Below are 288358 nucleotides of genomic sequence, written 5' to 3' on the forward strand. Positions count from 1 at the left end.
AATTGGTGTCTGGGAGTACTTATATGGGACCAGGGTAACTCACTTGGGGTCAGGGAGTACTACTATGGGACTAGGGTAACTAACTTGCGGTCAGAGAGTACATATAAAGGGGCTAGGATAACTCACTTGGGGTCAGGGAGTACTTATAAAGGGGTTAGGGTAACTCACTTTGCGTCAAGCTGTACTTATATGGGACTAGGGTAATTGACTTGGGTCAGGGAGTACTACTGTGGGACTAGGATAACTAACTTGCGGTCAGAGAGTACATATAAAGGGGCTAGGATAACTCACTTGCGGTCACGGAGTACTTATAAAGGTGATATGGTAACTCACTTGGGGTCAGGGAGTACTTATAAAGGGGCTAGGGTAACTCACTTTGGGTCAAGGAGTACTAATATGGGACTAGGGTAACTCACTTGGTGTCTGTGAGTACTTATATGAGACCAGGGTAACTCACTTGGGGTCAGGGAGTACATATAAAACGGCTAGGATAACTCACTTGCGGTCAGAGAGTACATACAAATGGGCTAGGGTAACTCACTTGGGGTCAGGGAGTACTTATATTGGACTAGGGTAACTCACTTGCGGTCAGAGAGTACATATAAAGGGGCTAGGATAACTCACTTGGGGTCAGGGAGTACTACTATGGGACTACGGTAACTCACTTGCGGTCAGAGAGTACATATAAAGGGGCTAGGATAACTCACTTGGGGTCAGGGAGTACTTATAAAGGTGATATGGTAACTCACTTGGGGTCAGGGTGTACTTATAAAGGGGCTAGAGTAACGCACTTTGTGTCAAGGAGTACTTATATGGGACTAGGGTAACTCACTTGGTGTCTGTGAGTACTTATATGAAACCAGGGTAACTCACTTGGGGTCAGGGAGTACTTATAAAGGGGCTAGGTTAACTCACTTTGGGTCAGGGAGTACTTATAAGGGACTAGGGTAACTCACTGGGGGTCTGGGAGTTCATATAAAGGGGCTAGGATAACTCACTTTTGGTCAGAGAGTACATATAAAGGGGCTAGGATAACTTACTTGGGGTCAGGGAATACTTATAAAGGTGATATGGTAACTCACTTGGGGTCAGGGAGTACTTATAAAGGGGCTAGGGTAACGCACTTTATGTCAAGGAGTACTTATATGGGACTATGGTAACTCACTTGGTGTCTGTGAGTACTTATATAGGACCAGGGTAACTCACTTGGGGTCAGGGAGTACTTCTATGTGACTAGGGTAAATCACTTGCGGTCAGAGAGTACATATAAAGCGGCTAGGATAACTCACTTGGGGTCAGGGAGTATTACTATGGGACTACGGTAACTCACTTGCGGTCAGAGAGTACATATAAAGGGGCTAGGATAACTCACTTGGGGTCAGGGAGTACTTATAAAGGTGATATGGTAACTCACTTGGGGTCAGGGATTACTTATAAGGGACTGGGGTAACTCACTTGGGATCTGGGAGTACATATAAAGGGGATAGGATAACTCACTTGCGATCAGAGAGTACATATAAAGGGGCTAGGATAACTCACTTGGGGTCAGGGAGTACTTATACAGGTGATATGGTAACTCACTTGGGGTCAGGGAGTTCTTATAAAGGGGCTAGAGTAACGCACTTTGGGTCAAGGAGTACTTATATGGGACTGGGGTAACTCACTTGGTGTCTTTGACTACTTATATGGGCCAGGGTATCTCACTTGGGGTCAGGGAGTACTTATAAAGGGGCTATGGTAACTCACTTGGGGTCAGGGAGTACTTATAAAGGGGCTAGGGTAACGGGCTTTGGGTCAAGGAGTACTTATATGGGACTAGGGTAACTCAGTTCGTGTCTTTGAGTACTTATATGGGACCAGGGTAACCCAATTGGGGTCAGGGAGTACTTCTATGGAACAAGGATAACTCACTTGGGGTCAGGAGTACTTCTATGTGACTAGGGTAACACACTTGGGGTCAGGGAGTACTTCTATGGGACTAGGGTAACTCACTTGGGGTCTGGGAGTACTTATATGGGACTAGGGTAAATCACTTGGGGTCTGGGAGTACTTATAAAGGGGCTAGGGTAGCTCACTTTGGGTCAAGGAGTACTTGTATTGGACTAGGCTAACTCAATTGGTGTCTGGGAGTACTTATATGGGACCAGGGTAACTCACTTGGGGCCAGGATGTACTTATAAAGGGGCTAGGGTAACTCACTTGGGATCAGGGAGTAGTTATAAGGGACTAGGTTAACTCACTTGGTGTCTGAGAGTACATATAAAGGGGTTGGATAACTCACTTGCGGTCAGAGAGTACATATAAAGGGGCTAGGATAACTCACTTGGGGTCAGGGAGTACTTATAAAGGTGATATGGTAACTCACTTGGGGTCAGGGATTACTTATAAGGGACTGGGGTAACTCACTTGGGGTCTGGGAGTACATATAAAGGGGATAGGATAACTCACTTGCGGTCAGAGAGTACATATAAAGGGGCTAGGATAACTCACTTGGGGTCAGGGAGTACTTATACAGGTGATATGGTAACTGACTTGAGGTCAGGGAGTACTTATAAAGGGGCTAGGGTAACGCACTTTGGGTCAAGGAGTACTTATATGGTACTAGGGTAACTCACTTGGTGTCTGTGAGTACTTATATGGGACCAGGGTAACTCACTTGGGGTCAGGGAGTACTACTATGGGACTACGGTAACTCACTTGCGGTCAGAGAGTACATATAAAGGGGCTAGGATAACTCACTTGGGGTCAGGGAGTACTTATAAAGGTGATATGGTAACTCACTTGGGGTCAGGGAGTACTTATAAAGGGGCTAAGGTAACGCACTTTGTGTCAAGGAGTACTTATATGGGACTAGGGTAACTCACTTGGTGTCAGTGCGTACTTATATGGGACCAGGGTAACTCACTTGGGGCCAGGGTGTACTTATTAAGGGGCTTGGGTAACTCACTTGGGGTCAGGGAGTACTTATAAGGGACTAGGGTAACTCACTGGGGGTCTGGGAGTACATATAAATGGGCTAGGATAACTCATTTGCGGTCAGAGAGTACATATAAAGGGGCTAGGATAACTCACTTGGGGTCAGGGAGTACTTATAAAGGTGATATGGTAACTCACTTGGGGTCAGGGAGTACTTATAAAGGGGCTAGGGTAACGCACTTTGGGTCAAGGAGTACTTATATGGGACTGGGGTAACTCACTTGGTGTCTTTGAGTACTTATATGGGACCAGGGTATCTCCCTTGGGGCCAGGGTGTACATATTAAGGGGCTACTATAACTCACTTTGGGTCAAGGAGTACTTATATAAGACTAGGGTAACTCACTTGCGGTCAGAGAGTACATATAAAGGGGCTAGGATAACTCACTTGGGGTCAGGGAGTACTTACATGGGACAAGGGTAACTCACTTGGTGTCTGTGAGTACTTATATGGAACCAGGGTAACTCACTTGGGGTCAGGGAGTACTACTATGGGACTACGGTAACTCACTTGCGGTCAGAGAGTACATATAAAGGGGCTAGGATAACTCACTTGGGGTCAGGGAGTACTTATAAAGGTGATATGGTAACTCACTTGGGGTCAGGGAGTACTTATAAAGGGGCTAGGGTAACGCACTTTGGGTCAAGGAGTACTCATATGGGACTGGGGTAACTCACTTGGTGTCTTTGAGTACTTATATGGGACCAGGGTATCTCACTTGGGGCCAGGGAGTACTTCTATGTGACTAGGGTAAATCACTTGCGGTCAGAGAGTACATATAAAGCGGCTAGGATAACTCACTTGGGGTCAGGGAGTATTACTATGGGACTACGGTAACTCACTTGCGGTCAGAGAGTACATATAAAGGGGCTAGGATAACTCACTTGGGGTCAGGGAGTACTTATAAAGGTGATATGGTAACTCACTTGGGGTCAGGGAGTACTTATAAAGGGGCTAGGGTAACGCACTTTGTGTCAAGGAGTACTTATATGGGACTAGGGTAACTCACTTGGTGTCTGTGAGTACTTATATGAAACCAGGGTAACTCACTTGAGGTCAGGGAGTACTTATAAAGGGGCTAGGTTAACTCACTTTGGGTCAGGGAGTACTTATAAGGGACTAGGGTAACTCACTGGGGGTCTGGGAGTACATATAAAGGGGCTAGGATAACTCACTTGCGGTCAGAGAGTACATATAAAGGGGCTAGGATAACTCACTTGGGGTCAGGGAGTAGTTATAAGGGACTAGGGTAACTAACTTTGGGTCAAGCAGTACTTATATGGGACTAGGGTAACTCACTTGGGTCAGGGAGTACTACTATGGGACTAGGGTAACTCACTTGCGGTCAGAGAGTACATATAAAGGGGCTAGGATAACTCACTTGGGGTCAGGGAATACTTATAAAGGTGATATGGTAACTCACTTGGGGTCAGGGAGTACTTATAAAGGGGCTAGGGTAACGCACTTTATGTCAAGGAGTACTTATATGGGACTATGGTAACTCACTTGGTGTCTGTGAGTACTTATATAGGACCAGGGTAACTCACTTGGGGTCAGGGAGTACTTCTATGTGACTAGGGTAAATCACTTGCGGTCAGAGAGTACATATAAAGCGGCTAGGATAACTCACTTGGGGTCAGGGAGTATTACTATGGGACTACGGTAACTCACTTGCGGTCAGAGAGTACATATAAAGGGGCTAGGATAACTCACTTGGGGTCAGGGAGTACTTATAAAGGTGATATGGTAACTCACTTGGGGTCAGGGATTACTTATAAGGGACTGGGGTAACTCACTTGGGATCTGGGAGTACATATAAAGGGGATAGGATAACTCACTTGCGATCAGAGAGTACATATAAAGCGGCTAGGATAACTCACTTGGGGTCAGGGAGTATTACTATGGGACTACGGTAACTCACTTGCGGTCAGAGAGTACATATAAAGGGGCTAGGATAACTCACTTGGGGTCAGGGAGTACTTATAAAGGTGATATGGTAACTCACTTGGGGTCAGGGAGTACTTATAAAGGGGCTAGGGTAACGCACTTTGTGTCAAGGAGTACTTATATGGGACTAGGGTAACTCACTTGGTGTCTGTGAGTACTTATATGAAACCAGGGTAACTCACTTGAGGTCAGGGAGTACTTATAAAGGGGCTAGGTTAACTCACTTTGGGTCAGGGAGTACTTATAAGGGACTAGGGTAACTCACTGGGGGTCTGGGAGTACATATAAAGGGGCTAGGATAACTCACTTGCGGTCAGAGAGTACATATAAAGGGGCTAGGATAACTCACTTGGGGTCAGGGAGTAGTTATAAGGGACTAGGGTAACTAACTTTGGGTCAAGCAGTACTTATATGGGACTAGGGTAACTCACTTGGGTCAGGGAGTACTACTATGGGACTAGGGTAACTCACTTGCGGTCAGAGAGTACATATAAAGGGGCTAGGATAACTCACTTGGGGTCAGGGAGTACTTATAAAGGTGATATGGTAACTCACTTGGGGTCAGGGAGTACTTATAAGGGACTGGGGTAACTCACTTGGGGTCTGGGAGTACATATAAAGGGGCTAGGATAACTCACTTGCGGTCAGAGAGTACATATATAGGGCTAGGATAACTCACTTGGGGTCAAGGAGTACTTCTATGTGACTAAGGTAACTTACTTGGGGTCAGGGAGTACTTCTAGGGGACTAGGGTAACCCACTTGGGGTCAGGGAGTACTTATAAAGGTGATAGGCTAACTCACTTGGGGTCAGGGAGTACTTATAAAGGGGCTAGTGTAACGCACTTTATGTCAAGGAGTACTTATATGGGACTATGGTAACTCACTTGGTGTCTGTGTGTACTTATATAGGACCAGGGAAACTCACTTGGGGTCAGGGAGTACTTCTATGTGACTAGGGTAAATCACTTGCGGTCAGAGAGTACATATAAAGCGGCTAGGATAACTCACTTGGGGTCAGGGAGTACTACTATGGGACTACGGTAACTCACTTGCGGTCAGAGAGTACATATAAAGGGGCTAGGATAACTCACTTGGGGTCAGGGAGTACTTATAATGGTGATATGGTAACTCACTTGGTGTCAGGGAGTGCTTATAAAGGGGCTAGGGTAACGCACTTTGGGCAAGGAGTACATCTATGGGACTAGGGTAACTCACTTGGGGTCTGGGAGTACTTATATGGGACTAGGGTAAATCACTTGGGGTCTGGGAGTACTTATAAAGGGGCTAGGGTAACTCACTTTGGGTCAAGGAGTACTTATATTGGACTAAGCTAACTCAATTGGTGTCTGGGAGTACTTATATGGGACCAGGGTAACTCACTTGGGGCCAGGGTGTACTTATAAAGGGGCTAGGGTAACTCACTTTGGGTCAAGGAGTACTTATATTGGACTAGGCTAACTCAATTGGTGTCTGGGAGTACTTATATGGGACCAGGGTAACTCACTTGGGGTCAGGGAGTACTACTATGGGACTAGGGTAACTAACTTGCGGTCAGAGAGTACATATAAAGGGGCTAGGATAACTCACTTGGGGTCAGGGAGTACTTATAAAGGGGTTAGGGTAACTCACTTTGCGTCAAGCTGTACTTATATGGGACTAGGGTAATTGACTTGGGTCAGGGAGTACTACTGTGGGACTAGGATAACTAACTTGCGGTCAGAGAGTACATATAAAGGGGCTAGGATAACTCACTTGCGGTCACGGAGTACTTATAAAGGTGATATGGTAACTCACTTGGGGTCAGGGAGTACTTATAAAGGGGCTAGGGTAACTCACTTTGGGTCAAGGAGTACTAATATGGGACTAGGGTAACTCACTTGGTGTCTGTGAGTACTTATATGAGACCAGGGTAACTCACTTGGGGTCAGGGAGTACATATAAAACGGCTAGGATAACTCACTTGCGGTCAGAGAGTACATACAAATGGGCTAGGGTAACTCACTTGGGGTCAGGGAGTACTTATATTGGACTAGGGTAACTCACTTGCGGTCAGAGAGTACATATAAAGGGGCTAGGATAACTCACTTGGGGTCAGGGAGTACTACTATGGGACTACGGTAACTCACTTGCGGTCAGAGAGTACATATAAAGGGGCTAGGATAACTCACTTGGGGTCAGGGAGTACTTATAAAGGTGATATGGTAACTCACTTGGGGTCAGGGTGTACTTATAAAGGGGCTAGAGTAACGCACTTTGTGTCAAGGAGTACTTATATGGGACTAGGGTAACTCACTTGGTGTCTGTGAGTACTTATATGAAACCAGGGTAACTCACTTGGGGTCAGGGAGTACTTATAAAGGGGCTAGGTTAACTCACTTTGGGTCAGGGAGTACTTATAAGGGACTAGGGTAACTCACTGGGGGTCTGGGAGTTCATATAAAGGGGCTAGGATAACTCACTTTTGGTCAGAGAGTACATATAAAGGGGCTAGGATAACTTACTTGGGGTCAGGGAATACTTATAAAGGTGATATGGTAACTCACTTGGGGTCAGGGAGTACTTATAAAGGGGCTAGGGTAACGCACTTTATGTCAAGGAGTACTTATATGGGACTATGGTAACTCACTTGGTGTCTGTGAGTACTTATATAGGACCAGGGTAACTCACTTGGGGTCAGGGAGTACTTCTATGTGACTAGGGTAAATCACTTGCGGTCAGAGAGTACATATAAAGCGGCTAGGATAACTCACTTGGGGTCAGGGAGTATTACTATGGGACTACGGTAACTCACTTGCGGTCAGAGAGTACATATAAAGGGGCTAGGATAACTCACTTGGGGTCAGGGAGTACTTATAAAGGTGATATGGTAACTCACTTGGGGTCAGGGATTACTTATAAGGGACTGGGGTAACTCACTTGGGATCTGGGAGTACATATAAAGGGGATAGGATAACTCACTTGCGATCAGAGAGTACATATAAAGGGGCTAGGATAACTCACTTGGGGTCAGGGAGTACTTATACAGGTGATATGGTAACTCACTTGGGGTCAGGGAGTTCTTATAAAGGGGCTAGAGTAACGCACTTTGGGTCAAGGAGTACTTATATGGGACTGGGGTAACTCACTTGGTGTCTTTGACTACTTATATGGGCCAGGGTATCTCACTTGGGGTCAGGGAGTACTTATAAAGGGGCTATGGTAACTCACTTGGGGTCAGGGAGTACTTATAAAGGGGCTAGGGTAACGCGCTTTGGGTCAAGGAGTACTTATATGGGACTAGGGTAACTCAGTTCGTGTCTTTGAGTACTTATATGGGACCAGGGTAACCCAATTGGGGTCAGGGAGTACTTCTATGGAACAAGGATAACTCACTTGGGGTCAGGAGTACTTCTATGTGACTAGGGTAACACACTTGGGGTCAGGGAGTACTTCTATGGGACTAGGGTAACTCACTTGGGGTCTGGGAGTACTTATATGGGACTAGGGTAAATCACTTGGGGTCTGGGAGTACTTATAAAGGGGCTAGGGTAGCTCACTTTGGGTCAAGGAGTACTTGTATTGGACTAGGCTAACTCAATTGGTGTCTGGGAGTACTTATATGGGACCAGGGTAACTCACTTGGGGCCAGGATGTACTTATAAAGGGGCTAGGGTAACTCACTTGGGATCAGGGAGTAGTTATAAGGGACTAGGTTAACTCACTTGGTGTCTGAGAGTACATATAAAGGGGTTGGATAACTCACTTGCGGTCAGAGAGTACATATAAAGGGGCTAGGATAACTCACTTGGGGTCAGGGAGTACTTATAAAGGTGATATGGTAACTCACTTGGGGTCAGGGATTACTTATAAGGGACTGGGGTAACTCACTTGGGGTCTGGGAGTACATATAAAGGGGATAGGATAACTCACTTGCGGTCAGAGAGTACATATAAAGGGGCTAGGATAACTCACTTGGGGTCAGGGAGTACTTATACAGGTGATATGGTAACTGACTTGAGGTCAGGGAGTACTTATAAAGGGGCTAGGGTAACGCACTTTGGGTCAAGGAGTACTTATATGGTACTAGGGTAACTCACTTGGTGTCTGTGAGTACTTATATGGGACCAGGGTAACTCACTTGGGGTCAGGGAGTACTACTATGGGACTACGGTAACTCACTTGCGTTCAGAGAGTACATATAAAGGGGCTAGGATAACTCACTTGGGGTCAGGGAGTACTTATAAAGGTGATATGGTAACTCACTTGGGGTCAGGGAGTACTTATAAAGGGGCTAAGGTAACGCACTTTGTGTCAAGGAGTACTTATATGGGACTAGGGTAACTCACTTGGTGTCAGTGCGTACTTATATGGGACCAGGGTAACTCACTTGGGGCCAGGGTGTACTTATTAAGGGGCTTGGGTAACTCACTTGGGGTCAGGGAGTACTTATAAGGGACTAGGGTAACTCACTGGGGGTCTGGGAGTACATATAAATGGGCTAGGATAACTCATTTGCGGTCAGAGAGTACATATAAAGCGGCTAGGATAACTCACTTGGGATCAGGGAGTACTTATAAAGGTGATATGGTAACTCACTTGGTGTCAGGGAGTGCTTATAAAGGGGCTAGGGTAACGCACTTTGGGTCAAGGAGTACTTATATGGGACTAGGGTAACTCACTTGGTGTCTGTGAGTACTTATTTGGGACCAGGGTAACTCTCTTGGGGTCAGAGAGTACTTCTATGGAACTAGGATAACTCACTTGGGGTCAGGGAGTACTTATAAAGGTGATATGGTAACTCACTTGGGGTCAGGGAGTACTTATAAAGGGGCTAGGGTAACGCACTTTGGGTCAAGGAATACTCATATGGGACTGGGGTAACTCACTTGGTGTCTTTGAGTACTTATATGGGACCAGGGTATCTCACTTGGGGCCAGGGTGTATATATTAAGGGGCTACTATAACTCACTTTGGGTCAAGGAGTACTTATATGGGACTAGGGTAACTCACTTGCGGTCAGAGAGTACATATAAAGGGGCTAGGATAACTCACTTGGGGTCAGGGAGTACTTATACAGGTGATATGGTAACTCACTTGGGGTCAGGGAGTACTTATATGGGACTAGGGTAACTCACTTGGTGTCTGTGAGTACTTATATGGGACCAGGGTAACTCACTTGGAGTCAGGGAGTACTACTATGGGACTACGGTAACTCACTTGCGGTCAGAGAGTACATATAAAGGGGCTAGGATAACTCACTTGGGGTCAGGGAGTACTTATAAAGGTGATATGGTAACTCACTTGGGGTCAGGGAGTACTTATAAAGGGGCTAGGGTAACGCACTTTGTGTCAAGGGGTACTTATATGGGACTAGGGTAACTCACTTGGTGTCTATGAGTACTTATATGGGACCAGGGTAACTCACTTGGGGCCAGGGTGTACTTATTAAGGGGCTTGGGTAACTCACTTGGGGCCATGGTGTACTTATTAAGGGGATAGGGTAACTCACGTGTGGTCAGGTAGTACTTATAAGGGACTAGGGTAACTCACTGGGGGTCTGGGAATACATATAAAGGGGCTAGGATAACTCACTTGCGGTCAGAGAGTACATATAAAGGGGCTAGAATAACTCACTTGGGGTCAGGGAGTACTACTATGGGACTACCGTAACTCACTTGCGGTCAGAGAGTACATATAAAGGGGCTAGGATAACTCACTTGGGGTCAGGGAGTACTTATAAAGGTGATATGGTAACTCACTTGGTGTCAGGGAGTGCTTATAAAGGGGCTAGGGTAACGCACTTTGGGTCAAGGAGTACTTATATGGGACTAGGGTAACTCACTTGGTGTCTGTGAGTACTTATATGAAACCAGGGTAACTCACTTGGGGTCAGGGAGTACTTATAAAGGGGCTAGGTTAACTCACTTTGGGTCAGGGAGTACTTATAAGGGACTAGGGTAACTCACTGGGGGTCTGGGAGTACATATAAAGGGGCTAGGATAACTCACTTGCGGTCAGAGAGTACATATAAAGGGCTAGGATAACTCACTTGGGGTCAGGGAGTACTTATAAAGGTGATATGGTAACTCACTTGGGGTCAGGGAGTACTTATAAATGGGCTAGGGTAACGCACTTTATGTCAAGGAGTACTTATAAGGGACTATGGTAACTCACTTGGTGTCTGTGAGTACTTATATGGGACCAGGGTAACTCACTTGGGGTCAGGGAGTACTTCTATGTGACTAGGGTAACTCACTTGCGGTCAGAGAGTACATATAAAGCGGCTAGGATAACTCACTTGGGGTCAGGGAATACTACTATGGGACTACGGTAACTCACTTGCGGTCAGAGGGTACATATAAAGGGGATAGGGTAACTCACTTGGGGTCAGGGAGTACTTACAAGGGACTAGGGTAACTCACTGGGGGTCTGGGAGTACAAATAAAGGGGCTAGGATAACTCACTTGGGGTCAGGGAGTACTTAAAAAGGGGCTAGAATAACTCACTTGGGGTCAGGGAGTACTTCTATGCGACTAGGGTAACTAACTTGCGGTCAGAGAGTACATATAAAGCGGCTAGGATAACTCACTTGGGGTCAGGGAGTACTACTATGGGACTACGGTAACTCACTTGCGGTCAGAGAGTACATATAAAGGGGCTAGGATAACTCACTTGGGGTCAGGGAGTACTTATAAAGGTGATATGGTAACTCACTTGATGTCAGGGAGTACTTATGAAGGGGCTAGGGTATTGCACTTTATGTCAAGGAGTACTTATATGGAACTAGGGTAACTCACTTGGTGTCTGTGAGTACTTATATGGGACCAGGGTAACGCACTTTGGGTCAAGGAGTACTTATATGGGACTGGGGTAACTCACTTGGTGTCTTTGAGTACTTATATGGGACCAGGGTATCTCACTTGGGGCCAGGGTGTACATATTAAGGGGCTAATATAACTCACTTTGGGTCAAGGAGTACTTATATGGGACTAGGGTAACTCACTTGCGGTCAGAGAGTACATATAAAGGGGCTAGGATAACTCACTTTGGGTCAGGGAGTACTTATACAGGTGATATGGTAACTCACTTGGGGTCAGGGAGTACTTATATGGGACTAGGGTAACTCACTTGGTGTCTGTGAGTACTTATATGGGACCAGGGTAACTCACTTGGGGTCAGGGAGTACTACTATGGGACTACGGTAACTCACTTGCGGTCAGAGAGTACATATAAAGGGGCTAGGATAACTCACTTGGGGTCAGGGAGTACTTATAAAGGTGATATGGTAACTCACTTGGGGTCAGGGAGTACTTATAAAGGGGCTAGGGTAACGCACTTTGTGTCAAGGGGTACTTATATGGGACTAGGGTAACTCACTTGGTGTCTATGAGTACTTATATGGGACCAGGGTAACTCACTTGGGGCCAGGGTGTACTTATTAAGGGGCTTGGGTAACTCACTTGGGGTCAGGGAGTACTTATATGGGACTAGGGTAAATCACTTGGGGTCTGGGAGTACTTATAAAGGGGCTAGGGTAGCTCACTTTGGGTCAAGGAGTACTTGTATTGGACTAGGCTAACTCAATTGGTGTCTGGGAGTACTTATATGGGACCAGGGTAACTCACTTGGGGCCAGGATGTACTTATAAAGGGGCTAGGGTAACTCACTTGGGATCAGGGAGTAGTTATAAGGGACTAGGTTAACTCACTTGGTGTCTGAGAGTACATATAAAGGGGATAGGATAACTCACTTGGTGTCTGTGAGTACTTATTTGGGACCAGGGTAACTCTCTTGGGGTCAGGGAGTACTCCTATGGAACTAGGATAACTCACTTGGGGTCAGGGAGTACTTATATTGGACTAGGGTAACTCACTTGCGGTCAGAGAGTACATATAAAGGGGCTAGGATAACTCACTTGGGGTCAGGGAGTACTACTATGGGACTACCGTAACTCACTTGCGGTCAGAGAGTACATATAAAGGGGCTAGGATAACTCACTTGGGGTCAGGGAGTACTTATAAAGGTGATATGGTAACTCACTTGGGGTCAGGGAGTACTTATAAAGGGGCTAGGGTAACGCACTTTGTGTCAAGGAGTACTTATATGGGACTAGGGTAATTCACTTGGTGTCTGTGAGTACTTATATGAAACCAGGGTAACTCACTTGGGGTCAGGGAGTACTTATAAACGGGCTAGGTTAACTCACTTTGGGTCAGGGAGTACTTATAAGGGACTAGGGTAACTCACTGGGGGTCTGGGAGTACATATAAAGGGGCTAGGATAACTCACTTGGGGTCAGGGAGTACTTATAAAGGTGATATGGTAACTCACTTGGGGTCAGGGAGTACTTATAAATGGGCTAGGGTAACGCACTTTATGTCAAGGAGTACTTATAAGGGACTATGGTAACTCACTTGGTGTCTGTGAGTACTTATATGGGACCAGGGTAACTCACTTGGGTTTAGGGAGTACTTCTATGTGACTAGGGTAACTCACTTGCGGTCAGAGAGTACATATAAAGCGGCTAGGATAACTCACTTGGGGTCAGGGAATACTACTATGGGACTACGGTAACTCACTTGCGGTCAGAGAGTACATATAAAGGGGATAGGGTAACTCACTTGGGGTCAGGGAGTACTTACAAGGGACTAGGGTAACTCACTGGGGGTCTGGGAGTACATATAAAGGGGCTAGGATAACTCACTTGCGGTCAGAGAGTACATATAAAGGGGCTAGAATAACTCACTTGGGGTCAGGGAGTACTTCTATGCGACTAGGGTAACTAACTTGCGGTCAGAGAGTACATATAAAGCGGCTAGGATAACTCACTTGGGGTCAGGGAGTACTACTATGGGACTACGGTAACTCACTTGCGGTCAGAGAGTACATATAAAGGGGCTAGGATAACTCATTTGGGGTCAGGGAGTACTTATAAAGGTGATATGGTAACTCACTTGGTGTCAGGGAGTACTTATAAAGGGGCTAGGGTATTGCACTTTATGTCAAGGAGTACTTATATGGAACTAGGGTAACTCACTTGGTGTCTGTGAGTACTTATATGGGACCAGGGTAACTCACTTGGGGTCAGGGAGTACTTATAAAGGGGCTAGGGTAACGCACTTTGGGTCAAGGAGTACTTATATGGGACTGGGGTAACTCACTTGGTGTCTTTGAGTACTTATATGGGACCAGGGTATCTCACTTGGGGCCAGGGTGTACATATTAAGGGGCTACGTTAACTCACTTTGGGTCAAGGAGTACTTATATGGGACTAGGGTAACTCACTTGGTGTCTTTGAGTACTTATATGGGACCAGGGTAACTCACTTGGGACCAGGGTGTACTTATTAAGGGGATAGGGTAACTCACATGGGGTCAGGGAGTACTTATAAGGGACTAGGTAACTCACTGGGGGTCTGGGAGTACATATAAAGGGGCTAGGATAACTCATGTGCGGTCAGAGAGTACATATAAAGGGGCTAGAATAACTCACTTGGGGTCAGGGAGTACTTCTATGTGACTAGTGTAACTCACTTGCGGTCAGAGAGTACATATAAAGCGGCTAGGATAACTCACTTGGGGTCAGGGAGTACTACTATGGGACTGCGGTAACTCACTTGCGGTCAGAGAGTACATATAAAGGGGCTAGGATAACTCACTTGGGGTCAGGAAGTACTTATAAAGGTGATACGGTAACTCACTTGGTGTCAGGGAGTGCTTATAAAGGGGCTAGGGTAACACACTTTGGGTCAAGGAGAACTTATATGGGACTAGGTTAACTCACTTGGTGTCTGTGAGTACTTATTTGGGACCAGGGTAACTCACTTGTGGTCAGGGAGTACTTCTATGGAACTAGGATAACTCACTTGGGGTCAGGGAGTACTTCTATGTGACTAGGGTAACACACTTGGGGTCAGGGAGTACATCTATGGGACTAGGGTAACTCACTTGGGGTCTGGGAATACAGATATGGGACTAGGGTAAATCACTTGGGGTCAGGGAGTACTTATAAAGGGGCTAGAGTAACTCACTTTGGGTCAAGCAGTACTTATATGGGACTAGGGTAACTCACTTGGGTCAGGGAGTACAACTATGGGACTAGGGTAACTAACTTGCGGTCAGAGAGTACATATAAAGGGGCTAGGATAACACACTTGGGGTCAGGGAGTACTTATAAAGGGGCTATGGTAACTCACTTGGGGTCAGGGAGTACTTATAAAGGGGCTATGGCAACTCACTTGGGGTCAGGGAGTACTTATATTGGACTAGGGTAACTCACTTGCGGTCAGAGAGTACATATAAAGGGGCTAGGATAACTCACTTGGGGTCAGGGAGTACTAATAAAGGTGATATGGTAACTCACTTGGGGTCATGGTGTACTTATAAAGGGGCTAGGGTAACGCACTTTGTGTCAAGGAGTACTTATATGGGACTAGGGTAACTCACTTGGTGTCTGTGAGTACTTATATGAAACCAGGGTAATTCACTTGGGGTCAGGGAGTATTTATAAAGGGGCTAGGTTAACTCACTTTGGGTCAGGGAGTACTTATAAGGGACTAGGGTAACTCACTGGGGGTCTGGGAATACTTATAAGGGACTAGGGTAACTCACTGGGGGTCTGGGAGTACATATAAAGGGGATAGGATAACTCACTTGCGGTCAGAAAGTACATATAGTGGGGCTAGAATAACTCACTTGGGGTCAGGGAGTACTTCTATGTGACTAGTGTAACTCACTTGCGGTCAGAGAGTACATCAATGGGACTAGGGTAACTCACTTGGGGTCTGGGAGTACTTATATGGGACTAGGGTAAATCACTTGGGGTCAGGGAGTACTTATAAAAGGGCTAGAGTAACTCACTTTGGGTCAAGCAGTACTTATATGGGACTAGGGTAACTCACTTGGGTCAGGGAGTACTACTATGGGACTAGGGTAACTAACTTGCGGTCAGAGAGTACATATAAAGGGGCTAGGATAACTCACTTGGGGTCAGGGAGTACTTATAAAAGGGCTATGGTAACTCACTTGGGGTCAGGGAGTACTTATAAAGGGGCTATGGTAACTCACTTGGGGTCAGGGAGTACTTATAAAGGGGCTATGGTAACTCACTTGGGGTCAGGGAGTACTTATATTGGACTAGGGTAACTCACTTGCGGTCAGAGAGTACATATAAAGGGGTTAGGATAACTCACTTGGGGTCAGGGGTACTACTATGGGACTACGGTAACTCACTTGCGGTCAGAGAGTACATATAAAGGGGCTAGGATAACTCACTTGGGGTCAGGGAGTACTTATAAAGGTGATATGGTAACTCACTTGGTGTCAGGGTGTACTTATAAAGGGGCTAGGGTAACGCACTTTGTGTCAAGGAGTACTTATATGGGACTAGGGTAACTCACTTGGTTTCTGTGAGTACATCTATGGGACTAGGGTAACTCACTTGGTTTCTGTGAGTACATCTATGGGACTAGGGTAACTCACTTGGGGTCAGGGAGTACTTATATTGGACTAGGGTAACTCACTTGCGGTCATAGAGTACATATAAAGGGGCTACGATAACTCACTTGGGGTCAGGGGTACTACTATGGGACTACGGTAACTCACTTGCGGTCAGAGAGTACATATAAAGGGGCTAGGATAACTCACTTGGGGTCAGGGAGTACTTATAAAGGTGATATGGTAACTCACTTGGTGTCAGGGTGTACTTATAAAGGGGCTAGGGTAACGCACTTTGTGTCAAGGAGTACTTATATGGGACTAGGGTAACTCACTTGGTTTCTGTGAGTACATCTATGGGACTAGGGTAACTCACTTGGGGTCAGGGAGTACTTATATTGGACTAGGGTAACTCACTTGCGGTCAGAGAGTACATATAAAGGGGCTAGAATAACTCACTTGGGGTCAGGGAGTACTTATAAAGGTGATATGGTAACTCACTTGGGGTCAGGGTGTACTTATAAAGGGGCTAGGGTAACGCACTTTGTGTCAAGGAGTACTTATATGGGACTAGGGTAACTCACTTGGTGTCTGTCAGTACTTATATGAAACCAGGGTAACTCAATTGGGGTCAGGGAGTACTTATAAAGGGGCTAGGTTAACTCACTTTGGGTCAGGGAGTACTTATAAGGGACTAGGGTAACTCACTGGGGGTCTGGGAGTACATATAAAGGGGCTAGGATAACTCACTTGTGGTCAGAGAGTACATATAAAGGGGCTAGGATAACTTACTTGGGGTCAGGGAGTACTTATAAAGGGGCTAGGGTAACGCACTTTGGGTCAAGGAGTACTTATATGGGACTGGGATAACTCACTTGGTGTCTTTGAGTACTTATATGGGACCAGGGTATCTCACTTGGGGCCAGGGTGTACATATTAAGGGGCTACGTTAACTCACTTTGGGTCAAGGAGTACTTATATGGGACTAGGGTAACTCACTTGGTGTCTTTGAGTACTTATATGGGACCAGGGTAACTCACTTGGGACCAGGGTGTACTTATTAAGGGGATAGGGTAACTCACATGGGGTCAGGGAGTGCTTATAAAGGGGCTAGGTTAACGCACTTTGGGTCAAGGAGTACTTATATGGGACTAGGGTAACTCACTTGGGGTCAGGGAGTACTTATAAAGGTGATATGGTAACTCACTTGGTGTCAGGGAGTGCTTATAAATGGGCTAGGGTAACGCACTTTGGGTCAAGGAGTGCTTATAAATGGGCTAGGGTAACGCACTTTGGGTCAAGGAGTACTTATATGGGACTAGGGTAACTCACTTGGTGACTGTGAGTACTTATATGGGACCAGGGTAACTCACTTGGGACCAGGGTGTACTTATTAAGGGGATAGGGTAACTCACTGGGGGTCTGGGAGTACATATAAAGGGGCTAGGATAACTCACTTGCGGTCAGAAAGTACATATAGTGGGGCTAGAATAACTCACTTGGGGTCAGGGAGTACTTCTATGTGACTAGGGTAACTCACTTGCGGTCAGAGAGTACATATAAAGAGGCTAGGATAACTCAATTGGGGTCAGGGAGTACTTCTATGTGACTAGGGTAACTCACTTGGGGTCAGGGAGTACTTATAAAGGTGATATGGTAACTCACTTGGTGTCAGGGAGTGCTTATAAATGGGCTAGGGTAACGCACTTTGGGTCAAGGAGTGCTTATAAATGGGCTAGGGTAACGCACTTTGGGTCAAGGAGTACTTATATGGGACTAGGGTAACTCACTTGGTGTCTGTGAGTACTTATTTGTTACCAGGGTAACTCACTTGGGGTCAGGGAGTACTTCTATGGAACTAGGATAACTCACTTGGGGTCAGGGAGTACTTCTATGTGACTAGGGTAACACACTTGGGGTCAGGGAGTACATCTATGGGACTAGGGTAACTCACTTGGGGTCTGGGAGTACTTATATGGGACTAGGGTAAATCACTTGGGGTCAGGGAGTACTTATATTGGACTAGGGTAACTCACTTGCGGTCAGAGAGTACATATAAAGGGGCTAGGATAACTCACTTGGGGTCAGGGAGTACTTATATGGGGCTAGGATAACTCACTTGGGGTCAGGGAGTACTTATAAAGGGGCTATGGTAACTCACTTGGGGTCAGGGAGTACTTATAAAGGGGCTATGGTAACTCACTTGGGGTCAGGGAGTACTTATATTGGACTAGGGTAACTAACTTGCGGTCAGAGAGTACATATAAAGGGGCTAGGATAACTCACTTGGGGTCAGGGAGTACTTATAAAGGGGTTAGGGTAACTCACTTTGCGTCAAGCTGTACTTATATGGGACTAGGGTAATTGACTTGGGTCAGGGAGTACTACTGTGGGACTAGGATAACTAACTTGCGGTCAGAGAGTACATATAAAGGGGCTAGGATAACTCACTTGCGGTCACGGAGTACTTATAAAGGTGATATGGTAACTCACTTGGGGTCAGGGAGTACTTATAAAGGGGCTAGGGTAACTCACTTTGGGTCAAGGAGTACTAATATGGGACTAGGGTAACTCACTTGGTGTCTGTGAGTACTTATATGAGACCAGGGTAACTCACTTGGGGTCAGGGAGTACATATAAAACGGCTAGGATAACTCACTTGCGGTCAGAGAGTACATACAAATGGGCTAGGGTAACTCACTTGGGGTCAGGGAGTACTTATATTGGACTAGGGTAACTCACTTGCGGTCAGAGAGTACATATAAAGGGGCTAGGATAACTCACTTGGGGTCAGGGAGTACTACTATGGGACTACGGTAACTCACTTGCGGTCAGAGAGTACATATAAAGGGGCTAGGATAACTCACTTGGGGTCAGGGAGTACTTATAAAGGTGATATGGTAACTCACTTGGGGTCAGGGTGTACTTATAAAGGGGCTAGAGTAACGCACTTTGTGTCAAGGAGTACTTATATGGGACTAGGGTAACTCACTTGGTGTCTGTGAGTACTTATATGAAACCAGGGTAACTCACTTGGGGTCAGGGAGTACTTATAAAGGGGCTAGGTTAACTCACTTTGGGTCAGGGAGTACTTATAAGGGACTAGGGTAACTCACTGGGGGTCTGGGAGTTCATATAAAGGGGCTAGGATAACTCACTTTTGGTCAGAGAGTACATATAAAGGGGCTAGGATAACTTACTTGGGGTCAGGGAATACTTATAAAGGTGATATGGTAACTCACTTGGGGTCAGGGAGTACTTATAAAGGGGCTAGGGTAACGCACTTTATGTCAAGGAGTACTTATATGGGACTATGGTAACTCACTTGGTGTCTGTGAGTACTTATATAGGACCAGGGTAACTCACTTGGGGTCAGGGAGTACTTCTATGTGACTAGGGTAAATCACTTGCGGTCAGAGAGTACATATAAAGCGGCTAGGATAACTCACTTGGGGTCAGGGAGTATTACTATGGGACTACGGTAACTCACTTGCGGTCAGAGAGTACATATAAAGGGGCTAGGATAACTCACTTGGGGTCAGGGAGTACTTATAAAGGTGATATGGTAACTCACTTGGGGTCAGGGATTACTTATAAGGGACTGGGGTAACTCACTTGGGATCTGGGAGTACATATAAAGGGGATAGGATAACTCACTTGCGATCAGAGAGTACATATAAAGGGGCTAGGATAACTCACTTGGGGTCAGGGAGTACTTATACAGGTGATATGGTAACTCACTTGGGGTCAGGGAGTTCTTATAAAGGGGCTAGAGTAACGCACTTTGGGTCAAGGAGTACTTATATGGGACTGGGGTAACTCACTTGGTGTCTTTGACTACTTATATGGGCCAGGGTATCTCACTTGGGGTCAGGGAGTACTTATAAAGGGGCTATGGTAACTCACTTGGGGTCAGGGAGTACTTATAAAGGGGCTAGGGTAACGGGCTTTGGGTCAAGGAGTACTTATATGGGACTAGGGTAACTCAGTTCGTGTCTTTGAGTACTTATATGGGACCAGGGTAACCCAATTGGGGTCAGGGAGTACTTCTATGGAACAAGGATAACTCACTTGGGGTCAGGAGTACTTCTATGTGACTAGGGTAACACACTTGGGGTCAGGGAGTACTTCTATGGGACTAGGGTAACTCACTTGGGGTCTGGGAGTACTTATATGGGACTAGGGTAAATCACTTGGGGTCTGGGAGTACTTATAAAGGGGCTAGGGTAGCTCACTTTGGGTCAAGGAGTACTTGTATTGGACTAGGCTAACTCAATTGGTGTCTGGGAGTACTTATATGGGACCAGGGTAACTCACTTGGGGCCAGGATGTACTTATAAAGGGGCTAGGGTAACTCACTTGGGATCAGGGAGTAGTTATAAGGGACTAGGTTAACTCACTTGGTGTCTGAGAGTACATATAAAGGGGTTGGATAACTCACTTGCGGTCAGAGAGTACATATAAAGGGGCTAGGATAACTCACTTGGGGTCAGGGAGTACTTATAAAGGTGATATGGTAACTCACTTGGGGTCAGGGATTACTTATAAGGGACTGGGGTAACTCACTTGGGGTCTGGGAGTACATATAAAGGGGATAGGATAACTCACTTGCGGTCAGAGAGTACATATAAAGGGGCTAGGATAACTCACTTGGGGTCAGGGAGTACTTATACAGGTGATATGGTAACTGACTTGAGGTCAGGGAGTACTTATAAAGGGGCTAGGGTAACGCACTTTGGGTCAAGGAGTACTTATATGGTACTAGGGTAACTCACTTGGTGTCTGTGAGTACTTATATGGGACCAGGGTAACTCACTTGGGGTCAGGGAGTACTACTATGGGACTACGGTAACTCACTTGCGGTCAGAGAGTACATATAAAGGGGCTAGGATAACTCACTTGGGGTCAGGGAGTACTTATAAAGGTGATATGGTAACTCACTTGGGGTCAGGGAGTACTTATAAAGGGGCTAAGGTAACGCACTTTGTGTCAAGGAGTACTTATATGGGACTAGGGTAACTCACTTGGTGTCAGTGCGTACTTATATGGGACCAGGGTAACTCACTTGGGGCCAGGGTGTACTTATTAAGGGGCTTGGGTAACTCACTTGGGGTCAGGGAGTACTTATAAGGGACTAGGGTAACTCACTGGGGGTCTGGGAGTACATATAAATGGGCTAGGATAACTCATTTGCGGTCAGAGAGTACATATAAAGGGGCTAGGATAACTCACTTGGGGTCAGGGAGTACTTATAAAGGTGATATGGTAACTCACTTGGGGTCAGGGAGTACTTATAAAGGGGCTAGGGTAACGCACTTTGGGTCAAGGAGTACTTATATGGGACTGGGGTAACTCACTTGGTGTCTTTGAGTACTTATATGGGACCAGGGTATCTCCCTTGGGGCCAGGGTGTACATATTAAGGGGCTACTATAACTCACTTTGGGTCAAGGAGTACTTATATAAGACTAGGGTAACTCACTTGCGGTCAGAGAGTACATATAAAGGGGCTAGGATAACTCACTTGGGGTCAGGGAGTACTTACATGGGACAAGGGTAACTCACTTGGTGTCTGTGAGTACTTATATGGAACCAGGGTAACTCACTTGGGGTCAGGGAGTACTACTATGGGACTACGGTAACTCACTTGCGGTCAGAGAGTACATATAAAGGGGCTAGGATAACTCACTTGGGGTCAGGGAGTACTTATAAAGGTGATATGGTAACTCACTTGGGGTCAGGGAGTACTTATAAAGGGGCTAGGGTAACGCACTTTGGGTCAAGGAGTACTCATATGGGACTGGGGTAACTCACTTGGTGTCTTTGAGTACTTATATGGGACCAGGGTATCTCACTTGGGGCCAGGGAGTACTTCTATGTGACTAGGGTAAATCACTTGCGGTCAGAGAGTACATATAAAGCGGCTAGGATAACTCACTTGGGGTCAGGGAGTATTACTATGGGACTACGGTAACTCACTTGCGGTCAGAGAGTACATATAAAGGGGCTAGGATAACTCACTTGGGGTCAGGGAGTACTTATAAAGGTGATATGGTAACTCACTTGGGGTCAGGGAGTACTTATAAAGGGGCTAGGGTAACGCACTTTGTGTCAAGGAGTACTTATATGGGACTAGGGTAACTCACTTGGTGTCTGTGAGTACTTATATGAAACCAGGGTAACTCACTTGAGGTCAGGGAGTACTTATAAAGGGGCTAGGTTAACTCACTTTGGGTCAGGGAGTACTTATAAGGGACTAGGGTAACTCACTGGGGGTCTGGGAGTACATATAAAGGGGCTAGGATAACTCACTTGCGGTCAGAGAGTACATATAAAGGGGCTAGGATAACTCACTTGGGGTCAGGGAGTAGTTATAAGGGACTAGGGTAACTAACTTTGGGTCAAGCAGTACTTATATGGGACTAGGGTAACTCACTTGGGTCAGGGAGTACTACTATGGGACTAGGGTAACTCACTTGCGGTCAGAGAGTACATATAAAGGGGCTAGGATAACTCACTTGGGGTCAGGGAATACTTATAAAGGTGATATGGTAACTCACTTGGGGTCAGGGAGTACTTATAAAGGGGCTAGGGTAACGCACTTTATGTCAAGGAGTACTTATATGGGACTATGGTAACTCACTTGGTGTCTGTGAGTACTTATATAGGACCAGGGTAACTCACTTGGGGTCAGGGAGTACTTCTATGTGACTAGGGTAAATCACTTGCGGTCAGAGAGTACATATAAAGCGGCTAGGATAACTCACTTGGGGTCAGGGAGTATTACTATGGGACTACGGTAACTCACTTGCGGTCAGAGAGTACATATAAAGGGGCTAGGATAACTCACTTGGGGTCAGGGAGTACTTATAAAGGTGATATGGTAACTCACTTGGGGTCAGGGATTACTTATAAGGGACTGGGGTAACTCACTTGGGATCTGGGAGTACATATAAAGGGGATAGGATAACTCACTTGCGATCAGAGAGTACATATAAAGCGGCTAGGATAACTCACTTGGGGTCAGGGAGTATTACTATGGGACTACGGTAACTCACTTGCGGTCAGAGAGTACATATAAAGGGGCTAGGATAACTCACTTGGGGTCAGGGAGTACTTATAAAGGTGATATGGTAACTCACTTGGGGTCAGGGAGTACTTATAAAGGGGCTAGGGTAACGCACTTTGTGTCAAGGAGTACTTATATGGGACTAGGGTAACTCACTTGGTGTCTGTGAGTACTTATATGAAACCAGGGTAACTCACTTGAGGTCAGGGAGTACTTATAAAGGGGCTAGGTTAACTCACTTTGGGTCAGGGAGTACTTATAAGGGACTAGGGTAACTCACTGGGGGTCTGGGAGTACATATAAAGGGGCTAGGATAACTCACTTGCGGTCAGAGAGTACATATAAAGGGGCTAGGATAACTCACTTGGGGTCAGGGAGTAGTTATAAGGGACTAGGGTAACTAACTTTGGGTCAAGCAGTACTTATATGGGACTAGGGTAACTCACTTGGGTCAGGGAGTACTACTATGGGACTAGGGTAACTCACTTGCGGTCAGAGAGTACATATAAAGGGGCTAGGATAACTCACTTGGGGTCAGGGAGTACTTATAAAGGTGATATGGTAACTCACTTGGGGTCAGGGAGTACTTATAAGGGACTGGGGTAACTCACTTGGGGTCTGGGAGTACATATAAAGGGGCTAGGATAACTCACTTGCGGTCAGAGAGTACATATATAGGGCTAGGATAACTCACTTGGGGTCAAGGAGTACTTCTATGTGACTAAGGTAACTTACTTGGGGTCAGGGAGTACTTCTAGGGGACTAGGGTAACCCACTTGGGGTCAGGGAGTACTTATAAAGGTGATAGGCTAACTCACTTGGGGTCAGGGAGTACTTATAAAGGGGCTAGTGTAACGCACTTTATGTCAAGGAGTACTTATATGGGACTATGGTAACTCACTTGGTGTCTGTGTGTACTTATATAGGACCAGGGAAACTCACTTGGGGTCAGGGAGTACTTCTATGTGACTAGGGTAAATCACTTGCGGTCAGAGAGTACATATAAAGCGGCTAGGATAACTCACTTGGGGTCAGGGAGTACTACTATGGGACTACGGTAACTCACTTGCGGTCAGAGAGTACATATAAAGGGGCTAGGATAACTCACTTGGGGTCAGGGAGTACTTATAATGGTGATATGGTAACTCACTTGGTGTCAGGGAGTGCTTATAAAGGGGCTAGGGTAACGCACTTTGGGCAAGGAGTACATCTATGGGACTAGGGTAACTCACTTGGGGTCTGGGAGTACTTATATGGGACTAGGGTAAATCACTTGGGGTCTGGGAGTACTTATAAAGGGGCTAGGGTAACTCACTTTGGGTCAAGGAGTACTTATATTGGACTAAGCTAACTCAATTGGTGTCTGGGAGTACTTATATGGGACCAGGGTAACTCACTTGGGGCCAGGGTGTACTTATAAAGGGGCTAGGGTAACTCACTTTGGGTCAAGGAGTACTTATATTGGACTAGGCTAACTCAATTGGTGTCTGGGAGTACTTATATGGGACCAGGGTAACTCACTTGGGGTCAGGGAGTACTACTATGGGACTAGGGTAACTAACTTGCGGTCAGAGAGTACATATAAAGGGGCTAGGATAACTCACTTGGGGTCAGGGAGTACTTATAAAGGGGTTAGGGTAACTCACTTTGCGTCAAGCTGTACTTATATGGGACTAGGGTAATTGACTTGGGTCAGGGAGTACTACTGTGGGACTAGGATAACTAACTTGCGGTCAGAGAGTACATATAAAGGGGCTAGGATAACTCACTTGCGGTCACGGAGTACTTATAAAGGTGATATGGTAACTCACTTGGGGTCAGGGAGTACTTATAAAGGGGCTAGGGTAACTCACTTTGGGTCAAGGAGTACTAATATGGGACTAGGGTAACTCACTTGGTGTCTGTGAGTACTTATATGAGACCAGGGTAACTCACTTGGGGTCAGGGAGTACATATAAAACGGCTAGGATAACTCACTTGCGGTCAGAGAGTACATACAAATGGGCTAGGGTAACTCACTTGGGGTCAGGGAGTACTTATATTGGACTAGGGTAACTCACTTGCGGTCAGAGAGTACATATAAAGGGGCTAGGATAACTCACTTGGGGTCAGGGAGTACTACTATGGGACTACGGTAACTCACTTGCGGTCAGAGAGTACATATAAAGGGGCTAGGATAACTCACTTGGGGTCAGGGAGTACTTATAAAGGTGATATGGTAACTCACTTGGGGTCAGGGTGTACTTATAAAGGGGCTAGAGTAACGCACTTTGTGTCAAGGAGTACTTATATGGGACTAGGGTAACTCACTTGGTGTCTGTGAGTACTTATATGAAACCAGGGTAACTCACTTGGGGTCAGGGAGTACTTATAAAGGGGCTAGGTTAACTCACTTTGGGTCAGGGAGTACTTATAAGGGACTAGGGTAACTCACTGGGGGTCTGGGAGTTCATATAAAGGGGCTAGGATAACTCACTTTTGGTCAGAGAGTACATATAAAGGGGCTAGGATAACTTACTTGGGGTCAGGGAATACTTATAAAGGTGATATGGTAACTCACTTGGGGTCAGGGAGTACTTATAAAGGGGCTAGGGTAACGCACTTTATGTCAAGGAGTACTTATATGGGACTATGGTAACTCACTTGGTGTCTGTGAGTACTTATATAGGACCAGGGTAACTCACTTGGGGTCAGGGAGTACTTCTATGTGACTAGGGTAAATCACTTGCGGTCAGAGAGTACATATAAAGCGGCTAGGATAACTCACTTGGGGTCAGGGAGTATTACTATGGGACTACGGTAACTCACTTGCGGTCAGAGAGTACATATAAAGGGGCTAGGATAACTCACTTGGGGTCAGGGAGTACTTATAAAGGTGATATGGTAACTCACTTGGGGTCAGGGATTACTTATAAGGGACTGGGGTAACTCACTTGGGATCTGGGAGTACATATAAAGGGGATAGGATAACTCACTTGCGATCAGAGAGTACATATAAAGGGGCTAGGATAACTCACTTGGGGTCAGGGAGTACTTATACAGGTGATATGGTAACTCACTTGGGGTCAGGGAGTTCTTATAAAGGGGCTAGAGTAACGCACTTTGGGTCAAGGAGTACTTATATGGGACTGGGGTAACTCACTTGGTGTCTTTGACTACTTATATGGGCCAGGGTATCTCACTTGGGGTCAGGGAGTACTTATAAAGGGGCTATGGTAACTCACTTGGGGTCAGGGAGTACTTATAAAGGGGCTAGGGTAACGCGCTTTGGGTCAAGGAGTACTTATATGGGACTAGGGTAACTCAGTTCGTGTCTTTGAGTACTTATATGGGACCAGGGTAACCCAATTGGGGTCAGGGAGTACTTCTATGGAACAAGGATAACTCACTTGGGGTCAGGAGTACTTCTATGTGACTAGGGTAACACACTTGGGGTCAGGGAGTACTTCTATGGGACTAGGGTAACTCACTTGGGGTCTGGGAGTACTTATATGGGACTAGGGTAAATCACTTGGGGTCTGGGAGTACTTATAAAGGGGCTAGGGTAGCTCACTTTGGGTCAAGGAGTACTTGTATTGGACTAGGCTAACTCAATTGGTGTCTGGGAGTACTTATATGGGACCAGGGTAACTCACTTGGGGCCAGGATGTACTTATAAAGGGGCTAGGGTAACTCACTTGGGATCAGGGAGTAGTTATAAGGGACTAGGTTAACTCACTTGGTGTCTGAGAGTACATATAAAGGGGTTGGATAACTCACTTGCGGTCAGAGAGTACATATAAAGGGGCTAGGATAACTCACTTGGGGTCAGGGAGTACTTATAAAGGTGATATGGTAACTCACTTGGGGTCAGGGATTACTTATAAGGGACTGGGGTAACTCACTTGGGGTCTGGGAGTACATATAAAGGGGATAGGATAACTCACTTGCGGTCAGAGAGTACATATAAAGGGGCTAGGATAACTCACTTGGGGTCAGGGAGTACTTATACAGGTGATATGGTAACTGACTTGAGGTCAGGGAGTACTTATAAAGGGGCTAGGGTAACGCACTTTGGGTCAAGGAGTACTTATATGGTACTAGGGTAACTCACTTGGTGTCTGTGAGTACTTATATGGGACCAGGGTAACTCACTTGGGGTCAGGGAGTACTACTATGGGACTACGGTAACTCACTTGCGTTCAGAGAGTACATATAAAGGGGCTAGGATAACTCACTTGGGGTCAGGGAGTACTTATAAAGGTGATATGGTAACTCACTTGGGGTCAGGGAGTACTTATAAAGGGGCTAAGGTAACGCACTTTGTGTCAAGGAGTACTTATATGGGACTAGGGTAACTCACTTGGTGTCAGTGCGTACTTATATGGGACCAGGGTAACTCACTTGGGGCCAGGGTGTACTTATTAAGGGGCTTGGGTAACTCACTTGGGGTCAGGGAGTACTTATAAGGGACTAGGGTAACTCACTGGGGGTCTGGGAGTACATATAAATGGGCTAGGATAACTCATTTGCGGTCAGAGAGTACATATAAAGCGGCTAGGATAACTCACTTGGGATCAGGGAGTACTTATAAAGGTGATATGGTAACTCACTTGGTGTCAGGGAGTGCTTATAAAGGGGCTAGGGTAACGCACTTTGGGTCAAGGAGTACTTATATGGGACTAGGGTAACTCACTTGGTGTCTGTGAGTACTTATTTGGGACCAGGGTAACTCTCTTGGGGTCAGAGAGTACTTCTATGGAACTAGGATAACTCACTTGGGGTCAGGGAGTACTTATAAAGGTGATATGGTAACTCACTTGGGGTCAGGGAGTACTTATAAAGGGGCTAGGGTAACGCACTTTGGGTCAAGGAATACTCATATGGGACTGGGGTAACTCACTTGGTGTCTTTGAGTACTTATATGGGACCAGGGTATCTCACTTGGGGCCAGGGTGTATATATTAAGGGGCTACTATAACTCACTTTGGGTCAAGGAGTACTTATATGGGACTAGGGTAACTCACTTGCGGTCAGAGAGTACATATAAAGGGGCTAGGATAACTCACTTGGGGTCAGGGAGTACTTATACAGGTGATATGGTAACTCACTTGGGGTCAGGGAGTACTTATATGGGACTAGGGTAACTCACTTGGTGTCTGTGAGTACTTATATGGGACCAGGGTAACTCACTTGGAGTCAGGGAGTACTACTATGGGACTACGGTAACTCACTTGCGGTCAGAGAGTACATATAAAGGGGCTAGGATAACTCACTTGGGGTCAGGGAGTACTTATAAAGGTGATATGGTAACTCACTTGGGGTCAGGGAGTACTTATAAAGGGGCTAGGGTAACGCACTTTGTGTCAAGGGGTACTTATATGGGACTAGGGTAACTCACTTGGTGTCTATGAGTACTTATATGGGACCAGGGTAACTCACTTGGGGCCAGGGTGTACTTATTAAGGGGCTTGGGTAACTCACTTGGGGCCATGGTGTACTTATTAAGGGGATAGGGTAACTCACGTGTGGTCAGGTAGTACTTATAAGGGACTAGGGTAACTCACTGGGGGTCTGGGAATACATATAAAGGGGCTAGGATAACTCACTTGCGGTCAGAGAGTACATATAAAGGGGCTAGAATAACTCACTTGGGGTCAGGGAGTACTACTATGGGACTACCGTAACTCACTTGCGGTCAGAGAGTACATATAAAGGGGCTAGGATAACTCACTTGGGGTCAGGGAGTACTTATAAAGGTGATATGGTAACTCACTTGGTGTCAGGGAGTGCTTATAAAGGGGCTAGGGTAACGCACTTTGGGTCAAGGAGTACTTATATGGGACTAGGGTAACTCACTTGGTGTCTGTGAGTACTTATATGAAACCAGGGTAACTCACTTGGGGTCAGGGAGTACTTATAAAGGGGCTAGGTTAACTCACTTTGGGTCAGGGAGTACTTATAAGGGACTAGGGTAACTCACTGGGGGTCTGGGAGTACATATAAAGGGGCTAGGATAACTCATTTGCGGTCAGAGAGTACATATAAAGGGCTAGGATAACTCACTTGGGGTCAGGGAGTACTTATAAAGGTGATATGGTAACTCACTTGGGGTCAGGGAGTACTTATAAATGGGCTAGGGTAACGCACTTTATGTCAAGGAGTACTTATAAGGGACTATGGTAACTCACTTGGTGTCTGTGAGTACTTATATGGGACCAGGGTAACTCACTTGGGGTCAGGGAGTACTTCTATGTGACTAGGGTAACTCACTTGCGGTCAGAGAGTACATATAAAGCGGCTAGGATAACTCACTTGGGGTCAGGGAATACTACTATGGGACTACGGTAACTCACTTGCGGTCAGAGGGTACATATAAAGGGGATAGGGTAACTCACTTGGGGTCAGGGAGTACTTACAAGGGACTAGGGTAACTCACTGGGGGTCTGGGAGTACAAATAAAGGGGCTAGGATAACTCACTTGGGGTCAGGGAGTACTTAAAAAGGGGCTAGAATAACTCACTTGGGGTCAGGGAGTACTTCTATGCGACTAGGGTAACTAACTTGCGGTCAGAGAGTACATATAAAGCGGCTAGGATAACTCACTTGGGGTCAGGGAGTACTACTATGGGACTACGGTAACTCACTTGCGGTCAGAGAGTACATATAAAGGGGCTAGGATAACTCACTTGGGGTCAGGGAGTACTTATAAAGGTGATATGGTAACTCACTTGATGTCAGGGAGTACTTATGAAGGGGCTAGGGTATTGCACTTTATGTCAAGGAGTACTTATATGGAACTAGGGTAACTCACTTGGTGTCTGTGAGTACTTATATGGGACCAGGGTAACGCACTTTGGGTCAAGGAGTACTTATATGGGACTGGGGTAACTCACTTGGTGTCTTTGAGTACTTATATGGGACCAGGGTATCTCACTTGGGGCCAGGGTGTACATATTAAGGGGCTACTATAACTCACTTTGGGTCAAGGAGTACTTATATGGGACTAGGGTAACTCACTTGCGGTCAGAGAGTACATATAAAGGGGCTAGGATAACTCACTTTGGGTCAGGGAGTACTTATACAGGTGATATGGTAACTCACTTGGGGTCAGGGAGTACTTATATGGGACTAGGGTAACTCACTTGGTGTCTGTGAGTACTTATATGGGACCAGGGTAACTCACTTGGGGTCAGGGAGTACTACTATGGGACTACGGTAACTCACTTGCGGTCAGAGAGTACATATAAAGGGGCTAGGATAACTCACTTGGGGTCAGGGAGTACTTATAAAGGTGATATGGTAACTCACTTGGGGTCAGGGAGTACTTATAAAGGGGCTAGGGTAACGCACTTTGGGTCAAGGAGTACTTATATGGGACTAGGGTAACTCACTTGGTGTCTGTGAGTACTTATTTGGGACCAGGGTAACTCTCTTGGGGTCAGAGAGTACTTCTATGGAACTAGGATAACTCACTTGGGGTCAGGGAGTACTTATATTGGACTAGGGTAACTCACTTGCGGTCAGAGAGTACATATAAAGGGGCTAGGATAACCCACTTGGGGTCAGGGAGTACTACTATGGGACTACCGTAACTCACTTGCGGTCAGAGAGTACATATAAAGGGGCTAGGATAACTCACTTGGGGTCAGGGAGTACTTATAAAGGTGATATGGTAACTCACTTGGGGTCAGGGAGTACTTATAAAGGGGCTAGGGTAACGCACTTTGTGTCAAGGAGTACTTATATGGGACTAGGGTAACTCACTTGGTGTCTGTGAGTACTTATATGAAACCAGGGTAACTCACTTGGGGTCAGGGAGTACTTATAAAGGGGCTAGGTTAACTCACTTTGGGTCAGGGAGTACTTATAAGGGACTAGGGTAACTCACTGGGGGTCTGGGAGTACATATAAAGGGGCTAGGATAACTCACTTGCGGTCAGAGAGTACATATAAAGGGCTAGGATAACTCATTTGGGGTCAGGGAGTACTTATAAAGGTGATATGGTAACTCACTTGGGGTCAGGGAGTACTTATAAATGGGCTAGGGTAACGCACTTTATGTCAAGGAGTACTTATAAGGGACTATGGTAACTCACTTGGTGTCTGTGAGTACTTATATGGGACCAGGGTAACTCACTTGGGGTCAGGGAGTACTTCTATGTGACTAGGGTAACTCACTTGCGGTCAGAGAGTACATATAAAGCGGCTAGGATAACTCACTTGGGGTCAGGGAATACTACTATGGGACTACGGTAACTCACTTGCGGTCAGAGGGTACATATAAAGGGGATAGGGTAACTCACTTGGGGTCAGGGAGTACTTACAAGGGACTAGGGTAACTCACTGGGGGTCTGGGAGTACAAATAAAGGGGCTAGGATAACTCACTTGGGGTCAGGGAGTACTTAAAAAGGGGCTAGAATAACTCACTTGGGGTCAGGGAGTACTTCTATGCGACTAGGGTAACTAACTTGCGGTCAGAGAGTACATATAAAGCGGCTAGGATAACTCACTTGGGGTCAGGGAGTACTACTATGGGACTACGGTAACTCACTTGCGGTCAGAGAGTACATATAAAGGGGCTAGGATAACTCACTTGGGGTCAGGGAGTACTTATAAAGGTGATATGGTAACTCACTTGATGTCAGGGAGTACTTATGAAGGGGCTAGGGTATTGCACTTTATGTCAAGGAGTACTTATATGGAACTAGGGTAACTCACTTGGTGTCTGTGAGTACTTATATGGGACCAGGGTAACGCACTTTGGGTCAAGGAGTACTTATATGGGACTGGGGTAACTCACTTGGTGTCTTTGAGTACTTATATGGGACCAGGGTATCTCACTTGGGGCCAGGGTGTACATATTAAGGGGCTACTATAACTCACTTTGGGTCAAGGAGTACTTATATGGGACTAGGGTAACTCACTTGCGGTCAGAGAGTACATATAAAGGGGCTAGGATAACTCACTTTGGGTCAGGGAGTACTTATACAGGTGATATGGTAACTCACTTGGGGTCAGGGAGTACTTATATGGGACTAGGGTAACTCACTTGGTGTCTGTGAGTACTTATATGGGACCAGGGTAACTCACTTGGGGTCAGGGAGTACTACTATGGGACTACGGTAACTCACTTGCGGTCAGAGAGTACATATAAAGGGGCTAGGATAACTCACTTGGGGTCAGGGAGTACTTATAAAGGTGATATGGTAACTCACTTGGGGTCAGGGAGTACTTATAAAGGGGCTAGGGTAACGCACTTTGTGTCAAGGGGTACTTATATGGGACTAGGGTAACTCACTTGGTGTCTATGAGTACTTATATGGGACCAGGGTAACTCACTTGGGGCCAGGGTGTACTTATTAAGGGGCTTGGGTAACTCACTTGGGGTCAGGGAGTACTTATATGGGACTAGGGTAAATCACTTGGGGTCTGGGAGTACTTATAAAGGGGCTAGGGTAGCTCACTTTGGGTCAAGGAGTACTTGTATTGGACTAGGCTAACTCAATTGGTGTCTGGGAGTACTTATATGGGACCAGGGTAACTCACTTGGGGCCAGGATGTACTTATAAAGGGGCTAGGGTAACTCACTTGGGATCAGGGAGTAGTTATAAGGGACTAGGTTAACTCACTTGGTGTCTGAGAGTACATATAAAGGGGATAGGATAACTCACTTGGTGTCTGTGAGTACTTATTTGGGACCAGGGTAACTCTCTTGGGGTCAGGGAGTACTCCTATGGAACTAGGATAACTCACTTGGGGTCAGGGAGTACTTATATTGGACTAGGGTAACTCACTTGCGGTCAGAGAGTACATATAAAGGGGCTAGGATAACTCACTTGGGGTCAGGGAGTACTACTATGGGACTACCGTAACTCACTTGCGGTCAGAGAGTACATATAAAGGGGCTAGGATAACTCACTTGGGGTCAGGGAGTACTTATAAAGGTGATATGGTAACTCACTTGGGGTCAGGGAGTACTTATAAAGGGGCTAGGGTAACGCACTTTGTGTCAAGGAGTACTTATATGGGACTAGGGTAATTCACTTGGTGTCTGTGAGTACTTATATGAAACCAGGGTAACTCACTTGGGGTCAGGGAGTACTTATAAACGGGCTAGGTTAACTCACTTTGGGTCAGGGAGTACTTATAAGGGACTAGGGTAACTCACTGGGGGTCTGGGAGTACATATAAAGGGGCTAGGATAACTCACTTGGGGTCAGGGAGTACTTATAAAGGTGATATGGTAACTCACTTGGGGTCAGGGAGTACTTATAAATGGGCTAGGGTAACGCACTTTATGTCAAGGAGTACTTATAAGGGACTATGGTAACTCACTTGGTGTCTGTGAGTACTTATATGGGACCAGGGTAACTCACTTGGGTTTAGGGAGTACTTCTATGTGACTAGGGTAACTCACTTGCGGTCAGAGAGTACATATAAAGCGGCTAGGATAACTCACTTGGGGTCAGGGAATACTACTATGGGACTACGGTAACTCACTTGCGGTCAGAGAGTACATATAAAGGGGATAGGGTAACTCACTTGGGGTCAGGGAGTACTTACAAGGGACTAGGGTAACTCACTGGGGGTCTGGGAGTACATATAAAGGGGCTAGGATAACTCACTTGCGGTCAGAGAGTACATATAAAGGGGCTAGAATAACTCACTTGGGGTCAGGGAGTACTTCTATGCGACTAGGGTAACTAACTTGCGGTCAGAGAGTACATATAAAGCGGCTAGGATAACTCACTTGGGGTCAGGGAGTACTACTATGGGACTACGGTAACTCACTTGCGGTCAGAGAGTACATATAAAGGGGCTAGGATAACTCATTTGGGGTCAGGGAGTACTTATAAAGGTGATATGGTAACTCACTTGGTGTCAGGGAGTACTTATAAAGGGGCTAGGGTATTGCACTTTATGTCAAGGAGTACTTATATGGAACTAGGGTAACTCACTTGGTGTCTGTGAGTACTTATATGGGACCAGGGTAACTCACTTGGGGTCAGGGAGTACTTATAAAGGGGCTAGGGTAACGCACTTTGGGTCAAGGAGTACTTATATGGGACTGGGGTAACTCACTTGGTGTCTTTGAGTACTTATATGGGACCAGGGTATCTCACTTGGGGCCAGGGTGTACATATTAAGGGGCTACGTTAACTCACTTTGGGTCAAGGAGTACTTATATGGGACTAGGGTAACTCACTTGGTGTCTTTGAGTACTTATATGGGACCAGGGTAACTCACTTGGGACCAGGGTGTACTTATTAAGGGGATAGGGTAACTCACATGGGGTCAGGGAGTACTTATAAGGGACTAGGTAACTCACTGGGGGTCTGGGAGTACATATAAAGGGGCTAGGATAACTCATGTGCGGTCAGAGAGTACATATAAAGGGGCTAGAATAACTCACTTGGGGTCAGGGAGTACTTCTATGTGACTAGTGTAACTCACTTGCGGTCAGAGAGTACATATAAAGCGGCTAGGATAACTCACTTGGGGTCAGGGAGTACTACTATGGGACTGCGGTAACTCACTTGCGGTCAGAGAGTACATATAAAGGGGCTAGGATAACTCACTTGGGGTCAGGAAGTACTTATAAAGGTGATACGGTAACTCACTTGGTGTCAGGGAGTGCTTATAAAGGGGCTAGGGTAACACACTTTGGGTCAAGGAGAACTTATATGGGACTAGGTTAACTCACTTGGTGTCTGTGAGTACTTATTTGGGACCAGGGTAACTCACTTGTGGTCAGGGAGTACTTCTATGGAACTAGGATAACTCACTTGGGGTCAGGGAGTACTTCTATGTGACTAGGGTAACACACTTGGGGTCAGGGAGTACATCTATGGGACTAGGGTAACTCACTTGGGGTCTGGGAATACAGATATGGGACTAGGGTAAATCACTTGGGGTCAGGGAGTACTTATAAAGGGGCTAGAGTAACTCACTTTGGGTCAAGCAGTACTTATATGGGACTAGGGTAACTCACTTGGGTCAGGGAGTACAACTATGGGACTAGGGTAACTAACTTGCGGTCAGAGAGTACATATAAAGGGGCTAGGATAACACACTTGGGGTCAGGGAGTACTTATAAAGGGGCTATGGTAACTCACTTGGGGTCAGGGAGTACTTATAAAGGGGCTATGGCAACTCACTTGGGGTCAGGGAGTACTTATATTGGACTAGGGTAACTCACTTGCGGTCAGAGAGTACATATAAAGGGGCTAGGATAACTCACTTGGGGTCAGGGAGTACTAATAAAGGTGATATGGTAACTCACTTGGGGTCATGGTGTACTTATAAAGGGGCTAGGGTAACGCACTTTGTGTCAAGGAGTACTTATATGGGACTAGGGTAACTCACTTGGTGTCTGTGAGTACTTATATGAAACCAGGGTAATTCACTTGGGGTCAGGGAGTATTTATAAAGGGGCTAGGTTAACTCACTTTGGGTCAGGGAGTACTTATAAGGGACTAGGGTAACTCACTGGGGGTCTGGGAATACTTATAAGGGACTAGGGTAACTCACTGGGGGTCTGGGAGTACATATAAAGGGGATAGGATAACTCACTTGCGGTCAGAAAGTACATATAGTGGGGCTAGAATAACTCACTTGGGGTCAGGGAGTACTTCTATGTGACTAGTGTAACTCACTTGCGGTCAGAGAGTACATCAATGGGACTAGGGTAACTCACTTGGGGTCTGGGAGTACTTATATGGGACTAGGGTAAATCACTTGGGGTCAGGGAGTACTTATAAAAGGGCTAGAGTAACTCACTTTGGGTCAAGCAGTACTTATATGGGACTAGGGTAACTCACTTGGGTCAGGGAGTACTACTATGGGACTAGGGTAACTAACTTGCGGTCAGAGAGTACATATAAAGGGGCTAGGATAACTCACTTGGGGTCAGGGAGTACTTATAAAAGGGCTATGGTAACTCACTTGGGGTCAGGGAGTACTTATAAAGGGGCTATGGTAACTCACTTGGGGTCAGGGAGTACTTATAAAGGGGCTATGGTAACTCACTTGGGGTCAGGGAGTACTTATATTGGACTAGGGTAACTCACTTGCGGTCAGAGAGTACATATAAAGGGGTTAGGATAACTCACTTGGGGTCAGGGGTACTACTATGGGACTACGGTAACTCACTTGCGGTCAGAGAGTACATATAAAGGGGCTAGGATAACTCACTTGGGGTCAGGGAGTACTTATAAAGGTGATATGGTAACTCACTTGGTGTCAGGGTGTACTTATAAAGGGGCTAGGGTAACGCACTTTGTGTCAAGGAGTACTTATATGGGACTAGGGTAACTCACTTGGTTTCTGTGAGTACATCTATGGGACTAGGGTAACTCACTTGGTTTCTGTGAGTACATCTATGGGACTAGGGTAACTCACTTGGGGTCAGGGAGTACTTATATTGGACTAGGGTAACTCACTTGCGGTCATAGAGTACATATAAAGGGGCTACGATAACTCACTTGGGGTCAGGGGTACTACTATGGGACTACGGTAACTCACTTGCGGTCAGAGAGTACATATAAAGGGGCTAGGATAACTCACTTGGGGTCAGGGAGTACTTATAAAGGTGATATGGTAACTCACTTGGTGTCAGGGTGTACTTATAAAGGGGCTAGGGTAACGCACTTTGTGTCAAGGAGTACTTATATGGGACTAGGGTAACTCACTTGGTTTCTGTGAGTACATCTATGGGACTAGGGTAACTCACTTGGGGTCAGGGAGTACTTATATTGGACTAGGGTAACTCACTTGCGGTCAGAGAGTACATATAAAGGGGCTAGAATAACTCACTTGGGGTCAGGGAGTACTTATAAAGGTGATATGGTAACTCACTTGGGGTCAGGGTGTACTTATAAAGGGGCTAGGGTAACGCACTTTGTGTCAAGGAGTACTTATATGGGACTAGGGTAACTCACTTGGTGTCTGTCAGTACTTATATGAAACCAGGGTAACTCAATTGGGGTCAGGGAGTACTTATAAAGGGGCTAGGTTAACTCACTTTGGGTCAGGGAGTACTTATAAGGGACTAGGGTAACTCACTGGGGGTCTGGGAGTACATATAAAGGGGCTAGGATAACTCACTTGTGGTCAGAGAGTACATATAAAGGGGCTAGGATAACTTACTTGGGGTCAGGGAGTACTTATAAAGGGGCTAGGGTAACGCACTTTGGGTCAAGGAGTACTTATATGGGACTGGGATAACTCACTTGGTGTCTTTGAGTACTTATATGGGACCAGGGTATCTCACTTGGGGCCAGGGTGTACATATTAAGGGGCTACGTTAACTCACTTTGGGTCAAGGAGTACTTATATGGGACTAGGGTAACTCACTTGGTGTCTTTGAGTACTTATATGGGACCAGGGTAACTCACTTGGGACCAGGGTGTACTTATTAAGGGGATAGGGTAACTCACATGGGGTCAGGGAGTGCTTATAAAGGGGCTAGGTTAACGCACTTTGGGTCAAGGAGTACTTATATGGGACTAGGGTAACTCACTTGGGGTCAGGGAGTACTTATAAAGGTGATATGGTAACTCACTTGGTGTCAGGGAGTGCTTATAAATGGGCTAGGGTAACGCACTTTGGGTCAAGGAGTGCTTATAAATGGGCTAGGGTAACGCACTTTGGGTCAAGGAGTACTTATATGGGACTAGGGTAACTCACTTGGTGACTGTGAGTACTTATATGGGACCAGGGTAACTCACTTGGGACCAGGGTGTACTTATTAAGGGGATAGGGTAACTCACTGGGGGTCTGGGAGTACATATAAAGGGGCTAGGATAACTCACTTGCGGTCAGAAAGTACATATAGTGGGGCTAGAATAACTCACTTGGGGTCAGGGAGTACTTCTATGTGACTAGGGTAACTCACTTGCGGTCAGAGAGTACATATAAAGAGGCTAGGATAACTCAATTGGGGTCAGGGAGTACTTCTATGTGACTAGGGTAACTCACTTGGGGTCAGGGAGTACTTATAAAGGTGATATGGTAACTCACTTGGTGTCAGGGAGTGCTTATAAATGGGCTAGGGTAACGCACTTTGGGTCAAGGAGTGCTTATAAATGGGCTAGGGTAACGCACTTTGGGTCAAGGAGTACTTATATGGGACTAGGGTAACTCACTTGGTGTCTGTGAGTACTTATTTGTTACCAGGGTAACTCACTTGGGGTCAGGGAGTACTTCTATGGAACTAGGATAACTCACTTGGGGTCAGGGAGTACTTCTATGTGACTAGGGTAACACACTTGGGGTCAGGGAGTACATCTATGGGACTAGGGTAACTCACTTGGGGTCTGGGAGTACTTATATGGGACTAGGGTAAATCACTTGGGGTCAGGGAGTACTTATATTGGACTAGGGTAACTCACTTGCGGTCAGAGAGTACATATAAAGGGGCTAGGATAACTCACTTGGGGTCAGGGAGTACTTATATGGGGCTAGGATAACTCACTTGGGGTCAGGGAGTACTTATAAAGGGGCTATGGTAACTCACTTGGGGTCAGGGAGTACTTATAAAGGGGCTATGGTAACTCACTTGGGGTCAGGGAGTACTTATATTGGACTAGGGTAACTCACTTGCGGTCAGAGAGTACATATAAAGGGGCTAGGATAACTCACTTGGGGTCAGGGAGTACTTATAAAGGTGATATGGTAACTCACTTGGTGTCAGGGTGTACTTATAAAGGGGCTAGGGTAACGCACTTTGTGTCAAGGAGTACTTATATGGGACTAGGGTAACTCACTTGGTTTCTGTGAGTACATCTATGGGACTAGGGTAACTCACTTGGGGTCTGGGAGTACTTATATGGGACTAGGGTAAATCACTTGGGGTCAGGGAGTACTTATAAAGGGGCTAGAGTAACTCACTTTGGGTCAAGCAGTACTTATATGGGACTAGGGTAACTCACTTGGGTAAGGGAGTACTACTATGGGACTAGGGTAACTAACTTGCGGTCAGAGAGTACATATAAAGGGGCTAGGATAACTCACTTGGGGTCAGGGAGTACTTATAAAGGGGCTATGGTAACTCACTTGGGGTCAGGGAGTACTTATATTGGACTAGGGTAACTTACTTGCGGTCAGAGAGTACATATAAAGGGGCTAGGATAACTCACTTGGGGTCAGGGAGTACTACTATGGGACTACGGTAACTCACTTGCGGTCAGAGAGTACATATAAAGGGGTTAGGATAACTCACTTGGGGTCAGGGAGTACTTATAAAGGTGATATGGTAACTCACTTGGTGTCAGGGTGTACTTATAAAGGGGCTAGGGTAACGCACTTTGTGTCAAGGAGTACTTATATGGGACTAGGGTAACTCACTTGGTTTCTGTGAGTACATCTATGGGACTAGGGTAACTCACTTGGGGTCTGGGAGTACTTATATGGGACTAGGGTAAATCACTTGGGGTCAGGGAGTACTTATAAAGGGGCTAGAGTAACTCACTTTGGGTCAAGCAGTACTTATATGGGACTAGGGTAACTCACTTGGGTAAGGGAGTACTACTATGGGACTAGGGTAACTAACTTGCGGTCAGAGAGTACATATAAAGGGGCTAGGATAACTCACTTGGGGTCAGGGAGTACTTATAAAGGGGCTATGGTAACTCACTTGGGGTCAGGGAGTACTTATAAAGGTGATATGGTAACTGACTTGGGGTCAGGGTGTACTTATAAAGGGGCTAGGGTAACGCACTTTGTGTCAAGGAGTACTTATATGGGACTAGGGTAACTCACTTGGTGTCTGTCAGTACTTATATGAAACCAGGTGTATTTGACTTTGGGCTGGGTTTCACTTAAGAGAATTTTGTGATTCTTCTTGTACTTGCTTTATTCAACTGAACTCGACTAGCGACCTACGACTTACACTCATCAAGCTTTGTATTGATGTGGTGGGGGCATGTGACCCCTTACAAGTTTGCGCAGATTAGTAAACTCAATACAATTCAAAATGATAGTGCTGTGTTCTGGCTATCAACCGTTTGATTATCATGCAACATCCCCCCCCCGCCATGGGGAGAATGCTCACCATGAATATTACATATGATTGTTAACAATAGTATACATATACGATTGGCACCGCAGGACAGTCCCCCACGTAATGACATAAGATAAAGAAAGTAGCATTTACTTTGAGCTACGGTCAACATCGTCCTTGGGTAAAGGACATAATTTGGCTATGGATCTAGTAAGTATTCCAGTAGCAGTCTTGATTGTGGCCACTCGCGTGGTGTCATCGGATCCAGGATGCGTTTGCACTACCCTGCCTAATTTCCATTTTGCGGGTGGCAAGTTGTCCTCCTTTAGCAATACAAGAGACCCAATCTCCAAATTTGGGAATGGCTTCGTCCATTTAGTCCTTATCTGCAGCTCCGAGACATACTCCTTACTCCATCTTTTCCAGTAATGTTGTTGCAATGACTGGATGCGTTGCCAATTTGACAACCGAGAATCTGATAAATGCGCCAATGAAGGATCCGCTACTGTGGTATACGGCCTTCCAATTAAGAAGTGGGCTGGAGTGAGAGGGGTGTAGTCAGTGGGATCGGAAGATAATGGTGACAATGGTCGGGAATTGAGCAAAGCCTCTATCTGGGTCAAAAGAGTGTACAATTCTTCAAAGGTTAGGTGAGCATTTAACACGACTCTTTTTAGGTGATGTTTCACCGATTTTATTCCCGCTTCCCACAAACCACCCATGTGCGGAGAATATGCTGGTATGAATTTCCAATTAATTTCAAGGGAAGATGCAGACTCACCAAGTGACTCACCCTTTTCCCTTAAGAAATGACCTAAATTGACCAATTCGTTGTACGCGCCGACAAATGAAGTACCATTATCGGAGTAAAGATTTGTCGGTTTTCCACGCCGACTAACAAAGCGTCTTAAGGCAGCGATAAACGCATCTTTTGACAAATCTGAGACAAGTTCGATGTGCACCGCCTTTGTAGAAAAGCATATTAAAAGAGCTACATAACATTTCTCCAATTTGCAACCTCTCCCCTTCTTGTTTTTTATTAAAAATGGACCAGCGTAGTCAACCCCAACCGAATCAAAAGGATGGCTCGGTTTTAATCGAGAAGCGGGCAGATTTCCCATTTTAAACTGAGAAGCCTTGGGTTTTACCCGAAAACACCTAGTACACTCGTTAACCACACGACGGGCAAGCCCCCTTCCACCAAGCGGCCAAAATTTCTGTCTAATGTTGGCTAATAACAACTGAGGGCCCGCGTGCAGTAACCTCACATGTTCCTCACGCATTATACGTCTAGTTAATTCATGTTTGCTTGCTAGAAGGTATGGAAATTTTTTAGCATTACAATAATTCGAATTTGCGATCCTACCTCCTACACGTAACATACCCTTGTTGTCAATAAATGGCGACAGCCTTAGCAACCTTCCTTTGTCTAACTGGTTCTCCCTTAAGAGTTTAATTTCAACTCCAAAACATTCATTCTGCACACATTTGACCAAAAACATTAATGACGATTCGAGTTCAGCACTAGAAATGAACCCGGTAACAATGGGTGCTTTGGATTTTTTGGAATTTGCTATAAAGCGATGGACGTACGCGAGTATTCTGCAAATTTTCTTTAAGCTGGAGAAACGATTAATTAAATGGTCCACAATGGGATTTGACACCTTCTCATTCGGAACGCACTTAGTCATGAGGCTAACTTCCTCTGTGACTCCCGGCCCTGTTATATTCTTAGGCCAGTTTGGCTCGGTTTCTCGTAAAAAGGACGGTCCTGTCCACCATATGGACAATTTGAAAATATTTTGCGGGAGAATGCCACGAGATAGCGCATCCGCGGAATTACACTCACTCGGAACATGACGCCAACTTTGCTCATCTGTAAGTTCTTGTATCCGAGCTATTCTGTTTGCCACAAAAACGGGTAATGTATTTGGCTGTAGTTTAATCCATGCTAATACAATCATTGAATCTGACCAGTAAACCAAGTTGTTAATCTCAGTATCTAGTGCGACTTTGACCGTGGCCATCAATTCAGATAACAAAAGCGCAGCACATAACTCAAGACGCGGAATCGATTGTGTTTTTATTGGTGCTACCCTTGATTTGGAACATAATAAGTTAACGCAGACCATGCCTTCTGAATTGATGGAACGAGCGTAAATGCAAGCACCGTATGCATGCTTGGAAGCGTCGGCAAATCCATGCAATTCAAAACGTGTGTGCCCTCTGCAAATCGCGTGGCGTGGTATATCGAGTGAGTTTAAGTATCTTAATTGCTCCTTATAATTAACTCATTCAGTATGTAGATCGCTTGGGAGCGATTCATCCCACGATAATCTTTCTTGCCACAATTTTTGTATGAATATCTTCGCCACTATTGTTACAGGGCCTAAGAGCCCTAACGGGTCAAAAATTTGAGCGGCGTCAGACAGAATATGTCTTTTGGTAATGTTTCTTGAGTTTAGGGAATTTACAGAGAAGCTCAAAGTATCCGATCCGGAGTTCCACTTGAGGCCTAATGTCTTAGTAGAGTTGTCCGCGGATGAGAATTTCGTTTTCTCTATGCCTCGGAGATCATCAGCACATTCAACGATGGACGGCTCATTAGTCATCCATTTTCGCAAGCGAAAGCAGCCCCCAGCCAGAACACGCGATATGTTTGAAGCTATGAAAGTCGCCCTCTCAATCGTGTCAGCTCCCGTTAGGAGGTCGTCCACATAGAAATCGTTGCGAATGATCCTAGAGATAATCGGTAGCTCACTTTCGCAGTCATATCCTAGCTGGAATAATGCTCTTACGGACAGGAAAGAGGCTGAGGCTGTGCCGTAAGTTACAGTATTCAAGCAATATGTTCGGATGGGCTCGTTCAGGTTAGGTCGCCATAGGATACATTGCAGAAGTCGCTGCTCGGGAGTCACTAGTACCTGTCTGTACATTTTTTCTACATCGGCGGAAAGAATGTACGTGTGCCTCCTGAACCTGACGAGAATACCGAAAAGACTATCTTGAATAGTGGGCCCGATCATCTGAATATCATTCAACGAAATGCCGGTTTCGGTGACCGCGGATGCATCAAAAACTACACGAATTTTATTGGACTTAAAGACACAATGATGTGGCATATAGTATTTTGGTTGCTGGCGGGCATCGCTTATCGGTGACATATGCCCAAGCTCTTCGTACTCCTTCAAGAATTTTATGTAAGCTTCCTTTAACCGTGGTTGTCTGTTAAATTTTCTTTCTAGGCTTAGGAGCCGACGTTCTGCTGATTCGCGCGAATCGCCCAATTTGCTGGGGTCAATCTTCAGAGGAATTGTGACTACGAATCTGCCCTCTTCGTTACGAGTAAATGTACTAGCGAATATTCGTTCGCACTCCCTTTCCTCAAAGGAGAGCACTCTTTGAACGGAGGGACTTTCTATGGACCAAAAGGCTTCGAGCTTATCCTCAAGCGAGGTGCTTACCATGTTACAATTTACCGAGCTTGTGGGGGCTATCGAATTTGGGCCACCTACAATCCATCCTAATTTAGTTTTTTGGAGCACAAGACCTTGTTGGTTGAGTGATATTTGCCCGACACAAAGTATTCTCCAGAACCACTCCGCGCCCAACAAGATATCGACTCGCGCAGGGACGCTGAAAGAGGCATCTGCTAATTTCAAATGCGCGGGTATTTTGACGTCATCTAAATTTATGGGATGGTGGGGAACGCGTTCCAATATCTTTGGGCATATCAAGCACGTTAACTCTGTTTTGAACACGCTGTGACGAGCGGACAGCCGAAGGTTACATTTGTTTTTGATAATAAGGTTAGATCCACCGTTCAAAGTCTCAACGGCAATGTTTATAGGAACTCGTTTCAATTCAAGCCTTCTACACAATTGTTCCGAAATAAAATTTGATTGCGAGCACGAATCTAATACCAGCCGAGCAACACTGGTGCGACCGGAAGGCCCCTGTACCGAGACTATCGCAGTAGCGAGAATATTTTGTGTGATCATGTTACTCGAACATAACGCGATTGAGGGTGAATTACTTGAATGATCAAAATGAATTAATGTGTTGTGCTTCTGCCCACATCTTTTGCACATACCTCCCTTGCAATCAGCCATTACGTGGCCCTTTCTTAAGCAATTCAAACAGGCGCTAAGCTCCCTTATTTTCGTCGCGCGCGATTGCGAGTTGAGCTCCAGGAAAGAGGGACAGTTTTGGATAAAATGAGACTGTTTGCAAAGTATGCAAGATTTGGGCCTTTCGGTCGCCAACAGTGCTTTGGTTTTGTGTTGGCGTCTCTCCACGCTGTTTGATGGTTCGATTCGGTTTGAGAATTCTAATGTGCGTAAGAATTCCGCGCGATTTGTTAAAAATTCCGTAAAATTCACGAGTTTGGGACTATCTAAGCGAGACTTTTCTTGTTCCCAACTGCGAGCAGTAGTTGTATCTAATTTGCCGACATAATATAGATTAGAATTGCGTCCCAATGTTCTATTGCTTCCCCTAGTGATTTTAGTGCTTGTAAGTGCTTCATTAATATGTCTAATACGTGTCTTATTTCTTCGGAGGATTCTCTTTTCATGGCCTTGGACGAAAGTATGGCCTTTATGTGGTTGTGTATTAACAAGCCTTTGCAGTTATAACGGCTGCACAAGGTGTTCCAGGCGCAATGGTAATTTAGTTCAGAAAGCTCGAGAGATTTTATTGCTTCACCCGCGTTAGGACCCAAAGATGCCCGTAAATAATGGAATTTTTGGATGTCGCTGATGGACTTATTTTCGTGTATTAGTGACTTATACGTATCTCTAAAACCGAGCCAGTCCGAAAGGTCGCCATTGAATTTCGGCAATTCTATCGTAGGTAACTTAATGCCAGGCGTCCTTGTCAAAGATGTGCCAGAAGCCGCGTCTATATTCATTGTATAGGGAACATTGTTGCTGATATTTGTGTCTTGCCTAGGTGGCAATCCTCTCGCTAGCAATGCCCTTGCTTGGCCCGTTATTTGAAAATAATAACCTTCGAATCCCTCGCGAGACCGTATCGCTATCGCGGGGTCACCGGTGGCCGAGTCTATTTCTTCCTGAAGAAGATCAAATTGGTCTAATGTTTCCTTAGCCCTGGCTAATCTTAATTCTATTTCTTCGCGGATTACCTCACTTAACCTTTGACTGACGTCCTGATGGGCCGCCATTATACCTTCGATGAAATTCTTAAATACTGTTATTTTGGCCTTGAGTGTGCCACGTCTTTTGTTAAATTGCTCCATTTGTAATAAGGAAAGGAGAGGATTATATTAGGATGCCCACTTATCTTGTTTGGGTATTGTTTGCGCTGCTTGGTCTTTTCTCCCAATCCTGTGCTTGCCAGTGGAGCCCCTGGTTATGAAGTAGTTGTTGCAAATCGTGATTTTGAATAACCACACGAAACCCAATCCGGCTCGAAGGACCAATGTATTTGACTTTGGGCTGGGTTTCACTTAAGAGAATTTTGTGATTCTACTTGTACTTGCTTTATTCAACTGAACTCGACTAGCGACCTACGACTTACACTCATCAAGCTTTGTATTGATGTGGTGGGGGCATGTGACCCCTTACAAGTTTGCGCAGATTAGTAAACTCAATACAATTCAAAATGATAGTGCTGTGTTCTGGCTATCAACCGTTTGATTATCATGCAACACCAGGGTAACTCACTTGGGGTCAGGGAGTACTTATAAAGGGGCTAGGTTAACTCACTTTGGGTCAGGGAGTACTTATAAGGGACTAGGGTAACTCACTGGGGGTCTGGGAGTACATATAAAGGGGCTAGGATAACTCACTTGTGGTCAGAGAGTACATATAAAGGGGCTAGGATAACTTACTTGGGGTCAGGGAGTACTTATAAAGGTGATATGGTAACTCACTTGGGGTCAAGGAGTACTTATATGGGACTATGGTAACTCACTTTGTGTCTGTGAGTACTTATATAGGACCAGGGTAACTCACTTGGGGTCAGGGAGTACTTCTATGTGACTAGGGTAACTCACTTGCGGTCAGAGAGTACATATAAAGCGGCTAGGATAACTCACTTGGGGTCAGGGAGTACTACTATGGGACTACGGTAACTCACTTGCGGTCAGAGAGTACATATAAAGGGGCTAGGATAACTCACTTGGGGTCAGGGAGTACTTATAAAGGTGATATGGTAACTCACTTGGTGTCAGGGAGTGCTTATAAAGGGGCTAGGGTAACGCACTTTGGGTCAAGGAGTACATCTATGGGACTAGGGTAACTCACTTGGGGTCTGGGAGTACTTATATGGGACTAGGGTAAATAACTTGGGGTCTGGGAGTACTTATAAAGGGGCTAGGGTAACTCACTTTGGGTCAAGGAGTAATTATATTGACTAGGCTAACTCACTTGGTGTCTGGGAGTACTTATGTGGGACCAGGGTAACTCACTTGGGGCCAGGGTGTACTTATAAAGGGGCTAGGGTAACTCACTTGGGATCAGGGAGTAGTTATATGGGACTAGGGTTACTCACTTGCGGTCAGAGAGTACATATAAAGGGGCTAGGATAACTCACTTGGGGTCAGGGAGTACTTATATAGGGGCTAGGGTAACTCACTTGGGGTCAGGGAGTACTTCTATGGCACTAGGGTAACTCACTAGGGTCAGGGAGAACTACTATGGGACTAGGGTAACTAACTTCCGGTCAGAGAGTACATATAAAGGGGCTAGGATAACTCACTTGGGGTCAGGGAGTACTTATAAAGGGGCTAGGGTAACTTACTTTGGGTCAAGCAGAACTTATATGGGACTAGGGTAACTCACTTGGGTCAGGGAGTACTACTATGGGACTAGGGTAACTAACTTGCGGTCAGAGAGTACATATAAAGGGGCTAGGATAACTCACATGGGGTCAGGGAGTACTTATAAAGGTGATATGGTAACTCACTTGGGGCCAGGGAGTACTTATAAAGGGGCTAGGGTAACGCACTTTGGGTCAAGGAGTACTTATATGGACTAGGGTAACTCACTTGGTGTCTGTGAGTACTTATATGGGACCAGGGTAACTCCCTTGAGGTCAGGGAGTACTTCTATGGGACTAGGGTAACTCACTTGGGGTCAGGGAGTACTTATAAAGGGGCAAGGGTAACTCACTTTGGGTCAAGCAGTACTTATATGGGACTAGGGTAACTCACTTGCGTCAGAGAGTACATATAAAGGGGCTAGGATAACTCACTTGGGGTCAGGGAGTACTTATATTGGACTAGGGTAACTCACTTGCGGTCAGAGAGTACATATAAAGGGGCTAGGATAACTCACATGGGGTCAGGGAGTACTACTATGGGACTACGGTAACTCACTTGCGGTCAGAGAGTACATATAAACGGGCTAGGATAACTCACTTGGGGTCAGGGAATACTTATTAAGGTGATATGGTATCTCACTTGGGGCCAGGGAGTACTTATAAAGGGGCTAGGGTAACGCATTTTGGGTCAAGGAGTACTTATATGGGACTAGGGTAACACCCTTGGGATCAGGGAGTAGTTATATGGGACCAGGGTAACTCACTTGGGGTCAGGGAGTACTTCTATGGGACTAGGGTAACTCACTTGGGGTCAGGGAGTACTTATAAAGGGGCTAGGGTAACTCACTTGGGGCCAGGGTGTACTTATAAAGGGGCTAGGGTAACTCACTTGGGATCAGGGAGTAGTTATATTGGACTAGGGTTACTCACATGCGGTCAGAGAGTACATATAAAGGGGCTAGGATAACTCACTTGGGGTCAGGGTGTACTTATAAAGGGGCTATGGTAACTCACTTGGGGTCAGGGAGTACTTATATGGGACTAGGGTAACTCACTTGGGGTCTGAGAGTACATATAAAGGGGATAGGATAACTCACTTGCAGTCAAAGAGTACATATAAATGGGCTAGGATAACTCACTTGGGGTCAGGGAATACTTATAAAGGGGCTATGGTAACTCACTTGGGGTCAGGGAGTACATATAAAGGGGCTAGGATAACTCACTTGGGGTCAAGGAGTACTTCTATGTGACTAGGGTAACTTACTTGGGGTCAGGGAGTACTTCTAGGGGACTAGGGTAACTCACTTGGGGACAGGGGGTACTTATAAAGGGGCTAGGGTAACTCACTTGGGGCCAGGTTGTACTTATAAAGGGGCTAGGGTAACTCACTTGGGATCAGGGAGTACTTATAAAGGGGCTAGGGTAACTCACTTGGGGCCAGGGTGTACTTATAAAGGGGCTAGGGTAACTCACTTGGGATCAGGGAGTAGTTATATTGGACTAGGGTTACTCACATGCGGTCAGAGAGTACATATAAAGGGGCTAGGATAACTCACTTGGGGTCAGGGAGTACTTATAAAGGGGCTAGGGTAACTCACTTGTGGTCAGAGAGTACATATAAAGGGGCTAGGATAACTTACTTGGGGTCAGGGAGTACTTATAAAGGTGATATGGTAACTCACTTGGGGTCAAGGAGTACTTATATGGGACTATGGTAACTCACTTTGTGTCTGTGAGTACTTACATAGGACCAGGGTAACTCACTTGGGGTCAGGGAGTACTTCTATGTGACTAGGGTAACTCACTTGCGGTCAGAGAGTACATATAAAGCGGCTAGGATAACTCACTTGGGGTCAGGGAGTACTACTATGGGACTACGGTAACTCACTTGCGGTCAGAGAGTACATATAAAGGGGCTAGGATAACTCACTTGGGGTCAGGGAGTACTTATAAAGGTGATATGGTAACTCACTTGGTGTCAGGGAGTGCTTATAAAGGGGCTAGGGTAACGCACTTTGGGTCAAGGAGTACATCTATGGGACTAGGGTAACTCACTTGGGGTCTGGGAGTACTTATATGGGACTAGGGTAAATCACTTGGGGTCTGGGAGTACTTATAAAGGGGCTAGGGTAACTCACTTTGGGTCAAGGAGTAATTATATTGACTAGGCTAACTCACTTGGTGTCTGGGAGTACTTATGTGGGACCAGGGTAACTCACTTGGGGCCAGGGTGTACTTATAAAGGGGCTAGGGTAACTCACTTGGGATCAGGGAGTAGTTATATGGGACTAGGGTTACTCACTTGCGGTCAGAGAGTACATATAAAGGGGCTAGGATAACTCACTTGGGGTCAGGGAGTACTTCTATGGCACTAGGGTAACTCACTAGGGTCAGGGAGAACTACTATGGGACTAGGGTAACTAACTTCCGGTCAGAGAGTACATATAAAGGGGCTAGGATAACTCACTTGGGGTCAGGGAGTACTTATAAAGGGGCTAGGGTAACTTACTTTGGGTCAAGCAGAACTTATATGGGACTAGGGTAACTCACTTGGGTCAGGGAGTACTACTATGGGACTAGGGTAACTAACTTGCGGTCAGAGAGTACATATAAAGGGACTAGGATAACTCACTTGGGGTCAGGGAGCACTTATAAAGGGCCTATGGTAACTCACTTGGGGTCAGGGAGTACTTATATTGGACAAGGGTAACTCACTTGCGGTCAGAGAGTACATATAAAGGGGCTAGGATAACTCACATGGGGTCAGGGAGTACTTATAAAGGTGATATGGTAACGCACTTTGGGTCAAGGAGTACTTATATGGACTAGGGTAACTCACTTGGTGTCTGTGAGTACTTATATGGGACCAGGGTAACTCCCTTGAGGTCAGGGAGTACTTCTATGGGACTAGGGTAACTCACTTGGGGTCAGGGAGTACTTATAAAGGGGCAAGGGTAACTCACTTTGGGTCAAGCAGTACTTATATGGGACTAGGGTAACTCACTTGCGTCAGAGAGTACATATAAAGGGGCTAGGATAACTCACTTGGGGTCAGGGAGTACTTATATTGGACTAGGGTAACTCACTTGCGGTCAGAGAGTACATATAAATGGGCTAGGATAACTCACATGGGGTCAGGGAGTACTACTATGGGACTACGGTAACTCACTTGCGGTCAGAGAGTACATATAAACGGGCTAGGATAACTCACTTGGGGTCAGGGAATACTTATTAAGGTGATATGGTATCTTACTTGGGGCCAGGGAGTACTTATAAAGGGGCTAGGGTAACGCACTTTGGGTCAAGGAGTACTTATATGGGACTAGGGTAACACCCTTGGGATCAGGGAGTAGTTATATGGGACCAGGGTAACTCACTTGGGGTCAGGGAGTACTTCTATGGGACTAGGGTAACTCACTTGGGGTCAGGGAGTACTTATAAAGGGGCTAGGGTAACTCACTTGGGGCCAGGGTGTACTTATAAAGGGGCTAGGGTAACTCACTTGGGATCAGGGAGTACTTATAAAGGGGCTAGGGTAACTCACTTGGGGCCAGGGTGTACTTATAAAGGGGCTAGGGTAACTCACTTGGGATCAGGGAGTAGTTATATTGGACTAGGGTTACTCACATGCGGTCAGAGAGTACATATAAAGGGGCTAGGATAACTCACTTGGGGTCAGGGTGTACTTATAAAGGGGCTATGGTAACTCACTTTGGGTCAGGGAGTACTTATATGGGACTAGGGTAACTCACTTGGGGTCTGAGAGTACATATAAAGGGGATAGGATAACTCACTTGCAGTCAAAGAGTACATATAAAGGGGCTAGGATAACTCACTTGGGGTCAGGGAATACTTATAAAGGGGCTATGGTAACTCACTTGGGGTCAGGGAGTACATATAAAGGGGCTAGGATAACTCACTTGGGGTCAAGGAGTACTTCTATGTGACTAGGGTAACTTACTTGGGGTCAGGGAGTACTTCTAGGGGACTAGGGTAACTCACTTGGGGACAGGGGGTACTTATAAAGGGGCTAGGGTAACTCACTTGGGGCCAGGTTGTACTTATAAAGGGGCTAGGGTAACTCACTTGGGATCAGGGAGTACTTATAAAGGGGCTAGGGTAACTCACTTGGGGCCAGGGTGTACTTATAAAGGGGCTAGGGTAACTCACTTGGGATCAGGGAGTAGTTATATTGGACTAGGGTTACTCACATGCGGTCAGAGAGTACATATAAAGGGGCTAGGATAACTCACTTGGGGTCAGGGAGTACTTATAAAGGGGCTAGGGTAACTCACTTGGGGCCAGGGTGTACTTATAATGGGGCTAGGGTAACTCACTTGGGATCAGGGAGTAGTTATATTGGACTAGGGTTACTCACTTGCGGTCAGAGAGTACATATAAAGGGGCTAGGATAACTCACTTGGGGTCAGGGTGTACATATAAAGGGGCTATGGTAACTCACTCGGGGTCAGGGAGTACTTATAAAGGGGCTATGGTAACTCACTTGGGGTCAGGGAGTACTTATATGGGACTAGGGTAACTCACTTGGGGTCTGAGAGTACATATAAAGGGGATAGGATAACTCACTTGCAGTCAAAGAGTTCATATAAAGGGGCTAGGATAACTCACTTGCAGTCAAAGAGTTCATATAAAGGGGCTAGGATAACTCACTTGGGGTCAGGGAGTACATATAAAGGGGCTAGGATAACTCACTTGGGGTCAAGGAGTACTTCTATGTGACTAGGGTAACTTACTTGGGGTCAGGGAGTACTTCTAGGGGACTAGGGTAACTCACTTGGGGACAGGGAGTACTTATATAGGGGCTAGGGTAACTCACTTGGGGTCAGGGAGTACTTATTAGGACTAGGGTAACTCACTTGCGGTCAGAGAGTTCATATACAGGGGTTAGGACAACACATTTTGGGTCAGGGAGTACTTATATGGGACTAGGGTAACACACTTGGGGTCAGGGAGTACTTCTATGGAACAAGGATAACTCACTTGGGGTCAGGGAGTACTTCTATGTGACTAGGGTAACACACTTGGGGTCAGGGAGTACTTCTATGGGACTAGGATAACTCACTTGCGGTCTGGGAGTACTTATATGGGACTAGGGTAACTCACTTGGGGTCAGGGAGTACTACTATGGGACTAGGGTAACCCATTTGCGGTCAGAGAGTACATATAAAGGGGCTAGGATAACTCACTTGGGGTCAGGGAGTACTTATAAAGGGGCTAGGGTAACTTACTTTGGGTCAAGCAGAACTTATATGGGACTAGGGTAACTCACTTGGGTCAGGGAGTACTACTATGGGACTAGGGTAACTAACTTGCGGTCAGAGAGTACATATAAAGGGACTAGGATAACTCACTTGGGGTCAGGGAGCACTTATAAAGGGCCTATGGTAACTCACTTGGGGTCAGGGAGTACTTATATTGGACTAGGGTAACTCACTTGCGGTCAGAGAGTACATATAAAGGGGCTAGGATAACTCACATGGGGTCAGGGAGTACTTATAAAGGTGATATGGTAACTCACTTGGGGCCAGGGAGTACTTATAAAGGGGCTAGGGTAACGCACTTTGGGTCAAGGAGTACTTATATGGACTAGGGTAACTCACTTGGTGTCTGTGAGTACTTATATGGGACCAGGGTAACTCCCTTGAGGTCAGGGAGTACTTCTATGGGACTAGGGTAACTCACTTGGGGTCAGGGAGTACTTATAAAGGGGCAAGGGTAACTCACTTTGGGTCAAGCAGTACTTATATGGGACTAGGGTAACTCACTTGCGTCAGAGAGTACATATAAAGGGGCTAGGATAACTCACTTGGGGTCAGGGAGTACTTATATTGGACTAGGGTAACTCACTTGCGGTCAGAGAGTACATATAAAGGGGCTAGGATAACTCACATGGGGTCAGGGAGTACTACTATGGGACTACGGTAACTCACTTGCGGTCAGAGAGTACATATAAACGGGCTAGGATAACTCACTTGGGGTCAGGGAATACTTATTAAGGTGATATGGTATCTCACTTGGGGCCAGGGAGTACTTATAAAGGGGCTAGGGTAACGCACTTTGGGTCAAGGAGTACTTATATGGGACTAGGGTAACACCCTTGGGATCAGGGAGTAGTTATATGGGACCAGGGTAACTCACTTGGGGTCAGGGAGTACTTCTATGGGACTAGGGTAACTCACTTGGGGTCAGGGAGTACTTATAAAGGGGCTAGGGTAACTCACTTGGGGCCAGGGTGTACTTATAAAGGGGCTAGGGTAACTCACTTGGGATCAGGAAGTAGTTATATTGGACTAGGGTTACTCTCATGCGGTCAGAGAGTACATATAAAGGGGCTAGGATAACTCACTTGGGGTCAGGGTGTACTTATAAAGGGGCTATGGTAACTCACTTGGGGTCAGGGAGTACTTATATGGGACTAGGGTAACTCACTTGGGGTCTGAGAGTACATATAAAGGGGATAGGATAACTCACTTGCAGTCAAAGAGTACATATAAAGGGGCTAGGATAACTCACTTGGGGTCAGGGAATACTTATAAAGGGGCTATGGTAACTCACTTGGGGTCAGGGAGTACATATAAAGGGGCTAGGATAACTCACTTGGGGTCAAGGAGTACTTCTATGTGACTAGGGTAACTTACTTGGGGTCAGGGAGTACTTCTAGGGGACTAGGGTAACTCACTTGGGGACAGGGGGTACTTATAAAGGGGCTAGGGTAACTCACTTGGGGCCAGGTTGTACTTATAAAGGGGCTAGGGTAACTCACTTGGGATCAGGGAGTACTTATAAAGGGGCTTGGGTAACTCACTTGGGGCCAGGGTGTACTTATAAAGGGGCTAGGGTAACTCACTTGGGATCAGGGAGTACTTATAAAGGGGCTTGGGTAACTCACTTGGGGCCAGGGTGTACTTATAAAGGGGCTAGGGTAACTCACTTGGGATCAGGGAGTAGTTATATTGGACTAGGGTTACTCACATGCGGTCAGAGAGTACATATAAAGGGGCTAGGATAACTCACTTGGGGTCAGGGAGTACTTATAAAGGGGCTAGGGTAACTCACTTGGGGCCAGGGTGTACTTATAATGGGGCTAGGGTAACTCACTTGGGATCAGGGAGTAGTTATATTGGACTAGGGTTACTCACTTGCGGTCAGAGAGTACATATAAAGGGGCTAGGATAACTCACTTGGGGTCAGGGTGTACTTATAAAGGGGCTATGGTAACTCACTCGGGGTCAGGGAGTACTTATAAAGGGGCTATGGTAACTCACTTGGGGTCAGGGAGTACTTATATGGGACTGGGGTAACTCACTTGGGGTCTGAGAGTACATATAAAGGGGATAGGATAACTCACTTGCAGTCAAAGAGTTCATATAAAGGGGCTAGGATAACTCACTTGCAGTCAAAGAGTTCATATAAAGGGGCTAGGATAACTCACTTGGGGTCAGGGAGTACATATAAAGGGGCTAGGATAACTCACTTGGGGTCAAGGAGTACTTCTATGTGACTAGGGTAACTTACTTGGGGTCAGGGAGTACTTCTAGGGGACTAGGGTAACTCACTTGGGGACAGGGAGTACTTATATAGGGGCTAGGGTAACTCACTTGGGGTTAGGGAGTACTTATTAGGACTAGGGTAACTCACTTGCGGTCAGAGAGTTCATATACAGGGGTTAGGACAACACATTTTGGGTCAGGGAGTACTTATATGGGACTAGGGTAACACACTTGGGGTCAGGGAGTACTTCTATGTGACTAGGGTAACACACTTGGGGTCAGGGAGTACTTCTATGGGACTAGGATAACTCACTTGCGGTCTGGGAGTACTTATATGGGACTAGGGTAACTCACTTGGGGTCAGGGAGTACTACTATGGGACTAGGGTAACCCATTTGCGGTCAGAGAGTACATATAAAGGGGCTAGGATAACTCACTTAGGGTCAGGGAGTACTTATAAAGGTGATATGGTAACTCACTTGTGGTCAGGGAGTACTTATAAAGGGGCTAGGGTAACTCACTTTGGGTCAAGGAGTATTTATATGGGACTAGGGTAACTCACTTGGTGTCTGTGAGTACTTATATGAGACCAGGGTAACTCTCTTGGGGCCAGGGTGTACTTATTAAAGGGCTAGGGTAACTCACTTGGGGTCAGGGAGTACTTATAAAGGGGCTACGGTAACTCACTTCGGGTCAGGAAGTACTTCAATGGGACTAGGGTAACTCACTTGGGGTATGGGAGTACTTATAAAGGGGCTATGGTAACTCACTTGGGGTCAGGGAGTACTTATATTTTGACTAGGGTAACTCACTTGCGGTCAGAGAGTACATATAAAGGGGCTAGGATAACTCACTTGGGGTCAAGGAGTACTTATAAAGGTGATATGGTAACTCACTTGGGGTCAGAGAGTAGTGATAAGGGACTGGGGTACTCACTTGGGGAATGGGAGTATATATAAAGGGGCTAGGATATCTCACTTGCGGTCAGAGAGTACATATAAAGGGGCTAGGATAACTCACTTGGGGTCAAGGAGTACTTCTACGTGACTAGGGTTACTTACTTGGGGTCAGGGAGTACTTATTAGGACTAGGGTAACTCACTTGCGATCAGAGAGTTCATATAAAGGGGCTAGGACAACAAATTTTGGGTCAGGGAGTACTTATATGGGACTAGGGTAACACACTTGGGTAACACCAGGCCGATCTTGGAGTCTGATCTCATCACGGAAGCAGAGATTGTCATGGCTGCCGGGAGGTCCCCTGCAAAGGGGGCCCCTGGTGTCGATGGCATTCTCCCGGAAGTGGTTAAGGTTGCAGCAATGAGCTGCCCCGCTGATTTTGCCCGGTTGTTCAACCGCTGCCTGGAACTCGGCGACTTTCCCGCTATCTGGAGGAGGGCGAGGGTTGTCCTAATCCCTAAAGGGATCGGGGGCTTCAGACCCATATCTCTCCTACCGGTGGTGGGGAAGTTGTTCGAGAGGGTAGTTGTCGCTCGTCTTACGGAGGTTTATGAGGGGGTCGCACCTCTCGCGGACGGTCAATACGGGTTCCGTCCTGGTAGAAGTACCATGGATACCGTATCGGCTGTCCAGAATTTTATTCGGATCGCCCTTCGGGGGTCTGTGTACCGGAGCAAACGCGTGGCCGTAATCCTTCTCGACATTAAGAACGCGTTCAATTCTGTGTCGCATGCGGCCATCTTGGAGGCCCTGGCCGCCAATGGCGCGGTCCCGGGGGTGATTGTGGATATAGTCCGCAGTTACCTGGGGGACCGGGTCATTGAGTGCGCTGGACGGCAGTGGCGCGTTGGGGCGGGTGTTCCGCAGGGATCGGTCTTAGGACCTCTCCTGTGGAACATTTGTTTCGACGGTCTGCTGCGGTTGAGTCTCCCGGAGGGCTGCACGTTGACTTGTTACGCGGACGATACGGCATTGTGTGTGTCTGCGGGAAGCGTCGGGTCCTTGCAGTTGAAGGCTAACAGGGCTTTGTCGCGTATCGTTCTGTGGCTTGAGGGTAGGAACCTGGAGGTGAACGTCTCCAAATCGGAGGCAGTTTTCTTCTCTAGGAGGCGGTCTGATCGGGCTCCGCAGTTTTCGGTCGGGGGCGAGACGGTTTCCGTCTCCCCGCGGGCGAAATACCTCGGTGTGTGGTTGGATCGTCGTCTTTCCTTCAAGTTTCACATTGATTGCATGGTGGGAAAAGCCAAAAAGGCTGGGTGGCCGTTGAGTAGCTTATTGCCGAACGTGGGTGGGTCGGGGGTCTCGGGAAGGATGTTGTACACGAATTTAGTGCACAGCATTCTTCTTTACGGGGCGCCTTGCTGGGCTGAAGCTGCCTCTCGCCCAACCATTGCGAGGTCCCTAATCTTCGCGCAGAGGGTCATGGCGCTGAGGGTTTCCCGCGCGTGTCGTACGGCTTCGTCCTGTGCGCTATTAGTAATCTCGGGCATACCACCGGCCCATCTTTTAGCTTTGGAGCGCAGGGAGGTGTACGATGCGTCGCGTGCGGGTGACTCCTCGGCTGGCGTGGCCGAAGCGCGGAGATTGGCGAGGGCTAATTTAGTAGAGAGATGGCAGGCAGCATGGGACTCGGATGGTCGGGGTAGGTGGACCCACCGCCTCATCCCGGACATCCGGTCCTGGCTGGCTGCTAATTGTAGAAGCTTGAACTACCATGTTTCCCAGATGCTCCTGGGGCATGGTAGTTTCATGAGTCATCGCGCGAGGGTGGGCCGCAGGGCGACTCCCGACTGCTGGTGCTCCCCGAATCCGGTCTCGGATACGGCGGAGCACACGCTGTTGTGGTGTCCCCTGTGGGAATGCGAAAGAGCAGAACTCTGTGATGCTTTAGGTGTGCCCTCGATGGAGGTGGAGACCCTTGTGTCCCATGTTACGAGTACGCCGAGAGCTTGGAATGCATTTTCCAGCTTCTCGGTTAGGGTCCTCACCTCCAAGGACAGTAGAGTCCGATCTGAGGAGTCTGCTGCTCTCTCCTCTGGGGTGGGGTAGAGTCTGGGGTTTTTGTTTGTCTGGGGATGACCGCATACGGTCGTAGAGTAGAGCGTATACCCTCCTACCTGATGTTATAAGCTATGCTTGGTACCGGGTAGGGGGGCAGGTAGGGGGTTTTGGTGGGTTAGAATCCCACATAACCTCTGGCCAAAACATCGGCCGCCAGAGGTACTTAACAAGCCGTAAGGCTTTAAGAAGTTTCCCCCTACCTCGCAAAGCGTCGGAAAAAAAAAAAAAAAAAAAAAAAAGGGTAACACACTTGGGGTCAGGGAGTACTTCTATGGAACAAGGATAACTCACTTGGGGTCAGGGAGTACTTCTATGGGACTAGGGTAACTCACTTGGGGTCAGGGAGTACTTATAAAGGGGCTAGGGTAACTCACTTTGGGTCAAGGAGTACTTATATTGGACTAGGGTAACTCACTTGCGGTCAGAGAGTACATATAAAGGGGCTAGGATAACTCACTTGGGGTCAAGGAGTACTTCTATGTGACTAGAGTAACTTACTTGGGGTCAGGGAGTACTTCTAGGAGACTAGGGTAACTCACTTGGGGTCAGGGAGTACTTATATAAGGGCTAGGGTAACTTACTTGGGGTCAGGGAGTACTTATAAAGGGGCTAGGGTAACTCACTTTGGGTCAAGGAGTACTTATATTGGACTAGGGTAACTCACTTGCGGTCAGAGAGTACATATATAAAGGGGCTAGGATAACTCACTTTGGGTCAAGGATTACTTATATGGGACTAGGGTAACTCACTTGGTGTCTTTGAGTACTTATATGGGACCAGGGTAACTCACTTGGGGCCAGGGTGTACTTATTAAGGGGCTAGGGTAACTCACTTGGGGTCAGGAAGTACTTATAAGGGACTAGGGTAACTCACTGGGGGTCTGGGAGTACATATTGTGACGAGACGCTTGCTTTGGCGCTGCCCCATGCACGATACCGCGTGGTGGGGAGAGCAGTGGCGTACGTGCCGATACCGCGGCCTATACTATAGCGTGCGCCAAGTATAGAGTCCTCGTCATGCCCCTCCTTAACTTCCCAAAACGGCCGCTCCGCAGCGCCGATTCCGTTTTCAGCGGCTCAACTTGGTATATAAGACCGAGCTCCGACCCAGTTGAGCATTACGGATCCAGGAGCTCTCCGGATACATCCAACCCGATCCTACGCAGGAGTTCTCCGCGTATACCTATCCTTTGCTCAGGAGTTCTCCGAGCACTTCCTGGCGCAGGAGTTCTCCGCGTCCTCCGCACCGTTCCCTCCGACTATGCCCATGACTAACGGCCGAGTCCAGGAGTTCTCCGGACCAACGGCCTTTTCTTTCAGGCTTTAATAACCTTTTTTTTATTTGCAGCTCCCCCGTTGACCGCCATATTGGCGTCCGCCATATTGGCTTCCGCCGTATTGGCTCCCCGGGCCCTCCCGTAAGGCCACCTACCGCCGCGCCGCCTACCGGTCCGTTCCCGAAAGCCCCGCCGAGTGGCTACCGAGCGAAGCGCCGCCAGCGGGCGATAATTGTACTTGCGACATAGCGACCGACACATATGCGTACACACCTTTTTTTTTTTTTTTTTTTTTTTCCGACGCTTTGCGAGGTAGGGGGAAACTTCTTAAAGCCTTATGGCTTGTTAAGTACCTCTGGCGGCCGATGTTTTGGCCAGAGGTTATGTGGGATTCTAACCCACCAAAACCCCCTACCTGCCCCCCTACCCGGTACCAAGCATAGCTTATAACATCAGGTAGGAGGGTATACGCTCTACTCTACTACAGTATGCGGTCATCTCCAGACAAACAAAAACCTCAGACTCTACCCCACCCCAGAGGAGAGAGCAGCAGACTCCTCAGCTCGGACTCTACTGTCCTTGGAGGTGAGGACCCTAACCGAGAAGCTGGAAAATGCATTCCAAGCTCTCGGCGTACTCGTAACATGGGACACAAGGGTCTCCACCTCCAACGAGGGCACACCTAAAGCATCACAGAGTTCTGCTCTTTCGCATTCCCACAGGGGACACCACAACAGCGTGTGCTCCGCCGTATCCGCGACCGGATTCGGGGAGCACCAGCAGTCGGAAGTCGCCCTGCGGCCCACCCTCGCGCGATGACTCATGAAACTACCATGCCCCAGGAGCATCTGGGAAACATGGTAGTTCAAGCTTCTACAATTAGCAGCCAGCCAGGACCGGATGTATGGGATGAGGCGGTGGGTCCACCTACCCCGACCATCCGAGTCCCATGCTGCCTGCCATCTCTCTACTAAATTAGCCCTCGCCAATCTCCGCGCTTCGGCCACGCCAGCCGAGGAGCCACCCTCACGCGACGCATCGTACACCTCCCTGCTCTCCAAAGCTAAAAGATAGGCCGGTGGTATGCCCGAGATTACTAATAGCGCACAGGACGAAGCGGTACGACACGCGCGGGAAACCCTCAGCGCCATGACCCTCTGCGCGGAGATTAGGGACCTCGAAATGGTTGGGCGAGAGGCAGCCTCAGCCCAGCAAGGCGCCCTGTAAAGAAGAATGCTGTGCACTAAATTCGTGTACAACATCCTTCCCGAGACCCCCGACCCACCCACGTTCGGCAATAAGCTACTCAACGCCCACCCAGCCTTTTTGGCTTTTCCCACCATGCAATCAATGTGAAACTTGAAGGAAAGACGACGATCCAACCACACACCGAGGTATTTCGCCCGCGGGGAGACGGAAACCGTCTCGCCCCCGACCGAAAACCGCGGAGCCCGATCAGACCGCCTCCTAGAGAAGAAAACAGCCTCCGATTTGGAGACGTTCACCTCCAGGTTCCTCCCCTCAAGCCACAGAACGATACGCGACAAAGCCCTGTTAGCCTTCAACTGCAAGGACCCGACGCTTCCCGCAGACACACACAATGCCGTATCGTCCGCGTAACAAGTCAACGTGCAGCCCTCCGGGAGACTCAACCGCAGCAGACCGTCGAAACAAATGCTCCACAGGAGAGGTCCTAAGACCGATCCCTGCGGAACACCCGCCCCAACGCGCCACTGCCGTCCAGCGCACTCAATGACCCGGTCCCCCAGGTAACTGCGGACTATATCCACAATCACCCCCGGGACCGCGCCATTGGCGGCCAGGGCCTCCAAGATGGCCGCATGCGACACAGAATTGAACGCGTTCTTAATGTCGAGAAGGATTACGGCCACGCGTTTGCTCCGGTACACAGACCCCCGAAGGGCGATCCGAATAAAATTCTGGACATTTGATACGGCATCCATGGTACTTCTACCAGGACGGAACCCGTATTGACCGTCCGCGAGAAGTGCGACCCCCTCATAAACCTCCGTAAGACGAGCGACAACTACCCTCTCGAACAACTTCCCCACCACCGGTAGGAGAGATATGGGTCTGAAGCCCCCGATCCCTTTCGGGATTAGGACAACCCTCGCCCTCCTCCAGATAGCGGGAAAGTCGCCGAGTTCCAGGCAGCGGTTGAACAACCGGGCAAAATCAGCGGGGCAGCTCATTGCTGCAACCTTAACCACTTCCGGGAGAATGCCATCGACACCAGGGGCCCCCTTTGCAGGGGACCTACCGGCAGCCATGACAATCTCTGCTTCCGTGATGAGATCAGACTCCAAGATCGGCCTGGTGTTACCGCGAACCACGAATGGAACGCCCCCAGGCCTCACTTGCGACGTCGAGAAAAGACTCTCAATCGCAACCACCGTCTCAGACTCCGTCAGACTAGCAGATGTCTGTCTCTTCAATCTCTTGTAGGCCATCCAGAAGGGGCGACCCCAAGGATCTGCCTCCACTTTATTCACCAGCGCCAACCATGCGGCCCGCTTCCTCTCGCGTATAGCGGAGGAGAAAGCGGTTCTCGCCGTCTTATAGGCTTCGCGCAAGTGAACTTCCGTATTGGCACCCCTCGACCTCGACCACCTCCTGCGGGCAGCATTCGCTGCCTTACGGAGACGGTCGAGGTCCTCACACCACCAATACGCTGCTTTCCAGCGCTTGGCAGTTCCGTGAGCCTTGGGCATAGAAGCGTCGGACGCCCCGACGAGTCTCCGGAGAAAACCCTCCGGCGAGACGCCCGAGCCGTCACCGCCGACGTCCGCCCCGGCCGGACGGAGGGGAAGCCGAGCTGCTCGAGGCTATTCCCCACGCAAATGCCAATTCGCATAAGAGTGGGTCGAACCTCGAGCGAACCCAGCGCACCCCCCGCTCCGGCGAGGCAGGGCCAGGACCCCCATCCGTGAGAATCCACTGGATGAAGCGGTGATCGCTCAGAGTCTCGTCATCGAGCACCTCCCAGGAGACTACTCTCGAGGCGATCGACGACGATACCCAGGTGAGATCTATTATACTACCACGGTCGCCTGAGACGAAGGTCGGAGAACGACCTCGGTTGAGCAATGTCAACCCGAGCTGACCGCCCCATTCCTCAACAAGCTCTCCACGTCGGTTAGTGCAACCGGATCCCCATGATGTCGACCACGAGTTGAAGTCTCCACCAATGAGGACCGGCACCCCATGCTCCCTGACACTCCCCGCCAAGTCCTCCAGGAAAGCCTCGAACTCCCCGGTGGGGGCATTAGGGGTAAAGTAAACACTGTACACCCTAATGTCCCCAACGAGAGACGAACAAAACCCCCGACCGGACGAGACGGATGCCAGTTTGCACGAAGCACCGGGCAGCATAGCCGAATCCCCCCCCCCCCCGACATCCTCCAAGCCGGTGCTTGGGAAATTACTATTCCTATGCTGCTCTGAGACAAGGCAGACCGTGTACTCGCCAGAGTACGTGCAATGGACGGCCAAGTCCTGAGCAGATCGCGAACGATTGACATTGATCTGGAGACCCTTCATGTACGTCTCGATCCTCTCCACACCCCGATCGATCCGCACGCTGAAGAGCCCCCAGCGTGATCATGCGCAAGCCCCGAGTCCCTACAGGCGAGACAACAAGGAGAACCCCTACAACTGGCAGAGGCATGACCCCCCTCCCCGCATCTCCAACACAGCCCCGAACGGTCTGTGCTGAATTTGCAGCTACCCGAGGTGTGACCGAAGTGGTGACACCTCTTGCACCGCACGATACTGGTCGCAGGGCGAACCCTGCAGACCACCCACCCAACGCGAACGCGCCCAAGCCGCAACAACTTGCCAGCCACCTCGGGTGGCATGGAAGCGCCGACGACCCAGGAGCCCCCACCAGTTCTTCGCGGCGCGGAGACTCTAACCCCGGCTGCCTCCTCGCCCAGTGCGGCCAGAAGGGCCGCACGCACATCCTCCCCGGACGAAACCCCATCGAGGTCCCGGATCTCCACCCTCTCCATCGGAGAGAGAGCAGAGACCGGAATCCCGTTACCCAACGCCTCCGCGACCGCCCCCGCGAGCGTGGACGCGGAGCCCCCTCCCTTATTCAGCTCAATCAGGAGGTCTCCCCTGCGAGTCCTCCTGATCGACCTGACCTCAACCCCGACCTTACCGGGGTCCACCCTTTCCTTCAGCAACCTCATCGCCCCCCCATACCCTTCCGACCCGCACGCTACGAGCACGGCCTGGGCACGAGGGCGACGAGGAGGTCCCCCAACCCTATCCGAATGAGGAGGTCGGGATATCGGGGCCGGCCCCAAATCCCTCCTCCCCTTTCCCTTCCGCCCAGCCACGACCGACCATTGCACCCCCTCCTCCCGCGGAGGAGATGCCGTAGCCACTGGTGTCGGGCCAGCTGCCCCAGAGGCCCCCTCCTTCGGCGGAGAAGGCGTCCCCAGGGCAGCTCCCCTTTTCGCGCCCCTTTCCCTATTGCCGCTTCCACCCGACTTAATCGAAACCCCCCTCCCCCCTTTAGAAGTCGGTGGAAGCGGAAGCGACGTCTGCGTACCCTTATTCTTCAGCGCTGGCCGTTGCACCTCTTCTCGCGCTTCGTCCCGCTCCCTCGTCTCAAGAAGCACAGGGAGAAGTGACCCACAATCCTGGGTCGCAGCTCCCTGCACCTCCTGCACAGCGGAGACGACGAGATACCGCAGGTCCCTCACTTTTCCCTGGATGCTCCTCTTGACGCCCTTTCTCCCGTCCGTGAGTCCAAGAAGCTCCGTCATTGCTACTGACATACGCTGTATAAGCGTATGCAGTTCCTGCGCACTTCTGTCACGGGCCTACAGGCGCAGCCGCACCTCCTCCAAGTCCATGGCTCTGGAGCCCGATCCTGCGCTAACGCCGTTACCTGTAGGGGAAGAATAAGAAGAAGTTTGGTTTTCCATAAATTAATAAATAATCACCAGCATGCGGAGCGTCTCCGAACGCGCCGCCTCAGGAAGTGGAGGGGTGATCACCATGTTGCCTACCTCCATCAGACACCATGGCTTGGGGCTCAAGCCCGGGGACAAACATCCAGGCCGCCTTACACCTTCTTCCATCACTGGCATTCCGCATACCTCCGTGGGAGGACGGTGCGTAGACACCGGGATCCGACACGAGCACGACCTTACTGGAATCATCCACACATCACTTTCGGGCAGTGTCAACACAGAGGCCGTACCCGTGTCCCCTGAAATGGGTGAAATGAGAAAAGTGATGTTATGGGGCCCTCGTCCGGAATCCGTACGACGACAGATGACACATGAGAATGAAATGAGGCGAGGGTAAGAATACCATTTTGGTTCGCGACTGCTTATTCGTCCGTATGAAACGGCTTATTTCGCAGCTAACCGGCATATCTGCCGGCCGTCCCCCTATCCACCACCCGGGGACGCGCCTGGTAGCGTGGTAAACCGCCCCAGGATATGCGTACACACCTGCAGCGGCAATACACGAACAACACAAACATAAATAGGTTAAGGTTATTATGTACAAAAACATTGTAAATACTCTTGTTTCTTTTATTTATCCTTAATAAACAGTTTTTGTTATCTACATTAAACTCGTCCATATTTATTTTCCTGCTTCTCGGTCAAGCGAACCGAACGGTTTTGCGACGACTAAACTCGTCAACAAAACACGTTACAATATAAAGGGGCTAGGATAACTCACTTGCGGTCAGAGAGTACATATAAAGGGGCTAGAATAACTCACTTGGGGTCAGGGAGTACTTCTATGGGACTAGGGTAACTCACTTGGGGTCAAGGAGTACTTATATTGGACTAGGCTAACTCACTTGGTTTCTGGGAGTACTTATGTGGGACCAGGGTAACTCACTTGGGGTCAGGGAGTACTTATAAAGGGGCTAGGGTAACTCACTTTGGGTCAAGGAGTACTTATATTGGACTAGGCTAACTCACTTGGTGTCTGGGAGTACTTATATGGGACCTGGGTAACACACTTGGGGCCAGGGTGTACTTATAAAGGGGCTAGGTTAACTCACTTGGAGTCAGGGAGTACATATAAAGGGGATAGGATAACTCACTTGCAGTCAAAGAGTACATATAAAGGGGCTAGGATAACTCACTTGGGGTCAGGGAGTACTTATAAAGGTGATATGGTAACTCACTTGTGGTCAGGGAGTAGTTATAAGGGACTGGGGTAACTCACTTGGGGTATGGGAGTATATATAAAGGGGCTAGGATAACTCCCTTGCGGTCAGAGAGTACATATAAAGGGGCTAGGATAACTCACTTGGGGTCAGGGTGTACTTATATGGGACTAGGGTTACTCACTTGCGGTCAGAGAGTACATATATAGGGCTAGGGTAACTCACTTTGGGTCAAGCAGTACTTATATGGGACTAGGGTAACTCACTTGGGTCAGGGAGTGCTACTATAGGACTAGGGTAACTAAATTGCTGTCAGAGAGTACATATAAAGGGGCTAGGATAACTCACTTGGGCTCAGGGAGTACTTATAAAGGGGCTATGGTAACTCACTTGCGGGCAGAGAGTACATATAAAGGGGCTAGGATAACTCACTTGGGGTCAGGGAGTACTACTATTGGACTACGGTAACTCACTTGCGGTCAGAGAGTACATATAAAGGGGCTAGGATAACTCACTTGGGGTCAGGGAATACTTATAAAGGTGATATGGTATCTCACTTGGGGTCAGGGAGTAGTTATAAGGGACTGGGGTAACTCACTTGGGGTATGGGAGTATATATAAAGGGGCTAGGATAACTCACTTGCGGTCAGAGAGTACATATAAAGGGGCTAGAATAACTCACTTGGGGTCAGGGAGTACTTCTATGGGACTAGGGTAACTCACTTGGGGTCAAGGAGTACTTATATTGGACTAGGCTAACTCACTTGGTTTCTGGGAGTACTTATGTGGGACCAGGGTAACTCACTTGGGGTCAGGGAGTACTTATAAAGGGGCTAGGGTAACTCACTTTGGGTCAAGGAGTACTTATATTGGACTAGGCTAACTCACTTGGTGTCTGGGAGTACTTATATGGGACCTGGGTAACACACTTGGGGCCAGGGTGTACTTATAAAGGGGCTAGGTTAACTCACTTGGAGTCAGGGAGTACATATAAAGGGGATAGGATAACTCACTTGCAGTCAAAGAGTACATATAAAGGGGCTAGGATAACTCACTTGGGGTCAGGGAGTACTTATAAAGGTGATATGGTAACTCACTTGTGGTCAGGGAGTAGTTATAAGGGACTGGGGTAACTCACTTGGGGTATGGGAGTATATATAAAGGGGCTAGGATAACTCCCTTGCGGTCAGAGAGTACATATAAAGGGGCTAGGATAACTCACTTGGGGTCAGGGTGTACTTATATGGGACTAGGGTTACTCACTTGCGGTCAGAGAGTACATATATAGGGCTAGGGTAACTCACTTTGGGTCAAGCAGTACTTATATGGGACTAGGGTAACTCACTTGGGTCAGGGAGTGCTACTATAGGACTAGGGTAACTAAATTGCTGTCAGAGAGTACATATAAAGGGGCTAGGATAACTCACTTGGGCTCAGGGAGTACTTATAAAGGGGCTATGGTAACTCACTTGCGGGCAGAGAGTACATATAAAGGGGCTAGGATAACTCACTTGGGGTCAGGGAGTACTACTATTGGACTACGGTAACTCACTTGCGGTCAGAGAGTACATATAAAGGGGCTAGGATAACTCACTTGGGGTCAGGGAATACTTATAAAGGTGATATGGTATCTCACTTGGGGTCAGGGAGTAGTTATAAGGGACTGGGGTAACTCACTTGGGGTATGGGAGTATATATAAAGGGGCTAGGATAACTCACTTGCGGTCAGAGAGTACATATAAAGGGGTTAGAATAACTCACTTGGGGTCAGGGAGTACTTATATGGGACTAGGTTAACTCACTTGCGGTCAGAGAGTTCATATAAAGGGGCTAGGACAACACAATTTGGGTCAGGGAGTACTTATATGGGACAAGGGTAACACACTTGGGGTCAGGGAGTACTTCTATGGAACAAGGATAACTCACTTGGGGTCAGGGAGTACTTCTATGTGACTAGGGTAACACACTTTGGGTCAGGGAGTACTTCTATGAGACTAGGGTAACTCACTTGGGCTCAGGGAGTACTTATAAGGGGCTAGGGTAACTCACTTGGTGTCTGAGAGTGCATATAAAGGGGCTAGGATAACTCACTTGGGGTCAAAGAGTACTTCTATGTGACTAGGGTAACTTACTTGTGGTCAGGGAGTACTTATATGGGACTAGGGTAACACACTTGGGGTCAGGGAGTACTTCTTTGGAACAAGGATAACTCACTTGGGGTCAGGGAGTACTTCTATGTGACTAGGGTAACACACTTGGGGTCAGGGAGTACTTCTATGGGACTAGGGTAACTCATTTGGGTTCTGGGAGTACTTATATGGGACTAGGGTAACTCACTTGGGGTCAGGGAGTACATATAAAGGGGCTAGGGTAACTCACTTTGGGTCAAGGAGTACTTATATTGGACTAGGCTAACTCACTTGGTGTGTGGGAGTACTTATATGGGACCAGGGTAACTCGCTTGGGGCCAGGGTGTACTTATTAAGGGGCTAGGGTAACTCACTTGGGGTTAGGGAGTACGTATAAGGGAATAGGGTAACACACTTGGGGTATGGGAGTATATATAAAGGGGCTAGGATAACTCACTTGCGGTCAGAGAGTACATATAAAGGGGCTAGGATAACTCACTTGGGGTCAGGGTGCACTTATAAAGGGGCTATGGTAACTCACTTGGGGTCAGGGAGCACTTATATTGGACTAGGGTAACTCACTTGCGGTCAGAGAGTACATATAAAGGGGCTAGGATAACTCACATGGGGTCAGGAAGTACTTATAAAGGTGATATGGTATCTCACTTGGGGCCAGGGAGTACTTATAAAGGGGCTAGGGTAACTTACTTTGGGTCAAGCAGAACTTATATGGGACTAGGGTAACTCACTTGGTGTCTGGGAGTACTTATATGGGACTAGGGTAACTCGCTTGGGGCCAGGGTGTACTTATTAAGGGGCTAGGGTAACTCACTTGGGGTCAGGGAGTACATATAAGGGACTAGGGTAACTCACTTGGGGTCTTGGAGTACATATAAAGGGGCTAGGATAACTCACTTGCGGTCAGAGAGTACATATATAAGGGCTAGGATAACTCACTTGGGGTCAGAGAGTACATATAAAGAGGCTAGGATAACTCACTTGGGGTCAGGGAGTACTTATAAAGGGGCTATGGTAACTCACTTGGGGTCAGGGAGTACTTATATGGGACTAGGGTTACTAACTTGGTGTCTGGGAGTACTTATATGGTACCTGGGTAACACACTTGGGGCCAGGGTGTACTTATAAAGGGGCTAGGTTAACTCACTTGGGGTCAGGGAGTACTTCTATGTGACTAGGGTAACACACTTGGGGTCAGGGAGTACTTCTATGGGACTAGGGTAACTCACTTGGGGTCTGGGAGTTCTTATATGGGACTAGGGTAACTCACTTGGGGTCAGGGAGTACTTATAAAGGGGCTAGGGTAACTCACTTTGGGTCAGGGAGTACTTATATTGGACTAGGCTAACTCACTTGGTGTCTGGGAGTACTTATATGGGACCTGGGTAACACACTTGGGGCCAGGGTGTACTTATAAAGGGGCTAGGTTAACTCACTTGGGGTCAGGGAGTACATATAAAGGGGCTAGGATAACTCACTTGGGGTCAAAGAGTACTTCTATGTGACTAGGGTAACTTACTTGTGGTCAGGGAGTACTTATATGGGACTAGGGTAACACTCTTGGGGTCAGGGAGTACTTCTTTGGAACAAGGATAACTCACTTGGGGTCAGGGAGTACTTCTATGTGACTAGGGTAACACACTTGGGGTCAGGGAGTACTTCTATGGGACTAGGGTAACTCATTTGGGGTCTGGGAGTACTTATATGGGACTAGGGTAACTCACTTGGGGTCAGGGAGTACTTATAAAGGGGCTAGGGTAACTCACTTTGGGTCAAGGAGTACTTATATTGGACTAGGCTAACTCACTTGGTGTGTGGGAGTACTTATATGGGACCAGGGTAACTCGCTTGGGGCCAGGGTGTACTTATTAAAGGGCTAGGGTAACTCACTTGGGGTCAGGGAGTACGTATAAGGGAATAGGGTAACTCACTTGGGGTATGGGAGTATATATAAAGGGGCTAGGATAACTCACTTGCGGTCAGAGAGTACATATAAAGGGGCTAGGATAACTCACTTGGGGTCAAGGAGTACTTCTATGTGACTAGGGTAACTTACTTGTGGTCAGGGAGTACTTATATGGGACTAGGGTAACACACTTGGGGTCAGGGAGTACTTCTTTGGAACAAGGATAACTCACTTGGGGTCAGGGAGTACTTCTATGTGACTAGGGTAACACACTTGGGGTCAGGGAGTACTTCTATGGGACTAGGGTAACTCATTTGGGGTCTGGAAGTACTTATACGGGATTAGGGTAACTCACTTGGGGTCAGGGAGTACTTATAAAGGGGCTATGGTAACTCACTTTGCGTCAAGGAGTACTTATATTGGACTAGGCTAACTCACTTGGTGTGTGGGAGTACTTATATGGGACCAGGGTAACTCGCTTGGGGACAGGGTGTACTTATTAAGGGGCTAGAGTAACTCACTTGGGGTCAGGGAGTACGTATAAGGGAATAGGGTAACTCACTTGGGGTATGGGAGTATATATAAAGGGGCTAGGATAACTCACTTGCGGTCAGAGTGTACATATAAAGGGGCTAGGATAACTCACTTGGGGTCAAGGAGTACTTCTATGTGACTAGGGTAACTTACTTGTGGTCAGGGAGTACTTATAGGGGACTAGGGTAACACACTTGGGGTCAGGGAGTACTTCTTTGGAACAAGGATAACTCACTTGGGGTCAGGGAGTACTACTATGGGACTAGGGTAACTCACTTGGGGTCAGGGAGTACTTATAAAGGCGATATGGTAACTCACTTGGTGTCAGGGAGTACTTATAAGGGACTGGGGTAACTCACTTGGGGTCAGGGAGTACTTATTAGGACTAAGGTAACTCACTTGCGGTCAGAGAGTTCATATAAAGGGGCTAGGACAACACATTTTGGGTCAGGGAGTACTTATATGGTACTAGGGTAACTCACTTGCGGTCAGGGAGTTCGTATAAAGGGGCTAGGACAACACATTTTGGGTCAGGGAGTACTTATATGGGACTAGGGTAACACACTTGGGGTCAGAGAGTACTTCTATGGAACAAGGATGACTCACTTGGGGTCAGGGAGTAGTTGTTATGGACTAGGGTAACTTACTTGGGGTCTGAGAGTACATATAAAGGGGCTAGGAAAACTCACTTGCGGTCAGAGAGTACATATAAAGGGGCTAGGATAACTCACTTGGGGTCAGGGAGTACTTATAAAGGGGCTATGGTAACTCACTTGGGGTCAGGGAGTACTTATATGGGACTAGGGTTACTCACTTAGGGTCAGGGTGTATTTATATGGGACTAGGGTAACTCACTTGGGGTCTGAGAGTACATATAAAGGGGAAAGGATAACTCACTTGCAGTCAAAGAGTACATATAAAGGGGCTAGGATAACTCACTTGGGGTCAGGGAGTACTTATAAAGGGGCTATGGTAACTCACTTGGGGTCAGGGAGTACTACTATGGGCTTAGGGTAACTCACTTGCGGTCAGAGAGTACATATAAAGGGGCTAGGATAACTCACTTGGGGTCAGGGAGTACTTATAAAGTTGATATGGTAACCCACTTGGAGTCACGGAGTACTTATAAAGGGGTTAGAATAACTCACTTGCGGATAGAGAGTATATATAACGGGGCTAGGATAACTCACTTGGGGTCAGGGAGTACTTATAAGGGGCTAGGGTAACTCACTTGGGGTCTGAGAGTACATATAAAGGGGCTATGATAACTCACTTGCGGTCAGAGAGTACATATAAAGGGGCTAGGATAACTCACTTGGGGTCAGGGAGTACTTATATGGGACTAGGTTAACTCACTTGCGGTCAGAGAGTTCATATAAAGGGGCTAGGACAACACATTTTGGGTCAGGGAGTACTTATATGGGACTAGGGTAACACACTTGGGGACAGGGAGTACTTCTATGGGACTAGGGTAACTCACATGGGGTCTGGGAGTACTAATATGGGACTAGGGTAACTCACTTGGGGTCAGGGAGTACTTATAAAGGGGCTAGGGTAACTCACTTGGTGTCTGGGAGTACTTGTACGGGACCAGGGTAACTCACTTTGGGTCAAGGAGTACTTATATGGGACTAGGGTAACTCACTTGGTGTCTGTGAGTACTTATATGAGACCAGAGTAACTCACTTGGGGCCAGGGTGTACTTATTAAAGGGCTAGGGAAACTCACTTGGGGTCAGGAAGTACTTATAAAGGGGTTTGAATAACTCACTTGCGGTCAGAGAGTGCATATAAAGGGGCTACGATAACTCACTTGGGGTCAGGGAGTACTTATAAAGGGGCTATGGTAACTCGCTTGGGGTCAGGGAGTACTTATATGGGACTAGGGTTACTCACTTAGGGTCAGGGTGTATTTATAAGAGACTAGGGTAACTCACTTGGGGTCTGAGAGTACATATAAAGAGGATAGGATAACTCACTTGCAGTCAAAGAGTACATATAAAGGGGCTAGGATAACTCACTTGGGATCAGGGAGTACTTATAAAGTTGCTATGGTAACTCACTTGGGGTCAGGGAGTACTACTATGGGACAAGGGTAACTCACTTGCTGTCAGAGAGTACCTATGAAGGGGCTAGGATAACTCACTTGGGTTCAGGGAGTACTTATAAAGGGGCTACGGTAACTCACTTGGGGTCTGGGAGTACATATATGGGACTAGGGTAACTCACTTGGGGTCAGGGAGTACTTATATGGGACTAGGTTAACTCACTTGCGGTCAGAGAGTTCATATAAAGGGGCTAGGACAACACATTTTGGGTCAGGGAGTACTTATATGGGACTAGGGTAACACACTTGGGGACAGGGAGTACTTCTATGGGACTAGGGTAACTCACATGGTGTCTGGGAGTACTAATATGGGACTAGGGTAACTCACTTGGGGTCAGGGAGTACTTATATAGGGGCTAGGGTAACTCACTTGGTGTCTGGGAGTACTTGTACGGGAACAGGGTAACTCACTTTGGGTCAAGGAGTACTTATATGGGACTAGGGTAACTCACTTGGTGTCTGTGAGTACTTATATGAGACCAGGGTAACTCACTTGGGGCCAGGGTGTACTTATTAAAGGGCTAGGGAAACTCACTTGGGGTCAGGAAGTACTTATAAAGGGGTTTGAATAACTCACTTGCGGTCAGAGAGTGCATATAAAGGGGCTACGATAACTCACTTGGGGTCAGGGAGTACTTATAAAGGGGCTATGGTAACTCACTTGGGGTCAGGGAGTACTTATATGGGACTAGGGTTACTCACTTAGGGTCAGGGTGTATTTATAAGAGACTAGGGTAACTCACTTGGGGTCTGAGAGTACATATAAAGAGGATAGGATAACTCACTTGCAGTCAAAGAGTACATATAAAGGGGCTAGGATAACTCACTTGGGATCAGGGAGTACTTATAAAATTGCTATGGTAACTCACTTGGGGTCAGGGAGTACTACTATGGGACAAGGGTAACTCACTTGCGGTCAGAGAGTACCTATGAAGGGGCTAGGATAACTCACTTGGGTTCAGGGAGTACTTATAAAGGGGCTACGGTAACTCACTTGGGGTCTGGGAGTACATATATGGGACTAGGGTAACTCACTTGGGGTCAGGGAGTACTTATAAGGGGCTAGGGTAACTCACTTGGGGTCTGAGGGTACATATAAAGGGGCTAGGATAACTCACTTGCGGTCAGAGAGTACATATAAAGGGGCCTGGATAACTCACTTGGGGTCAGGGAGTACTTATATGGGACTAGGTTAACTCACTTGCGGTCAGAGAGTTCATATAAAGGGGCTAGGACATCACATTTTGGGTCATGGAGTACTTATATGGGACTAGGGTAACACACTTGGGGTCAGGGAGTAGTTCTATGTGACTAGGGTAACACACTTGGGGTCAGGGAGTACTTCTATGGGACTAGGGTAACTCACTTGGGGTCAGGGAGTACTTATAAAGGGGCTAGGGTAACTCACTTTGTGTCTGGGAGTACTTATATGGGACCAGGGTAACTCACTTGGGTCCAGGGTGTACTTATAAAGGGGCTAGGGTAACTCACTTGGGGTCAGGGAGTAATTCTATGGGACTAGTGTAACTCACTTGGGGTCTGGGGGTACTTATAAAGGGGCTAGGATAACTCACTTGGGGTCTGAGAGTACATATAAAGGGGATGGGATAACTCCCTTGCAGTCAAAGGGTACGTATAAAGTGGCTAGGATAACTCACTTGGGGCAGGGAGTACTTATAAAGGGGCTATGGTAACTCACTTGGGGTCAGGGAGTACTACTATGGGACTAGGGTAACTCACTTGCGGTCAGAGAGTACATATAAAGGGGCTAGGATAACTCACTTGGGGTCAGGGAGTACTTATAAAGTTGATATGGTAACTCACTTGGGGTCAGGGTGTACTTATTAAAGGGCTAGGGTAACTCACTTGGGGCCAGGGATTACATATGAAACGGCTAGGATAATTCACTTGCGGTCATAGAGTACATAAAAAGGGGCTAGGGTAACTCACTTGCTGTCAGAGAGTACATATAAAGGGGCTAGGATAACTCACATGGTCTCAGGGAGTACTTATAAAGGGGCTATGGTAACTCACTTGGGGTCAGGGAGTACTTATATGAGACTAAGGTAACACACTTGGGGTCAGGGAGTACTTATAAAGGGGTTAGAATAACTTACTTGCGGTCAGAGAGTATATATAACGGGACTAGGGTAACTCACTTGGGGTCAGGGAGTACTTATAAAGGGGCTATGGTAACTCACTTTGGGTCAAGTAGTACTTATATTGGACTAGGCTAACTCACTTGGTGTGTGGGAGTACTTATATGGGACCAGGGTAAATCGCTTGGGGCCAGGGTGTACTTATTAAGGGGCTAGGGTAACTCACTTGGGGTCAGGGAGTACGTATAAGGGAATAGGGTAACTCACTTGGGGTATGGGAGTATATATAAAGGGGCTAGGATAACTCACTTGCGGTCAGAGAGTACATATAAAGGGGCTAGGATAACTCACTTGGGGTCAAGTAGTACTTCTATGTGACTAGGGTAACTTACTTGTGGTCAGGGAGTACTTATTTGGGACTAGGGTAACACACTTGGGGTGAGGGAGTACTTCTTTGGAACAAGGATAACTCACTTGGGGTCAGGGAGTACTTCTATGTGACTAGGGTAACACACTTGGGGTCAGGGAGTACTTCTATGGGACTAGGGTAACTCATTTGGGGTCTGGGAGTACTCATATGGGACTAGGATAACTCACTTGCGGTCAGAGAGTACATATAAAGGGGCAAGGATAACTCACTTGGGGTCAGGGAGTACTTATAAAGGTGATATGGTAACTTACTTGGGGTCAGGGAGTAGTTATAAGGGACTGGGGTAACTCACTTGGGGTATGGGAGTATATATAAAGGGGCTAGGATAACTCACTTGCGGTCAGAGATTACATATAAAGGGGCTAGGATAACTCACTTGGGGTCAAGGAGTACTTATATGAGACTAGGGTAACACACTTGGGGTCAGGGAATACTTATAAAGGGGTTTGAATAACTCACTTGCGGTCAGAGAGTGCATATAAAGGGGCTAGGATAACTCACTTGGGGTCAGGGAGTACTTATAAAGGGGCTATTGTAACTCACTTGGGCACAGGGAGTACTTATATTGGACTAGGGTAACTCACTTGCGGTCAGAGAGTACATATCAAGGGGCTATGATAACTCACTTGGGGTCAGGGAGTACTTCTATGTGACTAGGGTAACTCACTTGGGGTCAGGGAGTATTTCTATGGGACTAGGGTTACTCACTTGGGGTGAGGGAGTACATATATAGGGGCTAGGGTAACTTACTTGGGGTCAGGGAGTACTTCTAGGAGACTAGGGTAACTCACTTGGGGTCAGGGAGTACTTATATAGGGGCTAGGGTAACTCACTTGGGGTCAGGGAGTACTTATTAGGACTAGGGTAACTCACTTGCGGTCAGAGACTTCATATAGTGGGCTATGACAACACATTTTGGATCAGGGAGTACTTATATGGGACCAGGGTAACTCACTTGCGGTCAGAGAGTTCTTATAAAGGGGCTAGGACAACACATTTTGGGTCAGGGAGTACTTTTATGTGACTAGGGTAACACACTTGGGGTCAGGGAGTACTTCTATGGGACTAGGGTAACTCATTTGGGGTCAGGGAGTACTTCTATGTGACTAGGGTAACACACTTGGGGTCAGGGAGTACTTCTATGGGACTAGGGTAACTCATTTGGGGTCTGGGAGTACTCATATGGGACTAGGATAACTCACTTGCGGTCAGAGAGTACATATAAAGGGGCAAGGATAACTCACTTGGGGTCAGGGAGTACTTATAAAGGTGATATGGTAACTTACTTGGGGTCAGGGAGTAGTTATAAGGGACTGGGGTAACTCACTTGGGGTATGGGAGTATATATAAAGGGGCTAGGATAACTCACTTGCGGTCAGAGATTACATATAAAGGGGCTAGGATAACTCACTTGGGGTCAAGGAGTACTTATATGAGACTAGGGTAACACACTTGGGGTCAGGGAATACTTATAAAGGGGTTTGAATAACTCACTTGCGGTCAGAGAGTGCATATAAAGGGGCTAGGATAACTCACTTGGGGTCAGGGAGTATTTATAAAGGGGCTATTGTAACTCACTTGGGGTCAGGGAGTACTTATAAAGGGGCTATGGTAACTCACTTGGGCACAGGGAGTACTTATATTGGACTAGGGTAACTCACTTGCGGTCAGAGAGTACATATCAAGGGGCTATGATAACTCACTTGGGGTCAGGGAGTACTTCTATGTGACTAGGGTAACTCACTTGGGGTCAGGGAGTATTTCTATGGGACTAGGGTTACTCACTTAGGGTCAGGGTGTATTTATATGGGACTAGGGTAACTCACTTGGGGTCAGGGAGTACTTATTAGGACTAGGGTAACTCACTTGCGGTCAGAGACTTCATATAGTGGGCTATGACAACACATTTTGGATCAGGGAGTACTTATATGGGACTAGGGTAACTCACTTGCGGTCAGAGAGTTCTTATAAAGGGGCTAGGACAACACATTTTGGGTCAGGGAGTACTTTTATGTGACTAGGGTAACACACTTGGGGTCAGGGAGTACTTCTATGGGACTAGGGTAACTCATTTGGGGTCTGGGAGTACTTATATGGGACTAGGGTAACTCACTTGGGGTCAGGGAGTACTTATATAGGGGCTAGGGTAACTCACTTGGGGTCAGGGAGTACTTATTAAGACTAGGGTAACTCACTTGCGGTCAGAGACTTCATATAGTGGGCTAGGACAACACATTTTGGATCAGGGAGTACTTATATGGGACTAGGGTAACTCACTTGCGGTCAGAGAGTTCTTATAAAGGGGCTAGGACAACACATTTTGGGTCAGGGAGTACTTATATGGTACTAGGTTAACTCACTTGCGGTCAGAGAGTTCGTATAAAGGGGCTAGGACAACACATTTAGGGTCAGGGAGTACTTATATGGGACTAGGGTAACACACTTGGGGTCAGAGAGTACTTCTATGGAACAAGGATGACTCACTTAGGGTCAGGGAGTACTTCTATGTGACTAGGGTAACACACTTGGGGTCAGGGAGTACTTCTATGGGACTAGGCTAACTCACTTGGTGTCTGGGAGTACTTATATGGGACCTGGGTAACTCACTTGGGGCCAGGGTGTACTTATAAAGGGGCTAGGGTAACTCACTTGGGGTCAGGGAGTAGTTGTTATGGACTAGGGTAACTTACTTGGGGTCTGAGAGTACATATAAAGGGGCTAGGAAAACTCACTTGCGGTCAGAGAGTACATATAAAGGGGCTAGGATAACTCACTTGAGGTCAGGGAGTACTTATAAAGGGGCTATGGTAACTCACTTGGGGTCAGGGAGTACTTATATGGGACTAGGGTTACTCACTTAGGGTCAGGGTGTATTTATATGGGACTAGGGTAACTCACTTGGGGTCTGAGAGTACATATAAAGGGGAAAGGATAACTCACTTGCAGTCAAAGAGTACATATAAAGGGGCTAGGATAACTCACTTGGGGTCAGGGAGTACTTATAAAGGGGCTATGGTAACTCACTTGGGGTCAGGGAGTACTACTATGGGCTTAGGGTAACTCACTTGCGGTCAGAGAGTACATATAAAGGGGATAGGATAACTCACTTGGGGTCAGGGAGTACTTATAAAGTTGATATGGTAACCCACTTGGAGTCACGGAGTACTTATAAAGGGGTTAGAATAACTCACTTGCGGATAGAGAGTATATATAACGGGGCTAGGATAACTCACTTGGGGTCAGGGAGTACTTATAAGGGGCTAGGGTAACTCACTTGGGGTCTGAGAGTACATATAAAGGGGCTAGGATAACTCACTTGCGGTCAGAGAGTACATATAAAGGGGCTAGGATAACTCACTTGGGGTCAGGGAGTACTTATATGGGACTAGGTTAACTCACTTGCGGTCAGAGAGTTCATATAAAGGGGCTAGGACAACACATTTTGGGTCAGGGAGTACTTATATGGGACTAGGGTAACACACTTGGTGTCTGGGAGTACTTGTACGGGACCAGGGTAACTCACTTTGGGTCAAGGAGTACTTATATGGGACTAGGGTAACTCACTTGGCGTCAGGAAGTACTTATAAAGGGGTTTGAATAACTCACTTGCGGTCAGAGAGTGCATATAAAGGGGCTAGGATAACTCACTTGGGGTCAGGGAGTACTTATAAAGGGGCTATGGTAACTCACTTGGGGTCAGGGAGTACTTATATGGGACTAGGGTTACTCACTTAGGGTCAGGGTGTATTTATAAGAGACTAGGGTAACTCACTTGGGGTCTGAGAGTACATATAAAGAGGATTTGATAACTCACTTGCAGTCAAAGAGTACATATAAAGGGGCTAGGATAACTCACTTGGGGTCAGGGAGTACTTATAAAGGTGCTATGGTAACTCACTTGGGGTCAGGGAGTACTACTATGGGACTAGGGTAACTCACTTGGGGTCTGGGAGTACTAATATGAGACTAGGGTAACTCACTTGGGGTCAGGGAGTACTTATAAAGGGGCTAGGGTAACTCACTTGGTGTCTGGGAGTACTTATACGGGACCAGGGTAACTCACTTGGGGCCAGGGTGTACTTATAAAGGGGCTAGGGTAACTCACTTGGGGTCAGGGAGTAATTCTATGGGACTAGGGTAACTCACTTGGGGTCTGGGAGTACTTATAAAGGGGCTAGGATAACTCACTAGGGGTTTGAGAGTACATATAAAGGGGATAGGATAACTTACTTGCAGTCAAAGATACATATAACGGGGCTAGGATAACTCACTTGGGGTCAGGGAGTACTTATAAAGGGGCTACGGTAACTCACTTGGGGTCAGGGAGTAATTCTATGGGACTAGGGTAACACACTTGGGGTCAGGGAGTATTACTATGGGACTAGGGTAACTCACTTGGGGTCTGGGAGTACTAATATGGGACTAGGGTAACTCACTTGGGGTCAGGGAGTACTAATATGGGACTAGGGTAACTCACTTGGGGTCAGGGAGTACTTATAAAGGGGCTAGGGTAACTCACTTTGTGTCTGGGAGTACTTATATGGGACCAGGGTAACTCACTTAGGTCCAGGGTGTACTTATAAAGGGGCTAGGGTAACTCACTTGGGGTCAGGGAGTAATTCTATGGGACTAGTGTAACTAACTTGGGGTCTGGGGGTACTTATAAAGGTGCTAGGATAACTCACTTGGGGTCTGAGGGTACATATAAAGGGGATGGGATAACTCCCTTGCAGTCAAAGGGTACGTATAAAGTGGCTAGGATAACTCACTTGGGGCAGGGAGTACTTATAAAGGGGCTATGGTAACTCACTTGGGGTCAGGGAGTACTACTATGGGACTAGGGTAACTCACTTGCGGTCAGAGAGTACATATAAAGGGGCTAGGATAACTCACTTGGGGTCAGGGAGTACTTATAAAGTTGATATGGTAACTCACTTGGGGTCAGGGTGTACTTATTAAAGGGCTAGGGTAACTCACTTGGGGCCAGGGATTACATATGAAACGGCTAGGATAATTCACTTGCGGTCATAGAGTACATAAAAAGGGGCTAGGGTAACTCACTTGCTGTCAGAGAGTACATATAAAGGGGCTAGGATAACTCACATGGTCTCAGGGAGTACTTATAAAGGGGCTATGGTAACTCACTTGGGGTCAGGGAGTACTTATATGAGACTAAGGTAACACACTTGGGGTCAGGGAGTACTTATAAACGGGTTAGAATAACTTACTTGCGATCAGAGAGTATATATAACGGGGCTAGGATAACTCACTTGGGGTCAGGGAATACTTTTAAAGGGGCTACGGTAACTCACTTGGGGTCGGGGAGTAATTCTATGGGACTAGGGTAACTCACTTGGGGTCTGGGAGTACTTATATGGGACTAGGGTAACTCACTTGGGTTCAGGGAGTACTTGTAAGGGGCTAGGGTAACTCACTAGGGGTCTGAGAGTACATATAAAGGGGCTAGGATAACTCACTTGCGGTCAGAGAGTACATATAAAGGGGCTAGGATAACTCACTTGGGGTCAGGGAGTACTTATAAAGGTGATATGGTAACTCACTTGGGGTAACGGAGTACTTATAAGGGGCTAGGATAACTCACTTGCGGTCAGAGAGGATATATAAAGGGGCTAGGATAACTCACTTGGTGTCAAGGAGTACTTCTATGTGACTAGGGTAACTCACTTGGGGTCAGGGAGTACTTATATAGGGGCTAGGGTAACTCACTTGGGGTCAGGGAGTACTTATTAGGACTAGGATAACTCACTTGAGGTCAGAGAGTTCATATAAATGGGCTAGAACAACACATTATGGGTCAGGGAGTACTTATATGGAACTAGGGTAACTCACTTGGGGTCTGGGAGTACTAATATGGGACTAGGGTAACTCACTTGGGGTCAGGGAGTACTTATAAAGGGGCTAGGGTAACTCACTTGGTGTCTGGGAGTACTTATACGGGACCAGGGTAACTCACTTGGGGCCAGGGTGTACTTATAAAGGGGCTAGGGTAACTCACTTGGGGTCAGGGAGTAATTCTATGGGACTAGGGTAACTCACTTGGGGTCTGGGAGTACTTATAAAGGGGCTAGGATAACTCACTAGGGGTTTGAGAGTACATATAAAGGGGATAGGATAACTTACTTGCAGTCAAAGATACATATAAAGGGGCTAGGATAACTCACTTGGGGTCAGGGAGTACTTATAAAGGGGCTACGGTAACTCACTTGGGGTCAGGGAGTAATTCTATGGGACTAGGGTAACACACTTGGGGTCAGAGAGTATTTCTATGGGACTAGGGTAACTCACTTGGGGTCTGGGAGTACTAATATGGGACTAGGGTAACTCACTTGGGGTCAGGGAGTACTAATATGGGACCAGGGTAACTCACTTGGGGTCAGGGAGTACTTATAAAGGGGCTAGGGTAACTCACTTTGTGTCTGGGAGTACTTATATGGGACCAGGGTAACTCACTTGGGTCCAGGGTGTACTTATAAAGGGGCTAGGGTAACTCACTTGGGGTCTGGGAGTACATATAAAGGGGCTAGGATAACTCACTTGCGGACAGAGAGTACATATATAAGGGCTAGGGTAACTCACTTGGGGTCAGGGAGTAAATATAAGGGACTAGGGTAACTCACATGCGGTCAGAGTGTACATATAAAGGGGCTAGGATAACTAACTTGGGGTCAGGGAGTACATTTATGGGACTAAGGTAACACATTTGGGGGTCAGGGAGTACTTATAAAGGGGCTAGGGTAACACACTTGGGTTCAGGGAGTACTTATAAAGGGGTTTGAAAAACTCACTTGCGGTCAGAGAGTGCATATAAAGGGGCTAGGATAACTTACTTGGGGTCAGGGAGTACTTATAAAGGGGCTATGGTAATTCACTTGGGGTCAGGCAGTACTTATATTGGACTAGGGTAACTCACTTGCGGTCAGAGAGTACATATAAAGGGGCTAGGATAATTCACTTGCGGTCAGAGAGTACATATGAAGGGGCTAGGATAACTCACTTGGGTTCAGGGAGTACTAATATGAGACTAGGGTAACTCACTTGGGGTCAGGGAGTACTTATAAAGGGGCTAGGGTAACTCACTTGGTGTCTGGGAGTACTTATACGGGACCAGGGTAACTCACTTGGGGCCAGGGTGTACTTATAAAGGGGCTAGGGTAACTCACTTGGGGTCAGGGAGTAATTCTATGGGACTAGGGTAACTCACTTGGGGTCTGGGAGTACTTATAAAGGGGCTAGGATAACTCACTAGGGGTTTGAGAGTACATATAAAGGGGATAGGATAACTTACTTGCAGTCAAAGATACATATAACGGGGCTAGGATAACTCACTTGGGGTCAGGGAGTACTTATAAAGGGGCTACGGTAACTCACTTGGGGTCAGGGAGTAATTCTATGGGACTAGGGTAACACACTTGGGGTCAGGGAGTATTACTATGGGACTAGGGTAACTCACTTGGGGTCTGGGAGTACTAATATGGGACTAGGGTAACTCACTTGGGGTCAGGGAGTACTAATATGGGACTAGGGTAACTCACTTGGGGTCAGGGAGTACTTATAAAGGGGCTAGGGTAACTCACTTTGTGTCTGGGAGTACTTATATGGGACCAGGGTAACTCACTTAGGTCCAGGGTGTACTTATAAAGGGGCTAGGGTAACTCACTTGGGGTCAGGGAGTAATTCTATGGGACTAGTGTAACTAACTTGGGGTCTGGGGGTACTTATAAAGGTGCTAGGATAACTCACTTGGGGTCTGAGGGTACATATAAAGGGGATGGGATAACTCCCTTGCAGTCAAAGGGTACGTATAAAGTGGCTAGGATAACTCACTTGGGGCAGGGAGTACTTATAAAGGGGCTATGGTAACTCACTTGGGGTCAGGGAGTACTACTATGGGACTAGGGTAACTCACTTGCGGTCAGAGAGTACATATAAAGGGGCTAGGATAACTCACTTGGGGTCAGGGAGTACTTATAAAGTTGATATGGTAACTCACTTGGGGTCAGGGTGTACTTATTAAAGGGCTAGGGTAACTCACTTGGGGCCAGGGATTACATATGAAACGGCTAGGATAATTCACTTGCGGTCATAGAGTACATAAAAAGGGGCTAGGGTAACTCACTTGCTGTCAGAGAGTACATATAAAGGGGCTAGGATAACTCACATGGTCTCAGGGAGTACTTATAAAGGGGCTATGGTAACTCACTTGGGGTCAGGGAGTACTTATATGAGACTAAGGTAACACACTTGGGGTCAGGGAGTACTTATAAACGGGTTAGAATAACTTACTTGCGATCAGAGAGTATATATAACGGGGCTAGGATAACTCACTTGGGGTCAGGGAATACTTTTAAAGGGGCTACGGTAACTCACTTGGGGTCGGGGAGTAATTCTATGGGACTAGGGTAACTCACTTGGGGTCTGGGAGTACTTATATGGGACTAGGGTAACTCACTTGGGTTCAGGGAGTACTTGTAAGGGGCTAGGGTAACTCACTAGGGGTCTGAGAGTACATATAAAGGGGCTAGGATAACTCACTTGCGGTCAGAGAGTACATATAAAGGGGCTAGGATAACTCACTTGGGGTCAGGGAGTACTTATAAAGGTGATATGGTAACTCACTTGGGGTAACGGAGTACTTATAAGGGGCTAGGATAACTCACTTGCGGTCAGAGAGGATATATAAAGGGGCTAGGATAACTCACTTGGTGTCAAGGAGTACTTCTATGTGACTAGGGTAACTCACTTGGGGTCAGGGAGTACTTATATAGGGGCTAGGGTAACTCACTTGGCGTCAGGGAGTACTTATTAGGACTAGGATAACTCACTTGAGGTCAGAGAGTTCATATAAATGGGCTAGAACAACACATTATGGGTCAGGGAGTACTTATATGGAACTAGGGTAACTCACTTGGGGTCTGGGAGTACTAATATGGGACTAGGGTAACTCACTTGGGGTCAGGGAGTACTTATAAAGGGGCTAGGGTAACTCACTTGGTGTCTGGGAGTACTTATACGGGACCAGGGTAACTCACTTGGGGCCAGGGTGTACTTATAAAGGGGCTAGGGTAACTCACTTGGGGTCAGGGAGTAATTCTATGGGACTAGGGTAACTCACTTGGGGTCTGGGAGTACTTATAAAGGGGCTAGGATAACTCACTAGGGGTTTGAGAGTACATATAAAGGGGATAGGATAACTTACTTGCAGTCAAAGATACATATAAAGGGGCTAGGATAACTCACTTGGGGTCAGGGAGTACTTATAAAGGGGCTACGGTAACTCACTTGGGGTCAGGGAGTAATTCTATGGGACTAGGGTAACACACTTGGGGTCAGAGAGTATTTCTATGGGACTAGGGTAACTCACTTGGGGTCTGGGAGTACTAATATGGGACTAGGGTAACTCACTTGGGGTCAGGGAGTACTAATATGGGACCAGGGTAACTCACTTGGGGTCAGGGAGTACTTATAAAGGGGCTAGGGTAACTCACTTTGTGTCTGGGAGTACTTATATGGGACCAGGGTAACTCACTTGGGTCCAGGGTGTACTTATAAAGGGGCTAGGGTAACTCACTTGGGGTCTGGGAGTACATATAAAGGGGCTAGGATAACTCACTTGCGGACAGAGAGTACATATATAAGGGCTAGGGTAACTCACTTGGGGTCAGGGAGTAAATATAAGGGACTAGGGTAACTCACATGCGGTCAGAGTGTACATATAAAGGGGCTAGGATAACTAACTTGGGGTCAGGGAGTACATTTATGGGACTAAGGTAACACATTTGGGGGTCAGGGAGTACTTATAAAGGGGCTAGGGTAACACACTTGGGTTCAGGGAGTACTTATAAAGGGGTTTGAAAAACTCACTTGCGGTCAGAGAGTGCATATAAAGGGGCTAGGATAACTTACTTGGGGTCAGGGAGTACTTATAAAGGGGCTATGGTAATTCACTTGGGGTCAGGCAGTACTTATATTGGACTAGGGTAACTCACTTGCGGTCAGAGAGTACATATAAAGGGGCTAGGATAATTCACTTGCGGTCAGAGAGTACATATGAAGGGGCTAGGATAACTCACTTGGGTTCAGGGAGTACTTATAAAGGGGCTACGGTAACTCACTTGGGGTCTGGGAGTACATATATGGGACTAGGGTAACTCACTTGGGGTCAGGGAGTACTTATAAGGGGCTAGGGTAACTCACTTGGGGTCTGAGGGTACATATAAAGGGGCTAGGATAACTCACTTGCGGTCAGAGAGTACATATAAAGGGGCCTGGATAACACACTTGGGGTCAGGGAGTACTTATATGGGACTAGGTTAACTCACTTGCGGTCAGAGAGTTCATATAAAGGGGCTAGGACAACACATTTTGGGTCAGGGAGTACTTATATGGGACTAGGGTAACACACTTGGGGTCAGGGAGTACTAATATGGGACTAGGGTAACTCACTTGGGGTCAGGGAGTACTTATAAAGGGGCTAGGGTAACTCACTTGGTGTCTGGGAGTACTTATACGGGACCAGGGTAAATCACTTGGGGCCAGGGTGTACTTATAAAGGGGCTAGGGTAACTCACTTGGGGTCAGGGAGTAATTCTATGGGACTAGGGTAACTCACTTGTGGTCTGGGAGTACTTATAAAGGGGCTAGGATAACTCACTAGGGGTTTGAGAGTACATATAAAGGGGATAGGATAACTTACTTGCAGCCAAAGATACATATAAAGGAGCTAGGATAACTCACTTGGGGTCAGGGAGTACTTATAAAGGGGCTACGGTAACTCACTTGGGGTCAGGGAGTAATTCTATGGGATTAGGGTAACACACTTGGGGTCAGGGAGTATTTCTATGGGACTAGGGTACCTCACTTGGGGTCTGGGAGTACTAATATGGGACTAGGGTAACTCACTTGGGGTCAGGGAGTACTAATATGGGACTAGGGTAACTCACTTGGGTCCAGGGTGTACTTATAAAGGGGCTAGGGTAATTCACTTGGGGTCAGGGAGTAATTCTATGGGACTAGTGTAACTCACTTGGGGTCTGGGGGTACTTATAAAGGGGCTAGGATAACTCACTTGGGGTCTGAGAGTACATATAAAGGGGATGGGATAACTCCCTTGCAGTCAAAGGGTACGTATAAAGTGGCTAGGATAACTCACTTGGGGTCTGGGAGTACTTATATGGGACTAGGGTAACTCACTTGGGTTCAGGGAGTACTACTATGGGACTAGGGTAACTCACTTGCGGTCAGAGAATACATATAAAGGGGCTAGGATACCTCACTTGGGGTCAGGGAGTACTTATAAAGTTGATATGGTAACTCACTTGGGGTCAGGGTGTACTTATTAAAGGGCTTGGGTAACTCACTTGGGGCCAGGGATTACATATGAAACGGCTAGGATAATTCACTTGCGGTCATAGAGTACATAAAAAGGGGCTAGGGTAACTCACTTGCTGTCAGAGAGTACATATAAAGGGGCTAGGATAACTCACATGGTCTCAGGGAGTACTTATAAAGGGGCTATGGTAACTCACTTGGGGTCAGGTAATACTTTTAAAGGGGCTACGGTAACTCACTTGGGGTCAGGGAGTACTTATAAAGGTGATATGGTAACTCACTTGGGGTAACGGAGTACTTATAAGGGGCTAGGATAACTCACTTGCGGTCAGAGAGGATATATAAAGGGGCTAGGATAACTCACTTGGGGTCAAGGAGTACTTCTATGTGACTAGGGTAACTCACTTGGGGTCAGGGAGTACCTATTAGGACTAGGATAACTCACTTGCGGTCAGAGAGTTCATATAAATGGGCTAGAACAACACATTTTGGGTCAGGGAGTACTTATATGGAACTAGGGTAACTCACTTGCGGTCAGAGAGTTCATATAAAGGGGCTAGGACAACACATTTTGGGTCAGGGAGTACTTATATTGGACTAGGGTAACACACTTGGGGTCAGGGAGTACTTCTATGGAACAAGGATAATTCACTTGGGGTCAGGGAGTACTTCTATGTGACTAGGGTAACACACTTGCGGTCAGGGAGTACTTCTATGGGACTAGGGTAACTCACTTGGGGTCAGGGAGTACTTATATGAGACCAGGGTAACTCACTTGGGGCCAGGGTGTACTTATTAAAGAGCTAGGGTAACTCACTTGGGGTCAGGGAGTACATATAAAGGGCTAGGATAACTCACTTGGGGTCAAGGAGTACTTCTATGTGACTAGGGTTACTTACTTGGGGTCAGGGAGTACTTCTAGGGGACTAGGGTAACTCACTTGGGGTCGGGGAGTATTTATATAGGGGCTAGGGTAACTCACTTGGGGTCAGGGAGTACTACTATGGGATTACGGTAACACACTTGGGGTCAGGGAGTACTTCTATGGGACTAGGGTAACTCACTTGGGGTCAGGGAGTACTTATATGAGACCAGGGTAACTCACTTGGGGCCAGGGTGTACTTATTAAAGAGCTAGGGTAACTCACTTGGGGTCAGGGAGTACATATAAAGGTGATATGGTAACTCACTTGTGTTCAGGGAGTACTTATAAAGGGGCTAGGGTAACTCACATTGGGTCAAGGAGTACTTATATGGGACTAGGGTAACTCACTTGGTGTCTGTGAGTACTTATATGAGACCAGGGTAACTCACTTGGGGCCAGGGTGTACTTATTAAAGGGCTAGGGAAACTCACTTGGGGTAAGGGAGTACTCATAAAGGGGTTTGAAAAACTCACTTGCGGTCAGAGAGTGCATATAAATGGGCTAGGATAACTCACTTGGGGTCAGGGAGTACTTATAAAGGGGCTATGGTAATTCACTTGGGGTCAGGCAGCACTTATATTGGACTAGGGTAACTCACTTGCGGTCAGAGAGTTCATATAAATGGGCTAGAACAACACATTTTGGGTCAGGGAGTACTTATATGGAACTAGGGTAACTCACTTGCGGCCAGAGAGTTCATATAAAGGGGCTAGGACAACACATTTTGGGTCAGGGAGTACTTATATTGGACTAGGGTAACACACTTTGGGTCAGGGAGTACTTCTATGGAACAAGGATAATTCACTTGGGGTCAGGGAGTACTTCTATGTGACTAGGGTAACACACTTGGGGTCAGGGAGTACTTCTATGGGACTAGGGTAACTCACTTGGGGTCAGGGAGTACTTATATGAGACCAGGGTAACTCACTTGGGGCCAGGGTGTACTTATTAAAGAGCTAGGGTAACTCACTTGGGGTCAGGGTGTACATATAAAGGGCTAGGATAACTCACTTGGGGTCAAGGAGTACTTCTATGTGACTAGGGTTACTTACTTGGGGTCAGGGAGTACTTCTAGGGGACTAGGGTAACTCACTTGGGGTCTGGGAGTACATATAAAGGGGCTAGGATAACTCACTTGCGGACAGAGAGTGCATATAAAGGGGCTAGGGTAACTCACTTGGGGTCAGGGAGTACTTATAAAGGGGCTAGGGTAACTCACTTTGGGTCAAGGAGTACTTATATTGGACTAGGCTAACTCACTTGGTGTCTGGGAGTACTTATATGGGACCAGGGTAACTCGCTTGGGGCCAGGGTGTACTTATTAAGGGGCTAGGGTAACTCACTTGGGGTCAGGGAGTACATATAAGGGACTAGGGTAACTCACTTGGGGTCTGGGAGTACATATAAAGGGGCTAGGATAACTCACTTGGGGTCAGGGAGTACTTATAAAGGTGATATGGTAACTCACTTGTGGTCAGGGAGTACTTATAAAGGGGCTAGGGTAACTCACTTTGGGTCAAGGAGTACTTATATGGGACTAGGGTAACTCACTTGGTGTCTGTGAGTACTTATATGAGACCAGGGTAACTCACTTGGGGCCAGGGTGTACTTATTAAAGGGCTAGGGAAACTCACTTGGGGTCAGGAAGTACTTATAAAGGGGTTTGAATAACTCACTTGCGGTCAGAGAGTGCATATAAAGGGGCTAGGATAACTCATTTGGGGTCAGGGAGTACTTATAAAGGGGCTATGGTAACTCACTTGGGGTCAGGGAGTACTTATAAAGGGGCTATGGTAATTCACTTGGGGTCAGGGAGTACTTATAAAGGGGCTAGGGTAACTCACTTTGGGTCAAGGAGTACTTATATTGGACTAGGCTAACTCACTTGGTGTCTGGGAGTACTTATATGGGACCAGGGTAACTCGCTTGGGGCCAGGGTGTACTTATTAAGGGGCTAGGGTAACTCACTTGGGGTCAGGGAGTACATATAAGGGACTAGGGTAACTCACTTGGGGTCTGGGAGTACATATAAAGGGGCTATGATAACTCACTTGCGGACCGAGAGTACATATATAAGTGCTAGGGTAACTCACTTGGGGTCAGGGAGTACATATAAGGGACTAGGGTAACTCACATGCGGTAAGAGTGTACATATAAAGGGGCTAGGATAACTAACTTGGGGTCAGGGAGTACATTTATGGGACTAAGGTAACACATTTGGGGGTCAGGGAGTACTTATAAAGGGGCTAGGGTAACACACTTGGGTTCAGGGAGTACTTATAAACGGGTTTGAAAAACTCACTTGCGGTCAGAGAGTGCATATAAAGGGGCTAGGATAACTCACTTGGGGTCAGGGAGTACTTATAAAGGGGCTATGGTAATTCACTTGGGGTCAGGCAGTACTTATATTGGACTAGGGTAACTCACTTGCGGTCAGAGAGTACATATAAAGGGGCTAGGATAATTCACTTGGGGTCAGGGAGTACTACTATGGGACTACGGTAACTCACTTGCGGTCAGGGAGTACTTATAAACGGGCTATGGTAACTCACTTGCGGTCAGAGAGTACATATAAAGGGGCTAGGATAACTCACTTGGGGTCAGGGAGTACTACTATGGGATTACGGTAACACACTTGGGGTCAGGGAGTACTTCTATGGGACTAGGGTAACTCACTTGGGGTCAGGGAGTACTTATATGAGACCAGGGTAACTCACTTGGGGCCAGGGTGTACTTATTAAAGAGCTAGGGTAACTCACTTGGGGTCAGGGAGTACATATAAAGGTGATATGGTAACTCACTTGTGTTCAGGGAGTTCTTATAAAGGGGCTAGGGTAACTCACATTGGGTCAAGGAGTACTTATATGGGACTAGGGTAACTCACTTGGTGTCTGTGAGTACTTATATGAGACCAGGGTAACTCACTTGGGGCCAGGGTGTACTTATTAAAGGGCTAGGGAAACTCACTTGGGGTCAGGAAGTACTTATAAAGGGGTTTGAATAACTCACTTGCGGTCAGAGAGTGCATATAAAGGGGCTAGTATAACTCACTTGGGGTCAGGGAGTACTTATAAAGGGGCTATGGTAACTCACTTGGGGTCAGGGAGTACTTATAAAGGGGCTATGGTAACTCACTTGGGGTCAGGGAGTACTTCTATGGAACAAGGATAACTCACTTGGGGTCAGGGAGTTCTTCTATGTGACTGAGGTAACACACTTGGGGTCAGGGAGTACTTCTATGGGACTAGGGTAACTCACTTGGGGTCTGGGAGTACTTATATGGGACTAGGGTAACTCACTTGGGGTCAGGGAGTACTTATAAAGGGGCTAGGGTAACACACTTGGGTTCAGGGAGTACTCATAAAGGGGTTTGAAAAACTCACTTGCGGTCAGAGAGTGCATATAAATGGGCTAGGATAACTCACTTGGGGTCAGGGAGTACTTATAAAGGGGCTAGGGTAACTCACTTTGGGTCAAGGAGTACTTATATTGGACTAGGCTAACTCACTTGGTGTCTGGGAGTACTTATATGGGACCAGGGTAACTCGCTTGGGGCCAGGGTGTACTTATTAAGGGGCTAGGGTAACTCACTTGGGGTCAGGGAGTACATATAAGGGACTAGGGTAACTCACTTGGGGTCTGGGAGTACATATAAAGGGGCTAGGATAACTCACTTGCGGACAGAGAGTACATATATAAGGGCTAGGGTAACTCACTTGGGGTCAGGGAGTACATATAAGGGACTAGGGTAACTCACATGCGGTCAGAGTGTACATATAAAGGGGCTAGGATAACTAACTTGGGGTCAGGGAGTACATTTATGGGACTAAGGTAACACATTTGGGGGTCAGGGACTACTTATAAAGGGGCTAAGGTAACACACTTGGGTTCAGGGAGTACTTATAAAGGGGTTTGAAAAACTCACTTGCGGTCAGAGAGTGCATATAAAGGGACTAGGATAACTCACTTGGGGTCAGGGAGTACTTATAAAGGGGCTATGGTAATTCACTTGGGGTCAGGCAGTACTTATATTGGACTAGGGTAACTCACTTGCGGTCAGAGAGTACATATAAAGGGGCTAGGATAATTCACTTGGGGTCAGGGAGTACTACTATGGGACTACGGTAACTCACTTGCGGTCAGTGAGTACTTATAAACGGGCTATGGTAACTCACTTGCGGTCAGAGAGTACATATAAAGGGGCTAGGATAACTCACTTGGGGTCAGGGAGTACTACTATGGGACTACGGTAACACACTTGGGGTCAGGGAGTACTTCTATGGGACTAGGGTAACTCACTTGGAGTCAGGGAGTACTTATATGAGACCAGGGTAACTCACTTGGGGCCAGGGTGTACTTATTAAAGAGCTAGGGTAACTCACTTGGGGTCAGGGAGTACATATAAAGGGCTAGGATAACTCACTTGGGGTCAAGGAGTACTTCTATGTGACTAGGGTTACTTACTTGGGGTCAGGGAGTACTTCTAGGGGACTAGGGTAACTCACTTGGGGTCTGAGAGTACATATAAAGGGGATAGGATAACTCACTTGCAGTCAAAGAGTACATATAAAGGGGCTAGGATAACTCACTTGGGGTCAGGGAGTACTTATAAAGGGGCTACGGTAACTCACTTGGGGTCAGGGAGTAATTCTATGGGACTAGGGTAACTCACTTGGGGTCAGGGAGTACTTATAAAGGGGCTAGGGTAACTCACTTTGGGTCAAGGAGTACTTATATGGGACTAGGGTAACTCACTTGGTGTCTGTGAGTACTTATATGAGACCAGGGTAACTCACTTGGGGCCAGGGTGTACTTATTAAAGGGCTAGGGAAACTCACTTGGGGTCAGGAAGTACTTATAAAGGGGTTTGAATAACTCACTTGCGGTCAGAGATTGCATATAAAGGGGCTAGGATAACTCACTTGGGGTCAGGCAGTACTTATAAAGGGGCTATGGTAACTCACTTGGGGTCAGGGAGTACTTATAAAGGGGCTATGGTAACTCACTTGGGGTCAGGGAGTACTTCTATGGAACAAGGATAACTCACTTGGGGTCAGGGAGTACTTATAAAGGGGCTAGGGTAACACACTTGGGTTCAGGGAGTACTCATAAAGGGGTTTGAAAAACTCACTTGCGGTCAGAGAGTGCATATAAAGGGGCTAGGATAACTCACTTGGGGTCAGGGAGTACTTATAAAGGGGCTATGGTAATTCACTTGGGGTCAGGCAGCACTTATATTGGACTAGGGTAACTCACTTGCGGTCAGAGAGTACATATAAAGGGGCTAGGATAACTCACTTGGGGTCAGGGAGTACTTATAAAGGTGATATGGTAACTCACTTGTGGTCAGGGAGTACTTATAAAGGGGCTAGGGTAACTCACTTTGGGTCAAGGAGTACTTATATGGGACTAGGGTAACTCACTTGGTGTCTGTGAGTACTTATATGAGACCAGGGTAACTCACTTGGGGCCAGGGTGTACTTATTAAAGGGCTAGGGAAATTCACTTGGGGTCAGGAAGTACTTATAAAGGGGTTTGAATAACTCACTTGCGGTCAGAGAGTGCATATAAAGGGGCTAGGATAACTCACTTGGGGTCAGGGAGTACTTATAAAGGGGCTATGGTAATTCACTTGGGGTCAGGCAGCACTTATATTGGACTAGGGTAACTCACTTGCGGTCAGAGAGTACATATAAAAGGGCTTGGATAACTCACTTGGGGTCAGGGAGTACTACTATGGGACTACGGTAACTCAATTGCGGTCAGGGAGTACTTATAAAGGGGCTATGGTAACTCACTTGGGGTCAGGGAGTACTTCTATGGAACAAGGATAACTCACTTGGGGTCAGGGAGTACTTCTATGTGACTAGGGTAACACACTTGGGGTCAGGGAGTACTTCTATGGGACTAGGATAACTCACTTGGGGTCTGGGAGTACTTATATGGGACTAGGGTAACTCACTTGGGTTCAGGGAGTACTTGTAAGGGGCTAGGGTAACTCACTAGGGGTCAGGGAGTAATTTAATGGGATTAGGGTAACTCACTTGTGGTCTGGGAGTACTTATATGGGACTAGGGTAACTCACTTGCGGTCAGAGAGTACATATAAAGGGGCTAGGATAACTCACTTGGGGACAAGGAGTACTTCTATGTGACTAGGGTAACTTACTTGGGGTCAGGGAGTACTTCTAGGAGACTAGGGTAACTCACTTGGTGTGTGGGAGTACTTATATGGGACCAGGGTAACTCGCTTGGGGCCAGGGTGTACTTATTAAGGGGCTAGGGTAACTTACTTGGGGTCAGGGAGTACGTATAAGGGACTAGGGTAACTCACTTGGGGTCTGGGAGTACATATAAAGGGGCTAGGATAACTCACTTGCGGTCAGAGAGTGCATATAAAGGGGCTAGGATAACTCACTTGGGGTCAGTGAGTACTTATAAAGGGGCTATGGTAACTCACTTGGGGTCAGGGAGTACTTATAAAGGGGCTATGGTAACTCACTTGGGGTCAGGGAGTACTTATATTGGACTAGGGTAACACACTTGCGGTCAGAGAGTACATATAAAGAGGCTAGGATAACTCAATTGGGGTCAGGGAGTACTTATATGGGACTAGGGTTACTCACTTAGGGTCAGGGTGTATTTATAAGGGACTAGGGTAACTCACTTGGGGTCTGAGAGTACATATAAAGGGGATAGGATAACTCACTTGCAGTCAAAGAGTACATATAAAGGGGCTAGGATAACTCACTTGCGGTCAGAGAATACATATAAAGGGGCTAGAATAACTCACTTGGGGTCAGGGAGTACTTATATGGGACTAGGGTAACTCACTTGCGGTCAGAGAGTTCATATAAAGGGGCTAGGACAACACATTTTGGGTCAGGGAGTACTTATATTGGACTAGGGTAACACACTTGGGGTCAGGGAGTACTTCTATGGAACAAGGATAATTCACTTGGGGTCAGGGAGTACTTCTATGTGACTAGGGTAACACACTTGGGGTCAGGGAGTACTTCTATGGGACTAGGGTAACTCACTTGGGGTCAGGGAGTACTTATATGAGACCAGGGTAACTCACTTGGGGCCAGGGTGTACTTATTAAAGAGCTAGGGTAACTCACTTGGGGTCAGGGAGTACATATAAAGGGCTAGGATAACTCACTTGGGGTCAAGGAGTACTTCTATGTGACTAGGGTTACTTACTTGGGGTCAGGGAGTACTTCAAGGGGACTAGGGTAACTCACTTGGGGTTGGGGAGTATTTATATAGGGGCTAGGGTAACTCACTTGGGGTCAGGGAGTACTACTATGGGACTAGGGTAACCCACTTGCGGTCAGAGAGTACATATAAAGGGGCTAGGATAACTCACTTGGGGTCAGGGAGTACTTATAAAGGTGATATGGTAACTCACTTGTGGTCAGGGAGTACTTATAAAGGGGCTAGGGTAACTCACTTTGGGTCAAGGAGTACTTATATGGGACTAGGGTAACTCACTTGGTGTCTGTGAGTACTTATATGAGACCAGGGTAACTCACTTGGGGCCAGGGTGTACTTATTAAAGGGCTAGGGAAACTCACTTGGGGTCAGGAAGTACTTATAAAGGGGTTTGAATAACCCACTTGCGGTCAGAGAGTGCATATAAAGGGACTAGGGTAACTCACTTGGGGTCTGGGAGTACTTATATGGGACTAGGGTAACTTACTTGGGGTCAGGGAGTACTTATAAAGGGGCTAGGGTAACACACTTGGGTTCAGGGAGTACTTATAAAGGGGTTTGTAAAACTCAATTGCGGTCAGAGAGTGCATATAAAGGGGCTAGGATAACTCACTTGGGGTCAGGGAGTACTTATAAAGGGGCTATGGTAATTCACTTGGGGTCAGGCAGTACTTATATTGGACTAGGGTAACTCACTTGCGGTCAGAGAGTACATATAAAGGGGCTAGGATAATTCACTTGGGGTCAGGGAGTACTACTATGGGACTACGGTAACTCACTTGCGGTCAGTGAGTACTTATAAACGGGCTATGGTAACTCACTTGCGGTCAGAGAGTACATATAAAGGGGCTAGGATAACTCACTTGGGGTCAGGGAGTACTACTATGGGACTACGGTAACACACTTGGGGTCAGGGAGTACTTCTATGGGACTAGGGTAACTCACTTGGAGTCAGGGAGTACTTATATGAGACCAGGGTAACTCACTTGGGGCCAGGGTGTACTTATTAAAGAGCTAGGGAAACTCACTTGGGGTCAGGGAGTACATATAAAGGGCTAGGATAACTCACTTGGGGTCAAGGAGTACTTCTATGTGACTAGGGTTACTTACTTGGGGTCAGGGAGTACTTCTAGGGGACTAGGGTAACTCACTTGGGGTCGGGGAGTATTTATATAGGGGCTAGGGTAACTCACTTGGGGTCAGGGAGTACTACTATGGGACTAGGGTAACCCACTTGCGGTCAGAGAGTACATATAAAGGGGCTAGGATAACTCACTTGGGGTCAGGGAGTACTTATAAAGGTGATATGGTAACTCACTTGTGGTCAGGGAGTACTTATAAAGGGGCTAGGGTAACTCACATTGGGTCAAGGAGTACTTATATGGGACTAGGGTAACTCACTTGGTGTCTGTGAGTACTTATATGAGACCAGGGTAACTCACTTGGGGCCAGTGTGTACTTATTAAAGGGCTAGGGAAACTCACTTGGGGTCAGGAAGTACTTATAAAGGGGTTTGAATAACTCACTTGCGGTCAGAGATTGCATATAAAGGGGCTAGGATAACTCACTTGGGGTCAGGCAGTACTTATAAAGGGGCTATGGTAACTCACTTGGGGTCAGGGAGTACTTATAAAGGGGCTATGGTAACTCACTTGGGGTCAGGGAGTACTTCTATGGAACAAGGATAACTCACTTGGGGTCAGGGAGTACTTCTATGTGACTGGGGTAACACACTTGGGGTCAGGGAGTACTTATAAAGGGGCTAGGGTAACACACTTGGGTTCAGGGAGTACTCATAAAGGGGTTTGAAAAACTCACTTGCGGTCAGAGAGTGCATATAAAGGGGCTAGGATAACTCACTTGGGGTCAGGGAGTACTTATAAAGGGGCTATGGTAATTCACTTGGGGTCAGGCAGCACTTATATTGGACTAGGGTAACTCACTTGCGGTCAGAGAGTACATATAAAGGGGCTAGGATAACTCACTTGGGGTCAGGGAGTACTTATAAAGGTGATATGGTAACTCACTTGTGGTCAGGGAGTACTTATAAAGGGGCTAGGGTAACTCACTTTGGGTCAAGGAGTACTTATATGGGACTAGGGTAACTCACTTGGTGTCTGTGAGTACTTATATGAGACCAGGGTAACTCACTTGGGGCCAGGGTGTACTTATTAAAGGGCTAGGGAAATTCACTTGGGGTCAGGAAGTACTTATAAAGGGGTTTGAATAACTCACTTGCGGTCAGAGAGTGCATATAAAGGGGCTAGGATAACTCACTTGGGGTCAGGGAGTACTTATAAAGGGGCTATGGTAATTCACTTGGGGTCAGGCAGCACTTATATTGGACTAGGGTAACTCACTTGCGGTCAGAGAGTACATATAAAAGGGCTTGGATAACTCACTTGGGGTCAGGGAGTACTACTATGGGACTACTGTAACTCAATTGCGGTCAGGGAGTACTTATAAAGGGGCTATGGTAACTCACTTGGGGTCAGGGAGTACTTCTATGGAACAAGGATAACTCACTTGGGGTCAGGGAGTACTTCTATGTGACTAGGGTAACACACTTGGGGTCAGGGAGTACTTCTATGGGACTAGGATAACTCACTTGGGGTCTGGGAGTACTTATATGGGACTAGGGTAACTCACTTGGGTTCAGGGAGAACTTGTAAGGGGCTAGGGTAACTCACTAGGGGTCAGGGAGTAATTTAATGGGATTAGGGTAACTCACTTGTGGTCTGGGAGTACTTATATGGGACTAGGGTAACTCACTTGCGGTCAGAGAGTACATATAAAGGGGCTAGGATAACTCACTTGGGGACAAGGAGTACTTCTATGTGACTAGGGTAACTTACTTGGGGTCAGGGAGTACTTCTAGGAGACTAGGGTAACTCACTTGGTGTGTGGGAGTACTTATATGGGACCAGGGTAACTCGCTTGGGGCCAGGGTGTACTTATTAAGGGGCTAGGGTAACTTACTTGGGGTCAGGGAGTACGTATAAGGGACTAGGGTAACTCACTTGGGGTCTGGGAGTACATATAAAGGGGCTAGGATAACTCACTTGCGGTCAGAGAGTGCATATAAAGGGGCTAGGATAACTCACTTGGGGTCAGTGAGTACTTATAAAGGGGCTATGGTAACTCACTTGGGGTCAGGGAGTACTTATAAAGGGGCTATGGTAACTCACTTGGGGTCAGGGAGTACTTATATTGGACTAGGGTAACACACTTGCGGTCAGAGAGTACATATAAAGAGGCTAGGATAACTCAATTGGGGTCAGGGAGTACTTATATGGGACTAGGGTTACTCACTTAGGGTCAGGGTGTATTTATAAGGGACTAGGGTAACTCACTTGGGGTCTGAGAGTACATATAAAGGGGATAGGATAACTCACTTGCAGTCAAAGAGTACATATAAAGGGGCTAGGATAACTCACTTGGGGTCAGGGAGTACTTATAAAGGGGCTACGGTAACTCACTTGGGGTCAGGGAGTAATTCTATGGGACTAGGGTAACTCACTTGGGGTCAGGGAGTAATTCTATGGGACTAGGGTAACTCACTTGGGGTCTGGGAGTACTTATATGGGACTAGGGTAACTCACTTGGGGTCAGGGAGTACTTATAAGGGGCTAGGGTAACTCACTTGGTGTCTGAGACTACATATAAAGGGGCTAGGATAACTCACTTGCGGACAGAGAATACATATAAAGGGGCTAGAATAACTCACTTGGGGTCAGGGAGTACTTATATGGGACTAGGGTAACTCACTTGCGGTCAGAGAGTTCATATAAAGGGGCTAGGACAACACATTTTGGGTCAGGGAGTACTTATATTGGACTAGGGTAACACACTTGGGGTCAGGGAGTACTTCTATGGAACAAGGATAATTCACTTGGGGTCAGGGAGTACTTCTATGTGACTTGGGTAACACACTTGGGGTCAGGGAGTACTTCTATGGGACTAGGGTAACTCACTTGGGGTCAGGGAGTACTTATATGAGACCAGGGTAACTCACTTGGGGCCGGGGTGTACTTATTAAAGAGCTAGGGTAACTCACTTGGGGTCAGGGAGTACATATAAAGGGCTAGGATAACTCACTTGGGGTCAAGGAGTACTTCTATGTGACTAGGGTTACTTACTTGGGGTCAGGGAGTACTTCAAGGGGACTAGGGTAACTCACTTGGGGTCGGGGAGTATTTATATAGGGGCTAGGGTAACTCACTTGGGGTCAGGGAGTACTACTATGGGACTAGGGTAACCCACTTTCGGTCAGAGAGTACATATAAAGGGGCTAGGTTAACTCACTTGGGGTCAGGGAGTACTTATAAAGGTGATATGGTAACTCACTTGTGGTCATGGAGTACTTATAAAGGGGCTAGGGTAACTCACTTTGGGTCAAGGAGTACTTATATGGGACTAGGGTAACTCACTTGGTGTCTGTGAGTACTTATATGAGACCAGGGTAACTCACTTGGGGCCAGGGTGTACTTATTAAAGGGCTAGGGAAACTCACTTGGGGTCAGGAAGTACTTATAAAGGGGTTTGAATAACCCACTTGCGGTCAGAGAGTGCATATAAAGGGACTAGGGTAACTCACTTGGGGTCTGGGAGTACTTATATGGGACTAGGGTAACTCACTTGGGGTCAGGGAGTACTTATAAAGGGGCTAGGGTAACACACTTGAGTTCAGGGAGTACTTATAAAGGGGTTTGTAAAACTCAATTGCGGTCAGAGAGTGCATATAAAGGGGCTAGGATAACTCACTTGGGGTCAGGGAGTACTTATAAAGGGGCTATGGTAATTCACTTGGGGTCAGGCAGTACTTATATTGGACTAGGGTAACTCACTTGCGGTCAGAGAGTACATATAAAGGGGCTAGGATAATTCACTTGGGGTCAGGGAGTACTACTATGGGACTACGGTAACTCACTTGCGGTCAGGGAGTGCTTATAAAGGGGCTAGGATAACTCACTTGGGGTCAGGGAGTACATATAAAGGGGCTAGGATAACTCACTTGGGGTCAGGGAGTAGTTATATGAGACCAGGGTAACTCACTTGGGGCCAGGGTGTACTTATTAAAGAGCTAGGGTAACTCACTTGGGGTCAGGGAGTACATATAAAGGGCTAGGATAACTCACTTGGGGTGAAGGAGTACTTATATGTGACTAGGGTTACTTACTTGCGGTCAGGGAGTACTTCTAGGGGACTAGGGTAACTCACTTGGGGTCGGGGAGTATTTATATAGGGGCTAGGGTAACTCACTTGGGGTCAGGGAGTACTACTATGGGACTAGGGTAACCCACTTGCGGTCAGAGAGTACATATAAAGGGGCTAGGATAACTCACTTGGGGTCAGGGAGTACTTATAAAGGTGATATGGTAACTCACTTGTGGTCAGGGAGTACTTATAAAGGGGCTAGGGTAACTCACTTTGGGTCAAGGAGTACTTATATGGGACTAGGGTAACTCACTTGGTGTCTGTGAGTACTTATATGAGACCAGGGTAACTCACTTGGGGTCAGAGAGTTCATATAAAGGGGCTAGGACAACACATTTTGCGTCAGGGAGTACTTATATGGAAATAGGGTAACTCACTTGCGGTCAGAGAGTACATATATAGGGGCTAGGGTAACTCACTTGGGGTCAGGGAGTACTTATATAGGGGCTAGGGTAACTCACTTGGGGTCAGGGAGTACTACTATGTGACTAGGGTAACTCACTTGGGGTCTGGGAGTACTTATATGGGACTAGGGTAACTCACTTGGGGCCAGGGTGTTCTTATAAAGGGGCTAGGGTAACTCACTTGGGGTCAGGGAGTACTTATAAAGGGGCTAGAGTAACTCACTTGGGGTCAGGGAGTACTTATTAGGACTAGGGTAACTCACTTGCGGTCAGAGAGTTCATATAAAGGGGCTAGGACAACACATTTTGGGTCAGGGAGTACTTATATGGGACTAGGGTAACTCACTTGCGGTCAGAGAGTTAATATAAAGGGGCTAGGCCAATACATTTTGGGTCAGGGAGTACTTATATGGGACTAGGGTAACACACTTGGGGTCAGGGAGTACTTCTATGGAACAAGGATAATTCACTTGGGGTCAGGGAGTACTTCTATGTGACTAGGGTAACACACTTGGGGTCAGGAAGTACTTCTATGGGACTAGGGTTACTTACTTGGGGTCAGGGAGTACTTCTAGGGGACTAGGGTAACTCAATTGGGGTCAGGGAGTACTTATATAGGGGCTAGGGTAACTCACTTGGGGTCAGGGAGTACTTATATGAGACCAGGGTAACTCACTTGGGGCCAGGGTGTACTTATTAAAGGGCTAGGGTAACTCACTTGGGGTCAGGGAGTACATATAAAGGGCTAGGATAACTCACATGGGGTCAAGGAGTACTTCTATGTGACTAGGGTTACTTACTTGGGGTCAGGGAGTACTTCTAGGGGACTAGGGTAACTCACTTGGGGTCAGGGAGTACATATATAGGGGCTAGGATAACTCACTTGCGGTCAGAGAATACATATAAAGGGGCTAGGACAACACATTTTGGGTCAGGGAGTACTTATATGGGACTAGGGTAACACACTTGGGGTTAGGGAGTACTTCTATGGAACAAGGATAACTCACTTGGGGTCAGGGAGTACTAATATGGGACTCGGGTAACACACTTGGGGTCAGGGATTACTTCTATGGGACTAGGATAACTCACTTGGGGTCTGAGAGTACATATAAAGGGGATAGGATAACTCACTTGCAGTCAAAGAGTACATATAAAGGGGCTAGGATAACTCACTTGGGGTCAGGGAGTACTTATAAAGGGGCTACGGTAACTCACTTGAGGTCAGAGAGTACTTCTATGGAACAAGGATGACTCACTTAGGGTCAGGGAGTACTTCTATGTGACTCGGGTAACACACTTGGGGTCAGGGATTACTTCTATGGGACTAGGATAACTCACTTGGGGTCTGAGAGTACATATAAAGGGGATAGGATAACTCACTTGCAGTCAAAGAGTACATACAAAGGGGCTAGGATAACTCACTTGGGGTCAGGGAGTACTTATAAAGGGGCTACGGTAACTCACTTGGGGTCAGAGAGTACTTCTATGGAACAAGGATGACTCACTTAGGGTCAGGGAGTACTTCTATGTGACTCGGGTAACACACTTGGGGTCAGGGATTACTTCTATGGGACTAGGATAACTCACTTGGGGTCTGGGAGTACTTATAAAGGGGCTACGGTAACTCACTTGGGGTCAGAGAGTACTTCTATGGAACAAGGATGACTCACTTAGGGTCAGGGAGTACTTCTATGTGACTCGGGTAACACACTTGGGGTCAGGGATTACTTCTATGGGACTAGGATAACTCACTTGGGGTCTGAGAGTACATATAAAGGGGCTAGGATAACTCACTTGGGGTCAGGGAGTACTTATAAAGGGGCTACGGTAACTCACTTGGGGTCAGAGAGTACTTCTATGGAACAAGGATGACTCACTTAGGGTCAGGGAGTACTTATATGTGACTCGGGTAACACACTTGGGGTCAGGGATTACTTCTATGGGACTAGGATAACTCACTTGGTGTCTGGGAGTACTTATATGGGACCTGGGTAACTCACTTGGGGCCAGGGTGTACTTATAAAGGGGCTAGGGTAACTCACATGTGGTCAGGGAGTAGTTGTTAGGGACTAGGGTAACTTACTTGGGGTCTGAGAGTACATATAAAGGGGCTATGGTAACTAATTTGGGGTCAAGGAGTACTTATATTGGACTAGGCTAACTCACTTGGTGTGTGGGAGTACTTATATAGGACCAGGGTAACTCGCTTGGGGCCAGGGTGTACTTATTAAGGGGCTAGGGTAACTTACTTGGGGTCAGGGACTACGTATAAGGGACTAGGGTAACTCACTTGGGGTCTGGGAGTACATATAAAGGGGCTAGGATAACTCACTTGCGGTCAGAGAGTGCATATAAAGGGGCTAGGATAACTCACTTGGGGTCAGGGAGTACTTATAAAGGGCTATGGTAACTTATTTTGGGTCAAGGAGTACTTATATTGGACTAGGCTAACTCACTTGGTGTGTGGGAGTACTTATATGGGACCAGGGTAACTCGCTTGGGGCCAGGGTGTACTTATTAAGGGGCTAGGGTAACTTACTTGGGGTCAGGGAGTACGTATAAGGGACTAGGGTAACTCACTTGCGGTCAGAGAGTACATATAAAGAGGCTAGGATAACTCAATTGGGGTCAGGGAGTACTTCTATGTGACTAGGGTAACTCACTTGGGGTCAGGGAGTACTTCTATGGGACTAGGGTAACTCACTTGGGGTCAGGGAGTACATATATAGGGGCTAGGGTAACTCACTTGGGGTCAGGGAGTACTTATATAGGGGCTAGGGTAACTCACTTGGGGTCAGGGAGTACTACTATGGGACTAGGGTAACTCACTTGGGGTCTGGGAGTACTTATATGGGACTAGGGTAACTCACTTGGGGTCAGGGAGTACTTATAAAGGGGCTAGGGTAACTCACTTTGGGTCAAGGAGTACTTATATTGGACTAGGCTAACTCACTTGGTGTCTGGGAGTACTTATATGGGACCTGGGTAACTCACTTGGGGTCAGGGAGTAGTTGTTAGGGACTAGGGTAACTTACTTGGGGTCTGAGAGTACATATAAAGGGGCTAGGAAAACTCACTTGCGGTCAGAGAGTACATATAAAGGGGCTAGGATAACTCACTTGGGGTCAGGGAGTACTTATAAAGGGGCTATGGTAACTCACTTGGGGTCAGGGAGTACTTATATGGGACTAGGGTTACTCACTTAGGGTCAGGGTGTATTTATAAGGGACTAGGGTAACTCACTTGGGGTCTGAGAGTACATATAAAGGGGATAGGATAACTCACTTGCAGTCAAAGAGTACATATAAAGGGGCTAGGATAACTCACTTGGGGTCAGGGAGTACTTATAAAGGGGCTATGGTAACTCACTTGGGGTCAGGGAGTACTACTATGGGACTAGGCTAACTCACTTGCGGTCAGAGAGTACATATAAAGGGGCTAGGATAACTCACTTGGGTTCAGGGAGTACTTATAAAGGGGCTACGGTAACTCACTTGGGGTCAGGGAGTAATTCTATGGGACTAGGGTAACTCACTTGGGGTCTGGGAGTACTTATATGGGACTAGGGTAACTCACTTGGGGTCAGGGAGTACTTATAAAGGGGCTATGGTAACTCACTTGGAGTCAGGGAGTACTTATAAAGGGGTTAGAATAACTCACTTGCGGTCAGAGAGTATATATAACGGGGCTAGGATAACTCACTTGGGGTCAGGGAGTACTTATAAAGGGGCTACGGTAACTCACCTAGGGTCAGGGAGTAATTCTATGGGACTAGGGTAACTCACTTGGGGTCTGGGAGTACTTATATGGGACTAGGTTAACTCACTTGCCGTCAGAGAGTTCATATAAAGGGGGTAGGACAACACATTTTGGGTCAGGGAGTACTTATATGGAACTAGGGTAACTCACTTGCGGTCAGAGAGTTCATATAAAGAGGCTAGGATAACTCAATTGGGGTCAGGGAGTACTTCTATGTGACTAGGGTAACTCACTTGGGGTCAGGGAGTACTTCTATGGGACTAGGGTAACTCACTTGGGGTCAGGGAGTACATATATAGGGGCTAGGGTAACTCACTTGGGGTCAGGGAGTACTTATATAGGGGCTAGGGTAACTCACTTGGGGTCAGGGAGTACTACTATGGGACTAGGGTAACTCACTTGGGGTCTGGGAGTACTTATATGGGACTAGGGTAACTCACTTGGGGTCAGGGAGTACTTATAAAGGGGCTAGGGTAACTCACTTTGGGTCAAGGAGTACTTATATTGGACTAGGCTAACTCACTTGGTGTCTGGGAGTACTTATATGGGACCTGGGTAACTCACTTGGGGTCAGGGAGTAGTTGTTAGGGACTAGGGTAACTTACTTGGGGTCTGAGAGTACATATAAAGGGGCTAGGAAAACTCACTTGCGGTCAGAGAGTACATATAAAGGGGCTAGGATAACTCACTTGGGGTCAGGGAGTACTTATAAAGGGGCTATGGTAACTCACTTGGGGTCAGGGAGTACTTATATGGGACTAGGGTTACTCACTTAGGGTCAGGGTGTATTTATAAGGGACTAGGGTAACTCACTTGGGGTCTGAGAGTACATATAAAGGGGATAGGATAACTCACTTGCAGTCAAAGAGTACATATAAAGGGGCTAGAATAACTCACTTGGGGTCAGGGAGTACTTATAAAGGGGCTATGGTAACTCACTTGGGGTCAGGGAGTACTACTATGGGACTAGGCTAACTCACTTGCGGTCAGAGAGTACATATAAAGGGGCTAGGATAACTCACTTGGGTTCAGGGAGTACTTATAAAGGGGCTACGGTAACTCACTTGGGGTCAGGGAGTAATTCTATGGGACTAGGGTAACTCACTTGGGGTCTGGGAGTACTTATATGGGACTAGGGTAACTCACTTGGGGTCAGGGAGTACTTATAAAGGGGCTATGGTAACTCACTTGGAGTCAGGGAGTACTTATAAAGGGGTTAGAATAACTCACTTGCGGTCAGAGAGTATATATAACGGGGCTAGGATAACTCACTTGGGGTCAGGGAGTACTTATAAAGGGGCTACGGTAACTCACCTAGGGTCAGGGAGTAATTCTATGGGACTAGGGTAACTCACTTGGGGTCTGGGAGTACTTATATGGGACTAGGTTAACTCACTTGCCGTCAGAGAGTTCATATAAAGGGGGTAGGACAACACATTTTGGGTCAGGGAGTACTTATATGGAACTAGGGTAACTCACTTGCGGTCAGAGAGTTCATATAAAGGGGCTAGGACAACACATTTTGGGTCAGGGAGTACTTATAATGGACTAGAGTAACTCACTTGGGGCCAGGGTGTTCTTATAAAGGGGCTAGGGTAACTCACTTGGGGTCAGGGAGTACTTATAAAGGGGCTAGGGTAACTCACTTGGGGTCAGGGAGTACTTCTAGGTGACTAGGGTAACTCACTTGGGGTGAGGTAGTACTTATATAGGGGCTAGGGTATATCATTTGGGGTCAGGGAGTACTTATTAGGACTAGGGTAACTCACTTGCGGTCAGAGAGTTCATATAAAGGGGCTAGGACAACACATTTTGGGTCAGGGTGTACTTATATGAGACTAGGGTAACTCACTTGCGGTCAGAGAGTTAATATAAAGGGGCTAGGACAATACATTTTGGGTCAGGGAGTACTTATATGGGACTAGGGTAACACACTTGGGGTCAGGGAGTACTTCTATGGAACAAGGATAATTCAATTGGGGTCAGGGAGTACTTCTATGTGACTAGGGTAACACACTTGGTGTCAGGGAGTACTTCTATGGGACTAGGGTTACTTACTTGGGGTCAGGGAGTACTTCTAGGGGACTAGGGTAACTCACTTGGGGTCAGGGAGTACTTATATAGGGGCTAGGGTAACTCACTTGGGGTCAGGGAGTACTTATATGAGACCAGGGTAACTCACTTGGGGCCAGGGTGTACTTATTAAAGGGCTAGGGTAACTCACTTGGGGTCAGGGAGTACATATAAAGGGCTAGGATAACTCACATGGGGTCAAGGAGTACTTCTATGTGACTAGGGTTACTTACTTGGGGTCAGGGAGTACTTCTAGGGGACTAGGGTAACTCACTTGGGGTCAGGGAGTACATATATAGGGGCTAGGATAACTCACTTGCGGTCAGAGAATACATATAAAGGGGCTAGGATAACTCACTTGGGGTCAGGGAGTACTTATATGGGACTAGGGTAACTCACTTGCGGTCAGAGAGTTCATATAAAGGGGCTAGGACAACACATTTTGGGTCAGGGAGTACTTATATGGGACTAGGGTAACACACTTGGGGTCAGGGAGTACTTCTATGGAACAAGGATAACTCACTTGGGGTCAGGGAGTACTTCTATGTGACTAGGGTAACACACTTGGGGTCAGGGAGTATTTCTATGGGACTAGGGTAACTCACTTGGGGTCAGGGAGTACTTATAAAGGGGCTAGGGTAACTCACTTGGTGCCTGGGAGTACTTATATGGGAGCAGGGTAACTCACTTGGGTCCAGGGTGTACTTATAAAGGGGCTAGGGTAACTCACTTGGGGTCAGGGAGTAATTCTATGGGACTAGGTTAACTCACTTGGGGTCTGGGAGTACTTATAAAGGGGCTAGAATAACTCACTTGGGGTCTGAGAGTACATATAAAGGGGATAGGATAACTCACTTGCAGTCAAAGAGTACATATAAAGGGGCTAGGATAACTCACTTGGGGTCAGGGAGTACTTATAAAGGGGCTACGGTAACTCACTTAGGGTCAGGGAGTAATTCTATGGGACTAGGGTAACTCACTTGGGGTCTGGGAGTACTTATGTGGTACTAGGGTAACTCACTTGGGGTCTGAGAGTACATATAAAGGGGATAGGATAACTCACTTGCAGTCAAAGAGTACGTATAAAGGGGCTAGGATAACTCACTTGGGGTCAGGGAGTACTTATAAAGGGGCTATGGTAACTCACTTGGGGTCAGGGAGTACTTATAAAGTTGATATGGTAACTCACTTGGGGTCAGACGGTACTTATAAAGGGGCTAGGGTAACTCACTTTGGGTCAGGGAGTACTTATAAAGGGGCTACGGTAACTCACTTGGGGTCAGGGAGTAATTCTATGGGACTAGGGTAACTCACTTGGAGTCAGGGAGTACTTATATGGGACTAGGGTAACTCACTTGGGGTCTGAGAGTACATATAAAGGGGCTAGGATAACTCACTTGGGGTCAGGGAGTACTTATAAAGGGGCTACGGTAACTCACCTAGGGTCAGGGAGTAATTCTATGGGACTAGGGTAACTCACTTGGGGTCTGGGAGTACTTATATGGGACTAGGTTAACTCACTTGCCGTCAGAGAGTTCATATAAAGGGGGTAGGACAACACATTTTGGGTCAGGGAGTACTTATATGGAACTAGGGTAACTCACTTGCGGTCAGAGAGTTCATATAAAGGGGCTAGGACAACACATTTTGGGTCAGGGAGTACTTATAATGGACTAGAGTAACTCACTTGGGGCCAGGGTGTTCTTATAAAGGGGCTAGGGTAACTCACTTGGGGTCAGGGAGTACTTATAAAGGGGCTAGGGTAACTCACTTGGGGTCAGGGAGTACTTCTAGGTGACTAGGGTAACTCACTTGGGGTGAGGTAGTACTTATATAGGGGCTAGGGTATATCATTTGGGGTCAGGGAGTACTTATTAGGACTAGGGTAACTCACTTGCGGTCAGAGAGTTCATATAAAGGGGCTAGGACAACACATTTTGGGTCAGGGTGTACTTATATGAGACTAGGGTAACTCACTTGCGGTCAGAGAGTTAATATAAAGGGGCTAGGACAATACATTTTGGGTCAGGGAGTACTTATATGGGACTAGGGTAACACACTTGGGGTCAGGGAGTACTTCTATGGAACAAGGATAATTCAATTGGGGTCAGGGAGTACTTCTATGTGACTAGGGTATAACACTTGGTGTCAGGGAGTACTTCTATGGGACTAGGGTTACTTACTTGGGGTCAGGGAGTACTTCTAGGGGACTAGGGTAACTCACTTGGGGTCAGGGAGTACTTATATAGGGGCTAGGGTAACTCACTTGGGGTCAGGGAGTACTTATATGAGACCAGGGTAACTCACTTGGGGCCAGGGTGTACTTATTAAAGGGCTAGGGTAACTCACTTGGGGTCAGGGAGTACATATAAAGGGCTAGGATAACTCACATGGGGTCAAGGAGTACTTCTATGTGACTAGGGTTACTTACTTGGGGTCAGGGAGTACTTCTAGGGGACTAGGGTAACTCACTTGGGGTCAGGGAGTACATATATAGGGGCTAGGATAACTCACTTGCGGTCAGAGAATACATATAAAGGGGCTAGGATAACTCACTTGGGGTCAGGGAGTACTTATATGGGACTAGGGTAACTCACTTGCGGTCAGAGAGTTCATATAAAGGGGCTAGGACAACACATTTTGGGTCAGGGAGTACTTATATGGGACTAGGGTAACACACTTGGGGTCAGGGAGTACTTCTATGGAACAAGGATAACTCACTTGGGGTCAGGGAGTACTTCTATGTGACTAGGGTAACACACTTGGGGTCAGGGAGTATTTCTATGGGACTAGGGTAACTCACTTGGGGTCAGGGAGTACTTATAAAGGGGCTAGGGTAACTCACTTGGTGCCTGGGAGTACTTATATGGGAGCAGGGTAACTCACTTGGGTCCAGGGTGTACTTATAAAGGGGCTAGGGTAACTCACTTGGGGTCAGGGAGTAATTCTATGGGACTAGGTTAACTCACTTGGGGTCTGGGAGTACTTATAAAGGGGCTAGAATAACTCACTTGGGGTCTGAGAGTACATATAAAGGGGATAGGATAACTCACTTGCAGTCAAAGAGTACATATAAAGGGGCTAGGATAACTCACTTGGGGTCAGGGAGTACTTATAAAGGGGCTACGGTAACTCACTTGGGGTCAGGGAGTAATTCTATGGGACTAGGGTAACTCACTTGGGGTCTGGGAGTACTTATGTGGTACTAGGGTAACTCACTTGGGGTCTGAGAGTACATATAAAGGGGATAGGATAACTCACTTGCAGTCAAAGAGTACGTATAAAGGGGCTAGGATAACTCACTTGGGGTCAGGGAGTACTTATAAAGGGGCTATGGTAACTCACTTGGGGTCAGGGAGTACTTATAAAGTTGATATGGTAAATCACTTGGGGTCAGACGGTACTTATAAAGGGGCTAGGGTAACTCACTTTGGGTCAGGGAGTACTTATAAAGGGGCTACGGTAACTCACTTGGGGTCAGGGAGTAATTCTATGGGACTAGGGTAACTCACTTGGGGTCTGGGAGTACTTATATGGGACTAGGGTAACTCACTTGGGGTCTGAGAGTACATATAAAGGGGATGGGATAACTCACTTGCAGTCAAAGAGTACGTATAAAGGGGCTAGGATAACTTACTTGGGGTCAGGGAGTACTTATAAAGGGGCTATGGTAACTCACTTGGGGTCAGGGAGTACTACTATGGGACTAGGGTAACTCACTTGCGGTCAGAGAGTACATATAATGGGGCTAGGATAACTCACTTGGGGTCAGGGAGTACTTATAAAGTTGATATGGTAACTCACTTGGGGTCAGGGAGTACTTATAAAGGGGCTAGGGTAACTCAATTTGGGTCAAGGAGTACTTATTTGGACTAGGGTAACTCACTTGGTGTCTGTAAGTACTTATATGAGACCAGGGTAACTCACTTGGGGTCAGGGAGTACTTATATGAGACTAAGGTAACACACTTGGGGTCAGGGAGTACTTATAAAGGGGTTAGAATAACTCACTTGCGGTCAGAGAGTATATATAACGGGGCTAGGATAACTCACTTGGGGTCAGGGAGTACTTTCAAAGGGGCTACGGTAACTCACTTGGGGTCAGGAAGTAATTCTATGGGACTAGGGTAACTCACTTGGGGTCTGGGAGTACTTATATGGGACTAGGGTAACTCACTAGGGGTCTGAGAGTACATATAAAGGGGCTAGGATAACTCACTTGCGGTCAGAGAGTACATATAAAGGGGCTAGGATAACTCACTTGGGGTAACGGAATACTTATAAGGGGCTGGGATAACTCACTTGCGGTCAGAGAGGATATATAAAGGGGCTAGGATAACTCACTTGGGGTCAAGGAGTATTTCTATGTGACTAGGGTAACTTACTTGGGGTCAGGGAGTACTTCTAGGTGACTAAGGTAACTCACTTGGGGTCTGAGAGTACATATAAAGGGGATAGGATAACTCACTTGCAGTCAAAGAGTACATATAAAGGGGCTAGAATAACTCACTTGGGGTCAGGGAGTACTTATAAAGGGGCTATGGTAACTCACTTGGTGTCAGGGAGTACTACTATGGGACTAGGTTACTCACTTGCGGTCAGAGAGTACATATAAAGGGGCTAGGATAACTCACTTGGGTTCAGGGAGTACTTATAAAGGGGCTACGGTAACTCACTTGGGGTCAGGGAGTAATTCTATGGGACTAGGGTAACTCACTTGGGGTCTGGGAGTACTTATATGGGACTAGGGTAACTCTCTTGGGGTCAGGGAGTACTTATAAGGGGCTAGGATAACTCACTTGCGGTCAGAGAATACATATAAAGGGGCTAGGATAACTCACTTGGGGTCAGGGAGTACTTATATGGGACTAGGGTAACTCACTTGCGGTCAGAGTGTTCATATAAAGGGGCTAGGACAACACATTTTGGGTCAGGGAGTACTTATATGGGACTAGGGTAACACACTTGGGGTCAGGGAGTACTTCTATGGAACAAGGATAACTCACTTGGGGTCAGGGAGTACTTCTATGTGACTAGGGTAACACACTTGGGGTCAGGGAGTATTTCTATGGGACTAGGGTAACTCACTTGGGGTCTGGGAGTACTTATATGGGACTAGGGTAACTCACTTGGGGTCTGGGAGTACTTATGTGGGACTAGGGAAACTCACTTGGGGTCAGGGAGTAATTCTATGGGACTAGGGTAACTCACTTGGGGTCTGGGAGTACTTATAAAGGGGCTAGTATAACTCGCTTGGGGTCTGAGAGTACATATAAAGGGGATAGGATAACACACTTGCAGTCAAAGAGTACATATAACGGGGCTAGGATAACTCACTTGGGGTCAGGGAGTACTTTCAAAGGGGCTACGGTAACTCACTTGGGGTCAGGAAGTAATTCTATGGGACTAGGGTAACTCACTTGGGGTCTGGGAGTACTTATATGGGACTAGGGTAACTCACTAGGGGTCTGAGAGTACATATAAAGGGGCTAGGATAACTCACTTGCGGTCAGAGAGTACATATAAAGGGGCTAGGATAACTCACTTGGGGTAACGGAATACTTATAAGGGGCTGGGATAACTCACTTGCGGTCAGAGAGGATATATAAAGGGGCTAGGATAACTCACTTGGGGTCAAGGAGTATTTCTATGTGACTAGGGTAACTTACTTGGGGTCAGGGAGTACTTCTAGGTGACTAGGGTAACTCACTTGGGGTCTGAGAGTACATATAAAGGGGATAGGATAACTCACTTGCAGTCAAAGAGTACATATAAAGGGGCTAGAATAACTCACTTGGGGTCAGGGAGTACTTATAAAGGGGCTATGGTAACTCACTTGGGGTCAGGGAGTACTACTATGGGACTAGGTTACTCACTTGCGGTCAGAGAGTACATATAAAGGGGCTAGGATAACTCACTTGGGTTCAGGGAGTACTTATAAAGGGGCTACGGTAACTCACTTGGGGTCAGGGAGTAATTCTATGGGACTAGGGTAACTCACTTGGGGTCTGGGAGTACTTATATGGGACTAGGGTAACTCTCTTGGGGTCAGGGAGTACTTATAAGGGGCTAGGGTAACTCACTTGGTGTCTGAGACTACATATAAAGGGGCTAGGATAACTCACTTGCGGTCAGAGAATACATATAAAGGGGCTAGGATAACTCACTTGGGGTCAGGGAGTACTTATATGGGACTAGGGTAACTCACTTGCGGTCAGAGAGTTCATATAAAGGGGCTAGGACAACACATTTTGGGTCAGGGAGTACTTATATGGGACTAGGGTAACACACTTGGGGTCAGGGAGTACTTCTATGGAACAAGGATAACTCACTTGGGGTCAGGGAGTACTTCCATGTGACTAGGGTAACACACTTGGGGTCAGGGAGTATTTCTATGGGACTAGGGTAACTCACTTGGGGTCTGGGAGTACTTATATGGGACTAGGGTAACTCACTTGGGGTCTGGGAGTACTTATGTGGGACTAGGGTAACTCACTTGGGGTCAGGGAGTAATTCTATGGGACTAGGGTAACTCACTTGGGGTCTGGGAGTACTTATAAAGGGGCTAGTATAACTCGCTTGGGGTCTGAGAGTACATATAAAGGGGATAGGATAACACACTTGCAGTCAAAGAGTACATATAAAGGGGCTAGGATAACTCACTTGGGGTCAGGGAGTACTTATAAAGGGGCTACGGTAACTCACTTGGGGTCAGGGAGTAATTCTATGGGACTAGGGTAACTCACTTGGGGTCTGGGAGTACTTATATGGGACTAGGGTAACTCACTTGGGGTCTGAGAGTACATATAAAGGGGATAGGATAACTCACTTGCAGTCAAAGAGTACGTATAAAGGGGCTAGGATAACTCACTTGGGGTCAGGGAGTACTTATAAAGGGGCTATGGTAACTCACTTGGGGTCAGGGAGTACTACTATGGGACTAGGGTAACTCACTTGCGGTCAGAGAGTACATATAAAGGGGCTAGGATATCTCACTTGGGATCAGGGAGTACTTATAAAGTTGATATGGTAACTCACTTGGGGTCAGGGAGTACATATAAAGGGGCTAGGGTAACTCACTTGCAGTCAAAGAGTACGTATAAAGGGGCTTGGATAACTCACTTGGGGTCAGGGAGTACTTATTAGGACTAGGGTAACTCACTTGCGGTCAGAGAGTTCATATAAAGGGGCTAGGACAACACATTTTGGGTCAGGGAGTAATTATATGGAACTAGGGTAATTCACTTGCGGTCAGAGAGTTCATATAAAGGGGCTAGGACAACACATTTTGGGTCAGGGAGTACTTCTATGTGACTAGGGTAACACACTTGGGGTCAGGGAGTACTTCTATGGGACTAGGGTTACTTACTTGGGGTCAGGGAGTACTTCTAGGGGACTAGGGTAACTCACTTGGGGTCAGGGAGTACTTATATAGGGGCTAGGGTAACTCACTTGTGGTCAGGGAGTACTTATATGAGACCAGGGTAACTCACTTGGGGCCAGGGTGTACTTATTAAAGGGCTAGGGTAACTCACTTGGGGTCAGGGAGTACATATAAAGGGCTAGGATAACTCACATGGGGTCAAGGAGTACTTCTATGTGACTAGGGTTACTTACTTGGGGTCAGGGAGTACTTCTAGGGGACTAGGGTAACTCACTTGGGGTCAGGGAGTACATATATAGGGGCTAGGATAACTCACTTGCGGTCAGAGAATACATATAAAGGGGCTAGGATAACTCACTTGGGGTCAGGGAGTACTTATATGGGACTAGGGTAACTCACTTGCGGTCAGAGAGTTCATATAAAGGGGCTAGGACAACACATTTTGGGTCAGGGAGTACTTATATGGGACTAGGGTAACACACTTGGGGTCAGGGAGTACTTCTATGGAACAAGGATAACTCACTTGGGGTCAGGGAGTACTTCTATGTGACTAGGGTAACACACTTGGGGTCAGGGAGTATTTCTATGGGACTAAGGTAACTCACTTGGGGTCTGGGAGTACTAATATGGGACTAGGGTAACTCACTTGGGGTCAGGGAGTACTTATAAAGGGGCTAGGGTAACTCACTTGGTGTCTGGGAGTACTTATATGGGACCAGAGTAACTCACTTGGGTCCAGGGTGTACTTATAAAGGGTCTAGGGTAACTCACTTGGGGTCAGGGAGTAATTCTATGGGACTAGGTTAACTCACTTGGGGTCTGGGAGTACTTATAAAGGGGCTAGGATAACTCACTTGGGGTCAGGGAGTACATATAAAGGGGCTAGGGTAACTCACTTTGGGTCAGGGAGTACTTATAAAGGGGCTACGGTATCTCACTTGGGGTCAGGGAGTAATTCTATGGGACTAGGGTAACTCACTTGGGGTCTGGGAGTACTTATGTGGGACTAGGGTAACTCACTTGGGGTCTGAGAGTACATATAAAGGGGATAGGATTATTCACTTGCAGTCAAAGAGTACGTATAAAGGGGCTTGGATAACTCACTTGGGGTCAGGGAGTACTTATAAAGGGGCTATGGTAACTCACTTGGGGTCAGGGAGTACTACTATGGAACTAGGGTAACTCACTTGCGGTCAGAGAGTTCATATAAAGGGGCTAGGACAACACATTTTGGGTCAGGGAGTACTTATAATGGACTAGAGTAACTCACTTGGGGCCAGGGTGTTCTTATAAAGGGGCTAGGGTAACTCACTTGGGGTCAGGGAGTACTTATAAAGGGGCTATGGTAACTCACTTGGGGTCAGGGAGTACTTATAAAGGGGCTATGGTAACTCACTTGGGGTCAGGGAGTACTTATATTGGACTAGGGTAACTCACTTGCGGTCAGAGGGTACATATAAAGAGGCTAGGATAACTCAATTGGGGTCAGGGAGTACTTCTATGTGACTAGGGTAACTCACTTGGGGTCAGGGAGTACTTCTATGGGACTAGGGTACCTCACTTGGGGTCAGGGAGTACATATATAGGGGCAAGGGTAACTCACTTGGGGTCAGGGAGTACTTATATAGGGGCTAGGGTAACTCACTTGGGGTCAGGGAGTACTACTATGGGACTAGGGTAACTCACTTGCGGTCAGAGAGTATATATAACGGCGCTAGGATAACTCACTAGGGGTCAGGGAGTACTTATAAAGGGGCTACGGTAACTCACCTAGGGTCAGGGAGTAATTCTATGGGACTAGGGTAACTCACTTGGGGTCTGGGAGTACTTATATGGGACTAGGTTAACTCACTTGCCGTCAGAGAGTTCATATAAAGGGGGTAGGACAACACATTTTGGGTCAGGGAGTACTTATATGGAACTAGGGTAACTCACTTGCGGTCAGAGAGTTCATATAAAGGGGCTAGGACAACACATTTTGGGTCAGGGAGTACTTATAATGGACTAGAGTAACTCACTTGGGGCCAGGGTGTTCTTATAAAGGGGCTAGGGTAACTCACTTGGGGTCAGGGAGTACTTATAAAGGGGCTATGGTAACTCACTTGGGGTCAGGGAGTACTTCTAGGTGACTAGGGTAACTCACTTGGGGTGAGGTAGTACTTATATAGGGGCTAGGGTATATCATTTGGGGTCAGGGAGTACTTATTAGGACTAGGGTAACTCACTTGCGGTCAGAGAGTTCATATAAAGGGGCTAGGACAACACATTTTGGGTCAGGGAGTACTTATATGAGACTAGGGTAACTCACTTGCGGTCAGAGAGTTAATATAAAGGGGCTAGGACAATACATTTTGGGTCAGGGAGTACTTATATGGGACTAGGGTAACACACTTGGGGTCAGGGAGTACTTCTATGTGACTAGGGTAACACACTTGGGGTCAGGGAGTACTTCTATGGGACTAGGGTTACTTACTTGGGGTCAGGGAGTACTTCTAGGGGACTAGGGTAACTCACTTGGGGTCAGGGAGTACTTATATAGGGGCTAGGGTAACTCACTTGGGGTCAGGGAGTACTTATATGAGACCAGGGTAACTCACTTGGGGCCAGGGTGTACTTATTAAAGGGCTAGGGTAACTCACTTGGGGTCAGGGAGTACATATAAAGGGCTAGGATAACTCACATGGGGTCAAGGAGTACTTCTATGTGACTAGGGTTACTTACTTGGGGTCAGGGAGTACTTCTAGGGGACTAGGGTAACTCACTTGGGGTCAGGGAGTACATATATAGGGGCTAGGATAACTCACTTGCGGTCAGAGAATACATATAAAGGGGCTAGGATAACTCACTTGGGGTCAGGGAGTACTTATATGGGACTAGGGTAACTCACTTGCGGCCAGAGAGTTCATATAAAGGGGCTAGGACAACACATTTTGTGTCAGGGAGTACTTATATGGGACTAGGGTAACACACTTGGGGTCAGGGAGTACTTCTATGGAACAAGGATAACTCACTTGGGGTCAGGGAGTACTTCTATGTGACTAGGGTAACACACTTGGGGTCAGGGAGTATTTCTATGGGACTAGGGTAACTCACTTGGGGTCAGGGAGTACTTATAAAGGGGCTAGGGTAACTCACTTGGTGTCTGGGAGTACTTATATGGGAGCAGGGTAACTCACTTGGGTCCAGGGTGTACTTATAAAGGGGCTAGGGTAACTCACTTGGGGTCAGGGAGTAATTCTATGGGACTAGGTTAACTCACTTGGGGTCTGGGAGTACTTATAAAGGGGCTAGAATAACTCACTTGGGGTCTGAGAGTACATATAAAGGGGATAGGATAACTCACTTGCAGTCAAAGAGTACATATAAAGGGGCTAGGATAACTCACTTGGGGTCAGGGAGTACTTATAAAGGGGCTACGGTAACTCACTTGGGGTCAGTGAGTAATTCTATGGGACTAGGGTAACTCACTTGGGGTCTGGGAGTACTTATGTGGTACTAGGGTAACTCACTTGGGGTCTGAGAGTACATATAAAGGGGATAGGATAACTCACTTGCAGTCAAAGAGTACGTATAAAGGGGCTAGGATAACTCACTTGGGGTCAGGGAGTACTTATAAAGGGGCTATGGTAACTCACTTGGGGTCAGGGAGTACTTATAAAGTTGATATGGTAACTCACTTGGGGTCAGACGGTACTTATAAAGGGGCTAGGGTAACTCACTTTGGGTCAGGGAGTACTTATAAAGGGGCTACGGTAACTCACTTGGGGTCAGGGAGTAATTCTATGGGACTAGGGTAACTCACTTGGGGTCTGGGAGTACTTATATGGGACTAGGGTAACTCACTTGGGGTCTGAGAGTACATATAAAGGGGATGGGATAACTCACTTGCAGTCAAAGAGTACGTATAAAGGGGCTAGGATAACTCACTTGGGGTCAGGGAGTACTTATAAAGGGGCTATGGTAACTCACTTGGGGTCAGGGAGTACTACTATGGGACTAGGGTAACTCACTTGCGGTCAGAGAGTACATATAATGGGGCTAGGATAACTCACTTGGGGTCAGGGAGTACTTATAAAGTTGATATGGTAACTCACTTGGGGTCAGGGAGTACTTATAAAGGGGCTAGGGTAACTCAATTTGGGTCAAGGAGTACTTATTTGGACTAGGGTAACTCACTTGGTGTCTGTAAGTACTTATATGAGACCAGGGTAACTCACTTGGGGTCAGGGAGTACTTATATGAGACTAAGGTAACACACTTGGGGTCAGGGAGTACTTATAAAGGGGTTAGAATAACTCACTTGCGGTCAGAGAGTATATATAACGGGGCTAGGATAACTCACTTGGGGTCAGGGAGTACTTTCAAAGGGGCTACGGTAACTCACTTGGGGTCAGGAAGTAATTCTATGGGACTAGGGTAACTCACTTGGGGTCTGGGAGTACTTATATGGGACTAGGGTAACTCACTAGGGGTCTGAGAGTACATATAAAGGGGCTAGGATAACTCACTTGCGGTCAGAGAGTACATATAAAGGGGCTAGGATAACTCACTTGGGGTAACGGAGTACTTATAAGGGGCTGGGATAACTCACTTGCGGTCAGAGAGGATATATAAAGGGGCTAGGATAACTCACTTGGGGTCAAGGAGTACTTCTATGTGACTAGGGTAACTTACTTGGGGTCAGGGAGTACTTCTAGGTGACTAGGGTAACTCACTTGGGGTCTGAGAGTACATATAAAGGGGATAGGATAACTCACTTGCAGTCAAAGAGTACATATAAAGGGGCTAGAATAACTCACTTGGGGTCAGGGAGTACTTATAAAGGGGCTATGGTAACTCACTTGGGGTCAGGGAGTACTACTATGGGACTAGGGTAACTCACTTGCGGTCAGAGAGTACATATAAAGGGGCTAGGATAACTCACTTGGGTTCAGGGAGTACTTATAAAGGGGCTACTGTAACTCACTTGGGGTCAGGGAGTAATTCTATGGGACTAGGGTAACTTACTTGGGGTCTGGGAGTACTTATATGGGACTAGGGTAACTCACTTGGGGTCAGGGAGTACTTATAAGGGGCTAGGGTAACTCACTTGGTGTCTGAGACTACATATAAAGGGGCTAGGATAACTCACTTGCGGTCAGAGAATACATATAAAGGGGCTAGGATAACTCACTTGGGGTCAGGGAGTACTTATATGGGACTAGGGTAACTCACTTGCGGTCAGAGAGTTCATATAAAGGGGCTAGGACAACACATTTTGGGTCAGGGAGTACTTATATGGGACTAGGGTAACACACTTGGGGTCAGGGAGTACTTCTATGTGACTAGGGTAACACACTTGGGGTCAGGGAGTATTTCTATGGGACTAGGGTAACTCACTTGGGGTCTGGGAGTACTAATATGGGGCTAGGGTAACTCACTTGGTGTCTGGGAGTACTTATATGGGACCAGGGTAACTCACTTGGGTCCAGGGTGTACTTATAAAGGGGCTGGGGTAACTCACTTGGGGTCAGGGAGTAATTCTATGGGACTAGGGTAACTCACTTGGGGTCTGGGAGTACTTATAAAGGGGCTAGTATAACTCGCTTGGGGTCTGAGAGTACATATAAAGGGGATAGGATAACACACTTGCAGTCAAAGAGTACATATAAAGGGGCTAGGATAACTCACTTGGGGTCAGGGAGTACTTATAAAGGGGCTACGGTAACTCACTTGGGGTCAGGGAGTAATTCTATGGGACTAGGGTAACTCACTTGGGGTCTGGGAGTACTTATATGGGACTAGGGTAACTCACTTGGGGTCTGAGAGTACATATAAAGGGGATAGGATAACTCACTTGCAGTCAAAGAGTACGTATAAAGGGGCTAGGATAACTCACTTGGGGTCAGGGAGTACTTATAAAGGGGCTATGGTAACTCACTTGGGGTCAGGGAGTACTACTATGGGACTAGGGTAACTCACTTGCGGACAGAGAGTACATATAAAGGGGCTAGGATAACTCACTTGGGATCAGGGAGTACTTATAAAGTTGATATGGTAACTCACTTGGGGTCAGGGAGTACTTATAAAGGGGCTAGGGTAACTCACTTTGGGTCAGGGAGTACTTATAAAGGGGCTACGGTAACTCACTTGGGGTCAGGGAGTAATTCTATGGGACTAGGGTAACTCACTTGGGGTCTGGGAGTACTTATATGGGACTAGGGTAACTCACTTGGGGTCTGAGAGTACATATAAAGGGGATGGGATAACTCACTTGCAGTCAAAGAGTACGTATAAAGGGGCTAGGATAACTCACTTGTGGTCAGGGAGTACTTATAAAGGGGCTATGGTAACTCACTTGGGGTCAGGGAGTACTACTATGGGACTAGGGTAACTCACTTGCGGTCAGAGAGTACATATAAAGGGGCTAGGATAACTCACTTGGGATCAGGGAGTACTTATAAAGTTGATATGGAAACTCACTTGGGGTCAGGGAGTACTTATAAAGGGGCTAGGGTAACTTAATTTGGGTCAAGGAGTACTTATATGGGACTAGGGTAACTCACTTGGTGTCTGTGAGTACTTATATGAGACCAGGGTAACTCACTTGGGGTCAGGGAGTACTTATATGAGACTAAGGTAACACACTTGGGGCCAGGGAGTACTTATAAAGGGGTTAGAATAACTCACTTGCGGTCAGAGAGTATATATAACGGGGCAAGGATAACTCACTTGGGGTCAGGGAGTACTTTCAACGGGGCTGCGGTAACTCACTTGGGGTCAAGGAGTACTTATATGGGACTAGGGTAACTCACTTGGTGTCTGTGAGTACTTATATGAGACCAGGGTAACTCACTTGGGGTCAGGGAGTACTTATATGAGACTAAGGTAACACACTTGGGGTCAGGGAGTACTTATAAAGGGGCTAGGATAACTCACTTGCGTTCAGAGAGTACATATAAAGGGGCTAGGATAACTCACTTGTGGTCAGGGAGTACTTATAAAGGTGATATGGTAACTCACTTGGGGTAACGGAGTACTTATAAGTGGCTAGGATAACTCACTTGCGGTCAGAGAGGATATATAAAGGGGCTAGGATAACTCACTTGGGGTCAAGGAGTACTTCTATGTGACTAGGGTAACTTACTTGGGGTCAGGGAGTACTTCTAGGTGACTAGGGTAACTCACTTGGGGTCAGGGAGTACTTATATAGGGGCTAGGGTAACTCACTTGGGGTCAGGGAGTACTTATTAGGACTAGGGTAACTCACTTGCGGTCAGAGAGTTCATTTAAGGGGCTAGGACAACACATTTTGGGTCAGGGAGTAATTATATGGAACTAGGGTAATTCACTTGCGGTCAGAGAGTTCATATAAAGGGGCTAGGACAACACATTTTGGATCAGGGAGTACTTCTATGTGACTAGGGTAACACACTTGGGGTCAGGGAGTACTTCTATGGGACTAGGGTTACTTACTTGGGGTCAGGGAGTACTTCTAGGGGACTAGGGTAACTCACTTGGGGTCAGGGAGTACTTATATAGGGGCTAGGGTAACTCACTTGTGGTCAGGGAGTACTTATATGAGACCAGGGTAACTCACTTGGGGCCAGGGTGTACTTATTAAAGGGCTAGGGTAACTCACTTGGGGTCAGGGAGTACATATAAAGGGCTAGGATAACTCACATGGGGTCAAGGAGTACTTCTATGTGACTAGGGTTACTTACTTGGGGTCAGGGAGTACTTATAAAGGGGCTAGGGTAACTCACTTGGTGTCTGGGAGTACTTATATGGGACCAGAGTAACTCACTTTGGTCCAGGGTGTACTTATAAAGGGGCTAGGGTAACTCACTTGGGGTCAGGGAGTAATTCTATGGAACTAGGGTAACTTACTTGGGGTCAGGGAGTACATATATAGGGGCTAGGATAACTCACTTGCGGTCAGACAATACATATAAAGGGGCTAGGATAACTCACTTGGGGTCAGGGAGTACTTATATGGGACTAGGGTAACTCACTTGCGGTCAGAGAGTTCATATAAAGGGGCTAGGACAACACATTTTGGGTCAGGGAGTACTTATATGGGACTAGGGTAACACACTTGGGGTCAGGGAGTACTTCTATGGAACAAGGATAACTCACTTGGGGTCAGGGAGTACTTCTATGTGACTAGGGTAACACACTTGGGGTCAGGGAGTATTTCTATGGGACTAAGGTAACTCACTTGGGGTCTGGGAGTACTAATATGGGACTAGGGTAACTCACTTGGGGTCAGGGAGTACTTATAAAGGGGCTAGGGTAACTCACTTGGTGTCTGGGAGTACTTATATGGGACCAGAGTAACTCACTTGGGTCCAGGGTGTACTTATAAAGGGGCTAGGGTAACTCACTTGGGGTCAGGGAGTAATTCTATGGGACTAGGTTAACTCACTTGGGGTCTGGGAGTACTTATAAAGGGGCTAGGATAACTCACTTGGGGTCAGGGAGTACATATAAAGGGGCTAGGGTAACTCACTTTGGGTCAGGGAGTACTTATAAAGGGGCTACGGTATCTCACTTGGGGTCAGGGAGTAATTCTATGGGACTAGGGTAACTCACTTGGGGTCTGGGAGTACTTATGTGGGACTAGGGTAACTCACTTGGGGTCTGAGAGTACATATAAAGGGGATAGGATAACTCACTTGCAGTCAAAGAGTACGTATAAAGGGGCTTGGATAACTCACTTGGGGTCAGGGAGTACTTATTAGGACTAGGGTAACTCACTTGCGGTCAGAGAGTTCATATAAAGGGGCTAGGACAACACATTTTGGGTCAGGGAGTAATTATATGGAACTAGGGTAATTCACTTGCGGTCAGAGAGTTCATATAAAGGGGCTAGGACAACACATTTTGGGTCAGGGAGTACTTCTAGGGGACTAGGGTAACTCACTTGGGGTCAGGGAGTACTTATATAGGGGCTAGGGTAACTCACTTGTGGTCAGGGAGTACTTATATGAGACCAGGGTAACTCACTTGGGGCCAGGGTGTACTTATTAAAGGGCTAGGGTAACTCACTTGGGGTCAGGGAGTACATATAAAGGGCTAGGATAACTCACATGGGGTCAAGGAGTACTTCTATGTGACTAGGGTTACTTACTTGGGGTCAGGGAGTACTTCTAGGGGACTAGGGTAACTCACTTGGGGTCAGGGAGTACATATATAGGGGCTAGGATAACTCACTTGCGGTCAGAGAATACATATAAAGGGGCTAGGATAACTCACTTGGGGTCAGGGAGTACTTATATGGGACTAGGGTAACTCACTTGCGGTCAGAGAGTTCATATAAAGGGGCTAGGACAACACATTTTGAGTCAGGGAGTACTTATATGGGACTAGGGTAACACACTTGGGGTCAGGGAGTACTTCTATGGAACAAGGATAACTCACTTGGGGTCAGGGAGTACTTCTATGTGACTAGGGTAACACACTTGGGGTCAGGGAGTATTTCTATGGGACTAAGGTAACTCACTTGGGGTCTGGGAGTACTAATATGGGACTAGGGTAACTCACTTGGGGTCAGGGAGTACTTATAAAGGGGCTAGGGTAACTCACTTGGTGTCTGGGAGTACTTATATGGGACCAGAGTAACTCACTTGGGTCCAGGGTGTACTTATAAAGGGGCTAGGGTAACTCACTTGGGGTCAGGGAGTAATTCTATGGGACTAGGTTAACTCACTTGGGGTCTGGGAGTACTTATAAAGGGGCTAGGATAACTCAGTTTGGGTCAGGGAGTACATATAAAGGGGCTAGGGTAACTCACTTTGGGTCAGGGAGTACTTATAAAGGGGCTACGGTATCTCACTTGGGGTCAGGGAGTAATTCTATGGGACTAGGGTAACTCACTTGGGGTCTGGGAGTACTTATGTGGGACTAGGGTAACTCACTTGGGGTCTGAGAGTACATATAAAGGGGATAGGATAACTCACTTGCAGTCAAAGAGTACGTATAAAGGGGCTTGGATAACTCACTTGGGGTCAGGGAGTACTTCTAAAGGGGCTATGGTAACTCACTTGGGGTCAGAGAGTACTACTATGGAACTAGGGTAACTCACTTGCGGTCAGAGAGTTCATATAAAGGGGCTAGGACAACACATTTTGGGTCAGGGAGTACTTATAATGGACTAGAGTAACTCACTTGGGGCCAGGGTGTTCTTATAAAGGGGCTAGGGTAACTCACTTGGGGTCAGGGAGTACTTATAAAGGGGCTATGGTAACTCACTAGGGGTCAGGGAGTACTTATAAAGGGGCTATGGTAACTCACTTGGGGTCAGGGAGTACTTATATTGGACTAGGGTAACTCACTTGCGGTCAGAGAGTACATATAAAGAGGCTAGGATAACTCAATTGGGGTCAGGGAGTACTTCTATGTGACTAGGGTAACTCACTTGGGGTCAGGGAGTACTTCTATGGGACTAGGGTACCTCACTTGGGGTCAGGGAGTACATATATAGGGGCAAGGGTAACTCACTTGGGGTCAGGGAGTACTTATATAGGGGCTAGGGTAACTCACTTGGGGTCAGGGAGTACTACTATGGGACTAGGGTAACTCACTTTGGGTCTGGGAGTACTTATATGGGACTAGGGTAACTCACTTGGAGTCAGGGAGTACTTATAAAGGGGCTAGGGTAACTCACTTTGGGTCAAGGAGTACTTATATTGGACTAGGCTAACTCACTTGGTGTCTGGGAGTACTTATATGGGACCTGGGTAACTCACTTGGGGTCAGGGAGTAGTTGTTAGGGACTAGGGTAACTTACTTGGGGCCTGAGAGTACATATAAAGGGGCTAGGAAAACTCACTTGCGGTCAGAGAGTACATATAAAGGGGCTAGGATAACTCACTTGGGGTCAGGGAGTACTTATAAAGGGGCTATGGTAACTCACTTGGGGTCAGGGAGTACTTATATGGGACTAGGGTTACTCACTTAGGGTCAGGGTGTATTTATAAGGGGCTAGGGTAACTCACTTGGGGTCAGGGAGTACTTCTAGGTGACTAGGGTAACTCACTTGGGGTGAGGTAGTACTTATATAGGGGCTAGGGTATATCACTTGGGGTCAGGGAGTACTTATTAGGACTAGGGTAACTCACTTGCGGTCAGAGAGTTCATATAAAGGGGCTAGGACAACACATTTTGGGTCAGGGAGTACTTATATGGGACTAGGGTAACTCACTTGCGGTCAGAGAGTTAATATAAAGGGGCTAGCACAATACATTTTGGGTCAGGGAGTACTTATAAAGGGGCTAGGGTAACTCACTTTGGGTCAAGGAGTACTTATATTGGACTAGGCTAACTCACTTGGTGTCTGGGAGTACTTATATGGGACCTGGGTAACTCACTTGGGGTCAGGGAGTAGTTGTTAGGGACTAGGGTAACTTACTTGGGGCCTGAGAGTACATATAAAGGGGCTAGGAAAACTCACTTGCGGTCAGAGAGTACATATAAAGGGGCTAGGATAACTCACTTGGGGTCAGGGAGTACTTATAAAGGGGCTATGGTAACTCACTTGGGGTCAGGGAGTACTTATATGGGACTAGGGTTACTCACTTAGGGTCAGGGTGTATTTATAAGGGGCTAGGGTAACTCACTTGGGGTCAGGGAGTACTTCTAGGTGACTAGGGTAACTCACTTGGGGTGAGGTAGTACTTATATAGGGGCTAGGGTATATCACTTGGGGTCAGGGAGTACTTATTAGGACTAGGGTAACTCACTTGCGGTCAGAGAGTTCATATAAAGGGGCTAGGACAACACATTTTGGGTCAGGGAGTACTTATATGGGACTAGGGTAACTCACTTGCGGTCAGAGAGTTAATATAAAGGGGCTAGCACAATACATTTTGGGTCAGGGAGTACTTATATGGGACTAGGGTAACACACTTGGGGTCAGGGAGTACTTCTATGGAACAAGGATAATTCATTTGGGGTCAGGGAGTACTTCTATGTGACTAGGGTAACACACTTGGGGTCAGGGAGTACTTCTATGGGACTAGGGTTACTTACTTGGGGTCAGGGAGTACTTCTAGGGGACTAGGGTAACTCACTTGGGGTCAGGGAGTACTTATATAGGGGCTAGGGTAACTCACTTGGGGTCAGGGAGTACTTATATGAGACCAGGGTAACTCACTTGGGGTCAGGGAGTACATATAAAGGGCTAGGATAACTCACATGGGGTCAAGGAGTACTTCTATGTGACTAGGGTTACTTACTTGGGGTCAGGGAGTACTTCTAGGGGACTAGGGTAACTCACTTGGGGTCAGGGAGTACATATATAGGGGCTAGGATAACTCACTTGCGGTCAGAGAATACATATAAAGGGGCTAGGATAACTCACTTGGGGTCAGGGAGTACTTATATGGGACTAGGGTAACTCACTTGCGGTCAGAGAGTTCATATAAAGGGGCTAGGACAACACATTTTGGGTCAGGGAGTACTTATATGGGACTAGGGTAACACACTTGGGGTCAGGGAGTACTTCTATGGAACAAGGATAACTCACTTGGGGTCAGGGAGTACTTCTATGTGACTAGGGTAACACACTTGGGGTCAGGGAGTATTTCTATGGGACTAGGGTAACTCACTTGGGGTCTGGGAGTACTAATATGGGACTAGGGTAACTCACTTGGAGTCAAGGAGTACTTATAAAGGGGCTAGGGTAACTCACTTGGTGTCTGGGAGTACTTATATGGGACCAGGGTAACTCACTTGGGTCCAGGGTGTACTTATAAAGGGGCTAGGGTAACTCACTTGGGGTCAGGGAGTAATTCTATGGGACTAGGTTAACTCACTTGGGGTCTGGGAGTACTTATAAAGGGGCTAGGATAACTCACTTGGGGTCTGAGAGTACATATAAAGGGGATAGGATAACTCACTTGCAGTCAAAGAGTACATATAAAGGGGCTAGGATAACTCACTTGGGGTCAGGGAGTACTTATAAAGGGGCTACGGTAACTCACTTGGGGTCAGGGAGTAATTCTATGGGACTAGGGTAACTCACTTGGGGTCTGGGAGTACTTATGTGGGACTAGGGTAACTCACTTGGGGTCTGAGAGTACATATAAAGGGGATAGGATAACTCACTTGCAGTCAAAGAGTACGTATAAAGGGGCTAGGATAACTCACTTGGGGTATGGGAGTACATATAAAGCGGCTATGGTAACTCACTTGGAGTCTGGGAGTACTTATAAAGGGGCTAGGGTAACTCACTTTGGGTCATGGAGTACTTATATTGGACTAGGCTAACTCACTTGGTGTCTGGGAGTACCACTATGGGACTAGGGTAACTCACTTGCGGTCAGAGAGTACATATAAAGGGGCTAGGATAACTCACTTGGGGTCAGGGAGTACTTATAAAGGTGATATGGTAACTCACTTGTGGTCAGGGAGTACTTATAAAGGAGCTAGGGTAACTCACTTTGGGTCAAGGAGTACTTATATGGGACTAGGGTAACTCACTTGGTGTCTGTGAGTACTTATATGAGACCAGGTTAACTCACTTGGAGCCAGGGTGTACTCATTAAAGGGCTAGGGTAACACACTTGGGGTCAGGGAGTAATTCTATGGGACTAGGTTAACTCACTTGGGGTCAGGAAGTACTTCAATGGGACTAGGGTAACTCACTTGGGGTATGGGAGTACATATAAAGCGGCTATGGTAACTCACTTGGAGTCTGGGAGTACATATAAAGGGGCTAGGATAAATCACTTGGTGCCAGGGTGTACTTATAAAGGGGATAGGGTAACTAACTTGCGGTCAGAGAGTACATATAAAGGGGCTAGGATAACTCACTTTGGTTCAGGGAGTACTTATAAAGGGGCTATGGTAACTCACTTGCGGGCAGAGAGTACATATAAAGGGGCTAGGATAACTCACTTGGGGTCAGGGAGTACTACTATGGGACTACGGTAACTCACTTGCGGTCAGAGAGTACATATAAAGGGGCTAGGATAACTCACTTGGGGTCAGGGAGTACTTATAAAGGGGCTATGGTAACTCACTTGGGGTCATGGAGTACTACTATGGGACTAGGGTAACTCACTTGCGGTCAGAGAGTACATATAAAGGGGCTAGGATAACTCACTTGGGGTCAGGGAGTACTTCTAAAGGTGATATGGTAACTCACTTGGGGTCAGGGAGTAGTTATAAGGGACTTGGGTAACTCACATGGGGTATGGGAGTATATATAAAGCGGCTAGGATTACTCACTTGCGGTCTAATAGTACATATAAAGGGGCTAGGATAACTCACTTGGGGTCAAGGAGTACTTCTATGTGACTAGGGTAACTCACTTGGGGTCAGGGAGTACTTATAAAGGGGCTATGGTAACTCAGTTGGGGTCAGGGAGTACTACTGTGGGACTACGGTAACTCACTTGCGGTCAGGGAGTACTTATAAAGGGGCTAGGATAACTCACTTGGGGTCAGGGAGTACTTATAAAGGGGCTATGGTAACTCACTTGGGGTCAGGGAGTATGTATATGGGACTGGGGTTACTCACTTAGGGTCAGGGTGTATTTATATGGGACTAGGGTAACTCATTTGGGGTCTGAGTGTACATATAAAGGGGATAGGATAACTCACTTGCAGTCAAAGTGTACATATAAAGGGTCTAGGATAACTCACTTGGGGTCAGGGAGTACTTATAAAGGGGCTATGGTAACTCACTTGGGGTCAGGGAGTACTACTATGGGACTAGGGTAACTCACTTGCGGTCAGAGAGTACATATAAAGGGGCTAGGATAACTCACTTGGGGTCAGGGAGTACTTATAAAGTTGATATGGTAACTCACTTGGGGTCAGGGAGTACTTATAAAGGGGCTACGGTAACTCACTTGGGGTCAGGGAGTAATTCTATGGCACTAGGGTAACTCACTTTGGGTCAAGGAGTACTTCTATGGAACAAGGATAACTCACTTGGGGTCAGGGAGTACTTCTATGTGACTAGGGTAACACACTTGGGGTCTGGGAGTACTTATATGGGACTAGGGTAACTCACTTGGGGTCAGGGAGTACTTATATGGGACTAGGGTAACTCACTTGGGGTCAGGGAGTACTTCTATGTGACTAGGGTAACTTACTTGGGGTCAGGGAGTACTTCTAGGTGACTAGGGTAACTCACTTGGGGTCAGGGAGTACTTATATAGGGGCTAGGGTAACTCACTTGGGGTCAGGGAGTACTTCTATGTGACTAGGGTTACACACTTGGGGTCTGGGAGTACTTATATGGGACTAGGGTAACTCACTTGGGGTCAGGGAGTACTTATATGGGACTAGGGTAACTCACTTGGGGTCAGGGAGTACTTCTATGTGACTAGGGTAACTTACTTGGGGTCAGGGAGTACTTCTATGTGACTAGGGTAACACACTTGGGGTCTGGGAGTACTTATATGGGACTAGGGTAACTCACTTGGGGTCTGGGAGTACTTATATGGGACTAGGGTAACTCACTTGGGGTCAGGGAGTACTTATATAGGGGCTAGGGTAACTCACTTGGGGTCAGGGAGTACATATAAAGCGGCTATGGTAACTCACTTGGAGTCTGGGAGTACTTATAAAGGGGCTAGGGTAACTCACTTTGGGTCAAGGAGTACTTCTATGGAACAAGGATAACTCACTTGGGGTCAGGGAGTACTTCTATGTGACTAGGGTAACACACTTGGGGTCAGGGAGTACTTCTATGGGACTAGGGTAACTCACTTGGGGTCTGGGAGTACTTATATGGGACTAGGGTAACTCACTTGGGGTCAGGGAGTACTTCTATGTGACTAGGGTAACTTACATGGGGTCAGGGAGTACTTCTAGGTGACTAGGGTAACTCACTTGGGGTCAGGGAGTACTTATATAGGGGCTAGGGTAACTCACTTGGGGTCAGGGAGTACTTATTAGGACTAGGGTAACTCACTTGCGGTCAGAGAGTACATATAAAGGGGCTAGGATAACTCACTTGGGGTCAGGGAGTACTTATAAAGGTGATATGGTAACTCACTTGGGGTAACGGAGTACTTATAAGGGGCTAGGATAACTCACATGAGGTCAGAGAGGATATATAAAGGGGCTAGGATAACTCACTTGGGGTCAAGGAGTACTTCTATGTGACTAGGGTAACTTACTTGGGGTCAGGGAGTACTTCTAGGTGACTAGGGTAACTCACTTGGGGTCAGGGAGTACTTATATAGGGGCTAGGGTAACTCACTTGGGGTCAGGGAAGTACTTATTAGGACTAGGGTAACTCACTTGCGGTCAGAGAGTTCATATAAAGGGGCTAGGACAACACATTTTGGGTCAGGGAGTACTTATATGGAACTAGGGTAACTCACTTGCGGTCAGAGAGTTCATATAAAGGGGCTAGGACAACACATTTTGGGTCAGGGAGTACTTATATTGGACTAGGGTAACACACTTGGGGTCAGGGAGTACTTCTATGGAACAAGGATAATTCACTTGGGGTCAGGGAGTACTTCAATGTGACTAGGGTAACACACTTGGGGTAAGGGAGTATTTCTATGGGACTAGGGTTACTTACTTGGGGTCAGGGAGTACTTCTAGGGGACTAGGGTAACTCACTTGGGGTCAGGGAGTACTACTATGGGACTAGGGTAACTCACTTGCGGTCAGAGAGTACATATAAAGGGGCTAGGATAACTCACTTGGGGTCAGGGAGTACTTATAAAGTTGATATGGTAACTCACTTGGGGTCAGGGAGTACTTATAAAGGGGCTACGGTAACTCACTTGGGGTCAGGGAGTAATTCTATGGGACTAGGGTAACTCACTTGGGGTCTGGGAGTACTTATATGGGACTAGGGTAACTCACTTGGGGTCTGGGAGTACTTATATGGGACTAGGGTAACTCATTTGGTGTCAGGGAGTACTTATAAAGGGGCTAGGGTAACTCACTTTGGGTCAAGGAGTACTTATATTGGACTAGGCTAACTCACTTGGTGTCTGGGAGTACTTATATGGGACCTGGGTAACTCACTTGGGGCCAGGGTGTACTTATAAAGGGGCTAGGGTAACTCACTTGGGGTCAGGGAGTAGTTATAAGGGACTAGGGTAACTCACTTGGGATCTGAGAGTACTAATAAAGGGGATAGGATAACTCACTTGCAGTCAAAGAGTACATATAAAGGGGCTAGTATAACTCACTTGGGGTCAGAGAGTACTTATAAAGGGGCTATGGTAACTCACTTGGGGTCAGGGAGTACTTATTAGGACTAGGGTAACTCACTTGCGGTCAGAGAGTACATATAAAGGGGCTAGGATAACTCACTTGGTGTCTGGGAGTACTTATATGAGACTAGGGTAACACACTTGGGGTCAGGGAATACTTATAAAGGGGTTTGTATAACTCACTTCCGGTCAGAGAGTGCATATAAAGGGGCTAGGATAACTCACTTGGGGTCAGGGAGTACTTATAAAGGGGCTATGGTAACTCACTTGGGGTCAAGGAGTACTTATATGGGACTAGGGTAACTCACTTGGGGTCTGAGAGTACATATAAAGGGGATAGGATAACTCACTTGGGGTCAGGGAGTACATATAAAGGGGCTAGGATAACTCACTTGGGTTCAGGGAGTACTTATAAAGGGGCTATGGTAACTCACTTGGGGTCAGGGAGTACTTATTAGGACTAGGGTAACTCACTTGCGGTCAGAGAGTACATATAAAGGGGCTAGGATAACTCACTTGGGGTCAGGGAGTACATATAAAGGGGCTAGGATAACTCACTTGGGTTCAGGGAGTACTTATATGAGACTAGGGTAACACACTTGGGGTCAGGGAGAACTTATATGAGACTAGGGTTACACACTTGGGTTCAGGGAGTACTTATAAAGGGGTTTGAATAACTCACTTGCGGTCAGAGAGTGCATATAAAGGGGCTAGGATAACTCACTTGGGGTCAGGGAGTACTTATAAAGTTGATATGGTAACTCACTTGGGGTCAGGGAGTACTTATAAAGGGGCTACGGTAACACACTTGGGGTCAGGGAGTAATTCTATGGCACTAGGGTAACTCACTTAGGGTCTGGGAATACTTATATGGGACTAGGGTAACTCACTTGGGGTCAGGGAGTACTTATAAAGGGGCTAGGGTAACTCACTTGGAGTCTGAGAGTACATATAAAGGGGCTAGGATAACTCACTTGCGGTCAGAGATTACTTCTATGGAACAAGGATAACTCACTTGGGGTCAGGGAGTACTTCTATGTGACTAGGGTAACACACTTGGGGTCAGGGAGTACTTCTATGGGACTAGGGTAACTCACTTGGGGTCTGGGAGTACTTATATGGGACTAGGGTAACTCACTTGGGGTCAGGGAGTACTTATAAAGGGGCTAGGGTAACTCACTTTGGGTCAAGGAGTACTTCTATGGAACAAGGATAACTCACTTGGGGTCAGGGAGTACTTCTATGTGACTAGGGTAACACACTTGGGGTCAGGGAGTACTTCTATGGGACTAGGGTAACTCACTTGGGGTCTGGGAGTACTTATATGGGACTAGGGTAACTCACTTGGGGTCAGGGAGTACTTCTATGTGACTAGGGTAACTTACATGGGGTCAGGGAGTACTTCTAGGTGACTAGGGTAACTCACTTGGGGTCAGGGAGTACTTATATAGGGGCTAGGGTAACTCACTTGGGGTCAGGGAGTACTTATTAGGACTAGGGTAACTCACTTGCGGTCAGAGAGTACATATAAAGGGGCTAGGATAACTCACTTGGGGTCAGGGAGTACTTATAAAGGTGATATGGTAACTCACTTGGGGTAACGGAGTACTTATAAGGGGCTAGGATAACTCACTTGAGGTCAGAGAGGATATATAAAGGGGCTAGGATAACTCACTTGGGGTCAAGGAGTACTTCTATGTGACTAGGGTAACTTACTTGGGGTCAGGGAGTACTTCTAGGTGACTAGGGTAACTCACTTGGGGTCAGGGAGTACTTATATAGGGGCTAGGGTAACTCACTTGGGGTCAGGGAGTACTTATTAGGACTAGGGTAACTCACTTGCGGTCAGAGAGTTCATATAAAGGGGCTAGGACAACACATTTTGGGTCAGGGAGTACTTATATGGAACTAGGGTAACTCACTTGCGGTCAGAGAGTTCATATAAAGGGGCTAGGACAACACATTTTGGGTCAGGGAGTACTTATATTGGACTAGGGTAACACACTTGGGGTCAGGGAGTATTTCTATGGGACTAGGGTTACTTACTTGGGGTCAGGGAGTACTTCTAGGGGACTAGGGTAACTCACTTGGGGTCAGGGAGTACTACTATGGGACTAGGGTAACTCACTTGCGGTCAGAGAGTACATATAAAGGGGCTAGGATAACTCACTTGGGGTCAGGGAGTACTTATAAAGTTGATATGGTAACTCACTTGGGGTCAGGGAGTACTTATAAAGGGGCTACGGTAACTCACTTGGGGTCAGGGAGTAATTCTATGGCACTAGGGTAACTCACTTAGGGTCTGGGAGTACTAATATGGGACTAGGGTAACTCACTTGGGGTCTGAGTGTACATATAAAGGGGATAGGATAACTCATTTGCAGTCAAAGAGTACATATAAAGGGTCTAGGATAACTCAGTTGGGGTCAGGGAGTACTTATAAAGGGGCTATGGTAACTCACTTGGGGTCAGGGAGTACTACTATGAGACTAGGGTAACTCACTTGCGGTCAGAGAGTACATATAAAGGGGCTAGGATAACTCACTTGGGGTCAGGGAGTACTTATAAAGTTGATATGGTAACTCACTTGGGGTCAGGGAGTACTTATAAAGGGGCTACGGTAACACACTTGGGGTCAGGGAGTAATTCTATGGCACTAGGGTAACTCACTTAGGGTCTGGTAATACTTATATGGGACTAGGGTAACTCACTTGGGGTCAGGGAGTACTTATAAAGGGGCTAGGGTAACTCACTTGGAGTCTGAGAGTACAAATAAAGGGGCTAGGATAACTCACTTGCTGTCAGAGATTACTTCTATGGAACAAGGATAACTCACTTGGGGTCAAGGAGTACTTCTATGTGACTAGGGTAACTCACTTGGGGTCAGGGAGTACTTATAAAGGGGCTATGGTAACTCAGTTGGGGTCAGGGAGTACTACTGTGGGACTACGGTAACTCACTTGCGGTCAGGGAGTACTTATAAAGGGGCTAGGATAACTCACTTGGGGTCAGGGAGTACTTATAAAGGGGCTATGGTAACTCACTTGGGGTCAGGGAGTATGTTTATGGGACTGGGGTTACTCACTTAGGGTCAGGGTGTATTTATATGGGACTAGGGTAACTCATTTGGGGTCTGAGTGTACATATAAAGGGGATAGGATAACTCACTTGCAGTCAAAGTGTACATATAAAGGGTCTAGGATAACTCACTTGGGGTCAGGGAGTACTTATAAAGGGGCTATGGTAACTCACTTGGGGTCAGGGAGTACTACTATGGGACTAGGGTAACTCACTTGCGGTCAGAGAGTACATATAAAGGGGCTAGGATAACTCACTTGGGGTCAGGGAGTACTTATAAAGTTGATATGGTAACTCACTTGGGGTCAGGGAGTACTTATAAAGGGGCTACGGTAACTCACTTGGGGTCAGGGAGTAATTCTATGGCACTAGGGTAACTCACTTTGGGTCAAGGAGTACTTCTATGGAACAAGGATAACTCACTTGGGGTCAGGGAGTACTTCTATGTGACTAGGGTAACACAGTTGGGGTCTGGGAGTACTTATATGGGACTAGGGTAACTCACTTGGGGTCAGGGAGTACTTATATGGGACTAGGGTAACTCACTTGGGGTCAGGGAGTACTTCTATGTGACTAGGGTAACTTACTTGGGGTCAGGGAGTACTTCTAGGTGACTAGGGTAACTCATTTGGTGTCAGGGAGTACTTATAAAGCGGCTAGGGTAACTCACTTTGGGTCAAGGAGTACTTATAAAGCGGCTAGGGTAACTCACTTTGGGTCAAGGAGTACTTATATTGGACTAGGCTAACTCACTTGGTGTCTGGGAGTACTTATATGGGACCTGGGTAACTCACTTGGGGCCAGGGTGTACTTATAAAGGGGCTAGGGTAACTCACTTGGGGTCAGGGAGTAGTTATAAGGGACTAGGGTAACTCACTTGGGATCTGAGAGTACTAATAAAGGGGATAGGATAACTCACTTGCAGTCAAAGAGTACATATAAAGGGGCTAGTATAACTCACTTGGGGTCAGAGAGTACTTATAAAGGGGCTATGGTAACTCACTTGGGGTCAGGGAGTACTTATTAGGACTAGGGTAACTCACTTGCGGTCAGAGAGTACATATAAAGGGGCTAGGATAACTCACTTGGAGTCAGGGAGTACATATAAAGGGGCTAGGATAACTCACTTGGGTTCAGGGAGTACTTATATGAGAATAGGGTAACACACTTGGGGTCAGGGAGAACTTATATGAGACTAGGGTAACACACTTGGGTTCAGGGAGTACTTCTATGGAACAAGGATAACTCACTTGAGGTCGGTGAGTACTTCTATGAGACTAGGGTAACTTACTTGGGGTCAGGGAGCACTTCTAGGGGAATATGGTAACTCACTTGGGGTCAGGGAGTACTTATATAGGGGCTAGGGTAACTCACTTGGGGTCAGGGAGTACTTATTAGGACTAGGGTAACTCACTTGCGGTCAGAGAGTACATATAAAGGGGCTAGGGTAACACACTTGGGGTCAGGGAGTACTTCTATGGGACTAGGGTAACTCACTTGGGGTCTGGGAGTACTTATATGGGACTAGGGTAACTCACTTGGGGTCAGGGAGTACTTATAAAGGGGCTAGGATAACTCACTTGGGGTCAGGGAGTACTTATAAAGTTGATATGGTAACTCACTTGGGGTCAGGGAGTACTTATAAAGGGGCTACGGTAACTCACTTGGGGTCAGGGAGTAATTCTATGGTACTAGGGTAACTCACTTGGGGTCTGGGAGTACTTATATGGGACCTGGGTAACTCACTTGGGGTCAGGGAGTACTTATTAGGACTAGGGTAACTCACTTGCGGTCAGAGAGTACATATAAAGGGGCTAGGATAACTCACTTGGGGTCAGGGAGTACATATAAAGGGGCTAGGATAACTCACTTGGGTTCAGGGAGTACTTATATGAGACTAGGGTAACACACTTGGGGTCAGGGAGAACTTATATGAGACTAGGGTTACACACTTGGGTTCAGGGAGTACTTATAAAGGGGTTTGAATAACTCACTTGCGGTCAGAGAGTGCATATAAGGGGGCTAGGATAACTCACTTGGGGTCAGGGAGTACTTATAAAGTTGATATGGTAACTCACTTGGGGTCAGGGAGTACTTATAAAGGGGCTACGGTAACACACTTGGGGTCAGGGAGTAATTCTATGGCACTAGGGTAACTCACTTAGGGTCTGGGAATACTTATATGGGACTAGGGTAACTCACTTGGGGTCAGGGAGTACTTATAAAGGGGCTAGGATAACTCACTTGGAGTCTGAGAGTACATATAAAGGGGCTAGGATAACTCACTTGCGGTCAGAGATTACTTCTATGGAACAAGGATAACTCACTTGGGGTCAGGGAGTACTTCTATGTGACTAGGGTAACACACTTGGGGTCAGGGAGTACTTCTATGGGACTAGGGTAACTCACTTGGGGTCTGGGAGTACTTATATGGGACTAGGGTAACTCACTTGGGGTCAGGGAGTACTTATAAAGGGGCTAGGATAACTCACTTGGGGTCAGGGAGTACTTATAAAGTTGATATGGTAACTCACTTGGGGTCAGGGAGTACTTATAAAGGGGCTACGGTAACTCACTTGGGGTCAGGGAGTAATTCTATGGGACTAGGGTAACTCACTTGGGGTCTGGGAGTACTTATATGGGACTAGGGTAACTCACTTGGGGTCTGGGAGTACTTATATGGGACTAGGGTAACTCATTTGGTGTCAGGGAGTACTTATAAAGCGGCTAGGGTAACTCACTTTGGGTCAAGGAGTACTTATAAAGCGGCTAGGGTAACTCACTTTGGGTCAAGGAGTACTTATATTGGACTAGGCTAACTCACTTGGTGTCTGGGAGTACTTATATGGGACCTGGGTAACTCACTTGGGGCCAGGGTGTACTTATAAAGGGGCTAGGGTAACTCACTTGGGGTCAGGGAGTAGTTATAAGGGACTAGGGTAACTCACTTGGGATCTGAGAGTACATATAAAGGGGCTAGTATAACTCACTTGGGGTCAGAGAGTACTTATAAAGGGGCTATGGTAACTCACTTGGGGTCAGGGAGTACTTATTAGGACTAGGGTAACTCACTTGCGGTCAGAGAGTACATATAAAGGGGCTAGGATAACTCACTTGGGGTCAGGGAGTACATATAAAGGGGCTAGGATAACTCACTTGGGTTCAGGGAGTACTTATATGAGAATAGGGTAACACACTTGGGGTCAGGGAGAACTTATATGAGACTAGGGTAACACACTTGGGTTCAGGGAGTACTTCTATGGAACAAGGATAACTCACTTGAGGTCGGTGAGTACTTCTATGAGACTAGGGTAACTTACTTGGGGTCAGGGAGCACTTCTAGGGGAATATGGTAACTCACTTGGGGTCAGGGAGTACTTATATAGGGGCTAGGGTAACTCACTTGGGGTCAGGGAGTACTTATTAGGACTAGGGTAACTCACTTGCGGTCAGAGAGTACATATAAAGGGGCTAGGGTAACACACTTGGGGTCAGGGAGTACTTCTATGGGACTAGGGTAACTCACTTGGGGTCTGGGAGTACTTATATGGGACTAGGGTAACTCACTTGGGGTCAGGGAGTACTTATAAAGGGGCTAGGATAACTCACTTGGGGTCAGGGAGTACTTATAAAGTTGATATGGTAACTCACTTGGGGTCAGGGAGTACTTATAAAGGGGCTACGGTAACTCACTTGGGGTCAGGGAGTAATTCTATGGTACTAGGGTAACTCACTTGGGGTCTGGGAGTACTTATATGGGACTAGGGTAACTCACTTGGGGTCTGGGAGTACTTATATGGGACTAGGGTAACTCATTTGGGGTCAGGGAGTACTTATAAAGGGGCTAGGGTAACTCACTTTGGGTCAAGGAGTACTTATATTGGTCTAGGCTAACTCACTTGGTGTCTGGGAGTACTTATATGAGACTAGGGTAACACACTTGGGGTCAGGGAATACTTATAAAGGGGTTTGAATAACTCACTTGCGGTCAGAGAGTGCATATAAAGGGGCTAGGATAACTCACTTGGGGTCAGGGAGTACTTATAAAGGGGCTATGGTAACTCACTTGGGGTCAAGGAGTACTTATATGGGACTAGGGTAACTCACTTGGGGTCTGAGAGTACATATAAAGGGGATAGGATAACTCACTTGGGGTCAGGGAGTACATATAAAGGGGCTAGGATAACTCACTTGGGTTCAGGGAGTACTTATTAGGACTAGGGTAACTCACTTGCGGTCAGAGAGTACATATAAAGGGGCTAGGATAACTCACTTGGGGTCAGGGAGTACATATAAAGGGGCTAGGATAACTCACTTGGGTTCAGGGAGTACTTATATGAGACTAGGGTAACACACTTGGGGTCAGGGAGAACTTATATGAGACTAGGGTTACACACTTGGGTTCAGGGAGTACTTATAAAGGGGTTTGAATAACTCACTTGCGGTCAGAGAGTGCATATAAGGGGGCTAGGATAACTCACTTGGGGTCAGGGAGTACTTATAAAGTTGATATGGTAACTCACTTGGGGTCAGGGAGTACTTATAAAGGGGCTACGGTAACACACTTGGGGTCAGGGAGTAATTCTATGGCACTAGGGTAACTCACTTAGGGTCTGGGAATACTTATATGGGACTAGGGTAACTCACTTGGGGTCAGGGAGTACTTATAAAGGGGCTAGGGTAACTCACTTGGAGTCTGAGAGTACATATAAAGGGGCTAGGATAACTCACTTGCGGTCAGAGATTACTTCTATGGAACAAGGATAACTCACTTGGGGTCAGGGAGTACTTCTATGTGACTAGGGTAACACACTTGGGGTCAGGGAGTACTTCTATGGGACTAGGGTAACTCACTTGGGGTCTGGGAGTACTTATATGGGACTAGGGTAACTCACTTGGGGTCAGGGAGTACTTATAAAGGGGCTAGGATAACTCACTTGGGGTCAGGGAGTACTTATAAAGTTGATATGGTAACTCACTTGGGGTCAGGGAGTACTTATAAAGGGGCTACGGTAACTCACTTGGGGTCAGGGAGTAATTCTATGGGACTAGGGTAACTCACTTGGGGTCTGGGAGTACTTATATGGGACTAGGGTAACTCACTTGGGGTCTGGGAGTACTTATATGGGACTAGGGTAACTCATTTGGTGTCAGGGAGTACTTATAAAGCGGCTAGGGTAACTCACTTTGGGTCAAGGAGTACTTATAAAGCGGCTAGGGTAACTCACTTTGGGTCAAGGAGTACTTATATTGGACTAGGCTAACTCACTTGGTGTCTGGGAGTACTTATATGGGACCTGGGTAACTCACTTGGGGCCAGGGTGTACTTATAAAGGGGCTAGGGTAACTCACTTGGGGTCAGGGAGTAGTTATAAGGGACTAGGGTAACTCACTTGGGATCTGAGAGTACTAATAAAGGGGATAGGATAACTCACTTGCAGTCAAAGAGTACATATAAAGGGGCTAGTATAACTCACTTGGGGTCAGAGAGTACTTATAAAGGGGCTATGGTAACTCACTTGGGGTCAGGGAGTACTTATTAGGACTAGGGTAACTCACTTGGGGTCAGGGAGTACTTATTAGGACTAGGGTAACTCACTTGCGGTCAGAGAGTACATATAAAGGGGCTAGGATAACTCACTTGGGGTCAGGGAGTACATATAAAGGGGCTAGGATAACTCACTTGGGGTCAGAAAGTACTTCTATGGGACTAGGGTTACTTACTTGGGGTCAGGGAGTACTTCTAGGGGACTAGGGTAACTCACTTGTGGTCAGGGAGTACTACTATGTGACTAGGGTAACTCACTTGCGGTCAGAGAGTACATATAAAGGGGCTAGGATAACTCACTTGGGGTCAGGGAGTACTTATAAAGTTGATATGGTAACTCACTTGGGGTCAGGGAGTACTTATAAAGGGGCTACGGTAACTCACTTGGGGTCAGGGAGTAATTCTATGGTACTAGGGTAACTCACTTGGGGTCTGGGAGTACTTATATGGGACTAGGGTAACTCACTTGGGGTCTGGGAGTACTTATATGGGACTAGGGTAACTCATTTGGGGTCAGGGAGTACTTATAAAGGGGCTAGGGTAACTCACTTTGGGTCAAGGAGTACTTATATTGGACTAGGCTAACTCACTTGGTGTCTGGGAGTACTTATATGAGACTAGGGTAACACACTTGGGGTCAGGGAATACTTATAAAGGGGTTTGAATAACTCACTTGCGGTCAGAGAGTGCATATAAAGGGGCTAGGATAACTCACTTGGGGTCAGGGAGTACTTATATGAGACTAGGGTAACACACTTGGGGTCAGGGAGAACTTATATGAGACTAGGGTTACACACTTGGGTTCAGGGAGTACTTATAAAGGGGTTTGAATAACTCACTTGCGGTCAGAGAGTGCATATAAAGGGGCTAGGATAACTCACTTGGGGTCAGGGAGTATTTATAAAGGGGCTATGGTAACTCAGTTGGGGTCAGGGAGTACTTATAAAGGGGCTATGGTAACTCACTTGGGGTCAGGGAGTACTTATTAGGACTAGGGTAACTCACTTGCGGTCAGAGAGTACATATAAAGGGGCTAGGATAACTCACTTGGGGTCAGGGAGTACATATAAAGGGGCTAGGATAACTCACTTGGGTTCAGGGAGTACTTATATGAGACTAGGGTAACACACTTGGGGTCAGGGAGAACTTATATGAGACTAGGGTAACACACTTGGGTTCAGGGAGTACTTCTATGGAACAAGGATAACTCACTTGGGGTCGGGGAGTACTTCTATGAGACTAGGGTAACTTACTTTGGGTCAGGGAGCACTTCTAGGGGACTATGGTAACTCACTTGGGGTCAGGGAGTACTTATATAGGGGCTAGGGTAACTCACTTGGGGTCAGGGAGTACTTATTAGGACTAGGGTAACTCACTTGCGGTCAGAGAGTACATATAAAGGGGCTAGGATAACTCACTTGGGGTCAGGGAGTACATATAAAGGGGCTAGGATAACTCACTTGGGGTCAGAAAGTACTTCTATGGGACTAGGGTTACTTACTTGGGGTCAGGGAGTACTTCTAGGGGACTAGGGTAACTCACTTGGGGTCAGGGAGTACTACTATGTGACTAGGGTAACTCACTTGCGGTCAGAGAGTACATATAAAGGGGCTAGGATAACTCACTTGGGGTCAGGGAGTACTTATAAAGTTGATATGGTAACTCACTTGGGGTCAGGGAGTACTTATAAAGGGGCTACGGTAACTCACTTGGGGTCAGGGAGTAATTCTATGGTACTAGGGTAACTCACTTGGGGTCTGGGAGTACTTATATGGGACTAGGGTAACTCACTTGGGGTCTGGGAGTACTTATATGGGACTAGGGTAACTCATTTGGGGTCAGGGAGTACTTATAAAGGGGCTAGGGTAACTCACTTTGGGTCAAGGAGTACTTATATTAGACTAGGCTAACTCACTTGGTGTCTGGGAGTACTTATATGGGACCTGGGTAACTCACTTGGGGCCAGGGTGTACTTATAAAGGGGCTAGGGTAACTCATTTGGGGTCAGGGAGTACTTATATAGGGGCTAGGGTAACTCACTTGGGGTCAGGGAGTACTTATTAGGACTAGGGTAACTCACTTGCGGTCAGAGAGTACATATAAAGGGGCTAGGGTAACACACTTGGGGTCAGGGAGTACTTCTATGGGACTAGGGTAACTCACTTGGGGTCTGGGAGTACTTATATGGGACTAGGGTAACTCACTTGGGGTCAGGGAGTACTTATAAAGGGGCTAGGATAACTCACTTGGGGTCAGGGAGTACTTATAAAGTTGATATGGTAACTCACTTGGGGTCAGGGAGTACTTATAAAGGGGCTACGGTAACTCACTTGGGGTCAGGGAGTAATTCTATGGTACTAGGGTAACTCACTTGGGGTCTGGGAGTACTTATATGGGACTAGGGTAAATCACTTGGGGTCTGGGAATACTTATATGGGTCTAGGGTAACTCATTTGGGGTCAGGGAGTACTTATAAAGGGGCTAGGGTAACTCACTTTGGGTCAAGGAGTACTTATATTGGACTAGGCTAACTCACTTGGTGTCTGGGAGTACTTATATGAGACTAGGGTAACTCACTTGGGGTCTGGGAGTACTTATATGGGACTAGGGTAACTCACTTGCGGTCAGAGAGTACATATAAAGGGGCTAGGATAACTCACTTGGGGTCAGGGAGTACTTATAAAGATGATATGGTAACTCACTTGTGGTCAGGGAGTACTTATAAAGGAGCTAGGGTAACTCACTTTGGGTCAAGGAGTACTTATATGGGACTAGGGTAACTCACTTGGTGTCTGTGAGTACTTATATGAGACCAGGGTAACTCACTTGGAGCCAGGGTGTACTCATTAAAGGGCTAGGGTAACACACTTGGGGTCAGGGAGTAATTCTATGGGACTAGGTTAACTCACTTGGGGTCAGGAAGTACTTCAATGGGACTAGGGTAACTCACTTGGGGTATGGGAGTACATATAAAGCGGCTATGGTAACTCACTTGGAGTCTGGGAGTACATATAAAGGGGCTAGGATAAATCACTTGGTGCCAGGGTGTACTTATAAAGGGGATAGGGTAACTAACTTGCGGTCAGAGAGTACATATAAAGGGGCTAGGATAACTCACTTTGGTTCAGGGAGTACTTATAAAGGGGCTATGGTAACTCACTTGCGGGCAGAGAGTGCATATAAAGGGGCTAGGATAACTCACTTGGGGTCAGGGAGTACTACTATGGGACTACGGTAACTCACTTGCGGTCAGAGAGTACATATAAAGGGGCTAGGATAACTCACTTGGGGTCAGGGAGTACTTATAAAGGGGCTATGGTAACTCACTTGGGGTCATGGAGTACTACTATGGGACTAGGGTAACTCACTTGCGGTCAGAGAGTACATATAAAGAGGCTAGGATAACTCACTTGGGGTCAGGGAGTACTTATAAAGGTGATATGGTAACTCACTTGGGGTCAGGGAGTAGTTATAAGGGACTTGGGTAACTCACATGGGGTATGGGAGTATATATAAAGCGGCTAGGATAACTCACTTGCGGTCTAATAGTACATATAAAGGGACTAGGATAACTCACTTGGGGTCAAGGAGTACTTCTATGTGACTAGGGTAACTCACTTGGGGTCAGGGAGTACTTATAAAGGGGCTATGGTAACTCAGTTGGGGTCAGGGAGTACTACTGTGGGACTACGGTAACTCACTTGCGGTCAGGGAGTACTTATAAAGGGGCTATGATAACTCACTTGGGGTCAGGGAGTACTTATAAAGGGGCTATGGTAACTCACTTGGGGTCAGGGAGTATGTTTATGGGACTGGGGTTACTCACTTAGGGTCAGGGTGTATTTATATGGGACTAGGGTAACTCATTTGGGGTCTGAGTGTACATATAAAGGGGATAGGATAACTCACTTGCAGTCAAAGTGTACATATAAAGGGTCTAGGATAACTCACTTGGGGTCAGGGAGTACTTATAAAGGGGCTATGGTAACTCACTTGGGGTCAGGGAGTACTACTATGGGACTAGGGTAACTCACTTGCGGTCAGAGAGTACATATAAAGGGGCTAGGATAACTCACTTGGGGTCAGGGAGTACTTATAAAGTTGATATGGTAACTCACTTGGGGTCAGGGAGTACTTATAAAGGGGCTACGGTAACTCACTTGGGGTCAGGGAGTAATTCTATGGCACTAGGGTAACTCACTTTGGGTCAAGGAGTACTTCTATGGAACAAGGATAACTCACTTGGGGTCAGGGAGTACTTCTATGTGACTAGGGTAACACAGTTGGGGTCTGGGAGTACTTATATGGGACTAGGGTAACTCACTTGGGGTCAGGGAGTACTTATATGGGACTAGGGTAACTCACTTGGGGTCAGGGAGTACTTCTATGTGACTAGGGTAACTTACTTGGGGTCAGGGAGTACTTCTAGGTGACTAGGGTAACTCATTTGGTGTCAGGGAGTACTTATAAAGCGGCTAGGGTAACTCACTTTGGGTCAAGGAGTACTTATAAAGCGGCTAGGGTAACTCACTTTGGGTCAAGGAGTACTTATATTGGACTAGGCTAACTCACTTGGTGTCTGGGAGTACTTATATGGGACCTGGGTAACTCACTTGGGGCCAGGGTGTACTTATAAAGGGGCTAGGGTAACTCACTTGGGGTCAGGGAGTAGTTATAAGGGACTAGGGTAACTCACTTGGGATCTGAGAGTACTAATAAAGGGGATAGGATAACTCACTTGCAGTCAAAGAGTACATATAAAGGGGCTAGTATAACTCACTTGGGGTCAGAGAGTACTTATAAAGGGGCTATGGTAACTCACTTGGGGTCAGGGAGTACTTATTAGGACTAGGGTAACTCACTTGCGGTCAGAGAGTACATATAAAGGGGCTAGGATAACTCACTTGGAGTCAGGGAGTACATATAAAGGGGCTAGGATAACTCACTTGGGTTCAGGGAGTACTTATATGAGAATAGGGTAACACACTTGGGGTCAGGGAGAACTTATATGAGACTAGGGTAACACACTTGGGTTCAGGGAGTACTTCTATGGAACAAGGATAACTCACTTGAGGTCGGTGAGTACTTCTATGAGACTAGGGTAACTTACTTGGGGTCAGGGAGCACTTCTAGGGGAATATGGTAACTCACTTGGGGTCAGGGAGTACTTATATAGGGGCTAGGGTAACTCAATTGGGGTCAGGGAGTACTTATTAGGACTAGGGTAACTCACTTGCGGTCAGAGAGTACATATAAAGGGGCTAGGGTAACACACTTGGGGTCAGGGAGTACTTCTATGGGACTAGGGTAACTCACTTGGGGTCTGGGAGTACTTATATGGGACTAGGGTAACTCACTTGGGGTCAGGGAGTACTTATAAAGGGGCTAGGATAACTCACTTGGGGTCAGGGAGTACTTATAAAGTTGATATGGTAACTCACTTGGGGTCAGGGAGTACTTATAAAGGGGCTACGGTAACTCACTTGGGGTCAGGGAGTAATTCTATGGTACTAGGGTAACTCACTTGGGGTCTGGGAGTACTTATATGGGACTAGGGTAACTCACTTGGGGTCTGGGAGTACTTATATGGGACTAGGGTAACTCATTTGGGGTCAGGGAGTACTTATAAAGGGGCTAGGGTAACTCACTTTGGGTCAAGGAGTACTTATATTGGACTAGGCTAACTCACTTGGTGTCTGGGAGTACTTATATGAGACTAGGGTAACACACTTGGGGTCAGGGAATACTTATAAAGGGGTTTGAATAACTCACTTGCGGTCAGAGAGTGCATATAAAGGGGCTAGGATAACTCACTTGGGGTCAGGGAGTACTTATAAAGGGGCTATGGTAACTCACTTGGGGTCAAGGAGTACTTATATGGGACTAGGGTAACTCACTTGGGGTCTGAGAGTACATATAAAGGGGATAGGATAACTCACTTGGGGTCAGGGAGTACATATAAAGGGGCTAGGATAACTCACTTGGGTTCAGGGAGTACTTATAAAGGGGCTATGGTAACTCACTTGGGGTCAGGGAGTACTTATTAGGACTAGGGTAACTCACTTGCGGTCAGAGAGTACATATAAAGGGGCTAGGATAACTCACTTGGGGTCAGGGAGTACATATAAAGGGGCTAGGATAACTCACTTGGGTTCAGGGAGTTCTTATATGAGACTAGGGTAACACACTTGGGGTCAGGGAGAACTTATATGAGACTAGGGTTACACACTTGGGTTCAGGGAGTACTTATAAAGGGGTTTGAATAACTCACTTGCTGTCAGAGAGTGCATATAAAGGGGCTAGGATAACTCACTTGGGGTCAGGGAGTATTTATAAAGGGGCTATGGTAACTCAGTTGGGGTCAGGGAGTACTTATAAAGGGGCTATGGTAACTCACTTGGGGTCAGGGAGTACTTATTAGGACTAGGGTAACTCACTTGCGGTCAGAGAGTACATATAAAGGGGCTAGGATAACTCACTTGGGGTCAGGGAGTACATATAAAGGGGCTAGGATAACTCACTTGGGTTCAGGGAGTACTTATATGAGACTAGGGTAACACACTTGGGGTCAGGGAGAACTTATATGAGACTAGGGTTACTTACTTGGGGTCAGGGAGTACTTCTAGGGGACTAGGGTAACTCACTTGGGGTCAGGGAGTACTTATATAGGGGCTAGGGTAACTCACTTGGGGTCAGGGAGTACTTATATGAGACCAGGGTAACTCACTTGGGGCCAGGGTGTACTTATTAAAGGGCTAGGGTAACTCACTTGGGGTCAGGGAGTACATATAAAGGGCTAGGATAACTCACATGGGGTCAAGGAGTACTTCTATGTGACTAGGGTTACTTACTTGGGGTCAGGGAGTACTTCTAGGGGACTAGGGTAACTCACTTGGGGTCAGGGAGTACATATATAGGGGCTAGGATAACTCACTTGCGGTCAGAGAATACATATAAAGGGGCTAGGATAACTCACTTGGGGTCAGGGAGTACTTATATGGGACTAGGGTAACTCACTTGCGGCCAGAGAGTTCATATAAAGGGGCTAGGACAACACATTTTGTGTCAGGGAGTACTTATATGGGACTAGGGTAACACACTTGGGGTCAGGGAGTACTTCTATGGAACAAGGATAACTCACTTGGGGTCAGGGAGTACTTCTATGTGACTAGGGTAACACACTTGGGGTCAGGGAGTATTTCTATGGGACTAGGGTAACTCACTTGGGGTCAGGGAGTACTTATAAAGAGGCTAGGGTAACTCACTTGGTGTCTGGGAGTACTTATATGGGAGCAGGGTAACTCACTTGGGTCCAGGGTGTACTTATAAAGGGGCTAGGGTAACTCACTTGGGGTCAGGGAGTAATTCTATGGGACTAGGTTAACTCACTTGGGGTCTGGGAGTACTTATAAAGGGGCTAGAATAACTCACTTGGGGTCTGAGAGTACATATAAAGGGGATAGGATAACTCACTTGCAGTCAAAGAGTACATATAAAGGGGCTAGGATAACTCACTTGGGGTCAGGGAGTACTTATAAAGGGGCTACGGTAACTCACTTGGGGTCAGGGAGTAATTCTATGGGACTAGGGTAACTCACTTGGGGTCTGGGAGTACTTATGTGGTAATAGGGTAACTCACTTGGGGTCTGAGAGTACATATAAAGGGGATAGGATAACTCACTTGCACTCAAAGAGTACGTATAAAGGGGCTAGGATAACTCACTTGGGGTCAGGGAGTACTTATAAAGGGGCTATGGTAACTCACTTGGGGTCAGGGAGTACTTATAAAGTTGATATGGTAACTCACTTGGGGTCAGACGGTACTTATAAAAGGGCTAGGGTAACTCACTTTGGGTCAGGGAGTACTTATAAAGGGGCTACGGTAACTCACTTGGGGTCAGGGAGTAATTCTATGGGACTAGGGTAACTCACTTGGGGTCTGGGAGTACTTATATGGGACTAGGGTAACTCACTTGGGGTCTGAGAGTACATATAAAGGGGATGGGATAACTCACTTGCAGTCAAAGAGTACGTATAAAGGGGCTAGGATAACTCACTTGGGGTCAGGGAGTACTTATAAAGGGGCTATGGTAACTCACTTGGGGTCAGGGAGTACTACTATGGGACTAGGGTAACTCACTTGCGGTCAGAGAGTACATATAATGGGGCTAGGATAACTCACTTGGGGTCAGGGAGTACTTATAAAGTTGATATGGTAACTCACTTGGGGTCAGGGAGTACTTATAAAGGGGCTAGGGTAACTCAATTTGGGTCAAGGAGTACTTATTTGGACTAGGGTAACTCACTTGGTGTCTGTAAGTACTTATATGAGACCAGGGTAACTCACTTGGGGTCAGGGAGTACTTATATGAGACTAAGGTAACACACTTGGGGTCAGGGAGTACTTATAAAGGGGTTAGAATAACTCACTTGCGGTCAGAGAGTATATATAACGGGGCTAGGATAACTCACTTGGGGTCAGGGAGTACTTTCAAAGGGGCTACGGTAACTCACTTGGGGTCAGGAAGTAATTCTATGGGACTAGGGTAACTCACTTGGGGTCTGGGAGTACTTATATGGGACTAGGGTAACTCACTAGGGGTCTGAGAGTACATATAAAGGGGCTAGGATAACTCACTTGCGGTCAGAGAGTACATATAAAGGGGCTAGGATAACTCACTTGGGGTAACGGAGTACTTATAAGGGGCTGGGATAACTCACTTGCGGTCAGAGAGGATATATAAAGGGGCTAGGATAACTCACTTGGGGTCAAGGAGTACTTCTATGTGACTAGGGTAACTTACTTGGGGTCAGGGAGTACTTCTAGGTGACTAGGGTAACTCACTTGGGGTCTGAGAGTACATATAAAGGGGATAGGATAACTCACTTGCAGTCAAAGAGTACATATAAAGGGGCTAGAATAACTCACTTGGGGTCAGGGAGTACTTATAAAGGGGCTATGGTAACTCACTTGGGGTCAGGGAGTACTACTATGGGACTAGGGTAACTCACTTGCGGTCAGAGAGTACATATAAAGGGGCTAGGATAACTCACTTGGGTTCAGGGAGTACTTATAAAGGGGCTACTGTAACTCACTTGGGGTCAGGGAGTAATTCTATGGGACTAGGGTAACTTACTTGGGGTCTGGGAGTACTTATATGGGACTAGGGTAACTCACTTGGGGTCAGGGAGTACTTATAAGGGGCTAGGGTAACTCACTTGGTGTCTGAGACTACATATAAAGGGGCTAGGATAACTCACTTGCGGTCAGAGAATACATATAAAGGGGCTAGGATAACTCACTTGGGGTCAGGGAGTACTTATATGGGACTAGGGTAACTCACTTGCGGTCAGAGAGTTCATATAAAGGGGCTAGGACAACACATTTTGGGTCAGGGAGTACTTATATGGGACTAGGGTAACACACTTGGGGTCAGGGAGTACTTCTATGTGACTAGGGTAACACACTTGGGGTCAGGGAGTATTTCTATGGGACTAGGGTAACTCACTTGGGGTCTGGGAGTACTAATATGGGGCTAGGGTAACTCACTTGGTGTCTGGGAGTACTTATATGGGACCAGGGTAACTCACTTGGGTCCAGGGTGTACTTATAAAGGGGCTGGGGTAACTCACTTGGGGTCAGGGAGTAATTCTATGGGACTAGGGTAACTCACTTGGGGTCTGGGAGTACTTATAAAGGGGCTAGTATAACTCGCTTGGGGTCTGAGAGTACATATAAAGGGGATAGGATAACACACTTGCAGTCAAAGAGTACATATAAAGGGGCTAGGATAACTCACTTGGGGTCAGGGAGTACTTATAAAGGGGCTACGGTAACTCACTTGGGGTCAGGGAGTAATTCTATGGGACTAGGGTAACTCACTTGGGGTCTGGGAGTACTTATATGGGACTAGGGTAACTCACTTGGGGTCTGAGAGTACATATAAAGGGGATAGGATAACTCACTTGCAGTCAAAGAGTACGTATAAAGGGGCTAGGATAACTCACTTGGGGTCAGGGAGTACTTATAAAGGGGCTATGGTAACTCACTTGGGGTCAGGGAGTACTACTATGGGACTAGGGTAACTCACTTGCGGACAGAGAGTACATATAAAGGGGCTAGGATAACTCACTTGGGATCAGGGAGTACTTATAAAGTTGATATGGTAACTCACTTGGGGTCAGGGAGTACTTATAAAGGGGCTAGGGTAACTCACTTTGGGTCAGGGAGTACTTATAAAGGGGCTACGGTAACTCACTTGGGGTCAGGGAGTAATTCTATGGGACTAGGGTAACTCACTTGGGGTCTGGGAGTACTTATATGGGACTAGGGTAACTCACTTGGGGTCTGAGAGTACATATAAAGGGGATGGGATAACTCACTTGCAGTCAAAGAGTACGTATAAAGGGGCTAGGATAACTCACTTGTGGTCAGGGAGTACTTATAAAGGGGCTATGGTAACTCACTTGGGGTCAGGGAGTACTACTATGGGACTAGGGTAACTCACTTGCGGTCAGAGAGTACATATAAAGGGGCTAGGATAACTCACTTGGGATCAGGGAGTACTTATAAAGTTGATATGGAAACTCACTTGGGGTCAGGGAGTACTTATAAAGGGGCTAGGGTAACTTAATTTGGGTCAAGGAGTACTTATATGGGACTAGGGTAACTCACTTGGTGTCTGTGAGTACTTATATGAGACCAGGGTAACTCACTTGGGGTCAGGGAGTACTTATATGAGACTAAGGTAACACACTTGGGGCCAGGGAGTACTTATAAAGGGGTTAGAATAACTCACTTGCGGTCAGAGAGTATATATAACGGGGCAAGGATAACTCACTTGGGGTCAGGGAGTACTTTCAACGGGGCTACGGTAACTCACTTGGGGTCAAGGAGTACTTATATGGGACTAGGGTAACTCACTTGGTGTCTGTGAGTACTTATATGAGACCAGGGTAACTCACTTGGGGTCAGGGAGTACTTATATGAGACTAAGGTAACACACTTGGGGTCAGGGAGTACTTATAAAGGGGCTAGGATAACTCACTTGCGTTCAGAGAGTACATATAAAGGGGCTAGGATAACTCACTTGTGGTCAGGGAGTACTTATAAAGGTGATATGGTAACTCACTTGGGGTAACGGAGTACTTATAAGTGGCTAGGATAACTCACTTGCGGTCAGAGAGGATATATAAAGGGGCTAGGATAACTCACTTGGGGTCAAGGAGTACTTCTATGTGACTAGGGTAACTTACTTGGGGTCAGGGAGTACTTCTAGGTGACTAGGGTAACTCACTTGGGGTCAGGGAGTACTTATATAGGGGCTAGGGTAACTCACTTGGGGTCAGGGAGTACTTATTAGGACTAGGGTAACTCACTTGCGGTCAGAGAGTTCATTTAAGGGGCTAGGACAACACATTTTGGGTCAGGGAGTAATTATATGGAACTAGGGTAATTCACTTGCGGTCAGAGAGTTCATATAAAGGGGCTAGGACAACACATTTTGGATCAGGGAGTACTTCTATGTGACTAGGGTAACACACTTGGGGTCAGGGAGTACTTCTATGGGACTAGGGTTACTTACTTGGGGTCAGGGAGTACTTCTAGGGGACTAGGGTAACTCACTTGGGGTCAGGGAGTACTTATATAGGGGCTAGGGTAACTCACTTGTGGTCAGGGAGTACTTATATGAGACCAGGGTAACTCACTTGGGGCCAGGGTGTACTTATTAAAGGGCTAGGGTAACTCACTTGGGGTCAGGGAGTACATATAAAGGGCTAGGATAACTCACATGGGGTCAAGGAGTACTTCTATGTGACTAGGGTTACTTACTTGGGGTCAGGGAGTACTTATAAAGGGGCTAGGGTAACTCACTTGGTGTCTGGGAGTACTTATATGGGACCAGAGTAACTCACTTTGGTCCAGGGTGTACTTATAAAGGGGCTAGGGTAACTCACTTGGGGTCAGGGAGTAATTCTATGGAACTAGGGTAACTTACTTGGGGTCAGGGAGTACATATATAGGGGCTAGGATAACTCACTTGCGGTCAGAGAATACATATAAAGGGGCTAGGATAACTCACTTGGGGTCAGGGAGTACTTATATGGGACTAGGGTAACTCACTTGCGGTCAGAGAGTTCATATAAAGGGGCTAGGACAACACATTTTGGGTCAGGGAGTACTTATATGGGACTAGGGTAACACACTTGGGGTCAGGGAGTACTTCTATGGAACAAGGATAACTCACTTGGGGTCAGGGAGTACTTCTATGTGACTAGGGTAACACACTTGGGGTCAGGGAGTATTTCTATGGGACTAAGGTAACTCACTTGGGGTCTGGGAGTACTAATATGGGACTAGGGTAACTCACTTGGGGTCAGGGAGTACTTATAAAGGGGCTAGGGTAACTCACTTGGTGTCTGGGAGTACTTATATGGGACCAGAGTAACTCACTTGGGTCCAGGGTGTACTTATAAAGGGGCTAGGGTAACTCACTTGGGGTCAGGGAGTAATTCTATGGGACTAGGTTAACTCACTTGGGGTCTGGGAGTACTTATAAAGGGGCTAGGATAACTCACTTGGGGTCAGGGAGTACATATAAAGGGGCTAGGGTAACTCACTTTGGGTCAGGGAGTACTTATAAAGGGGCTACGGTATCTCACTTGGGGTCAGGGAGTAATTCTATGGGACTAGGGTAACTCACTTGGGGTCTGGGAGTACTTATGTGGGACTAGGGTAACTCACTTGGGGTCTGAGAGTACATATAAAGGGGATAGGATAACTCACTTGCAGTCAAAGAGTACGTATAAAGGGGCTTGGATAACTCACTTGGGGTCAGGGAGTACTTATTAGGACTAGGGTAACTCACTTGCGGTCAGAGAGTTCATATAAAGGGGCTAGGACAACACATTTTGGGTCAGGGAGTAATTATATGGAACTAGGGTAATTCACTTGCGGTCAGAGAGTTCATATAAAGGGGCTAGGACAACACATTTTGGGTCAGGGAGTACTTCTAGGGGACTAGGGTAACTCACTTGGGGTCAGGGAGTACTTATATAGGGGCTAGGGTAACGCACTTGTGGTCAGGGAGTACTTATATGAGACCAGGGTAACTCACTTGGGGCCAGGGTGTACTTATTAAAGGGCTAGGGTAACTCACTTGGGGTCAGGGAGTACATATAAAGGGCTAGGATAACTCACATGGGGTCAAGGAGTACTTCTATGTGACTAGGGTTACTTACTTGGGGTCAGGGAGTACTTCTAGGGGACTAGGGTAACTCACTTGGGGTCAGGGAGTACATATATAGGGGCTAGGATAACTCACTTGCGGTCAGAGAATACATATAAAGGGGCTAGGATAACTCACTTGGGGTCAGGGAGTACTTATATGGGACTAGGGTAACTCACTTGCGGTCAGAGAGTTCATATAAAGGGGCTAGGACAACACATTTTGAGTCAGGGAGTACTTATATGGGACTAGGGTAACACACTTGGGGTCAGGGAGTACTTCTATGGAACAAGGATAACTCACTTGGGGTCAGGGAGTACTTCTATGTGACTAGGGTAACACACTTGGGGTCAGGGAGTATTTCTATGGGACTAAGGTAACTCACTTGGGGTCTGGGAGTACTAATATGGGACTAGGGTAACTCACTTGGGGTCAGGGAGTACTTATAAAGGGGCTAGGGTAACTCACTTGGTGTCTGGGAGTACTTATATGGGACCAGAGTAACTCACTTGGGTCCAGGGTGTACTTATAAAGGGGCTAGGGTAACTCACTTGGGGTCAGGGAGTAATTCTATGGGACTAGGTTAACTCACTTGGGGTCTGGGAGTACTTATAAAGGGGCTAGGATAACTCAGTTTGGGTCAGGGAGTACATATAAAGGGGCTAGGGTAACTCACTTTGGGTCAGGGAGTACTTATAAAGGGGCTACGGTATCTCACTTGGGGTCAGGGAGTAATTCTATGGGACTAGGGTAACTCACTTGGGGTCTGGGAGTACTTATGTGGGACTAGGGTAACTCACTTGGGGTCTGAGAGTACATATAAAGGGGATAGGATAACTCACTTGCAGTCAAAGAGTACGTATAAAGGGGCTTGGATAACTCACTTGGGGTCAGGGAGTACTTCTAAAGGGGCTATGGTAACTCACTTGGGGTCAGAGAGTACTACTATGGAACTAGGGTAACTCACTTGCGGTCAGAGAGTTCATATAAAGGGGCTAGGACAACACATTTTGGGTCAGGGAGTACTTATAATGGACTAGAGTAACTCACTTGGGGCCAGGGTGTTCTTATAAAGGGGCTAGGGTAACTCACTTGGGGTCAGGGAGTACTTATAAAGGGGCTATGGTAACTCACTAGGGGTCAGGGAGTACTTATAAAGGGGCTATGGTAACTCACTTGGGGTCAGGGAGTACTTATATTGGACTAGGGTAACTCACTTGCGGTCAGAGAGTACATATAAAGAGGCTAGGATAACTCAATTGGGGTCAGGGAGTACTTCTATGTGACTAGGGTAACTCACTTGGGGTCAGGGAGTACTTCTATGGGACTAGGGTACCTCACTTGGGGTCAGGGAGTACATATATAGGGGCAAGGGTAACTCACTTGGGGTCAGGGAGTACTTATATAGGGGCTAGGGTAACTCACTTGGGGTCAGGGAGTACTACTATGGGACTAGGGTAACTCACTTTGGGTCTGGGAGTACTTATATGGGACTAGGGTAACTCACTTGGAGTCAGGGAGTACTTATAAAGGGGCTAGGGTAACTCACTTTGGGTCAAGGAGTACTTATATTGGACTAGGCTAACTCACTTGGTGTCTGGGAGTACTTATATGGGACCTGGGTAACTCACTTGGGGTCAGGGAGTAGTTGTTAGGGACTAGGGTAACTTACTTGGGGCCTGAGAGTACATATAAAGGGGCTAGGAAAACTCACTTGCGGTCAGAGAGTACATATAAAGGGGCTAGGATAACTCACTTGGGGTCAGGGAGTACTTATAAAGGGGCTATGGTAACTCACTTGGGGTCAGGGAGTACTTATATGGGACTAGGGTTACTCACTTAGGGTCAGGGTGTATTTATAAGGGGCTAGGGTAACTCACTTGGGGTCAGGGAGTACTTCTAGGTGACTAGGGTAACTCACTTGGGGTGAGGTAGTACTTATATAGGGGCTAGGGTATATCACTTGGGGTCAGGGAGTACTTATTAGGACTAGGGTAACTCACTTGCGGTCAGAGAGTTCATATAAAGGGGCTAGGACAACACATTTTGGGTCAGGGAGTACTTATATGGGACTAGGGTAACTCACTTGCGGTCAGAGAGTTAATATAAAGGGGCTAGCACAATACATTTTGGGTCAGGGAGTACTTATATGGGACTAGGGTAACACACTTGGGGTCAGGGAGTACTTCTATGGAACAAGGATAATTCATTTGGGGTCAGGGAGTACTTCTATGTGACTAGGGTAACACACTTGGGGTCAGGGAGTACTTCTATGGGACTAGGGTTACTTACTTGGGGTCAGGGAGTACTTCTAGGGGACTAGGGTAACTCACTTGGGGTCAGGGAGTACTTATATAGGGGCTAGGGTAACTCACTTGGGGTCAGGGAGTACTTATATGAGACCAGGGTAACTCACTTGGGGCCAGGGTGTACTTATTAAAGGGCTAGGGTAACTCACTTGGGGTCAGGGAGTACATATAAAGGGCTAGGATAACTCACATGGGGTCAAGGAGTACTTCTATGTGACTAGGGTTACTTACTTGGGGTCAGGGAGTACTTCTAGGGGACTAGGGTAACTCACTTGGGGTCAGGGAGTACATATATAGGGGCTAGGATAACTCACTTGCGGTCAGAGAATACATATAAAGGGGCTAGGATAACTCACTTGGGGTCAGGGAGTACTTATATGGGACTAGGGTAACTCACTTGCGGTCAGAGAGTTCATATAAAGGGGCTAGGACAACACATTTTGGGTCAGGGAGTACTTATATGGGACTAGGGTAACACACTTGGGGTCAGGGAGTACTTCTATGGAACAAGGATAACTCACTTGGGGTCAGGGAGTACTTCTATGTGACTAGGGTAACACACTTGGGGTCAGGGAGTATTTCTATGGGACTAGGGTAACTCACTTGGGGTCTGGGAGTACTAATATGGGACTAGGGTAACTCACTTGGAGTCAAGGAGTACTTATAAAGGGGCTAGGGTAACTCACTTGGTGTCTGGGAGTACTTATATGGGACCAGGGTAACTCACTTGGGTCCAGGGTGTACTTATAAAGGGGCTAGGGTAACTCACTTGGGGTCAGGGAGTAATTCTATGGGACTAGGTTAACTCACTTGGGGTCTGGGAGTACTTATAAAGGGGCTAGGATAACTCACTTGGGGTCTGAGAGTACATATAAAGGGGATAGGATAACTCACTTGCAGTCAAAGAGTACATATAAAGGGGCTAGGATAACTCACTTGGGGTCAGGGAGTACTTATAAAGGGGCTACGGTAACTCACTTGGGGTCAGGGAGTAATTCTATGGGACTAGGGTAACTCACTTGGGGTCTGGGAGTACTTATGTGGGACTAGGGTAACTCACTTGGGGTCTGAGAGTACATATAAAGGGGATAGGATAACTCACTTGCAGTCAAAGAGTACGTATAAAGGGGCTAGGATAACTCACTTGGGGTATGGGAGTACATATAAAGCGGCTATGGTAACTCACTTGGAGTCTGGGAGTACTTATAAAGGGGCTAGGGTAACTCACTTTGGGTCATGGAGTACTTATATTGGACTAGGCTAACTCACTTGGTGTCTGGGAGTACTTATATGGGACCAGGGTAACTCGCTTGGGGCCAGGGTGTACTTATAAAGGGGCTAGGGTAACTCACTTGGGGTCAGGGAGTACCACTATGGGACTAGGGTAACTCACTTGCGGTCAGAGAGTACATATAAAGGGGCTAGGATAACTCACTTGGGGTCAGGGAGTACTTATAAAGGTGATATGGTAACTCACTTGTGGTCAGGGAGTACTTATAAAGGAGCTAGGGTAACTCACTTTGGGTCAAGGAGTACTTATATGGGACTAGGGTAACTCACTTGGTGTCTGTGAGTACTTATATGAGACCAGGTTAACTCACTTGGAGCCAGGGTGTACTCATTAAAGGGCTAGGGTAACACACTTGGGGTCAGGGAGTAATTCTATGGGACTAGGTTAACTCACTTGGGGTCAGGAAGTACTTCAATGGGACTAGGGTAACTCACTTGGGGTATGGGAGTACATATAAAGCGGCTATGGTAACTCACTTGGAGTCTGGGAGTACATATAAAGGGGCTAGGATAAATCACTTGGTGCCAGGGTGTACTTATAAAGGGGATAGGGTAACTAACTTGCGGTCAGAGAGTACATATAAAGGGGCTAGGATAACTCACTTTGGTTCAGGGAGTACTTATAAAGGGGCTATGGTAACTCACTTGCGGGCAGAGAGTACATATAAAGGGGCTAGGATAACTCACTTGGGGTCAGGGAGTACTACTATGGGACTACGGTAACTCACTTGCGGTCAGAGAGTACATATAAAGGGGCTAGGATAACTCACTTGGGGTCAGGGAGTACTTATAAAGGGGCTATGGTAACTCACTTGGGGTCATGGAGTACTACTATGGGACTAGGGTAACTCACTTGCGGTCAGAGAGTACATATAAAGGGGCTAGGATAACTCACTTGGGGTCAGGGAGTACTTATAAAGGTGATATGGTAACTCACTTGGGGTCAGGGAGTAGTTATAAGGGACTTGGGTAACTCACATGGGGTATGGGAGTATATATAAAGCGGCTAGGATTACTCACTTGCGGTCTAATAGTACATATAAAGGGGCTAGGATAACTCACTTGGGGTCAAGGAGTACTTCTATGTGACTAGGGTAACTCACTTGGGGTCAGGGAGTACTTATAAAGGGGCTATGGTAACTCAGTTGGGGTCAGGGAGTACTACTGTGGGACTACGGTAACTCACTTGCGGTCAGGGAGTACTTATAAAGGGGCTAGGATAACTCACTTGGGGTCAGGGAGTACTTATAAAGGGGCTATGGTAACTCACTTGGGGTCAGGGAGTATGTATATGGGACTGGGGTTACTCACTTAGGGTCAGGGTGTATTTATATGGGACTAGGGTAACTCATTTGGGGTCTGAGTGTACATATAAAGGGGATAGGATAACTCACTTGCAGTCAAAGTGTACATATAAAGGGTCTAGGATAACTCACTTGGGGTCAGGGAGTACTTATAAAGGGGCTATGGTAACTCACTTGGGGTCAGGGAGTACTACTATGGGACTAGGGTAACTCACTTGGGGTCAGGGAGTACTTCTATGTGACTAGGGTAACTTACTTGGGGTCAGGGAGTACTTCTAGGTGACTAGGGTAACTCACTTGGGGTCAGGGAGTACTTATATAGGGGCTAGGGTAACTCACTTGGGGTCAGGGAGTACTTCTATGTGACTAGGGTTACACACTTGGGGTCTGGGAGTACCTATATGGGACTAGGGTAACTCACTTGGGGTCAGGGAGTACTTATATGGGACTAGGGTAACTCACTTGGGGTCAGGGAGTACTTATATAGGGGCTAGGGTAACTCACTTGGGGTCAGGGAGTACATATAAAGCGGCTATGGTAACTCACTTGGAGTCTGGGAGTACTTATAAAGGGGCTACGGTAACTCACTTGGGGTCAGGGAGTAATTCTATGGCACTAGGGTAACTCACTTTGGGTCAAGGAGTACTTCTATGGAACAAGGATAACTCACTTGGGGTCAGGGAGTACTTCTATGTGACTAGGGTAACACACTTGGGGTCTGGGAGTACTTATATGGGACTAGAGTAACTCACTTGGGGTCAGGGAGTACTTATATGGGACTAGGGTAACTCACTTGGGGTCAGGGAGTACTTCTATGTGACTAGGGTAACTTACTTGGGGTCAGGGAGTACTTCTAGGTGACTAGGGTAACTCACTTGGGGTCAGGGAGTACTTATATAGGGGCTAGGGTAACTCACTTGGGGTCAGGGAGTACTTCTATGTGACTAGGGTTACACACTTGGGGTCTGGGAGTACCTATATGGGACTAGGGTAACTCACTTGGGGTCAGGGAGTACTTATATGGGACTAGGGTAACTCACTTGGGGTCAGGGAGTACTTCTATGTGACTAGGGTAACTTACTTGGGGTCAGGGAGTACTTCTATGTGACTAGGGTAACACACTTGGGGTCTGGGAGTACTTATATGGGACTAGGGTAACTCACTTGGGGTCTGGGAGTACTTATATGGGACTAGGGTAACTCACTTGGGGTCAGGGAGTACTTATATAGGGGCTAGGGTAACTCACTTGGGGTCAGGGAGTACATATAAAGCGGCTATGGTAACTCACTTGGAGTCTGGGAGTACTTATAAAGGGGCTAGGGTAACTCACTTTGGGTCAAGGAGTACTTCTATGGAACAAGGATAACTCACTTGGGGTCAGGGAGTACTTCTATGTGACTAGGGTAACACACTTGGGGTCAGGGAGTACTTCTATGGGACTAGGGTAACTCACTTGGGGTCTGGGAGTACTTATATGGGACTAGGGTAACTCACTTGGGGTCAGGGAGTACTTCTATGTGACTAGGGTAACTTACATGGGGTCAGGGAGTACTTCTAGGTGACTAGGGTAACTCACTTGGGGTCAGGGAGTACTTATATAGGGGCTAGGGTAACTCACTTGGGGTCAGGGAGTACTTATTAGGACTAGGGTAACTCACTTGCGGTCAGAGAGTACATATAAAGGGGCTAGGATAACTCACTTGGGGTCAGGGAGTACTTATAAAGTTGATATGGTAACTCACTTGGGATCAGGGAGTACTTATAAAGGGGCTACGGTAACTCACTTGGGGTCAGGGAGTAATTCTATGGGACTAGGGTAACTCACTTGGGGTCTGGGAGTACTTATATGGGACTAGGGTAACTCACTTGGGGTCTGGGAGTACTTATATGGGACTAGGGTAACTCATTTGGTGTCAGGGAGTACTTATAAAGGGGCTAGGGTAACTCACTTTGGGTCAAGGAGTACTTATATTGGACTAGGCTAACTCACTTGGTGTCTGGGAGTACTTATATGGGACCTGGGTAACTCACTTGGGGCCAGGGTGTACTTATAAAGGGGCTAGGGTAACTCACTTGGGGTCAGGGAGTAGTTATAAGGGACTAGGGTAACTCACTTGGGATCTGAGAGTACTAATAAAGGGGATAGGATAACTCACTTGCAGTCAAAGAGTACATATAAAGGGGCTAGTATAACTCACTTGGGGTCAGAGAGTACTTATAAAGGGGCTATGGTAACTCACTTGGGGTCAGGGAGTACTTATTAGGACTAGGGTAACTCACTTGCGGTCAGAGAGTACATATAAAGGGGCTAGGATAACTCACTTGGTGTCTGGGAGTACTTATATGAGACTAGGGTAACACACTTGGGGTCAGGGAATACTTATAAAGGGGTTTGTATAACTCACTTCCGGTCAGAGAGTGCATATAAAGGGGCTAGGATAACTCACTTGGGGTCAGGGAGTACTTATAAAGGGGCTATGGTAACTCACTTGGGGTCAAGGAGTACTTATATGGGACTAGGGTAACTCACTTGGGGTCTGAGAGTACATATAAAGGGGATAGGATAACTCACTTGGGGTCAGGGAGTACATATAAAGGGGCTAGGATAACTCACTTGGGTTCAGGGAGTACTTATAAAGGGGCTATGGTAACTCACTTGGGGTCAGGGAGTACTTATTAGGACTAGGGTAACTCACTTGCGGTCAGAGAGTACATATAAAGGGGCTAGGATAACTCACTTGGGGTCAGGGAGTACATATAAAGGGGCTAGGATAACTCACTTGGGTTCAGGGAGTACTTATATGAGACTAGGGTAACACACTTGGGGTCAGGGAGAACTTATATGAGACTAGGGTTACACACTTGGGTTCAGGGAGTACTTATAAAGGGGTTTGAATAACTCACTTGCGGTCAGAGAGTGCATATAAAGGGGCTAGGATAACTCACTTGGGGTCAGGGAGTACTTATAAAGTTGATATGGTAACTCACTTGGGGTCAGGGAGTACTTATAAAGGGGCTACGGTAACACACTTGGGGTCAGGGAGTAATTCTATGGCACTAGGGTAACTCACTTGGGGTCTGGGAGTACTTATATGGGACTAGGGTAACTCACTTGGGGTCAGGGAGTACTTATAAAGGGGCTAGGATAACTCACTTGGGGTCAGGGAGTACTTATAAAGTTGATATGGTAACTCACTTGGGGTCAGGGAGTACTTATAAAGGGGCTACGGTAACTCACTTGGGGTCAGGGAGTAATTCTATGGGACTAGGGTAACTCACTTGGGGTCTGGGAGTACTTATATGGGACTAGGGTAACTCACTTGGGGTCTGGGAGTACTTATATGGTACTAGGGTAACTCATTTGGGGTCAGGGAGTACTTATAAAGGGGCTAGGGTAACTCACTTTGGGTCAAGGAGTACTTATATTGGACTAGGCTAACTCACTTGCTGTCTGGGAGTACTTATATGGGACCTGGGTAACTCACTTGGGGCCAGGGTGTACTTATAAAGGGGCTAGGGTAACTCACTTGGGGTCAGGGAGTAGTTATAAGGGACTAGGGTAACTCACTTGGGATCTGAGAGTACTAATAAAGGGGATAGGATAACTCACTTGCAGTCAAAGAGTACATATAAAGGGGCTAGTATAACTCACTTGGGGTCAGAGAGTACTTATAAAGGGGCTATGGTAACTCACTTGGGGTCAGGGAGTACTTATATGGTACTAGGGTAACTCACTTAGGGTCAGAGAGTACTTATATGAGACTAGGGTAACACACTTGGGGTCAGGGAGTACTTATAAAGGGGTTTGAATAACTCACTTGCGGTCAGAGAGTGCATATAAAGGGGCTAGGATAACTCACTTGGGGTCAGGGAGTAGTTATAAGGGACTAGGGTAACTCACTTGGGATCTGAGAGTACTAATAAAGGGGATAGGATAACTCACTTGCAGTCAAAGAGTACATATAAAGGGGCTAGTATAACTCACTTGGGGTCAGAGAGTACTTATAAAGGGGCTATGGTAACTCACTTGGGGTCAAGGAGTACTTATATGGGACTAGGGTAACTCACTTGGGGTCTGAGAGTACATATAAAGGGGATAGGATAACTCACTTGGGGTCAGGGAGTACATATAAAGGGGCTAGGATAACTCACTTGGGTTCAGGGAGTACTTATATGAGACTAGGGTAACACACTTGGGGTCAGGGAGAACTTATATGAGACTAGGGTTACACACTTGGGTTCAGGGAGTACTTATAAAGGGGTTTGAATAACTCACTTGCGGTCAGAGAGTGCATATAAAGGGGCTAGGATAACTCACTTGGGGTCAGGGAGTACTTATAAAGGGGCTATGGTAACTCAGTTGGGGTCAGGGAGTACTTATAAAGGGGCTATGGTAACTCACTTGGGGTCAGGGAGTACTTATTAGGACTAGGGTAACTCACTTGCGGTCAGAGAGTACATATAAAGGGGCTAGGATAACTCACTTGGGGTCAGGGAGTACATATAAAGGGGCTAGGATAACTCACTTGGGTTCAGGGAGTACTTATATGAGACTAGGGTAACACACTTGGGGTCAGGGAGAACTTATATGAGACTAGGGTAACACATTTGGGTTCAGGGTGTACTTCTATGGAACAAGGATAACTCACTTGGGGTCGGTGAGTACTTCTATGAGACTAGGGTAACTTACTTGGGGTCAGGGAGCACTTCTAGGGGACTATGGTAACTCACTTGGGGTCAGGGAGTACTTATATAGGGGCTAGGGTAACTCACTTGGGGTCAGGGAGTACTTATTAGGACTAGGGTAACTCACTTGCGGTCAGAGAGTACATATAAAGGGGCTAGGATAACTCACTTGGGGTCAGGGAGTACTTATAAAGGGGCTATGGTAACTCACTTGGGGTCAAGGAGTACTTATATGGGACTAGGGTAACTCACTTGGGGTCTGAGAGTACATATAAAGGGAATAGGATAACTCACTTGGGGTCAGGGAGTACATATAAAGGGGCTAGGATAACTCACTTGTGTTCAGGGAGTACTTATATGAGACTAGGGTAACACACTTGGGGTCAGGGAGAACTTATATGAGACTAGGGTTACACACTTGGGTTCAGGGAGTACTTATAAAGGGGTTTGAATAACTCACTTGCGGTCAGAGAGTGCATATAAAGGGGCTAGGATAACTCACTTGGGGTCAGGGAGTACTTATAAAGGGGCTATGGTAACTCAGTTGGGGTCAGGGAGTATTTATAAAGGGGCTATGGTAACTCACTTGGGGTCAGGGAGTACTTATTAGGACTAGGGTAACTCACTTGCTGTCAGAGAGTACATATAAAGGGGCTAGGATAACTCACTTGGGGTCAGGGAGTACTTCTATGGAACAAGGATAACTCACTTGGGGTCGGGGATTACTTCTATTAGACTAGGGTAACTTACTTGGGGTCAGGGAGCACTTCTAGGGGACTATGGTAACTCACTTGGGGTCAGGGAGTACTTATATAGGGGCTAGGGTAACTCACTTGGGGTCAGGGAGTACTTATTAGGACTAGGGTAACTCACTTGCGGTCAGAGAGTACATATAAAGGGGCTAGGGTAACACACTTGGGGTCAGGGAGTACTTCTATGGGACTAGGGTAACTCACTTGGGGTCTGGGAGTACTTATATGGGACTAGGGTAACTCACTTGGGGTCAGGGAGTACTTATATAGGGGCTAGGATAACTCACTTGGGGTCAGGGAGTACTTATAAAGTTGATATGGTAACTCACTTGGGGTCAGGGAGTACTTATAAAGGGGGTACGGTAACTCACTTGGGGTTAGGGAGTAATTCTATGGTACTAGGGTAACTCACTTGGGGTCTGGGAGTACTTATATGGGACTAGGGTACCTCACTTGGGGTCTGGGAGTACTTATATGGGACTAGGGTAACTCATTTGGGGTCAGGGAGTACTTATAAAGGGGCTAGGGTAACTCACTTTGGGTCAAGGAGTACTTATATTGGACTAGGCTAACTCACTTGGTGTCTGGGAGTACTTATATGAGACTAGGGTAACACACTTGGGGTCAGGGAATACTTATAAAGGGGTTTGAATAACTCACTTGCGGTCAGAGAGTGCATATAAAGGGGCTAGGATAACTCACTTGGGGTCAGGGAGTACTTATAAAGGGGCTATGGTAACTCACTTGGGGTCAAGGAGTACTTATATGGGACTAGGGTAACTCACTTGGGGTCTGAGAGTACATATAAAGGGGATAGGATAACTCACTTGGGGTCAGGGAGTACATATAAAGGGGCTAGGATAACTCACTTGGGTTCAGGGAGTACTTATATGAGACTAGGGTAACACACTTGGGGTCAGGGAGAACTTATATGAGACTAGGGTTACACACTTGGGTTCAGGGAGTACTTATAAAGGGGTTTGAATAACTCACTTGCGGTCAGAGAGTGCATATAAAGGGGCTAGGATAACTCACTTGGGGTCAGGGAGTACTTATAAAGGGGCTATGGTAACTCAGTTGGGGTCAGGGAGTACTTATAAAGGGGCTATGGTAACTCACTTGGGGTCAGGGAGTACTTATTAGGACTAGGGTAACTCACTTGCTGTCAGAGAGTACATATAAAGGGGCTAGGATAACTCACTTGGGGTCAGGGAGTACTTCTATGGAACAAGGATAACTCACTTGGGGTCGGGGAGTACTTCTATTAGACTAGGGTAACTTACTTGGGGTCAGGGAGCACTTCTAGGGGACTATGGTAACTCACTTGGGGTCAGGGAGTACTTATATAGGGGCTAGGGTAACTCACTTGGGGTCAGGGAGTACTTATTAGGACTAGGGTAACTCACTTGCGGTCAGAGAGTACATATAAAGGGGCTAGGGTAACACACTTGGGGTCAGGGAGTACTTCTATGGGACTAGGGTAACTCACTTGGGGTCTGGGAGTACTTATATGGGACTAGGGTAACTCACTTGGGGTCAGGGAGTACTTATAAAGGGGCTAGGATAACTCACTTGGGGTCAGGGAGTACTTATAAAGTTGATATGGTAACTCACTTGGGGTCAGGGAGTACTTATAAAGGGGGTACGGTAACTCACTTGGGGTTAGGGAGTAATTCTATGGTACTAGGGTAACTCACTTGGGGTCTGGGAGTACTTATATGGGACTAGGGTACCTCACTTGGGGTCTGGGAGTACTTATATGGGACTAGGGTAACTCATTTGGGGTCAGGGAGTACTTATAAAGGGGCTAGGGTAACTCACTTTGGGTCAAGGAGTACTTATATTGGACTAGGCTAACTCACTTGGTGTCTGGGAGTACTTATATGAGACTAGGGTAACACACTTGGGGTCAGGGAATACTTATAAAGGGGTTTGAATAACTCACTTGCGGTCAGAGAGTGCATATAAAGGGGCTAGGATAACTCACTTGGGGTCAGGGAGTACTTATAAAGGGGCTATGGTAACTCACTTGGGGTCAAGGAGTACTTATATGGGACTAGGGTAACTCACTTGGGGTCTGAGAGTACATATAAAGGGGATAGGATAACTCACTTGGGGTCAGGGAGTACATATAAAGGGGCTAGGATAACTCACTTGGGTTCAGGGAGTACTTATATGAGACTAGGGTAACACACTTGGGGTCAGGGACAACTTATATGAGACTAGGGTTACACACTTGGGTTCAGGGAGTACTTATAAAGGGGTTTGAATAACTCACTTGCGGTCAGAGAGTGCATATAAAGGGGCTAGGATAACTCACTGGGGCTCAGGGAGTACTTATAAAGGGGCTATGGTAACTCAGTTGGGGTCAGGGAGTACTTATAAAGGGGCTATGGTAACTCACTTGGGGTCAGGGAGTACTTATTAGGACTAGGGTAACTCACTTGCAGTCAGAGAGTACATATAAAGGGGCTAGGATAACTCACTTGGGGTCAGGGAGTACATATAGAGGGGCTAGGATAACTCACTTGGGTTCAGGGAGTACTTATATGAGACTAGGGTAACACACTTGGGGTCAGGGAGAACTTATATGAGACTAGGGTAACACACTTGGGTTCAGGGAGTACTTCTATGGAACAAGGATAACTCACTTGGGGTCGGGGAGTACTTCTATGAGACTAGGGTAACTTACTTGGGGTCAGGGAGCACTTCTAGGGGACTATGGTAACTCACTTGGGGTCAGGGAGTACTTATATAGGGGCTAGGGTAACTCACTTGGGGTCAGGGAGTACTTATTAGGACTAGGGTAACTCACTTGCGGTCAGAGAGTACATATAAAGGGGCTAGGTTAACTCACTTGGGGTCAGGGAGTACATATAAAGGGGCTAGGATAACTCACTTGGGGTCAGGGAGTACTTCTATGGGACTAGGGTTACTTACTTGGGGTCAGGGAGTACTTCTAGGGGACTAGGGTAACTCACTTGGGGTCAGGGAGTTCTACTATGGGACTAGGGTAACTCACTTGCGGTCAGAGAGTACATATAAAGGGGCTAGGATAACTCACTTGGGGTCAGGGAGTACTTATAAAGTTGATATGGTAACTCACTTGGGGTCAGGGAGTACTTATAAAGGGGCTACGGTAACTCACTTGGGGTCAGGGAGTAATTCTATGGCACTAGGGTAACTCACTTAGGGTCTGGGAGTACTTATATGGGACTAGGGTAACTCACTTGGGGTCTGAGTGTACATATAAAGGGGATAGGATAACTCATTTGCAGTCAAAAAGTACATATAAAGGGTCTAGGATAACTCACATGGGGTCAGGGAGTACTTATAAAGGGGCTATGGTAACTCACTTGGGGTCAGTGAGTACTACTATGGGTCTAGGGTAACTCACTTGCGGTCAGAGAGTACATATAAAGGGGCTACGATAACTTACTTGGGGTCAGGGAGTACTTATAAAGTTGATATGGTAACTCACTTGGGGTCAGGGAGTACTTATAAAGGGGCTACGGTAACTCACTTTGGGTCAGGGAGTACTACTATGGGACTAGGGTAACTCACTTGCGGCCAGAGAGTACATATAAAGGGGCTAGGATAACTCACTTGCAGGCAAAGAGTACATATAAAGGGGCTAGTATAACTCACTTGGGGTCAGAGAGTACTTATAAAGGGGCTATGGTAACTCACTTGGGGTCAGGGAGTACTTATATGGGACTCGGGTAACACACTTGGGGGGAGGGAGTACTTCTATGGGACTAGGGTAACTCACTTGGGGTCTGGGAGTACTTATATGGGACTAGGGTAACTCACTTGGGGTCTGGGAATACTTATATGGGACTAGGGTAACTCACTTGGGGTCAGGGAGTACTTATAAAGGGGCTATGGTAACTCACTTGCGGGCAGAGAGTACATATAAAGGGGCTAGGATAACTCAATTGCGGTAAGTGAGTTCATATACAGGGGCTAGGACAACACATTTTGGGTCAGGGAGTACTTATATGGGACTAGGGTTACACACTTGGGGTCAGGGAGTACTTCTATGGAACAAGGATTACTCACTTGGGGTCAGGGAGTACTTCTATGTGACTAGGGTAACACACTTGGGGTCAGGGAGTACTTCTATGGGACTAGGATAACTCACTTGCGGTCTGGGAGTACTTATATGGGACTAGGGTAACTCACTTGGTGTCAGGGAGTACCACTATGGGACTAGTGTAACTCACTTGCGGTCAGAGAGTACATATATAAAGGCTAGGATAACTCACTTGGGGTCAGGGAGTACATATAAGGGACTAGGGTAACTCACATGCGGTCAGAGTGTACATATAAAGGGGCTAGGATAACTAACTTGGGGTCAGGGAGTACATATAAAGGGGCTAGGATAACTCACTTGAGGTCAAGGAGTACTTCTATGTGACTAGGGTAACTTACTTGGGGTCAGGGAGTACCTCTAGGGGACTAGGGTGACTCACTTGGGGTCAGGGATTACTTATATAGGGGCTAGGGTAACTCACTTGGGGTATGGGAGTACATATAAAGCGGCTATGGTAACTCACTTGGAGTCTGGGAGTACATATAAAGGGGCTAGGATAAATCACTTGGTGCCAGGGTGTACTTATAAAGGGGCTATGGTAACTCACTTGGGGTCAGGGAGTACTACTATGGGACTTGGGTAACTCACTTGCGGTCAGAAAGTACACATAAAGGTGCTAGGATAACTCACTTGGGGTCAGGGAGTACATATAAAGGGGCTAGGATAACTCACTTGGGGTCAAGGAGTACTTCTGTGTGACTAGGGTAACTTACTTGGGGTCAGGGAGTACTTATTAGGACTAGGGTAACTCACTTGCGGTCAGAGAGTACATATAAAGGGGCTAGGATAACTCACTTGGGGTCAGGGAGTACTTATAAAGGTGATATGGTAACTCACTTGTGGTCAGGGAGTACTTATAAAGGGGCTAGGATAACTCACTTGGGGTCAAGGAGTACTTCTATGTGACTAGGGTAACTTACTTGGGGTCAGGGAGTACCTCTAGGGGACTAGGGTGACTCACTTGGGGTCAGGGATTACTTATATAGGGGCTAGGGTAACTCACTTGGGGTATGGGAGTACATATAAAGCGGCTATGGTAACTCACTTGGAGTCTGGGAGTACTTATAAAGGGGCTAGGATAACTCACTTTGGGTCAAGGAGTACTTATGTGGGACTAGGGTAACTCACTTGGTGTCTGTGAGTACTTATATGAGACCAGGGTAACTCACTTGGGGCCAGGGTGTACTTATTAAAGGGCTAGGGTAACACACTTGGGGTCAGGGAGTACTTATAAAGGGGCTACGGTAACTCCCTTGGGGTCAGGAAGTACTTCAATGGGACTAGGGTAACTCACTTGGGGTATCGGAGTACATATAAAGCGGCTATGGTAACTCACTTGGAGTCTGGGAGTACTTATAAAGGGGCTAGGGTAACTCACTTTGGGTCAAGGAGTACTTATATTGGACTAGGCTAGCTCACTTGGGGTCAGGGAGTACTTATAAAGGTGATATGGTAACTCACTTGGGGTCAGGGAGTAGTTATAAGGGACTGGGGTAACTCACTTGGGGTATGGGAGTATATATAAAGGGGCTAGGATAACTCACTTGCGGTCAGAGAGTACATATAAAGGGGCTAGGATACCTCACTTGGGGTCAAGGAGTACTTCTATGTGACTAGGGTAACTTACTTGGGCCAGGGAGTACGTATAAGGGACTAGGGTAACTCACTTGGGGTCTGGGAGTACATATAAAGGGGCTAGGATAACTCACTTGCGGTCAGAGAGTACATATATAAAGGGTAGGATATCTCACTTGGCGTCAGGGAGTACATATAAGGGACTAGGGTAACTCACATGCGGAGAGAGTGTACATATAAAGGGGCTAGGATAACTAACTTGGGGTCAGGGAGTACATTTATGGGACTAAGGTAACACATTTGGGGGTCAGGGGGTACTTATAAAGGGGCTAGGGTAACACCCTTGGGTTCAGGGAGTACTTATATGAGTCTAGGGTAACACACTTAGGGTCAGGGAGTACTTAGAAAGGGGCTATGGTAACTCAGTTGGGGTCAGGGAGTACTTATAAAGGGGCTATGGTAACTCACTTGGGGTCAGGGAGTACTTATAAAGGGGCTATGGTAACTCAGTTGGGGTCAGGGAGTACTTATAAAGGGGCTATGGTAACTCACTTGGGGTCAGGGAGTACTTATAAAAGGGCTATGGTAACTCACTTGGGGTCAGGGAGTACTTCTATGTGACTAGGGTAACTCATTTGGGGTCAGGGAGTACTTCTATGGGACTAGGGTAACTCACTTGGGGTCAGGGATTACATATATAGGGGCTAGGGTAACTCACCTGGGGTCAGGGAGTACTTATTAGGACTAGGGTAACTCACTTGCAATCAGAGAGTTCATATAGTGGGCTAGGACAACACATTTTGGGTCAGGGAGTACTTATATGGGACTGGGGTAACACACTTGGGGTCAGGGAGTACTTCTATGGAACAAGGATAAATCACTTAGGGTCAGGGAATACTTCTGTGTGACTAGGGTAACACACTTGGGGTGAGGGAGTACTACTATGGGACTAGGGTAACTCACTTGCGGTCAGAGAGTACATATAAAGGGGCTAGGATAACTCACTTAGGGTCAGGGAGTACTTATATGGGACTAGGGTAACTCACTTGCGGTCAGAGAGTTCATATAAAGGGGCTAGGACAACACATTTTGGGTCAGGGAGTACTTATATAGGACTAGGGTAACACACTTGGGGTCAGGGATTACTTATAAAGGGGCTAGGGTAACTCATTTGGTGTCTGGGAGTACTTATATGGGACCAGGGTAACTCACTTGGTGCCAGGGTGTACATATAAAGGGGGTAGGGTAACTCACTTGGTGCCAGGGTGTACATATAAAGGGGCTAGGGTAACTCACTTGGGGTCAGGGAGTAATTCTATGGGACTAGGGTAACTCACTTGGGGTCAGGGAGTAATTCTATGGGACTAGGGTAACTCACTTGGGGTCTGGGAGTACTTATAAAGGGGCTAGGATAACTCACTTGGGGTCTGAGAGTACATATAAAGGGGATAGGATAACTCACTTGCAGTCAGAGAGTTCATATAAAGGGGCTAGGACAACACATTTTGGGTCAGGGAGTACTTATATTGGACTAGGGTAACACACTTGGGGTCAGGGAGTACTTCTATGGAACAAGGATAAATCACTTGGGGTCAGAGAGTACTTCTATGGGACTAGGGTAACTCACTTGGTGTCTGGGAGTACTTATATGGGACCAGGGTAACTCACTTGGGGCCAGGGTGTACTTATAAAGGGGCTAGGGTAACTCACTTGGGGTCAGGGAGTACTTATAAAGGGGCTAGGGTAACCCACTTGGGGTCAGGGAGTACTTCTAGGTGACTAGGGTAACTCACTTGGGGTGAGGGAGTACTTATATAGGGGCTAGGGTATATCACTTGGGGTCAGGGAGCACTTATAAAGGGGCTAGAGTAACTCACTTTGGGTCAGGGAGTACTTATAAAGGGGCTACGGTAACTCACTTGGGGTCAGGGAGTAATTCTATGGGACTAGGGTAACTAACTTGGGGTCTGGGAGTACTTATATGGGACTAGGGTAACTCAATTGGGGTCAGGGAGTACTTATAAAGGGGCTATGGTAACTCACTTGGGGTCAGGGAGTACTATTATGGGACTAGGGTAACTCACTTGCGGTCAGAGAGTACATATAAAGGGGATAGGATAACTCACTTGGGGTGAGGGAGTACATGTAAAACGGCTAGGATAATTCACTTGCGGTCATAGAGTACATACAAAGGGGCTAGGGTAACTCACTTGCTTTCAGAGAGTACATATAAAGGGGCTAGGATAACTCACATGGTGTCAGGGAGTACATATAAAGGGGCTATGGTAACTCACTTGGGGTCAGGGAGTACTTATATGAGACTAAGGTAACACACTTGGGGTCAGGGAGTACTTATACAGGGGCTACGGTAACTCACTTGGGGTCAGGGTGTAATTCTATGGGACTAGAGTAACTCACTTGAGGTCTGGGAGTACTTATATGGGACTAGGGTAACTCACTTGGGTTCAGGGAGTACTTATAAGGGGATAGGTTAACTCACTTGGGGTCTGATAGTACATATAAAGGGGCTAGGATAACTCACTTGCGGTCAGAGAATACATATAAAGGGGCTAGGATAACTCACTTGGGGTCAGGGAGTACTACTATGGGACTAGGGTAACTTACTTGCGGTCAGAGAGTACATATAAAGGGGCTAGGATAACTCACTTGGGGTCAGGGAGTACTTATAAAGGTGATATGGTAACTCACTTGGGGTCATGGAGTACTTCTAGGTGACTAGGGTAACTCACTTGGGGTGAGGGAGTACTTATATAGGGGCTAGGGTATATCACTTGGGGTCAGGGAGCACTTATAAAGGGGCTAGAGTAACTCACTTTGGGTCAGGGAGTACTTATAAAGGGGCTACGGTAACTCACTTGGGGTCAGGGAGTAATTCTATGGGACTAGGGTAACTAACTTGGGGTCTGGGAGTACTTATATGGGACTAGGGTAACTCACTTGGGGTCAGGGAGTACTTATAAAGGGGCTATGGTAACTCACTTGGGGTCAGGGAGTACTATTATGGGACTAGGGTAACTCACTTGCGGTCAGAGAGTACATATAAAGGGGATAGGATAACTCACTTGGGGTGAGGGAGTACATGTAAAACGGCTAGGATAATTCACTTGCGGTCATAGAGTACATACAAAGGGGCTAGGGTAACTCACTTGCTTTCAGAGAGTACATATAAAGGGGCTAGGATAACTCACATGGTGTCAGGGAGTACATATAAAGGGGCTATGGTAACTCACTTGGGGTCAGGGAGTACTTATATGAGACTAAGGTAACACACTTGGGGTCAGGGAGTACTTATACAGGGGCTACGGTAACTCACTTGGGGTCAGGGTGTAATTCTATGGGACTAGAGTAACTCACTTGAGGTCTGGGAGTACTTATATGGGACTAGGGTAACTCACTTGGGTTCAGGGAGTACTTATAAGGGGATAGGTTAACTCACTTGGGGTCTGATAGTACATATAAAGGGGCTAGGATAACTCACTTGCGGTCAGAGAATACATATAAAGGGGCTAGGATAACTCACTTGGGGTCAGGGAGTACTACTATGGGACTAGGGTAACTTACTTGCGGTCAGAGAGTACATATAAAGGGGCTAGGATAACTCACTTGGGGTCAGGGAGTACTTATAAAGGTGATATGGTAACTCACTTGGGGTCACGGAGTACTTATAAGGGGCTAGGATAACTCACTGCGGTCAGAGAGGATATATAAAGGGGCTAGGATAACTCACTTGGGGTCAAGGAGTACTTCTATGTGACTAGAGTAACTTACTTGGTGTCAGGGAGTACTTCTAGGTGACTAGGGTAACTCACTTGGGGTCAGGGAGTACTTCTATGTGACTAGGGTAACTTACTTGGGCCAGGGAGTACGTATAAGGGACTAGGGTAACTCACTTGGGGTCTGGGAGTACATATAAAGGGGCTAGGATAACTCACTTGCGGTCAGAGAGTACATATATAAAGGCTAGGATATCTCACTTGGCGTCAGAGAGTACATATAAGGGACTAGGGTAACTCACATGCGGGGAGAGTGTACATATAAAGGGGCTAGGATAACTAACTTGGGGTCAGGGAGTACATTTATGGGACTAAGGTAACACATTTGGGGGTCAGGGGGTACTTATAAAGGGGCTAGGGTAACACCCTTGGGTTCAGGGAGTACTTATATGAGTCTAGGGTAACACACTTAGGGTCAGGGAGTACTTATAAAGGGGTTTGAATAACTCACTTGCGGTTAGAGAGTACATATAAAGGGGCTAGTATAACTCACTTGGGGTCAGAGAGTACTTATAAAGGGGCTATGGTAACTCACTTGGGGTCAGGGAGTACTTATATGGGACTCGGGTAACACACTTGGGGGGAGGGAGTACTTCTATGGGACTAGGGTAACTCACTTGGGGTCTGGGAGTACTTATATGGGACTAGGGTAACTCACTTGGGGTCTGGGAATACTTATATGGGACTAGGGTAACTCACTTGGGGTCAGGGAGTACTTATAAAGGGGCTATGGTAACTCACTTGCGGGCAGAGAGTACATATAAAGGGGCTAGGATAACTCAATTGCGGTAAGTGAGTTCATATACAGGGGCTAGGACAACACATTTTGGGTCAGGGAGTACTTATATGGGACTAGGGTTACACACTTGGGGTCAGGGAGTACTTCTATGGAACAAGGATTACTCACTTGGGGTCAGGGAGTACTTCTATGTGACTAGGGTAACACACTTGGGGTCAGGGAGTACTTCTATGGGACTAGGATAACTCACTTGCGGTCTGGGAGTACTTATATGGGACTAGGGTAACTCACTTGGTGTCAGGGAGTACCACTATGGGACTAGTGTAACTCACTTGCGGTCAGAGAGTACATATATAAAGGCTAGGATAACTCACTTGGGGTCAGGGAGTACATATAAGGGACTAGGGTAACTCACATGCGGTCAGAGTGTACATATAAAGGGGCTAGGATAACTAACTTGGGGTCAGGGAGTACATATAAAGGGGCTAGGATAACTCACTTGAGGTCAAGGAGTACTTCTATGTGACTAGGGTAACTTACTTGGGGTCAGGGAGTACCTCTAGGGGACTAGGGTGACTCACTTGGGGTCAGGGATTACTTATATAGGGGCTAGGGTAACTCACTTGGGGTATGGGAGTACATATAAAGCGGCTATGGTAACTCACTTGGAGTCTGGGAGTACATATAAAGGGGCTAGGATAAATCACTTGGTGCCAGGGTGTACTTATAAAGGGGCTATGGTAACTCACTTGGGGTCAGGGAGTACTACTATGGGACTTGGGTAACTCACTTGCGGTCAGAAAGTACACATAAAGGTGCTAGGATAACTCACTTGGGGTCAGGGAGTACATATAAAGGGGCTAGGATAACTCACTTGGGGTCAAGGAGTACTTCTGTGTGACTAGGGTAACTTACTTGGGGTCAGGGAGTACTTATTAGGACTAGGGTAACTCACTTGCGGTCAGAGAGTACATATAAAGGGGCTAGGATAACTCACTTGGGGTCAGGGAGTACTTATAAAGGTGATATGGTAACTCACTTGTGGTCAGGGAGTACTTATAAAGGGGCTAGGATAACTCACTTGGGGTCAAGGAGTACTTCTATGTGACTAGGGTAACTTACTTGGGGTCAGGGAGTACCTCTAGGGGACTAGGGTGACTCACTTGGGGTCAGGGATTACTTATATAGGGGCTAGGGTAACTCACTTGGGGTATGGGAGTACATATAAAGCGGCTATGGTAACTCACTTGGAGTCTGGGAGTACTTATAAAGGGGCTAGGATAACTCACTTTGGGTCAAGGAGTACTTATGTGGGACTAGGGTAACTCACTTGGTGTCTGTGAGTACTTATATGAGACCAGGGTAACTCACTTGGGGCCAGGGTGTACTTATTAAAGGGCTAGGGTAACACACTTGGGGTCAGGGAGTACTTATAAAGGGGCTACGGTAACTCCCTTGGGGTCAGGAAGTACTTCAATGGGACTAGGGTAACTCACTTGGGGTATCGGAGTACATATAAAGCGGCTATGGTAACTCACTTGGAGTCTGGGAGTACTTATAAAGGGGCTAGGGTAACTCACTTTGGGTCAAGGAGTACTTATATTGGACTAGGCTAGCTCACTTGGGGTCAGGGAGTACTTATAAAGGTGATATGGTAACTCACTTGGGGTCAGGGAGTAGTTATAAGGGACTGGGGTAACTCACTTGGGGTATGGGAGTATATATAAAGGGGCTAGGATAACTCACTTGCGGTCAGAGAGTACATATAAAGGGGCTAGGATACCTCACTTGGGGTCAAGGAGTACTTCTATGTGACTAGGGTAACTTACTTGGGCCAGGGAGTACGTATAAGGGACTAGGGTAACTCACTTGGGGTCTGGGAGTACATATAAAGGGGCTAGGATAACTCACTTGCGGTCAGAGAGTACATATATAAAGGGTAGGATATCTCACTTGGCGTCAGGGAGTACATATAAGGGACTAGGGTAACTCACATGCGGAGAGAGTGTACATATAAAGGGGCTAGGATAACTAACTTGGGGTCAGGGAGTACATTTATGGGACTAAGGTAACACATTTGGGGGTCAGGGGGGTACTTATAAAGGGGCTAGGCTAACACCCTTGGGTTCAGGGAGTACTTATATGAGTCTAGGGTAACACACTTAGGGTCAGGGAGTACTTAGAAAGGGGCTATGGTAACTCAGTTGGGGTCAGGGAGTACTTATAAAGGGGCTATGGTAACTCACTTGGGGTCAGGGAGTACTTATAAAGGGGCTATGGTAACTCAGTTGGGGTCAGGGAGTACTTATAAAGGGGCTATGGTAACTCACTTGGGGTCAGGGAGTACTTATAAAAGGGCTATGGTAACTCACTTGGGGTCAGGGAGTACTTCTATGTGACTAGGGTAACTCATTTGGGGTCAGGGAGTACTTCTATGGGACTAGGGTAACTCACTTGGGGTCAGGGATTACATATATAGGGGCTAGGGTAACTCACCTGGGGTCAGGGAGTACTTATTAGGACTAGGGTAACTCACTTGCAATCAGAGAGTTCATATAGTGGGCTAGGACAACACATTTTGGGTCAGGGAGTACTTATATGGGACTGGGGTAACACACTTGGGGTCAGGGAGTACTTCTATGGAACAAGGATAAATCACTTAGGGTCAGGGAATACTTCTGTGTGACTAGGGTAACACACTTGGGGTGAGGGAGTACTACTATGGGACTAGGGTAACTCACTTGCGGTCAGAGAGTACATATAAAGGGGCTAGGATAACTCACTTAGGGTCAGGGAGTACTTATATGGGACTAGGGTAACTCACTTGCGGTCAGAGAGTTCATATAAAGGGGCTAGGACAACACATTTTGGGTCAGGGAGTACTTATATAGGACTAGGGTAACACACTTGGGGTCAGGGATTACTTATAAAGGGGCTAGGGTAACTCATTTGGTGTCTGGGAGTACTTATATGGGGCCAGGGTAACTCACTTGGTGCCAGGGTGTACATATAAAGGGGGTAGGGTAACTCACTTGGTGCCAGGGTGTACATATAAAGGGGCTAGGGTAACTCACTTGGGGTCAGGGAGTAATTCTATGGGACTAGGGTAACTCACTTGGGGTCAGGGAGTAATTCTATGGGACTAGGGTAACTCACTTGGGGTCTGGGAGTACTTATAAAGGGGCTAGGATAACTCACTTGGGGTCTGAGAGTACATATAAAGGGGATAGGATAACTCACTTGCAGTCAGAGAGTTCATATAAAGGGGCTAGGACAACACATTTTGGGTCAGGGAGTACTTATATTGGACTAGGGTAACACACTTGGGGTCAGGGAGTACTTCTATGGAACAAGGATAAATCACTTGGGGTCAGAGAGTACTTCTATGGGACTAGGGTAACTCACTTGGTGTCTGGGAGTACTTATATGGGACCAGGGTAACTCACTTGGGGCCAGGGTGTACTTATAAAGGGGCTAGGGTAACTCACTTGGGGTCAGGGAGTACTTATAAAGGGGCTAGGGTAACCCACTTGGGGTCAGGGAGTACTTCTAGGTGACTAGGGTAACTCACTTGGGGTGAGGGAGTACTTATATAGGGGCTAGGGTATATCACTTGGGGTCAGGGAGCACTTATAAAGGGGCTAGAGTAACTCACTTTGGGTCAGGGAGTACTTATAAAGGGGCTACGGTAACTCACTTGGGGTCAGGGAGTAATTCTATGGGACTAGGGTAACTAACTTGGGGTCTGGGAGTACTTATATGGGACTAGGGTAACTCAATTGGGGTCAGGGAGTACTTATAAAGGGGCTATGGTAACTCACTTGGGGTCAGGGAGTACTATTATGGGACTAGGGTAACTCACTTGCGGTCAGAGAGTACATATAAAGGGGATAGGATAACTCACTTGGGGTGAGGGAGTACATGTAAAACGGCTAGGATAATTCACTTGCGGTCATAGAGTACATACAAAGGGGCTAGGGTAACTCACTTGCTTTCAGAGAGTACATATAAAGGGGCTAGGATAACTCACATGGTGTCAGGGAGTACATATAAAGGGGCTATGGTAACTCACTTGGGGTCAGGGAGTACTTATATGAGACTAAGGTAACACACTTGGGGTCAGGGAGTACTTATACAGGGGCTACGGTAACTCACTTGGGGTCAGGGTGTAATTCTATGGGACTAGAGTAACTCACTTGAGGTCTGGGAGTACTTATATGGGACTAGGGTAACTCACTTGGGTTCAGGGAGTACTTATAAGGGGATAGGTTAACTCACTTGGGGTCTGATAGTACATATAAAGGGGCTAGGATAACTCACTTGCGGTCAGAGAATACATATAAAGGGGCTAGGATAACTCACTTGGGGTCAGGGAGTACTACTATGGGACTAGGGTAACTTACTTGCGGTCAGAGAGTACATATAAAGGGGCTAGGATAACTCACTTGGGGTCAGGGAGTACTTATAAAGGTGATATGGTAACTCACTTGGGGTCATGGAGTACTTCTAGGTGACTAGGGTAACTCACTTGGGGTGAGGGAGTACTTATATAGGGGCTAGGGTATATCACTTGGGGTCAGGGAGCACTTATAAAGGGGCTAGAGTAACTCACTTTGGGTCAGGGAGTACTTATAAAGGGGCTACGGTAACTCACTTGGGGTCAGGGAGTAATTCTATGGGACTAGGGTAACTAACTTGGGGTCTGGGAGTACTTATATGGGACTAGGGTAACTCACTTGGGGTCAGGGAGTACTTATAAAGGGGCTATGGTAACTCACTTGGGGTCAGGGAGTACTATTATGGGACTAGGGTAACTCACTTGCGGTCAGAGAGTACATATAAAGGGGATAGGATAACTCACTTGGGGTGAGGGAGTACATGTAAAACGGCTAGGATAATTCACTTGCGGTCATAGAGTACATACAAAGGGGCTAGGGTAACTCACTTGCTTTCAGAGAGTACATATAAAGGGGCTAGGATAACTCACATGGTGTCAGGGAGTACATATAAAGGGGCTATGGTAACTCACTTGGGGTCAGGGAGTACTTATATGAGACTAAGGTAACACACTTGGGGTCAGGGAGTACTTATACAGGGGCTACGGTAACTCACTTGGGGTCAGGGTGTAATTCTATGGGACTAGAGTAACTCACTTGAGGTCTGGGAGTACTTATATGGGACTAGGGTAACTCACTTGGGTTCAGGGAGTACTTATAAGGGGTTAGGTTAACTCACTTGGGGTCTGATAGTACATATAAAGGGGCTAGGATAACTCACTTGCGGTCAGAGAATACATATAAAGGGGCTAGGATAACTCACTTGGGGTCAGGGAGTACTACTATGGGACTAGGGTAACTTACTTGCGGTCAGAGAGTACATATAAAGGGGCTAGGATAACTCACTTGGGGTCAGGGAGTACTTATAAAGGTGATATGGTAACTCACTTGGGGTCACGGAGTACTTATAAGGGGCTAGGATAACTCACTGCGGTCAGAGAGGATATATAAAGGGGCTAGGATAACTCACTTGGGGTCAAGGAGTACTTCTATGTGACTAGAGTAACTTACTTGGTGTCAGGGAGTACTTCTAGGTGACTAGGGTAACTCACTTGGGGTCAGGGAGTACTTCTATGTGACTAGGGTAACTTACTTGGGCCAGGGAGTACGTATAAGGGACTAGGGTAACTCACTTGGGGTCTGGGAGTACATATAAAGGGGCTAGGATAACTCACTTGCGGTCAGAGAGTACATATATAAAGGCTAGGATATCTCACTTGGCGTCAGAGAGTACATATAAGGGACTAGGGTAACTCACATGCGGGGAGAGTGTACATATAAAGGGGCTAGGATAACTAACTTGGGGTCAGGGAGTACATTTATGGGACTAAGGTAACACATTTGGGGGTCAGGGGGTACTTATAAAGGGGCTAGGGTAACACCCTTGGGTTCAGGGAGTACTTATATGAGTCTAGGGTAACACACTTAGGGTCAGGGAGTACTTATAAAGGGGTTTGAATAACTCACTTGCGGTTAGAGAGTGCATATAAAGGGGCTAGGATAACTCACTTGGGGTCAGGGAGTACTTATAAAGGGGCTATGGTAACTCAGTTGGGGTCAGGGAGTACTTATAAAGGGGCTATGGTAACTCACTTGGGGTCAGGGAGTACTTATAAAAGGGCTATGGTAACTCACTTGGGGTCAGGGAGTACTTCTATGTGACTAGGGTAACTCATTTGGGGTCAGGGAGTACTTCTATGGGACTAGGGTAACTCACTTGGGGTCAGGGATTACATATATAGGGGCTAGGGTAACACACTTGGAGTCAGGGAGTACTTATATGGGACTAGGGTTACTCACTTGCGTTCAGAGAGTACATATAAAGGGGCTAGGATAACTCACTTGGGGTCAGGAAGTACTTATATAGGGGCTAGGGTAACTCACCTGGGGTCAGGGAGTACTTATTAGGACTAGGGTAACTCACTTGCAATCAGAGAGTTCATATAGTGGGCTAGGACAACACATTTTGGATCAGGGAGTACTTATATGGGACTAGGGTTACTCACTTGCGGTCAGAGAGTTCGTATAAAGGGACTAGGACAACACATTTTGGGTCAGGGAGTACTTATATGGGACTAGGGTAACACACTTGGGGTCAGGGAGTACTTCTATGGAACAAGGATAACTCACTTAGGGTCAGGGAATACTTCTGTGTGACTAGGGTAACACACTTGGGGTGAGGGAGTACTACTATGGGACTAGGGTAACTCACTTGCGGTCAGAGAGTACATATAAAGGGGCTAGGATAACTCACTTAGGGTCAGGGAGTACTTATATGGGACTAGGGTAACTCACTTGCGGTCAGAGAGTTCATATAAAGGGGCTAGGACAACACATTTTGGGTCAGGGAGTACTTATATAGGACTAGGGTAACACACTTGGGGTCAGGGATTACTTATAAAGGGGCTAGGGTAACTCACTTGGTGTCTGGGAGTACTTATATGGGACCAGGGTAACTCACTTGGTGCCAGGGTGTACATATAAAGGGGCTAGGGTAACTCACTTGGTGCCAGGGTGTACATATAAAGGGGCTAGGGTAACTCACTTGGGGTCAGGGAGTAATTCTATGGGACTAGGGTAACTCACTTGGGGTCAGGCAGTAATTCTATGGGACTAGGGTAACTCACTTGGGGTCTGGGAGTACTTATAAAGGGGCTAGGATAACTCACTTGGGGTCTGAGAGTACATATAAAGGGGATAGGATAACTCACTTGCAGTCAGAGAGTTCATATAAAGGGGCTAGGACAACACATTTTGGGTCAGGGAGTACTTATATTGGACTAGGGTAACACACTTGGGGTCAGGGAGTACTTCTATGGAACAAGGATAAATCACTTGGGGTCAGGGAGTACTTCTATGGGACTAGGGTAACTCACTTGGTGTCTGGGAGTACTTATATGGGACCAGGGTAACTCACTTGGGGCCAGGGTGTACTTATAAAGGGGCTAGGGTAACTCACTTGGGGTCGGGGAGTACTTCTATGTGACTAGGGTAACTTACTTGGGGTCAGGGAGTACTTATAAAGGGGCTAGGATAACTCACTTTGGGTCAAGGAGTACTTATGTGGGACTAGGGTAACTCACTTGGTGTCTGTGAGTACTTATATGAGACCAGGGTAACTCACTTGGGGCCAGGGTGTACTTATTAAAGGGCTAGGGTAACACACTTGGGGTCAGGGAGTACTTATAAAGGGGCTACGGTAACTCCCTTGGGGTCAGGAAGTACTTCAATGGGACTAGGGTAACTCACTTGGGGTATCGGAGTACATATAAAGCGGCTATGGTAACTCACTTGGAGTCTGGGAGTACTTATAAAGGGGCTAGGGTAACTCACTTTGGGTCAAGGAGTACTTATATTGGACTAGGCTAGCTCACTTGGGGTCAGGGAGTACTTATAAAGGTGATATGGTAACTCACTTGGGGTCAGGGAGTAGTTATAAGGGACTGGGGTAACTCACTTGGGGTATGGGAGTATATATAAAGGGGCTAGGATAACTCACTTGCGGTCAGAGAGTACATATAAAGGGGCTAGGATACCTCACTTGGGGTCAAGGAGTACTTCTATGTGACTAGGGTAACTTACTTGGGCCAGGGAGTACGTATAAGGGACTAGGGTAACTCACTTGGGGTCTGGGAGTACATATAAAGGGGCTAGGATAACTCACTTGCGGTCAGAGAGTACATATATAAAGGCTAGGATATCTCACTTGGCGTCAGGGAGTACATATAAGGGACTAGGGTAACTCACATGCGGAGAGAGTGTACATATAAAGGGGCTAAGATAACTAACTTGGGGTCAGGGAGTACATTTATGGGACTAAGGTAACACATTTGGGGGTCAGGGGGTACTTATAAAGGGGCTAGGGTAACACCCTTGGGTTCAGGGAGTACTTATATGAGTCTAGGGTAACACACTTAGGGTCAGGGAGTACTTATAAAGGGGTTTGAATAACTCACTTGCGGTTAGAGAGTGCATATAAAGGGGCTAGGATAACTCACTTGGGGTCAGGGAGTACTTATAAAGGGGCTATGGTAACTCAGTTGGGTTCAGGGAGTACTTATAAAGGGGCTATGGTAACTCACTTGGGGTCAGGGAGTACTTATAAAAGGGCTATGGTAACTCACTTGGGGTCAGGGAGTACTTCTATGTGACTAGGGTAACTCATTTGGGGTCAGGGAGTACTTCTATGGGACTAGGGTAACTCACTTGGGGTCAGGGATTACATATATAGGGGCTAGGGTAACACACTTGGAGTCAGGGAGTACTTATATGGGACTAGGGTAACTCACTTGCGTTCAGAGAGTACATATAAAGGGGCTAGGATAACTCACTTGGGGTCAAGGAGTACTTCTATGTGACTAGGGTAACTTACTTGGAGTCAGGGAGTACTTCTAGGGGACTAGGGTAACTCACTTGGGGTCAGGGAGTACTTATATAGGGGCTAGGGTAACTCACCTGGGGTCAGGGAGTACTTATATGAGACTAGGGTAACACACTTGGGGTCAGGGAGTACTTATAAAGGGGTTTGAATAACTCACTTGCGGTCAGAGAGTGCATATAAAGGGGCTAGGATAACTCACTTGTGGTCAGGGAGTACTTATAAAGGGGCTATCGTAACTCACTTGGGGTCAGGGAATACTTATAAAGGCGCTATGGTAACTCACTTGGGGTCAGGGAGTACTTCTATGGAACAAGGATAACTCACTTGGGGTCTTGGAGTACTTATAAAGGGGCTAGGATAACTCACTTGGGGTCTTGGAATACAAATAAAGGGGCTAGGATAACTCACTTGCGGTCAGAGAGTACATATAAAGGGGCTAGGATAACTCACTTGGGGTCAGGGAGTACTTCTATGTGAATAGGGTAACACACTTGGGGTCAGGGAGTACTTCTATGGAACAAGGATAACTCACTTAGGGTCAGGGAATACTTCTGTGTGACTAGGGTAACACACTTGGGGTGAGGGAGTACTACTATGGGACTAGGGTAACTCACTTGCGGTCAGAGAGTACATATAAAGGGGCTAGGATAACTCACTTGGGGTCAGGGAGTACTTATATGGGACTAGGGTAACTCACTTGCGGTCAGAGAGTTCATATAAAGGGGCTAGGACAACACATTTTGGGTCAGGGAGTACTTATATAGGACTAGGGTAACACACTTGGGGTCAGGGATTACTTATAAAGGGGCTAGGGTAACTCACTTGGTGTCTGGGAGTACTTATATGAGACCAGGGTAACTCACTTGGGGCCAGGGTGTACTTATTAAAGGGCTAGGGTAACTCACTTAAGGTCAGGGAGTACATATAAAACGGCTAGGATAACTCACTTGCGATCAGAGAGTACATATAAAGGGGCTAGGATAACTCACTTGGGGTCAAGGAGTACTTCTATGTGACTAGGGTAACTTACTTGGGGTCAGGGAGTACTTCTAGGGGACTAGGGTAACTCACTTGCGGTCAGAGAGTTCATATAAAGGGGTTAGGACAACACATTTTGGGTCAGGGAGTACTTATATGGGACTAGGGTAACACACTTGGGGTCAGGGAGTACTTCTATGGGACTAGGGTAACTCACTTGGGGTCAGGGAGTACTTATATGAGACCAGGGTAACTCACTTGGGGCCAGGGTGTACTTATTAAAGGGCTAGGGTAACTCACTTAAGGTCAGGGAGTACATATAAAACGGCTAGGATAACTCACTTGCGATCAGAGAGTACATATAAAGGGGCTAGGATAACTCACTTGGGGTCAAGGAGTACTTCTATGTGACTAGGGTAACTTACTTGGGGTCAGGGAGTACTTCTGGGGGACTAGGATAACTCACTTGCGGTCAGAGAGTACATATAAAGGGGCTAGGATAACTCACTTGGGGTCAGGGAGTACTTATAAAGGTGTTATGGTAACTCACTTGGGGTCAGGGAGTACTTATAAGGGACTGGGGTAACTCACTTGGGGTCAGGGAGTACTTCTAGGGGACAAGAGTAACTCACTTGGGTTCATGGAGTACTTATATAGGGGCTAGGGTAACTCACTTGGGGTCAGGGAGTACTTATTAGGACTAGGGTAACTCACTTGCGGTCAGAGAGTTCATATAAAGGGGCTAGGACAACACATTTTGGGTCAGGGAGTACTTATATGGGACTAGGGTAACACACTTGGGGTCAGGGAGTACTTCTATGGAACAAGGATAACTCACTTGCGGTCAGAGAGTACATATAAAGGGGCTAGGATAACTCACTTGGGGTCAGGGAGTACTTATAAAGTTGATATGGTAACTCACTTGAGGTCAGGGAGTACTTATAAAGGGGCTACGGTAACTCACTTGGGGTCAAGGAGTACTTCTATGTGACTAGGGTAACTTACTTGGGGTCAGGGAGTACTTCTAGGGGACTAGGGTAACTCACATTGGGTCAGGGAGTACTTATATAGGGGCTAGGGTAACTCACTTGCGGTCAGAGAGTACATATAAAGGGGCTAGGATAACTCACTTGGGGTCATGGAGTACTTCTATGTGACTAGGGTAACTTACTTGGGGTCAGAGAGTACATATAAAGGGGCTAGGATAACTCACTTGGGGTCAGGGAGTACTTATAAAGTTGATATGGTAACTCACTTGAGGTCAGGGAGTACTTATAAAGGGGCTACGGTAACTCACTTGGGGTCAGGGAGTAATTCTATGGGACTAGGGTAACTCACTTGGGGTCCGGGAGTACTTATATGGGACTAGGGTAACTCACTTGTGGTCAGGGAGTACTTATAAAGGTGATATGGTAACTCACTTGTGGTCAGGGAATACTTATAAAGGGGCTAGGGTAACTCACTTGGGGCCATGGTGTACTTATAAAGGGGCTAGGGTAACTCACTTGGGGACAGGGAGTAATTATAAGGGACTAGGGTAACTCACTTGGGGTCTGAGAGTACATATAAAGGGGATAGGATAACTCACTTGCGGTCAAAGAGTACATATAAAGGGGCTAGGATAACTCACTTTTGGTCAGGGAAAACTTATAAAGGGGCTATGGTAACTCACTTGGGGTCAGAAAGTACTACTATGGGACTTGGGTAACTCACTTGCGGTCAGAAAGTACATATAAAGGGGCTAGGATAACTCACTTGGGGTCAGGGAGTACATATAATGGGGCTAGGACAACTCCCTTGGGGCTAGGGTGTACTTATTAAAGGGCTAGGGTAACACACTTGGGGTCAGGGAGTACTTATAAAGGGGCTACGGTAACTCCCTTGTGGTCAGGAAGTACTTCAATGGGACTAGGGTAACTCACTTGGGGTATGGGAGTACATATATAGCGGCTATGGTAACTCACTTGGAGTCTGGGAGTACTTATAAAGGGGTTAGTGTAATTCACATTGGGTCAAGGAGTACTTATATTGGACTAGGCTAACTCACTTGGGGTCAGGGAGTACTTCTATGGAACAAGGATAAATCACTTGGGGTCAGGGAGTACTTCTATGGGACTAGGGTAACTCACTTGGGGCCAGGGTGTACTTATAAAGGGGCTATGATAACTCACTTGCGGTCAGGGAGTACTTATAAAGGGGCTAGGGTAACTCACTTGGGGTCAGGGAGTACTTCTAGGTGACTAGGGTAACTCACTTGGGGTGAGGGAGTACTTTTATAGGGGCTAGGGTATATCACTTGGGGTCAGGGAGCACTTATAAAGGGGCTAGAGTAACTCACTTTGGGTCAGGGAGTACTTATAAAGGGGCTACGGTAACTCACTTGGGGTCAGGGAGTAATTCTATGGGACTAGGGTAACTCACTTGGGGTCTGGGAGTACTTATATGGGACTAGGGTAACACACTTGGGGTCAGGGAGTACTACTATGGAACAAGGATAACTCACTTGGGGTCTGGGAGTACTTCTATGTGACTAGGGTAACACACTTGGGGTCAGGGAGTACTACTATGGGACTAGGATAACTCACTTGGGGTCAGGGAGTACTTATAAAGGTGTTATGGTAACTCACTTGGGGTCAGGGAGTACTTATAAGGGACTGGGGTAACTCACTTGGGGTCAGGGAGTACTTCTAGGGGACAAGAGTAACCCACTTGGGTTCATGGAGTACTTATATAGGGGCTAGGGTAACTCACTTGGGGTCAGGGAGTACTTATTAGGACTAGGGTAACTCACTTGCGGTCAGAGAGTTCATATAAAGGGGCTAGGACAACACATTTTGGGTCAGGGAGTACTTATATGGGACTAGGGTAACACACTTGGGGTCAGGGAGTACTTCTATGGAACAAGGATAACTCACTTGCGGTCAGAGAGTACATATAAAGGGGCTAGGATAACTCACTTGGGGTCAGGGAGTACTTATAAAGTTGATATGGTAACTCACTTGAGGTCAGGGAGTACTTATAAAGGGGCTACGGTAACTCACTTGGGGTCAAGGAGTACTTCTATGTAACTAGGGTAACTTACTTGGGGTCAGGGAGTACTTCTAGGGGACTAGGGTAACTCACATTGGGTCAGGGAGTACTTATATGGGGGCTAGGGTAACTCACTTGCGGTCAGAGAGTACATATAAAGGGGCTAGGATAACTCACTTGGGGTCATGGAGTACTTCTATGTGACTAGGGTAACTTACTTGGGGTCAGAGAGTACATATAAAGGGGCTAGGATAACTCACTTGGGGTCAGGGAGTACTTATAAAGTTGATATGGTAACTCACTTGAGGTCAGGGAGTACTTATAAAGGGGCTACGGTAACTCACTTGGGGTCAGGGAGTAATTCTATGGGACTAGGGTAACTCACTTGGGGTCCGGGAGTACTTATATGGGACTAGGGTAACTCACTTGTGGTCAGGGAGTACTTATAAAGGGGCTAGGGTAACTCACATGGGGTCTGAGAGTACATATAAAGGGGCTAGGATAACTCACTTGCGGTCAGAGAGTACTTCTATGGAACAAGGATAACTCACTTGGGGTCAGGGAGTAATTCTATGGGACTAGGGTATCTCACTTGGGGTCTGGGAGTACTTATATGGGACTAGGGTAACTCACTTGAGGTCAGAGAGTTCGTATAAAGGGGCTAGGACAACACATTATGGGTCAGTGAGTACTTATATGGGACTAGGGTAACACACTTGGGGTCAGGGATTACTTATAAAGGGGCTAGGGTAACTCACTTGGTGTCTGGGAGTACTTATATGGGACCAGGGTAACTCACTTGGGGTCTGGGAGTACTTATAAAGGGGCTAGGATAACTCACTTGGGGTCTGAGAGTACATATAAAGGGGATAGGATAACTCACTTGCAGTCAGAGAGTTCATATAAAGGGGCTAGGACAACACATTTTGGGTCAGGGAGTACTTATATTGGACTAGGGTAACACACTTGGGGTCAGGGAGTACTTCTATGGAACAAGGATAAATCACTTGGGGTCAGGGAGTACTTCTATGGGACTAGGGTAACTCACTTGGGGTCAGGGAGTAATTCTATGGGACTAGGGTAACTCACTTGGGGTCTGGGAGTACTTATAAAGGGGCTAGGATAACTCACTTGGGGTGTGAGAGTACATATAAAGGGGATAGGATAACTCACTTGCAGTCAGAGAGTTCATATAAAGGGGCTAGGACAACACATTTTGGGTCAGGGAGTACTTATATTGGACTAGGGTAACACACTTGGGGTCAGGGAGTACTTCTATGGAACAAGGATAAATCACTTGGGGTCAGGGAGTACTTCTATGGGACTAGGGTAACTCACTTGGTGTCTGGGAGTACTTATATGGGACCAGGGTAACTCACTTGGGGCCAGGGTGTACTTATAAAGGGGCTAGGGTAACTCACTTGGGGTCAGGGAGTACTTCTAGGTGACTAGGGTAACTCACTTGGGGTGAGGGAGTACTTATATAGGGGCTAGGGTATATCACTTGGGGTCAGGGAGCACTTATAAAGGGGCTAGAGTAACTCACTTTGGGTCAGGGAGTACTTATAAAGGGGCTACGGTAACTCACTTGGGGTCAGGGAGTAATTCTATGGGACTAGGGTAACTAACTTGGGGTCTTGGAGTACTTATATGGGACTAGGGTAACTCACTTGGGGTCAGGGAGTACTTATAAAGGGGCTATGGTAACTCACTTGGGGTCAGGGAGTAATATTATGGGACTAGGGTAACTCACTTGCGGTCAGAGAGTACATATAAAGGGGATAGGATAACTCACTTGGGGAGAGGGAGGACATGTAAAACGGCTAGGATAATTCACTTGCGGTCATAGAGTACATACAAAGGGGCTAGGGTAACTCACTTGCTTTCAGAGAGTACATATAAAGGGGCTAGGATAACTCACATGGTGTCAGGGAGTACATATAAAGGGGCTATGGTAACTCACTTGGGGTCAGGGAGTACTTATATGAGACTAAGGTAACACACTTGGGGTCAGGGAGTACTTATAAAGGGGCTACGGTAACTCACTTGGGGTCAGGGAGTAATTCTATGGGACTAGAGTAACTCACTTGAGGTCTGGGAGTACTTATATGGGACTAGGGTAACTCACTTGGGTTCAGGGAGTACTTATAAGGGGCTAGGTTAACTCACTTGGGGTCTGATAGTACATATAAAGGGGCTAGGATAACTTACTTGCGGTCAGAGAATACATATAAAGGGGCTAGGATAACTCACTTGGGGTCAGGGAGTACTACTATGGGACTAGGGTAACTTACTTGCGGTCAGAGAGTACATATAAAGGGGCTAGGATAACTCACTTGGGGTCAGGGAGTACTTATAAAGGTGATATGGTAACTCACTTGGGGTCACGGAGTACTTATAAGGGGCTAGGATAACTCACTGCGGTCAGAGAGGATATATAAAGGGGCTAGGATAACTCACTTGGGGTCAAGGAGTACTTCTATGTGACTAGAGTAACTTACTTGGTGTCAGGGAGTACTTCTAGGTGACTAGGGTAACTCACTTGGGTTCAGGGAGTAATATTATGGGACTAGGGTAACTCACTTGCGGTCAGAGAGTACATATAAAGGGGATAGGATAACTCACTTGGGGAGAGGGAGGACATGTAAAACGGCTAGGATAATTCATTTGCGGTCATAGAGTACATACAAAGGGGCTAGGGTAACTCACTTGCTTTCAGAGAGTACATATAAAGGGGCTAGGATAACTCACATGGTGTCAGGGAGTACATATAAAGGGGCTATGGTAACTCACTTGGGGTCAGGGAGTACTTATATGAGACTAAGGTAACACACTTGGGGTCAGGGAGTACTTATAAAGGGGCTACGGTAACTCACTTGGGGTCAGGGAGTAATTCTATGGGACTAGAGTAACTCACTTGAGGTCTGGGAGTACTTATATGGGACTAGGGTAACTCACTTGGGTTCAGGGAGTACTTATAAGGGGCTAGGTTAACTCACTTGGGGTCTGATAGTACATATAAAGGGGCTAGGATAACTTACTTGCGGTCAGAGAATACATATAAAGGGGCTAGGATAACTCACTTGGGGTCAGGGAGTACTACTATGGGACTAGGGTAACTTACTTGCGGTCAGAGAGTACATATAAAGGGGCTAGGATAACTCACTTGGGGTCAGGGAGTACTTATAAAGGTGATATGGTAACTCACTTGGGGTCACGGAGTACTTATAAGGGGCTAGGATAACTCACTGCGGTCAGAGAGGATATATAAAGGGGCTAGGATAACTCACTTGGGGTCAAGGAGTACTTCTATGTGACTAGAGTAACTTACTTGGTGTCAGGGAGTACTTCTAGGTGACTAGGGTAACTCACTTGGGTTCAGGGAATACTTCTATGGGACTAGGGTAACTCACTTGGGGTCAGGGAATACTTATAAAGGGGCTAAGGTAACTCACTTTGGGTCAAGGAGTACTTATATTGGACTAGGCTAACTCACTTGGTGTATGGGAGTACTTATATGGGACCTGGGTAAATCACTTGGGGTCAGGGGGTTCTTAAAAGGGGCTAGGGTAACTAACTTGGTGTCTGAGAGTACATATAAAGGGGCTAGGATAACTCACTTGCGGTCAGAGAGTACATATAAATGGGCTAGGATAACTCACTTGGGGTCAGGGAGTACTTATATGGGACTAGGGTAACTCACTTGCGGTCAGAGAGTTCATATAAAGGGGCTAGGACAACACATTTTGGGTCAGGGAGTACTTATATGGGACTAGGGTAACTCACATGGGGTCTGGGAGTACTTATAAAGGGGCTAGGATAACTCACTTGGGGTCTGAGAGTACATATAAAGGGGATAGGATAACTCACTTGCAGTCGGAGAGTTCATATAAAGGGGCTAGGACAACACATTTTGGGTCAGGGAGTACTTATATGGGACTAGGGTAACTCACTTGGGGTCAGGGAATACTTATAAAGGGGCTAGGGTAACTCACTTTGGGTCAAGGAGTACTTATAAAGGGGCTATGGTAACTCACTTGGGGTCAAGGAGTACTTATATGAGACTAAGGTAACACACTTGGGGTCAGGGAGTACTTATATAGGGGTTAGAATAACTCACTTGTGGTCAGAGAGTATATATAACGGGGCTAGGATAACTCACTTGGGGTCAGGGAGTACTTATAAAGGGGCTACGGTAACTCACTTGGGGTCAGGGAGTAATTCTATGGGACTAGGGTAACTCACTTGAGGTCTGGGAGTACTTATATGGTACTAGGGTAACTCACTTGGGTTCAGGGAGTACATATAAGGTGCTAGGTTAACTCACTTGGGGTCTGAGAGTACATATAAAGGGGCTAGGATAACTCACTTGCGGTCATAGAGTACATATAAAGGGGCTAGGATAACTCACTTGGGGTCAGGGAGTACTACTATGGGACTAGGGTAACTTACTTGCGGTCAGAGAGTACATATAAAGGGGCTAGGATAACTCACTTGGGGTCAGGGAGTACTTATAAAGGTGATATGGTAACTCACTTGGGGTCACGGAGTACTTATAAGGGGCTAGGATAACTCACTGCGGTCAGAGAGGATATATAAAGGGGCTAGGATAACTCACTTGGGGTCAAGGAGTACTTCTATGTGACTAGAGTAACTTACTTGGGGTCAGGGAATACTTATAAAGGGGCTAAGGTAACTCACTTTGGGTCAAGGAGTACTTATATTGGACTAGGCTAACTCACTTGGTGTATGGGAGTACTTATATGGGACCTGGGTAAATCACTTGGGGTCAGGGGGTACTTAAAAGGGGCTAGGGTAACTAACTTGGTGTCTGAGAGTACATATAAAGGGGCTAGGATAACTCACTTGCGGTCAGAGAGTACATATAAATGGGCTAGGATAACTCACTTGGGGTCAGGGAGTACTTATATGGGACTAGGGTAACTCACTTGCGGTCAGAGAGTTCATATAAAGAGGCTAGGACAACACATTTTGGGTCAGGGAGTACTTATATGGGACTAGGGTAACTCACATGGGGTCTGGGAGTACTTATAAAGGGGCTAGGATAACTCACTTGGGGTCTGAGAGTACATATAAAGGGGATAGGATAACTCACTTGCAGTCGGAGAGTTCATATAAAGGGGCTAGGACAACACATTTGGGTCAGGGAGTACTTATATGGGACTAGGGTAACTCACTTGGGGTCAGGGAATACTTATAAAGGGGCTAGGGTAACTCACTTTGGGTCAAGGAGTACTTATAAAGGGGCTACGGTAACTCACTTTGGGTCAAGGAGTACTTATATTGGACTAGGCTAACTCACTTGGTGTATGGGAGTACTTATATGGGACCTGGGTAAATCACTTGGGGTCAGGGGGTACTTAAAAGGGGCTAGGGTAACTAACTTGGTGTCTGAGAGTACATATTAAGGGGCTAGGATAACTCACTTGCGGTCAGAGAGTACATATAAAGGGGCTAGGATAACTCACTTGGGGTCAGGGAGTACTTATATGGGACTAGGGTAACACACTTGCGGTCAGAGAGTTCATATAAAGGGGCTAGGACAACACATTTTGGGTCAGGGAGTACTTATAAGGGACTAGGGTAACTCACTTGGGGTCTGGGAGTACTTATATGGGACTAGGGTAACTCACTTGGGGTCAGGGAATACTTAAAAAGGGGCTAGGGTAACTAACTTGGTGTCTGAGAACACATATAAAGGGGCTAGGGTAACTCACTTGGGGTCAGGGAGTAATTCTATGGGACTAGGGTAACTCACTTGGGGTCTGGGAGTACTTATAAAGGGGCTAGGATAACTCACTTGGGGTCTGAGAGTACATATAAAGAGGCTAGGGTAACTCACTTGGTGTCTGGGAGTACTTATAAAGGGGCTAGGATAACTCACTTGGGGTCTGAGAGTACATATAAAGGGGATAGGATAACTCACTTGCAGTCGGAGAGTTCATATAAAGGGGCTAGGACAACACATTTTGTGTCAGGGAGTACTTATATTGGACTAGGGTACCACACTTGGGGTCAGGGAGTACTTCTATGGAACAAGGATAAATCACTTGGGGTTAGGGAGTTCTTCTATGTGACTACGGTAACACAATTGGGGTCAGGGAGTACTTCTATGGGACTAGGGTAACTCACTTGCGGTCAGAGAGTTCATATAAAGGGGCTAGAACAACACACTTGGGGTCAGGGAGTACTTATAAAGAGGCTACGGTAACTCCCTTGTGGTCAGGAAGTACTTCAATGGGACTAGGGTAACTCACTTGGGGTATGGGAGTACATATATAGCGGCTATGGTAACTCACTTGGAGTCTGGGAGTACTTATAAAGGGGTTAGTGTAATTCACTTTGGGTCAAGGAGTACTTATATTGGACTAGGCTAACTCACTTGGGGTCAGGGAGTACTTCTATGGAACAAGGATAAATCACTTGGGGTCAGGGAGTACTTCTATGGGACTAGGGTAACTCACTTCGGTCAGGGAGTACTTATATGGGACCAGGGTAACTCACTTGGGGCCAGGGTGTACTTATAAAGGGGCTATGATAACTCACTTGCGGTCAGGGAGTACTTATAAAGGGGCTAGGGTAACTCACTTGGGGTCAGGGAGTACTTCTAGGTGACTAGGGTAACTCACTTGGGGTGAGGGAGTACTTATATAGGGGCTAGGGTATATCACTTGGGGTCAGGGAGCACTTATAAAGGGGCTAGAGTAACTCACTTTGGGTCAGGGAGTACTTATAAAGGGGCTACGGTAACTCACTTGGGATCAGGGAGTAATTCTATGGGACTAGGGTAACTCACTTGGGGTCTGGGAGTACTTATATGGGACTAGGGTAACACACTTGGGGTCAGGGAGTACTACTATGGAACAAGGATAACTCACTTGGGGTCAGGGAGTACTTCTATGTGACTAGGGTAACACACTTGGGGTCAGGGAGTACTACTATGGGACTAGGGTAACTCACTTGCGGTCAGAGAGTACATATAAAGGGGCTAGGATAACTCACTTGGGGTCAGGGAGTACTTATAAAGGTGTTATGGTAACTCACTTGGGGTCAGGGAGTACTTATAAGGGACTGGGGTAACTCACTTGGGGTCAGGGAGTACTTCTAGGGGACAAGAGTAACTCACTTGGGTTCATGGAGTACTTATATAGGGGCTAGGGTAACTCACTTGGGGTCAGGGAGTACTTATTAGGACTAGGGTAACTCACTTGCGGTCAGAGAGTTCATATAAAGGGGCTAGGACAACACATTTTGGGTCAGGGAGTACTTATATGGGACTAGGGTAACACACTTGGGGTCAGGGAGTACTTCTATGGAACAAGGATAACTCACTTGCGGTCAGAGAGTACATATAAAGGGGCTAGGATAACTCACTTGGGGTCAGGGAGTACTTATAAAGTTGATATGGTAACTCACTTGAGGTCAGGGAGTACTTATAAAGGGGCTACGGTAACTCACTTGGGGTCAAGGAGTACTTCTATGTGACTAGGGTAACTTACTTGGGGTCAGGGAGTACTTCTAGGGGACTAGGGTAACTCACATTGGGTCAGGGAGTACTTATATAGGGGCTAGGGTAACTCACTTGCGGTCAGAGAGTACATATAAAGGGGCTAGGATACCTCACTTGGGGTCATGGAGTACTTCTATGTGACTAGGGTAACTTACTTGGGGTCAGAGAGTACATATAAAGGGGCTAGGATAACTCACTTGGGGTCAGGGAGTACTTATAAAGTTGATATGGTAACTCACTTGAGGTCAGGGAGTACTTATAAAGGGGCTACGGTAACTCACTTGGGGTCAGGGAGTAATTCTATGGGACTAGGTTTACTCACTTGGGGTCCGGGAGTACTTATATGGGACTAGGGTAACTCACTTGTGGTCAGGGAGTACTTATAAAGGGGCTAGGGTAACTCACATGGGGTCTGAGAGTACATATAAAGGGGCTAGGATAACTCACTTGCGGTCAGAGAGTACTTCTATGGAACAAGGATAACTCACTTGGGGTCAGGGAGTAATTCTATGGGACTAGGGTATCTCACTTGGGGTCTGGGAGTACTTATATGGGACTAGGGTAACTCACTTGAGGTCAGAGAGTTCGTATAAAGGGGCTAGGACAACACATTATGGGTCAGTGAGTACTTATATGGGACTAGGGTAACACACTTGGGGTCAGGGAGTACTTCTATGGGACTAGGGTATCTCACTTGGGGTCTGGGAGTACATATATGGGACTAGGGTAACTCACTTGGGGTCAGGGAGTACTTATAAAGGGGCTAGGGTAACTCACATGGGGTCTGAGAGTACATATAAAGGGGCTAGGATAACTCACTTGCGATCAGAGAGTACTTCTATGGAACAAGGATAACTCACTTGGGGTCAGGGAGAACTTCTATTGGACTAGGGTATCTCACTTGGGGTCTGGGAGTACTTATAAAGGTGATATGGTAACTCACTTGTGGTCAGGGAATACTTATAAAGGGGCTAGGGTAACTCACTTGGGGCCATGGTGTACTTATAAAGGGGCTAGGGTAACTCACTTGGGGTCAGGGAGTAATTATAAGGGACTAGGGTAACTCACTTGGGGTCTGAGAGTACATATAAAGGGGATAGGATAACTCACTTGGGGTCAGGGAAAACTTATAAAGGGGCTATGGTAACTCACTTGGGGTCAGGGAGTACTACTATGGGACTTGGGTAACTCACTTGCGGTCAGAAAGTACATATAAAGGGGCTAGGATAACTCACTTGGGGTCAGGGAGTACATATAATGGGGCTAGGACAACTCCCTTGGGGCTAGGGTGTACTTATTAAAGGGCTAGGGTAACACACTTGGGGTCAGGGAGTACTTATAAAGGGGCTACGGTAACTCCCTTGTGGTCAGGAAGTACTTCAATGGGACTAGGGTAACTCACTTGGGGTATGGGAGTACATATATAGCGGCTATGGTAACTCACTTGGAGTCTGGGAGTACTTATAAAGGGGTTAGTGTAATTCACTTTGGGTCAAGGAGTACTTATATTGGACTAGGCTAACTCACTTGGGGTCAGGGAGTACTTCTATGGAACAAGGATAAATCACTTGGGGTCAGGGAGTACTTCTATGGGACTAGGGTAACTCACTTCGGTCAGGGAGTACTTATATGGGACCAGGGTAACTCACTTGGGGCCAGGGTGTACTTATAAAGGGGCTATGATAACTCACTTGCGGTCAGGGAGTACTTATAAAGGGGCTAGGGTAACTCACTTGGGGTGAGGGAGTACTTATATAGGGGCTAGGGTATATCACTTGGGGTCAGGGAGCACTTATAAAGGGGCTAGAGTAACTCACTTTGGGTCAGGGAGTACTTATAAAGGGGCTACGGTAACTCACTTGGGGTCAGGGAGTAATTCTATGGGACTAGGGTAACTCACTTGGGGTCTGGGAGTACTTATATGGGACTAGGGTAACTCACTTGCGGTCAGAGAATTCGTATAAAGGGGCTAGGACAACACATTTTGGGTCAGGGAGTACTTATATGGGACTAGGGTAACACACTTGGGGTCAGGGAGTACTTCTATGGAACAAGGATAACTCACTTGGGGTCAGGGAGTACTTCTATGTGACTAGGGTAACACACTTGGGGTCAGGGAGTACTACTATGGAACAAGGATAACTCACTTGGGGTCAGGGAGTACTTCTATGTGACTAGGGTAACACACTTGGGGTCAGGGTGTACTACTATGGGACTAGGGTAACTCACTTGGGGTCTGGGAGTACTTATATTGGACTAGGGTAACTCACTTGGGGTCTTGGAGTACTTATAAAGGGGATAGGATAACTCACTTGCGGTCAGAGAGTACATATAAAGGGGCTATGATAACTCACTTGGGGTCAGGGAGTACTTCTATGTGACTAGGGTAACTCAATTGGGGTCAGGGAGTACTTATATGGGACTAGGGTAACACACTTGGGGTCTGGGAGTACTTATATGGGACTAGGGTAACTCACTTGGGGTCAGGGAGTACTTCTATGTGACTAGGGTAACACACTTGGTGTCTGGGAGTACTTATATGGGACCTGGATAACACAGTTGGGGCCAGGGTGTACTTATAAATGGGCTAGGGTAACTCACTTGTGGTCAGGGAGTAGTTATTAGGGACTAGGGTAACTCACTTGGGGTCTGAGAGTACATATATAGGGGCTAGTATAACTCACTTGCGGTCAGAGAGTACATATAAAGGGGCTAGGATAACTCACTTGGGGTCAGGGAGTACTTATAAAGTTGATATGGTAACTCACTTGGGGTCAGGGAGTACTTATATAGGGGATAGGGTAACTCACTTGGGGTCAGGGAGTACTTATTAGGACTAGGGTAACTCACTTGCGGTCAGAGAGTTCATATAAAAGGGCTAGGACAACACATTTTGGGTCAGGGAGTACTTATATAGGACTAGGGTAACTCACTTGCGGTCAGAGAGTTCATATACAGTGGCTAGGACAACACATTTTGGGTCAGGGAGTACTTATATGGGACTTAGGTAACACACTTGGGGTCAGGGAGTACTTCTATGGAACAAGGATTACTCACTTGGGGTCAGGGAGTACTTCTATGTGACTAGGGTAACACACTTGGGGTCAGGGAGTACTTCTATGGGACTAGGATAACTTACTTGCGGTCTGGGAGTACTTATATGGGACTAGGGTAACTCACTTGTGGTCAGGGAGTACCACTATGGGACTAGGGTAACTCACTTGCGGTCAGAGAGTACATATAAAGGGGCTAGGATAACTCACTTGGGGTCAGGGAGTACTTTTAAAGGTGATATGGTAACTCACTTGTGGTCAGGGAGTACTTATAAAGGAGCTAGGGTAACTCACTTTGGGTCAAGGAGTACGTATATGGGACTAGGGTAACTCACTTGGTGTCTGTGAGTACTTATATGAGACCAGGGTAACTCACTTGGGGCCAGGGTGTACTTATTAAAGGGCTAGGGTAACACACTTGGGGTCAGGGAGTACTTATAAAGGGGCTACGGTAACTCACTTGCGGTCAGGGAGTAATTCTATGGGACTAGGGTAACTCACTTGAGGTCTGGGAGTACTTATATGGTACTAGGGTAACTCACTTGGGTTCAGGGAGTACATATAAGGTGCTAGGTTAACTCACTTGGGGTCTGAGAGTACATATAAAGGGGCTACGGTAACTCACTTGGGGTCAGGGAGTAATTCTATGGGACTAGGGTAACTCACTTGAGGTCTGGGAGTACTTATATGGTACTAGGGTAACTCACTTGGGTTCAGGGAGTACATATAAGGTGCTAGGTTAACTCACTTGGGGTCTGAGAGTACATATAAAGGGGCTAGGATAACTCACTTGCGGTCAGAGAGTACATATAAAGGGGCTAGGATAACTCACTTGGGGTCAGGGAGTACTTATAAAGGTGATATGGTAACTCACTTGGGGTCACGGAGTACTTAAAAGGGGCTAGGATAACTCACTGCGGTCAGAGAGGATATATAAAGGGGCTAGGATAACTCACTTGTGGTCAGGGAGTACCACTATGGGACTAGGGTAACTCACTTGCGGTTAGAGAGTACATATAAAGGGGCTAGGATAACTCACTTGGGGTCAGGGAGTACTTTGAAAGGTGATATGGTAACTCACTTGTGGTCAGGGAGTACTTATAAAGGAGCTAGGGTAACTCACTTTGGGTCAAGGAGTACGTATATGGGACTAGGGTAACTCACTTGGTGTCTGTGAGTACTTATATGAGACCAGGGTAACTCACTTGGGGCCAGGGTGTACTTATTAAAGGGCTAGGGTAACACACTTGGGGTCAGGGAGTACTTATAAAGGGGCTACGGTAACTCACTTGCGGTCAGGGAGTAATTCTATGGGACTAGGGTAACTCACTTGAGGTCTGGGAGTACTTATATGGTACTAGGGTAACTCACTTGGGTTCAGGGAGTACATATAAGGTGCTAGGTTAACTCACTTGGGGTCTGAGAGTACATATAAAGGGGCTACGGTAACTCACTTGGGGTCAGGGAGTAATTCTATGGGACTAGGGTAACTCACTTGAGGTCTGGGAGTACTTATATGGTACTAGGGTAACTCACTTGGGTTCAGGGAGTACTTCTATGGGACTAGGGTAACTCACTTGGGGTCAGGGAATACTTATAAAGGGGCTAAGGTAACTCACTTTGGGTCAAGGAGTACTTATATTGGACTAGGCTAACTCACTTGGTGTATGGGAGTACTTATATGGGACCTGGGTAAATCACTTGGGGTCAGGGGGTACTTAAAAGGGGCTAGGGTAACTAACTTGGTGTCTGAGAGTACATATAAAGGGGCTAGGATAACTCACTTGCGGTCAGAGAGTACATATAAATGGGCTAGGATAACTCACTTGGGGTCAGGGAGTATTATATGGGACTAGGGTAACTCACTTGCGGTCAGAGAGTTCATATAAAGGTGCTAGGACAACACATTTTGGGTCAGGGAGTACTTATATGGGACTAGGGTAACTCACATGGGGTCTGGGAGTACTTATAAAGGGGCTAGGATAACTCACTTGGGGTCTGAGAGTACATATAAAGGGGATAGGGTAACTCACTTGCGGTCAGAGAGTTCGTATAAAGGGGCTAGGACAACACATTTTGGGTCAGGGAGTACTTATATGGGACTAGGGTAACACACTTGGGGTCAGGGAGTACTTCTATGGAACAAGGATAACTCACTTGGGGTCAGGGAGTACTTCTATGTGACTAGGGTAACACACTTGCGGTCAGAGAGTTCGTATAAAGGGGCTAGGACAACACATTATGGGTCAGTGAGTACTTATATGGGACTAGGGTAACTCACTTGGGGTCAGGGAGTACTACTATGGGACTTGGGTAACTCACTTGCGGTCAGAGAGTACATATAAAGGGGCTAGGATAACTCACTTGGGGTCAGGGAGTACATATAATGGGGCTAGGACAACTCCCTTGGGGCTAGGGTGTACTTATTAAAGGGCTAGGGTAACACACTTGGGGTCAGGGAGTACTTATAAAGGGGCTACGGTAACTGCCTTGTGGTCAGGAAGTACTTCAATGGGACTAGGGTAACTCACTTGGGGTATGGGAGTACATATATAGAGGCTATGGTAACTCACTTGGAGTCTGGGAGTACTTATAAAGGGGTTAGGGTAATTCACTTTGGGTCAAGGAGTACTTATATTGGACTAGGCTAACTCACTTGGTGTCTGGGTGTACTTATATGGGACCAGGGTAACTCGCTTGGGGCCAGGGTGTACTTATTAAGGGACTAGGGTAACTCACTTGGGTCAGGGAGTAGATATAAGGGACTAGGGTAACTCACTTGGGGTCTGGTAGTACATATAAAGGGGCTATGATAACTCACTTGCGGTCAGAGAGTACATATATAAGGGCTAGGATAACTCACTTGGTGTCAGGGAGTACATTTATGGGACTAAGGTAACACATTTGGGGGTCAGGGAGTACTTATAAAGGGGGTTAGGGTAACACACTTGGGTTCAGGGAGTACTTATATGAGACTAGGGTAACACACTTGGGGTCAGGGAGTACTTATAAAGGGGTTTGAATAACTCACTTGCGGTCAGAGAGTGCATATAAAGGGGCTAGGATAACTCACTTGTGGTCAGGGAGTACTTATAAAGGGGCTATCGTAACTCACTTGGGGTCAGGGAATACTTATAAAGGCGCTATGGTAACTCACTTGGGGTCAGGGAGTACTTATAAAGGGGCTAGGGTAACTCACTTTGGGTCAAGGAGTACTACTATGGGACTACGGTAACTCACTTGGGGTCTGGGAGTACTTATATTGGACTAGGGTAACTCACTTGGGGTCTTGGAGTACATATAAAGGGGCTAGGATAACTCACTTGCAGTCAGAGAGTACATATAAAGGGGCTAGGGTAACTCACTTTAGGTCTAGGAGTACTTATATGGGACTAGGGTAACTCACTTGGGGTCTTGGAGTACTTATAAAGGGGCTAGGATAACTCACTTGGGGTCTTGGAGTACAAATAAAGGGGCTAGGATAACTCACTTGCGGTCAGAGAGTACATATAAAGGGGCTAGGATAACTCACTTGGGGTCAGGGAGTACTTCTATGTGACTAGGGTAACACACTTGGGGTCAGGGAGTACTTCTATGGGACTAGGGTAACTCACTTGGGGTCTGGGAGTACTTATATTGGACTAGGGTAACTCACTTGGGGTCTTGGAGTACTTATAAAGGGGATAGGATAACTCACTTGCGGTCAGAGAGTACATATAAAGGGGCTATGATAACTCACTTGGGGTCAGGGAGTACTTCTATGTGACTAGGGTAAATCAATTGGGGTCAGGGAGTACTTATAAGGGAATAGGGTAACACACTTGGGGTCTGGGAGAACTTATATGGGACTAGGGTAACTCACTTGGGGTCAGGGAGTACTTCTATGTGACTAGGGTAACACACTTGGTGTCTGGGAGTACTTATATGGGACCTGGATAACACAGTTGGGGCCAGGGTGTACTTATAAATGGGCTAGGGTAACTCACTTGTGGTCAGGGAGTAGTTATTAGGGACTAGGGTAACTCACTTGGGGTCTGAGAGTACATATAAAGGGGCTAGGATAACTCACTTGGGGTCAGGGAGTACTTATAAAGGTGTTATGGTAACTCACTTGGGGTCAGGGAGTACTTATAAGGGACTGGGGTAACTCACTTGGGGTCAGGGAGTACTTCTATGTGACTAGGGTAACACACTTGGTGTCTGGGAGTACTTATATGGGACCTGGATAACACAGTTGGGGCCAGGGTGTACTTATAAATGGGCTAGGGTAACTCACTTGTGGTCAGGGAGTAGTTATTAGGGACTAGGGTAACTCACTTGGGGTCTGAGAGTACATATAAAGGGGCTAGGATAACTCACTTGCGGTCAGAGAGTACTTCTATGGAACAAGGATAACTCACTTGGGGTCAGGGAGAACTTCTATTGGACTAGGGTATCTCACTTGGGGTCTGGGAGTACTTATAAAGGTGATATGGTAACTCACTTGTGGTCAGGGAATACTTATAAAGGGGCTAGGGTAACTCACTTGGGGCCAAGGTGTACTTATAAAGGGGCTAGGGTAACTCACTTGGGGTCAGGGAGTAATTATAAGGGACTAGGGTAACTCACTTGGGGTCTGAGAGTACATATAAAGGGGATAGGATAACTCACTTGCGGTCAAAGAGTACATATAAAGGGGCTAGGATAACTCACTTGGGGTCAGGGAAAACTTATAAAGGGGCTATGGTAACTCACTTGGGGTCAGGGAGTACTACTATGGGACTTGGGTAACTCACTTGCGGTCAGAAAGTACATATAAAGGGGCTAGGATAACTCACTTGGGGTCAGGGAGTACATATAATGGGGCTAGGACAACTCCCTTGGGGCTAGGGTGTACTTATTAAAGGGCTAGGGTAACACACTTGGGGTCAGGGAGTACTTATAAAGGGGCTACGGTAACTCCCTTGTGGTCAGGAAGTACTTCAATGGGACTAGGGTAACTCACTTGGGGTATGGGAGTACATATATAGCGGCTAAGGTAACTCACTTGGAGTCTGGGAGTACTTATAAAAGGGTTAGTGTAATTCACTTTGGGTCAAGGAGTACTTATATTGGACTAGGCTAACTCACTTGGGGTCAGGGAGTACTTCTATGGAACAAGGATAAATCACTTGGGGTCAGGGAGTACTTCTATGGGACTAGGGTAACTCACTTCGGTCAGGGAGTACTTATAAAGGGGCTAGGGTAACTCACTTGGGGTCAGGGAGTACTTCTAGGTGACTAGGGTAACTCACTTGGGGTGAGGGAGTACTTATATAGGGGCTAGGGTATATCACTTGGGGTCAGGGAGCACTTATAAAGGGGCTAGAGTAACTTACTTTGGGTCAGGGAGTACTTATAAAGGGGCTACGGTAACTCACTTGGGATCAGGGAGTAATTCTATGGGACTAGGGTAACTCACTTGGGGTCTGGGAGTACTTATATGGGACTAGGGTAACACACTTGGGGTTAGGGAGTACTACTATGGAACAAGGATAACTCACTTGGGGTCAGGGAGTACTTATTAGGACTAGGGTAACTCACTTGCGGTCAGAGAGTTCATATAAAGGGGCTAGGACAACACATTTTGGGTCAGGGAGTACTTATATGGGACTAGGGTAACACACTTGGGGTCAGGGAGTACTTCTATGGAACAAGGATAACTCACTTGCGGTCAGAGAGTACATATAAAGGGGCTAGGATAACTCACTTGGGGTCAGGGAGTACTTATAAAGTTGATATGGTAACTCACTTGAGGTCAGGGAGTACTTATAAAGGGGCTACGGTAACTCACTTGGGGTCAAGGAGTACTTCTATGTGACTAGGGTAACTTACTTGGGGTCAGGGAGTACTTCTAGGGGACTAGGGTAACTCACATTGGGTCAGGGAGTACTTATATAGGGGCTAGGGTAACTCACTTGCGGTCAGAGAGTACATATAAAGGGGCTAGGATAACTCACTTGGGGTCATGGAGTACTTCTATGTGACTAGGGTAACTTACTTGGGGTCAGAGAGTACATATAAAGGGGCTAGGATAACTCACTTGGGGTCAGGGAGTACTTATAAAGTTGATATGGTAACTCACTTGAGGTCAGGGAGTACTTATAAAGGGGCTACGGTAACTCACTTGGGGTCAGGGAGTAATTCTATGGGACTAGGGTAACTCACTTGGGGTCCGGGAGTACTTATATGGGACTAGGGTAACTCACTTGTGGTCAGGGAGTACTTATAAAGGGGCTAGGGTAACTCACATGGGGTCTGAGAGTACATATAAAGGGGCTAGGATAACTCACTTGCGGTCAGAGAGTTCGTATAAAGGGGCTAGGACAACACATTATGGGTCAGTGAGTACTTATATGGGACTAGGGTAACACACTTGGGGTCAGGGAGTACTTCTATGGGACTAGGGTATCTCACTTGGGGTCTGGGAGTACATATATGGGACTAGGGTAACTCACTTGGGGTCAGGGAGTACTTATAAAGGGGCTAGGGTAACTCACATGGGGTCTGAGAGTACATATAAAGGGGCTAGGATAACTCACTTGCGGTCAGAGAGTACTTCTATGGAACAAGGATAACTCACTTGGGGTCAGGGAGAACTTCTATTGGACTAGGGTATCTCACTTGGGGTCTGGGAGTACTTATAAAGGTTATATGGTAACTCACTTGTGGTCAGGGAATACTTATAAAGGGGCTAGGGTAACTCACTTGGGGCCATGGTGTACTTATAAAGGGGCTAGGGTAACTCACTTGGGGTCTGAGAGTACATATAAAGGGGATAGGATAACTCACTTGCGGTCAAAGAGTACATATAAAGGGGCTAGGATAACTCACTTGGGGTCAGGGAAAACTTATAAAGGGGCTATGGTAACTCACTTGGGGTCAGGGAGTACTACTATGGGACTTGGGTAACTCACTTGCGGTCAGAAAGTACATATAAAGGGGCTAGGATAACTCACTTGGGGTCAGGGAGTACATATAATGGGGCTAGGACAACTCCCTTGGGGCTAGGGTGTACTTATTAAAGGGCTAGGGTAACACACTTGGGGTCAGGGAGTACTTATAAAGGGGCTACGGTAACTCCCTTGTGGTCAGGAAGTACTTCAATGGGACTAGGGTAACTCACTTGGGGTATGGGAGTACATATATAGCGGCTAAGGTAACTCACTTGGAGTCTGGGAGTACTTATAAAGGGGTTAGTGTAATTCACTTTGGGTCAAGGAGTACTTATATTGGACTAGGCTAACTCACTTGGGGTCAGGGAGTACTTCTATGGAACAAGGATAAATCACTTGGGGTCAGGGAGTACTTCTATGGGACTAGGGTAACTCACTTCGGTCAGGGAGTACTTATATGGGACCAGGGTAACTCACTTGGGGCAGGGTGTACTTATAAAGGGGCTATGATAACTCACTTGCGGTCAGGGAGTACTTATAAAGGGGCTAGGGTAACTCACTTGGGGTCAGGGAGTACTTCTAGGTGACTAGGGTAACTCACTTGGGGTGAGGGAGTACTTATATAGGGGCTAGGGTATATCACTTGGGGTCAGGGAGCACTTATAAAGGGGCTAGAGTAACTCACTTTGGGTCAGGGAGTACTTATAAAGGGGCTACGGTAACTCACTTGGGGTCAGGGAGTAATTCTATGGGACTAGGGTAACTCACTTGGGGTCTGGGAGTACTTATATGGGACTAGGGTAACTCACTTGCGGTCAGAGAATTCGTATAAAGGGGCTAGGACAACACATTTTGGGTCAGGGCGAACTTATATGGGACTAGGGTAACACACTTGGGGTCAGGGAGTACTTCTATGGAACAAGGATAACTCACTTGGGGTCAGGGAGTACTTCTATGTGACTAGGGTAACACACTTGGGGTCAGGGAGTACTACTATGGAACAAGGATAACTCACTTGGGGTCAGGGAGTACTTCTATGTGACTAGGGTAACACACTTGGGGTCAGGGTGTACTACTATGGGACTAGGGTAACTCACTTGCGGTCAGAGAGTACATATAAAGGGGCTAGGATAACTCACTTGGGGTCAGGGAGTATTTATAAAGGTGTTATGGTAACTCACTTGGGGTCAGGGAGTACTTATATGGGACTGGGGTAACTCACTTGGGGTCAGGGAGTACTTCTAGGGGACAAGAGTAACTCACTTGGGTTCATGGAGTACTTATATAGGGGCTAGGGTAACTCACTTGGGGTCAGGGAGTACTTATTAGGACTAGGGTAACTCACTTGCGGTCAGAGAGTTCATATAAAGGGGCTAGGACAACACATTTTGGGTCAGGGAGTACTTATATGGGACTAGGGTAACTCACTTGCGGTCAGAGAGTTCGTATAAAGGGGCTAGGACAACACATTTTGGGTCAGGGAGTACTTATATGGGACTAGGGTAACACACTTGGGGTCAGGGAGTACTTCTATGGAAAAAGGATAACTCACTTGCGGTCAGAGAGTACATATAAAGGGGCTAGGATAACTCACTTGGGGTCAGGGAGTACTTATAAAGTTGATATGGTAACTCACTTGAGGTAAGGGAGTACTTATAAAGGGGCTACGGTAACTCACTTGGGGTCAAGGAGTACTTCTATGTGACTAGGGTAACTTACTTGGGGTCAGGGAGTACTTCTAGGGGACTAGGGTAACTCACTTGGGGTCAGGGAGTACTTATATAGGGGCTAGGGTAACTCACTTGCGGTCAGAGAGTACATATAAAGGGGCTAGGATAACTCACTTGGGGTCATGGAGTACTTCTATGTGACTAGGGTAACTTACTTGGGGTCAGGGAGTGCTTGTATGGGACTAGGGTAACTCACTTGCGGTCAGAGAGTTCGTATAAAGGGGCTAGGACAACACATTTTGGGTCAGGGAGTACTTATATGGGACTAGGGTAACACACTTGGGGTCAGGGAGTACTTCTATGGAACAAGGATAACTCACTTGGGGTCAGGGAGTACTTTTATGTGACTAGGGTAACACACTTGCGGTCAGAGAGTTCGTATAAAGGGGCTAGGACAACACATTATGGGTCAGTGAGTACTTATATGGGACTAGGGTAACACACTTGGGGTCAGGGAGTACTTATAAAGGGGCTAGGGTAACTCACATGGGGTCTGAGAGTACATATAAAGGGGCTAGGATAACTCACTTGCGGTCAGAGAGTAATTATAAGGGACTAGGGTAACTCACTTGGGGTCTGAGAGTACATATAAAGGGGATAGGATAACTCACTTGCAGGCAAAGTGTACATATAAAGGGGCTAGCATAACTCACTTGGGGTCAGGGAGTACATATAATGGGGCTAGGACAACTCCCTTGGGGCTAGGGTGTACTTATTAAAGGGCTAGGGTAACACACTTGGGGTCAGGGAGTACTTATAAAGGGGCTACGGTAACTCCCTTGTGGTCAGGAAGTACTTCAATGGGACTAGGGTAACTCACTTGGGGTATGGGAGTACATATATAGAGGCTATGGTAACTCACTTGGAGTCTGGGAGTACTTATAAAGGGGTTAGGGTAATTCACTTTGGGTCAAGGAGTACTTATATTGGACTAGGCTAACTCACTTGGTGTCTGGGTGTACTTATATGGGACCAGGGTAACTCGCTTGGGGCCAGGGTGTACTTATTAAGGGACTAGGGTAACTCAGTTGGGTCAGGGAGTAGATATAAGGGACTAGGGTAACTCACTTGGGGTCTGGTAGTACATATAAAGGGGCTATGATAACTCACTTGCGGTCAGAGTGTACATATATAAGGGCTAGGATAACTCACTTGGTGTCAGGGAGTACATTTATGGGACTAAGGTAACACATTTGGGGGTCAGGGAGTACTTATAAAGGGGGTTAGGGTAACACACTTGGGTTCAGGGAGTACTTATATGAGACTAGGGTAACACACTTGGGGTCAGGGAGTACTTATAAAGGGGTTTGAATAACTCACTTGCGGTCAGAGAGTGCATATAAAGGGGCTAGGATAACTCACTTGTGGTCAGGGAGTACTTATAAAGGGGCTATCGTAACTCACTTGGGGTCAGGGAATACTTATAAAGGCGCTATGGTAACTCACTTGGGGTCAGGGAGTACTTATAAAGGGGCTAGGGTAACTCACTTTGGGTCAAGGAGTACTACTATGGGACTACGGTAACTCACTTGCAGTCAGGGAGTACCTATAAAGGGGCTATGGTAACTCACTTGGGGTCAGGGAGTACTTATAAAGGTGATATGGTAACTCACTTGGGGTCAGGGAGTACTTCTATGGGACTAGGGTAACTCACTTGGGGTCTGGGAGTACTTATATTGGACTAGGGTAACTCACTTGGGGTCTTGGAGTACATATAAAGGGGCTAGGATAACTCACTTGCAGTCAGAGAGTACATATAAAGGGGCTAGGGTAACTCACTTTAGGTCTAGGAGTACTTATATGGGACTAGGGTAACTCACTTGGGGTCTTGGAGTACTTATAAAGGGGCTAGGATAACTCACTTGGGGTCTTGGAGTACAAATAAAGGGGCTAGGATAACTCACTTGCGGTCAGAGAGTACATATAAAGGGGCTAGGATAACTCACTTGGGGTCAGGGAGTACTTCTATGTGACTAGGGTAACACACTTGGGGTCAGGGAGTACTTCTATGGGACTAGGGTAACTCACTTGGGGTCTGGGAGTACTTATATTGGACTAGGGTAACTCACTTGGGGTCTTGGAGTACTTATAAAGGGGATAGGATAACTCACTTGCGGTCAGAGAGTACATATAAAGGGGCTATGATAACTCACTTGGGGTCAGGGAGTACTTCTATGTGACTAGGGTAACTCAATTGGGGTCAGGGAGTACTTATAAGGGACTAGGGTAACACACTTGGGGTCTGGGAGTACTTATATGGGACTAGGGTAACTTACTTGGGGTCAGGGAGTACTTCTATGTGACTAGGGTAACACACTTGGTGTCTGGGAGTACTTATATGGGACCTGGATAACACAGTTGGGGCCAGGGTGTACTTATAAATGGGCTAGGGTAACTCACTTGTGGTCAGGGAGTAGTTATTAGGGACTAGGGTAACTCACTTGGGGTCTGAGAGTACATATATAGGGGCTAGTATAACTCACTTGCGGTCAGAGAGTACATATAAAGGGGCTAGGATAACTCACTTGGGGTCAGGGAGTACTTATAAAGTTGATATGGTAACTCACTTGGGGTCAGGGAGTACTTATAAAGGGGCTATTGTAACTCACTTGGGGTCAGGGAGTACTTATATAGGGGATAGGGTAACTCACTTGGGGTCAGGGAGTACTTATTAGGACTAGGGTAACTCACTTGCGGTCAGAGAGTTCATATAAAAGGGCTAGGACAACACATTTTGGGTCAGGGAGTACTTATATAGGACTAGGGTAACTCACTTGCGGTCAGAGAGTTCATATACAGTGGCTAGGACAACACATTTTGGGTCAGGGAGTACTTATATGGGACTAGGGTAACACACTTGGGGTCAGGGAGTACTTCTATGGAACAAGGATTACTCACTTGGGGTCAGGGAGTACTTCTATGTGACTAGGGTAACACACTTGGGGTCAGGGAGTACTTCTATGGGACTAGGATAACTTACTTGCGGTCTGGGAGTACTTATATGGGACTAGGGTAACTCACTTGTGGTCAGGGAGTACCACTATGGGACTAGGGTAACTCACTTGCGGTCAGAGAGTACATATAAAGGGGCTAGGATAACTCACTTGGGGTCAGGGAGTAATTCTATGGGACTAGGGTAACTCACTTGAGGTCTGGGAGTACTTATATGGTACTAGGGTAACTCACTTGGGTTCAGGGAGTACATATAAAGGGGCTAGGATAACTCACTTGCGGTCAGAGAGTACATATAAAGGGGCTAGGATAACTCACTTGGGGTCAGGGAGTACTACTATGGGACTAGGGTAACTTACTTGCGGTCAGAGAATACATATAAAGGGGCTAGGATAACTCACTTGGGGTCAGAGAGTACTTATAAAGGTAATATGGTAACTCACTTGGGGTCACGGAGTACTTATAAGGGGCTAGGATAACTCACTGCGGTCAGAGAGGATATATAAAGGGGCTAGGATAACTCACTTGGGGTCAAGGAGTACTTCTATGTGACTAGAGTAACTTACTTGAGGTCAGGGAGTACTTCTAGGTGACTAGGGTAACTCACTTGGGTTCAGGGAGTACTTCTATGGGACTAGGGTAACTCACTTGGGGTCAGGGAATACTTATAAAGGGGCTAAGGTAACTCACTTTGGGTCAAGGAGTACTTATATTGGACTAGGCTAACTCACTTGGTGTATGGGAGTACTTATATGGGACCTGGGTAAATCACTTGGGGTCAGGGGGTACTTAAAAGGGGCTAGGGTAACTAACTTGGTGTCTGAGAGTACATATAAAGGGGCTAGGATAACTCACTTGCGGTCAGAGAGTACATATAAATGGGCTAGGATAACTCACTTGGTGTCAGGGAGTACTTATATGGGACTAGGGTAACACACTTGCGGTCAGAGAGTTCATATAAAGGGGCTAGGACAACACATTTTGGGTCAGGGAGTACTTATATGGGACTAGGGTAACTCACATGGGGTCTGGGAGTACTTATAAAGGGGCTAGGATAACTCACTTGGGGTCTGAGAGTACATATAAAGGGGATAGGATAACTCACTTGCAGTCGGAGAGTTCATATAAAGGGGCTAGGACAACACATTTTGGGCCAGGGAGTACTTATATGGGACTAGGGTAACTCACTTGGGGTCAGGGAATACTTATAAAGGGGCTAGGGTAACTCACTTTGGGTCAAGGAGTACTTATAAAGGGGCTACGGTAACTCACTTTGGGTCAAGGAGTACTTATATTGGACTAGGCTAACTCACTTGGTGTATGGGAGTACTTATATGGGACCTGGGTAAATCACTTGGGGTCAGGGGGTACTTAAAAGGGGCTAGGGTAACTAACTTGGTGTCTGAGAGTACATATTAAGGGGCTAGGATAACTCACTTGCGGTCAGAGAGTACATATAAAGGGGCTAGGATAACTCACTTGGTGTCAGGGAGTACTTATATGGGACTAGGGTAACACACTTGCGGTCAGAGAGTTCATATAAAGGGGCTAGGACAACACATTTTGGGTCAGGGAGTACTTATAAGGGACTAGGGTAACTGACTTGGGGTCTGGGAGTACTTATATGGGACTAGGGTAACTCACTTGGGGTCAGGGAATACTTAAAAAGGGGCTAGGGTAACTCACTTTGGGTCAAGGAGTACTTATATTGGACTAGGCTAACTCACTTGGTGTATGGGTGTACTTATATGGGACCTGGGGAAATCACTCGGGGTCAGGGGGTACTTAAAAGGGGCTAGGGTAACTAACTTGGTGTCTGAGAGTACATATAAAGGGGCTAGGATAACTAACTTGGGGTCAGGGAGTACATATAAAAGGGCTAGGGTAACTCACTTGGTGTCTGGGAGTACTTATATGGGACCAGGGTAACTCAATGGTGCCAGGGTGTACATATAAAGGGGCTAGGGTAACTCACTTGGGGTCAGGGAGTAATTCTATGGGACTAGGGTAACTCACTTGGGGTCTGGGAATACTTATAAAGGGGCTAGGATAACTCACTTGGGGTCTGAGAGTACATATAAAGGGGCTAGGGTAACTCACTTGGTGTCTGGGAGTACTTATAAAGGGGCTAGGATAACTCACTTGGGGTCTGAGAGTACATATAAAGGGGATAGGATAACTCACTTGCAGTCGGAGAGTACATATAAAGGGGCTAGGACAACACATTTTGGGTCAGGGAGTACTTATATTGGACTAGGGTACCACACTTGGGGTCAGGGAGTACTTCTATGGAACAAGGATAAATCACTTGGGGTTAGGGAGTTCTTCTATGTGACTAGGGTAACACAATTGGGGTCAGGGAGTACTTCTATGGGACTAGGGTAACTCACTTAGGGTCTGGGAGTACATATATGGGACTAGGGTAACTCACTTGGGGTCAGGGAGTACTTATAAAGGGGCTAGGGTAACTCACTTTGGGTCAAGGAGTACTACTATGGGACTACGGTAACTCACTTGCAGTCAGGGAGTACCTATAAAGGGGCTATGGTAACTCACTTGGGGTCAGGGAGTACTTATAAAGGTGATATGGTAACTCACTTGGGGTCAGGGAGTACTTCTATGGGACTAGGGTAACTCACTTGGGGTCTGGGAGTACTTATATTGGACTAGGGTAACTCACTTGGGGTCTTGGAGTACTTATAAAGGGGATAGGATAACTCACTTGCGGTCAGAGAGTACATATAAAGGGGCTATGATAACTCACTTGGGGTCAGGGAGTACTTCTATGTGACTAGGGTAACTCAATTGGGGTCAGGGAGTACTTATATGGGACTAGGGTAACACACTTGGGGTCTGGGAGTACTTATATGGGACTAGGGTAACTCACTTGGGGTTTGGGAGTACTTATATTGGACTAGGGTAACTCACTTGGGGTCTTGGAGTACTTATAAAGGGGATAGGATAACTCACTTGCGGTCAGAGAGTACATATAAAGGGGCTAGGGTAACTCACTTTAGGTCTAGGAGTACTTATATGGGACTAGGGTAACTCACTTGGGGTCTTGGAGTACTTATAAAGGGGCTAGGATAACTCACTTGGGGTCTTGGAGTACAAATAAAGGGGCTAGGATAACTCACTTGCGGTCAGAGAGTACATATAAAGGGGCTAGGATAACTCACTTGGGGTCAGGGAGTACTTCTATGTGACTAGGGTAACACACTTGGGGTCAGGGAGTACTTCTATGGGACTAGGGTAACTCACTTGGGGTTTGGGAGTACTTATATTGGACTAGGGTAACTCACTTGGGGTCTTGGAGTACTTATAAAGGGGATAGGATAACTCACTTGCGGTCAGAGAGTACATATAAAGGGGCTATGATAACTCACTTGGGGTCAGGGAGTACTTCTATGTGACTAGGGTAACTCAATTGGGGTCAGGGAGTACTTATATGGGACTAGGGTAACACACTTGGGGTCTGGGAGTACTTATATGGGACTAGGGTAACTCACTTGGGGTCAGGGAGTACTTCTATGTGACTAGGGTAACACACTTGGTGTCTGGGAGTACTTATATGGGACCTGGATAACACAGTTGGGGCCAGGGTGTACTTATAAATGGGCTAGGGTAACTCACTTGTGGTCAGGGAGTAGTTATTAGGGACTAGGGTAACTCACTTGGGGTCTGAGAGTACATATATAGGGGCTAGTATAACTCACTTGCGGTCAGAGAGTACATATAAAGGGGCTAGGATAACTCACTTGGGGTCAGGGAGTACTTATATAGGACTAGGGTAACTCACTTGCGGTCAGAGAGTTCATATACAGTGGCTAGGACAACACATTTTGGGTCAGGGAGTACTTATATGGGACTAGGGTAACACACTTGGGGTCAGGGAGTACTTCTATGGAACAAGGATTACTCACTTGGGGTCAGGGAGTACTTCTATGTGACTAGGGTAACACACTTGGGGTCAGGGAGTACTTCTATGGGACTAGGATAACTTACTTGCGGTCTGGGAGTACTTATATGGGACTAGGGTAACTCACTTGTGGTCAGGGAGTACCACTATGGGACTAGGGTAACTCACTTGCGGTCAGAGAGTACATATAAAGGGGCTAGGATAACTCACTTGGGGTCAGGGAGTACTTATAAAGGTGATATGGTAACTCACTTGTGGTCAGGGAGTACTTATAAAGGAGCTAGGGTAACTCACTTTGGGTCAAGGAGTACGTATATGGGACTAGGCTAACTCACTTGGTGTATGGGAGTACTTATATGGGACCTGGGTAAATCACTTGGGGTCAGGGGGTACATAAAAGGGGCTAGGGTAACTAACTTGGTGTCTGAGAGTACATATAAAGGGGCTAGGATAACTCACTTGCGGTCAGAGAGTACATATAAATGGGCTAGGATAACTCACTTGGGGTCAGGGAGTACTTATATGGGACTAGGGTAACTCACTTGCGGTCAGAGAGTTCATATAAAGGGGCTAGGACAACACATTTTGGGTCAGGGAGTACTTATATGGGACTAGGGTAACTCACATGGGGTCTGGGAGTACTTATAAAGGGGCTAGGATAACTCACTTGGGGTCTGAGAGTACATATAAAGGGGATAGGATAACTCACTTGCAGTCGGAGAGTTCATATAAAGGGGCTAGGACAACACATTTTGGGCCAGGGAGTACTTATATGGGACTAGGGTAACTCACTTGGGGTCAGGGAATACTTATAAAGGGGCTAGGGTAACTCACTTTGGGTCAAGGAGTACTTATAAAGGGGCTACGGTAACTCACTTTGGGTCAAGGAGTACTTATATTGGACTAGGCTAACTCACTTGGTGTATGGGAGTACTTATATGGGACCTGGGTAAATCACTTGGGGTCAGGGGGTACTTAAAAGGGGCTAGGGTAACTAACTTGGTGTCTGAGAGTACATATTAAGGGGCTAGGATAACTCACTTGCGGTCAGAGAGTACATATAAAGGGGCTAGGATAACTCACTTGGTGTCAGGGAGTACTTATATGGGACTAGGGTAACACACTTGCGGTCAGAGAGTTCATATAAAGGGGCTAGGACAACACATTTTGGGTCAGGGAGTACTTATAAGGGACTAGGGTAACTGACTTGGGGTCTGGGAGTACTTATATGGGACTAGGGTAACTCACTTGGGGTCAGGGAATACTTAAAAAGGGGCTAGGGTAACTCACTTTGGGTCAAGGAGTACTTATATTGGACTAGGCTAACTCACTTGGTGTATGGGTGTACTTATATGGGACCTGGGGAAATCACTCGGGGTCAGGGGGTACTTAAAAGGGGCTAGGGTAACTAACTTGGTGTCTGAGAGTACATATAAAGGGGCTAGGATAACTAACTTGGGGTCAGGGAGTACATATAAAAGGGCTAGGGTAACTCACTTGGTGTCTGGGAGTACTTATATGGGACCAGGGTAACTCAATGGTGCCAGGGTGTACATATAAAGGGGCTAGGGTAACTCACTTGGGGTCAGGGAGTAATTCTATGGGACTAGGGTAACTCACTTGGGGTCAGGGAGTAATTCTATGGGACTAGGGTAACTCACTTGGGGTCTGGGAGTACTTATAAAGGGGCTAGGATAACTCACTTGGGGTCTGAGAGTACATATAAAGGGGCTAGGGTAACTCACTTGGTGTCTGGGAGTACTTATAAAGGGGCTAGGATAATTCACTTGGGGTCTGAGAGTACATATAAAGGGGATAGGATAACTCACTTGCAGTCGGAGAGTACATATAAAGGGGCTAGGACAACACATTTTGGGTCAGGGAGTACTTATATTGGACTAGGGTACCACACTTGGGGTCAGGGAGTACTTCTATGGAACAAGGATAAATCACTTGGGGTTAGGGAGTTCTTCTATGTGACTAGGGTAACACAATTGGGGTCAGGGAGTACTTCTATGGGACTAGGGTAACTCACTTAGGGTCTGGGAGTACATATATGGGACTAGGGTAACTCACTTGGGGTCAGGGAGTACTTATAAAGGGGCTAGGGTAACTCACTTTGGGTCAAGGAGTACTACTATGGGACTACGGTAACTCACTTGCAGTCAGGGAGTACCTATAAAGGGGCTATTGTAACTCACTTGGGGTCAGGGAGTACTTATAAAGGTGATATGGTAACTCACTTGGGGTCAGGGAGTACTTCTATGGGACCAGGGTAACTCACTTGGGGTCTGGGAGTACTTATATTGGACTAGGGTAACTCACTTGGGGTCTTGGAGTACTTATAAAGGGGATAGGATAACTCACTTGCGGTCAGAGAGTACATATAAAGGGGCTATGATAACTCACTTGGGGTCAGGGAGTACTTCTATGTGACTAGGGTAACTCAATTGGGGTCAGGGAGTACTTATATGGGACTAGGGTAACACACTTGGGGTCTGGGAGTACTTATATGGGACTAGGGTAACTCACTTGGGGTTTGGGAGTACTTATATTGGACTAGGGTAACTCACTTGGGGTCTTGGAGTACTTATAAAGGGGATAGGATAACTCACTTGCGGTCAGAGAGTACATATAAAGGGGCTAGGGTAACTCACTTTAGGTCTAGGAGTACTTATATGGGACTAGGGTAACTCACTTGGGGTCTTGGAGTACTTATAAAGGGGCTAGGATAACTCACTTGGGGTCTTGGAGTACAAATAAAGGGGCTAGGATAACTCACTTGCGGTCAGAGAGTACATATAAAGGGGCTAGGATAACTCACTTGGGGTCAGGGAGTACTTCTATGTGACTAGGGTAACACACTTGGGGTCAGGGAGTACTTCTATGGGACTAGGGTAACTCACTTGGGGTTTGGGAGTACTTATATTGGACTAGGGTAACTCACTTGGGGTCTTGGAGTACTTATAAAGGGGATAGGATAACTCACTTGCGGTCAGAGAGTACATATAAAGGGGCTATGATAACTCACTTGGGGTCAGGGAGTACTTCTATGTGACTAGGGTAACTCAATTGGGGTCAGGGAGTACTTATATGGGACTAGGGTAACACACTTGGGGTCTGGGAGTACTTATATGGGACTAGGGTAACTCACTTGGGGTCAGGGAGTACTTCTATGTGACTAGGGTAACACACTTGGTGTCTGGGAGTACTTATATGGGACCTGGATAACACAGTTGGGGCCAGGGTGTACTTATAAATGGGCTAGGGTAACTCACTTGTGGTCAGGGAGTAGTTATTAGGGACTAGGGTAACTCACTTGGGGTCTGAGAGTACATATATAGGGGCTAGTATAACTCACTTGCGGTCAGAGAGTACATATAAAGGGGCTAGGATAACTCACTTGGGGTCAGGGAGTACTTATATAGGACTAGGGTAACTCACTTGCGGTCAGAGAGTTCATATACAGTGGCTAGGACAACACATTTTGGGTCAGGGAGTACTTATATGGGACTAGGGTAACACACTTGGGGTCAGGGAGTACTTCTATGGAACAAGGATTACTCACTTGGGGTCAGGGAGTACTTCTATGTGACTAGGGTAACACACTTGGGGTCAGGGAGTACTTCTATGGGACTAGGATAACTTACTTGCGGTCTGGGAGTACTTATATGGGACTAGGGTAACTCACTTGTGGTCAGGGAGTACCACTATGGGACTAGGGTAACTCACTTGCGGTCAGAGAGTACATATAAAGGGGCTAGGATAACTCACTTGGGGTCAGGGAGTACTTATAAAGGTGATATGGTAACTCACTTGTGGTCAGGGAGTACTTATAAAGGAGCTAGGGTAACTCACTTTGGGTCAAGGAGTACGTATATGGGACTAGGCTAACTCACTTGGTGTATGGGAGTACTTATATGGGACCTGGGTAAATCACTTGGGGTCAGGGGGTACATAAAAGGGGCTAGGGTAACTAACTTGGTGTCTGAGAGTACATATAAAGGGGCTAGGATAACTCACTTGCGGTCAGAGAGTACATATAAATGGGCTAGGATAACTCACTTGGGGTCAGGGAGTACTTATATGGGACTAGGGTAACTCACTTGCTGTCAGAGAGTTCATATAAAGGGGCTAGGACAACACATTTTGGGTCAGCGAGTACTTATATGGGACTAGGGTAACTCACATGGGGTCTGGGAGTACTTATAAAGGGGCTAGGATAACTCACTTGGGGTCTGAGAGTACATATAAAGGGGATAGGATAACTCACTTGCAGTCGGAGAGTTCATATAAAGGGGCTAGGACAACACATTTTGGGTCTGGGAGTACTTATATGGGACTAGGGTAACTCACTTGGGGTTTGGGAGTACTTATATTGGACAAGGGTAACTCACTTGGGGTCTTGGAGTACTTATAAAGGGGATAGGATAACTCACTTGCGGTCAGAGAGTACATATAAAGGGGCTAGGGTAACTCACTTTAGGTCTAGGAGTACTTATATGGGACTAGGGTAACTCACTTGGGGTCTTGGAGTACTTATAAAGGGGCTAGGATAACTCACTTGGGGTCTTGGAGTACAAATAAAGGGGCTAGGATAACTCACTTGCGGTCAGAGAGTACATATAAAGGGGCTAGGATAACTCACTTGGGGTCAGGGAGTACTTCTATGTGACTAGGGTAACACACTTGGGGTCAGGGAGTACTTCTATGGGACTAGGGTAACTCACTTGGGGTTTGGGAGTACTTATATTGGACTAGGGTAACTCACTTGGGGTCTTGGAGTACTTATAAAGGGGATAGGATAACTCACTTGCGGTCAGAGAGTACATATAAAGGGGCTATGATAACTCACTTGGGGTCAGGGAGTACTTCTATGTGACTAGGGTAACTCAATTGGGGTCAGGGAGTACTTATATGGGACTAGGGTAACACACTTGGGGTCTGGGAGTACTTATATGGGACTAGGGTAACTCACTTGGGGTCAGGGAGTACTTCTATGTGACTAGGGTAACACACTTGGTGTCTGGGAGTACTTATATGGGACCTGGATAACACAGTTGGGGCCAGGGTGTACTTATAAATGGGCTAGGGTAACTCACTTGTGGTCAGGGAGTAGTTATTAGGGACTAGGGTAACTCACTTGGGGTCTGAGAGTACATATATAGGGGCTAGTATAACTCACTTGCGGTCAGAGAGTACATATAAAGGGGCTAGGATAACTCACTTGGGGTCAGGGAGTACTTATATAGGACTAGGGTAACTCACTTGCGGTCAGAGAGTTCATATACAGTGGCTAGGACAACACATTTTGGGTCAGGGAGTACTTATATGGGACTAGGGTAACACACTTGGGGTCAGGGAGTACTTCTATGGAACAAGGATTACTCACTTGGGGTCAGGGAGTACTTCTATGTGACTAGGGTAACACACTTGGGGTCAGGGAGTACTTCTATGGGACTAGGATAACTTACTTGCGGTCTGGGAGTACTTATATGGGACTAGGGTAACTCACTTGTGGTCAGGGAGTACCACTATGGGACTAGGGTAACTCACTTGCGGTCAGAGAGTACATATAAAGGGGCTAGGATAACTCACTTGGGGTCAGGGAGTACTTATAAAGGTGATATGGTAACTCACTTGTGGTCAGGGAGTACTTATAAAGGAGCTAGGGTAACTCACTTTGGGTCAAGGAGTACGTATATGGGACTAGGCTAACTCACTTGGTGTATGGGAGTACTTATATGGGACCTGGGTAAATCACTTGGGGTCAGGGGGTACATAAAAGGGGCTAGGGTAACTAACTTGGTGTCTGAGAGTACATATAAAGGGGCTAGGATAACTCACTTGCGGTCAGAGAGTACATATAAATGGGCTAGGATAACTCACTTGGGGTCAGGGAGTACTTATATGGGACTAGGGTAACTCACTTGCGGTCAGAGAGTTCATATAAAGGGGCTAGGACAACACATTTTGGGTCAGCGAGTACTTATATGGGACTAGGGTAACTCACATGGGGTCTGGGAGTACTTATAAAGGGGCTAGGATAACTCACTTGGGGTCTGAGAGTACATATAAAGGGGATAGGATAACTCACTTGCAGTCGGAGAGTTCATATAAAGGGGCTAGGACAACACATTTTGGGTCAGGGAGTACTTATATGGGACTAGGGTAACTCACTTGTGGTCAGGGAGTACCACTATGGGACTAGGGTAACTCACTTTGGGTCAAGGAGTACTTATAAAGGGGCTACGGTAACTCACTTTGGGTCAAGGAGTACTTATATTGGACTAGGCTAACTCACTTGGTGTATGGGAGTACTTATATGGGACCTGGGTAAATCACTTGGGGTCAGGGGGTACTTAAAAGGGGCTAGGGTAACTAACTTGGTGTCTGAGAGTACATATTAAGGGGCTAGGATAACTCACTTGCGGTCAGAGAGTACATATAAAGGGGCTAGGATAACTCACTTGGGGTCAGGGAGTACTTATATGGGACTAGGGTAACACACTTGCGGTCAGAGAGTTCATATAAAGGGGCTAGGACAACACATTTTGGGTCAGGGAGTACTTATAAGGGACTAGGGTAACTGACTTGGGGTCTGGGAGTACTTATATGGGACCAGGGTAACTCAATGGTGCCAGGGTGTACATATAAAGGGGCTAGGGTAACTCACTTGGGGTCAGGGAGTAATTCTATGGGACTAGGGTAACTCACTTGGGGTCTGGGAGTACATATAAAGGGGCTAGGGTAACTCACTTGGTGTCTGGGAGTACTTATAAAGGGGCTAGGATAACTCACTTGGGGTCTGAGAGTACATATAAAGGGGATAGGATAACTCACTTGCAGTCGGAGAGTTCATATAAAGGGGCTAGGACAACACATTTTGGGTCAGGGAGTACTTATATTGGACTAGGGTACCACACTTGGGGTCAGAGAGTTCATATAAAGGGGCTAGGACAACACATTTTGGGTCAGGGAGTACTTATAAGGGACTAGGGTAACTCACTTGGGGTCAGGGAGTAATTCTATGGGACTAGGGTAACTCACTTGGGGTCAGGGAGTAATTCTATGGGACTAGGGTAACTCACTTGGGGTCTGGGAGTACTTATAAAGGGGCTAGGATAACTCACTTGGGGTCTGAGAGTACATATAAAGGGGCTAGGGTAACTCACTTGGTGTCTGGGAGTACTTATAAAGGGGCTAGGATAACTCACTTGGGGTCTGAGAGTACATATAAAGGGGATAGGATAACTCACTTGCAGTCGGAGAGTTCATATAAAGGGGCTAGGACAACACATTTTGGGTCAGGGAGTACTTATATTGGACTAGGGTACCACACTTGGGGTCAGGGAGTACTTCTATGGAACAAGGATAAATCACTTGGGGTTAGGGAGTTCTTCCATGTGACTAGGGTAACACAATTGGGGTCAGGGAGTACTTCTATGGGACTAGGGTAACTCACTTGCGGTCAGAGAGTTCATATAAAGGGGCTAGAACAACACATTTTGGGTCAGGGAGTACTTATATTGGACTAGGGTAACACACTTGGGGTCAGGGAGTACTTCTATGGAACAAGGATAAATCACTTGGGGTCAGGGAGTTCTTCTATGTGACTAGGGTAACACACTTGGGGTCAGGGAGTACTTCTATGGGACTAGGGTAACTCACTTGGTGTCTGGGAGTACTTATATGGTACCAGGGTAACTCACTTGGGGCCAGGGTGTACTTATAAAGGGGCTAGGGTAACTCACTTGGGGTCAGGGAGTACTTCTAGGTGACTAGGGTAACTTACTTGGGGTGAGGGAGTACTTATATAGGGGCTAGGGTATATCACTTGGGGTCAGGGAGTACTTATAAGGGCTAGGGTAACTCACTTGCGGTCAGAGAGTTCATATAAAGGGGTTAGGACAACACATTTTGGGTCAGGGAGTACTTATATGGGACTAGGGTAACACACTTGGGGTCAGGGAGTACTTCTATGGAACAAGGATATTTCACTTGGGGTCAGGGAGTACTTCTATGTGACTAGGGTAACACACTTGGGGTCAGGGAGTACTTCTATGGGACTAGGGTAACTCACTTGGGGTCAGGGAGTACTTATATGAGACTAGGGTAACACACTTGGGGTCAGGGAGTACTTATGAAGGGGTTAGAATAACTCACTTGCCGTCAGAGAGTATATATAAAGGGGCTAGGATAACTCACTTGGGGTAATGGAGTACTTATTAAGGGGTTAAAATAACTCACTTGCGGTCAGAGAGTATATATAAAGGGGCTAGGATAACTCACTTGGGGTCATGGAGTACTTATAAAGGGGCTATGGTAACTCACTTGGGGTCAGGGAGTAATTCTATGGGACTAGGATAACTCACTTGCGGTCAGAGAGTACATATAAAGGGGCTAGGATAACTCACTTGGGGTCAGGGAGTACTTATAAAGTTGATATGGTAACTCACTTGAGGTCAGGGAGTACTTATAAAGGGGCTACGGTAACTCACTTGGGGTCAAGGAGTACTTCTATGTGACTAGGGTAACTTACTTGGGGTCAGGGAGTACTTCTAGGGGACTAGGGTAACTCACTTTGGGTCAGGGAGTACTTATATATGGGCTACGGTAACTCACTTGCGGTCAGAGAGTACATATAAAGGGGCTAGGATAACTCACTTGGGGTCATGGAGTACTTCTATGTGACTAGGGTAACTTACTTGGGGTCAGAGAGTACATATAAAGGGGCTAGGATAACTCACTTGGGGTCAGGGAGTACTTATAAAGTTGATATGGTAACTCACTTGAGGTCAGGGAGTACTTATAAAGGGGCTACGGTAACTCACTTGGGGTCAGGGAGTAATTCTATGGGACTAGGGTAACTCACTTGGGGTCCGGGAGTACTTATATGGGACTAGGGTAACTCACTTGGGGTCAGGGAGTACTTATAAAGGGGCTAGGGTAACTCACATGGGGTCTGAGAGTACATATAAAGGGGCTAGGATAACTCACTTGCGGTCAGAGAGTACTTCTATGGAACAAGGATAACTCACTTGGGGTCAGGGAGTAATTCTATGGGACTAGGGTATCTCACTTGGGGTCTGGGAGTACTTATATGGGACTAGGGTAACTCACTTGCGGTCAGAGAGTACATATAAAGGGGCTAGGATAACTCACTTGGGGTCAGGGAGTACTTATAAAGGTGTTATGGTAACTCACTTGGGGTCAGGGAGTACTTATAAAGGGGCTACGGTAACTCCCTTGTGGTCAGGAAGTACTTCAATGGGACTAGGGTAACTCACTTGGGGTATGGGAGTACATATATAGCGGCTATGGTAACTCACTTGGAGTCTGGGAGTACTTATAAAGGGGTTAGTGTAATTCACTTTGGGTCAAGGAGTACTTATATTGGACTAGGCTAACTCACTTGGGGTCAGGGAGTACTTCTATGGAACAAGGATAAATCACTTGGGGTCAGGGAGTACTTCTATGGGACTAGGGTAACTCACTTCGGTCAGGGAGTACTTATATGGGACCAGGGTAACTCACTTGGGGCCAGGGTGTACTTATAAAGGGGCTATGATAACTCACTTGCGGTCAGGGAGTACTTATAAAGGGGATAGGGTAACTCACTTGGGGTCAGGGAGTACTTCTAGGTGAAAAGGGTAACTCACTTGGGGTGAGGGAGTACTTATATAGGGGCTAGGGTATATCACTTGGGGTCAGGGAGCACTTATAAAGGGGCTAGAGTAACTCACTTTGGGTCAGGGAGTACTTATAAAGGGGCTACGGTAACTCACTTGGGGTCAGGGAGTAATTCTATGGGACTAGGGTAACTCACTTGGGGTCTGGGAGTACTTATATGGGACTAGGGTAACTCACTTGCGGTCAGAGAGTTCGTATAAAGGGGCTAGGACAACACATTTTGGGTCAGGGAGTACTTATATGGGACTAGGGTAACACACTTGGGGTCAGGGAGTACTTCTATGGAACAAGGATAACTCACTTGGGGTCAGGGAGTACTTCTATGTGACTAGGGTAACACACTTGGGGTCAGGGAGTACTACTATGGAACAAGGATAACTCACTTGGGGTCAGGGAGTACTTCTATGTGACTAGGGTAACACACTTGGGGTCAGGGTGTACTACTATGGGACTAGGGTAACTCACTTGCGGTCAGAGAGTACATATAAAGGGGCTAGGATAACTCACTTGGGGTCAGGGAGTACTTATAAAGGTGTTATGGTAACTCACTTGGGGTCAGGGAGTACTTATAAGGGACTGGGGTAACTCACTTGGGGTCAGGGAGTACTTCTAGGGGACAAGAGTAACTCACTTGGGTTCATGGAGTACTTATATAGGGGCTAGGGTAACTCACTTGGGGTCAGGGAGTACTTATTAGGACTAGGGTAACTCACTTGCGGTCAGAGAGTTCATATAAAGGGGCTAGGACAACACATTTTGGGTCAGGGAGTACTTATATGGGACTAGGGTAACTCACTTGCGGTCAGAGAGTTCGTATAAAGGGGCTAGGACAACACATTTTGGGTCAGGGAGTACTTATATGGGACTAGGGTAACACACTTGGGGTCAGGGAGTACTTATATGGAACAAGGATAACTCACTTGCGGTCAGAGAGTACATATAAAGGGGCTAGGATAACTCACTTGGGGTCAGGGAGTACTTATAAAGTTGAGATGGTAACTCACTTGAGGTCAGGGAGTACTTATAAAGGGGCTACGGTAACTCACTTGGGGTCAAGGAGTACTTCTATGTGACTAGGGTAACTTACTTGGGGTCAGGGAGTACTTCTAGGGGACTAGGGTAACTCACTTGGGGTCAGGGAGTACTTATATAGCGGCTAGGGTAACTCACTTGCGGTCAGAGAGTACATATAAAGGGGCTAGGATAACTCACTTGGGGTCATGGAGTACTTCTATGTGACTAGGGTAACTTACTTGGGGTCAGGGAGTGCTTGTATGGGACTAGGGTAACTCACTTGCGGTCAGAGAGTTCGTATAAAGGGGCTAGGACAACACATTTTGGGTCAGGGAGTACTTATTTGGGACTAGGGTAACACACTTGGGGTCAGGGAGTACTTCTATGGAACAAGGATAACTCACTTGGGGTCAGGGAGTACTTCTATGTGACTAGGGTAACACACTTGCGGTCAGAGAGTTCGTATAAAGGGGCTAGGACAACACATTATGGGTCAGTGAGTACTTATATGGGACTAGGGTAACACACTTGGGGTCAGGGAGTACTACTATGGGACTAGGGTATCTCACTTGGGGTCTGGGAGTACTTATATGGGACTAGGGTAACTCACTTGGGGTCAGGGAGTACTTATAAAGGGGCTAGGGTAACTCACATGGGGTCTGAGAGTACATATATAGGGGCTAGGATAACTCACTTGCGGTCAGAGAGTAATTATAAGGGACTAGGGTAACTCACTTGGGGTCTGAGAGTACATATAAAGGGGATAGGATAACTCACTTGCAGTCAAAGAGTACATATAAAAGGGCTAGGATAACTCACTTGGGGTCAGGGAAAACTTATAAAGGGGTTATGGTAACTCACTTGGGGTCAGGGAGTACTACTATGGGACTTGGGTAACTCACTTGCGGTCAGAAAGTACATATAAAGGGGCTAGGATAACTCACTTGGGGTCAGGGAGTACATATAATGGGGCTAGGACAACTCCCTTGGGGCTAGGGTGTACTTATTAAAGGGCTAGGGTAACACACTTGGGGTCAGGGAGTACATATATAGGGGCTAGGATAACTCACTTGCGGTCAGAGAGTAATTATAAGGGACTAGGGTAACTCACTTGGGGTCTGAGAGTACATATAAAGGGGATAGGATAACTCACTTGCAGTCAAAGAGTACATATAAAGGGGCTAGGATAACTCACTTGGGGTCAGGGAAAACTTATAAAGGGGTTATGGTAACTCACTTGGGGTCAGGGAGTACTACTATGGGACTTGGGTAACTCACTTGCGGTCAGAAAGTACATATAAAGGGGCTAGGATAACTCACTTGGGGTCAGGGAGTACATATAATGGGGCTAGGACAACTCCCTTGGGGCTAGGGTGTACTTATTAAAGGGCTAGGGTAACACACTTGGGGTCAGGGAGTACTTATAAAGGGGCTACGGTAACTCCCTTGTGGTCAGGAAGTACTTCAATGGGACTAGGGTAACTCACTTGGGGTATGGGAGTACATATATAGCGGCTATGGTAACTCACTTGGAGTCTGGGAGTACTTATAAAGGGGTTAGGGTAATTCACTTTGGGTCAAGGAGTACTTATATTGGACTAGGCTAACTCACTTGGTGTCTGGGTGTACTTATATGGGACCAGGGTAACTCGCTTGGGGCCAGGGTGTACTTATTAAGGGACTAGGGTAACTCACTTGGGTCAGGGAGTAGATATAAGGGACTAGGGTAACTCACTTGGGGTCTGGGAGTACATATAAAGGGACTATGATAACTCACTTGCGGTCAGAGAGTACATATATAAGGGCTAGGATAACTCACTTGGTGTCAGGGAGTACATTTATGGGACTAAGGTAACACATTTGGGGGTCAGGGAGTACTTATAAAGGGGTTTGAATAACTCACTTGCGGTCAGAGAGTGCATATAAAGGGGCTAGGATAACTCACTTGTGGTCAGGGAGTACTTATAAAGGGGTTATCGTAACTCACTTGGGGTCAGGGAATACTTATAAAGGCGCTATGGTAACTCACTTGGGGTCAGGGAGTACTTCTATGGAACAAGGATAACTCACTTGGGGTCGGGGAGTACTTCTATGTGACTAGGGTAACACACTTGGGGTCAGGGAGTACTTCTATGGGACTAGGGTAACTCACTTAGGGTCTGGGAGTACATATATGGGACTAGGGTAACTCACTTGGGGTCAGGGAGTACTTATAAAGGGGCTAGGGTAACTCACTTTGGGTCAAGGAGTACTACTATGGGACTACGGTAACTCACTTGCAGTCAGGGAGTACCTATAAAGGGGCTATGGTAACTCACTTGGGGTCAGGGAGTACTTATAAAGGTGATATGGTAACTCACTTGGGGTCAGGGAGTACTTCTATGGGACTAGGGTAACTCACTTGGGGTCTGGGAGTACTTATATTGGACTAGGGTAACTCACTTGGGGTCTTGGAGTACATATAAAGGGGCTAGGATAACTCACTTGCAGTCAGAGAGTACATATAAAGGGGCTAGGGTAACTCACTTTAGGTCTAGGAGTACTTATATGGGACTAGGGTAACTCACTTGGGGTCTTGGAGTACTTATAAAGGGGCTAGGATAACTCACTTGGGGTCTTGGAGTACAAATAAAGGGGCTAGGATAACTCACTTGCGGTCAGAGAGTACATATAAAGGGGCTAGGATAACTCACTTGGGGTCAGGGAGTACTTCTATGTGACTAGGGTAACACACTTGGGGTCAGGGAGTACTTCTATGGGACTAGGGTAACTCACTTGGGGTCTGGGTGTACTTATATTGGACTAGGGTAACTCACTTGGGGTCAGGGAGTACTTCTATGTGACTACGGTAACACACTTGGTGTCTGGGAGTACTTATATGGGACCTGGATAACACAGTTGGGGCCAGGGTGTACTTATAAATGGGCTAGGGTAACTCACTTGTGGTCAGGGAGTAGTTATTAGGGACTAGGGTAACTCACTTGGGGTCTGAGAGTACATATATAGGGGCTAGTATAACTCACTTGCGGTCAGAGAGTACATATAAAGGGGCTAGGATAACTCACTTGGGGTCAGGGAGTACTTATATAGGGGATAGGGTAACTCACTTGGGGTCAGGGAGTACTTATTAGGACTAGGGTAACTCACTTGCGGTCAGAGAGTTCATATAAAAGGGCTAGGACAACACATTTTGGGTCAGGGAGTACTTATATAGGACTAGGGTAACTCACTTGCGGTCAGAGAGTTCATATACAGTGGCTAGGACAACACATTTTGGGTCAGGGAGTACTTATATGGGACTAGGGTAACACACTTGGGGTCAGGGAGTACTTCTATGGAACAAGGATTACTCACTTGGGGTCAGGGAGTACTTCTATGTGACTAGGGTAACACACTTGGGGTCAGGGAGTACTTCTATGGGACTAGGATAACTTACTTGCGGTCTGGGAGTACTTATATGGTACTAGGGTAACTCACTTGTGGTCAGGGAGTACCACTATGGGACTAGGGTAACTCACTTGCGGTCAGAGAGTACATATAAAGGGGCTAGGATAACTCACTTGGGGTCAGGGAGTACTTATAAAGGTGATATGGTAACTCACTTGTGGTCAGGGAGTACTTATAAAGGAGCTAGGGTAACTCACTTTGGGTCAAGGAGTACGTATATGGGACTAGGGTAACTCACTTGGTGTCTGTGAGTACGTATATGAGACCAGGGTAACTCACTTGGGGCCAGGGTATACTTATTAAAGGGCTAGGGTAACACACTTGGGGTCAGGGAGTACTTATAAAGGGGCTACGGTAACTCACTTGGGGTCAGGAAGTACTTCAATGGGACTAGGGTAACTCACTTGGGGTATAGGAGTACATATAAAGCGGCTATGGTAACTCACTTGGAGTCTGAGAGTACTAATAAAGGGGCTAGGATAAATCACTTGGGGCCAGGGTGTACTTATAAAGGGGATAGGGTAACTCACTTGGGGTCAGGGAGTACTTATATGGGACTAGGGTTACTCACTTGCGGTCAGAGTGTACATATAAAGGGCTAGGGTAACTCACTTGGGGTCTGGGAGTACATATAAAGGGGCTAGAATAACTCACTTGCGGTCAGAGAGTACATATATAAAGGCTAGGATAACTCACTTGGGGTCAGGGAGTACATATAAGGGAGTAGGGTAACTCACATGCGGTCAGAGATTACATATAAAGGGGCTAGGATAACTCACTTGGGGTCAGGGAGTACTTATAAAGGGGCTATGGTAACTCACTTGCGGGCAGAGAGTACATATAAAGGGGCTAGGATAACTCAATTGCGGTCAGTGAGTTCATATACAGGGGCTAGGACAACACATTTTGGGTCAGGGAGTACTTATATGGGACTAGGGTAACACACTTGGGGTCAGGGAGTACTTCTATGGAACAAGGATTACTCACTTGGGGCCAGGGAGTACTTCTATGTGACTAGGGTAACACACTTGGGGTCAGGGAGTACTTCTATGGGACTAGGATAACTCACTTGCGGTCTGGGAGTACTTATATGGGACTAGGGTAACTCACTTGGGGTCAGGGAGTACCACTATGGGACTAGGGTAACTCACTTGCGATCAGAGAGTACATATATAAAGGCTAGGATAACTCACTTGGGGTCAGGGAGTACATATAAGGGACTAGGGTAACTCACATGCGGTCAGAGTGTACATATAAAGGGGCTAAGATAACTAACTTGGGGTCAGGGAGTACATATAAAGCGGCTATGGTAACTCACTTGGAGTCTGGGAGTACATATAAAGGGGCTAGGATAAATCACTTGGGGCCAGGGTGTACTTATAAAGGGGCTATGGTAACTCACTTGGGGTCAGGGAGTACTACTATGGGACTTGGGTAACTCACTTGCGGTCAGAAAGTACATATAAAGGTGCTAGGATAACTCACTTGGGGTCAGGGAGTACATATAAAGGGGCTAGGATAACTCACTTGGGGTCAAGGAGTACTTCTGTGTGACTAGGGTAACTTACTTGGGGTCAGGGAGTACTTATTAGGACTAGGGTAACTCACTTGCGGTCAGAGAGTACATATAAAGGGGCTAGGATAACTTACTTGGGGTCAGGGAGTACTTATAAAGGTGATATGGTAACTCACTTGTGGTCAGGGAGTACTTATAAAGGGGCTAGGGTAACTCACTTTGGGTCAGGGAGTAGATATAAGGGACTAGGGTAACTCACTTGGGGTCGGGGAGTACATATAAAAGGGCTATGATAACTCACTTGCGGTCAGAGAGTACATATATAAAAGCTAGGATAACTCACTTGGTGTCAGGGAGTACATATAAAGGACTAGGGTAACTCACATGCGGTCAGAGTGTACATATAAAGGGGCTATGATAACTAACTTGGGATCAGGGAGTACATTTATGGGACTAAGGTAACACATTTGGGGGTCAGGGAGTACTTATAAAGGGGGTTAGGGTAACACACTTGGGTTCAGGGAGTACTTATAAAGGGGTTTGAATAACTCACTTGCGGTCAGAGAGTGCATTTAAAGGGGCTAGGATAACTCACTTGGGGTCAGGGAGTACATATAAAGGGGCTAGGATAACTCACTTGGGGTCAAGGAGTACTTCTGTGTGACTAGGGTAACTTACTTGGGGTCAGGGAGTACTTATTAGGACTAGGGTAACTCACTTGCGGTCAGAGAGTACATATAAAGGGGCTAGGATAACTCACTTGGGGTTAGGGAGTACTTATAAAGGTGAAATGGTAACTCACTTGTGGTCAGGGAGTACTTATAAAGGGGCTAGGGTAACTCACTTTGGGTCAGGGAGTAGATATAAGGGACTAGGGTAACTCACTTGGGGTCGGGGAGTACATATAAAAGGGCTATGATAACTCACTTGCGGTCAGAGAGTACATATATAAAAGCTAGGATAACTCACTTGGTGTCAGGGAGTACATATAAAGGACTAGGGTAACTCACATGCGGTCAGAGTGTACATATAAAGGGGCTATGATAACTAACTTGGGATCAGGGAGTACATTTATGGGACTAAGGTAACACATTTGGGGGTCAGGGAGTACTTATAAAGGGGGTTAGGGTAACACACTTGGGTTCAGGGAGTACTTATGTGAGACTAGGGTAACACACTTGGGGTCAGGGAGTACTTATAAAGGGGTTTGAATAACTCACTTGCGGTCAGAGAGTGCATATAAAGGGGCTAGGATAACTCACTTGTGGTCAGGGAGTACTTATAAAGGGGCTATCGTAACTCACTTGGGGTCAGGGAATACTTATAAAGGCGCTATGGTAACTCACTTGTGGTCGGGGAGTACTTCTCTGGAACAAGGATAACTCACTTGGGGTCGGGGAGTACTTCTATGTGACTAGGGTAACTTACTTGGGGTCAGGGAGTACTTATAAAGGGGCTAGGATAACTCACTTTGGGTCAAGGAGTACTTATGTGGGACTAGGGTAACTCACTTGGTGTCTGTGAGTACTTATATGAGACCAGGGTAACTCACATGCGGTCACAGTGTACATATAAAGGGGCTAGGATAACTAACTTGGGGTCAGGGAGTACATTTATGGGACTAAGGTAACACATTTGGGGGTCAGGGGGTACTTATAAAGGGGCTAGGGTAACACCCTTGGGTTCAGGGAGTACTTATAAAGGGGTTTGAATAACTCACTTGCGGTTAGAGAGTGCATATAAAGGGGCTAGGATAACTCACTTGGGGTCAGGGAGTACTTATAAAGGGGCTATGGTAACTCAGTTGGGGTCAGGGAGTACTTATAAAGGGGCTATGGTAACTCACTTGGGGTCAGGGAGTACTTATAAAAGGGCTATGGTAACTCACTTGGGGTCAGGGAGTACTTCTATGTGACTAGGGTAACTCATTTGGGGTCAGGGAGTACTTCTATGGGACTAGGGTAACTCACTTGGGGTCAGGGATTACATATATAGGGGCTAGGGTAACACACTTGGAGTCAGGGAGTACTTATATGGGACTAGGGTAACTCACTTGCGTTCAGAGAGTACATATAAAGGGGCTAGGATAACTCACTTGGGGTCAAGGAGTACTTCTATGTGACTAGGGTACTTACTTGGGGTCAGGGAGTACTTCTAGGGGACTAGGGTAACTCACTTGGGGTCAGGGAGTACTTATATAGGGGCTAGGGTAACTCACCTGGGGTCAGGGAGTACTTATTAGGACTAGGGTAACTCACTTGCAATCAGAGAGTTCATATAGTGGGCTAGGACAACACATTTTGGATCAGGGAGTACTTATATGGGACTAGGGATACTCACTTGCGGTCAGAGAGTTCGTATAAAGGGGCTAGGACAACACATTTTGGGTCAGGGAGTACTTATATGGGACTAGGGTAACACACTTGTGGTCAGGGAGTACTTCTATGGAACAAGGATAACTCACTTAGGGTCAGGGAGTACTTCTATGTGACTAGGGTAACACACTTGGGGTGAGGGAGTACTACTATGGGACTAGGGTAACTCACTTGCGGTCAGAGAGTACATATAAAGGGGCTAGGATAACTCACTTGGGGTCAGGGATTACTTATAAAGGGGCTAGGGTAACTCACTTGGTGTCTGGGAGTACTTATATGGGACCAGAGTAACTCACTTGGTGCCAGGGTGTACATATAAAGGGGCTAGGGTAACTCACTTGGGGTCAGGGAGTACTTATAAAGGGGCTAGGGTAACTCACTTGGGGTCAGGGAGTACTTCTAGGTGACTAGGGTAACTCACTTGGGGTGAGGGAGTACTTATATAGGGGCTAGGGTATATCACTTGGGGTCAGGGAGCACTTATAAAGGGGCTAGAGTAACTCACTTTGGGTCAGGGAGTACTTATAAAGGGGCTACGGTAACTCACTTGGGGTCAGGGAGTAATTCTATGGGACTAGGGTAACTCACTTGGGGTCTGGGAGTACTTATATGGGACTAGGGTAACTCACTTGGGGTCAGGGAGTACTTATAAAGGGGCTATGGTAACACCACTTGGGGTCAGGGAGTACTATTATGGGACTAGGGTAACTCACTTGCGGTCAGAGAGTACATATAAAGGGGCTAGGATAACTCACTTGGGGTGAGGGAGTACATGTAAAACGGCAAGGATAATTCACTTGCGGTCATAGAGTACATACAAAGGGGCTAGGGTAACTCACTTGCTTTCAGAGAGTACATATAAAGGGGCTAGGATAACTCACATGGTGTCAGGGAGTACATATAAAGGGGCTATGGTAACTCACTTGGGGTCAGGGAGTACTTATGTGAGACTAAGGTAACACACTTGGGGTCAGGGAGTACTTATAAAGGGGTTAGAATAACTCACTTGTGGTCAGAGAGTATATATAACGGGGCTAGGATAACTCACTTGGGGTCAGGGAGTACTTATAAAGGGGCTACGGTAACTCACTTGGGGTCAGGGAGTAATTCTATGGGACTAGGGTAACTCACTTGAGGTCTGGGAGTACTTATATGGGACTAGGGTAACTCACTTGGGTTCAGGGAGTACTTATAAGGGGCTAGGTTAACTCACTTGGGGTCTGAGAGTACATATAAAGGGGCTAGGATAACTCACTTGCGGTCAGAGAGTACATATAAAGGGGCTAGGATAACTCACTTGGGGTCAGGGAGTACTACTATGGGACTAGGGTAACTTACTGGCGGTCAGAGAGTACATATAAAGGGGCTAGGATAACTCACTTGGGGTCAGGGAGTACTTATAAAGGTGATATGGTAACTCACTTGGGGTCACGGAGTACTTATAAGGGGCTAGGATAACTCACTGCGGTCAGAGAGGATATATAAAGGGGCTAGGATAACTCACTTGGGGTCAAGGAGTACTTCTATGTGACTAGAGTAACTTACTTGGTGTCAGGGAGTACTTCTAGGTGACTAGGGTAACTCACTTGGGTTCAGGGAATACTTCTATGGGACTAGGGTAACTCACTTGGGGTCAGGGAATACTTATAAAGGGGCTAAGGTAACTCACTTTGGGTCAAGGAGTACTTATATTGGACTAGACTAACTCACTTGGTGTATGGGAGTACTTATATGGGACCTGGGTAAATCACTTGGGGTCAGGGGGTACTTAAAAGGGGCTAGGGTAACTAACTTGATGTCTGAGAGTACATATAAAGGGGCTAGGATAACTCACTTGCGGTCAGAGAGTACATATAAATGGGCTAGGATAACTCACTTGGGGTCAGGGAGTACTTATATGGGACTAGGGTAACTCACTTGCGGTCAGAGAGTTCATATAAAGGGGCTAGGACAACACATTTTGGGTCAGGGAGTACTTATATGGGACTAGGGTAACTCACATGGGGTCTGGGAGTACTTATAAAGGGGCTAGGATAACTCACTTGGGGTCTGAGAGTACATATAAAGGGGATAGGATAACTCACTTGCAGTCGGAGAGTTCATATAAAGGGGCTAGGACAACACATATTGGGTCAGGGAGTACTTATATGGGACTAGGGTAACTCACTTGGGGTCAGGGAATACTTATAAAGGGGCTAGGGTAACTCACTTTGGGTCAAGGAGTACTTATAAAGGGGCTACGGTAACTCACTTTGGGTCAAGGAGTACTTATATTGGACTAGGCTAACTCACTTGGTGTATGGGAGTACTTATATGGGACCTGGGTAAATCACTTGGGGTCAGGGGGTTCTTAAAAGGGGCTAGGGTAACTAACTTGGTGTCTGAGAGTACATATTAAGGGGCTAGGATAACTCACTTGCGGTCAGAGAGTACATATAAAGGAGCTAGGATAACTCACTTGGGGTCAGGGAGTACTTATTTGGGACTAGGGTAACTCACTTGCGGTCAGAGAGTTCATATAAAGTGGCTAGGACAACAAATTTTGGGTCAGGGAGTACTTATATGGGACTAGGGTAACTCACTTGGGGTCTGGGAGTACTTATATGGGACTAGGGTAACTCACTTGGGGTCAGGGAATACTTATAAAGGGGCTAGGGTAACTCACTTTGGGTCAAGGAGTACTTATATTGGACTAGGCTAACTCACTTGGTGTATGGGAGTACTTATATGGGACCTGGGGAAATCACTTGGGGTCAGGGGGTACTTAAAACGGGCTAGGGTAACTAACTTGGTGTCTGAGAGTACATATAAAGGGGCTAGGATAACTAACTTGGGGTCAGGGAGTACATATAAAGGGGCTAGGGTAACTCACTTGGTGTCTGGGAGTACTTATATGGGACCAGGGTAACTCAATGGTGCCAGGGTGTACATATAAAGGGGCTAGGGTAACTCACTTGGGGTCAGGGAGTAATTCTATGGGACTAGGGTAACTCACTTGGGGTCAGGGAGTAATTCTATGGGACTAGGGTAACTCACTTGGGGTCTGGGAGTACTTATAAAGGGGCTATTATAACTCACTTGGGGTCTGAGAGTACATATAAAGGGGCTAGGGTAACTCACTTGGTGTCTGGGAGTACTTATATGGGACCAGGGTAACTCAATGGTGCCAGGGTGTACATATAAAGGGGCTAGGGTAACTCACTTGGGGTCAGGGAGTAATTCTATGGGACTAGGGTAACTCACTTGGGGTCAGGGAGTAATTCTATGGGACTAGGGTAACTCACTTGGGGTCTGGGAGTACTTATAAAGGGGCTAGGATAACTCACTTGGAGTCTGAGAGTACATATAAAGGGGATAGGATAACTCACTTGCAGTCGGAGAGTTCATATAAAGGGGCTAGGACAACACATTTTGGGTCAGGGAGTACTTATATTGGACTAGGGTAACACACTTGGGGTCAGGGAGTACTTCTATGGAACAAGGATAAATCACTTGGGGTCAGGGAGTTCTTCTATGTGACTAGGGTAACACAATTGTGGTCAGGGAGTACTTCTATGGGACTAGGGTAACTCACTTGCGGTCAGAGAGTTCATATAAAGGGGCTAGAACAACACATTTTGGGTCAGGGAGTACTTATATTGGACTAGGGTAACACACTTGGGGTCAGGGAGTACTTCTATGGAACAAGGATAAATCACTTGGGGTCAGGGAGTTCTTCTATGTGACTAGGGTAACACACTTGGGGTCAGGGAGTACTTCTATGGGACTAGGGTAACTCACTTGGTGTCTGGGAGTACTTATATGGTACCAGGGTAACTCACTTGGGGCCAGGGTGTACTTATAAAGGGGCTAGGGTAACTCACTTGGGGTCAGGGAGTACTTCTAGGTGACTAGGGTAACTCACTTGGGGTGAGGGAGTACTTATATAGGGGCTAGGGTATATCACTTGGGGTCAGGGAGTACTTATAAGGGCTAGGGTAACTCACTTGCGGTCAGAGAGTTCATATAAAGGGGTTAGGACAACACATTTTGGGTCAGGGAGTACATATATGGGACTAGGGTAACACACTTGGGGTCAGGGAGTACTTATAAAGGGGTTAGAATAACTCACTTGCGGTCAGAGAGTATATATAAAGGGGCTAGGATAACTCACTTGGGGTCATGGAGTACTTATAAAGGGGCTATGGTAACTCACTTGGGGTCAGGGAGTAATTCTATGGGACTAGGGTAACTCACTTAGGGTCAGGGAGTACTTATGAAGGGGTTAGGGTAACTCACTTGCGGTCAGAGAGTACATATAAAGGGGCTAGGATAACTCACTTGGGGTCATGGAGTACTTATAAAGGGGCTAGGGTAACTCACTTGGGGTCAGGGAGTACTTCTAGGTGACTAGGGTAACTCACTTGGGGTGAGGGAGTACTTATATAGGGGCTAGGGTATATCACTTGGGGTCAGGGAGTACTTATATGAGACTAGTGTAACACACTTGGGGTCAGGGAGTACTTATGAAGGGGTTAGAATAACTCACTTGCCGTCAGAGAGTATATATAAAGGGGCTAGGATAACTCACTTGGGGTAATGGAGTACTTATTAAGGGGTTAGAATAACTCACTTGCGGTCAGAGAGTATATATAAAGGGGCTAGGATAACTCACTTGGGGTCATGGAGTACTTATAAAGGGGCTATGGTAACTCACTTGGGGTCAGGGAGTAATTCTATGGGACTAGGGTAACTCACTTAGGGTCAGGGAGTACTTATGAAGGGGTTAGGGTAACTCACTTGCGGTCAGAGAGTACATATAAAGGGGCTAGGATAACTCACTTGGGGTCAAGGAGTACTTCTATGTGACTAGGGTAACTTACTTGGGGTCAGGGAGTACTTCTAGGGGACTAGGGTAACTCACTTGGGGTCAGGGAGTACTTATATAGGGGCTAGGGTAACTCACTTGCGGTCAGAGAGTACATATAAAGGGGCTAGGATAACTCACTTGGGGTCATGGAGTACTTCTATGTGACTAGGGTAACTTACTTGGGGTCAGGGTGTGCTTGTATGGGACTAGGGTAACTCACTTGCGGTCAGAAAGTTCGTATAAAGGGGCTAGGACAACACATTTTGGTTCAGGGAGTACTTATATGGGACTAGGGTAACACACTTGGGGTCAGGGAGTACTTCTATGGAACAAGGATAACTCACTTGGGGTCAGGGAGTACTTCTATGTGACTAGGGTAACACACTTGGGATTAGGGAGTACTACTATGGAACAAGGATAACTCACTTGGGGTCAGGGAGTATTTCTATGTGACTAGGGTAACACACTTGGGGTCAGGGAGTACTACTATGGGACTAGGGTAACTCACTTGCGGTCAGAGAGTACATATAAAGGGGCTAGGATAAGTTCACTTGGGGTCAGGGAGTACTTATAAAGGTGTTATGGTAACTCACTTGGGGTCAGGGAGTACTTATAAGGGACTGGGGTAACTCACTTGGGGTCAGGGAGTACTTCTAGGGGACAAGAGTAACTCACTTGGGTTCATGGAGTACTTATATAGGGGCTAGGGTAACTCACTTGGGGTCAGGGAGTACTTATTAGGACTAGGGTAACTCACTTGCGGTCAGAGAGTTCATATAAAGGGGCTAGGACAACACATTTTGGGTCAGGGAGTACTTATATGGGACTAGGGTAACTCACTTGCGGTCAGAGAGTTCGTATAAAGGGGCTAGGACAACACATTTTGGGTCAGGGAGTACTTATATTGGACTAGGCTAACTCACTTGGTGTATGGGAGTACTTATATGGGACCTGGGGAAATCACTTGGGGTCAGGGGGTACTTAAAAGGGGCTAGGGTAACTAACTTGGTGTCTGAGAGTACATATAAAGGGGCTAGGATAACTAACTTGGGGTCAGGGAGTACATATAAAGGGGCTAGGGTAACTCACTTGGTGTCTGGGAGTACTTATATGGGACCAGGGTAACTCAGTGGTGCCAGGGTGTACATATAAAGGGGCTAGGGTAACTCACTTGGGGTCAGGGAGTAATTCTATGGGACTAGGGTAACTCACTTGGGGTCTGGGAGTACTTATAAATGGGCTAGGATAACTCACTTGGGGTCTGAGAGTACATATAAAGGGGATAGGATAACTCACTTGCAGTCGGAGAGTTCATATAAAGGGGCTAGGACAACACATTTTGGGTCAGGGAGTACTTATATTGGACTAGGGTACCACACTTGGGGTCAGGGAGTACTTCTATGGAACAAGGATAAATCACTTGGGGTCAGGGAGTTCTTCTATGTGACTAGGGTAACACAATTGGGGTCAGGGAGTACTTCTATGGGACTAGGGTAACTCACTTGCGGTCAGAGAGTTCATATAAAGGGGCTAGAACAACACATTTTGGGTCAGGGAGTACTTATATTGGACTAGGGTAACACACTTGGGGTCAGGGAGTACTTCTATGGAACAAGGATAAATCACTTGGGGTCAGGGAGTTCTTCTATGTGACTAGGGTAACACACTTGGGGTCAGGGAGTACTTCTATGGGACTAGGGTAACTCACTTGGTGTCTGGGAGTACTTATATGGTACCAGGGTAACTCACTTGGGGCCAGGGTGTACTTATAAAGGGGCTAGGGTAACTCACTTGGGGTCAGGGAGTACTTCTAGGTGACTAGGGTAACTCACTTGGGGTGAGGGAGTACTTATATAGGGGCTAGGGTATGTCACTTGGGGTCAGGGAGTACTTATAAGGGCTAGGGTAACTCACTTGCGGTCAGAGAGTTCATATAAAGGGGTTAGGACAACACATTTTGGGTCAGGGAGTACTTATATGGGACTAGGGTAACACACTTGGGGTCAGGGAGTACTTATAAAGGGGTTAGAATAACTCACTTGCGGTCAGAGAGTATATATAAAGGGGCTAGGATAACACACTTGGGGTCAGGGAGTACTTATAAAGGAGCTACGGTAACTCACTTGGGGTCAGGGAGTACTTATATGAGACTAGTGTAACACACTTGGGGTCAGGGAGTACTTATGAAGGGGTTAGAATAACTCACTTGCCGTCAGAGAGTATATATAAAGGGGCTAGGATAACTCACTTGGGGTAATGGAGTACTTATTAAGGGGTTAGAATAACTCTCTTGCGGTCAGAGAGTATATATAAAGGGGCTAGGATAACTCACTTGGGGTCATGGAGTACTTATAAAGGGGCTATGGTAACTCACTTGGGGTCAGGGAGTAATTCTATGGGACTAGGGTAACTCACTTGGGGTCAGGGAGTACTTATGAAAGGGTTAGGGTAACTCACTTGCGGTCAGAGAGTACATATAAAGGGGCTAGGATAACTCACTTGGGGTCAAGGAGTACTTCTATGTGACTAGGGTAACTTACTTGGGGTCAGGGAGTACTTCTAGGGGACTAGGGTAACTCACTTGGGGTCAGGGAGTACTTATATAGGGGCTAGGGTAACTCACTTGCGGTCAGAGAGTACATATAAAGGGGCTAGGATAACTCACTTGGGGTCATGGAGTACTTCTATGTGACTAGGGTAACTTACTTGGGGTCAGGGAGTGCTTGTATGGGACTAGGGTAACTCACTTGCGGTCAGAGAGTTCGTATAAAGGGGCTAGGACAACACATTTTGGGTCAGGGAGTACTTATATGGGACTAGGGTAACACACTTGGGGTCAGGGAGTACTTCTATGGAACAAGGATAACTCACTTGGGGTCAGGGAGTACTTCTATGTGACTAGGGTAACACACTTGGGATTAGGGAGTACTACTATGGAACAAGGATAACTCACTTGGGGTCAGGGAGTATTTCTATGTGACTAGGGTAACACACTTGGGGTCAGGGAGTACTACTATGGGACTAGGGTAACTCACTTGCGGTCAGAGAGTACATATAAAGGGGCTAGGATAACTCACTTGGGGTCAGGGAGTACTTATAAAGGTGTTATGGTAACTCACTTGGGGTCAGGGAGTACTTATAAGGGACTGGGGTAACTCACTTGGGGTCAGGGAGTACTTCTAGGGGACAAGAGTAACTCACTTGGGTTCATGGAGTACTTATATAGGGGCTAGGGTAACTCACTTGGGGTCAGGGAGTTCATATAAAGGGGCTAGGATAACACATTTTGGGTCAGGGAGTACTTATATGGGACTAGGGTAACTCACTTGCGGTCAGAGAGTTCGTATAAAGGGGCTAGGACAACACATTTTGGGTCAGGGAGTACTTATATTGGACTAGGCTAACTCACTTGGTGTATGGGAGTACTTATATGGGACCTGGGGAAATCACTTGGGGTCAGGGGGTACTTAAAAGGGGCTAGGGTAACTAAATTGGTGTCTGAGAGTACATATAAAGGGGCTAGGATAACTAACTTGGGGTCAGGGAGTACATATAAAGGGGCTAGGGTAACTCACTTGGTGTCTGGGAGTAATTATATGGGACCAGGGTAACTCAATGGTGCCAGGGTGTACATATAAAGGGGCTAGGGTAACTCACTTGGGGTCAGGGAGTAATTCTATGGGACTAGGGTAACTCACTTGGGGTCTGGGAGTACTTATAAAGGGGCTAGGATAACTCACTTGGGGTCTGAGAGTACATATAAAGGGGCTAGGGTAACTCACTTGGTGTCTGGGAGTACTTATATGGGACCAGGGTAACTCAATGGTGCCAGGGTGTACATATAAAGGGGCTAGGGTAACTCACTTGGGGTCAGGGAGTAATTCTATGGGACTAGGGTAACTCACTTGGGGTCAGGGAGTAATTCTATGGGACTAGGGTAACTCACTTGGGGTCTGGGAGTACTTATAAAGGGGCTAGGATAACTCACTTGGGGTCTGAGAGTACATATAAAGCGGATAGGATAACTCACTTGCAGTCGGAGAGTTCATATAAAGGGGCTAGGACAACACATTTTGGGTCAGGGAGTACTTATATTGGACTAGGGTACCACACTTGGGGTCAGGGAGTACTTCTATGGAACAAGGATAAATCACTTGGGGTCAGGGAGTTCTTCTATGTGACTAGGGTAACACAATTGGGGTCAGGGAGTACTTCTATGGGACTAGGGTAACTCACTTGCGGTCAGAGAGTTCATATAAAGGGGCTAGAACAACACATTTTGGGTCAGGGAGTACTTATATTGGACTAGGGTAACACACTTGGGGTCAGGGAGTACTTCTATGGAACAAGGATAAATCACTTGGGGTCAGGGAGTTCTTCTATGTGACTAGGGTAACACACTTGGGGTCAGGGAGTACTTCTATGGGACTAGGGTAACTCACTTGGTGTCTGGGAGTACTTATATGGTACCAGGGTAACTCACTTGGGGCCAGGGTGTACTTATAAAGGGGCTAGGGTAACTCACTTGGGGTCAGGGAGTACTTCTAGGTGACTAGGGTAACTCACTTGGGGTGAGGGAGTACTTATATAGGGGCTAGGGTATATCACTTGGGGTCAGGGAGTAATTCTATGGGACTAGGGTAACTCACTTGGGGTCAGGGAGTACTTATGAAGGGGTTAGGGTAACTCACTTGCGGTCAGAGAGTACATATAAAGGGGCTAGGATAACTCACTTGGGGTCAAGGAGTACTTCTATGTGACTAGGGTAACTTACTTGGGGTCAGGGAGTACTTCTAGGGGACTAGGGTAACTCACTTGGGGTCAGGGAGTACTTATATAGGGGCTAGGGTAACTCACTTGCGGTCAGAGAGTACATATAAAGGGGCTAGGATAACTCACTTGGGGTCATGGAGTACTTCTATGTGACTAGGGTAACTTACTTGGGGTCAGAGAGTTCGTATAAAGGGGCTAGGACAACACATTTTGGGTCAGGGAGTACTTATATGGGACTAGGGTAACACACTTGGGGTCAGGGAGTACTTCTATGGAACAAGGATAACTCACTTGGGGTCAGGGAGTAATACTATGGGACTAGGGTAACTCACTTGGGGTCAGGGAGTAATTCTATGGGACTAGGGTAACTCACTTGGGGTCTGGGAGTACTTATAAAGGGGCTAGGATAACTCACTTGGGGTCTGAGAGTACATATAAAGGGGATAGGATAACTCACTTGCAGTCGGAGAGTTCATATAAAGGGGCTAGGACAACACATTTTGGGTCAGGGAATACTTATATTGGACTAGGGTACCACACTTGGGGTCAGGGAGTACTTCTATGGGACTAGGGTAACTCACTTGCGGTCAGAGAGTTCATATAAAGGGGCTAGAACAACACATTTTGGGTCAGGGAGTACTTATATTGGACTAGGGTAACACACTTGGGGTCAGGGAGTACTTCTATGGAACAAGGATAAATCACTTGGGGTCAGGGAGTTCTTCTATGTGACTAGGGTAACACACTTGGGGTCAGGGAGTACTTCTATGGGACTAGGGTAACTCACTTGCGGTCAGAGAGTTCATATAAAGGGGCTAGAACAACACATTTTGGGTCAGGGAGTACTTATATTGGACTAGGGTAACACACTTGGGGTCAGGGAGTACTTCTATGAAACAAGGATAAATCACTTGGGGTCAGGGAGTTCTTCTATGTGACTAGGGTAACACACTTGGGGTCAGGGAGTACTTCTATGGGACTAGGGTAACTCACTTGGTGTCTGGGAGTACTTATATGGTACCAGGGTAACACACTTGGGGTCAGGGAGTACTTCTATGGGACTAGGGTAACTCACTTGGTGTCTGGGAGTACTTATATGGTACCAGGGTAACTCACTTGGGGCCAGGGTGTACTTATAAAGGGGCTAGGGTAACTCACTTGGGGTCAGGGAGTACTTCTAGGTGACTAGGGTAACTCACTTGGGGTGAGGGAGTACTTATATAGGGGCTAGGGTATGTCACTTGGGGTCAGGGAGTACTTATAAGGGCTAGGGTAACTCACTTGCGGTCAGAGAGTTCATATAAAGGGGTTAGGACAACACATTTTGGGTCAGGGAGTACTTATATGGGACTAGGGTAACACACTTGGGGTCAGGGAGTACTTATAAAGGGGTTAGAATAACTCACTTGCGGTCAGAGAGTATATATAAAGGGGCTAGGATAACACACTTGGGGTCAGGGAGTACTTATAAAGGAGCTACGGTAACTCACTTGGGGTCAGGGAGTACTTATATGAGACTAGTGTAACACACTTGGGGTCAGGGAGTACTTATGAAGGGGTTAGAATAACTCACTTGCCGTCAGAGAGTATATATAAAGGGGCTAGGATAACTCACTTGGGGTAATGGAGTACTTATTAAGGGGTTAGAATAACTCTCTTGCGGTCAGAGAGTATATATAAAGGGGCTAGGATAACTCACTTGGGGTCATGGAGTACTTATAAAGGGGCTATGGTAACTCACTTGGGGTCAGGGAGTAATTCTATGGGACTAGGGTAACTCACTTGGGGTCAGGGAGTACTTATGAAAGGGTTAGGGTAACTCACTTGCGGTCAGAGAGTACATATAAAGGGGCTAGGATAACTCACTTGGGGTCAAGGAGTACTTCTATGTGACTAGGGTAACTTACTTGGGGTCAGGGAGTACTTCTAGGGGACTAGGGTAACTCACTTGGGGTCAGGGAGTACTTATATAGGGGCTAGGGTAACTCACTTGCGGTCAGAGAGTACATATAAAGGGGCTAGGATAACTCACTTGGGGTCATGGAGTACTTCTATGTGACTAGGGTAACTTACTTGGGGTCAGGGAGTGCTTGTATGGGACTAGGGTAACTCACTTGCGGTCAGAGAGTTCGTATAAAGGGGCTAGGACAACACATTTTGGGTCAGGGAGTACTTATATGGGACTAGGGTAACACACTTGGGGTCAGGGAGTACTTCTATGGAACAAGGATAACTCACTTGGGGTCAGGGAGTACTTCTATGTGACTAGGGTAACACACTTGGGATTAGGGAGTACTACTATGGAACAAGGATAACTCACTTGGGGTCAGGGAGTATTTCTATGTGACTAGGGTAACACACTTGGGGTCAGGGAGTACTACTATGGGACTAGGGTAACTCACTTGCGGTCAGAGAGTTCGTATAAAGGGGCTAGGACAACACATTTTGGGTCAGGGAGTACTTATATGGGACTAGGGTAACACACTTGGGGTCAGGGAGTACTTCTATGGAACAAGGATAACTCACTTGGGGTCAGGGAGTACTTCTATGTGACTAGGGTAACACACTTGGGATTAGGGAGTACTACTATGGAACAAGGATAACTCACTTGGGGTCAGGGAGTATTTCTATGTGACTAGGGTAACACACTTGGGGTCAGGGAGTACTACTATGGGACTAGGGTAACTCACTTGCGGTCAGAGAGTACATATAAAGGGGCTAGGATAACTCACTTGGGGTCAGGGAGTACTTATAAAGGTGTTATGGTAACTCACTTGGGGTCAGGGAGTACTTATAAGGGACTGGGGTAACTCACTTGGGGTCAGGGAGTACTTCTAGGGGACAAGAGTAACTCACTTGGGTTCATGGAGTACTTATATAGGGGCTAGGGTAACTCACTTGGGGTCAGGGAGTTCATATAAAGGGGCTAGGATAACACATTTTGGGTCAGGGAGTACTTATATGGGACTAGGGTAACTCACTTGCGGTCAGAGAGTTCGTATAAAGGGGCTAGGACAACACATTTTGGGTCAGGGAGTACTTATATTGGACTAGGCTAACTCACTTGGTGTATGGGAGTACTTATATGGGACCTGGGGAAATCACTTGGGGTCAGGGGGTACTTAAAAGGGGCTAGGGTAACTAAATTGGTGTCTGAGAGTACATATAAAGGGGCTAGGATAACTAACTTGGGGTCAGGGAGTACATATAAAGGGGCTAGGGTAACTCACTTGGTGTCTGGGAGTAATTATATGGGACCAGGGTAACTCAATGGTGCCAGGGTGTACATATAAAGGGGCTAGGGTAACTCACTTGGGGTCAGGGAGTAATTCTATGGGACTAGGGTAACTCACTTGGGGTCTGGGAGTACTTATAAAGGGGCTAGGATAACTCACTTGGGGTCTGAGAGTACATATAAAGGGGCTAGGGTAACTCACTTGGTGTCTGGGAGTACTTATATGGGACCAGGGTAACTCAATGGTGCCAGGGTGTACATATAAAGGGGCTAGGGTAACTCACTTGGGGTCAGGGAGTAATTCTATGGGACTAGGGTAACTCACTTGGGGTCAGGGAGTAATTCTATGGGACTAGGGTAACTCACTTGGGGTCTGGGAGTACTTATAAAGGGGCTAGGATAACTCACTTGGGGTCTGAGAGTACATATAAAGGGGATAGGATAACTCACTTGCAGTCGGAGAGTTCATATAAAGGGGCTAGGACAACACATTTTGGGTCAGGGAGTACTTATATTGGACTAGGGTACCACACTTGGGGTCAGGGAGTACTTCTATGGAACAAGGATAAATCACTTGGGGTCAGGGAGTTCTTCTATGTGACTAGGGTAACACAATTGGGGTCAGGGAGTACTTCTATGGGACTAGGGTAACTCACTTGCGGTCAGAGAGTTCATATAAAGGGGCTAGAACAACACATTTTGGGTCAGGGAGTACTTATATTGGACTAGGGTAACACACTTGGGGTCAGGGAGTACTTCTATGGAACAAGGATAAATCACTTGGGGTCAGGGAGTTCTTCTATGTGACTAGGGTAACACACTTGGGGTCAGGGAGTACTTCTATGGGACTAGGGTAACTCACTTGGTGTCTGGGAGTACTTATATGGTACCAGGGTAACTCACTTGGGGCCAGGGTGTACTTATAAAGGGGCTAGGGTAACTCACTTGGGGTCAGGGAGTACTTCTAGGTGACTAGGGTAACTCACTTGGGGTGAGGGAGTACTTATATAGGGGCTAGGGTATATCACTTGGGGTCAGGGAGTAATTCTATGGGACTAGGGTAACTCACTTGGGGTCAGGGAGTACTTATGAAGGGGTTAGGGTAACTCACTTGCGGTCAGAGAGTACATATAAAGGGGCTAGGATAACTCACTTGGGGTCAAGGAGTACTTCTATGTGACTAGGGTAACTTACTTGGGGTCAGGGAGTACTTCTAGGGGACTAGGGTAACTCACTTGGGGTCAGGGAGTACTTATATAGGGGCTAGGGTAACTCACTTGCGGTCAGAGAGTACATATAAAGGGGCTAGGATAACTCACTTGGGGTCATGGAGTACTTCTATGTGACTAGGGTAACTTACTTGGGGTCAGAGAGTTCGTATAAAGGGGCTAGGACAACACATTTTGGGTCAGGGAGTACTTATATGGGACTAGGGTAACACACTTGGGGTCAGGGAGTACTTCTATGGAACAAGGATAACTCACTTGGGGTCAGGGAGTAATACTATGGGACTAGGGTAACTCACTTGGGGTCAGGGAGTAATTCTATGGGACTAGGGTAACTCACTTGGGGTCTGGGAGTACTTATAAAGGGGCTAGGATAACTCACTTGGGGTCTGAGAGTACATATAAAGGGGATAGGATAACTCACTTGCAGTCGGAGAGTTCATATAAAGGGGCTAGGACAACACATTTTGGGTCAGGGAATACTTATATTGGACTAGGGTACCACACTTGGGGTCAGGGAGTACTTCTATGGGACTAGGGTAACTCACTTGCGGTCAGAGAGTTCATATAAAGGGGCTAGAACAACACATTTTGGGTCAGGGAGTACTTATATTGGACTAGGGTAACACACTTGGGGTCAGGGAGTACTTCTATGGAACAAGGATAAATCACTTGGGGTCAGGGAGTTCTTCTATGTGACTAGGGTAACACACTTGGGGTCAGGGAGTACTTCTATGGGACTAGGGTAACTCACTTGCGGTCAGAGAGTTCATATAAAGGGGCTAGAACAACACATTTTGGGTCAGGGAGTACTTATATTGGACTAGGGTAACACACTTGGGGTCAGGGAGTACTTCTATGAAACAAGGATAAATCACTTGGGGTCAGGGAGTTCTTCTATGTGACTAGGGTAACACACTTGGGGTCAGGGAGTACTTCTATGGGACTAGGGTAACTCACTTGGTGTCTGGGAGTACTTATATGGTACCAGGGTAACACACTTGGGGTCAGGGAGTACTTCTATGGGACTAGGGTAACTCACTTGGTGTCTGGGAGTACTTATATGGTACCAGGGTAACTCACTTGGGGCCAGGGTGTACTTATAAAGGGGCTAGGGTAACTCACTTGGGGTCAGGGAGTACTTCTAGGTGACTAGGGTAACTCACTTGGGGTGAGGGAGTACTTATATAGGGGCTAGGGTATGTCACTTGGGGTCAGGGAGTACTTATAAGGGCTAGGGTAACTCACTTGCGGTCAGAGAGTTCATATAAAGGGGTTAGGACAACACATTTTGGGTCAGGGAGTACTTATATGGGACTAGGGTAACACACTTGGGGTCAGGGAGTACTTATAAAGGGGTTAGAATAACTCACTTGCGGTCAGAGAGTATATATAAAGGGGCTAGGATAACACACTTGGGGTCAGGGAGTACTTATAAAGGAGCTACGGTAACTCACTTGGGGTCAGGGAGTACTTATATGAGACTAGTGTAACACACTTGGGGTCAGGGAGTACTTATGAAGGGGTTAGAATAACTCACTTGCCGTCAGAGAGTATATATAAAGGGGCTAGGATAACTCACTTGGGGTAATGGAGTACTTATTAAGGGGTTAGAATAACTCTCTTGCGGTCAGAGAGTATATATAAAGGGGCTAGGATAACTCACTTGGGGTCATGGAGTACTTATAAAGGGGCTATGGTAACTCACTTGGGGTCAGGGAGTAATTCTATGGGACTAGGGTAACTCACTTGGGGTCAGGGAGTACTTATGAAAGGGTTAGGGTAACTCACTTGCGGTCAGAGAGTACATATAAAGGGGCTAGGATAACTCACTTGGGGTCAAGGAGTACTTCTATGTGACTAGGGTAACTTACTTGGGGTCAGGGAGTACTTCTAGGGGACTAGGGTAACTCACTTGGGGTCAGGGAGTACTTATATAGGGGCTAGGGTAACTCACTTGCGGTCAGAGAGTACATATAAAGGGGCTAGGATAACTCACTTGGGGTCATGGAGTACTTCTATGTGACTAGGGTAACTTACTTGGGGTCAGGGAGTGCTTGTATGGGACTAGGGTAACTCACTTGCGGTCAGAGAGTTCGTATAAAGGGGCTAGGACAACACATTTTGGGTCAGGGAGTACTTATATGGGACTAGGGTAACACACTTGGGGTCAGGGAGTACTTCTATGGAACAAGGATAACTCACTTGGGGTCAGGGAGTACTTCTATGTGACTAGGGTAACACACTTGGGATTAGGGAGTACTACTATGGAACAAGGATAACTCACTTGGGGTCAGGGAGTATTTCTATGTGACTAGGGTAACACACTTGGGGTCAGGGAGTACTACTATGGGACTAGGGTAACTCACTTGCGGTCAGAGAGTACATATAAAGGGGCTAGGATAACTCACTTGGGGTCAGGGAGTACTTATAAAGGTGTTATGGTAACTCACTTGGGGTCAGGGAGTACTTATAAGGGACTGGGGTAACTCACTTGGGGTCAGGGAGTACTTCTAGGGGACAAGAGTAACTCACTTGGGTTCATGGAGTACTTATATAGGGGCTAGGGTAACTCACTTGGGGTCAGGGAGTTCATATAAAGGGGCTAGGATAACACATTTTGGGTCAGGGAGTACTTATATGGGACTAGGGTAACTCACTTGCGGTCAGAGAGTTCGTATAAAGGGGCTAGGACAACACATTTTGGGTCAGGGAGTACTTATATTGGACTAGGCTAACTCACTTGGTGTATGGGAGTACTTATATGGGACCTGGGGAAATCACTTGGGGTCAGGGGGTACTTAAAAGGGGCTAGGGTAACTAAATTGGTGTCTGAGAGTACATATAAAGGGGCTAGGATAACTAACTTGGGGTCAGGGAGTACATATAAAGGGGCTAGGGTAACTCACTTGGTGTCTGGGAGTAATTATATGGGACCAGGGTAACTCAATGGTGCCAGGGTGTACATATAAAGGGGCTAGGGTAACTCACTTGGGGTCAGGGAGTAATTCTATGGGACTAGGGTAACTCACTTGGGGTCTGGGAGTACTTATAAAGGGGCTAGGATAACTCACTTGGGGTCTGAGAGTACATATAAAGGGGCTAGGGTAACTCACTTGGTGTCTGGGAGTACTTATATGGGACCAGGGTAACTCAATGGTGCCAGGGTGTACATATAAAGGGGCTAGGGTAACTCACTTGGGGTCAGGGAGTAATTCTATGGGACTAGGGTAACTCACTTGGGGTCAGGGAGTAATTCTATGGGACTAGGGTAACTCACTTGGGGTCTGGGAGTACTTATAAAGGGGCTAGGATAACTCACTTGGGGTCTGAGAGTACATATAAAGGGGATAGGATAACTCACTTGCAGTCGGAGAGTTCATATAAAGGGGCTAGGACAACACATTTTGGGTCAGGGAGTACTTATATTGGACTAGGGTACCACACTTGGGGTCAGGGAGTACTTCTATGGAACAAGGATAAATCACTTGGGGTCAGGGAGTTCTTCTATGTGACTAGGGTAACACAATTGGGGTCAGGGAGTACTTCTATGGGACTAGGGTAACTCACTTGCGGTCAGAGAGTTCATATAAAGGGGCTAGAACAACACATTTTGGGTCAGGGAGTACTTATATTGGACTAGGGTAACACACTTGGGGTCAGGGAGTACTTCTATGGAACAAGGATAAATCACTTGGGGTCAGGGAGTTCTTCTATGTGACTAGGGTAACACACTTGGGGTCAGGGAGTACTTCTATGGGACTAGGGTAACTCACTTGGTGTCTGGGAGTACTTATATGGTACCAGGGTAACTCACTTGGGGCCAGGGTGTACTTATAAAGGGGCTAGGGTAACTCACTTGGGGTCAGGGAGTACTTCTAGGTGACTAGGGTAACTCACTTGGGGTGAGGGAGTACTTATATAGGGGCTAGGGTATATCACTTGGGGTCAGGGAGTAATTCTATGGGACTAGGGTAACTCACTTGGGGTCAGGGAGTACTTATGAAGGGGTTAGGGTAACTCACTTGCGGTCAGAGAGTACATATAAAGGGGCTAGGATAACTCACTTGGGGTCAAGGAGTACTTCTATGTGACTAGGGTAACTTACTTGGGGTCAGGGAGTACTTCTAGGGGACTAGGGTAACTCACTTGGGGTCAGGGAGTACTTATATAGGGGCTAGGGTAACTCACTTGCGGTCAGAGAGTACATATAAAGGGGCTAGGATAACTCACTTGGGGTCATGGAGTACTTCTATGTGACTAGGGTAACTTACTTGGGGTCAGAGAGTTCGTATAAAGGGGCTAGGACAACACATTTTGGGTCAGGGAGTACTTATATGGGACTAGGGTAACACACTTGGGGTCAGGGAGTACTTCTATGGAACAAGGATAACTCACTTGGGGTCAGGGAGTAATACTATGGGACTAGGGTAACTCACTTGGGGTCAGGGAGTAATTCTATGGGACTAGGGTAACTCACTTGGGGTCTGGGAGTACTTATAAAGGGGCTAGGATAACTCACTTGGGGTCTGAGAGTACATATAAAGGGGATAGGATAACACATTTTGGGTCAGGGAATACTTATATTGGACTAGGGTACCACACTTGGGGTCAGGGAGTACTTCTATGGGACTAGGGTAACTCACTTGCGGTCAGAGAGTTCATATAAAGGGGCTAGAACAACACATTTTGGGTCAGGGAGTACTTATATTGGACTAGGGTAACACACTTGGGGTCAGGGAGTACTTCTATGGAACAAGGATAAATCACTTGGGGTCAGGGAGTTCTTCTATGTGACTAGGGTAACACACTTGGGGTCAGGGAGTACTTCTATGGGACTAGGGTAACTCACTTGCGGTCAGAGAGTTCATATAAAGGGGCTAGAACAACACATTTTGGGTCAGGGAGTACTTATATTGGACTAGGGTAACACACTTGGGGTCAGGGAGTACTTCTATGAAACAAGGATAAATCACTTGGGGTCAGGGAGTTCTTCTATGTGACTAGGGTAACACACTTGGGGTCAGGGAGTACTTCTATGGGACTAGGGTAACTCACTTGGTGTCTGGGAGTACTTATATGGTACCAGGGTAACTCACTTGGGGCCAGGGTGTACTTATAAAGGGGCTAGGGTAACTCACTTGGGGTCAGGGAGTACTTCTAGGTGACTAGGGTAACTCACTTGGGGTGAGGGAGTACTTATATAGGGGCTAGGGTATATCACTTGGGGTCAGGGAGTACTTATAAGGGCTAGGGTAACTCACTTGCGGTCAGAGAGTTCATATAAAGGGGTTAGGACAACACATTTTGGGTCAGGGAGTACTTATATGGGACTAGGGTACCACACTTGGGGTCAGGGAGTACTTCTATGGAACAAGGATAAATCACTTGGGGTCAGGGAGTTGTTCTATGTGACTAGGGTAACTCAATTGGGGTCAGGGAGTACTTCTATGGGACTAGGGTAACTCACTTGCGGTCAGAGAGTTCATATAAAGGGGCTAGAACAACACATTTTGGGTCAGGGAGTACTTATATTGGACTAGGGTAACACACTTGGGGTCAGGGAGTACTTCTATGGAACAAGGATAAATCACTTGGGGTCAGGGAGTTCTTCTATGTGACTAGGGTAACACACTTGGGGTCAGGGAGTACTTCTATGGGACTAGGGTAACTCACTTGGTGTCTGGGAGTACTTATATGGTACCAGGGTAACTCACTTGGGGCCAGGGTGTACTTATAAAGGGGCTAGGGTAACTCACTTGGGGTCAGGGAGTACTTCTAGGTGACTAGGGTAACTCACTTGGGGTCAGGGAGTACTTATATAGGGGCTAGGGTAACTCACTTGCGGTCAGAGAGTACATATAAAGGGGCTAGAACAACACATTTTGGGTCAGGGAGTACTTATATGGGACTAGGGTAACACACTTGGGGTCAGGGAGTACTTCTATGGAACAAGGATAACTCACTTGGGGTCAGGGAGTACTTCTATGTGACTAGGGTAACACACTTGGGGTCAGGGAGTACTTCTATGGGACTAGGGTAACTCACTTGCGGTCAGAGAGTTCATATAAAGGGGCTAGAACAACACATTTTGGGTCAGGGAGTACTTATATTGGACTAGGGTAACACACTTGGGGTCAGGGAGTACTTCTATGAAACAAGGATAAATCACTTGGGGTCAGGGAGTTCATCTATGTGACTAGGGTAACACACTTGGGGTCAGGGAGTACTTCTATGGGACTAGGGTAACTCACTTGGTGTCTGGGAGTACTTATATGGTACCAGGGTAACTCACTTGGGGCCAGGGTGTACTTATAAAGGGGCTAGGGTAACTCACTTGGGGTCAGGGAGTACTTCTAGGTGACTAGGGTAACTCACTTGGGGTGAGGGAGTACTTATATAGGGGCTAGGGTATATCACTTGGGGTCAGGGAGTACTTATAAGGGCTAGGGTAACTCACTTGCGGTCAGAGAGTTCATATAAAGGGGTTAGGACAACACATTTTGGGTCAGGGAGTACTTATATGGGACTAGGGTAACACACTTGGGGTCAGGGAGTACTTATAAAGGGGTTAGAATAACTCACTTGCGGTCAGAGAGTATATATAAAGGGGCTAGGATAACACACTTGGGGTCAGGGAGTACTTATAAAGGAGCTACGGTAACTCACTTGGGGTCAGGGAGTACTTATATGAGACTAGTGTAACACACTTGGGGTCAGGGAGTACTTATGAAGGGGTTAGAATAACTCACTTGCCGTCAGAGAGTATATATAAAGGGGCTAGGATAACTCACTTGGGGTAATGGAGTACTTATTAAGGGGTTAGAATAACTCACTTGCGGTCAGAGAGTATATATAAAGGGGCTAGGACAACTCACTTGGGGTCATGGAGTACTTATAAAGGGGCTATGGTAACTCACTTGGGGTCAGGGAGTAATTCTATGGGACTAGGGTAACTCACTTGGGGTCAGGGAGTACTTATGAATGGGTTAGGGTAACTCACTTGCGGTCAGAGAGTACATATAAAGGGGCTAGGATAACTCACTTGGGGTCAAGGAGTACTTCTATGTGACTAGGGTAACTTACTTGGGGTCAGGGAGTACTTCTAGGGGACTAGGGTAACTCACTTGGGGTCAGGGAGTACTTATATAGGGGCTAGGGCAACTCACTTGCGGTCAGAGAGTACATATAAAGGGGCTAGGATAACTCACTTGGGGTCATGGAGTACTTCTATGTGACTAGGGTAACTTACTTGGGGTCAGGGAGTGCTTGTATGGGACTAGGGTAACTCACTTGCGGTCAGAGAGTTCGTATAAAGGGGCTAGGACAACACATTTTGGGTCAGGGAGTACTTATATGGGACTAGGGTAACACACTTGGGGTCAGGGAGTACTTCTATGGAACAAGGATAACTCACTTGGGGTCAGGGAGTACTTCTATGTGACTAGGGTAACACACTTGGGATTAGGGAGTACTACTATGGAACAAGGATAACTCACTTGGGGTCAGGGAGTACTACTATGGGACTAGGGTAACTCACTTGCGGTCAGAGAGTACATATAAAGGGGCTAGGATAACTCACTTGGGGTCAGGGAGTACTTATAAAGGTGTTATGGTAACTCACTTGGGGTCAGGGAGTAATTATAAGGGACTGGGGTAACTCACTTGGGGTCAGGGAGTACTTCTAGGGGACAAGAGTAACTCACTTGGGTTCATGGAGTACTTATATAGGGGCTAGGGTAACTCACTTGGGGTCAGGGAGTACTTATTAGGACTAGGGTAACTCACTTGCGGTCAGAGAGTTCATATAAAGGGGCTAGGACAACACATTTTGGGTCAGGGAGTACTTATATGGGACTAGGGTAACTCACTTGCGGTCAGAGAGTTCGTATAAAGGGGCTAGGACAACACATTTTGGGTCAGGGAGTACTTATATTGGACTAGGCTAACTCACTTGGTGTATGGGAGTACTTATATGGGACCTGGGGAAATCACTTGGGGTCAGGGGGTACTTAAAAGGGGCTAGGGTAACTAACTTGGTGTCTGAGAGTACATATAAAGGGGCTAGGATAACTAACTTGGGGTCAGGGAGTACATATAAAGGGGATAGGGTAACTCACTTGGGGTCAGGGAATACTTATAAAGGGGCTAGGGTAACACACTTTGGGTCAAGGAGTACTTATATTGGACTAGGCTAACTCACTTGGTGTATGGGAGTACTTATATGGGACCTGGGGAAATCACTTGGGGTCAGGGGGTACTTAAAAGGGGCTAGGGTAACTAACTTTGGTTCTGAGAGTACATATAAAGGGGCTAGGATAACTAACTTGGGGTCAGGGAGTACATATAAAGGGGCTAGGGTAACTCACTTGGTGTCTGGGAGTACTTATATGGGACCAGGGTAACTCAATGGTGCCAGGGTGTACATAAAAAGGGGCTAGGGTAACTCACTTGGGGTCAGGGAGTAATTCTATGGGACTAGGGTAACTCACTTGGGGTCTGGGAGTACTTATAAAGGGGCTAGGATAACTCACTTGGGGTCTGAGAGTACATATAAAGGGGCTAGGGTAACTCACTTGGTGTCTGGGAGTACTTATATGGGACCAGGGTAGCTCAATGGTGCCAGGGTGTACATATAAAGGGGCTAGGGTAACTCACTTGGGGTCAGGGAGTAATTCTATGGGGCTAGGGTAACTCACTTGGGGTCAGGGAGTAATTCTATGGGACTAGGGTATCTCACTTGGGGTCTGGGAGTACTTATAAAGGGGCTAGGATAACTCACTTGGGGTCTGAGAGTACATATAAAGGGGATAGGATAACTCACTTGCAGTCGGAGAGTTCATATAAAGGGGCTAGGACAACACATTTTGGGTCAGGGAGTACTTATATTGGACTAGGGTACCACACTTGGGGTCAGGGAGTACTTCTATGGAACAAGGATAAATCACTTGGGGTCAGGAAGTTCTTCTATGTGACTAGGGTAACACAATTGGGGTCAGGGAGTACTTATATGGGACTAGGGTAACTCACTTGCGGTCAGAGAGTTCATATAAAGGGGCTAGAACAACACATTTTGGGTCAGGGAGTACTTATATTGGACTAGGGTAACACACTTGGGGTCAGGGAGTACTTCTATGGAACAAGGATAAATCACTTGGGGTCAGGGAGTTCTTCTATGTGACTAGGGTAACACACTTGGGGTCAGGGAGTACTTCTATGGGACTAGGGTAACTCACTTGGGGTCAGGGAGTACTTATATGAGACCAGGGTAACTCACTTGGGGCCAGGGTGTACTTATTAAAGGGCTAGGGTAACTCACTTAAGGTCAGGGAGTACATATAAAACGGCTAGGATAACTCACTTGCGATCATAGAGTACATAAAAAGGGGCTAGGGTAACTCACTTGGGGCTAGGGTGTACTTATTAAAGGGCTAGGGTAACACACTTGGGGTCAGAAAGTACTTATAAAGGGGCTACGGTAACTCCCTTGTGGTCAGGAAGTACTTCAATGGGACTAGGGTAACTCACTTGGGGTATGGGAGTACATATATAGCGGCTATGGTAACTCACTTGGAGTCTGGGAGTACTTATAAAGGGGTTAGTGTAATTCACTTTGGGTCAAGGAGTACTTATATTGGACTAGGCTAACTCACTTGGTGTCTGGGAGTACTTATATGGGACTAGGGTAACTCGCTTGGGGCCAGGGTGTACTTATTAAGGGACTAGGGTAACTCACTTGGGTCAGGGAGTAGATATAAGGGACTAGGGTAACTCACTTGGGGTCTGGGAGTACATATAAAGGGGCTATGATAACTCACTTGCGGTCAGAGAGTACATATATAAGGGCTAGGATAACTCACTTGGTGTCAGGGAGTACATATAAGGGACTAGGGTAACTCACATGCGGTCAGAGTGTACATATAAAGGGGCTATGATAACTAACTTGGGATCAGGGAGTACATTTATGGGACTAAGGTAACACATTTGGGGGTCAGGGAGTACTTATATGGGACTAGGGTAACACACTTGGGGTCTGGGAGTACTTATATGGGACTAGGGTAACTCACTTGGGGTCAGGGAGTACTTCTATGTGATTAGGGTAACACACTTGGTGTCTGGGAGTACTTATATGGGACCTGGATAACACAGTTGGGGCCAGGGTGTACTTATAAATGGGCTAGGGTAACTCACTTGTGGTCAGGGAGTAGTTATTAGGGACTAGAGTAACTCACTTGGGGTCTGAGAGTACATGTAAAGGGGCTAGTATAACTCACTTGCGGTCAGAGAGTACATATAAAGGGGCTAGGATAACTCACTTGGGGTCAGGGAGTACATATAAAGTTGATATGGTAACTCACTTGGGGTCAGGGAGTACTTATAAAGGGGCTATTGTAACTCACTTGGGGTCAGGGAGTACTTCTAGGGGACTAGGGTAACTCACTTGGGGTCAGGGAGTACTTATATAGGGGATAGGGTAACTCACTTGGGGTCAGGGAGTACTTATTAGGACTAGGGTAACTCACTTGCGGTCAGAGAGTTCATATAAAAGGGCTAGGACAACACATTTTGGGTCAGGGAGTACTTATATAGGACTAGGGTAACTCACTTGCGGTCAGAGAGTTCATATACAGGGGCTAGGACAACACATTTTGGGTCAGGGAGTACTTATATGGGACTAGGGTAACACACTTGGGGTCAGGGAGTACTTCTATGGAACAAGGATTACTCACTTGGGGTCAGGGAGTACTTCTATGTGACTAGGGTAACACACTTGGGGTCAGGGAGTACTTCTATGGGACTAGGATAACTTACTTGCGGTCTGGGAGTACTTATATGGGACTAGGGTAACTCACTTGTGGTCAGGAAGTACCACTATGGGACTAGGGTAACTCACTTGCGGTCAGAGAGTACATATAAAGGGGCTAGGATAACTCACTTGGGGTCAGGGAGTACTTATAAAGGTGATATGGTAACTCACTTGTGGTCAGGGAGTACTTATAAAAGAGCTAGGGTAACTCACTTTGGGTCAAGGAGTACGTATATGGGACTAGGGTAACTCACTTGGTGTCTGTGAGTACTTATATGAGACCAGGGTAACTCACTTGGGGCCAGGTTGTACTTATTAAAGGGCTAGGGTAACACACTTGGGGTCAGGGAGTACTTATAAAGGGGCTACGGTAACTCACTTGGGGTCAGGAAGTACTTCAATGGGACTAGGGTAATTCACTTGGGGTATAGGAGTACATATAAAGCGGCTATGGTAACTCACTTGGAGTCTGGGAGTACTAATAAAGGGGCTAGGATAAATCACTTGGGGCCAGGGTGTACTTATAAAGGGGATAGGGTAACTCACTTGGGGTCAGGGAGTACTTATATGGGACTAGGGTTACTCACTTGCGGTCAGAGAGTACATATAAAGGGCTAGGGTAACTCACTTTGGGTCAAGCAGTACTTATATGGGACTAGGGTAACTCACTTGGGGTCTGGGAGTACATATAAAGGGGCTAGAATAACTCACTTGCGGTCAGAGAGTACATATATAAAGGCTAGGATTACTCACTTGGGGTCAGGGAGTACATATAAGGGACTAGGGTAACTCACATGCGGTCAGAGAGTACATATAAAGGGGCTAGGATAACTCACTTGGGGTCAGGGAGTACTTATAAAGGGGCTATGGTAACTCACTTGCGGGCAGAGAGTACATATAAAGGGGCTAGGATAACTCACTTGCGGTCAGTGAGTTCATATACAGGGGCTAGGACAACACATTTTGGGTCAGGGAGTACTTATATGGGACTAGGGTAACACACTTGGGGTCAGGGAGTACTTCTATGGAACAAGGATTACTCACTTGGGGTTAGGGAGTACTTCTATGTGACTAGGGTAACACACTTGGGGTCAGGGAGTACTTCTATGGGACTAGGATAACTCACTTGCGGTCTGGGAGTACTTATATGGGACTAGGGTAACTCACTTGGGGTCAGGGAGTACCACTATGGGACTAGGGTAACTCACTTGCGGTCAGAGAGTACATATATAAAGGCTAGGATAACTCACTTGGGGTCAGGGAGTACATATAAGGGACTAGTGTAACTCACATGCGGTCAGAGTGTACATATAAAGGGGCTAGGATAACTAACTTGGGGTCAGGGAGTACATATAAAGGGGCTAGGATAACTCACTTGGGGTCAAGGAGTACTTCTATGTGACTAGGGTAACTTACTTGGGGTCAGGGAGTACTTCTAGGGGACTAGGGTGACTCACTTGGGGTCAGGGATTACTTATATAGGGTCTAGGGTAACTCACTTGGGGTCAGGAAGTACTTCAATGGGACTAGGGTAACTCACTGGGGGATGGGAGTACATATAAAGCGACTATGGTAACTCACTTGGAGTCTGGGAGTACATATAAAGGGGCTAGGATAAACCACTTGGGGCCAGGGTGTACTTATAAAGGGGCTATGGTAACTCACTTGGGGTCAGGGAGTACTACTATGGGACTTGGGTAACTCACTTGCAGTCAGAAAGTACATATAAAGGTGCTAGGATAACTCACTTGGGGTCAGGGAGTACATATAAAGGGGCTAGGATAACTCACTTGGGGTCAAGGAGTACTTCTGTGTGACTAGGGTAACTTACTTGGGGTCAGGGAGTACTTATTAGGACTAGGGTAACTCACTTGCGGTCAGAGAGTACATATAAAGGGGCTAGGATAACTCACTTGGGGTCAGGGAGTACTTATAAAGGTGATATGGTAACGCACTTGTGGTCAGGGAGTACTTATAAAGGGGCAAGGGTAACTCACTTTGGGTCAAGGAGTACTTATATGGGACTAGGGTAACTCACTTGCGGTCAGAGAGTACATATAAAGGGGCTAGGATAACTCACTTGGGGTATGGGAGTACATATAAAGCGGCTATGGTAACTCACTTGGAGTCTGGGAGTACTTATAAAGGGGCTATGGTAACTCACTTGGGGTCAGGTAATACTTATAAAGGGGCTATGGTAACTCACTTGGGGTCAGGAAGTACTTCTATGGAACAAGGATAACTCACTTGGGGTCGGGGAGTACTTCTATGTGACTAGGGTAACTTACTTGGGGTCAGGGAGTACTTATAAAGGGGCTAGGATAACTCACTTTGGGTCAAGGAGTACTTATGTGGGACTAGGGTAACTCACTTGGTGTCTGTGAGTACTTATATGAGACCAGGGTAACTCACTTGGGGCCAGGGTGTACTTATTAAGGGACTAGGGTAACTTACTTGGGTCAAGGAGTAGATATAAGGGACTAGGGTAACTGACTTGGGGTCGGGGAGTACATATAAAAGGGCTATGATAACTCACTTGCGGTCAGAGAGTACATATATAAAAGCTAGGATAACTCACTTGGTGTCAGGGAGTACATATAAGGGACTAGGGTAACTCACATGCGGTCAGAGTTTACATATAAAGGGGCTATGATAACTAACTTGGGATCAGGGAGTACATTTATGGGACTAAGGTAACACATTTGGGGGTCAGGGAGTACTTATAAAGGGGGTTAGGGTAACACACTTGGGTTCAGGGAGTACTTATATGAGACTAGGGTAACACACTTGGGGTCAGGGAGTACTTATAAAGGGGTTTGAATAACTCACTTGCGGTCAGAGAGTGCATTTAAAGGGGCTAGGATAACTCACTTGGGGTCAGGGAATACTTATAAAGGGGCTATGGTAACTCACTTGGGGTCAGGAAGTACTTCTATGGAACAAGGATAACTCACTTGGGGTCGGGGAGTACTTCTATGTGACTAGGGTAACTTACTTGGGGTCAGGGAGTACTTATAAAGGGGCTAGGATAACTCACTTTGGGTCAAGGAGTACTTATGTGGGACTAGGGTAACTCACTTGGTGTCTGTGAGTACTTATATGAGACCAGGGTAACTCACTTGGGGCCAGGGTGTACTTATTAAAGGGCTAGGGTAACACACTTGGGGTCAGGGAGTACTTATAAAGGGGCTACGGTAACTCCCTTGGGGTCAGGAAGTACTTCAATGGGACTAGGGTAACTCACTTGGGGTATGGGAGTACATATAAACCGGCTATGGTAACTCACTTGGAGTCTGGGAGTACTTATAAAGGGGCTAGGGTAACTCACTTTGGGTCAAGGAGTACTTATATTGGACTAGGCTAGTTCACTTGGGGTCAGGGAGTACTTATAAAGGTGATATGGTAACTCACTTGGGGTCAGGGAGTAGTTATAAGGGACTAGGGTAACTCACTTGGGGTATGGGAGTATATATAAAGGGGCTAGGATAACTCACTTGCGGTCAGAGAGTACATATAAAGGGGCTAGGATACCTCACTTGGGGTCAAGGAGTACTTCTATGTGACTAGGGTAACTTACTTGGGCCAGGGAGTACGTATAAGGGACTAGGGTAACTCACTTGGGGTCTGGGAGTACATATAAAGGGGCTAGGACAACTCACTTGCGGTCAGAGAGTACATATAAAGGGGCTAGGATACCTCACTTGGGGTCAAGGAGTACTTCTATGTGACTAGGGTAACTTACTTGGGCCAGGGAGTACATATAAGGGACTAGGGTAACTCACATGCGGTCAGAGTGTACATATAAAGGGGCTAGGATAACTAACTTGGGGTCAGGGAGTACATTTATGGGACTAAGGTAACACATTTGGGGGTCAGGGGGTACTTATAAAGGGGCTAGGGTAACACCCTTGGGTTCAGGGAGTACTTATATGAGTCTAGGGTAACACACTTAGGGTCAGGGAGTACTTATAAAGGGGTTTGAATAACTCACTTGCTGTTAGAGAGTGCATATAAAGGGGCTAGGATAACTCACTTGGGGTCAGGGAGTACTTATAAAGGGGCTATGGTAACTCAGTTGGGGTCAGGGAGTACTTATAAAGGGGCTAAGGTAACTCACTTGGGGTCAGGGAGTACTTATAAAAGGGCTATGGTAACTCACTTGGGGTCAGGGAGTACTTCTATGTGACTAGGGTAACACATTTGGGGTCAGGGAGTACTTCTATGGGACTAGGGTAACTCACTTGGGGTCAGGGATTACATATATAGGGGCTAGGGTAACACACTTGGAGTCAGGGAGTACTTATATGGGACTAGGGTAACTCACTTGCGTTCAGAGAGTACATATAAAGGGGCTAGGATAACTCACTTGGGGTCAAGGAGTACTTCTATGTGACTAGGGTAACTTACTTGGGGTCAGGGAGTACTTCTAGGGGACTAGGGTAACTCACTTGGGGTCAGGGAGTACTTATATAGGGGCTAGGGTAACTCACTTGGGGTCAGGGAGTACTTATATAGGACTAGGGTAACTCACTTGGGGTCAGGGAGTACTTCTATGGAACAAGGATAAATCAATTGGGGTCAGGGAGTACTTCTATGGGACTAGGGTAACTCACTTGCGGTCAGAGAGTTCATATAAAGGGGCTAGGACAACACATTTTGGGTCAGGGAGTACTTATATAGGACTAGGGTAACACACTTGGGGTCAGGGAGTACTTCTATGGAACAAGGATAAATCACTTGGGGTCAGGGAGTACTTCTATGGGACTAGGGTAACTCACTTGGTGTCTGGGAGTACTTATATGGGACCAGGGTAACTCACTTGGGGCCAGGGTGTACTTATAAAGGGGCTAGGGTAACTCACTTGGGGTCAGGGAGTACTTATAAAGGGGCTAGGGTAACTCACTTGGGGTCAGGGAGTACTTCTAGGTGACTAGGGTAACTCACTTGGGGTGAGGGAGTACTTATATAGGGGCTAGGGTATATCACTTGGGGTCAGGGAGCACTTTTAATGGGGCTAGAGTAACTCACTTTGGGTCAGGGAGTACTTATAAAGGGGCTACGGTAACTCACTTGGGGTCAGGGAGTAATTCTATGGGACTAGGGTAACTCACTTGTGGTCTGGGAGTACTTATATGGGACTAGGGTAACTCACTTGGGGTCAGGGAGTACTTATAAAGGGGCTATGGTAACTCACTTGGGGTCAGGGAGTACTATTATGGGACTAGGGTAACTCACTTGCGGTCAGAGAGTACATATAAAGGGGCTAGGATAACTCACTTGGGGTGAGGGAGTACATGTAAAACGGCTAGGATAATTCACTTGCGGTCATAGAGTACATACAAAGGGGCTAGGGTAACTCACTTGCTTTCAGAGAGTACATATAAAGGGGCTAGGATAACTCACATGGTGTCAGGGAGTACATATAAAGGGGCTATGGTAACTCACTAGGGGTCAGGGAGTACTTATATGAGACTAAGGTAACACACTTGGGGTCAGGGAGTACTTATAAAGGGGTTAGAATAACTCACTTGTGGTCAGAGAGTATATATAACGGGGCTAGGATAACTCACTTGGGGTCAGGGAGTACTTATAAAGGGGCTACGGTAACTCACTTGGGGTCAGGGAGTAATTCTATGGGACTAGGGTAACTCACTTGAGGTCTGGGAGTACTTATATGGGACTAGGGTAACTCACTTGGGTTCAGGGAGTACTTATAAGAGGCTAGGTTAACTCACTTGGGGTCTGAGAGTACATATAAAGGGGCTAAGGTAACTCTATTTGGGTCAAGGAGTACTTATATTGGACTAGGCTAACTCACTTGCTGTATGGGAGTACTTATATGGGACCTGGGTAAATCACTTGGGGTCAGGGGGTACTTAAAAGGGGCTAGGGTAACTAACTTGGTGTCTGAGAGTACATATTAAGGGGCTAGGATAACTCACTTGCGGTCAGAGAGTACATATAAAGGGGCTAGGATAACTCACTTGGGGTCAGGGAGTACTTATATGGGATTAGGGTAACTCACTTGCGGTCAGAGAGTTCATATAAAGGGGCTAGGACAACACATTTTGGGTCAGGGAGTACTTATATGGGAGTAGGGTAACTCACTTGGGGTCTGGGAGTACTTATATGGGACTAGGGTAACTCACTTGGGGTCAGGGAATACTTATAAAGGGGCTAGGGTAACTCACTTTGGGTCAAGGAGTACTTATATTGGACTAGGCTAACTCACTTGGTGTATGGGAGTACTTATATGGGACCTGGGGAAATCACTTGGGGTCAGGGGGTACTTAAAAGGGGCTAGGGTAACTAACTTGGTGTCTGAGAGTACATATAAAGGGGCTAGGATAACTCACTTGGGGTCAGGGAGTACTTATATGGGACTAGGGTAACTCACTTGCGGTCAGAGAGTTCATATAAAGGGGCTAGGACAACACATTTTGGGTCAGGGAGTACTTATATGGGAGTAGGGTAACTCACTTGGGGTCTGGGAGTACTTATATGGGACTAGGGTAACTCACTTGGGGTCAGGGAATACTTATAAAGGGGCTAGGGTAACTCACTTTGGGTCAAGGAGTACTTATATTGGACTAGGCTAACTCACTTGGTGTATGGGAGTACTTATATGGGACCAGGGTAACTCAATGGTGCCAGGGTGTACATATAAAGGGGCTAGGGTAACTCATTTGGGGTCAGGGAGTAATTCTATGGGACTAGGGTAACTCACTTCGGGTCAGGGAGTAATTCTATGGGACTAGGGTAACTCACTTGGGGTCTGGGAGTACTTATAAAGGGGCTAGGATAACTCACTTGGGGTCTGAGAGTACATATAAAGGGGATAGGATAACTCACTTGCAGTCGGAGAGTTCATATAAAGGGGCTAGGACAACACATTTTGGGTCAGGGAGTACTTCTATGGAACAAGGATAAATCACTTGGGGTCAGGGAGTTCTTCTATGTGACTAGGGTAACACAATTGGGGTCAGGGAGTACTTCTATGGGACTAGGGTAACTCACTTGCGGTCAGAGAGTTCATATAAAGGGGCTAGAACAACACATTTTGGGTCAGGGAGTACTTCTATGGAACAAGGATAAATCACTTGGGGTCAGGGAGTTCTTCTATGTGACTAGGGTAACACACTTGGGGTCAGGGAGTACTTCTATGGGACTAGGGTAACTCACTTGGTGTCTGGGAGTACTTATAAAGGGGCTAGGGTAACTCACTTGGGGTAAGGGGGTACTTCTAGGTGACTAGGGTAACTCACTTGGGGTGAGGGAGTACTTATATAGGGGCTAGGGTATATCACTTGGGGTCAGGGAGTACTTATAAGGGCTAGGGTAACTCACTTGCGGTCAGAGAGTTCATATAAAGGGGTTAGGACAACACATTTTGGGTCAGGGAGTACTTATATGGGACTAGGGTAACACACTTGGGGTCAGGGAGTACTTCTATGGAACAAGGATAATTCACTTGGGGTCAGGGAGTACTTCTATGTGACTAGGGTAACACACTTGGGGTCAGGGAGTACTTCTAAAGGACTAGGGTAACTCACTTGGGGTCAGGGAGTACTTATATGAGACCAGGGTAACTCACTTGGGGCCAGGGTGTACTTATTAAAGGGCTAGGGTAACTCACTTAAGGTCAGGGAGTACATATAAAACGGCTAGGATAACTCACTTGCGATCAGAGAGTACATAAAAAGGGGCTAGGGTAACTCACTTGGGGTCATGGAGTACTTATAAAGGGGCTATGGTAACTCACTTGGGATCAGGGAGTACTTATATGAGACTAATGTAACACACTTGGGGTCAGGAAGTACTTATAAAGGGGATAGAATAACTCACTTGCGGTCAGAGAGTATATATAAAGGGGCTAGGATAACTCACTTGGGGTCAGGGAGTACTTATAAAGGAGCTACGGAAACTCACTTGGGGTCAGGGAGTACTTATATGAGACTAGGGTAACACACTTGGGGTCAGGGAGTACTTATGAAGGGGTTAGAATAACTCACTTGCCGTCAGAGAGTATATATAAAGGGGCTAGGATAACTCACTTGGGGTAATGGAGTACTTATTAAGGGGTTAGAATAACTCACTTGCGGTCAGAGAGTATATATAAAGGGGCTAGGATAACTCACTTGGGGTCATGGAGTACTTATAAAGGGGCTATGGTAACTCACTCGGGGTCAGGGAGTAATTTTATGGGACTAGGGTAACTCACATGGGGTCTGAGAGTACATATAAAGGGGCTAGGATAACTCACTTGCGGTCAGAGAGTACTTCTATAGAACAAGGATAACTCACTTGGGGTCAGGGAGTACTTCTATGTGACTAGGGTAACACATTTTGGGTCAGGGAGTACTTATATGGAACTAGGGTAACTCACTTGCGGTCAGAGAGTTCATATAAAGGGGCTAGGACAACACATTTTGGGTCAGGGAGTACTTATATTGGACTAGGGTAACACACTTGGGGTCAGTGAGTACTTCTATGTGACTAGGGTAACACACTTGGGGTCAGGGAGTACTTATAATGGGGCTATGGTAACTCACTTGGGGTCTGGAAGTACTTATATGGGACTAGCGTAACTCACTTAGGGTCAGGGTGTATTTATATGGGACTAGGGTAACTCACTTGGGGTCTGAGAGTACATATAAAGGGGATAGGATAACTCACTTGCAGTCAAAGAGTACATATATGGGGGATAGGATAACTAACTTGGGGTCAGGGAGTACTTATAAAGGGCTATGGTAACTCACTTGGGGTCAGGGAGTACTTATAAAGGGGTTAGAATAACTCACTTGCGGTCAGAGAGTATATATAACGGGGCTAGGGTTACTCACTTGGGGTCAGGGAGTACATATAAATGGGCTAGGATAACTCACTTGCGGTCAGAGAGTACATATAAAGGGGCTAGGATAACTCACTTGGGGTCAAGGAGTACTTCTATGTGACTAGGGTAACTTACTTGGGGTCAGGGAGTACTTCTAGGTGACTAGGGTAACTCACTTGGGGTGAGGGAGTACTTATATAAGGGCTAGGGTATATCACTTGGGGTCAGGGAGAACTTATTAGGACTAGGGTAACTCACTTGCGGTCAGAGAGTTCATATAAATGGGTTAGGACAACACATTTTGGGTCAGGGAGTACTTATATGGGACTAGGGTAACTCACTTGCGGTCAGAGAGTTCATATAAAGGGGCTAGGACAATACATTTTGGGTCAGGGAGTACTTATATGGGACTAGGGTAACACACTTGGGGTCAGGGAGTACTTCTATGGAACAAGGATAATTCACTTGGGGTCAGGGAGTACTTCTATGTGATGCTACACTACAAAAATTTTGGCATACCCTGAGATATTCGTAAGCTGTAACTAAATCAAAATCTGTAACGTAAGTTGGGCGCCAGGTTCCCGAAAGAACCACTGTACTGTAGTGACTGCAAAATACTGTATTCGTCAAACTAAAATGCCAACTAGCTCAGTGAATATAAGAGTAGGATTTTGGAAGCGGAGAGTGGGTGAGTTCCTGAAACGTAAAATGCAAAAGGATTTGGCAGTTCGGGTCAAATCACTACATACTATATTCGATAATAAAGTGTCTATATTTCCAAAAAGACATTGCTGTATTTGTCAGACTTCATAGCGCATAGATCGTTATTCGTATTCTACAAAACTATAACTCGAAATGGCGTAGAAAACGGTTTTCCGGAGTGCTCGGGATCAATCCAACGAATTTCTTCACTAAACAACTAACTAATCAAATAAAGGCCTACCCAAGGCAGGTGTTTCTCCTGCGACCTTTTAACTAAACGAAACTATACTCTCGCGAAGAGAACCGAACGGAGTAGCTCTTTCTGGGAGAATTCACCTTCGGGGTTCCTTCCGACGAGAAAACGAACTGTATTACCACGAGGTGATCGAGCGAGGTAGCTCCTTTCGGGGAGAATTCGACCTCGGGATGCACCCCTGGTTAAACGCGACGAACTGTACGAAACGTAACTGAAATTCGAAACTGAACGAATATCCCGGTCACTCTTTATACCCGAATTCGACCCATCAACTATACTGTAAGCGCATAACCAATTTCTCGGAAAATACAATACTTTAATACGACATTATATACACGGTAAACGATAAAAGGACTTAACGTAAGTTATAGATAAAAATTATGTACATTTCATATCCGAAAACCCAAAGACGACGGTGTCCTTGAATTACTAGCGAATCTCAAAGTTTCTCGATATTAGACTATTGTTCCAATTTCTCATTTATGTCCCTAATTCCCAATCCACGCACTTTGGGAGTATGTTTAACTCGTAATTCGTGGTTTTTGACGATTTCACGGCTATTAATCGCGTTTTCCGAAGTCTACTCGTGATATAAGGATTTCTAGGAGATGGGACTCCCGCTAACCTTTTCCGTTGGAGCTGGAGAACGACGGCTGAGCAGGATAAAGCAGAGCAGAGCAGAGCGGAGCGGCGTCGAGCAGAGCTGAGCAGAGCAGATCGGAGCAGAGCAGAGCAGAGCAGGGCAGAGCAGAGCAGGACAGCGCAGAGCAGCGTCGAGCAGAGCAGAGCAGGGCAGAGCAGATCGGAGCAGAGCAGAGCAGGGCAGAGCAGAGCAGGACAGCGCAGAGCAGCGTCGAGCAGAGCAGAGCAGGGCAGAGCAGATCGGAGCAGAGCAGAGCAGAGCAGAGCAGGACCGAGCAGAGCAGGACAGCGCAGAGCCGCGTCGAGCAGAGTAGAGCAGGGCAGAGCCGAGTAGAGCGGAGTCGAGTAGCTTCCACACTTTTCACTTGCTACGATGCGAGTCTTCAATTTCCGAGTTGCTAAGATCGCGACTGATCTTCTTCAGGACTAGATAACGAGTGTCGCAAAAATCGGGAGACACCAGCAACGAGCTGTTGGTCCCCTATCCCCAACCTTTCGTAACGCTAAATCTAAGTGGCGGAGACGATTAAGCTATTGGTACCACCAATCAGATCCAAGGTCCGACTTCTTCCGAAAATTCAACTTGAATATTCGGGAGCCGCGGAAGGCCGTAGTTCGTTAGACCCATTTAACATACGACTTATGGGCCACGATCGTTACTTTACTTTATAACCTATCAATCACCGAACGTTATACGGTATTTCCGTATGATAGGTAGGCCAAGCGTATAGGACATGATATTATGGCCTTGATAATATGACCATAATATGTCTCAATGTTCTATAGATAGATATATATGTCTTTTTAGTGAACATGTACTATCTTAAAATAGTACATGGTCACAGTGACTAGGGTAACACACTTGGGGTCAGGGAGTACTTCTATGGGACTAGGGTAACTCACTTGGGGTCAGGGAGTACTTATATGAGACCAGGGTAACTCACTTGGGGCCAGGGTGTACTTATTAAAGGGCAAGGGTAACTCACTTGGGGTCAGGGAGTACATATAAAACGGCTAGGATAACTCACTTGCGATCAGAGAGTACATAAAAAGGGGCTAGGGTAACTCACTTGGGGTCATGGAGTACTTATAAAGGGGCTATGGTAACTCACTTGGGGTCAGCGAGTACTTATATGAGACTAGGGTAACACACTTGGGGTCAGGGAGTACTTATAAAGGGGTTAGAATAACTAACTTGCGGTCAGAGAGTATATATAACGGGGCTAGGATAACTCACTTGGGGTCAGGGAGTACTTATATGGGACTAGGGTAACTCACTTGCGGTCAGAGAGTTCATATAAAGGGGCTAGGACAACACATTTTGGGTCAGGGAGTACTTATATGGGAGTAGGGTAACTCACTTGGGGTCTGGGAGTACTTATATGGGACTAGGGTAACTCACTTGGGGTCAGGGAATACTTATAAAGGGGCTAGGGTAACTCACTTTGGGTCAAGGAGTACTTATATTGGACTAGGCTAACTCACTTGGTGTATGGGAGTACTTATATGGGACCTGGGGAAATCACTTGGGGTCAGGGGGTACTTAAAAGGGGCTAGGGTAACTAACTTGGTGTCTGAGAGTACATATAAAGGGGCTAGGATAACTCACTTGGGGTCTGAGAGTACATATAAAGGGGCTAGGGTAACTCACTTGGTGTCTGGGAGTACTTATATGGGACCAGGGTAACTCAATGGTGCCAGGGTGTACATATAAAGGGGCTAGGGTAACTCACTTGGGGTCAGGGAGTAATTCTATGGGACTAGGGTAACTCACTTCGGGTCAGGGAGTAATTCTATGGGACTAGGGTAACTCACTTGGGGTCTGGGAGTACTTATAAAGGGGCTAGGATAACTCACTTGGGGTCTGAGAGTACATATAAAGGGGATAGGATAACTCACTTGCAGTCGGAGAGTTCATATAAAGGGGCTAGGACAACACATTTTGGGTCAGGGAGTACTTATATTGGACTAGGGTACCACACTTGGGGTCAGGGAGTACTTCTATGGAACAAGGATAAATCACTTGGGGTCAGGGAGTTCTTCTATGTAACTAGGGTAACACAATTGGGGTCAGGGAGTACTTCTATGGGACTAGGGTAACTCACTTGCGGTCAGAGAGTTCATATAAAGGGGCTAGAACAACACATTTTGGGTCAGGGAGTACTTATATTGGACTAGGGTAACACACTTGGGGTCAGGGAGTACTTCTATGGAACAAGGATAAATCACTTGGGGTCAGGGAGTTCTTCTATGTGACTAGGGTAACACACTTGGGGTCAGGGAGTACTTCTATGGGACTAGGGTAACTCACTTGGTGTCTGGGAGTACTTATAAAGGGGCTAGGGTAACTCACTTGGGGTAAGGGGGTACTTCTAGGTGACTAGGGTAACTCACTTGGGGTGAGGGAGTATTTATATAGGGGCTAGGGTATATCACTTGGGGTCAGGGAGTACTTATAAGGGCTAGGGTAACTCACTTGCGGTCAGAGAGTTCATATAAAGGGGTTAGGACAACACATTTTGGGTCAGGGAGTACTTATATGGGACTAGGGTAACACACTTGGGGTCAGGGAGTACTTCTATGGAACAAGGATAATTCACTTGGGGTCAGGGAGTACTTCTATGTGACTAGGGTAACACACTTGGGGTCAGGGAGTACTTCTAAAGGACTAGGGTAACTCACTTGGGGTCAGGGAGTACTTATATGAGACCAGGGTAACTCACTTGGGGCCAGGGTGTACTTATTAAAGGGCTAGGGTAACTCACTTAAGGTCAGGGAGTACATATAAAACGGCTAGGATAACTCACTTGCGATCAGAGAGTACATAAAAAGGGGCTAGGGTAACTCACTTGGGGTCATGGAGTACTTATAAAGGGGCTATGGTAACTCACTTGGGATCAGGGAGTACTTATATGAGACTAATGTAACACACTTGGGGTCAGGAAGTACTTATAAAGGGGATAGAATAACTCACTTGCGGTCAGAGAGTATATATAAAGGGGCTAGGATAACTCACTTGGGGTCAGGGAGTACTTATAAAGGAGCTACGGAAACTCACTTGGGGTCAGGGAGTACTTATATGAGACTAGGGTAACACACTTGGGGTCAGGGAGTACTTATGAAGGGGTTAGAATAACTCACTTGCCGTCAGAGAGTATATATAAAGGGGCTAGGATAACTCACTTGGGGTAATGGAGTACTTATTAAGGGGTTAGAATAACTCACTTGCGGTCAGAGAGTATATATAAAGGGGCTAGGATAACTCACTTGGGGTCATGGAGTACTTATAAAGGGGCTATGGTAACTCACTCGGGGTCAGGGAGTAATTTTATGGGACTAGGGTAACTCACATGGGGTCTGAGAGTACATATAAAGGGGCTAGGATAACTCACTTGCGGTCAGAGAGTACTTCTATAGAACAAGGATAACTCACTTGGGGTCAGGGAGTACTTCTATGTGACTAGGGTAACACATTTTGGGTCAGGGAGTACTTATATGGAACTAGGGTAACTCACTTGCGGTCAGAGAGTTCATATAAAGGGGCTAGGACAACACATTTTGGGTCAGGGAGTACTTATATTGGACTAGGGTAACACACTTGGGGTCAGTGAGTACTTCTATGTGACTAGGGTAACACACTTGGGGTCAGGGAGTACTTATAATGGGGCTATGGTAACTCACTTGGGGTCTGGAAGTACTTATATGGGACTAGCGTAACTCACTTAGGGTCAGGGTGTATTTATATGGGACTAGGGTAACTCACTTGGGGTCTGAGAGTACATATAAAGGGGATAGGATAACTCACTTGCAGTCAAAGAGTACATATATGGGGGATAGGATAACTAACTTGGGGTCAGGGAGTACTTATAAAGGGCTATGGTAACTCACTTGGGGTCAGGGAGTACTTATAAAGGGCTATGGTAACTCACTTGGGGTCAGGGAGTACTTATAAAGGGGTTAGAATAACTCACTTGCGGTCAGAGAGTATATATAACGGGGCTAGGGTTACTCACTTGGGGTCAGGGAGTACATATAAATGGGCTAGGATAACTCACTTGCGGTCAGAGAGTACATATAAAGGGGCTAGGATAACTCACTTGGGGTCAAGGAGTACTTCTATGTGACTAGGGTAACTTACTTGGGGTCAGGGAGTACTTCTAGGTGACTAGGGTAACTCACTTGGGGTGAGGGAGTACTTATATAAGGGCTAGGGTATATCACTTGGGGTCAGGGAGAACTTATTAGGACTAGGGTAACTCACTTGCGGTCAAAGAGTTCATATAAATGGGTTAGGACAACACATTTTGGGTCAGGGAGTACTTATATGGGACTAGGGTAACTCACTTGCGGTCAGAGAGTTCATATAAAGGGGCTAGGACAATACATTTTGGGTCAGGGAGTACTTATATGGGACTAGGGTAACACACTTGGGGTCAGGGAGTACTTCTATGGAACAAGGATAATTCACTTGGGGTCAGGGAGTACTTCTATGTGATGCTACACTACAAAAATTTTGGCATACCCTGAGATATTCGTAAGCTGTAACTAAATCAAAATCTGTAACGTAAGTTGGGCGCCAGGTTCCCGAAAGAACCACTGTACTGTAGTGACTGCAAAATACTGTATTCGTCAAACTAAAATGCCAACTAGCTCAGTGAATATAAGAGTAGGATTTTGGAAGCGGAGAGTGGGTGAGTTCCTGAAACGTAAAATGCAAAAGGATTTGGCAGTTCGGGTCAAATCACTACATACTATATTCGATAATAAAGTGTCTATATTTCCAAAAAGACATTGCTGTATTTGTCAGACTTCATAGCGCATAGATCGTTATTCGTATTCTACAAAACTATAACTCGAAATGGCGTAGAAAACGGTTTTCCGGAGTGCTCGGGATCAATCCAACGAATTTCTTCACTAAACAACTAACTAATCAAATAAAGGCCTACCCAAGGCAGGTGTTTCTCCTGCGACCTTTTAACTAAACGAAACTATACTCTCGCGAAGAGAACCGAACGGAGTAGCTCTTTCTGGGAGAATTCACCTCCGGGGTTCCTTCCGACGAGAAAACGAACTGTATTACCACGAGGTGATCGAGCGAGGTAGCTCCTTTCGGGGAGAATTCGACCTCGGGATGCACCCCTGGTTAAACGCGACGAACTGTACGAAACGTAACTGAAATTCGAAACTGAACGAATATCCCGGTCACTCTTTATACCCGAATTCGACCCATCAACTATACTGTAAGCGCATAACCAATTTCTCGGAAAATACAATACTTTAATACGACATTATATACACGGTAAACGATAAAAGGACTTAACGTAAGTTATAGATAAAAATTATGTACATTTCATATCCGAAAACCCAAAGACGACGGTGTCCTTGAATTACTAGCGAATCTCAAAGTTTCTCGATATTAGACTATTGTTCCAATTTCTCATTTATGTCCCTAATTCCCAATCCACGCACTTTGGGAGTATGTTTAACTCGTAATTCGTGGTTTTTGACGATTTCACGGCTATTAATCGCGTTTTCCGAAGTCTACTCGTGATATAAGGATTTCTAGGAGCTGGGACTCCCGCTAACCTTTTCCGTTGGAGCTGGAGAACGACGGCTGAGCAGGATAAAGCAGAGCAGAGCAGAGCGGAGCGGCGTCGAGCAGAGCTGAGCAGAGCAGATCGGAGCAGAGCAGAGCAGAGCAGGGCAGAGCAGAGCAGGACAGCGCAGAGCAGCGTCGAGCAGAGCAGAGCAGGGCAGAGCAGATCGGAGCAGAGCAGAGCAGGGCAGAGCAGAGCAGGACAGCGCAGAGCAGCGTCGAGCAGAGCAGAGCAGGGTAGAGCAGATCGGAGCAGAGCAGAGCAGAGCAGAGCAGGACCGAGCAGAGCAGGACAGCGCAGAGCCGCGTCGAGCAGAGTAGAGCAGGGCAGAGCCGAGTAGAGCGGAGTCGAGTAGCTTCCACACTTTTCACTTGCTACGATGCGAGTCTTCAATTTCCGAGTTGCTAAGATCGCGACTGATCTTCTTCAGGACTAGATAACGAGTGTCGCAAAAATCGGGAGACACCAGCAACGAGCTGTTGGTCCCCTATCCCCAACCTTTCGTAACGCTAAATCTAATTGGCGGAGACGATTAAGCTATTGGTACCACCAATCAGATCCAAGGTCCGACTTCTTCCGAAAATTCAACTTGAATATTCGGGAGCCGCGGAAGGCCGTAGTTCGTTAGACCCATTTAACATACGACTTATGGGCCACGATCGTTACTTTACTTTATAACCTATCAATCACCGAACGTTATACGGTATTTCCGTATGATAGGTAGGCCAAGCGTATAGGACATGATATTATGGCCTTGATAATATGACCATAATATGTCTCAATGTTCTATAGATAGATATATATGTCTTTTTAGTGAACATGTACTATCTTAAAATAGTACATGGTCACAGTGACTAGGGTAACACACTTGGGGTCAGGGAGTACTTCTATGGGACTAGGGTAACTCACTTGGGGTCAGGGAGTACTTATATGAGACCAGGGTAACTCACTTGGGGCCAGGGTGTACTTATTAAAGGGCAAGGGTAACTCACTTGGGGTCAGGGAGTACATTTAAAACGGCTAGGATAACTCACTTGCGATCAGAGAGTACATAAAAAGGGGCTAGGGTAACTCACTTGGGGTCATGGAGTACTTATAAAGGGGCTATGGTAACTCACTTGGGGTCAGCGAGTACTTATATGAGACTAGGGTAACACACTTGGGGTCAGGGAGTACTTATAAAGGGGTTAGAATAACTAACTTGCGGTCAGAGAGTATATATAACGGGGCTAGGATAACTCACTTGGGGTCAGGGAGTACTTATATGGGACTAGGGTAACTCACTTGCGGTCAGAGAGTTCATATAAAGGGGCTAGGACAACACATTTTGGGTCAGGGAGTACTTCTATGGAACAAGGATAACTCACTTTGGGTCAGGGAGTACTTCTAAGTGACTAGGGTAACACACTTTGGGTCAGGGAGTACTTCTATGGGACTAGGGTAACTCACTTGGTGTCTGTGAGTACTTATATGAGACCAGGGTAACTCACTTGGGGCCAGGGTGTACTTATTAAAGGGCTAGGGTAACTCACTTGGGGTCAGGGAGTACATATAAAACGGCTAGGATAACTCACTTGCGGTCAGAGAGTACATACAAAGGGGCTAGGGTAACTCACTTGCGGTGAGAGAGTACATATAATGGGGCTAGAATAACTCACATGGTATCAGGGAGTACTTATAAAGGGTCTATGGTAAGTCAATTGGGGTCAGGGAGTACTTATATGAGACTAGGGTAACACACTTCGGGTCAGGGAGTACATATAAAACGGCTAGGATAACTCACTTTGGGTCAAGGAGTACTTATATGGGACTAGGGTAACTCACTTGGTGTCTTTGAGTACTTATAGGGGACCAGGGTAACTCACTTGGGGCCAGGGTGTACTTACTAAAGGGCTAGAGTAACTCACTTGGGGTAAGGGAGTACATATAAAACGGCTAGGATAACTCACTTGGGGTCAGGGATTACATATAAAACGGCTAGGATAACTCACTTGCGGTCAGAGAGTACATACAAAGGGGCTAGGGTAACTCACTTGCGGTCAGAGAGTACATATAAAGGGGCTTGGATAACTCACATGGTGTCAGGGAGTACTTATAAACGGGCTATGGTAACTCACTTGGGGTCAGGGAGTACTTATATGAGACTAGGGTAACATACTTGGGGTCAGGGAGTACTTATAAAGTGGTTAGAATAACTCACTTGCGGTCAGAGAGTATATATAAAGGGGCTAGGATAACTCACTTGGGGTCAGGGATTACTTATAAAGGGGCTACGGTAACTCACTTGGGGTCAGGAAGTACTTCTATGGGACTAGGGTAACTCACTTGGGGTATGGGAGTACATATAAAGCGGCTAGGGTAACTCACTTGGAGTCTGGGAGTACATATAAAGGGGCTAGGATAACTCACCTGCGGTCAGAGAGTACATATAAAGGGGCTAGAATAACTCACATGGTGTCAGGGAGTACTTATAAAGGGGCTAGGATAACTCACTTGGGGTCAGGGATTACTTATAAAGGGGCTACGGTAACTCACTTGGGGTCAGGGAGTACTTATAATGGGGCTAGGGTAACGCACTTTGGGTCAAGGAGTACTTATATGGGACTAGGGTAACTCACTTGCGTTCAGAGAGTACATATAAAGGGGCTAGGATAACTCACGTGGGGTCAAGGAGTACAACTATGGGACTACGGTAACTCACTTGAGGTCAGAGAGTACATATAAAAGGGCGAGGATAACTCACTTGGGGTCAGGGAGTACTTATAAAGGGGCTAGGGTAACGCACTTTGGGCCAAGGAGTACTTATATGGGACTAGGGTAACTCACTTGGTGTCTGTGAGTACTTCTATGGGACCAGGGTAACTCACTTGGGGTCAGGGAGTACTTCAATTAAAATAGGATAACTCACTTGGGGTCAGGGAGTACTTCTATGTGACTAGGGTAACTCACTTTGGGTCAAGGAGTACTTATATTGGACTAGGCTAACTCACTTGGTGTCTGGGAGTACTTATATGGGACCAGGTTAACTCACTTGGTGCCAGGGTGTACTTATAAAGGGGCTAGGGTAACTCACTTGGGATCAGGGAGTAGTTATAAGGGACAGGGTAACTAACTTGGGGTCTGAGGGTACATATTAGGGGGCTAGGATAACTCACTTGCGGTCAGAGATTACATATAAAGGGGCTAGGATAACTAACTTGGGGTCAGGGAGTACTTATAAAGGGGCTATGGTAACTCACTTGGGGTCAGGGAGTACTAATATAGGGGCAAGGGTAACTCACTTGGGGTCAGGGAGTACATATATAGGGGCTATGATAACTCACTTGCGGTCAGAGAGTACATATATAAGGGCTAGGATAACTCACTTGGTGTCAGGGAGTACTTATATGGGACTAGGGTAACTCACTTGCGGTCAGAGAGTTCATATAAAGGGGCTAGGACAACACATTTTGAGTCAGGGAGTTCTTATATGGGACTAGGGTAACACACTTGGGGTCAGGGAGTACTTCTATGGAACAAGGATAACTCACTTTGGGTCAGGGAGTACTTCTAAGTGACTAGGGTAACACACTTGGGGTCAGGGAGTACTTCTATGGAACTAGGGTAACTCACTTGGTGTCTGTGAGTACTTATATGAGACCAGGGTAACTCACTTGGGGCCAGGGTGTACTTATTAAAGGGCTAGGGTAACTCACTTGGGGTCAGGGAGTACATATAAAACGGCTCGGATAACTCACTGCGGTCAGAGAGTACATACAAAGGGGCTAGGTTAACTCACTTGCGGTCAGAGAGTACATATAAAGGGGCTACGGTAACTCACTTGGGGTCAGGAAGTACTTATACAGGTGATATGGTAACTCACTTGGGGTCATGCAGTACTTAATATGGGGCTAGGGTAACTCACTTAGTGGCTGTGAGTACTTATATGGGACCAGGGTAACTCACTTGTGGACCGGGAGTACTTCTATGGAACTAGGATAACTCACTTGGGGACAGGGAGTACTTCTATGTAACTAGGGTAACACACTTGGGGTAAGGGAGTACTTCTATGGGACTAGGGTAACTCACTTGAGGGCTGGGAGTACTTATATGGGACTAGGGTAACTCACTTGGGGTCAGGGAGTACTTATACAGGTGATATAGTAACTCACTTGGGGTCATGCAGTACTTAATATGGGGCTAGGGTAACTCACTTAGTGTCTGTGAGTACTTATACGGGACCAGGGTAACTCACTTGTGGTCCGGGAGTACTTCTATGGAACTAGGATAACTCACTTGGGGACAGGGAGTACTTCTATGTAACAAGGGTAACACACTTGGGGTAAGGGAGTACTTCTATGGGACTAGGGTAAATCACTTGAGGTCTGGGAGTACTTATATGGGACTAGGGTAACTCACTTGGGGTCAGGGAGTACTTATAAAGGGGCTAGGGTAACTCACTTTGGGTCAAGGAGTACTTATATTGGACTTGGATAACTCACTTGGTGTCTGGGAGTACATATGTGGGACCAGGGTAACTCACTTGGGGTCAGGGAGTACTTATATAGGACTAGGGTAACTCACTTGCGTTCAGAGAGTACATATAGAGGGGCTAGGATAACTCACGTGGGGTCAAGGAGTACTACTATGTGACTACGGTAACTCACTTGCGGTCAGAGAGTACATATAAAGGGGCTAGGATAACTCACTTGGGGTCAGGGAGTACTTATAAAGGGGCTAGGGTAACGCACTTTGGGCCAAGGAGTACTTATATGGGACTAGGGTAACTCACTTGGTGTCTGTGAGTACTTCTATGGGACCAGGGTAACTCACTTGGGGTCAGGGAGTACTTCTATTAAACTAGGATAACTCACTTGGGGTCAGGGAGTACTTCTATGTGACTAGGGTAACACACTTGGGGTCAGGGAGTACTTCTATGGGACTAGGGTAACTCACTTGGGGTCTGGGAGTACTTATATGGGACTAGGGTAACTCATTTGGGGTCAGGGAGTACTTATAAAGGGGCTAGGGTAACTCACTTAGGGTCAAGGAGTACTTATATTGGACTAGGCAAACTCACTTGGTGTCTGGGAGTACTTATATGGGACCAGGTTAACTCACTTGGTGCCAGGGTGTACTTATAAAGGGGCTAGGGTAACTCACTTGCGGTCAGAGAGTACATATAAAGGGTCTAGGATAACTAACTTGGGGTCCGGGAGTACTTATAAAGGGGCTATGGTAACTCACTTGGGGTCAGGGAGTACTAATATAGGGGCAAGGGTAACTCACTTGGGGTCAGGGAGTACTTATTAGGACTAGGGTAACTCACTTGCGGTCAGAGAGTTCATATAAAGGGGCTGGGACAACACATTTTGGGTCAGGGAGTTCTTATATGGGACTAGGGTAACACACTTGGGGTCAGGGAGTACTTCTATGGAACAAGGATAACTCACTTTGGGTCAGGGAGTACTTCTAAGTGACTAGGGTAACACACTTGGGGTCAGGGAGTACTTCTATGGGACTAGGGTAACTCACTTGGTGTCTGTGAGTACTTATATGAGACCAGGGTAACTCACTTGGGGACAGGGTGTACTTATTAAAAGGCTAGGGTAACTCACTTGGGGTCAGGGAGTACATTTAAAACGGCTGGGATAACTCACTGCGGTCAGAGAGTACATACAAAGGGGCTAGGTTAACTCACTTGCGGTCAGAGAGTACATATAAAGGGGCTACGGTAACTCACTTGGGGTCAGGAAGTACTTATACAGGTGATATGGTAACTCACTTGGGGTCATGCAGTTCTTAATATGGGGCTAGGGTAACTCACTTAGTGGCTGTGAGTACTTATATGGGACCAGGGTAACTCACTTGTGGACCGGGAGTACTTCTATGGAACTAGGATAACTCACTTGGGGACAGGGAGTACTTCTATGTAACTAGGGTAACACACTTGGGGTAAGGGAGTACTTCTATGGGACTAGGGTAACTCACTTGAGGGCTGGGAGTACTTATATGGGACTAGGGTAACTCACTTGGGGTCAGGGAGTACTTATACAGGTGATATAGTAACTCACTTGGGGTCATGCAGTACTTAATATGGGGCTAGGGTAACTCACTTAGTGTCTGTGAGTACTTATACGGGACCAGGGTAACTCACTTGTGGTCCGGGAGTACTTCTATGGAACTAGGATAACTCACTTGGGGACAGGGAGTACTACTATGGGACTACGGTAACTCACTTGCGGTCAGAGAGTACATATAAAGGGGCTAGGATAACTCACTTGGGGTAAGGGAGTACTTATAAAGGTGATATGGTAACTCACTTGGGGCAAGGGAGTACTTATAAAGGGGCTAGGGTAACGCACTATGGGTCAAGGAGTACTTATATGGGACTAGGGTAACTCACTTGGTGCTGTGAGTACTTATATGGGACCAGGGTAACTCAGCTGGGGTTAGGGAGTACTTCTATGGGACTAGGGTAACTCACTTAGGGCCAGGGTGTACTTATAAAGGGGCTAGGGTAACTCACTTGGGAACAGGAAGTAGTTACATGGGATTAGGGTTCCTCACTTGTGGTCAGAGAGTACATATAAACGGGCTAGGATAACTCACTTGGGGTCAGGGAATACTTATAAAGGGGCTACGGTAACTCACTTGGGGTCAGGAAGTACTTCTATGGGACTAGGGTAACTCAATTGGGGTATGGGAGTACATATAAAGCGGCTAGGGTAACTCACTTGGAGTCTGGGAGTACATATAAAGGGGCTAGGATAACTCACCTGCGGTCAGAGAGTACATACAAAGGGGCTAGGATAACTCACATGGTGTCAGGGAGTACTTATAAAGGGGCTATGGTAACGCACTTGGGGTCAGGGAGTACTTATATGAGACTAGGGTAACACACTTGGGGTCATGGAGTACTTATAAAGGGGTTAGAATAACTCACTTGGGGTCAGAGAGTATATATAAAGGGGCTAGGATAACTCACTTGGGGTCAGGGATTACTTATAAAGGGGCTACGGTAACTCACTTGGGGTAAGGGAGTACTTATAATGGGGCTAGGGTAACGCACTTTGGGTCAAGGAGTACTTATATGGGACTAGGGTAACTCACTTGCGTTCAGAGAGTACATATAAAGGGGCTAGGATAACTCACGTGGGGTCAAGGAGTACTACTATGGGACTACGGTAACTCACTTGCGGTCAGAGAGTACATATAAAGGGGCGAGAATAACTCACTTGGGGTCAGGGAGTACTTATAAAGGGGCTAGGGTAACGCACTTTGGGCCAAGGAGTACTTATATGGGACTAGGGTAACTCACTTGCGTTCAGAGAGTACATATAAAGGGGCTAGGATAACTCACGTGGGGTCAAGGAGTACCACTATGGGACTACGGTAACTCACTTGCGGTCAGAGAGTACATATAAAGGGGCTAGGATAACTCACTTGGGGTAAGCGAGTACTTATAAAGGTGATATGGTAACTCACTTGGGGCCAGGGAGTACTTATAAAGGGGCTAGGGTAACGCACTATGGGTCAAGGAGTACTTATATGGGACTAGGGTAACTCACTTGGTGTCTGTGAGTACTTATATGGGACCAGGGTAACTCACTTGGGGTCAGGGAGTACTTCTATGAGACTAGGGTAACTCACTTGGGGTCTGGGAGTACTTATATGGGACTAGGGTAACTCACTTGGGGTCAGGGAGTACTTCTATTAAACTAGGATAACTCACTTGGGGTCAGGGAGTACTTCTATGTGACTAGGGTAACACACTTGGGGTCAGGGAGTACTTCTATGGGACTAGGGTAACTCACTTGGGGTCTGGGAGTACTTATATGGGACTAGGGTAACTCACTTGGTGTCTGGGAGTACTTATATGGGCCAAGGTAACTCACTTGGGGCCAGGGTGTACTTATAAAGGGGCTAGGGTAACTCACTTGGGATCAGGGAGTAGTTATAAGGGACTAGGGTAACTCACTGGTGGTCTGAGAGTACATATAAAGGGGCTAGGATAACTCACTTGGGGTCAGGGAGTACTTATGAAGGGGTAAGGGTAACGCACTATGGGTCAAGGAGTACTTATATGGGACTAGGGTAACTCACTTGGTGTCTGTGAGTACTTATATGGGACCAGGGTAACTCAGCTGGGGTTAGGGAGTACTTCTATGGGACTAGGGTAACTCACTTGGTGTCTGGGAGTACTTATATGAGACTAGGGTAACTCAATTGGGGTATGGGAGTACATATAAAGCGGCTAGGGTAACTCACTTGCGGCGGAGAGTACATATAAAGGGGCTAGGATATCTCACATGGTGTCAGGGAGTACTTATAAAGGGGCTATGGTAACGCACTTGGGGTCAGGGAGTACTTATAAAGGGGTTAGAATAACTCACTTGCGGTCAAGGAGTACTTATTTTGGACTAGGCTAACTCACTTGGTGTCTGGGAGTACTTATGTGGGACCAGGGTAACTTTTGGGGCCAGGGTGTACTTATAAAGGGGCTAAGGTAACACACTTGGGTTCAGGGAGTAGTTATATGGGACTAGGGTTAATCACTTGTGGTCAGAGAGTACATATAAACGGGCTAAGATAACTCACTTGGGGTCAGGGAGTACTTATAAAGGGGCTAGGGTAACTCACTTGGGGTCAGGGAGTACTTCTTTGGCACTAGGGTAACTCACTGGGGTGAGGTAGGTCTACTATGGGACTAGGGTAACTAACTTGCGGTAAGAGAGTACATATAAAGGGGCAAGGATAACTCACTTGGTGTCAGGGAGTACTTATAAAGGGGCTATGGTAACTCACTTGGGGTCAGGGAGTACTTATATAGGACTAGGGTAACTCACTTGCGGTCAGAGATTACATATAAAGGGGCTAGGATAACTTCCTTGGGGTCAGGGAGTACTACTATGGGACTACGGTAACTCACTTGCGGCAGAGAGTATATATAAAGGGGCTAGGATAACTCACTTGGGATCAGGGAGTACTTATGAAGGTGATATGGTAACTCACTTGGCGCCAGGTTGTACTTATAAAGGGGCTAGGGTAACTCACTTGGGAACAGGGAGTAGTTACATGGGATTAGGGTTCCTCACTTGTGGTCAGAGAGTACATATAAACGGGCTAGGATAACTCACATGGTGTCAGGGAGTACTTATAAAGGGGCTATGGTAAAGCACTTGGGGTCAGGGATTACTTATAAAGGGGCTAGGGTAACGCACTTTGGGTCAAGGAGTACTTATATGGGACTAGGGTAACTCACTTGCGTTCAGAGAGTAAATATAAAGGGGCTAGGATAACTCACGTGGGGTCAAGGAGTACTACTATGGGACTACGGTAACTCACTTGCGGTCAGAGAGTACATATAAAGGGGCGAGGATAACTCACTTGGGGTCAGGGAGTACTTATAAAGGGGCTAGGGTAACGCACTTTGGGCCAAGGAGTACTTATATGGGACCAGGGTAACTCACTTGGGGTCAGGGAGTACTTCTATTAAAATAGGATAACTCACTTGGGGTCAGGGAGTACTTCTATGTGACTAGGGTAACACACTTGGGATCAGGGAGTACTTCTATGGGACTAGGGTAACTCACTTGGGGTCTGGGAGTACTTCTATGGAACAAGGATAAATCACTTGGGGTCAGGGAGTTCTTCTATGTGACTAGGGTAACACACTTGGGGTCAGGGAGTACTTCTATGGGACTAGGGTAACTCACTTGGTGTCTGGGAGTACTTATAAAGGGGCTAGGGTAACTCACTTAGGGTCAGGGAGTACTTCTAGGTCACTAGGGTAACTCACTTGGGGTGAGGGAGTACTTATATAGGGGCTAGGGTATATCACTTGGGGTCAGGGAGTACTTATAAGGGCTAGGGTAACTCACTTGCGGTCAGAGAGTTCATATAAAGGGGTTAGGACAACACATTTTGGGTCAGGGAGTACTTATATGAGACTAGGGTAACACACTTGGGGTCAGGGAGTACTTCTATGGAACAAGGATAATTCACTTGGGGTCAGGGAGTACTTCTATGTGACTAGGGTAAAACACTTGGGGTCAGGGAGTACTTCTATGGAACAAGGATAAATCACTTGGGGTCAGGGAGTTCTTCTATGTGACTAGGGTAACACACTTGGGGTCAGGGAGTACTTCTATGGGACTAGGGTAACTCACTTGGTGTCTGGGAGTACTTATAAAGGGGCTAGGGTAACTCACTTGGGGTCAGGGAGTACAACTATGGGACTACGGTAACTCACTTGAGGTCAGAGAGTACATATAAAAGGGCGAGGATAACTCACTTGGGGTCAGGGAGTACTTATAAAGGGGCTAGGGTAACGCACTTTGGGCCAAGGAGTACTTATATGGGACTAGGGTAACTCACTTGGTGTCTGTGAGTACTTCTATGGGACCAGGGTAACTCACTTGGGGTCAGGGAGTACTTCTATTAAAATAGGATAACTCACTTGGGGTCAGGGAGTACTTCTATTAAAATAGGATAACTCACTTGGGGTCAGGGAGTACTTCTATGTGACTAGGGTAACTCACTTTGGGTCAAGGAGTACTTATATTGGACTAGGCTAACTCACTTGGTGTCTGGGAGTACTTATATGGGACCAGGTTAACTCACTTGGTGCCAGGGTGTACTTATAAAGGGGCTAGGGTAACTCACTTGGGGTCAGGGAGTACTTATTAGGACTAGGGTAACTCACTTGCGGTCAGAGAGTTCATATAAAGGGGCTAGGACAACACATTTTGGGTCAGGGAGTACTTATATGGGACTAGGGTAACTCACTTGCGGTCAGAGAGTTCATATAAAGGGGCTAGGACAACACATTTTGAGTCAGGGAGTACTTCTAAGTGACTAGGGTAACACACTTGGGGTCAGGGAGTACTTCTATGGAACTAGGGTAACTCACTTGGTTTCTGTGAGTACTTATATGAAACCAGGGTAACTCACTTGGGGCCAGGGTGTACTTATTAAAGGGCTAGGGTAACTCACTTGGGGTCAGGGAGTACATATAAAACGGCTGGGATAACTCACTGCGGTCAGAGAGTACATACAAAGGGGCTAGGTTAACTCACTTGCGGTCAGAGAGTACATATAAAGGGGCTACGGTAACTCACTTGGGGTCAGGAAGTACTTATACAGGTGATATGGTAACTCACTTGGGGTCATGCAGTACTTAATATGGGGCTAGGGTAACTCACTTAGTGGCTGTGAGTACTTATATGGGACCAGGGTAACTCACTTGTGGACCGGGAGTACTTCTATGGAACTAGGATAACTCACTTGGGGACAGGGAGTACTTCTATGTAACTAGGGTAACTCACTTGAGGTCTGGGAGTACTTATATGGGACTAGGGTAACTCACTTGGGGTCAGGGAGTACTTATACAGGTGATATAGTAACTCACTTGGGGTCATGCAGTACTTAATATGGGGCTAGGGTAACTCACTTAGTGTCTGTGAGTACTTATATGGGACCAGGGTAACTTACTTGTGGTCCGGGAGTACTTCTATGGAACTAGGATAACTCACTTGGGGACAGGGAGTACTTCTATGTAACTAGGGTAACACACTTGGGGTAAGGGAGTACTTCTATGGGACTAGGGTAAATCACTTGAGGTCTGGGAGTACTTATATGGAACTAGGGTAACTCACTTGGGGTCAGGGAGTACTTATAAAGGGGCTAGGGTAACTCACTTTGGGTCAAGGAGTACTTATATTGGACTTGGATAACTCACTTGGTGTCTGGGAGTACATATGTGGGACCAGGGTAACTCACTTGGGGTCAGGGAGTACTTATATAGGACTAGGGTAACTCACTTGCGTTCAGAGAGTACATATAGAGGGGCTAGGATAACTCACGTGGGGTCAAGGAGTACTACTATGTGACTACGGTAACTCACTTGCGGTCAGAGAGTACATATAAAGGGGCTAGGATAACTCACTTGGGGTCAGGGAGTACTTATAAAGGGGCTAGGGTAACGCACTTTGGGCCAAGGAGTACTTATATGGGACTAGGGTAACTCACTTGGTGTCTGTGAGTACTTCTATGGGACCAGGGTAACTCACTTGGGGTCAGGGAGTACTTCTATTAAACTAGGATAACTCACTTGGGGTCAGGGAGTACTTCTATGGGACTAGGGTAACTCACTTGGGGTCTGGGAGTACTTATATGGGACTAGGGTAACTCACTTGGGGTCAGGGAGTACTTATAAATGGGCTAGGGTAACTCACTTAGGGTCAAGGAGTACTTATATTGGACTAGGCAAACTCACTTGGTGTCTGGGAGTACTTATATGGGACCAGGTTAACTCACTTGGTGCCAGGGTGTACTTATAAAGGGGCTAGGGTAACTCACTTGCGGTCAGAGAGTACATATAAAGGGTGTAGGATAACTAACTTGGGGTCAGGGAGTACTTATAAAGGGGCTATGGTAACTCACTTGGGGTCAGGGAGTACTAATATAGGGGCAAGGGTAACTCACTTGGGGTCAGGGAGTACTTATTAGGACTAGGGTAACTCACTTGCGGTCAGAGAGTTCATATAAAGGGGCTGGGACAACACATTTTGGGTCAGGGAGTTCTTATATGGGACTAGGGTAACACACTTGGGGTCAGGGAGTACTTATATGAGACTAGGGTAACTCACTTGGGGTCCGGGATTACTTATAAAGGGGCTAGGGTAACACACTTTGGTTCAAGGAGTACTTATATTGGACTAGGCTAACACACTTGGTGTCTGGGAGTACTTATAAAGGGGCTAGGGTAACACACTTTGGTTCAAGGAGTACTTATATTGGACTAGGGTAACTCACTTGGTGCTGTGAGTACTTATATGTGACCAGGGTAACTCAGCTGGGGTTAGGGAGTACTTCTATGGGACTAGGGTAACTCACTTGGGGTCTGGGAGTACTTATATGAGACTAGGGTAACTCACTTGGGGTCCGGGAGTACTTATAAAGGGGCTAGGGTAACACACTTTGGTTCAAGGAGTACTTATATTGGACTAGGCTAACTCACTTGGTGTCTGGGAGTACTTATATGGGACCAGGGTAACTCACTTAGGGCCAGGGTGTACTTATAAAGGGGCTAGGGTAACTCACTTGGGAACAGGAAGTAGTTACATGGGATTAGGGTTCCTCACTTGTGGTCAGAGAGTACATATAAACGGGCTAGGATAACTCACTTGGGGTCAGGGATTACTTATAAAGGGGCTACGGTAACTCACTTGGGGTCAGGAAGTACTTCTATGGGACTAGGGTAACTCACTTGGGGTATGGGAGTACATATAAAGCGGCTAGGGTAACTCACTTGGAGTCTGGGAGTACATATAAAGGGGCTAGGATAACTCACCTGCGGTCAGAGAGTACATACAAAGGGGCTAGGATAACTCACATGGTGTCAGGGAGTACTTATAAAGGGGCTATGGTAACGCACTTGGGGTCAGGGAGTACTTATATGAGACTAGGGTAACACACTTGGGGTCATGGAGTACTTATAAAGGGGTTAGAATAACTCACTTGGGGTCAGAGAGTATATATAAAGGGGCTAGGATAACTCACTTGGGGTCAGGGATTACTTATAAAGGGGCTACGGTAACTCACTTGGTGCTGTGAGTACTTATATGTGACCAGGGTAACTCAGCTGGGGTTAGGGAGTACTTCTATGGGACTAGGGTAACTCACTTGGGGTCTGGGAGTACTTATATGAGACTAGGGTAACTCACTTGGGGTCCGGGAGTACTTATAAAGGGGCTAGGGTAACACACTTTGGTTCAAGGAGTACTTATATTGGACTAGGCTAACTCACTTGGTGTCTGGGAGTACTTATATGGGACCAGGGTAACTCACTTAGGGCCAGGGTGTACTTATAAAGGGGCTAGGGTAACTCACTTGGGAACAGGAAGTAGTTACATGGGATTAGGGTTCCTCACTTGTGGTCAGAGAGTACATATAAACGGGCTAGGATAACTCACTTGGGGTCAGGGATTACTTATAAAGGGGCTACGGTAACTCACTTGGGGTCAGGAAGTACTTCTATGGGACTAGGGTAACTCACTTGGGGTATGGGAGTACATATAAAGCGGCTAGGGTAACTCACTTGGAGTCTGGGAGTACATATAAAGGGGCTAGGATAACTCACCTGCGGTCAGAGAGTACATACAAAGGGGCTAGGATAACTCACATGGTGTCAGGGAGTACTTATAAAGGGGCTATGGTAACGCACTTGGGGTCAGGGAGTACTTATATGAGACTAGGGTAACACCCTTGGGGTCATGGAGTACTTATAAAGGGGTTAGAATAACTCACTTGGGGTCAGAGAGTATATATAAAGGGGCTAGGATAACTCACTTGGGGTCAGGGATTACTTATAAAGGGGCTACGGTAACTCACTTGGGGTAAGGGAGTACTTATAATGGGGCTAGGGTAACGCACTTTGGGTCAAGGAGTACTTATATGGGACTAGGGTAACTCACTTGCGTTCAGAGAGTACATATAAAGGGGCTAGGATAACTCACGTGGGGTCAAAAAGTACTACTATGGGACTACGGTAACTCACTTGCGGTCAGAGAGTACATATAAAGGGGCGAGGATAACTCACTTGGGGTCAGGGAGTACTTATAAAGGGGCTAGGGTAACGCACTTTGGGCCAAGGAGTACTTATATGGGACTAGGGTAACTCACTTGCGTTCAGAGAGTACATATAAAGGGGCTAGGATAACTCACGTGGGGTCAAGGAGTACTACTATGGGACTACGGTAACTCACTTGCGGTCAGAGAGTACATATAAAGGGGCTAGGATAACTCACTTGGGGTAAGGGAGTACTTATAAAGGTGATATGGTAACTCACTTGGGGCCAGGGAGTACTTATAAAGGGGCTAGGGTAACGCACTATGGGTCAAGGAGTACTTATATGGGACTAGGGTAACTCACTTGGTGTCTGTGAGTACTTATATGGGACCAGGGTAACTCACTTGGGGTCAGGGAGTACTTCTATGAGACTAGGGTAACTCACTTGGGGTCTGGGAGTACTTATATGGGACTAGGGTAACTCACTTGGGGTCTGGGAGTACTTATATGGGACTAGGGTAACTCACTTGGTGTCTGGGAGTACTTATATGGGCCAAGGTAACTCACTTGGGGCCAGGGTGTACTTATAAAGGGGCTAGGGTAACTCACTTGGGATCAGGGAGTAGTTATAAGGGACTAGGGTAACTCACTGGTGGTCTGAGAGTACATATAAAGGGGCTAGGATAACTCACTTGGGGTCAGGGAGTACTTATGAAGGTGATATGGTAACTCACTTGGCGCCAGGGAGTACTTATAAAGGGGTTAGGGTAACGCACTATGGGTCAAGGAGTACTTATATGGGACTAGGGTAACTCACTTGGTGTCTGTGAGTACTTATATGGGACCAGGGTAACTCAGCTGGGGTTAGGGAGTACTTCTATGGGACTAGGGTAACTCACTTGGTGTCTGGGAGTACTTATATGAGACTAGGGTAACTCAATTGGGGTATGGGAGTACATATAAAGCGTCTAGGGTAACTCACTTGCGGCGGAGAGTACATATAAAGGGGCTAGGATATCTCACATGGTGTCAGGGAGTACTTATAAAGGGGCTATGGTAACGCACTTGGGGTCAGGGAGTACTTATAAAGGGGTTAGAATAACTCACTTGCGGTCAAGGAGTACTTATATTGGACTAGGCTAACTCACTTGGTGTCTGGGAGTACTTATGTGGGACCAGGGTAACTTTTGGGGCCAGGGTGTACTTATAAAGGGGCTAGGGTAACACACTTGGGTTCAGGGAGTAGTTATATGGGACTAGAGTTAATCACTTGTGGTCAGAGAGTACATATAAACGGGCTAAGATAACTCACTTGGGGTCAGGGAGTACTTATAAAGGGGCTAGGGTAACTCACTTGGGGTCAGGGAGTACTTCTTTGGCACTAGGGTAACTCACTGGGGTCAGGTAGGTCTACTATGGGACTAGGGTAACTAACTTGCGGTAAGAGAGTACATATAAAGGGGCAAGGATAACTCACTTGGTGTCAGGGAGTACTTATAAAGGGGCTAAGGTAACTCACTTGGGGTCAGGGAGTACTTATATAGGACTAGGGTAACTCACCTGCGGTCAGAGATTACATATAAAGGGGCTAGGATAACTTCCTTGGGGTCAGGGAGTACTACTATGGGACTACGGTAACTCACTTGCGGCAGAGAGTATATATAAAGGGGCTAGGATAACTCACTTGGGGTCAGGGAGTACTTATGAAGGTGATATGGTAACTCACTTGGCACCAGGGAGTACTTATAAAGGGGTTAGGGTAACGCACTATGGGTCAAGGAGTACTTATATGGGACTAGGGTAACTCACTTGGTGTCTGTTAGTACTTATATGGGACCAGGGTAACTCAGCTGGGGTTAGGGAGTACTTCTATGGGACTAGGGTAACTCACTTGGGGTCTGGGAGTACTTATATGAGACTAGGCTAACTCACTTGGGGTCCGGGAGTACTTATAAAGGGGCTAGGGTAACACACTTTGGTTCAAGGAGAACTTAAATTGGACTAGGCTAACTCACTTGGTGTCTGGGAGTACTTATATGGGACCAGGGTAACTCACTTGGGGCCAGGTTGTACTTATAAAGGGGCTAGGGTAACTCACTTGGGAACAGGGAGTAGTTACATGGGATTAGGGTTCCTCACTTGTGGTCAGAGAGTACATATAAACGGGCTAGGATAACTCACATGGTGTCAGGGAGTACTTATAAAGGGGCTATGGTAAAGCACTTGGGGTCAGGGAGTACTTATATGAGACTAGGGTAACACACTTGGGGTCATGGAGTACTTATAAAGGGGTTAGAATAACTCACTTGGGGTCAGAGAGTATATATAAAGGGGCTAGGATAACTCACTTGGGGTCAGGGATTACTTATAAAGGGGCTACGGTAACTCACTTGGGGTCAGGGAGTACTTATAATGGGGCTAGGGTAACGCACTTTGGGTCAAGGAGTACTTATATGGGACTAGGGTAACTCACTTGCGTTCAGAGAGTACATATAAAGGGGCTAGGATAACTCACGTGGGGTCAAGGGGTACTACTATGGGACTACGGTAACTCACTTGCGGTCAGAGAGTACATATAAAGGGGCGAGGATAACTCACTTGGGGTCAGGGAATACTTATAAAGGGGCTAGGGTAACGCACTTTGGGCCAAGGAGTACTTATATGGGACCAGGGTAACTCACTTGGGGTCAGGGAGTACTTCTATGTGACTAGGGTAACACACTTGGGATCAGGGAGTACTTCTATGGGACTAGGGTAACTCACTTGGGGTCTGGGAGTACTTATATGGGACTAGGGTAACTCACTTGGGGTCAGGGAGTACTTATAAAGGGGCTAGGGTAACTCACTTTGGGTCAAGGAGTACTTATATTGGACTAGGCTAACTCACTTGGTTTCTGGGAGTACTTATATGGGACCAGGTTAACTCACTTGGTGCCAGGGTGTACTTATAAAGGGGCTAGGGTAACTCACTTGGGATCAGGGAGTAGTTATAAGGGACAGGGTAACTCACTTGGGGTCTGAGGGTACATATAAGGGGGTTAGGATAACTCACTTGCGGTCAGAGAGTACATATAAAGGGGCTAGGATAACTAACTTGGGGTCAGGGAGTACTTATTAGGACTAGGGTAACTCACTTGCGGTCACAGAGTTCATATAAAGGGGCTAGGACAACACATTTTGGGACAGGGAGTACTTATATGGGACTAGGGTAACTCACTTGCGGTCAGAGAGTTCATATAAAGGGGCTAGGACAACACATTTTGGGTCAGGGAGTTCTTATATGGGACTAGGGTAACACACTTGGGGTCAGGGAGTACTTCTATGGAACAAGGATAACTCACTTTGGGTCAGGGAGTACTTCTAAGTGACTAGGGTAACACACTTGGGGTCAGGGAGTACTTCTATGGGACTAGGGTAACTCACTTAGTGTCTGTGAGTACTTATATGAGACCAGGGTAACTCACTTGGGGCCAGGGTGTACTTATTAAAGGGCTAGGGTAACTCACTTGGGGTCAGGGAGT

General features: G+C 46.7%; 2 protein-coding genes across 2 annotated transcripts; both read right to left on the reverse strand.

The window, feature by feature from the left end:
* Nucleotides 1-40541: 40541 nt before the first annotated feature.
* LOC136783823 (uncharacterized) lies at nt 40542-42524 on the reverse strand. The gene has a single exon (XM_066744123.1). It carries the CDS (start codon nt 42522-42524, stop codon nt 40542-40544), a length of 1983 nt encoding a protein of 660 aa, XP_066600220.1.
* A 159-nt stretch (nt 42525-42683) lies between these two features.
* On the reverse strand, nt 42684-45652 carry LOC136783824 (uncharacterized). The gene is made up of 2 exons (XM_066744124.1): nt 45031-45652; nt 42684-44989 (listed from the first exon to the last, which is right to left on the reverse strand). The coding sequence occupies exons 1-2, from the start codon at nt 45650-45652 to the stop codon at nt 42684-42686; spliced, it is 2928 nt and encodes a 975-aa protein (XP_066600221.1).
* Between the last annotated feature and the right edge of the window lie 242706 nt (nt 45653-288358).

The sequence above is a fragment of the Prorops nasuta genome, unplaced genomic scaffold, assembly GCF_024137725.1.
Source record: "Prorops nasuta isolate Cenicafe-Biocafe unplaced genomic scaffold, Cenicafe_Pnas_1.2 PNAS00037, whole genome shotgun sequence".
NCBI classification, from domain to species: Eukaryota; Metazoa; Arthropoda; class Insecta; order Hymenoptera; family Bethylidae; genus Prorops; species Prorops nasuta.

What these genes read in the sequence shown, in the direction of transcription:
- LOC136783823 (XM_066744123.1), bottom strand. Translation starts at nt 42,524, where the DNA reads ATGGTCTGCGTTAACTTATTATGTTCCAAATCAAGGGTAGCACCAATA.
- LOC136783824 (XM_066744124.1), bottom strand. Translation starts at nt 45,652, where the DNA reads ATGGAGCAATTTAACAAAAGACGTGGCACACTCAAGGCCAAAATAACA. An exon ending in CTGGAACACCTTGTGCAGCC is followed by an intron (nt 44,990 to 45,030) that starts GTTATAACTGCA and finishes AACCACATAAAG; the next exon opens with GCCATACTTTCGTCCAAGGC.